This window comes from Dromiciops gliroides, chromosome 2 (genome assembly GCF_019393635.1).
Source record: "Dromiciops gliroides isolate mDroGli1 chromosome 2, mDroGli1.pri, whole genome shotgun sequence".
Taxonomy (NCBI): Eukaryota; Metazoa; Chordata; class Mammalia; order Microbiotheria; family Microbiotheriidae; genus Dromiciops; species Dromiciops gliroides.
This window is the reverse complement of record NC_057862.1, coordinates 493,340,233-493,628,590: the sequence shown is the minus strand read 5'-3', so window position 1 is coordinate 493,628,590 and position 288,358 is coordinate 493,340,233. Positions and strand designations below refer to the sequence as shown.

The window sequence follows — 288,358 nt, the reverse complement described above, 5'->3', positions numbered from 1 at the left end:
ACTGACATTACAAATTTTGGTAAGATACTGTAACCTGGAGTTTAATCCTCACACTTGCTGCTTAATTTATGAGGAATTTACTCTGTAACCTTTAGCAGGGAGGGCTTATTGTCCTTATCGAGGCCACTGTGGTCAAACTCAATTGGTTGAAAATGAACACTGCCCCCATGGTCCTAAGACTCCCACTACACTTTATTCTAAGGAAACCTTAGAGGCAGGGCAATGTTGAACCACTGGACAGGACTCAGGAAAAATGAATTCTAGATCTTTCCATACTGAAGTAGCTATGTGATGTTGGCAAATCATTTCTTCTCTCTGGGTCCTTAATTTCTATTCTGTAGAAAAAACACTATTGGACTACATAAAATCTTTCCTTATTCAGTTGTAACTTTTTTGTGGCCTAACTTGCTACTTTATATATCATAGAATTTAAGTATTATAAGGACCCTCAGAGATCTTCTCATCTAATCCTAGCTTGATACAAGAATCTTTTATTAAATTCCTGAACAAATGGTCATCAAAAATTTGCTATACTGACAATATACTATTAATAGAAGCTCATTTAATTTTAGACAGCTCTAATTAATAGGAAATTCTTCCTTAAATTAAGCTAAAGTCTTTTGTTGGTCATAGAACTGCCCTCTAAAGCTACATAGTATACATCTTTTTTTATGCTGAATAAAATGTAATCTTTTTTTTTTGGGGGGGGGAGACAATGAAGGTTAAGTGACTTGCCCAAGGTCACTAAGCTAGCAAGTGTCAAGTGTCTGAGGCCAGATTTGAACTGAGATCCTCCTGCATCCAGGGCCAGTGCTTTATCCACTGCACCACGTAGCTGCTCCCAAAATTTAATCTTTAACAAATCAAAAGGTATTTTATGATCTTAGAGTGCTTTGGTCATTATCATTGATGTTTATTTTTAAGTCCTACCAAGAGGTATTAGTTTGGATTGAGTGTCACAGTATACATCTAATCTCTCTTCTATATGACATAACTCCAAGTATATAAAAAGAACCATTGTGCCCCTCTCCCATTTTTTAATCATTTTGTGAGTTAAATAACCCAAATTCCTTCAGCTGAAGAAGTTGTGGTGTAGTAGATAAAAGGACTAAACTACAAATTAAATACTGAGGTACAATTTTGAGAACTTTTTTTTTTATCCTAAAAACAAAAGGAAGTCCTGGAAGGTTTTTTAGGGTTATATCATGATAAGTCTGGTTGCTTATGAAGATTCTTTTAATGAAGGTAAGAGCTGAATTAGGAGAAAGGGAGAAAATTGAGAAACCAATTAACACCTTGTTATGGTAGACTAAGTGTGAGAATTCGAATAATAGCCCCTGCTGGGAGGAAGATTTTGTGAGCTCTGGCCTGAGGCCAAGCCATGTGGTCTTGACATCAGGAAGTGACATTTGCTGGTGGGTACTGTCAATCAAAGCAAACAGCCAATTATCTTGGAGCTGTGTGTGTGTGGCCGGCCCTGTTTCCTGTTGGAAAGGAGGCTTTTGGGAAGAGGAAGGGGCAAGGTCTCTTTTTTCGTTGTGACCTCATGTGGAGCGGAGCAGAGATACTGGCTCCCTTACATAGATAAATGAAGGCATCTAGGCTTCTTTTTCTCTCCTCACCAAATTCTTATGCTTTTCAATAAATGCTTAAAAGTCTAAACTATTGATAAAGCTTCTAATTTATTGGCGACCACTCATTAGATCTTTAGACAGTCTGGCTAGAACTTTAGCCACCTTACAGATAGAAACTTTACATAAGTGAAAGGTAATAAAGAGATTAAATAGGGTGGTGGCCATGTAAGTGATACAATATAAGACAGGTTTTGAAAATAGTAAAGATAGCAACTTATTGCATGAGAAAGGGAAATGTGAAAGATAACAGATTGAAATAAAGGATGAGAGGCTAGAGAAAGATATGCTGGACTTTTATAGTGTGGGATCAGGGAGATAGAGTTCATGACTGATGCCTTTGATTTGAAAGGCAGGATAGCATAAGGAAGAGATGTCAAACAGAGGGTCTAAGTGTTGGCAAGTAACCAGATCCAGATTAAAATACAATTGGAAAATATTTAACAAAATAAATAAAAACAAATTAAAAATATATGGTAATATGTGGTTGTTTTTCTAAAATAATTTGCAGCCTGCAGGGATCTTTATGTATGGCTGAGTAACAGTTTCTTTTTTAATTTGACACCACTGCTATAGGGGATAAATTCTTGGCCTTGGAATCAGAAAGTCCTGGATTATAACCCTTCCTCTGAAACCTATTGTGGGACCACAAGAACATCCCTTAATCTATCATAGACTCATTTTATTTCCTTATCTGTAAAGATGGTATAATAATATTTGTATTATCTATCTCATAGGACTGTTGTGAGGTTCAAATGAGATAATGTATATAAAGCCCTTGGCAAAATCTCAAACAATATACAAATGGCAGTTTCTATTTTTCTCTGTAAAGTAGGAGGTGAGAGCATCTGCTGAGAGGGGGTGGGGACTAGGACTTGGGAGAAGAGAAGGTTTGGAACAATGGCTGAGGGCAGGCACTAATTTTCCTTCATGCTTTCATCCATTATGTCATTTATGTAACAACCATTTACTGGAAGGCTCAGTGTGTGGACTAGGTTTGCTTCCTTAATGATTGTGATGATGTGTAGGATATGCCTCATGTCAAGCAAAGACTTTGATTGGAGAGACAAAGGAATATGCTCATGAAAAAGGTGAGTCACCAAAAAAGATTAAGTGATATAAACCAAAGAAGGAAAATAAATGCTCTGGAGCTATTTCAAGCAGTTATGACATAATGGAAAGACCAGTGGTTTTGGAGTCAGGATACTTAGGTTAAAATCCAGACTCCATGACTTGATACTTTTTTAATCAAGGATAAACAATTTACTTCGAAATTTATTTTCCTCATCTGTGAAAGGTTGGGATTATTCTCTCTCTGTCTCTCTGTCTCTGTCTCTCTCTTTTCAGGGCAGTTAGCGTTAAGTGACTTGCCCAGGGTCACACAGCTAGTAAGTGTCAAGTGTCTGAGATCAGGTTTGAACTCAGGTCCTCCTGAATCCAGGGCCAGTGCCTTATCCACTGGACCACACCTAGCTTCCCCCTATGCTATCACTTTGAAATTACCTTTTGTGGCTTCTTCCCTCAGGGAGAAGGTGCAATTTCAGATGAGGCTTGAGATAGGTAGGATTTAACAATATTCTAAAAAGGGAGGTTAGGGGCAGCTAGGTGGCACAGTGGATAGAGCATCAGCCCTGGAGTCAGGAGGACCTGAGTTCAAATCAGGCCTCAGACACTTGACACTTACTAGCTGTGTGACCCTGGGCAAATCACTTAACCCCGAATTGCCTCATAAAAGAAAAGGGGAGGTTGGATCTTCCCTGGAGTTCTAATCTCCATTTTATAGTTAAAGATAAGACTTAGAAACATTAAAGGACCTGTCCAGTAACACATAGTTAATATATGGAATGGTTTTGGCTTGATCTTGACTAACTCCAAATAGTGCTCTTTCTTTTATTAATTAATAAATTTTGTTTTCACATCACATTTGTTTCAGAATGCCCCTCTTCCCTTCCTTACTCTTGGAACCTTCCTTGTAACAAAGAATCAGAATGAACAAATAATTCTACAAAACCAAATGTTGACTGTGTCTAATAGAATATGCAACATTTAACAACTATGATCTACTTTCTCTCCAATGAAAGAGGGAAGCACATTTTCTCATATATTTCCAAGGCCAAATTTGGTCATTATATTTACCCAGAATTTAAATTCTTTCCATTTGTTTTTCATAGTCATCATGTATATTGTTTCCTGGTTCTGCTGACTTCACTCTGTATCAGTTCACATAAATATTCCCATGTTTCTCTGAATTTTTCTTATTTGTTGTTTCTCATGGTACTCTGACATCCTATTACATTCTCAAACAATGAGCTTAGACATTCCATAATCAATAAATATTAGTTCTATTTCCATCCTCAAGTTCATGAACTGTATCCATGGACTCCTTGGGGATTTGTGGACACCAGTTTAAGACTACCTTGTCTAGAAGATCTCTTTTAACTTCATGACCTATGACCCAGACAAATTATATTTAAAATGTTAGCAAAATTAGTTGTAAAATAAATTAATCAAGAAGTCTAAGTAATCACCATTGTATTGGGTTCTAAAGGGAAATTAAGAGGAGATTGATATAAGACTATTAATGGCTCACATTCATTTATTACCTTTTAAAGTTAACAGAGCTATTCAAATGCAATATCTCATTTGATCCCCACAACATACCTTCCTGAGAAGTTATCATAAATTCTCATTATAGTTATCAAGATTAAGGGCCCTTAGGGGCCTTCTGTTTCAACACTCTCACTATGCAGATGAGGAACTAAGGACTAGAGAGGCTCAATGACTTGGCCGATATCAGAGGTAGTAAGAATCAGAGGACCGGGGCAGCTAGATGGCGCAGTGGATAGAGCACCGGCCCTGGAGTCAGGAGTACCTGAGTTCAAATCCGGCCTCAGACACTTAATACTTACTAGCTGTGTGACCCTGGGCAAGTCACTTAACCCCAATTGCCTCACTAAAAAAAAAAAAAAAAAGAAGAATCAGAGGACCTACTCTGTGCCAGAAAAACACTCCTTGTGTCCTCAAGGAGCTTACAATCTGATGGGGGAAGATAATAAACAAAAGGAGTCAGGAAAGCAGGTTGGGGCAGAGTGGAAACACAAGGGTATATATTGTTCCATGGAGTTAAAACCAGGCAGAGCAGAAGATGTAAAGTGAGATAACTCAAAACTAAATAGAAGACCAAATTAAAGGAACCCCTGTATTTTCATATCAAAATCCCATATATTCTTTCCACTTTTGTTGTTGTTGTTGAGTCAACAGTCATGTCCAACTCCTCATGATAAGACTTGGGATTTTCTTGGCAAAGATACTGGGTTGGTCTTTTTGTTTTGTTTTGTTTTGCCATTTCCTTCTCCCTCTCATTTTACAGATGAGGAACTAAGGCAAACAGGGTGAAGTGACTTGCCCAGAATCATACAGCTAGTAAGGATGCCAGGCCAGATTTAAACTCAGGTCTTCCTAATTCCAGGCCCAATGCTCCATCCACTCTAACACCTAACTTCTCATTCTTTCCACTGGGCTACACTGAATTTGGACTCTTACTGCTGTTTGACCCCACTGAATACAGCATCAACAAACAGCATTATATCCAAATATTCTTTAGGCTAAAGTACTAATATGTGTCATTCTACCCACTCACTTTAATAAATTGCAGTGGCTTCCTATTATTTCTGAGATCAAAAAAAATTCAGTTTGGCTTTTAAAACCTTCAAAACTGGTCCCTTTGTGGGGGGTGGGGGGGCAGCTAGGCAGTACAGTGGATAAAGCACCAGCCCTGGATTCTGGAGGATCTAGATTCAAATCCAGCCTCAGATATTTAACACTTAGCTGTGTGACCCTGGAAAAGTCACTTAACCCTCATTGACCCACTGTACAAAAAAAAAGGTCCTTTTCTACCTTGCTAGTCTTTTTATATTTTGCTCCATTCCACAAACTCTGAGTTCTAATGACACTGGCCTCAATTTCTGGGCTGAACTTTTGCTGAATGTCCCGCATACTTAGAATACTGTACCTATCTTGTTGGGCTATTACTGTTTGCATGTTGCTTCCCTCATTGGGCTATGAGATCCTTGAAGAAAGGAACCATGTTTTTTTTTATTTTCTTTGTTCCCCCAGTCATTGGCACTGTGCCTGGCACATAGTAGGTATTTAATACACCCTTGTTGATTTGACTTGGTCTGTTTTACTCTGCTGCCAGAATCTATGAAGATGTATTTGCTTGTTTTCAAATCAGCTTCTGTTTAATGTTTAGTGACCTTACATTAAATGGTCAAACTTCCAAGCACATTCCACACACAGTGAACACAACTTAACCACCTTCTTCTACCAGGTCAAAATACAATGCTCACCCATCCTTTATTCCCTCTATTGTAATGGGTTCTTTTTGTGTCTCTTTATATGATCTAATTAATCCCATTCCACCTCCCCCTTCCTCTCTTCTCCCTAGCCTCCTTTTATTCTTTATATCATCACATCAAAGTCAATTTAATAGCAATACCTTCATAGAGATACAGATACCAAGAGTTAAAAGTATTATTCTCCCTCATGGTGATGTAAACAGTTTAACCTCATTGAACAATCCCCCCAACCCCTTGTTTACCTGTTTATACTTTTCTTGAGTCTTGTACTTGGAGATCAAATTTTCTGTCCAATTCTGGTCTTTTTTTTTCAGGAAACCTTAGAAGTTCCCTATTTCATTGAATACCCATCTTTTCCCCTAAAAGAGAACAATCAGTTTTGCTTGGTAGTTAATTATTGCTTGTAATACAAGCTCCTTTGCCTTCTGGAATATCATATTCCAAGCCCTGTAATCCGTTAATGTTGAAGATGCCAGGTCCTGTGCAATCCTGACTGTGGCTTCTTGGAGTATTTTCTCCTTAACCTCATAATTCTTGAGTTTGGCTACAATATTCCTTGCAGTTTTCCTTTTGGGGTCTCCTTCAGGAGGTGATTGGTGGATTCTTTAAATGATGATTTATCCTCTTTTTCTACAATATCAGGGCAGTTTGCCTTGATAATTTCCTGGAATATCGTATCTAGACTCTTTCTGATAATGGCTTCCAGGTACTCCAATAATTCTTAGATTATATCTCCTGGATCTATTTTACCAGTCAGTTGTCTTTCTGATGAGGTATTTCACATTTTCTTCTATTTTTTCAGTCTTTTGATTCTGTTTGACAGATTGTTAGTGTTTCATAGAGTCATTAGTTTCCATTTTAAGGCATTATTTTCCTCAGTAAGCTTTTGCACTTACTTTTTCATTTTGCCAATTTTTTTCTCCCATTTGGCCAATTGTTTTTTTTTTTAAGAAATTATCTTCTTCAGTCAATTTTTGTGCTTCTTTTTCCAGAGTAACTCTCTTTTCTCTCATTTCTTTGTACATTTTTTCTTCTATGTCTCTCATTTGGTTTTTAAAAGCCTTTTTGAGCTCTTCAAAGCAGGCTTTTGTGTCTTGAGATAAGATCATCTTTCCACTTGAATCTTCAATTGCAGTCATTTTGACAAACTCATATAAGTTTGAGTTTTGGTCTTCCCTTTCACCATAGAAGCTGTCAATGGCAAAGGTCCTTTTTGTTTCTTACTTGTATTGTAGCCTATTTATAAACTTATAAAGATGAAGCCAACTACTGGGGCACAAGGGTCACTGTTGCAAGCTTCTTACCACTCTCAGCTGCCCCACTCTCATTAGTGTCAAGCTGCAGCTGCGTCAAGCTGCAGGTGAGTTGGCTAAGCCTCCCTCCTCTTTTGCCCAGGTGAGAGACCTTTCCTGAAGTCTTCTAAATAATCTCAAGTAGGAAGATTGTGTCTCTCTGTCTTTTTGTAGGTTCTATAATTCTAGAATCTGTTTAGAGGCTTGATTTAATGTTGTTTTTGAGGGAAACATGGCAAAGCTCAGGCAGCTTCCTGGCTTCTCTCTGCCATCTTGGCTCTGGCTACAGAAGTCTTTTACCTGCTCAGAATAAATAGCTCAGTTTTATAAATAGCAAAACCCAATGAATTAAAATGCTGATGAACTAAGTTTTACTGAACTGAATTTGCTTTCCTGACTAGCCATAAATTAGATGAATTAGAATGAAGTAAATGGGAAAGTTTTTCTTTATTTGAAAGTTTATTCTTAAATCTTTGGAAAATCCTTGAGTCCCTTGTAAAGTCCATGGTATCTAAGAAGCAAGCAGCATAACATGGTACAAAGTGTGATGATGCAGCTGGATAGCACATGGGACAGCTAGGTGGTTTCATGAATAGAGAACTAGGCTTGGAGTCAAAAAGAGATTCAATCCAACCTCAGATACTCACTAGCTGGGTGACCCTGAGCAAGCCATATGCCTTCTGTTTGCTTTGGTTTCCTCATTTGTAAAATGGGGATAATAATAGCACCTACATCCCTGAGTTGTGAGGATCAAGCAAGATAATCATAAAGTGTCTTTAACATTGTAAATGTCATATAAAGGATAGCTATTATTATTAGTAAGAATTATTATTATTACTAATATTGATAGTTATTACTATTATAGTTACTATTGTCAGAAAACTTGAAAACAAGCTATGGTCTTTCTGTATGATCTTGGGCAGGTCATTTATCGTCAGTGAGTTTTCCTTTCGTTTTCTGTAGAACTGTGGTATGGGAAGAACAAGGGTTTGGAGTAGAGAGCCCCAAATTTCTTTTCTGACACTAATAAATTCTAAGCATGTATTCCTGAGAAAGTCTCTTCACTTTTCTAAAGCTAATGGCAGCTACCTCACAGAATGGTTGTGAGGACTGTACTTTGTAAATTTTGTGGCACTATAAAAATGTGTGTGGTTAGTAATCTGTCTGATTTTGTATTTCTTAAATGCAGGAGGAGAAAATCCCTCTTTGCTTGAGGCAGTGGGTGATGCTATAATGGAAAGAGCCTTGGTTATAGAGTTTGAACAGGTACTTTCAAATATCCCCTCTGCCACTAGTTTACTTCCTGTAGAACCATGAGTCTTTCTCTCAAGTAACAATCTCCCTGGGCCTTAGTTTTCCTCATCTGTAAAATGAAAGCATTGAATATAATGGCTTTTGAGGGCCTTTCCAGAACAAGTAGGGCCATAGTCATCTAGGATTATTGTACAACTGTCAGTCAATAAACAGTTGTTAAGTGCCTACTCTGTGCCAGGCACTGTGCTAAGCCCTGGGAATTCAAAGAAAAGGAAAGGTAGTTCTCAAGTAGCTCACAGTTTAATGGGGGAGACACCATGCAAACCACTACATACCAAGAAGCTATATTTAGGACAGATTGGAGAAAATCAGTAAAGGGAAGACACTAGGATTAAGAGGGATCAGGAAGGATTTCTTGCAGAAGGTGCAATCTTTTTTTTTTTTTAGTGAGGCAATTGGGGTTAAGTGACTTGCCCAGGGTCACACAGCTAGTAAGTGTTAAGTGTCTGAGGCCAGATTTGAACTCAGGTACTCCTGACTCCAGGGCCAGTGATCCATCCACTGCACTATCTAGCTGCCCCTGAAGGTGCAATCTTAACATTGACTTGAAGGAAACTAAGGAAGTTAAGAGGTAGAGATGAGGAAGGACAATATGGGACACAGCCTGTGAAAATGTTAGGAGTTGGGATATAAGAGTGAAGGAAGCCAGAGTCACTGGATAACAGAATATATGGATGGTATAAGGTGTAAGAAGACTAGAGAAAGGGGAAGAGATTATGTAGGACATTGAATGCTAAACATGATTTTATATTTGATCCTGGAGATGATAGGGAAGCACTAAAGTTTCTTGAGTTGGGGAGTGAGGGAGGATACATGGTAAGACAAACACTTTAGGAGGATCAGGGAAGCTAGGTGGCACAGTGGATAAAGCACAGGCCCTGGATTCAGGAGGACCTGAGTTCAAATCTGGCCTCAGACACTTGACACTTACTAGATGTGTGACCCTGGGCAAGTCACTTAACCCTCATTATCCTGAAAAATACAAAACAAACAAACGCAAAAAACACTTTAGGAGAATCATTGGCTAGCTGAGTAGAGCATGGAGTGAAGCAAGGAGAGACTTGTGGCAGGAAAAATAAAAAAAAAAACGGTATTAGCTTATCACCATAATCCAGGCATGAGAGCCTGCACCAGGGTTATGGCAGTGTCAGAGAGAGAAGGAGGTGTATGTGAGATATTACAAAAGTAAAATCAATAGGTCTTGGTAACACATGAACATGTTTCTTCCCAGCATTGGAATCACTGGGATATCAATGTCACCCAATTAGAAGCACTTGAAAGAACCATAATGTAGAAGTCATCAGACCTTGTTGACTAAGAATTCATTGCCATTCATGGGCATATTTGGGCTGAAAAACAGTGCTCTGAGTGTCAGATGGTGAGTCCCCTAGGCTTCCTGGCAACCTGCATGTATCTGAAAAAAAGGCAACAGCTTGCCTGGGGGGATCATTGTTAAGGATGACAGAGCTGTAGCTAAGCCCCAGCAGGGAGCTTGCACATGGGGGCAGCTTTACCTTTGGGAGTAGGGGTGGGGTGTGAGAGGAGGCTGACTGGTTCAATGAAAGACTGAGTGGGGAGGGAAGTAAAGGAAGATTCTACATTGATGAATGAAGAGCAAGGGATGGTAACAACAGAGGTGAAAACTCAGTCACTTTGCTGTTTAGAGAATGCCAAGAAGATGCCAAATGTTCTTCCTGAGAGGAGTATTGCATAACACGATTGGGAGACTAGAGAGGACACAGAAAGCATCTGGGAGGAACAGATGAGGTATTAGGCACAGTAGAAAGACAATAAATACCAAAAGCCAAAGGGCAGGAGCCTCTGAAAAGTGGAAAAAAGAGTTTAAAAAAACTATAGCAAATTACAGGTTGTTCAGAAACCAATCATGACTTGGTTCAGGAATTCTGAAATTTAAGTATTACTCTGTTTATTGGATATTGAGATAAGAGGATAAAATAAGAAAAGTTTTTAAAAATTATAAAGGAAAAATATGGCAGGAAAAGAGCTTGGGCTCAATCATATGGCAAGGGTGAGAGATGACGGGTAGACAGCAGGAGATCTCAATTGATATTCTCACAATATCAAGAAAAAGCAAGGAAAGTTTCCAGAACTTTGAGTCAAACCCCTGTGGCAAATTTATGGGAGGACACCCTCAAGAATCACACAGAATAGACAGGCATAGATTGGTTGAAAAGCTACACTACTGAGCTAACCCCTGAATCAATGACATCTCAGATCAATTCAAATACTCTAGTAATTTATCATTAGAGGCAACATGACATATTGGATGGTTGACCTTGGGGTGCAGAAACTTTCAGATTCATGTCATTTCTATGAGGCATACTGGTTTTGTGAAACTAGGTAAATCATTTAACCTCTTAGTTATGCCAGAAAACTTAAAAAATATAAACTGAAAACCTGAGAGTTTCCTCAGCAAAAATTCTGTATACAAATGAAATCACAGGTCCTAGCCCTCCCCCTCCTCCACCAGTTTATCATATCTTTATAATCCAGCCCAAGGATGATATAACATAATATCATAATAATTTTAGAGATCTGAACTTGAGATCTGAAGGGGAATGAACATTGGTGTAGTCAGATAACATGAATACAAAGCTGAGAACTCCTATACCTTTGTGATCTTAGGATCCTGATTTCACTTCTCTGGACCTCAGTTTTCTCACGTCTAAAGTGAGAAGTTTGGATTAAGTAAGCTCTGAGAGGTCCTTCCAGGTCTGACATTCTGTGATGGATTAACTCAACTTTATTGTAGAGAAATAGGCACTGAAGTCAGTTCCAAATCTTTAAGTAGTTTACCCTGATCATAGAAATAGTCTATTCCAGGGGGTAGCTAGGTGGCACAGAGGATAAAGCACTGGCCTTGGATTCAGGAGGAACTGAGTTCAAATCCAGCCTCAGACACTTGACACTTACTAGCTGTGTTACCCTGGGGAAGTCACTTAACCCTCATTGCCCTGCAAAATAAATAAATGAATGAATGAATGAATGAATGAATGAATGAACAAACAAATAAATAATGAATGAATGAATGAACAAACAAATAAATAAATAATGAATGAATAAACAAACAAACAAACAAACAAATAAATAAATAGATAGATAGATAAATAAATAAATAAATAGTCTATTCCAATCTCTCATGTGACAGATGAAGAATCTGAGGCAGAACATTAAAATGATCTTCCTAAGGTTATAAGACACTATAGTGGCAGAGACTAGAACGAGTGACTCTTAGAAATTAACCTCTTTCATCTAACATCTGTCTTCTAATAAGTGGCTTGCTCATACTTTTGGGCACCATCAAGTTTAACCACTTAATTTTCAACTGTTTTCTATCTAAACTAACCCACAATGTTAGATAACATAGTTATATGATAGTTTATAAATCTGAGTGGGAGAATACATCAAATAGACAATATTCCTAAAGCTTCTTCACTGTAGCACATTGCAGCTGATGATGCATAAAATCATTGACAAGAGACATTATTGAAAAAGATTGTGGTTTGTATTTGTTAAGAGTTCCTGCAGGCCACAGGTACTTCTGAAAGAAGATAGAGAACTGGGGAAGGTGAGCACATAGGTTCTTGATTGAATTTATTGGATGATTTTTCTTGTCAGAAGTAGGAGACTTAGCTAAGTAAAATTCCAGATCCATTCCTGTCTTCTTGTGACCTTGACAAATTTACTTCCCCTCTCTTGGCCTAAGTTTACTCTGTAAAATAAGGCTAGATTAGATGAACCCTAAATTGCCTCCCAAGCTCAAAGTCCATAATCCTAATAAGGTGAGTCCATTTTTAAGGTCTGAATAAGAAATATGAGAAAGTTCAACTTCTTAAAATTTGGTCATTAACTTTAACATCTGTAGAAGAGAAGATAAAAGCTAGCAGATACCTAAAACCAACCCAATTTATTGTATCTACATGGAAATGAATTCCAAGGATAGGCATGATACTGACATGCATGGCTACCATCCCCATGGATGTAAAAACTCTAGAGTATGTCAACACAGAAAACTAGGGCCTGGTTGAAACAGTACTAATTGATATAGGACTGAAGACTTGAAAGAAAGTTGAATCCAAAGAGTAAATTAGAAAAACAAGGGAAGGTAAATACATGTTCCTCACATTTATTTCCAGAAAAAATAATGCTTAGAATATTTTTTTCTGTCATTCATTATCTTTTTCTTTTTTTTTTTTTTCAGTAGGGCAATGAAAGCTAAATGACTTGCCATGGGTCACACAGCAAGTAAATGTCAAGGGTCTGAGTCTGGATTTGAACTCAGGTACTCCTGAATCCAGGGCCGGTGCTTTATCCACTGCACCACCTAGCTGCCCCCTGTCATTCATTATCAAACGACATTCATTTTCTTCATCTCATTCTTTAATTTTTTTTTTTGGTGAGGCAATGATGGCTAAGTGACTTGCCCAGGGTCACACAGCCAGTAAGGGTGTCAACTGTATGAGGCCGGATTTGAACACAGGTCCTCTTGAATCCAGGGCCAATGTCTTATCCACTGTGCCACCTAGCTTCTTATATATATATATATATATATATACACACAAACACATATATACATATATATATCATGTTCACTTTACTCAGCTTCAAATGCCAACCTCAAAATGCTATCAAATTCTAGCTGTTATTGTTATTGTTACTGTTATTATTATTAGCAGAAAATTCAAATGACATACATGGGACCACAATGAAATGAACTCAATTTGTGAGTTCTACTATGAGTATCTCCTATGTGCATGGTCCTATGGTGGGGGAACAAGAAGGATAATCAAAAGACAAATCTTTCTTTTTTAAAAGTATTTATTTTATTCTGAATTTAAATAAAACGAACATTTCCATAATACAGTAAAATAGTATTAGAGAATAATCCTTCCCCTTCCCCCCTCTCCAAGGCAGCAAATAATCTGATATGGGCCATACATGCACAGTCATGTAAAACATCACCATACTTGTCACTCTGTACAAGCAAACTAAAATCATAAAAAAATGTAAGAATGTGAACAATAGTATGGTTCAGTCTGTTCCATCTATATCGGTTCTTTCTTTGGAGGTGGATGGTATGTTTCATCAATAGCCCTTTGAGATTGTCATGGATGATTCTATTGTTGAGAATAATCAAGGCATTCACAGTTCTTCATCAAACAATATTGCTATCTCTGTATATAGACTTCTCTTGGTTCTGCTCACTTCCCAATATATCAAATGTCTTTCCAAGGTTTTCTAAAGTCATCCTGCTTGTCATTTCTTATGGTATAATAAGTCAACAGTTTGTTTAGCCATTCTCCAATTGATAGACATTTCTTTGATTTCCAATTCTTAGCCACCACAAAAAGCTGCTATAAATAGTTTTGTACAAATAGAAATAACAAATCTTTCATGTGTTGGAAGTACAAACGAGGAGCTATGTTAGTTCCCACAGGGGCAGCATAGATTACTCCAAAGAAAGTCAAACTAGGAGTTAAAAGAACTGAGTTCTAATTTTGACTGATACTTAGTTATGTATAATTGAGCCATCCTTTAATCTTTCTGAGGATAATTTCCTCATCTGTAAAACTGGAATAAAGCCAGGTAAATTCATCACCAGGGAACTCATCATCACGGAGGTTGCTTCAACTTTGGAATTTAAACCTCATTAGTACCTTAAGTTGCTTCTACTCCTCAGATTGGACTGCTGATAGCAGAGGATACATCCATAGCCCCCCTTTATAGAGGGCCCAAAATCACTTGCCTTCTCTTAATTTTCCTTAATTCCTCTTAATTTAGAATCAAAATGTCCTAAGTCCATACCTTGGCTCTGAAACTTACTACCGGCCTTACTTTGTGCAAGATGTTTCAACCTCTCTGTGGCTCCATTTGTTCATGTGCCAAATAAATGGGGTTAAGTGAGATCTCATAGGATTTTATGATTATGGATTCTTCAATTTAATTAAATTCAACAAATAATGATTGACATACACCCCCTAATATGCACAAATCATTATAATTGAAGTAATATGGAGTAGGGGATTGGAATAAGGCAGACTTGTAGTCACAAAGATATTGGTTCTAATCCTGCCTCTGGCCCTTACTAGTTACCTGACCATGAACAAGTCATGGTGATAATAATACATATAGTACCTAACTCACAGGGGCATTTAGGGTGTTCAGAGAGGACTAGCATCTCTGGCATGAGGGCTTTATGAGTTCTTTTCAGGACTGCTCATCAATCTTTGGTGTCTACCTGGCACTCAATTCTCACCTGTGACTCCAAGAAGCTATAGCATATACAGTGACTACACCTCAGAAAACCATATCAGCAGATGGGCTAAACTAAGTTGAGGGTAATCAATGGGCCTCAAACCATTGTTGAGTTGGGAGTGGGGGTGTCTATCCCAAGCATGTGAAGATTTCCACCAGTGGAACGGGTGGATGAAAACAATTTGTTCCAACAGCCATGAAGTAGCTAAAGCAGGAATTGTAGTTGGTGAGACATGAGAGACACCAAGGTCATCCATCCACTGCATCCTGGGCCTTTTCCAGTAATTCTGACTTTTGTCTTGCCACCTGACTTCCATGACTCTAGAAGAGAGAGGGAGGCTGACAATGTCGTGTAACTCAGTTTGACTTAAATCATATTCATGCAAAAGTCAAGACATTACCCTGCAATGTCATTGGTCCTCTTAAAAAATGAAGGACAAACAACAACCTAACTCACAAGCCTGTTTATCAGGTTGAAACCTTGTAAGCTCTTCTGTAACTTACCTCTCTCACTTCTCCTCCTCCATCTCTGGTCACTCCTTTCCCAGTTTCCTTTGTTACATAATTATCCTCTTCTCATCCACTAAATGCACTATTTCCTAGGGTTCTGTAGTGTAGTTTCTTCTATCTCTATTGGTGATCTAATCTCCTATCAATTTAAATTTAATCTTTATGCATATAAGTATCAGAACTAAAGATCTAGCCCTGGTTTCTTTCCTGACCTCCAATCCCACATTAGTTATTATTAGTTCCATCATTGTCTCTAAAACCCATCTCTTCTTCATACTTTCCCAATTCTTTTCATAATCCTACCATCAATTCAGTCACTGAGGCTGACAAACTTGGAGTCGCTGTTGACTCTTTCTTTCTTCTTTTCTTCCTTTCTTTCTTCCTTTCTTTCTTCCTTCTTTCTTTCTTTCTTTCTTTCTTTCTTTCTTTCTTTCTTTCTTTCTTTCTTTCTTTCTTTCTTTCTTTCTTTCTTTCTTTCTTTCTTTCTTTCTTTCTTTCTTTCTTTCTTTCTTTCTTTCTTTCTTTCTTTCTTTCTTTCTTTCTTTCTTTCTTTCTTTCTTTCTTTTTGTAGTGGGGCAATGAGGGTTAAGTAACTTGCCCAGGGTCACAAAGCTACTAAGTGTCAAGTGTCTGAAGCTAGATTTGAACTCAGGTTGTCCTGAATCCAGGGCTGGTGCTTTATCCACTGTACCACCTAGTTGCCCCCACCTTTGATTCTTGAAAAAAGAATACAAAAAATTCAAATTTACTTATTTAACTGTTAAAAAGCAGAAAAAAGAATGTGCCTTTTAGTATTTTGAGAATTTTATATCTGGTTCTCTAAATCTGCATAGGAATTATGAGAATATAGTTTTTGAGGCCAATTTGTCACACTATACTAGAAATATTCATTTTTTTGGTACAAAGTAAACATGGTAAAAAATAGGAAAGGCTTGTTAGAAGTTCCCATTTTATGTTAATGGAGGTCAGTGGGACATGATAGAGTAGTTAATTAGGCTGCTGGTAGATGCAGGAATGCACTAATCAGGCCTCACATTTTTTATAAATGTTCCCTATGGATAGTTAACTGATTGATACCAAGTACAAAGGGGCAGAGCCAGAGAGAAAATACTTTGTGACCTCCTAATTTCCTCTGCCAAGGAGGATATGTTGCCCTTTATGTCATATATAGCTTTAAGCCTGTATAGTTTACAACTGCACTAAGACTTTTGGGACAAACTGTATAAGGGGCAGAGTCAAGATGCATGTGAATTTATTTCTGTACTTCTGATTTGTCTGTGTTCTGAACCCTGTGGGCCTGTTGCCTTGTAGAAGATGCATATGTTATTAGGGGAATAATTACAGACCTATATTATTATACTTGAGCATGGTTTCTTGAGTCTACAAATATCTTCTTGTGCAAATTCATCCACATGTGAATTAAGAGCATAAGCCTCTGCTGCTGGTGGTTATTCCATGGTCTCAGGATAGTCTAAAGAAATAACTGGATCAGGTTAATTTTGTTTTTGTTTCGTTTTTTGTTTTGTGGGGCAATGAGGGTTAAGTGACTTGCCCAGGATCACACAGCTAGTAAATGTCAAGTGTCTGAGGTCAGATTTGAACTCAGGTCCTCCTGAATCCAGGGCTGGTTCTTTATCCACTGCGTCACCTAGCTGCTCTGATAAGGTTAATTTTGGAGAAAGAAAAATGGTGTTTCTCTACTGTAGAAAAATGATGAAGTTCTCTCCTTCAGTAACTTGTGGAATAATATATCAACATGGTATATCCTCAGTGATCATTATCTCCATTCTCAAACTGTTGTGCAACAGCTGATATGGTATCCATCTTTATCCCTTGTTAATAATCCTTTCCTGAGACCTTTGTCCATACTATTGTCATGTGATATTGGTGTCTTACAGAATGAGCAAACATTCCTTCTTAATGACTTCAATATTTCTTGTTCTTGGGATGCCAAGTGGTGTAATCCTCCACTGATATAAAATGTAGGGGTGTCCCTCTTTCTATATCCATATGCTTCCATATCACAGTCTTCTCCATCAGAAACACCTGGATTTTCATCTTCAGGGTCTAGATGTAAAGATTGATATTCACACATTGCAGCAAACAGTGCTTATCCGATGCTGATTTAAGCATTAGAAACAAACCCAAATTCAGAGATTGGTTCAGCATCTTAATCACTACCATCATCCTCTTCCCCTTCAGTCACGGGAGTTTCTCTTGGTTATTTCAGTTCATCATCCCAAACTGAGAATTCACCATAAGAAAAAGGTTTTCTCCAAAGTGGGCATCTAGTCTTTTGGAGATAGTATGCAAATTATAGGGACCATCATCATAATACAAAGCTACATACACAGGTGGGGCAACTTTCAGAGATGTAAAAGATGCTTGGTGCCTAGGCTTTTGCTGTCTAGTACTACCTCCATGCTATTTTGCTACCACCAAATCCAAATTCCCTAGCTTATTGGTTGGAGGTTCTTCGGGAAACTCATACTATAAACTACAGGGATGACAATAGCCTTAGAAGTGAGAAGAGGTGGTGGTGAGAGTGAAGCCAGCATAACCAGCCCATAGGCCAAAGGCTTTTCATTCTTCCATCTTCCTCTATCCCATATTTGATGAGATATTAAGTCTTATTGACCGTACATGTACAGTATTTGTTTTACTCCTTCCCATCTATGTACTCACACAGCTTCTACCCTAGGTCAGGCCCTCCTTACACATTCCGTGTACTCTTTCAATAAGAGCCTCCTAACTTCTCTGTGTCTTTGCTATGTTTTACTTTCTATCCAATCCTCCTCAGAGCTACACAATTAAATACTCCTAAAACATAATTCTAAACATATCACTCCCACCCCAACTAAAAAAAAATCTTTAGTAGCTCCCTATAATTTCTTGAATAAAAAAGAATATCTCTTACTGGTATTTAAAGTGTTCCAAAATCTTGGCCTCACTTACTTTTACAGACTTGTTTAACATTTTTCTGTCACATAGTTTCCATTATACTCAAACAGGTATCTTACCTCTATAAAGCCCTTCCTGCTCCACCAATTAATAATATGCTTTCTTTCTTAAAATTATTTTATAGTAATGTTAATTTATTATATGTTGTTGTTGTTCAGTGGTTTCAATCATATCTGACTCTTCATGACCCCTTTTGGGGTCTTCTTGGCAGAGATACTAGAGGGAGTTTCCATTTCTTTCTCCAGCTCATTTTACATATGAGGAACTAAGGCAAACAGGGTTAAGTGACTTGCCTAGGGTCACACAGTTAGTAAGTGTCTGAGGCCAGATTTGAACTTAGGAACGTGAGTCTTCCTGACTCCAAATCCAGGGAACTGTACCATTTAGCTGTCCACTTAATAATAGGTAACTAGGTAACATTAATAGTAAGTATACACAGATGCATATACACTCTTATTTGATCATCAATAACCCTGTGAGATGGTTGCTATTATTATCCCAATTTTTATATATGAGGGAACTGAAATTAAGAAATTGAGCAATTCTCTAAGCAGAGGATTAAGTGATTTATCCCAGGTCTCACAGATTGTAAATGTTTGAAGAAAGATTTTCATTCAAGGCCTTCTGATTCCAAGTCCAACATTCTATCTACTGCCCCATCTAGCCACCTCATTTGCATCCATCTCCCTTAGAATGTAGACTATTTGAGGGTAGGGACTGTTTTGTTTTGTTTTGTTTTTTGTCTTTGAATCCCTAGTACTTGATTTTGTGCATGGGGTATAGCAAGTGATTAATACATGTTTGTTAAATTACATTAAAAGAAATAGGTAAAACCACATAAATATCTCTTAATAGTATGTGGTACTATTTATTTTTAAAAAACATAATTTCAAAGGACTATGAAAGGAAAGGATTAAACCACAAAGGAGTATTTTAGCAGCATTTTCTCATTTAAAAATGGTAAATATTTATTATTTGTCAAATTTTGGATGAACAGACAGCATCTTTTTCTTGTCTGTCCCCCAAAAAGCCATTAATAGTTCCTGTTAAAATGTCCAAATGTCTTTATGTATGGAAATGCAGCATATTCATTATTTATGCACACATCGTTATCTCTAAAAATGGTAATTTCATAATTATTTTTATTTGTATCTTTTATGACTTAGAGGATATGCTCATCACCGTAGCCTCTGGGTGCCCATGTGGAGAGAAATAATTACTATTGAATTATCCTCCTGTTTCAAAAGCTTGATTGAACTGATCGTCTTTGAAATAGGACTCAAAGGTCAGAAAACACCCTTTGTAGGTAGAATCCTCAATGGGGACCTTGTGTAGACTTTGTCCTTCCAAGACTTTTTTTTTTTTTGCCTATATTTTAAAGTAGCAGCTATAAACACTGTCATTAATTCAAATTTGAAAAGGTATTTATAATATATGTGTGTATACTTATATGTGTGTGTGTGTGTGTGTGTGTGTGTGTGTATAACAAGATTCAAGGAGAGGGGCAGCTAGGTGGCACAGTGGATAAAGCACCATCCCTGGATTCAGGAGGACCTGAGTTCAAATCTGGCATCAGACACTTAACACTTACTAACTGTGTGACCCTGGGTAAGTCACTTAATCCCAATTACCTTACCAAAAAAAAAAAAAAAAAGATTCAAGGAGCACCAGACTGGGAATTGAAAACCTAGATTTTTTAGCCCTATTCTACTATTAAATAATCAAAAAAACCTTCAGAAATTTTGTCCTTTAGTTTCCTAAAAAGACAAGGTTGAGATGGAGTCCTTTCGAGCCTTAAAATCTTTTGGTTCTATGATTTTACCTTTCATAATGAGTCTGCTCATTGTTATAGGTTCCTTGAGAGGAGGAATTGTTTCACATTTTGTCTTAGTATCTCCAGAATTTAGAAAAAAGTGCCTGGCACATAGTAGGAGGTCAATATAATAACTACTTATTGGTGGTGAAAGGAACATTAGTCGTTGATTCAGCTGGTCTTAAATGTGCTTTGACCAATCAAGCAATAAACATTCATTAATGTCTACTATATGCCAGGAAGTATGCTGTGCTCTGGTGATTCAAAGAGTCAAAAGACAGTTCCTATCTTCAAGGAGCTTACAATCTAATGGGAGAGACTACAAAGATATATAAATAAGCTATATATGGAATAGATAGAAAACCATTAACAGAGGGAAGGAATGAGAATTTAATGTATTGAGAAAGACTTCCTGTAGGAGATGAAATTTGAGTTGAGACTTATGAAGGCAGTAGGCTAGCATGAGGAGGGAGAAAATTCCAGGCATGAGGGTAAACCAAGTTGTTTTGTCCTTTGTTCCCAAAGAGGACCATGACATCAGGGTGATATCATGACTTGCAGTGAATTGGATTTAAGTGAGGGAGGGCTGTGAAAATTCTCCAATGTCACTCTCTCTTCCAGAGCCATGTGGGTTCAGTGGCAAGATATACACCAGGATGACTGGAGATGGCCCCAGATGTTTAAGATAATTGGTGTTAAATGACTTTCCCAGGGTCACACAAATAAAAGTGTCTGATGTAAGATTTTAACTCAGATCCTCCCAACTTCAGGTTCAGTGTTCTATCCACTGTGCCACCTAGATACCTCAGTGTGGGAAACAGAGAAAATGCCTAGAGATGAGAGATAGAATATTCATGAAACAGCCAGGAGGCTAGTGTCTCTGGGATAGAAGAGTAAGTGACCCTGAGTAAGGTATAAGAAGACCAGAAAGGTAAAAGGGTAATAGGTTATTAAGGTCTCTAGATACCAAACAGAGCATATGATCCTGCAGGTGATACAGAGACACTGAAGTTTATTGAGTGGGGGGGGTGGGTGACATGCTCAGACTCATATTTTAGGAAAATCACTTTGGCTGCTGAATGGAGGATGGATTGGAGTGAAGAGAGACTTGAAGAAGGAGGATCCAGCAGCAGGTTGTTGTAGGATGGAGGTGATGGAGGCCCACTCTATAGTAGTGGCAGTGTCAGAGGAGGAAAGGGGGTAAAGTTGAGAGACACTGCAAAGGTAAAATTGACAGGCCTGGGAACTCACTGGCTATGGGGGAAGGAGGGTGAAACATAAGAAAGGGTCATGGATGACTCCTAGCTTGTGAGCCTGAGGGACTGGAAGGATGGCCTCTCTATGGTACTAGAGGAGGTAAGAAGTGGGAAGCGTTAGAGGAAAAGATAATGATTTCTCTTTTAGACATATTGAGTTTAAGATGTCTGCTGAACATCCAATTTGAGATGTCTGAAAGGTAATTGGAGGTCAGCAGAGAGATTGGGTCAAAATCAGTAGTATTGATTATCATCAGCATATGTTGGTAATTAAATCCATGGGTACTGGTGAGATCACCAAGTGATCTGGAGGATGATATAGCAAAGAAAACAGAGAAGGAATGGCCAGATAGGGAGGAGGAGAACTAGGAGAGAATGGTACCCCAAAAACCTGGAGAGAAGAGATTTTCAAGGAAGAGCATGAATGGTTGCCAAAGGCTCCTGAAAAGTCAAGGAAAATAAGAAATGAGCAACAGCCTTTGGATTTGACAACTAAGAGATCACTGGGTAATTTTGGAATCCAATTTTGGTTGCATGAGAAGGTTGGAAGTAATACTGTAATGAGTTAAGAAGGGAATGAGAGAAGAGAAGGTGGAGGTGCCTATTAAAGGAATACAGGGCACATATTTATACAAGCTTCCCTTGTATTCCTTTTTCAGGAATTTATCCACAAAGAGCAGAAGAGACATAGAATAATTAGCAAACATGGAAGGATCAAATGAAGGTGTTTTTCAGGATCAGGGATACTTGGGCATGATTTTAGACAGTAAAAAAACCAAAAATGAGCCAGTAGACAAAGAGATATTGAAAATTAGTGTCCGAGTGGGGATGACAGGGGAGGCAATCTGGGATAGAATGAGATTGCTTGTACAAGTAGACAGCTTAACCTTGGTAAGGAGTAAGGCTACCTCATCACATGAGGCAGGGACATTGGAGGAGAAAGTGGCAGAATGCATCTGAGTGATATGAGTTGGGAAAGAAGAGGGAGTTTATGTCAAATATAACCAGACAAAACCATATAACCATGTCCAATAGCAAGGAATAAACTCACAAAAATCAATAACATCACTGTGGATATGGGTTGAGTTGGAACTCCTTTGGTAAATACCACATTAACCTTTCCTTTCAGCCACAACCTGCTTCTGTTTTCCCTTGGATATTTCCCCTCCCCCTTTAACTCATCTGGTCTAGGAATTTCCCTTAGTCCAGGAACCTTGCTTTTTGCTTGCTCCAGGAAATCCTCCTGATTGTCCAGGAATCTTGGAATCTGGATGTTGTTCACTAAATCTGTTTTCTGTATCTGTCCATTTCAATTCCTACATGGTGCCAGCTTAGGTCCCTACATGCTTCTTACTATTTACCCCAAGATAGAAGATGCTGAACCCTCTTCCCACCCCCAAACACATGCATCAATTCTGCCTTAATTCAGAACAGCCCAGGCTAGAAAAATAATGCAAGCATGGCAGCTTTAGGTATAACTTGCTATTTTTCCATAGATACTTCTTATCAGACACCATGCAAATAGTTCCCTTCCTCTATCTTCTTCCAATTAGTCTCAGTCCTGAATGCCTCCTCCCATAAGCCTTTGGCTCCTGGAATTCTAAACAATGTAATCTCTTCCATCCTCTAATCAATGCATGTACACTCCTTTCTTGAGGAAAGGTAGAAAAGTAAAATTTCCTATATGTGCTTCCTGTAACATTTCCCTTATACTACTTCATGGTATCATCCTCCCAGGAACTCAGTTCAAGTTCCTGACCCCTGTCTTTGTCTTACCATTCCACCATCAAGTTAGTTACCAGTCCTTTAGAGTCTCCTACAGTATCATCTTTACTTTTTTTTTTCCCATTCCTATTGTCTCCAGGGGAGTTCAGGCAGATTTTTTTTTCCCCCAGGGCAATTGGTGTTAAGTGACTTGCCTAGGGTCACACAGCTAGTAAGTGTTAAGTGTCTGAGGCCAAATTTGAACTCAGGTCCTCCTGAATCCAGGGCTGGTGCTTTATCCATTGCACCACCTAGATGCCTCCTTTTTTTTGTTTGCTTGGTTTTTGTTTTTTTTTTCAGGCCCTCATTCTTAATCTTACTTGGGCTCCCATGATGGCTTTCTAATTGATCTTCCTACATCCAGTTTATTTAATTTATAATTTAATGTTTAAACTAGTACAAAATAACTTTGCTAGTATATGAGTGTGACTGAATCACTCTTCTTTCCAAAAGGTGCCCCAATGCCTACAAGAGAAGATTTAAACTCCTAAATCTGGCCTCCATGTTTTACAGTGACTGTCAGCAATGTATTTGTTTAGCTTTTACTTCACATCAATACCTTGTGTGCACCCAACCAAAATGTGCTACTAGCCATTTCATGATCTCATCATTCACTGTGGTGCTTCTACAAATATGTGCTTCTCATCTTCCAAGTCTCTCTATATTTCACAACATGCAGTATTGTGGGGAAAAAAAAGTAGGAAGAAACTGGGTTCCAATCCTACATATGTAATTTGAGGTAAGTTAAGTTTTATGAGCCTCAGATTACTCATCAGTAAAGGGAGGTAGCTACACTAAATAATGTTTAAGGTACCTTCAGATGAGAGAGTTGGGTGAAAGGTGAACACCAAAGGTGGATGAGAAGCCCTGAAAAGGGCTTGACATGCCCTCACCCCACAAATCCTAGTCCACGCTGAACACTTCATATGTTCAAGAAGTTGTAGTATGCACAACAGCTATACCTTGGTAAAAAAACAATCTCAAAAGATGGGATAAACCATGTTGAGGGTAACCAACAGGCTTCAAACTCATCGGTGAGTTAGAGGGATGTCTACTCCAAGCATATGAAGACTTCCCCATCCTGAAATGGGTGGGTGAGAACAGTTTGTTCCAACAGCCACAAAAGTGATGGAAGCAGGTGCTTTGGATTACTTAAAGCTTGGTCAGACATCAAGACCATCCTTTTGACTTTTGTCTTGCCACCGGACTTGGATGACTCTGGAAGAGAGAGAGCAAGGATAAGGACTTTGTGCAACTCTGCCTTACTTAAATTCAATTCAAGTACAAGTCATCCCCTTCTGATGTCATTGGTCCCCTTGGAAATTAAGGATAAACAATGAAGTACCTTCAAAGTATAGCTCCCAAGATTGCCTCCATTAGAAAGCTTTCTCTTCCTTCAGGCTGACTCCTTCATAAAGTCTTCCCTTGAGCATCCCAGGTAGAGGGAATCATTTGCCTTGTCATTCTCATGTGTATTCTAATTAGTTTTGTAAGTACCTAACCCCACTACTAGATTAAGAACTCTTTGAGGACAGACCATGTTTGAAGATTAACCATAGTAATGAACATAGGGCAAAGCACATAATAAGTGATTAATAGACGTTTATTTAATTCAGTTGTGGGATTGAAAAGCATGTTATTATGGAACATCGATAAAGGTTAACATTTGGATTTTATTTTTAACTTGATATTGAAAACCATCCAGAGCTTCAAGAGGTTCTAAGAGTACAGATCTCCCACTATGGCTTTGAAAAGAAAGTGTAAGCTAACCTACCCCTTGTTCCCTATGCTATATCAACTTTTAAGTGGCCTGAAAAAAGGAAACAAATCTGGACAATTCTTTAACATTATATACCTGAATATAACAATTTCTGACAGTTTACTTAAAATGTAAATAATATGAAATAAGAAGTAACATAAGGAACTAGGCTTAGAGTCCAAAAGACCTGGGTTCACTTCCCACCTCTGACTCCAATTAGCTGTGTGACCCTTAGGCAACTATCAACCTTTTTGCACCCCACCCAACAACTCTCTTAGACAATACATTGAAAAACAGTTGCAGATAAATGATGAAGTGGGATACCCAGGTGGAGGGAAGTTCCTTATATTAATGATAATGACATCACATCTTGGGACAAAGAATATATTTTTAAAAAAGAATGAATCAAAAACAGTACTTAACTTGGAGTCTTGAGAGAAGGGTTTAATTCCCAGCTCTCTCTCTAGTTTGCTAGTCGCAGCTCAATTCCTCTCTTAGAACTGAAGTTTATTCATCTATAAAGTGAGGGAATTGGCCTCAATAATCTTTTTTTACTACAGCCCAGAGAGCCAAAATTTCTTTTTAAAAATAAATGCGGGGCAGCTAGGTGGCGCAGTGGATAGAGCACCGGCCCTGGGTTCAGGAGTACCTGAGCTCAAATCTGGCCTCAGACACTTAACACTTACTAGCTGTATGACCCTGGGCAAGTCACTTAACCCCAACTGCCTCACTTAACAAAAAAAGAAAGAAAGAAAAAATTAATGTACTGACATTCTGAGCAAGGTGGAGCCAAGATGGTGGAGGGAAGGCAGTGAGCTCTCAAACTCATGACATGATCGCTCCAAAAAACATCCAAATAATGCCATAGGAAAATGCCCGGAGCAGCAAAACTCAGAGAGGAATGTGCTGAAATCATCTTCTAACCAAGAACGGCCTGGAAGGTCAGAAGGAGGGAGCTGCTGTGCTGATACAGCAGTCGAGCCCAACCCCACAGTCACCCTAACACAGTAGCAGTCCCAGGAAGGCCTCACCAGAGAAGGAGACCCCCATAGCCTCTGAATCAGCTGAAGCACCAGTGTCATCTGGAACTAAGCTCACAGTCTGGTGAGAGGGCTGAGCCCTGGGCAGGGAGGAGACTACAGGGGTCTATGCTGGTGCTGAGGCAGAACTTGGATTTTTCACCCCTTCTGAAAACCAGGAGGTAGACTTGAGTAGCAGTGGCCCAGGTGGAGGAGGGGCACAGGCTTGTCAGAGCTAACAACCACAACACACAAAGCTGGTTGATTAACAAGTTGGTCTGGGGCCATCTACAGACCAGGGAAAGGGCCAGGCAAGTGAAGAACCTGATCCTCCTTGAATCATACCACCTGGGACTTCTTAAGCTTGGGATACTACAGCCTGGAAACAGTGCCCCACTTTAAGGAGCTAAAAGTCTAGTAAAAGAAAAGCAAGATGAGCAGACAGAGAAAGGGGAGGATCATAGAAAGTTTCTTCAATAAGAACGAAGACCGAGGTGCACCCTCAGAGGAAGTTGTCAACATCAGGGCCCCTATATCTAAAGCTTCCAAGAAAAATATGAATTGGTCTCAGGCCATAGAGGTGTTCAAAAAGGACTTTGATGATAAAGTTAGAGAGGTAGATGATAAAATGGAAAGAGAAATGAGGGTGATGCAGGAAAGACCTGAGAAAAAAGTCAACAGCTTGAAAAGTCAAATTGGCCAAACAGAAAAGGAGGTATAAAAGTTTTCTGATGAAAATAATTGCCTAAGAATGAAGATTGAACAAATAGAAGCCAGTGACTTTATGAGAAACCAAGACACAATAAAGCAAATCCAAATGAATATAAAAATAAAGGGCAATGTAAAATATCTTCTGGGAAAAACTGCTGACCTGGAAAATAGGTGTAGGAGAGATAATTTGAAAATTATTGGTCTACCTGAAAACCATGATCAAGGAAAGAGCTTAGATGTCATCTTCCAAGATATTCTCAGGGAAAATTGCCCTGAAATTCTAGAAGAAAAAGCTAAAATAGAAATTGAAAAAAATCCATCGATCACCTCCAGAAAGAGATCCCAAAAGGAAAACTCCTGGGAATATTATAGCCAAATTCCAGAGCTCTCTGGTCAAGGAGAAAATATTGCAAGCTGCCAAAAAGAAAGAATTCAAGTACTGTGGAGCCCCAGTCAGGATAGTACAAGATCTAGCAGCTTCTACATTAAAGGACTGGAGGGCATGGAATATGCTATTCCAGAGGGCAAAGAAATTGGGATTACAACCAAGAATCACCTACCCAGGAAAACTCAGCATAATCTTTCAGTGGAAAAGATGGGACTTTAATGAAAAGACTTTCAGATATTTGTGATGAAGATACCTGAATTGAACCATAAAAAATTGGAGCTGGGGGACATACCTGGGGTCATAGAGTGGGTGACTGGCTTGTGTCTGAGCCTGGGTTTTGACTGGGATCCCCCTGGGCCCAGGGATGATTCTTTGTCTATTGTGTCACCTAGCTAGGTGACGACATCTTTATGGTTAAATTGAGGGGTGAAGGGAATGTACTGGGGGAGAGCAAAGGGCATAGGTGAAATCCTACATGAAAGAAACAGGAAAAGGCTTATGGAGTAGGGGAAGAGATGGGAGAGGAGCAGGGCAGTAAATGAATTTTACACTCATCAGAAAAGGCTCAAAGACCTTAAACTCATCAGAGCTGCCTCAAGGAGGAACTAACACACCCAACTGGGTGGAGTAATCTATTTGATCTGGGCAGTAAATGAGCCTAACACTCATCAAAATTGGCTCAAAGACCTCCATCTCATTAGAATTGGCTCAAGGAGGGAATAATGTACACACTCAATTGGGTGGAGTAATCTATCTAACCCTGCAGGAAAATAGGAGGGGAAGGGGATAAAGAGAGAGGGGCAAAAGAAGGAAGGGCAGAGTGGGAGAGGGGACAGACAGAAGCAAATCCTTTTTGAAGAGTGATCAGATGAAAGAAGATGGATAATAGAATAAATATCATGAGGAAGGGAATAGGATGGAAGGGAAACAGTTAACAATAGTAATCATGAAAAAAGAGAAAGGGGGGGAAAATGTACAAAAATATTTATAACAACTCTTGGTGGAGGCTAAGAATTGAGAATCAAGGGAATGTCCATCAATTGAGGAATGATGGAAAAAGTTGTGCTATATTATTGTAGTGCAATGGTCTTGTGCTACAGAAATGACAAACAGGATGATCCCTGAAAAACCTGGAAAGACTAATGAACATCGATGTATAGTGAAGTGAGCAGAGATGGGAGAACATTGTGCATAGTGATAGCAGTATTGTTCAATGAGCAGTTATGAATGATTTAGCTACTCTCAGCAATGCAATCATCCAAGATAATCCTAAGGAACTAATGAGGAAGCTTACTATGCACCCCTATAGAAAAAACTGATAAAAAGAACACTTGTGGATTTTACATATATAACCTGGATGTGATCTTGTGGAGGGGGGAGGAAAGGGAGGGAGAAAAATTTGGAACTCTACATCTTATGAAAATGAGTGTTGAAAACTACCCTTACATGTAACTGGAAAAAATAAAATAAATGTTTGTTGCTAAAATAAATAAATGAATGAATGAATAAATAAATAAATAAATAAATAAATAAATAAATAAATAAATAAATAAATAAATAAATAAATAAATAAATAAATAAATAAATAAATGTATTGGGGCAGCAGGGTGGTGCAGTGGTTAGAGCACTGGCCCTGGATTCAGGAGGACCTGAGTTCAAATCTGGCTTTAGACACTTAACAATTACTGTGTGTCTCTGGGTAAGTCACTTAATCCCAATTGCCTCACCAATAAATAAATAAATGAAAATAAATGAATGAATGAATGAATGAATGAATGTGTTAATTTTATCATTTATTTATTATTTTTAACATTTTGATTTCCAAATTTTCCCTCTCCCGCTCACCAATCATCTACCCACTGAGAAGTCAAGAAATATATTAATTATACATGTGAAATCATGTAAAACATTTTCATATTAGCCATGTTACCAAAATAGAAAAGAAACTATATACATATGTTTCAATCCACATTCAGACTCAATTGGTTCTGTCCATGGAGGCAGATGGCATTTTTCACCATAAGTCCTTTGGAACTGTCTTGGATCACTGTATTGATCAGAGTAGCTAAGACTTTCAGAACTGATCACCCTTACAATATTGCTATTACTGTGTACAGTGTTCTCCTGGTTCTGCTCACTTTATTTTGCATCAGTTTATAAAGCTTCCCAGATTTTTCTGAAATTGTCCTGCTTGTCATTTCTCATAGAACAATAGTATTCCATCATAATCATATACCACAACTTGTTCATTCATTCCCCAATTGATGGGAATCCCTTCAATTTCCAATTCTTTGCTACCACAAAAAGAGCCACTATTTTATACATATAGGTCCTTTTCCTTTTTCTTTGATCTCTTTTGAATACAGATCTAGTAGTTATATTAGGTCAAAGGGTTTGAAATTTTATAGCCCTGAGAGATGAAATTTTTAATTACTGCATATAACTTCCATATTTTTTCTGAAAACTTCAATATTTCTCAAATTGTGCTAATTAGAAATAGAGAAACTTGTGACATTGCTTTATTAAATTGCTGACAAATGGGGGAGGGAGTAAAAGAAAACCGAGTGGTTAAATGGTTTAACCAAAATTTACATATAGGAAGAAAAAATGAAAACTGCTCATCTCTATAAATAAGTATTGTAATGAAAAAACGGACATGGATTATATGGTTTACCCTTGTTCTAGAACCATTATCTATGATTTTGATAAAGTTGCTTAAGTCTTGGAACTTCTCTTTCTAAATTTGTAAAATGGAGGTATCATAATGTAATATAAACAGGTAGGAGTAGAAATAATAACATATAATCATGATATTGGAATTTTATGAAGATAAATAAGCATGGAAAGTTATATAAAAGATTCCATCAATGGTATTATATTTGCCTGCAGAAAAGGGTGAGCAAAGCAGTCAGGTAGCAAGAACAAGAGATAGCCTAAGAAATAGCCAATACCCAATAGATGGTGAAAGACCAAGAAGGATGACTTCAACATCTTGGGAATAGAATTGAATGGTACATGATGACAAGGTTCAGTGACCTGCACAAGTGGAAGGAGTCCCACCCTAAATTAATTATAGATCCATCTAAATACTTGATGAAGATTCAAGAGAATTTTCCAAAAAATGCTTTGAGGTCTTCAAAGGCAGTCTCATTTTGCCTGATGGTGATAATGATGATAATGACTAACAGTAACATAGTGCACTAATATAGTCAAGTTGGGTATAACCTGAACTTTTATCAAACCAACAGTAGTTTCAGTATGCTATGAAGATTTTTTTTTTATTCTTAGACCTTTAAAGTGAATAATTTTATAAAGCAAGGAATTGCAGATAAGGGCTCTCCGGTGTATTTATCTTATACATTTTGTATGTTGAGTCTTCTTTTGCAGGGCAGTGGGGATGAATATAGGGGGGATCACTTAGTGACTTCAGCCACAAATGCTAGGGATCAAGGTTTCTCAAGTATTTTTTTTTTTATCAAAGAAACAATTCTCACATTTCTAGAACTGTATTTAAGCTGCATCTCTGAAATTTCTTTGGTGATGTTTATGGAGAATAAAGGTTTAAGATAGCATATCAACAGGAAAGAATGTCAATACTTCATTATCAGGTCCTGCACTACTTTTCTGAATTACTTCTCACAAAACCACATTTCCAACCCTCAGCACCCAACAAGCCTCAGCCCCTCCCTAACTCTTAGCTAAGTCTTTTACCAGATAAGAAGACTTTGATGTAAATTTGACCAAGATTCCAATGACAGACCTAACTATATAAAAATCTCCTAGAAAATTACCCACTTAGTCTAGATACAAGCATACTGTTGTGTTAGCATCAATTCATTGGCCAGGACTGAATATAATTATTTATTAACTATACTGCTGTCATTTAGCGCTATCAACAAAGAATGAGAACTTTATAGAATATTAGAACTACAAGGAACTATAGAATTATCAGGCTACCATTTTCTCCTCTACTCTCCCACTGCACAAATGGGGAAACTGAGACCTATAGCATGGAAAGGAATTTGTCAAGTAAGCATACCACGGCATAGCCTACTTTATATGTTTTACATATTTCATTTCTTCAACTTGATTATAAATTCCTTGAAGTCTGTAAAGAAACTATGTGTTTGGAGGCAGATAGGTGGTACAGTGGACAAAGTACTGGACTTGGATTCAGGAGGACCTGAGTTCAAATCCAGCCTGAGACACTTGACACTTACTAGCTGTGTGACCCTGGACAAGTCACTTAACCCTCATTGCCCTGCAACAAAAAAAAAAAGAAAGAAAAGAAAGTATGAATTGTATTATAGTCACTTGGTTGCCTCTTTTAAAGTATTCACTGAATATCTGCTGATTGAGTATGTGGTTTGTGCTTATAGTTCAAGAATTTGGCTTTAAAAAAAGAAGAGAATTATAGAAAGAGTTCATAGTTTATAGAAATATAAGCATCTCTCCTTCATTGCAAAGTTATAATATTCTTATTTGGATGGATTACTCAAACCACATATTCAATCAGCAGATATTCAGTGGATACTTTAAATATTATTTAGCATTTATGTAGTGTTTTAAAAAGTGCAAAGCTCTTTATAAATAATGTCTCATTTTATTCTTACACCAACCTTGGGAAGTAGATGTTATCATCATTTCATACCTGAGAAACCTAAGGCAAACAGAGATTAAGTGACTGGTCCAGGATTCCGCAACCTGAGGCTATATTTGAACTTAGCTCTTCTTGACTCCAGGTTTAGCACTCTGTACACTGGTCCATCTTATTGTTTCATTAATAAGGGACAAAAATAAACTGAGTGATTCATCGTCCAAAAGCAAGACCTGTTACATTTTCCCCATGTGATTCTAGGGTACCTTGGAGAGCTTTTGGATATCTCCTTTCTACTACCTTCAGCTTTAAACCCCAGTAGCCGTGTCCCCAATTCCACTCTACTGTTAGGTCACAGTGACTAGCCCAAGTTCTATTTAACCACTTAACATCAAATAGCTTTAAAAAGTGATATTTACTTAAAAAATAGAGTAAGAACAAACAAATGAAGATTTCCCCACAGACTCTCTGGGATTCTCCTCTAGATTGCTATAGATTTTGGTGAAACTAGCTTTACTCTTAGCATAGTTTCTATAACATTGCCCCATTAAGTATAGGCCCTGTTGTAACATGATGAGTCATCATCTCAACTACCCTGATCTGAGTCCTAAAAACTGATCTTGAACAGCTCCTTGGAGCATCAGCGCTAAACAGGCTACAGACCCCAGACTGGATTCTGACTCCCAGATTCCTGAGGCTCATTGTTTCAACCTCTAGATGAATCCTTTTCACCTAAACCAAAAAAGGATAAATGTAAGATAAAGGACCAAGGCCCTTCTCACAAGGGCCTCCCAGCTTCAGAGGGGAGTAGACTCCAAAGCCTCTCCCTGTGTAGCATTGTCTGACATGAGAGGCTTTGAACAAAGTCACCAAGATCCCCAAAGAATATAAATGATTACAGGGAGCCAGAAACAGGATAGGAGTCAACTAAGGCCTTTGGAATGCTTCCACTTTCAAGAAACTTCCTACTCACCAGATGACCACAACTAGTTCCAGGATGTCCACTGATGCATACATGTATATATGTACTCATGTATATACATGCAAAGGAGTCACCAAGCCTATACACACATATGTGTGTGTGTAAGGAGTCACCAAGATGCCCAAAGAGTGCAAATGATAACTGATGACAGTGAGACAAAGAGACATGGAACTATGAACTTGTTAATTAGACCTATTAGACATATACATACATATATAATATACATACATATAGATATTAGCATCTCTATATATGTATTTGAGCATACATATATGTATATCAGCAAGGTGGTGGTGGGCCTAAAATCAGGAAGACCTGAGTTCAAATCCACCCTCAGACACTATCTGTGTAGCCATGGGCAAGTCACTTAATCTCTGTCTTCCTCAGTTTCTTCAACTGTAAAATGGGGATAATAATAGTGCCTAGCTCCCAAAGATGTTGTGAAGATCAAATGAAATAATATTTGCAAATAATCTAATACAGTAAGTATAATATACTAAGTATACTTAGTATAATAAACAGTAAATTATTATTATTATTATTGTACTAATATTTTTGATGAGAGATTGGCATAGCAGGGACACTGGCTCTAAAAATTATCCAAGCACTGCGGAAAGATTATTTGGAAGATTAGGATGGCTTTAGAAGGCATAAGCATTACATTACCCCTCATACTTTCATGCCATACTACCTAATCTCCTTTTGCCTTGGGTTTCTGGGACTATTTCTGAGTTTCAGTTCACATGGATTCACATCCTCTGTCATTTCTCTAAGTTGGGGAGCTCATAGTACATAACTCAAAATGAAACTCAGTCATAACCACCAAGTTTCCCATGATTTCTCACTGAGGTTGCACACTCCAACTCCACAACTACCTCTCTGCTGAGAAATTAGGGGGTCTTGCAGTACCCTGCCATGTCATTTACCAGTGGCTAAAATACCAAGGTTAAAATAATGTTAGGTTAAAATCTGCTATCAGATAAAAACAATATAATGTTGAGTACAGGAATGAAAGTTTGCAGTGATTTCCTCACTATCATTCGACTTGAATTTTCAGCCATCTCCCATTTAAAAATCACAGGATTTAGAGCTAGGAAGGACCTGAGGACTCATCTAGCCCAACTGCCTCATTTTGTAGAGGAAGCCAAGGACCATGAAGAGGAAATAGTTTCCTCAAGGTGACTCAGCTCAAGGTTGTAAAGCTGAAATCAAATTCAAACTCAGGGGAATTCAAAGCCAGTGGTCTTTTTAGAATGTCCCTAATTTTTCAGGGTTAAGGGCAAAACAAATTCGAGTGTCCAACTTCTCAATTGAACTTCTAGAAGATAATGTATGGGTACAATGTCTTTTCAATTTATTTTAATGCATCAAATATTTATTAGGTGTCTTGAGAATAATGATTATAGTATAGTATAGTATTATATTTCTCTTATATTAATAACTAATTATTAATTGAGATTAATACTTTCCTTTTTTCTATTCCTTGATTCAGAAATAAGTCCCTTAGAGTTTATTCAGCCAGTGTCTCAACAAGAGAGTTGAGGATTAAATTAGATTTAACATTCTCCTCAATTTCTCTCACCCACCTGAGGAAGCTTAATTCTGATTAAAGAGTAAAAATAATTTAATCTAGTTAAATTCTGGCCAATTGTGCTCTATTCAAGACAGGCTTAGGTGGGGTATAAGTCCCTTGGTCTAAATTGCCCAAACTGGGAGTAGTCTATTTTGAGATGAATCTCTCCTTGTCCATCAGTGATATCTGTCCCTCATTAGAATAGGCCCATCCTCCATTATGATATTCATTCTCTCAGTAATTGTTAACAAATCAGAGTTGATTCCCTACTGTTGGGGACACCTACCCTTCCTCCATGAGAAAACTTTGGTTTATGAGACAAAGCTAAATGATCATTCTTTTATTATTTGCTAGCCATAATTTAAAAAAAATTAATTACCCAGAAACTAAGTCTCTCAAATTTTTCATTCTTCACACTAATCTCTCTATGAATTATAGTGATAGGAACTGAGAATACAAAGATATACATACTCTGTTATTAAGAGTTTATAATCCAGTGTGTGCACAAAAGAAGATGAAAGTAGAAAGTACAAAGGATATCCAACAAGGTGCTATGAAAAATGTGAGGTAAGAGACATCATTATGGGCAGAGATTAGAAGCCAAGGAAACTTAAAGGAAGAGGTCGTATTGAAATTGGGCTTTGAAGCAAGATAGAAATTTCAACAGATAAAAATTCAGTCTGGAGCATGGGATATTCCAGACATTTTAGACCACATAAATCACAGTACATAGAAAGCAAAGATCATAATGAGAATGAAGAAAAGACCTCCAATTTGCAAGCAACATCATTAATGTCAGATTGCTGGTCATCGTTAGAATGTGATCCTGTATACATATGTGCTCCAGTATTTACGTGCCTGAAATGGGCAAAAAAGGGGGAAAACTATTGTTCTTATAAGGGAATGCCTTGCTTTTGCCAAAGGAATCTATATAGTGTACACTATTTCCCTCTGAAAACCTTATGTTCTGCAATTTTAAGTTAAGGCAGCAAACCCAGAGCAGAGAAGGGAAAAGACGAGAAGGCCCAATTTGCCTAATGCTTGTCTCATCAAACAATAAATTATTCACATTGACAAACTCTATCTATTAATGATTTTTGAATTGGAATAAAATTGCTTAGGTAATCTAAACATATCTGTAGGTGGGTCAATATTCTGATAACAGAGAAATAGGATTTGTGGTTTGGTTTCCAATCTATCCTGCTAAAATGATATTCTATAGTACTTATCTTTTTTTTTTTTTTTTTTTTTTTTTTTTTAGGCAATGGGAGTTAAGTGACTTGCCCAGGGTCACACAGCTAGTAAGTGTCAAGTGTCTGAGGCCAGATTTGAACTCAGGTACTCCTGAATCCAGGGCCGGTGCTTTAACCACTGCACCATCTAGCTGCCCCTATAGTACTTATCTAAACACGTCACTCCCAGGCTCCAAAAATTCCTGTGGTTCTGAATTGTTTCTAGGATCAAATACAAACTCTAGTTGACATTTAAATGCAGAATCTGACTCCACCTTACCTTTCAAGACTTCTCACACATCATATGCTCTGCAGTCTTGCCAAACTGTTCTACTCACTGTTGGTTACACTTGGCTTTCCTTCTCACCTTTGCATGCCTTTTTACTCAGGTTGCCCTTCATGCCTGGACACTTCCTTTCAAATCTCAGCTCACATACTACTTCTTACACAAGTTTTTTCATGATTCTCCTATCGCTTTTACCCAGCAACTTGTCACCCCCTCCAAAATACTTTACATTTATTGACATGAGCTTTATATTTACTTGTGGGTGAGCATGTAATTTCCCCCTTATAATACAAGCTCCTTGGGGGCAGTTGACATTTTCATTTTGTATTTGTATTCAAGGTCTTGCACAGTGACTGGTACATAGTAGGTGCTTAATAAATGCTCATTCTTGGAAGGATTAATTAGTTGATTCCTTCAATGACTACTTGTTTTTAAAGTGTCCAAAAGGTCAGAGTACAAATTACTGCTCATGTGATTCAGCTAGTTCAAAACCTGTGATTCAAAGATTGTGACCATGCATGAAAGTTTTTTCTTTAAGCTTAATTCAATAAAAGAAGTGGCTCCCTCATCTAAAGAATAATAAATAACCAATTGGAGTTGATTTTTTAGTTGTTGTTGTTGTTGTTTTGTCTTTTAATTAGGTCACTCCACGTTCAAAAGGTACGCTGGTCGAACAGTGAGTGAAATCAGCACTTTTTTAGCCATCTCCCTGAACAATAAAGCTTTACTTTTCTCCCATAAGTGATGAGAGGTAATTTTGTTAAGTTTTTGTCAGGAGAAAGAAGACTGCCTTGTCACCAAGGAAACGTCCCTGTGACTGATGCAAGACCCTGCAGCCCTTATGAACATAATGACAGAAAATGTAACAAAAGTTGCATGAATATCAGAGTGAATGGGTTAGAATGACTGACTCTCCACACCCCTGTCCCACCCACCTTGTCAAGAGTTCTCATTCTGTGGTTTTACCTAAAAAGTTGTTATTCTACGAATCAGTGTTCCTTCCAGCTGAGAAATAAAACTAGGTGGGTCCCTCCTTCCTCAACTTGCTGAATTCCAGGAAAGAAAAGGTGGGGGAAAGGGCATAAAAATTGACCCCCAAATAAATAAATAAATATCTAGACTGACATACTTAACTCCTGGCTTTGGCCCTTAAGTAAACACATACACACACACACACACACACACACAAACACACACACGCACACAACAGCTCTCCTTTGTATATTCAGAACAAGTTTCATGAGAAGTATCTCACAAACATCTGCCTTCATTATAATTATATTTCTATTTCAGCTGCACCAAGCTATTTACAGATGAGCCTGTTCATAAAGAGCTTTATAATTAAGCAAACAGAAATATCTTTTTATAGGATGCAGATCTAGGGGTGATAATCACACACAAAATACACAGCAACAGTTGCAAATAGAGTGTTTAACGCTAGTTATATAGTTAGTGATGTGCTCAATAAAGCCTGACATGTCTTTGTTCCTAAATACGAGAAAATATGGTCTTTGCTACACAACAGTGTAAACTGTCTTCTTCGTCTTCTTTTTTGTGTATAGGAAAGGCCATATTTTTCAGGGTGCCTTTTTTCCCTTATGTGTGTGTGTATGTGTGTGTGTGTGTGTGTGTGTGTGTGTGTGTGTGTGTGTGTGTGTGTGTGTTTTAATATATAACCACAGGGTAAAAACAAACCCACATTTCTCAGGCTTAGCGTGGTTTGAAAGCTGCCGGGTGCTTGGAGAGAGGTGCCTGGTGCTAAATATAAGCAACGAAGTGTGACAGATTAAATTAGTAGATTTTAGCTGTTATCTGATGTTATCCGAAGGTCCTATAGAAGTGACTGCCAGACGAAGACTAGAGTAAAATACTCATGGCAGAGAGAGTTAAGGATATCTAGGAGACAAGCTGAGTAACCAACTCCCTCGGGTGTCATGGACAGTCTGTCACCAGAAACTTTTCTGACACCCATATTCCTTCCCCTAAGCCCCTCCCAAACCTCTTCCCTTCAGCAAAACTTTGAGTTGACTGCTTTTTTACTCCAGGTTCCTCAAAATTGTATAAAGCTTATTGGAGTTCGGCAAGAAGCCTGTAGCATAAAGTACTTTTGGTTGGAAGCCTAAAAATGACCTACTGATATCCATTCTTAGCAGTCTGCCAGAGAGAGCTAAAGAAAGATTGAATGGCATTCTAAACACAAATGAGTATCTAAGTCTGGCTGCCTATTCCAGGTTTGACAAAATTTCTAAAAACAAATCAATTGTGACTTTTTTTTCTTTACTTTAATTGAGAATGGTGGCAATTGGTGGAGGGGGAAGGGGAAGGGAAGTGACTTTGGTGTCCTGTCTCAGCTTTCATTAAAGAACGTTCTCCTCTGGTACAACAGCATGTCCCTACATCCTTCTAACAATGAAATGGCCTGCTTTGAATGTCAGTGAATTTCCCTTCACTGGAGATTTTGAAGAAGTTAGAAGTTCATATATTTGAACATGCTGCAGAAGAGATAGAGAGATGGGTTGAACTACATGGATTCTGAGATTATGTTTAATTTTGAGTTATAATCAGTTTCCTCTAGCTAAGTCTATTCATGTTATCCCCCTACTCGATAAACTCTGATTACCTCCAGGATCAAATATAAATGCCCATTTTTTATTTAAAGCTTTTCATGGTTTACAGAGATCATATTTGTAAATTGCTTAGCACAGTGCTTGATACATAGTAGGTGCTTAATACTTTTTTTTCTTTCCCTTCTCTAGTCTTCTTACTGAGGAATACCCTTCACATATTGATTCTAATTATTCAAGTTATACTAGCCTTCTCACTTGTCCTTACACACATCATTCTGTTACCATATCTTTTGTCTTTGCACTGGTTGTCCTCCACATCTGAATGTTCTCTGCCTCTTAATTTTTCTATCCTCCTTTAAGAAAGGTTAAGTCTCGGGGGCAGCTAGGTGGCGCAATGGATAAGGCACTAGCCTTGGATTCAGGAGGACCTGAGTTCAAACCCAGCCTCAGACACTTACTAGTTGTGTGACCCTGGGCAAGTCACTTAAACCCCATTGCCCTGCAAAACAAAACAAAACAAAACAAAAAAAAAAAAAAGAAAGGTTAAGTCTCACTTTCTACAATAAACCTTTCCCTATGATCCCAGTTGCTATTATTTTTTTCCCTCTGAGGTTAACTTCCATATATTCTTTTTTTGTTTTGGTGGGGCAATGAGGGTTAAGTGACTTGCCCAGAGTCACCCAGCTAGTATCAAGTGTCTGAGGCCACTAACTATATAACTCAGGTCTTCCTAAATCGAGGGCTGGTCCTTATCCACTGTGCCACGTAGCTGCCCCTATATATTCTTTATCTACCTTTTATGTACCTAGGTATTTACATTTTGTCTTTCCCACTAGAATGTAAGACCCATTGAGGAAAAAGACTATTTATCTTGCATATCCACAGCACTTATTCCACTGGGTGGCATATCCTAAGTGCTAAATAAAGGTTTGGTAACTATCTGTCTGAGCTCTCAAGGCCATGCCACTGGAACACAAGCTCTGTCAGACCCTGACAATCTGGAAAGGCTTGGAGGACAGGCCTGATGACAAACTGTACATCTGTCCTCAAAGAATAGGCCTAGACAAAGGTATAGAGGATGTTATATTTTGTGAGCTCACTTTCTATTACTAAAAATTTGCCTTTTATATAAAACTAGTACTATCCCCTGGGAAATTATTTGTGTTTATACACACTCATATAATAAATTATTGTATTCTATAGAGTATGTATGTATGATTTAATTGAGGCCAGGTACTATTTCCTGTTTGCATTCGAATTACCAGTGCCTAACCCATAGGTGCTTAATAAATGCTTATTCAATTGTATTAAGTGTACTTTTGCCTCATTAGAGTCAGCCATCAGTTGGTCGAGGAGGTCACCATCTGTATTAGAAAAAACCCATTTCATAAAAGGGCAGCTAGGTGGCACAAGGGATAGAGTGCTGAGTCTGAAATCAGGAAAACTCATCTTCCTGAGTTCAAATCCAGCCTCAGACACTAGCTACCTGACAAGTTACAGGTTCCTCATCTGTAAAATGAGCTAGGGAAGAAAATGGCAATTCACCATTCCAGTCTTTTTACCAAGAAAACCCCAAATAGGATCACGAAGAGTTAGACACAACTGTAAAATAACATCTCGTAGGAGTGAAAATCAAATGGAATTATGTGTGCAAAATACTTTAGAAATTTTCATCAATGCAGAAATAGGAGCTACTATTATCATTAATGGCAAGAATATCATACTGATGAAATTATAGCTATTTCTGATGTGATTAAAAAAATACATCTCACTGACCAGTTTCTATGAATTTTATGACTACAGCTATCTGTGCAGGAAGAATTATAGATAAGTTGATTATAAAATTCAATGTGGTTGAACAAAGCAAATGAGAATCTTCTCTCTCCTCTGTTTATTAATAACAGAAAAAATAAAATACCTTATACATAAAAAAAAAGAATTCCAAACATTCCTTTAAGATATAGTTCATGCCCTCCTCCTACTAGAGGTCCCTCTCCTCCCTATCCCCCTACCCAGTTAGTGGTTGATGTCCCCCCCAAAAAAAATTCCATTTTATTTTTAAATCCACTTTTTAATATATTTTCAGTTGACTTATCTAGGTATAACTTGTTTCAGCCTACATAACTTTCAGTCCTTGATATTAGGAGCTGCTTTATTTTGTCCCTTTATCTTCAACTCCGAGCAGCATTCCTCAGAGAAAGTAGGCACCTCATAAATGTTAAATAAATGGATGGATTCATTAATGACTGAGTTAATGCATACCCTTCTCTGAACTTTAGAGGCATTTTCTATGGGGCGGGGGGCAGAGTATGGAAGGGAAAGAGGAAGGGAAAAAATAAGCATTTATATAGCTCCTACCATGTAACAAGCAGTGCTAAGTGCTTTACAAATATCTCGTTTTGTCCTTACAATAATTCTGCATAGTAGGTGCTGTTATTAGCACTATTGGCATTTTTTACAGCTGAGGAAACTGAGGCAAACAGGTTAAAGGACTTGCCCAGGGTCACAGATCCTGTAAGTATCTGAGATTAGATTTCAATTCAGGTCTTCCTGGCTCCAGGCCCAGAGTTCTATCCACTTTGTCACCTACCTGAAAGGAGACCTGCCCCAGCTATCTTCAACAGCCCACCCCCACATATTTTAAGTCAGTGAAAAGTAATTTTGAGGACCCCTGGAAAGTTAGGGTACCTGTACTGTTATCTCATTAATATAAACTCATCTCATCTCTACTAGTGTTAGTTCCTCATCTTCCTGCATTGCCTCTTTGTCCTTAAATTTTCTCTTCAAACCTTTGCCAAATTTTGTCACCTCTATTTTATTTCTTCATATCATCCCTATGTCATGAGAACATAACAGCTACCCAGGTCAGACTTTTGGTTCATGCAGCCCAGTGTTTCATCACTAAAACAGATATCAAGGGATCCACTAGAAAGGCATTGCCCTCATCATCATCATCATGCGTCTGACAAATACTTTCAAGTACATTCCTTGCAACAAATCCACAAGGTAGGTAGTTCACATGTCATTATCCAAATTTTACAGAGGACTGAACCAAGACTCAGAGAAATCTAGTGGATGGGTCACAGGATCTGAACTCATTTCCTGACTGCAAGCCCAACATAGTTTATATGACCTAATGCTTGCTTTGTTATGAGCTTTTGAGGTCTTTTTTAATGTCTGACTAAAAGGATATAGATTTTCAAAAACCTGTTTGTTTCTTTAATATCTTCTTCCTGGATATCTCAAAACCATGTTGCCACGAGCTTACCAAAGTCTCCCTTTTCTTTCTAATTATAGCTCCCCTTTATGAGTTCTCTTCAATTAGAAAGGATTATTTACCATTCAAATGTCACTTCCTCCAGCCAGGCCTTCACTGACCAACCTCAGTAGAAGTGATCTCTCCTTCCCCCTTTAAACCTCTCATCTAATACCTTTTTCCCCTTTCAGACATTACCTGGCTTACCTACATTGCTGTAGGGAATTCCTAATAAGAAAACTCCATCTGCTAATGTATATGGGCAGCTGCTCTATAACTTATAATCTAAGATCAAGAGGCCTTAACCTGGTGTCTATGAACTGTTTAGATAGATATATATGCATGCATAGATATATACATAGATAGACATAGACACACAGATGCATATATAGAAAGAGATATGTAGATAGATACATAGATGATGTGTACATGCATGCATAGACACATACATAGATGCATAGATATATACATAGATAGATATGGAAACTATGCTTTTATTGTTGTTAAGTCATTTTCAGTCATATCTGACTCTTTGTGACCCCATTAGGGGTTTTGGTTTGCCATTTTCTTCTCCAATTGATGACTCTACTTCAATATAATTGGTTTCCCTTATAATTCTTTGTATTTTACTTTATACATTTAAACATATTACTCTGAGAAAGGACCATAGACTTCAAGACCTTGCTAAAAGGAGTTCATGACACATTCAAAAAAAGAAAGAAAGAATGAAAGAATGAAAAAAAGAAAGAAAAAAGAAAGAAAGAAAGAAACAATTAAGAACCCTTATTTTTTTAGATTTTTCTATGGCACTGAGAAATTAACTGATGTGACTAAAGTTACAGAACTGATTTTGAAAGAGAGAGGACTTGAGCCCAGATCTTCCTGATTCCAAGGCTGGTTCTCTATTCACTATATCATAATGCCTCTCATCCAATAGTTAGAAACTGCAAGCAATAGGATAAACATTCATTAAGTACCTACTACATGTCAGGCAGTATGCTAGGTGCTAGGGATACATAGACAAAAATTAAAACAGCCTCTCCCTGACTTAGGATCATACTATATGATTGCCTAAATGCCTTGGTGTAACTATTTGAATCATGGAAGTCTCATTTCTTTCCAATGATCCATGAGCTCCCATAACTTGATAGGAGTGTTGAACAAAGCTTTATTATCATCTCTACCTCTCCCGCTCACGTACAGCTCTGACCACAGTGCCTTGTACATAAGCAACATTAAATAATATATATATATATATATATATATATATAAAATCAGTGAATGTACTCTGCCTTCCCCTCCCATTCTGTCTCTCCCAAAGAGGATCCTGGAAGAAAACTCATCATACAATGTGACTACATTATAGAAAAACATCATGTGATAAGGGAAAGATCAGGACTTTTGGAGTGAAAAGCTTTGTATTCTAATCCTGATTGCATACATACCTGGCTTTGGTCAAGTCAAATCACTTTGGGCCATAGTTTTCCCATTTACTAAGTGAGAGAGATAGACCAGAGTATCATTAAGATTCATTGCAATTGTAAGCTCTATATATTAATTCTTCATTTTGTGCTGTCTTCTATATTTATGTCCCTTCATAAAGTAAAAAAGACCTATCTGTACAAAAATATTTATAGCAGCTCTTTTGTGGTGGCTAAGAACTAGAAATCAAAGGGATGTCCATCAGTTGGGGAATGGCTAAACAAGCTGTGGTATATGATGGTGATGGAATATTACTGTGCTATAAGAAATGACAAGCAGGGTGATTTAAAAAAAAACAAAACACCAAAGAAAGAAATGATATTGATTGAACACAGACTGAAACTTGCTATTTTCACTATCTTTCTTTCAGTTTTTTCTTATATTTGAATTTTCTTATTCAAAATTATTAATGTGGTAATGTTTTACATAATTTGACATGTATCTGATTGCTTACCACCTCAGGGAGGGGAGGGGGGGGAGAGAAGGCAGGATAGAATTTGGAACTCAAAACTTCAAATTAAAATGTATATTAAGATTTTTTAAATTGTTCTCTTCCTTATTCACTTTTTTTTTTGGGTTAATTAAATTATCATGACAGCGTATCCTAACACTGTACCAACCAGGATTTAAAAAAAAATATATACACATATTTATAAGCATTCTAGGTCACATATTTATATTTTCTACATTGTGTGAATTGTACTTATAAAATAAAACCCAAACCTCAATTTTTCTTATGTCATTCTAGATTAAGGTGGAGAGAGATGTAATTCTATATGTGCTTAATAAGAAAATTCTACATTTTTGAAGCTACTGTTTTAAAAAAATTAAAATTTAGGCAAAATCTGAATTCCACATAAGAAAGCAGATTCTTCCTTGAAGCATGGGTTTGGGAAGAATGACAAGGCATGAAACAAAGGGAAGGCATTAAACTAGGGGAAAATATGCCCTACTTAACTGTGGGTGGAAACATATGATAAGCTCATTGCTCTGTAGTCTAGGCTACCTCTGATCTGAAAAAGGGTACTTTCTACTTGCCCTTTAAAAGTTAAGTGACTATTATTATCTCCACCAAAAATATCATCTCACTAAATATTGGTCCTGCTGGCCTCTTAATGCTCTTTATTCCTTAAGCCAAGGCTTAGGTACAAGCAGCCTACACAGAGCTTTTAAGTGGTACAAGTAGGTGGTGGTGTAAAACAGAATACATGTGGATTAGATTCAAACTGCATCCTTGAGAAGGCTGTTCTGACTGAGGACTCCCTGAAGGGCAAAGTAATTTGTTCTGTGGGCCAAGAACTCTCAACACAGCAACTGCTCTAGCTAAGGAGATCCCAACCCAATATAATTACCAGAACTTTTAGTCTGGCAGCTTAAAGGGTCAAGGAGCCCAATTTATCCATTCCCTACATGGTATGGTATCTCCTCCACACCAAAATTAACTTTAAAAAGGCTTATGTAAGAAGGGTAAAGGGGAATTTATTTCAGAAAGAAATGGCTTAGGTTTTCAGTATCTCAGCCAATTTGCTTTGGTGCAAGCATGCCAGGAATGATTTTTTTTTTTTACGTCATAGTAGTAACTTAAGGTTTAAAGTTGTGAGGGGTCTCAGGTCATTTTGTAAAGGCATCATGGTATCCTGGATAGAGAGCAGTAAATGGAATAAGAAAGACAAGAGTTCAAGTCTCATTTTAAACACATTAGCTGTGTGATCCAGGGCAAGTCACAACCTCTCTGTGAACCTCCATTTCCTCCTCTGTGAATGGGAATGATAATAACTTATCCCCCATGGTGGTTTTAAAGAACAAAGGTGAATATGTAAAGCACTTTGCAAACCTTAAGGTACAATACAAATGCTTACTATTATTCAACTAACCCCAAACCCTATTTTATTTTTTTTTAATTTCTTGATTATCTTATTTTTATCCTACAAGTCATTTTCTAAAAGAACTCTCTCTAGTAGTGAAGGAAAAATCACAAGCAAAACTGACCCACCACAGCAACTCTCTTGTAATATGTAACATTCCTTGCTCACAATCCTCCAGTTATTTTTTAAGAGAAGAATGTGTTATCAGGCAGGAGATTTGGTATAGTGGAGGGAACAATAACTCTGGAGTCAGAGGGCCTGGATTCTGTGAGGGCCAAAATTTGATATACGGAGCATTATTTTGGTGACTTGCCTTAATATTGGGGTCCCGGGAATATGAGGGACCTTTTAGGTTCACCCTCCCCTCTGAACTGCCCTTTTTAGATATTTCTCTCAGGCCAATAAGAAAGGAGCCTCTAAGCTTTTTTAGTTCACAAAAAGATCAGATTTTATTACTTGGGAATTAATTAAACAACAAAGGTGAAACTAATAAAAAATCAAAGATAAAGAAATAGGAAAATAGAAATACAGATAAATATTCTTAACTCTAAGCTTCACCTATTTGATACCTAGACCATTTCCAATTAAGCTAGTTCAAAGGAATTTAGGGTTTTCCATAATTAACTCACTGAACCTGAAAGTTTACAGTTGCTCACACCACCAGAGACAGCTAACACACACCACAACCACAAGGACTAAGCATGAAAAAAAGGCCAAGTCCCGGAAGCAGCCTAGCATTCCAGAAGCAGCCTAGCGTTCCAGAAGCAGCCTTGCATTCTGGAAGCACCCTCCACCTCCCTTCAGGGACCATTCAATCTTTCCTTCCCCAAAAGGCGAGGTCCTTCAAAAGCTGCCTATGGAGAGTTCTCTAATTTTTACCACAATTCAAATCCTACTTTTGTTGCTCACCACCTATGTGACCCTCAGGCCAGTCTCATGACCTCTCCAAACCTTAGTCTTTGTTTCATCATCCCTAAAAATGAGGTGGTTGAATGAGATGGTCTCAAACTATATTCTGTCTGTCCTTCAGGACTAAGATCAGTTCCATCATTTTATTGATGAAGCCATGAGAAGTAAAGTGATTTGTTTGAGAGTACAAAATAGCAGAGCCAGGAATCAAGTCCAGTTCTTTTGACCCCAAATCCCACACTGTTTGCACTAATATTCTACATTAATGACTACTCAACAAACTACTGGCAATTTGTTATATTAATCAAACTTTCAACATAATAGTGATTGGACTTCTTTGTTAAAACATTTAAAGGTATGGAAAATGAACTGCCCTCAGAGACAAGAGACCTTACTTTTAGTCCAAATTCATGTAATTTACAAGCAGCTAGCCTCAGACACTTAGTAGTTGTGTGAGTGACCCTGGGCAAGTCACTTAACCCTGTTTGCCTCAATTTCCTCATCTGTAAAATGAGCTGGAGAAGAAACAACAAACTATTCTAGGATCTTTGCCAAGAAAACCCCAAATGGAGTCACAGAGAGTTGGACACAACTCAAATGAAGAAACAACAACTAGTAATTTTGCCTTTGACAAGTAATTTTTGTTTCTTTGAGACACAGATTTCTCATTGTAAAATGGGCAGAAGAATTCTTGTTCCTACCACCGCATAGAGTTCTGTGAGGAAAATGAGTTATAAAACTTTAAGTGCTATCAAAGTGAGTTATTATTATTGAAGTGAGCCCAATCTGTGCATTATAATGTAGTCACAAATTTTATGTTCCTATTGTCTTTAACTTAGGACAGTGGTTCTCAGGCTCACTTAGGAGCAGTTTACACAGTCCTTAAACTACTTCAGTTTCTCTCCCTGACCCTATGTTTGTTGCTTAGGAGACAACTGCCTCCAACCTCCTTTCCTCCCATTCTCTCATCCCTATCCTCTTAAACCCTATCATTCTTACCCATGCCCCCATTCTGTCCTCGCCCATCTCTCCCACTGTGCTCTCTATGATTCTCATTACATAATAAAAAAAAAAGAGTCCTCTTCCTATCATACTCATTCCATCTCTTATATTTCCCTAAGAATTGACCCCCTCTGACTTGAAAATACTGCATCCCCAAATATCCTATCCAGCATTAGCTCTACTTTCTCTCATATTCTTTGACACACCAATACTAGATGGGGAATCACCTCTCTAGCCTATTTTTACTTCTATACTCTTTCTTTACCTCCTTTAGTCAGGAATTTTTCCTCCTTTGAAGTCCACTTAAGTTTTAAATCCATTCCAACTAGGGTGTCTATAGTATAATTAACATCCAAGTCTTTTTCCCTCCTTTCTCAAGGAATTCAAAACCTGACTTTCCTCTCCTCCCCAACTCTTGCTTTTATGTTAGGGACCTTAAAAAGATACCTCCTCAAATTTCCTAATTACCCACTACATCAGTCTCAAATCTCAATGACCTCTTCCTTCACTCAATCTCAGACAAACATAGAAATAGTAACACATTAGACTGTCATTGCCCACAAGGGTTCCATTGTCTTAATTAGAAACTCTGATGTTCCTTTATCTGAGTATAACCTCCTATCCTTCCACCTCTCCCTATGCCTCACCCCTCATAAATCTGTTCTTTGCTCTCATTGAGGCCTCAAAGTCCTCTAATCCATGGTAGTTTCTCAAGCCATCACCAGTGCTCTTACTTCACTTTTTTTCCACTCAACTCTCAACCCTTAAGTTAGCCATTTCAACCCTATACTATCCTCAGCTCTTGATTCCTTGACTCCCTAACCTTGCCTCAGCTGTTATCTTGCCAACCCTCAGCCTGGAATTTTATTAACTCCTCTTCACTTACCCATTAGCCACTGAACACAGCTAAAGAAGAATTCAGATCTGTCTGGACTAGGTACATTACAAATTCATGTTATCCAACCTCAACTGGCCCTTTGTTGCCACAAGGTAATTGTTTTATTCCTCTCTAATTGACTATCTTACTACCCACAGAAGCAAATGCAAACCTTATCTTCTCTCCAAAATCCTTTTACACTTCCCTCCTTTTTCTCTCTCATCTTAGACTTTGCCTCTTACTTTACTGAAAAAAAGTTGAGGATTTTCAATGTGAACCCCCTCTTCTCTTCATCTCAAAACCCCTTGATTTCTTCATTTCCCTAGTCTTTGATAAAGAGATCTCCTCCTGAAGTCAAGCCCTGTACTTTTTCATCTGATCCCATCTGCTTTTGTTTTCTTTAGTATATAGCATTCTGAGCTATCTACCCCCCCAAACATTTAACCTCTATGTCAACTGATTCCTTCCTGAAAGCATTAAAATATAGCCATCTCCCCATATTTAAAATTTTGACTTTTGAACTCATCACTCAACTGAAATTTCTCTCTCAAAAATGACCCACGATTTTTCAATCACCAAAAATTAGTTGTATCTCATTCCTCATCCTTCTGTACCTAATTGCAACATTTAATACTTGATCACACTCTCTCCCTAGATACTCTCTTTGCTCTGGATTTCAATGGCACTACTCTCACCTGGTTCTTCTTTTTACTTATCTGACCATTCCTTCCCAGTGTCACTTATGAGCTAATGATCCATATTATGCCTCTCTAACTATAGCTGTTCTCCACAGTTCTTTCCTATGCCTTCTTCTCTTGCCAACACCTAGCACAAAATATGACATGTAACTAGTTGCTTAGTAAATAGTTTATGATTTATTGAGCAAAAGAGACATATGTGGTAGCTCTATGTGTATGTTGAGGTGAAGGGAAAAGGTGTCTCATCTTCCTTAAAACTGGCAAGTTTCCAATGCAGACTCCTAACAGTCATGCTTGGAACAATCAAGAAACACCTCTTTTATAGAAAATTATTATAAGATTTTTAAAACTCTTGATACTTCCTTCATTTTTGTCAGAGGAAAGGAGTTTGGGTCCTCTGGCATTGAAACAAGGCTTCCGTCAACTATGCATTCTAAAGCTTTGTTGTCAGTCATTGTGTAGTGCAAATTTCTGGGATGCCAGGCAAGATGACCCTTCTGATGTGCTGTTACTATCCCCACTCTTATGGCTGAATGGCTATGGAGACTCTTAGGGCTGGGTTAACTTGGCAGTGACTGATTCCCTTGGGACCACTCTTCCATGTTTTATGTGCCACCACATTTGCCAATAGGAACAACTTGTCTTCAGATAGTATAATTCATGCCAGATTCAGCAGCTGACATTACCCTCATTTTGTATTTCAGGATAGCTAAAACAGCACTTCAAGGGAAAGGCTTCAACCTTTTGGGCAGTTCCAATCACATGCAGACTATCGTAGTTCATCAAGGTTTATTACAGAACAACAATCATTGGCTTTGTCTTTTTGCCAGCCATTCCCAAGGCACCTCCTCTCATTTGTTTAAGTCAACTTAGCCCTTGCCCTACCTAGCTTGTTCAAAGTAGGTATGAAATTGGGAATATGATGATGACAATGTGTCATATTTTTATAATGATTTATAGTTATACAATTAGATAAACTTGTAAAAGTGCTTACCACAGCACTTGGCACAAAGTAGGCACTTAATAAGTGCTTGTTCCCTTCCCCTTCTAATCATAATAATAGTATCATATGTGTGTATATTAGGTTAGAAGTTCAAAAATGTCTTCATAAAATCCTGTGTAGTAGATAATGCAATTATTGTTTTTACTTTATAAAAAGTAAACAAAGGCTTAGAAAATATATTATATGGTAAAGTTACAGCACACATCTATTCAGTGCTTCAAATTTACAAAGTACATATTATTTTTATCATATTTAAACCCTGAAATCATACAATGACATAAAGTGCCTTTAATTTACAGGTTGGGTAATAGAATCATGGGTAAGGTATTATTGTACTTATTATGTATATATATATATATATATATATATATATATATATATATATATTTAATGTTTTAAAATTTCAAAGTATTTAACATCTACTATCCCATTTGATCCATCCTCACCTCACGATTCAAGGAGTCAGGCAACATATCTGCAGGTTATAGATGTGAAACCTGAGGTTCAAAATAATTAAATTACTTCCTTAAAATAAAGTAGCCAGTAATAATAAAGAAATGTTACATTTTATATAGTCTTTCAAGGTTAATAGAGCTCTTTTCCTTCTAATAAGTCTATGACTTATGAAGGGTAAGTGTATTTTACATATTGAGCCATTGGATTCAGGGTATTGGATTAATTTCTACAAAATTATGCAGTTCACAGTCAATAGGTAGATAATTGAATAACTATGTGTTAGGGATGCTTTTTCAGATGTTCCTGTTCAGACACAGGTTGAACTAGATGTTTACTGAGTTGCTCTTCAACTCTGAGATCCAGTATCACAGGCATGACTTGACTAAGATGAATACTCTTTCCATTACATCACCTTGCCTTTTTTATGATGCTAGTTTTCCTCATTAGATTGATTCATGTACTTCCATTGATCTGCTATTAAAAAAATACACTAAAACCATATAAAATTAGTCCTTGTAGTGGTTAAATTTCATTATTTCAATAATTACTGCCAAATTTTACAACCAGACTGGAGAAAATGATTTAGCCATGGAGAAGAACTAAGAAAAAATGATGCAGAATTGTTCTTCCAATGTGAAAAATTAAAGAAAAGAATGGAATTCAGCATTTCAAAAAGCAAGGAAGGATCAAAATTCAACCAAAAGCGTGGATTCTTTAGTTGTTAGCCTAGTTAACAATGAAAAAAGCTGAACTTCAAATAAAAGAGACATTTGAGTTATTCTTTTTTTTTTTTTTTTTTGGACAGGGCAATGGGGGTTAAGTGACTTGCCCAGGGTCACACAGCTAGTGAGTGTCAAATGTCTGAGGCCGGATTTGAACTCAGGTACTCCTGAATCCAGGGCCGGTGCTTTATCCACTGCGCCACCTAGCTGCCCCTGAGTTATTCTTTTAAAAACAGCAAGAAGCAGCAGCAACAACATAATTATCCTTACATATGTTCAAGCTTTTTTAAATTAAAAGAATAAGGAAACAAATTGAAAAGAGAGAGATAAAGTAAACAGCATAGAGGGATCATCATGGGATAAAAAGAACATCAAGATAATGGGTATAAGAACTGAATTAAAGCTCCACATTGATTAAATTCCATGATCCTGTATAAACAATATGTGGGACACATAACAGGGAAGGAAATTGTATTCATGGGGAGAGGAGCCATAAAAGAAAGAGTGAAACTGGATATGTACTCTACCTATTACTGGGGTGAGTAGAAAAAAGACAGTAATTCCTTTAGCCTTTCAACAAGAGTGGGAATTTTGTGGGAAAAGGATAAAAGAAACAAAGGGAATAAACTGGAAGAGGAAGATGCAAAAATGGATCTCAGGTATGAAGAGGTAATTTTTTGTTTGTTTGTTTTTTGCGGGGCAATGGGGGTTAAGTGACTTGCCCAGGGTCACACAGCTAGTAAGTATCATGTGTCTGAGGCCAGATTTGAACTCAGGTACTCCTGAATCCAGGGCCGGTGCTTAATCCACTGTGCCACCTAGCTGCCCCAAGAGGTAAATTTTTAAAAGGTGCCACTAAAAAATATTTTCAAAGTGGGATATATGTCTATGTAAAATAACAGGAGCTTTATAATGGGTTTCTTTCAGGGGGGCATGCAATTTGTACAAGAGACAATTTACTCTCATGAAAGATTGTGTCTCCAAGGACTGAATCCCACATTAGAAGAAAAAATATATGAATAACCAAAGGGAACCAGCATCCATAGTGATAGAGTAGATAAAATATCAAAGACTCAATAAATTGGACTGAGGAATAGAGAATGATCATGATCAGGGCAGAGTATTGTAGTAGGCCTCATTCAACATACATGAATCACTATATCTCAGTGCTTCCATTTGACATTACTATGTTTATAATTTGATATTTCAAAGAGTGAGGCATGGGAGAAAATAGGAAACATGGTATAATATTTATAAACAAGGTGACCCCCAAAAATGGGGAAAAGGAGAGAGTTCAAATTTTGTATAATTCAGTCATTAATGAATAGCTCTTGGTCTTAAATATTTGTGTTAATCTCATATATCTTCAATATCAGATCTTCCTCAGAGTTATTTGATGCAAAAAACAAAACAAAATATGGCAATCCAGCTGACAGAATTCATTCTTGTCTTTGTTGCATTGATTTTGTTTATGCAAAAGCTTTGCATTTTCATGAAGGGAATAAATAGAGAACAAAGAAGAAACAAGTAAGAATTAGAGAAAAGAATTCAGAATAGACTAGAAGGGAAAAGGAAGAATAGAGCATAAGGAGATATATGTATGTATATATGTATATATAGATGATAGATATATACATACTTGCCTACATATATGCATATATGCATGTTTGTGTGTATGCTTAGACTAACATATTATATTTCAAAAAGAAATACAATTTTAAACACAAGAGATATCTTTTTTAATGGAAAAATATGGAAATATTTTTCACAACAATGTCTAGGGAGAAGTTTTTAATTATTTTGCATCATGAAATCCTTTGGTAGTTTAGTGAAGCCTATGGACCCCTTCCCACAGTAATCTTTTTGATTGTATGTAATAAATACATAGGATTAAAAAGGAAACCAATTATTTTGAAATGTGATTATCTGTATTCTCTATAATAGGAATGAAGAATAGGGGTTGGGATAGGGAATTAACATTTATATAGCACTTATGATGTGTCAGGGACTGTATTCAGTACTTTAGAAATATCTCATTTGATCCTCACAACAACACTTTGAGGTAAGTGCTATTATTATCCCCATTTTACATTTGAGGAAACTGAGGCAAATAGAGGTTAGGTGACTTTCCCAAGGTCACAGAGTTAGTAAGTATGTGTGAGGCTTTATTTGAACTCAAGTCTTCCTGACGTCAGGCTTTGAGCTCTATTCACTGCACTACCTAATTGTCTATCTACCCTGATATTCACATCTACATATACACATGCATAAAGGGTCTCAAAATCTTAGTGTGATTTTAAATTTACAAAACTTAAAACCATACTAAAACTTTTGTGTTATTCTGTATGAAACAAGTTCACACACCACAAGTTAAAAAGCCATGGGCTAGACAAATAATTATTAACCAAAGAAGGGATACAATAAATGCCAAAGGTAAAAGTCACCTATTGATTACATGAATTTGAAAAGTTTTTGCATAAACAAAATCAATGCAGCAAGGATAAGAAGTAAAAAATATTAACTGGATTAATATTTTGGCATCAAATAACTCTGAAAAATATCTGATATTCAAGATATGAGACTAACACAAATATCTAAGACCAAGAGACATTTACAAATTATTAGATTATGAAAGGATATGAAAAATTGTCTGAAAAATAACTACAAACTCTAAGCAACCATGTAAAAGATTAAGAACCATGTAAAAATCACTAGTAATAGAGAAATGCACATTTAAACAGCTCTGACATTTTGCCTCACATCTAAGAAGTTGAGAATGATGACAAAAATTGTCAATAACCTCTGTCAGAGGATCAGAAGCCAGGAGAAAGCAAAGCTGCAATGCTGTATATAAACCTATGGCAGATTAAAAGCTTATACATAATTTTTTTTGGGGGGGGGCAGGGCAATGAGGGTTAAGTGACTTGCCCAGGGTCACATAGCTAATAAATGTCAAGTGTCTGAGGCTGGATTTGAACTCAGGTCCTTCTGAATCCAGGGCTGGTCCATTATCCACTGAGCCACCTAGCTGTCCCCCATAATTTTTAAAGTTATACTTTGCTTTAAAAATCTAAACAAACAAAAAAGCACAATAATAAACTTTTTTTTTGTAAATTGACCTCACTATAATTGTGGAATATTGCTAATACTGACAGACATCATTCGTATAGTAGGCTAATTGATTTCATTGAACTAATTTTTTTTCTTTAAAAAAAATACTTTGGGGAAGCTAGGGGGTGCAGTGGATAAAGCACTGGCCCTGTATTCAGGAGGACCTGAGTTCAAATCTGGCCTCAGACACTTGACACTTACTAGCTGTGTGACCCTAGGCAAGTCAACTTAACCCTCATTGCCCTACAAAAAAAAAGAAAAAAAATGTTGCAAGAAATAGCCAGCCACTTGAGACATGTTACACGTATTCATACATGAATAGATAGCATCAGTATTTTTAGTTGAAAATAAGATAAAACAAACAAAATTGTACAAAAACAAAAACCATTAGCCAAGGCTCAGGGATTAAGATAGTTAGTTCTCTGAGAACCAGAGAATATTTGGTGTTTCCCAAGGTGCTTTTTGATTGGGGGTAGACCACCTAATGCTACTTGGGATCTGTCCAAATCCATAATTACAGAATATTAGAGCTGAAAAGGGTTAAGAAATCATCTAGTCCAATGCATATAGAAGAGTAATCCCCTCTGTCATCTATCCTCCATTTAAAGACCTCCAAAGATTAGCTATTCACTGTCTTCAGTAGTTGGTGATATAGTGGATAGAATGTTAGACCTGGAGTTATTAATGAGTTATAATATCACCATATACTCAGGTGGGTGCACAAATCAGAGATAGTTATTGCCTAATGATATAATAATAAACCAACAAACTAACATATAAATGAATCAACGCATATTTTCTGAAGACTTATATTGTTCTCAATATTCTTATAGGGAGAGAATTTAGGGAAGGATTAAATACAATCCTTACCAACAAGGAATTTACAATCTAGCTGAGGAGAATGGATACAGGCATAACTAAGCATATAAAACAGTATAAGAATAAGGGCTATATGTCATCCCTCTATTGAACCTTCTTCCATTTATCCTTCAAATCACCCAGTTACATAATTATTAAATCATCCCCAACTCTTCAAACTTCCTCCTACCCAATATCTAATCATTTGTTGAGTCTTGTCAATTTTATGTCAACATTTCTCCAGTAACAGTCATTATGCCAGTTAAGGACTATGATACTATTCTCCTTCTTACTCTTACTGCTTTCATCCTCTCCCTATTCTAATTCATTTCCCACTAAGTTATAAAATGGATATTCCTAAAGTTCATATATGACTATACTCATCCTGCTAAAAAATCTTTGAATACTTTCTATAAGCAATTAGATGAAGACCCATCTTCTAAGAAAAATGATCCACAGGATCCACAAGCTTGAGAAAGGATCCATGTAAAAAAAAGGTTAAGAACCTATGATCTAGTCCAACTTCCCTTCAAACTAGTTTAAAAAACTAAATTCTAGAAAGGGGAAATGTTTGATTTATAACTACACAGATTGTAAATAACAAAACAAAAACTCAAATCCATGTCTTCTGTCTCCAGTATAAGTGTTTTAAGTTTCAAAGGTGATTGAACTTTCTCAACTTTAGCATGACACTCAATAACATACCTAAGAAATACTCCAATTATTTAGTCTTACTTAAAGAGAAAAATAGAATATATGCATATGTATGTACATGTACACATGTTTGTATATACATACATATGTGTATGTATGTGTATATAATAATATATCATGACTAGTAACTGTTTTCAAAGATAAAGCTATTATCAACTAGAAATATTTTAAGTGGGGCAGCTAGATGGCGCAGTGGATAAAGCACTGGCCCTGGTTTCAGGAGTACTTGAGTTCAAATCCAGCCTCAGACACATGACACTTACTAGCTGTGTGACCCTGGGCAAGTCACTTGCCCCACCAAAGAAAGAAATATTTTAAGTAACGTGACATGAAATTTATGAGCCCAAAGTAAGTTATTAAGAAAATTAAGAAAAATTTGCCCAGAATTTATTTAATGCTTACTGAGTGTCAAGATTCATACCAGCACTATGTTTTATTTAGGCTCAACAAGGAATTTGTGGATAACACTTGGAAAATTCTTCAGGAAAGAAATGATACTCAATTACACATGTAATATGTATAATATGGTACCTTTAGGACTGTCAGAGTTCAGAAGAGTCAAACATTGAAAGAGCTGTGTTCACATGGGGGTCTCTTCTGAAAATCAGGGTCTGAATTCAATTTGTGGCACATCTAATTTTGGGAGACTGCACAAGTAATGAAAGGAACACTGGACCTTGTAGACATCAAAAACCTGGATTCCAGTCTCTATTTCCCTACTTTTTTGGTATATGAACCTGAAAAGTTCACTGTACCTCTCCATTATTTTGATTACAAAATATACTTATGAGATTCATCATTTATTTCAAGGTTAAGAAGAAAGTGTGTTATGAACCATAGTGTTCTACAGAGATGTGAATTAACTCCTTGTCTCTTGGTAAAACTTTGTGAAGTTAAGCATTTATTAAGCACCTACTATTGATCAACCACTGTGCTAGGCATTAGGGATATGAAGATAAGATTAGATTGTGACCTCCTTGAGGTGAAGGACTGACTTTTTTAGAAAAAAAATATTGCTCTTATTTTTAATTTATGAAATAAAACAAATATTTCCATAACATAGTATGATAAAAAGATGATTGCAAATGAAACTGAAATTTTATTGCATATAACTTGCTATTCATTTTAAATATATAATAAAATTATCCTGTACATTTTTTCTCTTTTTTCTTCCCTCCTCCCCCCTAAAGATAGCTACTATTAGACCCAATTATGTATATATTTAAAATAATTCTATATACTTCTATTTATCAGTTCTTTCTCTGGATATAGATAGCATTGTCCTTCATATGTTCTTTTTAGGTAAATTGGGTATTTATAATACTCAAAATGACATAGTTGCTCAAAGTTGTTCTCAAAAAAAGATTGTTATTACTATATACAACATTCTCTTGGCTCTGCTCATTTTGCTCTACATTATTTGATGCAAATCTAACCATGTTGTTTTTTTCTAATACCACAGAGTTCATCATTTCATATAACACAGTAGTATTCTATTATAATCACATGCCACAACTTGTTTAGCTATTCCCCAATTAATGGGCTTCCCTGAAATTTACAATTCTTTGCCCCCCAAAAGAGAGCTGCTATAAATATATTAGAACATATATGTTCTTTTCCTTTTCCCCTAATCATCTTTGGAAATAGACCTAGGGATGGCTCCTGGTGTCAAAGGGGATAGTTTAACATCTCTTTGGACATAATTCCAGATTGTTCTCCATAATAGTTGGATCAATTCACAATTCCACCAACAATGAATTAGTGTCCCAGTTTTTGACATCCCTTCCAACATTTGTTGCTTTCTCCTTCATAATTTTAACCAATCTGATGGGTAGAAAATGATATCTCAGCATTGTGTAAATTTGCATTTATCTGATCAATAAAGATTTACAGCATTTTTTTATATGATTAAAATGGTTTTGATGTCTTCATTGGAAAACTGCCTATTCATGTAATTTGACCATTTATCAATTGAGGAATGACTAGTACACTTATAGAGTTGACAAAGTTTATATATATATAGTATGTATTTAGATATGTATGTATATATAGTATATATATATATAGTATGTATTTAGATATGAGACCATTATCTGAAAAACTTTATTAAAAAATCCCAAATTTCCTGCTTTCCTTCTGATCTTGACTAAATTTGTTTTATTTATGCAGAACCTTTTTAATTTAATGTAATCAAATTTATCCATCTTACACCTCACTGCTCTCTTTCTCTTGCTTACTCATAAATTGTCTGTCCATAAATCTGATAAGTAAAATGTTTCATGTTCTTCCAATTTTCTTCTAACATTTCTCTCTATATCTAGGCCATTTTGACCACAATATTTTTTGTTGTTGTTGTTTTTTCTTTTATCCCCAAACATAGTGCCTGGAATATTGTAGCTACTTCATAAATATTTACTATTGACCAAAGAGCTCACAGTCTATTGGAGAGGCAATATACAAACAACTATGTACAAATTATATATATATATACACACACACACACATACACACACACATATACATATATACATATATATGTGTATATGTATATATATATATGTATATATATACACACACATCTATATAGATGATGTGGATGTGGGTATATATATAGATGATATAGATATAGATGTAGATATGGATATGGATAGATATAGATATGAATATAGTTATAGATGATATAGATATGTGATAGACAAACATCTCAGATTTATCAAACACAGAGCCAGGCACAAATCAGATGAAAATATAATTGGGAAATGTTTAACTAAATAAAAAAATATAATAAAACATAGATAATACTGATTTGTGGTTTTCTTACTCAATATATAGGCTGGAGGAATCTGTTTCTATTAGATACTATTCACTGATGGGAAGGACAAACTGGAGATAATCACATAGAGAAGGAGCTAAGATTAAAGAAGGATGGGAAAGGTTTCCTGCAGAAGGTGGTTTTTTAAAATAAAAGTATTTTATTATTTTCTAGTTACATGTAAGGATAGTTTTCAATATTTGTTTTCATAGATTTTCAGTTCCAAATTTTTCTCCCACCCTCCCTTTACTCCCTCCTCCCCATGACGGAAAGCAATCTGATATAGGTTATATGTGTACAATCACATATTTAAACATATTTCTCCATTAGTCATATTGTGAAAGAAGAATCAGAGCATAAGGCAAAAATCTCAAAAAAGAAGGGGGAAAACAGTCCAAAAGTAGAACCAGTATGGTCCAATCTGTATTCATAATCCACAGTTGTTTTTTTCTAGATGTTGAGAACATTTTCTATCATGAGTTCTTTGAAATTGTTTTGGATCATTGCACTGCTGAGAAGAGCCAAGTCTATCACAGTTGTTCATCACACAATGTTGCTGTCACCATGTACAATGTTCTCCTGGTTCTGCTCCTCTCAGTCAGAATGAGTTCATGTAAGTCCTTCCAGGTTTCTCTCAACTCCTGGTGCTCATTGTTTCTTACAGCACAATAGTATTCCATTACATTCATATACCACAACTTGTTCAGCATCCCCCAATTGATGGCTATTCCCTCGATTTCCAATTTCTTGCCACCACAAAGAGAGTTGCTATAAATATATTTGTACATGTAGGTCCTTTTTCCTCTTCTATGATCTCTTTGGGATACAGACCAAGCAGGGGAACCACAAGGTCAAAGAGTATGAAGTCCCATTACCCTTTGGGCATAGTTCCAAATTGCTATCCAGAATGGTTGGATCAGTTCACAGCTCAACCAACAATGCATTAGTGTTCCAATTTTCACAGCTTCTCCAACATTTATTATTTTCCTTTTTTTTTGTCATATCAGCCAATCTCATAGGCGTGAAGTGGTACTTCAGAGTTGTTTTAAATTGTATTTCTCTAATCAATAGTGATTTGGAGCTTTTTTTTTCCTTATGGCAATAGATAGATTTGATTTCTTCACCTGAAAACTGCCTGTTCGTATTACTGACCATTTCTCAATTGGGGCATGACTTACATTCTTATAAATTTGATGTAGTTCCCTATATATTTTGGAAATGAGGCCTGGATCAGAAATACTGGCTGTAAAAATTGCTTCCCAGCTTTCTGCCTCCCTTCTAATTTTAGCTGCATTCCTTCTGTTTGTACAAAACCTTTTTAAGTTAAGGTAACCAAGTCATCCATCTTGCATTTCATAATATTCTCTATCTCTTGTTTGGACATAAATTGTTTTCTTCTCCATAGATATGAGAGGTAAACCACTCCTTCCTCTCCTAATTTACCTATCGTATCACCCTTTATTTCTAAAGCTTGTACCCATTTTGACCTTATTTTGGTATACACTGTAAGATGCTGGTCTATGCCTAGTTTTTGCCATACTATCTTCCAGTTCTCCCATCAGTTTTTGTCAAATATTGCGTTCCTATCCCAGAAGCTGGAGTCTTTGGGTTTATCAACCAGTAGATTGCTATAGTCATTTACTACTGTGTCTTCTGTTCCTAACCTATTCTATTGATCCACCACTATTTCTTATTCAGTACCAAATAGTTTTGGGTTTTGTTTTGTTTTTTTGGGGGGGGGGGTTTGTTGGTGGTGGTGGTGGTGGTAGTGGTGGGGTTTTTGTTGTTGTTGTTGTTGTTGTTGTTGTTGGTTGGTTGGTTGTTTTTTTGCAAGGCAATGGGGGTTGAGTTATTTGCCCAGGATCACATAGCTAGTAAGTGTCAAGTGTCTGAGACCGGATTTGAACTCAGGTCCTCCTGAATCTAGGTCCAGTGATTTATCCACTGTGCCACTTAGCTGCCCCAGTACCAAATAATTTTGATGACTGCCACTTTATAGTATAGCTAAAAATTTGGTACAGCTAGCTCACTTTCCTTTGCATTTTTTTCCATTGGTTCCCTTGATAATCTTGACTTTTTTTCTTCCAGATGAATTTTGTTTCTAACTCTAAAAAATACTTTTTAGGTAGTCTGATTTGTAATGCACTGAATAAGTAAATTAATTTAGTTAGAATTGTCATTTTTATTATTTTATCTTGGCCTGTCCATGAGCAATTGACATTTTTCCAATTATATAGATCTGATTTTATTTGTGTGAAAAGTGTTTTGTAATTGTATTCATAGAGTTCCTGGGTTTGTCCTGGAAGGTAGACTCCCAAGTATTTTATATTGTTTACAGTTACTTTAAATGGAATTTATCTTTCTATCTCTTGCTTCTGAGCTTTGTTGGTTATGTATAAAAATGCTGATGATTTATGTGGGTTTATTTTATATCCTGCAACTTTGCTAAAGTTGTTTCAAGTAGTTTTTTAGTTGATTCTTTAGGATTCTCTAAGTATACCATCCTATCATCTGCAAAGCGTGATAGTTTTGTTTCCTACTTGCCTATTCTAATTCCTTTAATTCCTTTTTCTTTTTGCTAAAGCTAACGTTTCTAAAACAATATCAAATAATAGACGTAATAATGGACATTCCTGTTTCACCCCTGATCTTGTTGGAATGCCTCTAACTTATCCCCATAACACATAATATTTGCTGATGGTTTTAGGTAGATACTGCTTATTATTTTAAGGAAAGCTCCACCTATTCCTATGCTCTGTAGTGTTTTACTAGGAATGAGTGTTGTATTTTGTCAAAAGCTTTATCAGGGCATGTAGGTGGCGCAGTAGATAGAGCACTATCCCTTGATTTAGGAGGACCTGAGTACAAATCCGGCCTCAGACACTTTACACTTACTAGCTGTGTGACCCTGGGCAAGTCACTTAACCCCAATTGCCTCACCAAAAAAAAAAAATCTTTATCTGCATCTATTGAGATAATCATATGGTTTCGGTTAGTTTTGCTATTGATGTGGTTGATAATGTTGATGGTTTTCCTAATGTTGAACCAGCCTTGGATTCCTGGTATAAATCCTACCTGGTCATAATGTATTATCCTAGTGATCACTTGCTGTAATCTCCTTGCTAATATTTTATTTAAGATTTTTGCATAGGGGCAGCTAGGTAGCACAGTGGATAAAGCACCAGCCCTGGATTCAGGAGACCCTGAGTTCAAATCCAGCCTCAGACATTTGACACACACCAGCTGTGTGGTGCTGGGCAAGTCAACCTCATTGCCCTGCAAAAAAATAAGGTTCTTTGCATTGATATTCATTAGGGAAGTTGGTCTATAATTTTCTTTGTTTTGGCTCTGCCTGGTTGTGTCATAAAAGGAATCTGGTAGAACTCCTTCTTCACCTATTTTTCCAAATAATTTGTATAGTATTAGAATTAATTGTTCTTTAAATGTTTGGTAGAATTCACGTGTAAACTCATCTGGCCCTGGAGTTTTAGCTAAAAACTCTGGTGGGATTTTAGCTGAAACTTGAAGGAAGCCAGGGAAGCCAGAGAAGTCAGGGAGGGACAAAGTCCCATGTTTGGGGGACAGCCAGTGAGCAATGGAAGATTTTAGCTATTTAAGCCACTTAAAGGAATCAAGATTATGACTCTCAGAGATACACCCCCATCAGTATTATGACAATGTCTCCTCATGTACTAGTGCCAGAAAGTGAATGTCATTTCAAAAATGTATACAAGCAACTTTCCTAAAAGTCATTATTCCCAGGAGAAAAAGATTACAAGAAAGACAATTAATAGACATAAGCAGAAGTTGAGAAATATTGAACTCCAAGCAAGGCGTACAAGGCAGTTTGAAAAGAGATGTAGAATCAGAAAACTTTGCCCCCAGAGAAAAATGATTATTCATTAGTGGTGTTGAGAAGATTTGGAGTGTCCACTTACAGGAGACAAGGTAGGTAAGGAAATTAAATAGGAAGATAAACAAAAGAAATTGAAGAAGATTAGGAGCTGAAAGGAGCCATGGATTTTGCAGTCTAATCTGCATTTTTAAAATCATGATTACACAAATACATTATTACAGCCTATTTTTTCAAAGTTTATAGCAGCACAGCCAATTCAATGGATGGCCTGATCGATCTTGGAAGGCTGTGCAAATAGGTTCCAGTTTGGACACTATATCAGTTGTCTGGAGACCCACTCAATTGAATTCAAAGAAACTATTCACCAAGTTGGTCACAAGGTGATGGATTTTTCACCAACAGATTCTATAATGGCATGGATACACTGCATATCTGGCATTTCTTGACTAGGCATGTACCATGATCAGATTTTTACTTTAGGCAGAATAATTGGACAGCCAGAGGATGGACTGGAGTGGAGAAAGTCTTGTTGCAAGGGGCACAACCAAAAGGATTCGTCTAGGTGTGAGTTGATGAGATTCTGCATCAGGTTGGTAACAGTTCAGAGTAAAGATGAGACAGAACTTGACCGATGACTGGATATGTAGGTAAGAAAGGGTGAGGAGTTGAAGATGTCAGCTAGGTTGTAAGCCTAATTAACTGAAAAGATGGCAGTACCTTTAACAATAATAGGAAAGTTAGGAAGAAGGGTGGATTTTCTGAGGGGAAGATAATGAATTCAGCTTTGGACACATTGAGTTTAAGATGTCTACTGGACATCTGTTTCAAGATGTCCAACTGTAGTTGGAGATGCAAGACTGGAAGGCAAACAGAGGTTAGGGCTGGATAGGCAATAAGTCACAGAAACTTCAAATGTTTAGCCTGGAAAGAAAAGAAAAGAATGGGATTAATCTTAGGGGAATGAGAAGGAAATTGATTGCATCACAGTTGTCTCCATATATTTGAAGGGCTAGCATGTAGAAGAGGGTTGCAGGTTATGCTTGGTCCTAGAAAGCAGAACAAGAGAAAGTAAGTGAAAGATATGAAGCAGCAAATTTAGACCTGATGTAAAGGAAAGCTTCCTAAGTGTTATAACTATTTGAAAGCAAAACAGATTGTCTTCTTCATGGGAAAGTAGGTTCATCTGTCACTAGATGCCATCAAAGAAAAGCTGGTCAGTTCTTTCTTTGGGGAATTCATCTGCAGGTTCAGGTTAGAATAGGTGGCTTTTGAGGGCCCCTACAAACTGTAAGTGTCTGAAATTCCTGGTACCCTGAGAGTGAAATAGTACAAATGTTAATATTCCCTATCTGTAATTGAAAAAAATCAAGGCTCAGAAAGTTTAAGCCACTTTTGTTCGAGATCATTTCTTCAATCAATCAGTCAACAAGCATTTATTAACCACTTACAATGTGCCAAGTATTGTATTAAGTGCTGGAGACACAAAGAAAAGCAAAAATAACCCCTGCTCTTGAGAGGCTCATATTCTAATGCGGATGACAACATGCAAACAACCATATCCATTTGAGGTCCAGCACCCTTTGTGTTATCTCCCTTATAAGCTGAACTTTAAGCTCACCAAACCTTTAAAGAAATAAACAGAACAATGTGCCCAGCATCCTAAAATAAAGGAAGATCCAGTGGAGTAGGATAAAGCTGCTGAGAACAGAGGGATATCTAACAAGGAGATAATTAGAATCTTCCAAGGAGAAGGAAAATGTTACATTCACGACTCACTTTAAAAATAGTTAGTTTTATATCCTGAGCTGGGTAAGAGGCACATGAGAATAGGTGGGACCTTGGCAGCCATCTTAGTCTGGTAAATATAGAAATGAAGCCTGAGAAGTGATGATTCATTCACTGTGCATTTCAGGAGACACTCTTTCCCCCTGGCACAACCCAAGCCCATACTCCTCCAGCATAGTGCAGTATCAAGGATCAAAGAGCTACGAGTCAGACCCAGGGAGGCATTCTCCAGGCTCCCATGTCTGACAGAGTGGCAGGGTATGCCTCTCATGGATGAGATCAGTCATCATCCACAGCCAGCGTAGAACAGTCACCATCCCAATATAGCACTGACTAATGCTGTAATAATTCTGGCAAGGGAAGACAGCCCTTCCTTTGGTGTAAGGCAATGGTGCTCCTTGGCTCAGATAGCTACAGAAAAAAGTTGGAATGGCTTAATGTTAAATTATGAAATTGATGAAATGGAGCCATGGGAAGCATGCCACCATAGATCAGTGTAAATACTATTATCAGATAAAACCCACCTGTTCTATCCATTGTCCTGAATAATAGACCATACATTCAAAGCCAGAAAAAAACCATAGAGGGCATTAGGTTCAACCACATCATTTTATGAGAAAACTAATGTCTACAGAGGTTGAGGGACTTGCACAAGGTCATAGAGGACCTGGGATTCAAACTCAGTTCCAGACTTCAAGTCTAGCATTTTCCATACCTTGTTGCTTAATTGATGATTCATTCCCAGATATGATCAATGCCAGACATGAGGTTGGTCTGGTGTGCTTTGGTATGTGTCCGTGTCCAGGGACCCCAGGAATTTTCTCTATGAGTTTCCTCACCAGAAAACGATGAACTAAACCATCTCTAAGTTCCCTTTAAGCTATTGATATGATCAACTTGAGTGTTGTTTTTTTCTGATATCACCAGGAACTAATTATTTTAAAGGCATATTAGTTGTTTTTTCTTCACTTGTCTCAGAAGATTATGTTTGTTTTTTTCATTGGGAGACAGGGGCCAGATAAAGGCCAATAAAGGCAGAAATGGGGTCAGTTATTTGTAGAAATAAGCTTACCTCCACAGCATATCTTTTATTCTAGCTCAAAATCACCCAAATGCTAAAGAACAAAGGATCTTGAGTCTCTAACCCTAAATTAGATAATTATCTGTAACAAAGGGTTTTAGTCTCTGCTCAGACATAAGGGTAGAAAATAAAGGACTTAACCTTAGCTTGGAGTCACAAGGTCTGGTTTTTGTTAATGACTAAAAAGTTGTTAGACTACTCCTAGCTAGGAGAGGTTCTATGATAAGTGACTGAGATGACCATTGGGTAGGCCTATAGATACAAGCCCCACATTCTTACCAATAAACAATGCCCAGCAGATAATATTGTTCTTAGAAAATACCATGAGAATACTGAGGACTAAAAGGGTGACAAACTCAGTGAAGATAAAAAAATCGACAAGGACAAGGTCCAATAACAGAAACATGATGAGACCAGGGAAGATAATGGGGGTCATCCAACATTGGAGATACAAATTGCCCCTCCACTCATGTGTCAAGCTATACATTTTGTAATTTCCTGCCTCTTATGCATGATCCTTATGAGTTCTGGAATTTTTATGTTCCAGTTTTATGACTTTTCTTACTATGTTATATAATTATATTCCTTTAATTTGAACTAATTGTATCTTTCTGACTCACTATAAAAAATAAATACATTTGTGGGGCCTAGCAAGCTGTGATTTGAGTGGATGATGCAGACCCATTGAATATTTTGAATCTGCAGGCAGAATCTTGTGGGGCTCAAACCTCAAATATCTATGTCAATGCCAGTTGTGGTTACTATCATCATCACTATTAATGTTATTATGATGATTATTTCAATCTTGTGATGACATTATTAGCTGAGCTTTCTACTGCACTCCAACTTAGTTCAAGCAATGTTTATAGAGCAATAGAGGGGTGTGCTAGTAAATGTTTAACAACCAGGCTCTCTAGGGAAAAATATACATACACATCTTAGTTTAATCTTCATTATTAACATTTTCTTAAATCAACAACCAAGAAAACAATAAATTGAACCCTGATTTGTAAAGACTGCAAATTTCTGGGGTAAAAATGCTCATACTGAAACCTTACAAACCTAGCTCCAGCATACTCATGATCTGGGGCATCTATCTATTCTGGGGGCCCCAGATATGAGAGGGCAGTATCCCACATACCATACAATATCCGTTGTGTTTGAGTTATCCATGTAGAAGCAATATCACATGGTACATAGAATGCAAAGTTCGGGATCAAGAAGATAGGTTCAAATCTAATCTCTGACAGTTACAGGGATAGAGGGCAAGTCACATAACTTTCCAGTGCTTCAGATAACTGGCTAGAATTTATCTTCTAAGCGATAGATGGATTGCTTACAGTTACACTGAGGAACTTACCCATGTTGAGAGAAATCACGGGAACATAGTTATGCACACTTGAGTCTTAATCCCCTACTAGACTACTAGTGCCATGATTTTGCTAAATTCTATATCTATTCCAACACCTCACTCAGGTGCATAAAGCCAACACTTATTATCTGTGTCTTGAATGTGGGATTCTTAAAGTTCCTTTTGATCACTGTTTTCTTGAAATTATAGTTTCAATTTCATAGGGAAATCAAGGTGACAGGAGAGTGAAACTTTGAGGCCTTTGGCTTACAGATTGTATATCAATCCAGAAAATATAAATATTTACAAATTGATAAATTATAGAACAAAAGCTAATGTATATAACAAGGAAGAATAATTAACAAATTCATAAATTGGAGTTCTGGTTATACTTCTAATCTGGAGGTTAAATATTTGTTGGTTTAATACCCTAGCCTTTGATTGCAAGTGTGATTATGTTAATATGACTGAATTCTAACTATGAAATGTGACCAAAGAAATTTCAAATATATATACAAGAAATAAATCACCTTGTCACACAAAAGACATGATGAGAAACAGTAGACTAAGAATTGAAAAATTCTGAAATGTGTGACTCTAAACAAATCAGTCATCTCCTCTGAGATGTGGTTTCCTCATCTGTAAAATGGGAATAGTACCTACCTATTATATAAGGGTATTATGAGAAATTTAACTCAAAGAATTAAGCACCTATTTTGTACAAGGCAATGTGCTAGAGGCTAGCATTATAAAGATCAAAGGAATAGATGGATGAATGGAAGGAGACATGGATAAATAGATAAATATTGACTATATCTGTGATTTCATTGGTATAGGGAATTCTCAATGAAGAAACTCTTCCAATCAATACAGACTGATGCCTGCTCTGCATGTTAAAGTCTTAGAGAACTGACTGGGGTATTGAATAGTTAAATGATTTGCCAAGGTTCACACAGTCAATAGGAGTCTGAGGCAGGATTTGAACACCAGGTCTCTATTTACTACAAGACCATGACTATCTCATTCATGCAATCTCAAGACACCACATTCTACAGAGATTGAAAAGAGAATATTTATGAATCTAGGTAAATACAAGGAAAAATGAGGCAGGAAAAAGGACTAAGTGGAAAGTATTTTCCTGTAGGAAGTAGATTTTGAACTGAGCTTTGAAGAAAGCAAAGAATACTTACGTCAGAGGTGAAAGGGGAGTGCATCACAGGCCTGGGAAATAGTTTGTGAAGGACAGGTCAAAGGAAAGCAATTGTTAGTTCAACTTGATTAGAACAAAGAGTCTGTGGGGGGCAGCTAAATGGCACAGTGGTTAAAGCACCGGCTGTGGATCCAGGAGGACCTGAGTTCAAATCTGGCCTCAGATACTTGACACTTACTAGCTGTGTGACCCTCGGCAAGGCACTTAACCCTCATTGCCCCACAAAAAACAAAAGATTAAAAAAAGAACAAAGTAAAAACCTTAAAATACTATTGATATGTCTTATTATTGTCATTATCATTAAGTGATGAACACTAATCATTCTAATGAATAACTTAGGTATAATAAGCATGTTGAAAATACTTCTATAAAAGAAACAAGAAACTTGCTAATTCTTTTCTCTCGCTTTATTGTTGATAATCCAATAGGCAGCTAAATTATTATTGTTAATGATGATTACAGCTAGCATTTATATAGTTCTTTAAGGCTGTCAAAGAGATTTACAAATATTATCTCATTTGATAATCACAACACTGGGAGGTAGGTGCTTTTATTATCCCTATTTAGCCCAAAGGGTAAAATGAAGTTGAACGTGTAGGTTAAGTGACTTGCCCAAGTAAGTATCTGAGGTGGGATTTGAAATTCATTCTCCTGGACCCTATGTCTTGCACTCTATCCACAACCACCACCTAGCTGCCTCTGATATCCAAATCTAGGACTAGCAATAAAAATCTAGGAAGACATGTGAGTCTAAGCAGTAGATCCAAGAAGGTCTCAGAAATGGACATGAGAAAGAAATTTGGGCACAAAGGGAGAGCATGTGTATATCAGGATCTAGAATTGGAAGGGAATTTAGGGATCATGTTGACTACATGGAGCAATAGATAGAACACTGGACATGAGTTCAAATGTTCCCTTAGACAATTCTTAGTTATTTGAACTTGGACAAGTCACTTAACCTCTCTTTACTTCAGTTTCTTCAACCTCCCAGGGTTGTTGTGAGTATTGCATGAGAAAATAATTATAAAATGCTTAGTACAGTGCCTGGTATATAGTACACACTATATAAATGTTGGCTAGTAGTAGTGGTGGTGATGGTAGTAATCTATGGCACTGTGATTGTGGAAATGTTCAGTGATGAGAAATAAAGTCAACCCAATGTGTTGCTGCATACGCCTTCCCCACAGCAACCATACAATAGCTAGGTAATGAGTTATATGGAGTCCAAGTAGAGCAGCTTTGGGGTTATGGAAGAATACGAGATTATGAGTTAAGAGACCTAAGTCCTACTACCAATGGATACTAGTAACCAAAGCTCTGTAGCCCTAAAGAAAGACCTTTCCCTCCCTGGGACTCAGCTTCTTCTTTCATAAAATTAGAAGGTTGGACTAGAATATAGGGATTCTTAACCTAACATCCATGAATTTAAGAAAAAAATTGATGTCTTCATTTCAATATAATTAGGTTCCTTTATAAAACTATGTACTTTTTATGCATTTAAAAACATTATTCTAAGAAGGGGTCCATAGGCTTTACAGTATTATCAAAGGGTTCATCTCACACACACACACACACACACACACACACACACATACACACACACATTCACACACAAGCACAGGTGAAGAACTTCTGGAATAGATGCTCATTAAGGTCTCTTCCACTTCTGGAATTCTGTGCAGAGTATCACAACCTGAATATTGTCAAGCATTTTTTATTTCAAAAAGCCATTACTAAATTATTTTTTTAATTAAAAAAAAAAGCCTTTACTATGTGCTTGATGCTGGTTGATATCAAAGCAAAAATGAAGTACTTTCTGTTGACATTATTTTTGGGGGATGGAAAGGGTGGGTTTATACATAGATAATAAGTAAATGCAGAATTCATAAATGAAACAATTGGGGCGGTCATGGAGTGGGAGGGAACATTAACAGCTGGGGTTGTGAAGTGAGTTCGGGCAAAGGTATCATGTAGAAAGAAGCATTTGATCTGAACATTGAAGGGACACCAGAGGGCCCAGGTGAGGAGGGAGCATGTGCCAGACATGGGCAAGTTCCACAGCGACCAGTACTATGGGAGGAGGGATGAAACAAGTACCAGAGTATTTTTAATGTGTCTTTCATTGAATTTTAGCTTTAGCCTTTACAAAAAAAACCATAGACTTTATGTTTGAATCTCACATAGCTTGTCTCTACACTAATTATATGCTAAAACAATGTTATGAAAACTGAAACCATTCTAATTAAGTATATAAAAGTAAATAAATTAAATTTAAAGGCTAAATTGCAACATATTGTTCCAGCTATCTAGATAGGAGAGGATTTGTTTGAAAATAAAGTCTCTCTTGATCCTTCCAGGTGCTAGAGTCTCCCCTTACCCTTGGCCAAATAAACTTGTATTTATTTTGATTTAATTACTATATGCATGCATATGTACTTCTTGTCTACCCTGATATAAGTTTAGCTCCCTGATGCAAGTATTTTTTTTCCGTTTATGATTTGTATTTCCAATACTTGCATTGTGTTTGGTGAATTGTAAATGCTTAACAAATGCTTGATAATTTTAATAATATTATTAATAATAACAATGGTAATGATAATATTGCTTATTCTTAACATAACAATGCTAGCATTGCTTATTGCTTAATGTACCTGGATGAAATCAAGCTATGTGGATATACTGAAAAATACATTAAATAGTTTCATCTTGTGGACCATTTCTTCAGTAATAGCAACATTTCCTTTGGGCTCTGAATGAAAAAAAAAATCAACGTATTCCTAGGCAAGAAAGACAGAAGTTTTGAGCTTGAGTCTGGAGTTCTAAATGAGTCATTGAGGGAAAAAAGTGATGCTTAACAAATACCTTGGTTTCCTCTAGGCAAGACACATGAAGGATAAAAGTATCAAGGAGAAAATTATAATTATGAATGTCAAGAGACTTGCTGGCATCCTAAAATCAAGGCTTAAGGGGAAGAACATATTTAAATTAATAAACAACTACATAATACTGGTCTCAGTATATGCTTTCACGACCATAAAATGGTCTACAATAGACTTGGAAAATATTCTAACAACCTCCTCAAAATATCAACAGTACTGAGGTCCCTATGTCTTAAGGAAGTTATAGACACATGAACATTTTTCTCTCATCAAAAAGGAACAAGAAGATTAATAGGTATACTGAGAGCACATAATAAACAGGTAGAGAATCATAGAAATACTTTTAGAACAAATAGACATAGGGGCAGCTAGGTGGTTCAGTGGATAAAGCACCAGCCCTGGATTCAGGAGGACCTGAGTTCAAATTTGACCTCAGACACTTGACACTTACTAGCTGTGTGACCCTGGGCAAGTCACTTAACCCCCATTGCCCTGCAAAACAAATAAACAAAAAGAACAAATAGACATCACTTCACCAAAAAAAAAAAAAAGTAAAGGCCATTGAATTTGCCAAATATAAATAAAAGTACTTACTTGAGTTTGAGGAAGGAGAAAAGCCCTAAAAGTGGAATCAAAAGGTACTTGATGGGCACAGCCACAGTAAGTCAGAAAACAATAACTTGACAAGGAATCACTAAATAAATGGCTACATCATATAAATTTGTTTATAGAGAAGTTTACATTGGCAGCTTAGGACCAGGTAATTGTCACCAGAAATTAGAGTTGGTTTGTCCTAAAGGAGCCTGGATTTATCAATCAATAAATATTATTCCGGGAGATGAAATTCTGTAACACATCAACACTACAGGCTATAAAAACTTAACACCTGCCAAATACCCAGCAAGACACAAATTAGTAGCCAAATTTATAAATCAGAAACTTGCTCTTTCATAAACAGGCAATAGACCCTTTTACTACAAATATAGGGTCTTTGGACCTCACTTCCAGCACTTGCTAGAATACAAGGCAAGCTATTTGTTCATTCTAAAGCCTCAGTTTTTTCATCTGTATAATAAAGATAATAATAGCTGAAGTACCTAACTCACAAGGTTGTTGTTAAAATGTAAAACTTTAAAGCACTATAGAAACATCTGCTATTATTTAGGACATGGTTCTTAAACCTGGAGTCCATGAACACATTTTTTTTTTGGGGGGGGGCAGGGCAATGAGGGTTAAGTGACTTGCCCAGGATCACACAGCTTGTAAATGTCAAGTGTCTGAAGCGGAATTTGAACTCAGGTACTCCTGAATCTAGGCCCAGTGTTTTATCCACTGCGACACCTAGCTGCCCCCCATGAACACTTTTAAAAAACATTTTGATAATTACATCTTAATATAATTGGCTTCCTTTGTAATCCTCTGTATTTTATTTTATTAATTTAGAATCATTATCCTGAGAAGGGGTACACAAGCTTCACTAGACTACCAGAGGAGTCTGACACAAAATAGGTTAACTTCAGATTTAGTTTTCTCTCATTTTAAAGAAAGTCTTTAACATGAAGTCTGCACTTACCTTGGCAGCTAGCTTAAAGCATTTAAAACCATCTTAAAGCCCATAGGAAAAACAAAACAAAACAAAACCCAACCAAACAAACAAACAAAAAGAAACAAAAGGGGCAGCTAGGTGGCACAGTGGATAGAGCACCAGCCCTGGAGTCAGGAGGACCTGAGTTCAAATCCGGCCTCAGACACTTAACACTTACTAGTTGTGTGACCTTGGGCAAGTCACTTAATCCTCATTGCCCAACCAAAAAACAAACACAACAACAACAACAACAACAACAACAAAAAGCTCATAGGAAAGAGAGCTTTGATTTGTTCTGCTGGATCCTAGAAGGCCAAACCAGAAACCCAGGGTAGAAGCCACAGGGGCAGATTTGAACTTGGCATAAAGGGTAAAACAACCTAGCAATAAGGGCACTCCCAAAGTGGAATGTCATCATGGCTTCCTTTTAACCTAGGTCTTCCAGCAGAGATTGGATGACTAGAGGAAATTCTTGATAGGGCATATATTGGGCAAAATGGCACAAAGGGTCCTTTCCAGTAGGGTACAATCATTGCCACTGAAGCAGCTGCCTGCCTCTGAAACAAGTCTGGGTCTATGGTTTCTCTAAAGTCATAGCTGGTTCCCAGGGCAGGAGCACAGGGACCTTGGAAAACCATGCCACCCCTCAAAAACAAAGAGTAATGAACTTCTATGTTAAAAATCAAGATGTCTGGGGTATGCCACTGACATGGAGACTCAGACCATATGCCTAGCCCTCCGCACAGTAATGTGATCAAGCATACTTAGCTGAAGCCAAAGAGCTGTCTTGGTAGTTCGGACTAGAGTGTGATTTGTTCTTGTCAATTTAGCAGCCCTGGCACCAGGCTGCTGAGCATAATCCAACCTTGGGCCACTCTCAAGGGCTCCAGCTCAAGGTTCATAGATAAAAGAAACTCCCAGATGAGGGAAACCATATTTACTAATACAAGATAGGACCATCCCTGCAGCTTATAGTCAGAAAGTTGCCTAAAGAACAGAAAGGTTAAGTGATTTGTCTAGAGTTCCCCAGCCAGTATGTATCAAAAATGATCTGGATCCAGATCTTTGAGGTCATTTCTCTAGTTCCTGTACCAGAAATGATTCTCCATGAAAATACAGTCCTGGAAATATCTTTGATAACTCAACAAAAACTGTAGCAGAACTGGACTGATCAGGTATTGAACTTTTACAATTACTAGAGTATAACATTAATCCACAAAAATGTAAGAACATTAATAGAGGTTTTCATACCAAATACATGCAATTGACAAACTATGTGAAACAAAAGTCTTACAAAATATAAAGAACTAATGGAAGAAATAAAAATCATAGGCAAACAGAATGAGATACATATATATCATCCCCTTTATCCTGTCCACTACCGGAACGATCCCAACAATACTCTCAGGGAGCATAAAGATATATCTCAATAGTTTAACCAATTAAAAAAGTTATTTTATTAATCTGTACAAAAAAACCCCAAACAATCTATGAAACATTAAATCTAAGTGAATAGCAGGATATTTGCACTCTGAGCCTCAGTTTTATCAACTCTAAAATAGAGGTGATTATTCTACCTACCTCAGAGTGTTGTTGTAAGGAAAGAAGTTGTAACCTTTCAAGTAAATTGGAAATATGAAGGGTAAGGAGGGAAATTAAGACACATTACTTAAAAATCAATTACTTTTTTGTTGTTGTTCAGTCATTTTCAGTCATGTCTGACTCTTTGTGACCTCATCTGGGATTTCCTGGGCAAAGATACTGGAGTTGTTTGCTATTTCCTTCTCCAGCTCACTTTACAGATGAGTAACTAAGGCAAACAGGGTTAAGTGACTTGACAAGGTCACACAGCTAGTAAGTATCTGAGGTCAGATTCTGATTCAGGAAGATGAGTTTTTCTGTTTCTAAGCCTGATATCCTATCCACTTTGCTACCTACCTGCCTGAAAAAATAATGAATAAAATTAATTATTAAATTATTACTAAAGTATTAAGAGCATGAAGATCTAATTGTCTTATACCATTAACCTGATAGGATTCCCCAGCCTACAGTTTCACAAAATGGAAGTTATGTTTTAAGCATCTGGAAGTACACTAGGTTATGGAATTCATCAAAGGACAATAGAGGAAATCAAAAAGGCAAAGGTTTACATAGCAATGCTGCTAATTACTAAGCTATTGATCAGAATTGTCAGGTCTTCAGGAGAAAGGATATAGACTAACATTATTTCTGTTAACCTGCCTACAAAGAAAATTTTCTATTTTTTCCTACCTTTCCAAGTTGTTTTAGAGGGGAAATGAGATTTCACATAAACATGAATTATAACTTTAATTTTCTAGTCCCTTGAATTTTATCTAGTATATAGTAGGCAGTTAAGAAATATTTCTTGAATGAGAGAATGAATATTGCCATTTACTTGTGCTATGAAAGTAGCAATAACTTAGTAATTATTTTGAAATCTGGGGAAGAAAGAGGAAGAGAAGTTCAAGGTGGAAGAATGTAGGTATAATTCAAGAGTCAGTCCTGGAAGTATAATCAAGTAACTTTAGGAACGTTAAGACCTGAGGTGTTTGGGTGATGATTCCTGCTTATAGTAGAAATTTCAAAGCTGAGGGAATGGGCCAAAGTTAAGGGGACTGGGGGCAGCTAGGAGGCACAGTGGATAGAGCACTGGCCCTGGATTCAGGAGGATCTGAGTTCAAATCTGGCCTCAGACACTTAACACTTACTAGCTGTGTGACCCTGGGCAAGTCACTTAACCCTCATTGCCCTGCCAAAAAACAAACAAACAAAAATTGATCATACAAAGTTAAGGGGACCAAAAGTTCATGGAAGACAGAGAATTAACCATTTCTCTGAACTCAATTATTATTTTGATCCTGGATCCCTCTGTACTTCTTGATTGGTGCCATAGCAAAAGAATACCTTAAATGTTTTATTAATAAAAATATCAAACTATAACAAATAAGACCCATAAAATATCAAGGAAAAATTAATTTGAAATAACCTTATTCATATAAGCTTAGTATCATGTATAATTTTATATAATTCCTTCAAACCACCTTCAGAAACTGAAGTATTTGTCAACACAGTGGTCTATATACAAATTAATAAATAAGACTGTCCACATATAAAAAAAAACTTGTCATTTTTTATTTCAGTTGAGATATTTTTCAGTCATGTCTGAATCTTCATGACCTCATTTGGGGTTTTCTTGGCAGAGATACTGGAGTGGTTTGCTATTTTGCTCTCTAGCTCATTTTGTAAATAAGGAAACTGAGGCAAACAGGATTAAGTGACTTCTCCAGGATCACATAGCCAGTAAGTGTCTGAGGCCAGATTCGAACACAGGAAGATGAATCTTCTTGACTCCAGGCCCAGCACTCAATGTGCCATTTAGATGTCATTTTAACTCAGTAATTTTTTTTAAATTATACTCATAAACATTGAAATGTAGTAATTTCACATGAAATTGTAATGTAGTAAACATTTTAATGCATTTTGGATCCACTCTGTACCTTCTCTTCTCTATTTGGATCATCACCTCCTACCCAACAGTAACCTCTACTCTGGTGATCGACCACGAAGTAAGTAAGCTTTTACCTTCTTTTCCTAGACTCCAGTTTATTTGGCACAGTGTCTGGTACAAAGTAAATGCTTAATAAATGTTTTGTCTATCTATCAGTAGCATTTTCACTGAATTACAAAAAAAAATCTGGAGGGCTCTTCTAATACTTTAATTACATTTTCAACTGACTTTGATGATTCAATACTATAACTTCTGTCATGCTTCTTAAAAAAAAAATAGTCTGAAAGGGGCAGCTAGGTGGCACAATGAATAAAGCACCGGCCCTGGATTCAGGAGGACCTGAGTTCAAATATGGCCTCAGACACTTGACACTTACTAGATGTATGACCCTGGGCAAGTCACTTGACCCCCATTGCCCCACAAAAAAAAAAGTCTGAAATGTTTTTTTTTTTAATTTTTTCCAAACCCGGAAACATTAATGTGACAATTTGTAGATAGACAAGTACACACACACACACACACACACACACACATAATATCTCTCCCAATGTATACACATGCATGTGTATTCTATTTACACACAATTCCCTACACAGGCATACATATTTTAAGAAGTTATGATTTATGTTTCATTCATCCATTCAATAAATATCTGATTATGTGCAAAACTCTATGTTTCTATACACAATCTTTTTCTCCACTGACACCAGTCTCCCCTCAACCCCCTCGCCCAAGATTTGAAATAACAATGGATAGTCTAAAGAAGTATTCTGTAAATGCTTTTCATTGCCAGGCCAGATTAAAGTTTCATAATTCAAAGTAGCAGCCAACTTCTCGTAAGTATCGAAAAGATGTACCTTCTGAGGCTCAGCATATCCTTCCTTAAAGCTATTTCCTTACTACCTCCCCATGTACCTCCACAATCCTCTTGGGAGCTTTAAGCTCAAGCTGTATCATCTGGATGGTCCTTCATTTATAATAAAATTAAGCAAACTCTAATTCTTAAAGAAAACAAATTCCCACAGGTAAATATCACCCTCCAATCATGTTCAAGTCACTTCTTTCTCTGAGGGAAATATTAAGAATGGGAACTAAGAAAATTTACTATAAACTTTTTTTTTTTGGTAGCTATTTTAAGGAACATGAAAACTTTGTGAAGAGAGAATATTAGATCTAGATTTTCCCTGTTTTTTCCACTGGTTATTGTTATGATTTTTAAATGGATATGGAGTAATTCAAGGATTAATCATAACTGCTAACATTGCTGTCAAATCAGGGTACACATTGCGAACTTGCATTCATATTTTTGGGTTGGATTCTCAGAAGATGGTTGCGGGGCAGCTAGGTGGCGCAGTGGATAAAGCACCGGCTCTGGATTCAGGAGTAACTGAGTTCAAATCCAGCCTCAGACACTTGACACTAGCTGTGTGACCCTAGGCAAGTCACTTAACCCCCATTGCCCCACAAAAGAAAAGAAAAAAAAGAACGATTTTTGCAGGGGCAGCTAGGTGGTGCAGTGCATTGAGCACTGGCTCTGGAGTCAAGAGTACCTGAGTTCAAATCTGGCCTCAGACTTAACACTTACTAGCTGTGTGACCCTGGGCAAGTCACTTAACCCCAATTGCCTCACTAAAAAAAAAAAGAAAGAAAAAGAAGATGGTTGCTACTCCCAGGTTTTAGAGTATATTCTATAGGATTATGCTCCTAAAATTATGTTTTATGAATTCCCACAAATTATCTTCCTATTAGGCTGAGATAGTAGATACAATTAGCTCTTTATTTTATACCTATCAGATTGACTAAAATGATTGAAGGAGAAAACAACAAATGTTGGAGGGGATGTGGGAAAATATGGATACTAATTCAATGTTGGTGGAACTGCGAACTGATCCAACCATTTTAGAGAACGATCTGGATTTGTGCCTAAAGAGTTATTAAATTGATTTTATAACCTTTGACCCAGCAATACTATTGTTAGGTCTGTTTCCTAAGATGATTAGAGAAAAAGGAATGGAACCTGTATGTTTTTAAAATATTTATAACAGCTCTTTTTGTGGTAGCAAAGAACTAGAGATTGTGGGTATGCCTGACAACTGGGGAACGGCTAAACAAGCTGTGGTATATTTTTGCTATGGAATACTTCATTGCTATGGGAAATTATGAGCTTGATTATCTTAGAAAAACTTGCATAGACTTCATGAAATGATGCAGAGTGAAATGGGCAGAACCAAGAAACCATTGTATATGGTAACAGCAATATTAAGAATAACCTTGAGTAATTGTCACCCAAATTTACTGCCAAGAACATATGAAGGAAGACACTATCTGTACCCAGAGAAAGAACTGATAAGTAGAAGTATGTATAGAATGATTTTACATATATACATATTTGAGTCAGCTTGTTTAGCCATTCCACAATTGATGGACATTCCATTGATTTACAATTCATAGCCACCACAAAAAGAGCTGCTATAAATATTTTTGTGCAAATATGTCTTTTTCTCTTTTGGGGGATGTCTTTGGGATATAAATATAACAGTGGTATTGTTGGATCAAAGGGTATGCACAGTTGTATAGCCCTTTGGGCATAATTACAAATTGCTCTCTAAAATGGTTGTATCTTTTCACAACTTCACCAAGAGTGGATTAGTGTCCCAGTTTTCCCACTTCCCCTCCAACACCCAATATTTTCCTTTTTTGTTAAATTTGCCATTCTGATAGGTATGAGGTGATACCTCAGAGTTGTTTTAATTTGCATTTCTCTAATTAATAGCATTTTTTCATATGTCAATAGATAGCTTTGATTTCTTCACCTGAAAACTGCCTGTTCATATCATTGACCATTTCTCAATTGGGGAATGATTTACATTCCTATGAATTTGATTTAGTTCCCTATATATTTTGGAAATGAGGCCTTTATCAGAGATATTTATTTCAAAAATTCTTTCCCAGGTTTCTGCTTCCCTTGTAATCTTGGTTATATTAGTTTTGTTTGTACAAAAACTTTTAAAATTCTGTATAATAAAATTATCTCTTTTACATTTTATAATCTATTATATTATGGAAATGCTTTTTTATTTCTTAAATTTGGAATGACTTTAAAAATTAATTAATAAATCAAGTAATTAATAAAATAAGTTTAGTGAGGAAGCTTAGTAAAATCAGTAGCTAGCAAACAGTCCCCCTCTAAAGCTAGGTATTATTGCTGTTGTTGTTGCTGTTGTTGTTGTTGTTGTCTAGTTATTCCATAATTTCCAACTTTCCATAATCCCATGGACAAAGTCCATGGGGTTTTCTTGGCAAAAAGATGCTGGAGTGGTTTGTCATTTCCTTTTCCACTGTGTCACCATTTTGCAGAAAATGAACTAAGGCAGATAAGTGACTTGCCCAGGGTCACACAGCTGGTACTTGTCTGAAGCTGCATTTGAACTCAGATCTTCCTGCCTCCAGGTACTCTATGTACTGCACCACTGCCCCATAAAAATGCTAGAGTATATTCTCCCACAAATACACCCAACATACAGTGGAAAAGTGGATACAAGTCCATTGTAGTGAGACATACACAGAAAAAATCCATGTGGCCACAGTGACTCACAATTCAGAAAATGTAGGACTACAAAGTCCTTTATCTCCTAACACTAAATCTTCTCTACAATCCAACTTTTTTGTTGCTAGGGCAAGATCTTTCTTTACTCTATGGCCAACTCTATTCTTTGTAGCCAGGGATCATGATCTTTGAAGATGCTTCCAGTCTTTAATGACTGATTCTCTGATCATTTGACTGTGCTCTGAACTCACTAAAATTAACTGTCCAACTCCTGAATGGGGTATTTCCTTCTGGGCAAGTAGCTCCAAGGCTAGACACCATGCTGATTTGTTATGGAAAGGAGAGAAAGAAATTCCACTCCTTCCTCCAAAACCCAATTTCTTCTCATGGGGCGGGGGTGCCTCTGTTTTACAATCACTAGAACCGCTAAAGCTCTCTAACTCCCTACTATCTCCTGAGCTTATTTATTTAAATTCCTTTGAGAGTATCACTGTGTTTGTCCAAATAACGTACCCTTCTGGCTCAGAAAGAGGTGTTCATACTTCCTAAAAGAGATAACAAATTAACACATTAACACCTCATCATTGGTGATTGTACCCCCACAACTACATGAACTGAGATGGGGGTAAGGGCAGGAAAGGCAGTAACCAATCCCCTCTGCTTACATATGCATGATCCCCACACTCCTTTTCATCTATTTACAGAGGGAAGCATTTCCTGGTTCATTTATTTCTTTAGCCTATCTTTATTAAGGGCCTCCTACATGGAATATCCTTTGCTATACTTTAAGAAAGATTGAAAGATAAATCAAACATTCCTGCTTTCAAGGTACCTCTAATATAGTATTGGAGATAATACAAATGGAAGAATGAAATACTAATCAGAATATACAAGCACAAGAATTTAAAATGTTATGAAATCAGATTTGAACCATTCAAAAGATAAAAGTGGGAAAATGAGGGGAGTAAATATCATGTGTATATATATACATACACATACTTATAAATATATGTGTATAGTGTTGACAAGCTGATATACATGAATGGGAGGAATAGAATAAACACTTATATAGCACCTACTATGTTTCAGGCACTATATTTGATGTTTTGTAGAAATATTATCTTGTTTGATTCTCATGACAACCCTGAGAGGTAGGTGCTACAATTAACCTTATTTTTACATTTGAGGAAACAGGAAGACAGGGGTTAGATGACTTGCCCAGGGTACCATAGATAGTAAGTGTCTGAGGCAGAATTCAAACTCAGATCTTTCTGACTCAAGGCCTAGCACATTATCCACTATTCCACTAGCTGCATTCATGTCATAACAAGAAAGAACAATTAGGAAAGTCATTAATCGGGTTTTTTTAAGCTTCTTAAGGAAAATCTAAAGATTTTTTTGGATCAAATAAGGTCATTTCCCCAATTTATAATTGCTAGCATATAAAAAAATCTCTCTTGATCCTGTACCTCGTGTAAAATCTTATGAGTGAGAAACTAAAACATATTTCCAGTTATTTGTCATCACAAAGGATCCCAATAAAAGCAAACACCTTCTACTTAAATCAAAACAATTAAATATAATATCATATACTGGTTCCCAAATCATTCTACCCTACTAAGTATATTAGCCAGTGTTCCATCTTTAACTGTGACAAATACACATTAAAGTTAAAGACCAAACTCTGGACAATGTTCCCACTAGCAAGTTACTCTTTAAATGAACCAGAGTTCAGTCATTAGCCATGACTCACACATGAATATGTACACGTGCACACAGTCCACATTTAAGCAAAGGTCACTTCTGTGATTGAATCAATAGCAATGTTGCTGGAATTAATTTAGGATGGACAGTATTTGGCTGATCCAGTAAAATTCCTAAGGGTTTGCCTATTTCATATCAGATTTCAGCTTTATTCAATACAACTGTTTTTACATTGCATTTTTTTGATTAATAATGCTAAAAGGATTTCAGTGTTTCAAATTTTGTACACAAACCTAATGGGCAAAATCTTCTGTAAACGTCTTTTAAGCTCTTGGCAAACTTTCCTCAGGAGCAAATATTAACTCCAGATAGTGTTTATTAGCTTTTATAAAATAATCACTGTAATAGCGGCATGTAATTGCTGGAGGTAAAAGCATATCTAGGCCAAGAATTAATCAAGCTTGAGTTCCCTAATAAAAGCAGGTCGGGAACAATTTATTTCTTGCCCAACTTATATTTAAAATAATAACATGATTTTATTATGATTTTGCCTCATATTCCAACAGTGATTTCATGCACAATGTCTTAGCCTATGCTATTAGCTTATGGGGGATGGGTAACCAAATACTGAATTAGGAGAAAGATAAGATGACTGAGTAATTCAGCTTCTGAGAACAATTTCTGCAATCAAGTCCAATTGCATTTATAAATAAAAGGTGGATAATGGCTATATCCATATAGGTACAAGACAGTCATAGTCAAAGAATTGTGTACCACTTTCCTAACCAAATAACCATAGTAACAATAATATGTTAAAAGGGCAAATTTTTCGTATCTGTAGGGGCAACAGGGAAGAGGGAGTGATGTTTTATGTAAGTCCTAAAGGTTAGCTTCAAACATTGTGCAATGGCTACAGGCCTTGGATTTTGAAAGAAACACAAGACAATATCAGGAAGTAGACAATAAGAGGTTTGATGTCAGATCAATTGAGTTCAAATGCTGGTTCTTCCAGTTCTTCCTGGTTGTCTGACAATAGGCAAATCATATTTCCTCTATAGGCCTCAGTTTCTCCATGTATAAAATGAGGTGTTTGGACCAATTGATATGCAAGACTCCTTTCATTTTTAATCTATGATCTTATCATTTAGAATCCAGGGCTAAAATATTATTTTTTTTCTGGGACTTGGTTTCCTCATTAATGAAATTAGGTATTTATATGGAATAATTTCTAAAGTCTCTTCTAATAGTTAGTCCTATGGAATTAAAAAATTGATATGAAGGGTACATTAATAAGGAAAGGCTAGCTACCCCTCAGAAGCAAAAGCTTTGGTGTCTAAGAGGCCTAGTGACAAATAACCCTGGCAACAGAACTGCAGCTAAGAAAAGAGTACTTTTCTCATTAAGGCAATATAGAACAAACTATGAATCACAGATCTACCTCTTTTAAGTTCCATCCCTTAGATTCAGGAAAGTGTTCTTACCTATAAGATCTTTGGGTCTTAAAAGATCTTATAAGATATTTTTTTCTTTATATAACTGAGTTTATTTCTGTACAAAACCATTACTTAACAAAAAGAGAACCCATCCCCTCACCTCTTTCCCCAAAGGAATGGGCCTCCTGTGCCCACCCTATCCACCAGAGACTCATGGTCCATTCCAGCAGATGCCCTTCCTTTATGATTTGAAGGCCATCCAGTATGTGGATCCCAACCCCAGGACAGTAGTAGCTGACTATTCTGAGATTCTTAGCTCATTAGGTTGAAAAGAGCTGGAGGCTCAGTGAGGGGGGCGGCAGGTCTGGTTACCCTGCCTTGAGCAGAGGTGAGATTTGAAGAGCTCTGATGGGAAAATAGGAAGCACGTGATTTCACTGTGACCAACGGAAACTTGGGAGCCTTAAGAACACAGGAAGGGCCAAGGCCTTCAGGCTTAGGAATTATTGTTCTTTCATACAAGCTTTTTTTCATCTTTAAATCTGGTAAATATGACAACAATGATCTCATCCAAGTCATCAATAAATGTGCCAACTAGCAGAGGACCAGAGGCTCTCCAGTGTGCTTCCTTTCTCTGGTTGCTAGATTTGCCCTCCTAAAATTGTCTCCTCAATATACAATGTTACTCACACCATACTTCTACTGCTAGTCATCTTTCCGAATTGTAACTATTCTTTATGGTGAAAGAAATTTTCTCCTTCCTCATCCTTTTTGGTTTAAAACTCTTTGGATTCAATTTGCAATACAATAAGCAAATACATTTCTATCAATCCTTTACTAAACATACTCATTCTCTGCATGGACGTTCGTATGCATGAACTCCATCATACCTATGTTTTAAGCTGTGAGTCAAAAATACAAATCCCATTCTCAGATACTGTCTCATTAACCAGAGGTTCACTTCCCATATCAGCCTTCCTCTTTTGGCTCTTACCTTTAATCACCAGTCATAATGAAACCACTGTCTGTACTCCTAAATTCTTCAGGTTATTGCCTAAAATACAATCTTTAGCAATTTCTAGATTCCTTCTGGCAACATGCCCTGTGGCTGCATGAATCACCAGATGTGGGTAATGGTCATCTGTTTGACATGTCTTGGGTTCTCCATCACTTCCTGGATACATGCCCTGGAAAGGCAGGAGAGCTCCCTATTGTTGATGTTGGGCCAAAGCAGAGCTAGCTTGCTACCTTTCTACAATTGCCCACCACTGTCCCCTGCCTGTCTCCTTTTGAGCCTAATAGGATAATGGTAACTGATAAGCATATGTGGATCCAAATAATCATTCAGCTGTCAATAATGAGTACATGTTTCCTCCTCAGAAGATCCAGCTTCCTCCTCTTCTTTGGGAACAGCCTCATCTCTTACTTGGCTCCAAGTGTTCCATGGTCATGGTTTTTCCCTTTTTTCCGTGTTACAGAGATATTTTAGCCTTCCTTTTAAAAAGCTTATAATCTGTTTGGAGGGGCGACTGGAGAACTGAGGACACATACCAAAAAAAAAAGTATGATAAAAGAGAAAGGGGATAATTGGAGTGAAGGGATTCTCTTAAAGAGCTATGGCAAATGTGAGAGGGATTAGTCACTTTCATGGGTGGGTAGGGATAGGACTGGATATCAGGGAATGAATGAAAATTAGGAACTTATTGAGTGCAAAACACTAAAGATGCAAATAGAAAAGTAAATCAGTCCCTGTTCTCTAGGAGTTCACATTCTAATGGGAAAATCAATCAATCAACAATTATTAAGTGCCTATTATATGCTAGAAACAGAGCTTAGCATTGTGGAATACAAGAAAAAGAAGCAAAAGACAATCCTTGCCTTCAAGGAGCTTACAATCTAATGGGGGAGACAACATGCAAACAATACATACAAGTTTCAGCTGCAAGCCAAATAGAAAAATATCTCATGGTTTTAGGATATAGCAGCAAACTATATGGTAATATATAATTCCTTAATGCCATTTGAAAGCAGTTGCAAGGAATTTATTTCCTGGGTCTTCTATATATCACTGACTTGTAGCAGCAGCAGAAACAATTACTTCTCCAAGGAAGATGCTTCCCAGAGAATGGTTTAGGAGAGTAATGCATGGTGCTGCTACTCCCAGAGCCCTTGGGCTTATCTCCTCATTACTAACAGCTGATCAACAGTTGCTGCTGCTGCTGGTGGAAAGCAGCAAAGAGGACACTTTCTCCACAGTAATTATTTGCCTCTGTGATGCCTGTGGGGCCAACCTCAGGTGGCTGAAAGCAAGGCTGTAAATCTGGAGGCAACTACTACTCACAAGGCTTTGGGGTTCATAGTTCTGAGCTATCTCCATGAGAATTTGAGGGGAAATGGTAGTGGTTTGTGTTGCATAGCACATACAGCCTCCTGTCTCTTTCTGGGAAAGATAGGATTCATGGAGGAATGTGACATTTTGTTATGGGATTAGGACTGTTAAAGTTTAAACTGGCCAGTTGACATGCGTCTTCTCCTTGAGAAAACAGACACACCTAAAGAATCTGAAGAGAAGAGAAGAGAAGAGAAGAGAAGAGAAGAGAAGAGAAGAGAAGAGAAGAGAAGAGAAGAGAAGAGAAGAGAAGAGAAGAGAAGAGAAGAGAAGAGAAGAGAAGAGAAGAGAAGAGAAGAGAGCCTAGATTGAAATCTGATTCTCTATGGTCAGAAGCTTGGCATGTCTGTGCACTCTGCCCAGCCGCCCCCACCCCCACCCCAGGTCACCACCACTCAATTCAGACCACTAGTACAGAACCAGGGCACTTCACCCCAACTCCAGCAGAGACCACAGCCACTTCACCTCAGCTAACCACCAAACCCCTTCACCAGTCTGTGAGCTGAGCCTCAGAAGAAAATGCTGGCACTGAAGACTCTAGGTACCAGAGGCCCAGGCTGTTCCTGGCTGGGTCTGGACCACATGCTGAGCTCCTCTATCAGCCCAGTCGGCAGGTGATCCCAGTTGCCTTCTTTGGCTGGAAAATAGTATAACTCTGTTCTTATGTGAGTTAGGCTGCTCTGGGTTTTTTATTTCATTCTATTTTATTTTTATGGCATTATTTTGGAGTGAGTAAACAGGTATATTGGGAGCTTGTGGGAGTCACAGACTCTCCTTAGCCATCTTGCCTCCACGAAGAGAGCCTTGAACAGAAAGAGCCTTGAGGACCACCTACAATTAGTGTTCATGACCTGGATGAGGATCCAGTAAAGAAATCTAAGGAGAAGTCTGATAATTAGGAGCATCAGGAGAGAGTGTTGTCCCAAAAACCTGGGGAGAAGAGAATAATCAATAATGTCAAAGGCTGAAGAGATGACAAGAATGAAGCCTGAAAAGATGCCATAGCACTTGACAATTTGGAGGTTATTTGATAACTTTGGCGAGAGCAGTTTTGGTGGGATGATGAGTTCAGAAGTTATATTGTAGGGAGTGAATAGGAGAACGAGAGAAAAGGAAGTATAGACATCTATTGCAGACAGCTTCCTCAAGAAATTTTAATACAAAGGGAAGGAGAAACATATGATGATAATGGAAATAGAAGGATCAAATAAGGGTTTTTGAGGATGGCGGAGACATCAACATGTTTGTAGACAGTAGGGAAGGGGGCAGTAAATAGGTAGTAATGACATAAAGGACAATCTATTAAAGATGGGATGGAATGAGATCTCTTGTGTGGGTAAAAGACTTGGTAATGAGTAGGACCAACTTTTCTTGTGAAAAAGGAAAAAAGGAGAGAGTGGCAGAAAGTATCTGAGTGATAGAAAAAAGAAAAGAGTAAGCTCATGTCAAATAGCTTCAATTTTTTTCCAAAACGTCTTCAGTTTAGGGGATGGGCTAAGGGGAGGCATTGAGAGTTTTAGGAGGGATGAAAAGGTTTGAAAGAGCCATTGTGGTAAGTGGGATAGTAAACTGATCAGTGGGAGGAAAACAACCTCATCATTATAATGTAAGCTCCTTGAGAGCAGGCATTTTTAAGAATCAATTTTGTATTTATTTTTATGCCCAGAACCTAGAAGAATGACAAAAATGCTGAAGATGCTTAATATATCATTGTTATATTAACAGTCATTGTATTATTTGAGATTGAGTACTGAAAAGGCTTTGTAATTCTTAGCATTAGTTCTCTTGAGATTCTTTACCTTTTCTTTGTCCAAAAGTATGATTTTTGTCTGGGTGTGTCTAGGTGTCTAAAATCTTGCATTGCTTTATACTTAATGACAAAATATTCTGTATTTAATTTAGGTAGTATTGCCATTTTGTTATATTAATATGTGTTTTATCGAAAGCTTTTTAAATAAATTGATATGATTATGTCATTTTTATTGTTTTGTTATTTAAATGGTACATTATTTTAGAGTCTTCCTGATATTGAAGTAACCCTGCATTGCTGATATAAAGGCAACTTAGTCATAGTACACAATATTTTTTCAGAATTTCATTTATTTGTTTAGAATTTTCCCCAAGTTATATGTAAAAAACAATTTTTTCACATTGAATTTTCTTTTCTTTTCTTTTTTTTTTTTTCGGAGCAATGGGGCTTAAGTGACTTGCCCACGGTCACACAGCTAGTATGTGTCAAGTGTCTGAGGCCAGATTTGAACTCAGGTACTCCTAAATCCAGGGCTGGTGCTTTATCCCCTGCGCCACCTAGCTGCCCCCACATTGAATTTTCAAAACTTTGTGTTCCAAATTTTCTTCCTCACTCCCTCCTCACCTCTCCCTAAGAAATTAAGCAATTCAATATAAGTTATACATGTGCAGTCATGCAAAATATCTCTACATTAGTCAGATTGTGAAAGAAAATAGACAAATAACTTTAGAAAGAGGAACTAACAAAAAAGTATACTTCAATCTGTATTCAGATACCATCAGCTCTTTCTCTGTAGATGGATTGCATTTTTCATAAGTCTTTCTGATAGCATGCTGCTCATAATTTCTTTCAGAGTTACAATTGCTAACTGTATTACATTCCATCTTATTCCCTCCCCTTGATATATACTCTATTTTCTATCTTCTTTTACTTTATCCCTCCTCAAAAGTGTTTTGCTTTTTACTGCCCCCTCCCCCATTCTGCCCTCCCTTCCTTCACCTCTCCCCGCTTATCCCCTTCCTCTCCCAATTTCCCGCAGTGCAAGATATATTACTATACCCACTTGAGTGTGTATGTTATTCCCTCTTTGAGCCAATTCTGATAAGGAGAAAGGTCACTTGCTACCCTACTCCTTACCCATCTTCCTCTGTACTCAATAAGCTTTTTCTTGTTTCTTTTATATGAGACACTTTACCCCATTACACCTCTCCCTTTCCCTTTCTTCTAGTGCATTCCTTTTACCCCTTAACTTTATTTTAAGTTTCTTTCTTTTTTTTTTTTTGGTGGAGCAATGAGAGTTCAGTGACTTGCCCAGGGTCACACAGCTAGTAAGTGTGAAGTGTCCAAGACTGGATTTGAACTCAGGTCCTCCTGAATCCAGAGCTGGTGCTTTATCCACTGTGCCACCTAGATGCCCCCCCCCCTTAACTTTATTTTAAGGATGCCATCATGGGTCAACTAGGTGACACAAGTAGACAAAGCAGCAGCCCTGAACCCAGGAGAGCCCAAGCCCAAATCAGGCCCCAAACATAAGCCATAACACTCTGACTACCCCCACAAAACAAAAGGATAAACAAAAATAAATGCTTTACAGATATCATCCCTTCATATTCAATTCACACTTGTGCCCTCTGTCTAGGTATATTCCTTTCAGCTGCCTTAATACTGAAAAAGTTCTTATGAGTTAGAAGTTTCATCTTCTCATGTAGGGATATAAATACTTTAACCTTTTAACATCGCTCAGGATTTCTTTTTCCTGTTTACCTTTTTATGCTTCTCTAGGATCCTGTATTTGAAAGTCAAATTTTCTATTTAGTTCAGGTCTTTTTATCATGAATACCTGAAAGTCCTCTTTTTCATTGAAATTCCACTTTTTTCCTGAAATATTATACTCAGTTTTGATGGGTAGGTGATTCTTGGTTGTAATCCCAGTTCCTTTGACTTCTAGAATATCATATTCCATGCCCTCCAATCCTCTAATGTAGAAGCTGCTAGATTTTGTGTTATCCTGACTGTAGCTGCACAGTACTTGAATTGCTTCTTTCTAGGTGCTTGCAATATTTTCTCCTTAACCTGGGATCTCTGGAATTTGGCTATAATATTCCTAGAAGTTTTCATTTTGGCATCTCTTTCAGGAGGTGATTGGTGGATCCTTTCAATTTCTATTTTACCTTCTGTTTCTAGAATATCAGAACAATTTCCCTGGCAAGTTCTTGGAAGATGATGTCTAAGCTCTTATTTTGATCATGGTTTTCAGGTAGTCAAATAATTTTCAAATTATCTCTCCTGGATCTATTTTCCAGGTCAACTGTTTTTTCAAGGAGATATTTCATATTGTCCTCTTTTTAAAATTCATTTGGATTTGCTTTATTGTGTCTTGATTTCTCATAAAGTCATTAGCTTCTATTTGCTCCATCCTAATTCTTAAGCAATGATTTTCTTCAGAGAGCTTTCATACCTCCTTTTCCATTTGGCCAATTTGGCTTTTCAAACTGTTGACTTTTTTTCATGACCCTCCTGCATCACTCTTATTTCTCTTTCCAATTTTTCCTCTACCTCTCTTACTTTTCCCTCTACATATCTTACTTTATCTTTAAAGTCCTTTTTGAATGCTTCCATGTCTAGAGACCAATTCATATTTTTCTTGGAAGTTTTGGATGTAGAAGCTTTGACTTGGTTATCTTCTTCTGAGGGTGTATTTTGATCTACCTAGTCACCAAAGAAACTTTTGATGCTTCACTCTTTTTTCTGCCTGCTCATCTTGCCTGGCTATTTCTTGGATTTTAACTCCTTCTTAAAGTGGAGCACTGCTTCCAGGACACACTGTCCCAAGCTTCAGGTAGTCCTAGGTGGTGCAATTTAAGAAGAAGGCTCATTCTCAGTCTGCCTGGCCTATAAGTAACCACTGGCCAGCTTTCTCTTTAACCTGGAAGCAGAAATATGATTTAAATCTGATTCTCTGTGTTCACAAGTTTGGTGGGCCTGTGCCCCCCAGTACTGGGCTGCTGCCACTTGAATCTGCTTACTGGTACAGAACATGGTTGCTCCACTTTAGCTCCAGCAGAGACCCCTGTTATCTCCCCGCCAGCCAACCGCTGGACTGCCTCACTAATCTGTGAGCCAAATTTCAGAAGTAGCTGGTGATACTGAAGATTCCAAGGCTCTGGAGGCATGGTCTTCCTGGAGCCAGATCTTCAACACACACTCCTCTCTCACCCCAGTACAGCAGACCTTCCCTGACACCCCTTTAAGGAGCCTTTGGCTAGAAAATGATCTCACTCTGTTCTTTTGTGGGTTCTGCTACTCCAGGAATTGTCTCATGACATTATTTGGAGGTATGTAGATGGATGGTGTGGGAAGCTCTGAAAGTCACGCCTTTCCTCTACTATCTTGATTCTGCCTCCTGATATACAATATTTTAAATTATAGCATAAGCCACCTCCTATTATATTCATATTTTCTCTTGATGTTCATTAGAGATATTAGCCTACATGCTTCTTTCTCTTATTTCTCTCTCTTTTGGGTTCAAGTTTAAGGATCAGATTTCTCTCATATCATTTGGTAGGATGCTATCAGATTTTTTGCAAATTATTTTATAAAATTGGAGTTAATTTTTTTTGAATATTTGAGAGAATTCACTTGTAAATCAATATGGTCCCAGAGTTTTTATATGGGAATTCCTTCTAAATTCAATCATTTTCCAAAGTTGGATTCTTTAAAATTTTTTAATTTCTGTTTTGAGAATGTAATTATCTTACATTTTTAGTTATCATTTTGCTGATATTTTCTTGTCGTTCATTCATTTTAGTTGTGTCTGACTCTTTTTTTTTACCCCATTCATGATTTTCTTGGAAAAGATACTGGAGTGGTTTGCCATTTTTTTTCAAGCTCATTTTATAGATAAGGAAACTGAAGCAAGTAGGGTTTGGTGATTTGCCCAGGGTCACAGAGCAAGCCCAGATTTGAATGCTGTCTTCCTGCCTCTAGGTCTGGCACTCTACTCTAACATCTAGTTGCTGACATACATTTAGAAAGTAGATCTAATAACTTCATTTATTTTTCTTCATTTGTTGCAAATTATTTTTCAAACGTAATATGGAAATTTGATTTTTCTGTTTGTTCTGATTAACATTTTCTCCATTTTCTTTGTTTTCAGTTTTCTCTTTGGCTTTCAGAATTTCTACTTTTGTGTTGGATTGAATATTTTTATTACTTTTGTAGTTGTTGTTTTTCACATTTAATTCATTGATAAGCTTTTTTTTCTCTTGTAATGAAAATGTTTAGAGATACAATATATTCTCATAAGTATTGCTTTGGCTGTGTCCCAAAAGTTTTGATATGGCTCCTCATTATAGTCATTTTCTTTGATCAAATTATCTATTTTTGTTATGACTTTTCTTTGACAAAACAATTCTTTCATTGAATTATGTAGTATCCACTTGTTTTCAGCCTTAAAAAGAATTCTTTTAATTATAATTTTTATTACATTTTATTGGTAAAGGATAAATTTTATAAATTTGCTTCTCCATATTTTTATGATTTTTTAAATACTTCAACAGTATGGCCAATTTCTGTAAATATTCCATCCACAGCTGAGAAGTATGTATATCCCTTTCTATTCCCATTAAGTAATTTCCAAAGGTCTTTTACATCTGAATTTTCTAAAATTCTTCTGGAATTTTAGAAAATTAACTTAGAAATTACCTTTTTTCTTTACCAAGGCCAGAACACAATCTTGTGTTCTCATGACTTATTAATCTCTTTTAAATCACTTTTTGTGATAAGCTCTCCTAAATTGAATTTTATTTCACTTTTGATTCTCCCCCTCTGTATTCTTCTCTCCCTCCTATAACATATGCTAGGTTCCCTGTTCCTGCCTGTATCCCTGCAAAGTTTCTTTAACCTTTGTGTGTGTGTGCTTAATCCTCTTCTTTCTGGTTGAGATGTGATCTCATAAAATGTCCACTCCCCAAACCTTCTTTCATATTTATAGACTTCTTATCTACTTCATGCATATAAAACAATACTTTCTTCATTTTCTCTAATATCTTTCTTTCTTTTTTGCTGGGCAATTGGGGTTAAATGACTTGCCCAGGGTCACACAGCTAGTAAGTATCAAGTGTCTGAAATCAGATTTGAACTCAGGTCCTCCTGATTCCAAGGCCAGTGCTTTATCCACTGTGCCACCTAGCTGCCTTTCTCATATCTTTCTTTTCCCTTCATTTCCTTTCATCTCTTAAAACTAATAAAACACACATATACACACATTCATTCACACATATACATACATATACATGCCATATTTTTCTGTTCTTTTTATATATTTATTTAATATTTTATTTCCCCAATTATGTAAAAACAATTAACATTAATTTTTTTTAAAAATTGTGAGGTCCCTTATATTTATCTTAACTCCTTCTGTGATCTTTGAAGATTTCATAATTCCAAAAGGACATTTGTTTCTTCTTCACCATAAAAATATAAGCATTTTGTCACAATTTAACCACTTCCAAATACTAAAATATATTTGGTATTCTAGGGTCTTCTTGACTCCTTTGTTTTCATTTCAGTTTCTTCTTGGAATATGCACACAAACGCTTATTATATATACATATATATGTATATACATATACATACACACACTATATAGCTATATCTATCTCTCATATATATGTGTATGTATGTATATATGTATATATACATATATATCTTAGTATCTGTTTATTCTTATTGTGGGGTTAGTTTCTTCTGTATTTACCTCTTGGGCTTCTTTTGAAGCATAATGTTTTAAAATTGTGATTGGTGTGTTTTTTGTTTTACTGATATTTTTAGCTTTACCCCCTAATTTGAACTTTTGTGCTAAGGCTTCTGACTGTCTTCTGACACTCTTGGATGGGTTGGGTAGTCCTTGTTGGTCCCTGTCCCTTTTTTAGTCTGATTGCTTCTGATACTATGAAGCTAGGAGGAGATGCATAATACAAGGCCCCACCTTCTACATCAATCTTTGGTTCTATTTCAGTCTTTTGCTGATCCACTCCAAATACTGGCTTAGGTAGTCTTTTGTCCTCCTTCCTTATGCAAGATACTCAGTCTTTGGGGCAGCTGGGTGGCACAGTGGATAGAGCACCGGCCCTGGTTTCAGGAGGTCCTGAGTTCAAATCAGGCCTCAGACACTTGACACTTACTAGCTGTGTGATCCTGGGCAAGTCACTTAACCCCAATTGCCTCAACAACAACACCAAAAAAAAAGATACTCAGTCTGAAGTTGATTGTAAACGCCTCTAAGGCAATAACAGGCCCCCATGGAATATTGGAATTAATTTTGTTTTTAGGCTTCCTGAATACTACTCCTAATGCTGGCATCCAGTCTCTGAGCTGGCCCTGACTCCCTGTGTTGGCTCTCAGTCCTCTGAAGAGTGACTAGCCAGGCCCGATTCCTTGTACAGTGACCTATCTGGTTTGATTCTGCCTCTTGCTTATTTTGTGACAAGCCAGGATATTAGTATCTGGCTTCATGTGACTGAATTGTCAGAGTTGGCACTGGTTTGCTATGCTCAAAGAACTCAATGACTTCAAGTCTTTTTGTAGGTGCTCTCACTTGCTTTCCTTACCAGTTCCACCTCCTCATCTATATAAGCTAATATTGGCTGGATTCAAGTCAATTTGTGGAAGTTCATGATGGCTCCTCTCCATTACCTACCTCTGCTAGTTTTAGGCCAGGTTATCACAACCCTCTTTCTATCTCCAAGGCACCCATGTTTACCAGAGTTCTGTGGTACATTTGCATAGTTCTGGTCTCAATAAAAAGATGTAATTATGATTCCTTTCAGATTTATTTAGCATTGGTTTTTCTGAAGTCATTTCCATTGTATCAGGAGTCAAGAGATCCAGGTTCTACCTTCTGATCTTTTGTACATAAGCTTTATGAAAACAGATAAATCACTTCCCCTTTCTGAGTCTCAGTTTCTTCATCTATAAAATGAACAGGTTAAATGAGATGATTTCTATGATACTTTCCAGTTCCAACACTCTGTGAGCTTTGAATTGATTTAGGTGGCATCTAAGGTCTATTTAAAATTCAACTTTGTATAATTTAATGTTATGTATTAAAAAGAACAGGAAGAAATATGGTCCAATGACTTTAGAGCAGTCCTAGGAGCCAGGAAGGCTTCAATTCAAGTCTTACCTTCAATATATACTGAATATATGACTTTGTGTATCTCATATGTTGCTTTTTTTTCTGATGAGGCAATTGGGGTTAATCGACTTGCCCAAGGTCACATAGCTAGTAAGTGTCTGAGGCCAGATTTGAACTCAGGTCCTCATGACTCCAGGGCCAGTGCACTATCCACTGTGCCACCTAGCTGCCCCTCATATGTTATTATTCAGTTTCAGTTGTGTCTCATTTTCAGCCACCCCATTTGGGGTTTTCTTGGCAAAGACAGTGGAGTGCTTTGCTAATTCTTTCTCCAACTCATTTTACAAATAAGGGAATTGAAGTAAATAAGGTTAAGCCACTTGCCCAGAGTCACACAGCTAATAAGTATCTGAGACTGGACTTGAACTAAGATCTTTCTGATTCTAGGCCCAGCAATCTATCCACTGTGCAACCCAGCTGTCCATTGTGCATCTTATAGAAACTGCTAAGTATACCAGGCCAGTTCCTACTACAAAAAGCTGCAGCGTGGGTCCTTATATTCAATGGCAAAGGGCATTTCCTTCTAGTACAATCCCAATACTCATGAAATCCCAGACCACCTGGCCTTTCCCCCTAAAAAAAAAAAAATTAAAAGGGAACTGGATTTGGAGACAGTATCTCAGTTCAAATCCCAGTTCTGCTACTTACAACCTATTTGACACTGGTTAAGTTACTAAACCTTTTCTAAGTGTCTGTTACCTTAGTTATAAAATGAAGAGATTAGACTGGATGACCTGTAAAGTCCATTCTAACTCCAAGTCCTCTGATATTGTGATTCTATTATATCAGCTGCTTTCCAGTAATAGCAATATACAGGGATTATTAAGGGATTTACTTTAATGAATAAGTAAGTAGGGAGGTTAATTAGCATGCCAATTGCCTGTATTTAAATAGGTGCTTCTAAAGTTCTTGAACAGTTTGCTCTTTTTAATCCCCTAAACTAATTTGGTCACAGAGCACTTTTTGACTTGGAATATAATGATAGAACCAATCAGCAGTGATCTAAAGAGAATGAGTGGGACAGAAATATACCTGGGGAAAAGATAAGGGAGAGGGTAGAGAAATTTTGTTGCAAAATATAGGAATTTAATCTGATTTTTCAGATGGAAATTTTGTTGCATGTGATAAGTATTTTGGATCACCACATAACTTCTCTCCTAATGTTTCCAAAGAAAAAAATAATGCTAGCATAGATTTTCCCCTTCCAGAGCTAGTTCTGCCACTTACAAGCTATATGATTTTGCTTGTTTCATTTGCTTTTTCTGAGCCTCAGCTTCCTTATCTGTAAAATTAGGAAATTGAAATAGATGATTTTGAAAGTCTCCTCCAACCCTACGTCTATAATCCCATATATTTACCATTGCACCAGTTACAAGAACAGTTGGAACATTTTTCTATAGTCATTTGCTATATTAATAAAAAGTTTTACAAACAAGTAAATAGCCTGCCTATTCTCTGATTTATGAAATATCTCCAATTAGTGGGACCCACATTGATGAGATTAAACTGTACCTGAAAATAAAACGATACTTCAGTGGAAGCAGGTTTTAGACCCAGCTCTGCCAATAACTAGCAGTGGTACCTTGGACGAATCAATTTGCTCTTCTTAGCCTCGGTTTCCTTATCCTGTAAAATGTAGAATTGATTATGAACTCAAGCATATTGTTTCACTTCTTCAGATTGAATTTCTCTTTTATGATATATGGGCATTTATTTCACTTGCATGGGTAGGTGCTTGTTTTTTGAGAAACCTTAGCTCTGTATTACTTGCACCATCTACCTCCTCTGCTTCTACTCCTGAGCTGCAGAATTAAACTATTTTATCTTACCATCATGTTGATTGAGTATATTACAAATTTATGTAATATAACCTCAACTGGACCTTCACTCCAGCAAGGTAGCCCTGTTGGCCTTCCCTAACTAATTAATAATCTGACTCTTCATGAAAAATTTTCTCTACCTTTAATCCTCTCCCCTCCACACCTCCCCCTTCACCTCTGTCTCTCACTTCACTAAGAAAATTAAAGATATGTCTTCATTTTGGAATCTCTTGACTTCATCTCCCCACTCTCTTCTCTTTTCTCTCACTCTGTGACAAAAATTAGTACAGTTCCTTGCCAAAGCCAACCTCTCTATTTATGCACTTGATCTCATCCCCTCCCCTCTTCTCCAGAAAATTGCATCCTCAATTTTCTTCTCTTTCTTGAATCTTCAACTTCTTCCTATCTACTGGCTCCTTCACTACTAACTTCAAACATTCACTGCCCTGAGACATCTTAAATTCACCCCATCCAAAACTGAACACATCAACTTTCCACCAAACCCTTTTCTCTCCTAAACTTCTTTATTTCTATAGAGAGCACCACCATCTTTCCATTGTGCCAAGTTTCTAACATTAATATAGTTTTCAAGTCATCACTCTCTCTCACTTCACAATCAGCAGCTAAACCTTGCTATTTCTACCTTCCACACACCTCTCTCATTTAACTCTTTCTCTTCACTCACAGCTACTGCCTTAGATCAGGCCCAACTGGTTTCTTTCCTGGGTTGTTACAATAGCTTCCCGATTAGCCTCCCTGCCTCATATCTTTCCCCACTCCAGAGTAATTTTCCTTAATCACACATCTAACTATGTGAATTCCCTACTCAATTCCAGCAGCTTCCTATTGTTTCTTGGATAAAATATAAAATCTGTTAATTTTTAAAGCCTTTTATATCCCTGATCCAACCTCCTCTTACCAGACTCATTGGACATCACTTCCCCTCACAAGTTCTGCAGTCCAGCCAAAGTGACTTTCTCTGCTATCTGTTATCTGCCTGCATATTTATTTAAGAAATAGTTCAAGCACCATCTTCTACATGAAACCTTCCCTGATCCCAAACTATTAGAGGTCTCCCAAACTCTAGACTGGTACTTCTTAGATGGTGTTTCATAATATCACCTGGAGAACACATCAATTTATGATTTTTTGGTGGGGGAATTTCCTCTGCCAATGTAGATGAAAAATAGTCTGTTCCTTACCTTAGCAGGTGTTAGAGGGAATTACTGGTAGCCATACCACTTGTTGGTTCAAATTTCAGGAGTGACATTTGAACTCAGGTCCTCCTGACTCCAAATCCAGAAGTTCTTATACCAGGCTTGTGTCTCCGCTCGGTCTTTTTTTTTTTCCCACCTTTTGGCCTGGACCTATAATTTCATTGGTTTAATGACCTCCCAGTGATGGTACCACCTCTGCCAATGCAAATTAGTATCTGTTCTGTAAATTACAGTCTTTCAGAGTTGCTCAACACTGAGTTTTGAGTGATTTTCCCCAAGTTCATATAGCTAGTATATGTCAGAGGCATTATTTGAACACTAGCCTTCCTGATTCCAATTCTCTTTCTAGCCACTACAAAATAACTCCTCTCCTGTCAAAGAATGTTGATGCTGAAAAGATGGTGCTTTTTTTTCTTCCTTGGTTGATTTTTCAGGGAGAATATTCTTCCTCCTGTCAATTTTGGACCCAGCCTAACGTCTATCTTCTGTCCTTATGCAAGATAATGGCAATATGGGTAAAGCCCTGGCAGGGAATTAGAAATATGATTGCTAATCCAGCTAACCAGCTACCTGGACTTGGGCAAATCTCTTGCCTTCTTTGAACCCTAGTTTCCTCCTCTGAAAATCAGAAAATATTATGAAATATAAAATAAGTTAAGAAGTTTCTGTCCTACTCCTGAAATTGGTTATAACTTGTTTTGTACCCATAGGTCCAAGCACTGTTATAAGGGAAATGATGACATGCCTTTTTTCCAGCATGTGTTTGGGAATATAATGAAAGGAAGACCCAATCAAGCATCTCAGAGCTCTGGATTCCTAGACTGGATCTCCCCTAAATGAATATGGCCCTGCCAGGGGCCAAATAATTGTTTTGGCTTTCTGCCTCATTAAAATCACATAAGAGGTGTGGAGAGTAGGGAGATAGAGGCCAAGAGAATTTTTATATTCCCTGCTTATTATTGGTGGCTGAAGTTACTGAAAAGTGTTATCATCACAGAGGCCTGGGGCAACTCAGAGGCTTCTTGCTCAGCTACTTCTTGGGGGGAGGGGACTTGTCTTCCACTCCTCTCCATTAATGCTTGATCTCATTCTTCAGGGATATGAGATTTAAAAGATGGTGGCCAGATCACCTTCCCAGGGGCACTTCCTTTTTGTTTGGACTATATTGGTAAAAGAAGGAGGGATAACTGGCCCCTGAGTAGGCCTGTTTCCAGTTGGGACTGATCTACTTTCTCAAAGGCAGAGCAGAAAATGGAAATAAAAAATTCCTTTGTTTCACCCTCATATTACTTCCCTTAGAGTCTTTTTCCCCTGCTTTGTAAGTTCATATTATAAAAGCATTTAGAATTGGAAAGAACCTACCACTACCACCACCATCCACCACAAACATACACAACAACACAAACACATCCTTGACATGGCTCATTTAATACCACAGTTTGTGTGTGTGTATAAATGTTAATATATGTATATGTGTGTGTGTGTGTGTATATGTGTGTGTTAATACCAGAATTTTTATATATATATATATATATATAGTGTGAGATTTAAAATTGGATATTAAATCATAAATCTCCCCTCTTTAACCTTTCCCTTAATTTATCTCCCAGACTAGTAAATGGAAGAAGCTTCTGGTTTTCTAGATAGAGCTTTTATTGTATGGTAGTCACAAGGTGATATTGATTAGAAGGATAGGAAAGTAGAAACACAATACAAATCGTCTAGTCTATATTCTGTATAAAACTCACCAAAACCGAAGGCCACCTTTGGGGAGAGAGAGACCTTGTGCTGCTGCTAACCGCAAGCTGGGCCCAGTCGAAACTCTCATCAGCATCAGCCTGTACAGTGCAGTCAGGAGACCAGCAGAGCAGGAAAAAAGCCCCACTTCCGTTCTCTCCTTGCCTTTTAAGCTCGCACCCCAGAAGTCGAGTGCGTAGCAGGCAGTCTGACGTGCGCAGCAGGCAGACTGGCGTGCGTAGCTCATGCCGTTGGTCTCCTCCCCAAAAGAGTGGTCCTTCAAAAACTGGCGTCTTTCAGTTATCCTAACCGACTGTTAAAAAACTTTCATATTTTTTACCACAATAGTTATATGAAGAGATATAGGTGGATGGATGGATGGATACATACATAAATACATGCATATATATATATATATATATATATATATATATATATATATACATATGTTTCGTGAATAAAACATGCAAATTTTTGTTTTTGAATCCATATCTTGTAAGGGGCTAAAATTCTACCTATACTATCTAAAATCTAATGAGTGATCGCCAATAAATTATAAGCTTTAGCAATAGTATTTAAGTGTTTATGTATTTATTAAAGAGAATTAGGATCAGAGAGAAAGGTAAAAATCTAAGTATTTCTAAGAGACCCTATCATCTGACCCACCATGGTGAGGTCAGGAACCAAAAAAAAAAAAGAACCTCCACTTCCTACTTCATGTCCTCCTCCCAGAAATAGGAGGCTCCTCAAGTTGATTGGCTGGTAGCTTTGATAGGCAGTACCCACAAACAAACATCACTTCCTAATGCCAAGGAACTGACCACATGGCTTGCCCTCAGAGGCCTTCTCCTCATGGTGGAGCTTTCCTACAGTAGCTCTCCAGCAGGTGGCATTATTCCAATCATTATAGTCCTAAATTTTTATAATAATAATAATAACAACAACAACAACAAGAAGATCAAGAATAAGAACAAGAAGCAGAGGCAGCAGCTTGCATTTATATAGAGCTTTAAGATTTGAAAAGCACTTTATGAACATAATCATATTTCATCCATCCAACAATACTGGGAGAGATCTACTATTATTTTCCTTCCCATTTCATGGATAAGAAAACTAAAGCAAACAGGGTTTAAAAGCCTTTTGAAATTTCTAAAAGGTAGTAAACATGTATAGCTATATTTGACCTTCAGTCTTCCTGACTCTGGGTCCAGGGCTCTCTCTGCTTTGCCAACTAGCTGCCTGTAATATGGACATCATGATTTTTTTTTCATCTTAATTTCAAATGTAAAGAGACATTCTGTATTGGATTTAAAGCTGGAAGGAACCTTTCAGATTGGCCAGAATTAGCTCCTTATATTACATATGGGGAAACTAAGGCCCAGATTAGTGAAGTGTCTTACTCTAGGACACCTAGGTAGTAAGTGGAAGAGAAAGAGTAAATTCTGAGTTCTCATTTGATATCTAGTGTAATTGCCATTCTGTAACAGTGTCAAGGATCTTAGGTTTGATATTGGTTGCTAAAAACCAAGGTCTTTTATAAAATTTTCCCAAGGTCTTCCATGTCTTTTCTAGTTCTGTAATTCTTCTGAATATTTACTGATTTGAAAACACATGCTTGCTGGCATGTACCTAAATTGGCTGTTGTTTTTTGGGGGTGGTCTGTTGTTGTTCTTGTTGTTTTTCTCATATAGATTATAGTTACATATCAGTCTAATTGGAGTTTTACAATGTAATGGAAAAAGTTCAGGAGCAGAAGTCAATCGACTTATATTTTAGACCTAGCTCTACCAATGATTTGTTGTGTCCCCTGGAACACACCACTTCATCTATGTCATCCTTACTACTTTCATTTGCAAACTAAAGGAGAACTAGATATATGACCTTCAACCTCACCTGCAAATTGAGGGAGCATTGGCTATATGATCTTGAATAAATCACTTCTCTATTCTGGGGCTTTATTTCTTCATCTGTGAAATGAGGGTGTCCTAGTTATATGACCTTGAAAATGTCACTACATTTCTCTGGGCCTCAGTCCTATCATTTATGAAATAAAACAGAAATAACGATTCACATTTCTATAGACTTAAGGATTATAAAACTCTTTTCTCACAACAACTCTTTGAGGCAGGTAGTGAATGTATTATTATAACTATTTAAAAGATGGAATAATTGAGGCTCTGAGTAGTTCAAGATAGTGAACCAAATGACCTCCATTAATCAGCTCCAATTCTGTGGTTCTATGACCTCTGATCTAATCAAATTACCTGTACTCATGTCTCCAAATTAATGACTTATTGTGAACATGTGGTTCAGGTACACTGAGGAAAGAAATAAAAGTATGAACAGACCATGAAACCCTAGATGCATATCATTTCTTATTATCAGACTTGCAAAAATGCTATTTCTTTAAAGGAACAGTAAATTTTGAATTCACTCTTGGAATAAACAATGTCAGTTTATACTATTAAAAGCAAATCAATTTCAAAATCAAATTTGTTCATAAATCTCTTTAGCCTTATGTATTTCATCATGGCCAAGCAGAGAAACAGAATCATAGGATGGTGTTCTTGATCTGGAAAGATGCCTAAAAGTTATGGAATTATAAAAGCCCATGGTCCCCCAAACCTCTTTGAAACAGAAGCTTTTAAAAAGTACTTCCTTAATGATCTGCTTGAAGGTTCTACTCTCTATCATCCTCCTCCTCACCTATTAAATTAGTGGTATTTTTCATCTCTTCAGTGCCAAATTTAGACACAGCCTGGAAAGCATAAATGCAAAATTATTTCCTGGGGTACAATTTATTTGGTGTCATGAAAATAGTAAATCATCACATAGCAAGATTTAGAGTAAGTGCATGATTCATATGCACAAAGTTGTAATTTTTAATTGACACCATTCTGTTGGCAACCTAAACCATGGCCAAGTTTCTCTGTTCTTAAGTGCTGCTTTGGAAATTGCCTTAGAAGGACAAGGATAAAACCCTGGAGTTCTGAACACATGCTGATATATTACTGAACCACAAAAATTCACATTTTGGTGTCCAAATCACCAAACCTTGGAGACATGAACATAAACTTAGAACTTATAGAGCTCAGAGTATATTAGCAATTTAGACTAATTCCACTGCCACAAAGAACATTTCTTTTCATTTTACTCATTATTTCTATGACTGGAGACTTTACACTAGCTCCTCTCCATGCACAGAATGCTTTCATTTCTCACTTCTAATTCATACTTGAAGCAGCAAGGTGGGATAGTGGATAGGATGATAGACTTGGGGAACACCCCAGCTCAAATGCTGCCTCATTTACTGTCTGACCATGGAAAAGTCACTTATCCTCCCTCAGAAATTGTGTCCTCATCTGGAAAATGGGGATGATAATAGCAACTGAGGGTTATTGTGAAGATCAAATGAGATAATACGTGTAAATAGCTTTTTATAAAGAGCTTCAGGTAGTATAGAAATGCTACCTATTTAATATTATTATTATTATTATTAATAGTAGTGGTGGTGGTAAATGTATTTTTCCTGAGGGCAGCTAGGTAGTGCAGTAGATAAAGCATTGGCCCTAGATTCAGGAGAACCTGAGTTCAAATCCAGCCTCAAACACTTGACACTTACTAGCTGTGTGACCCTGGGCAAGTCACTTAACCCTCATTGCCCCACCCAAAAAAAAAAAGTCTTTCCTGGCTTACTTCAAGATCTAGCTGAAATATCATCTTCTATAGAAGGCATTTTCCAAGTCCCTCAGTTGCTGGTACTTTCCCTTTGATATTACCTTCATTTACTTTGTATATAGTGTTTATCTACCTAATTATATACATATAATCTCCTCTATTAGAATGTGAGCTAATTGAGAGAAAGAATCATGATTTTCTCTCTGTATCCCCAGTGCTGAGCATAGTGCCTGGCACATAGTAAGTGCTTGATAAATTAATAAATTCTTGTTACTAACATACTCTCTTTCTCTACCTGTTTGTCATAAACTGTTCAGGTGAACAATTCAGTGGCATCATGCAGAGTGATAATTCTTATATATTTTGCAACATAAGAAATTCTGATTTCAACCAAGTAGGTATTCACTCTATAAGAAACCCCTCCATGATGAATTACTTTGCCTCACTCCCACCCCCATCCAATTCCTAGTGACCAGTCTCTGGTAATGAATCTTTCTGGACTTCTCATAAGACAGACATACAGTACATCATCCCCTGGTCTGTACTTGATGCCTTTCTAGCTTGTGAAAACCTGCCAGAACTTATCATCTGCTGATCAAGCCTCATGTACCTGCCATTCTGAAGAACTGAAAAAGGATATGAGTGGATGAAACATTTCTTGGAACATGACAAAATTATCTGTCAAAGCAGAATTGGAGACTGGCCCAGTCAGGACCCCTTGGGAAAGTTGCACTTACTTCTGAAAATCATACAAAGATGACAAATGAAGAGGCATTGGTTTTTGTAGGGGAAAGATTGAGGGAGCAGATTTCATTGTTTTATTTGCCTCCAAAGGAGTGGCCTCTTATCACTGCTTCTAGTACCTCAATAAAAGCTCAGTAGCAACCCTGTGCTAAATCTCCCATGAACAGAAAGATTATGTTCTGCATTCCCAGCCTTACAAGACTTCCTATGTGTTATAGCTATTATAGCCTTAGAGGATCATAGCATTTAGACTAACATTTCCAAGATGGGACTCATTAGCTTTTCTACCAACCCTGAACTACCTTAAAAGTTCCCTTTTTCTTTCAAGGGCATTACTATTCTTTCAATCATCCACCTTTGTAATCTAAGTAGTATTTGAAGTCTTTAGTCTCGTTCATCCCCAAAATCAAATGGTCTTTTATTTAACCAATATTTATTAAATTCAAACCTTGTAAGAGAAAGAGTTCCTGCATTTAAAGTGCTTGTATTCTAATTGATGAGAAAATATGTGAAAAACTAAGTTCCTAAAGGATATATAAAGAATATAGATGATAATTCCTATATATACCAGAATCATTTTCACTTTTATTGTTAGCACATAACAGACACTTATTAAATGCATGTTGATTGATCAGTGGGACCATGGTGATCATCTAGTCCCATACTCCCATTTCACACGTGAAGAAACTGAGATTTGAGCCAAGATGGTGGAGTATAGGTAACAAACCAGTTAAATTATCTTAACATTCTCCTCCAAATAACTTTAAATAACACAGTTCTGAGTCACAATTCCAGAGTGTAGAGGAGTATTTGTGATCAGTCACAAGGTATCAGGGACCCTGGTTGCAGTACCAGGACCAAGAGGAGCAGGAGCACTAGTACTTGTGGCTCTAAGCAAGCAGGGGCATTTCTTCAGTAAAGACCAGAATGCAAACCAGGAGAACAGTGAAGACACATTTCCCTGGATAATAAATACCACCTTGGGAGCACCAAAAAATTGCAGAGCCCCCAAAACTGGCTCTGAAAACAACAGCATAAAAAAGCTTGAAGCTTGGGATAGTGCCTCCCCAGATGAGCAGAGCCCAACTTTAACATAAAGTTCAAAGTCAAGAAAGAAGCTGGTAGAATGAGGAAACAACAACAATAAGAAGAAAATAACCATAAAAAGCTACTACAGTGACAGAGAAGACCAAGACACAAACTCCAAAGATAATGTGAAAATAGGTACAAGCAAAGCCTCCAAAAATGCTACTTGGACCTAAACCCAACAAGAATTCCTGGAAGAGTTAAAGAAAGTGATGAGTGGGAGAGGAAAAAATGAGGATGAAGAAAGAAGATGATGAAGAAAATTAAAAGTTTGTGAAAGAGGCACAAACATGCAGAAGAAAATAACAGAAAAACAGAATTGAGCAAATGGCAATAGAGGCACAAAAATTTACTGAAGAAAAAAACTTAAAAAGTAGAATTGGCCAAATAGAAAAAAGGCACAAAATCTTATGGAAGAAAATATTTCCTTAAAAATTAGAATTGGGAAAGTGGAAGTTAATGACTCCATACGACATCAACAAAAAATAAAACAAAGTTAAAGGAATGAAAAAAATAGAAGAAACTATGAAATATCTCATTGAAAAAAAAACAACTGACCTGGAAAGTAGATCAAGGAGAGATAATTTAAGAATTATTGGACTATCTGAAAGCCATGCTTGAAAAAAAAAAGAACCTGAACATCATATTTCAAGAAATTATCAAGGAAACTGCCTAAATATCTTAGAACCAGAGGGCAAAACCAGAAATTGAAAGAATCCACTTATCATCTCCTGAAAGAAATTTCAGTATGAAAACTTCTAGGAATATTATAGCCAAATTCCAGAGCTCCAGGTCAAGGAGAAAATATTATAAGAAGCCAGAAAAAAACAATTCAAATATCATAAAGCTACAGTCAGGATCACACACAATTTAGAAGCTTCCATGTTAGAGTAGAAGGCTTGAGATATGATATTCCAGAAGGTAAATTATGTAGTATTACAACCACCAATAACCTATCCAGAAAAACTTAGTGTAATTCTTCTTAGGAAAAAATGGATATGTAATGAAATAGAAGACTTTCAAGCATTCCTAATGAAAAGACCAGAACTGAATAGAAAATACGACATTTCAACACAAGACACAAGAGAAACATAAAAAGGTAAACTTGAAAGAGTAATCATAAGGGACTTAGTAAAATTAATTGTTTATTGTCCTATATGGGAAGATGACACATGCAACTCCTATGAACTTTATTATTAGGGCAGTTAGAAGGAGTCTACAGGGTCAGATCGCACGAATGTAAATTAATTATGTTGGAATGATCTAAAAAAATTGAAGGGGTTCGAGAAAGAGATACATTGGGATAAGGAGGAATGGAGAGGTAGAATGTGAGAAATTATCTCATAAAAGAGGTGTACATGGAAGAACTTTAATGAGGGAGGGAAAATGGGAGATGGAGTTTCAGGCTATACATGAATCTCATTGGAATTGGAATTGGTTCAAAGAGACAAGAATATATATATATATATATATATATATATATATATATATATATATATATATATATATATGCACGCTCAATTGGGCATAGAAATCTCTCTTACCCAATAGGGAAATTGGAGGGGAAGGAGATAAGGAACGTAGGAGGAGGGTGATAAAAGGGGATACTCAGAGAGGCAATGGCCAAAAGCTAAACAGACTTTTAAGAAGGGACAGAATAAAAAAGAGGCAGAAAAGGATAAGCAGAAGAAAATAAAAGAGAAGGAAATGCACAGAAATCATAATCATGAATGTGAATTAACATAGCCATTCAACCTTCAACAACCACCACCCTGATCAGTCAGCAGCCATCAAAACTGAGGCAAGACCCTACACCAGCAAAAAAAAAAAAAAAAAGATTATGATTCACTGAAGGCTCTAATAATGAATAGAATTTTTTAGCAATATTTTAATTAGGGTATGTACATTTTTACACATAATATAATTGCATATTTAATAAGCCATAGTATAGTATAAACATAAGTTTCATAAGCACTGGAAAAATTGATTCACTTGATTGCAATATTTGCTTTATTGTCATAGTATAGAACTGCACCCACAATATCTCTAAGGTATGCCTGTGCAGAAATATTTATAGCAGCTATTTGGGGTGGCAAAGACTTGGATATTGAGGGGACGCTCAATTGGGGAATAGATGAATAAAGTGTGGCCTATAATTGTCATCACTTGTTTTGAGTATTATTTTTTTGTTTGTTTGTTTTTTAGTGAGGCAATTGGGGTCAAGTGACTTGACCAGGGTCACACAGCTACGTCTGAGGTCGGATCCGAACTCAGGTCCTCCTGACTCCAGGGCCGGCGCTCTATCTACTGTGCCACCTAGCTGCCCCTAGTATTATTGTGATATAAGAAATGACAAAGGGGTGGTTTTAGAAAAAAAAAACATGGCAAGACATATATGAACTGATACAAAATAGGATGAAAAGAACTTACAGATCAGTGAGCACAGTAACAGTAATGTTGTAATGATGATTAATTGTAAAAAAGACTTGACTACTTTGATCAATAAAATGATCCAAGATGATTCCGAAGGACTCATAATGAAAAAAAATGCTATCTTCCTCTAGAGGGAACTCATGAACTTGTAGTACAAACCAAATTGTAATTTTCTTTTCTTTCTTTCTTTCTTTCCGTCTTTCTTTCTCTTTCTTCATTCCTTCCTTCCTTTCATTCTTTCATTCTTTCTTTTTCTTTTTTGCTTCTTTCCTTCTTGCTTGCTTTTTTCCCTTTGTTATATGGCTAATATAAAAATATAATTTGCAAGATTTCACATGTATAATTGATATATTGCTCATTGGGTAGGAGGGAAGTAGAAGGGAGGAAGAGAATTTGAAACTCAAAATTGTAAAAGAAAAGAATATTTTCTTTTAAAGAAAGAGATTCCTATAGGAAAAGTAATTTGCCTATAACATAAACTAGAAAAGGGCACAAGTTCGATTAATGTTTAATATGGAGCTGTCCTACACAACTTTTATAGGTAGATCAGCCAAAATAGGACCCATTCTCATTTTGTGTCACTTCCAATCAAATAAGACAATAGATTTTTAAACATTCTGCAGACCTTAAAGCACTATAAAAATGCTAGATATAGTTTTCACTCTATCTGTAATTCTTTTCCATTGTTATTCTCACACTTTTAAATAAAAATATTTGAATGAGACATAGTAAAGATGTGACTTGTCTACAGTCACATAGGCAATGGAATTCAAACTCAGCACTTCCAACTACAAATGTAGCATATTTTCCACTTTTCCCTCAGAGTTATCTCTACAAAAATCTACATGTTCCATTTTCACAGACCAATTACTTCTCTGCAATACATAAACTGAATCTGTCTACTGTATTCAAATATTATATAATGATAGAATACTACTGTGCTATAAGAAATGATGAGACCAATCATCTTTGAAAAACATGGATAGACACATGAAATAATGAAGAATGAAATGAGCAGAACTGAGAAAATGTTATATACAGTAACAGGAATACTTTTTTAAATGAATAACTGAGCAAATAAGTCATTTTGACCATTATAAATACTCAAATTACCTACAAAGGGAATATGAAGGAAAATGCTATCTGCATCCCGAGAAAGAACTGACAAATAGAAGCATTTATAGAAATATATGTGTATATATATATATACACATACATATATACATATATGTGTGTACATATATATACACACACACATCTTTGTCTCTAATGGTAGCCATCTCTAGGAAGAGGAGGGAATTGGAAAAAAGGAGAAAAAGAAATTTATATAATTTTATCATATATTTAAAAGGAATAGCAAGTTGTACATTATACATTTGCAGTTTCAAGGGCAATCATTTTTTTTTATTGTACTATCTTAAGGAAATGCTTGTTTTATTCCATAAACTAAAAATTAAATAAAATAATAACCATAACCAATTTCCATAAAACTTTTGAATGCACAAAGCACTTTATTCATCTCACCACTGTTAAATGGTGGTAGTGCAAGTATGGTCATCCCTATTTTGCAGAAGAGTAAACTCCAGTTTCGAGATGGTAACTTGCCAAGGTCATACAATTAGTCAGTATCTAAATCCTACTTCTAGCCCAGGTCTCCTGGGTAAAAAGCCAAAATTCTCTCTACTTCATCTCACTGTTCCTTGAGCCAACTTTCCACTTAACCTGAGATCAAGTCATGCCAACCAGTTTACTTTTTAGTCCTCTCAGATCCATTCTGTACCCCATCCCCACTATCAACCTCTGTTCTCACAATTATATTTATGATTTCATCATACTTACTCTTGGAAGGGGTTCCAAAGGTTTGTTATGCTGGGGTGGAAGTGGGGATAAGCTCCCATTCTCTATAAAATGGTTCAATGGCATGCATCTCAAATAGCCTCTGACAACCGAAGCCCAATTCCTGGCCTTCTCATGGCGGAACTGTTTCTACTAACAGGAGAAGGGGTGAAGGCGAGTCACTGGTGCCTTAAAACCAGTCACTTCGGGCAGGTGGGACTCATTAGCCTTGGCAGGCAACCCGCCTAAGGGAAGGAAACCATCATTTTAAACCTCCGCTGCCTTGTGGCTATACCCATATATGGGAAAGGCTTCAGGAGTTAACCCCGAGGAAAAATCAGGAGTCGGAGTCCCTTAGGCAGTTGGATGTTGGACATCACATCCCTCTGGCAACTCGTGCGGTGGCACTGCTGCCAAACTGTATTGGCTCTGCCTCTCCTTTGGATCCACCAGTGTTGTGGAGAGGGAAAACCTGCTGCCTGGGCAACAGCTTGTTTTCCATATTGATCCACCCAGGCCAGCACCCTGGAGAGGACACTTTGGCTACTCCACCTGGGGTAGATACAACACAGGATGCAGCAGTTACATTATAAGTCACTCAGGAGCTGTGGCTCCTGTACCGGACTGCACAGCCACATTGTGGCCTGTGACTCTTCAAGGTGCTGATCCATGGTCATCTGTGACTGGGGGAGGCCTACTACTCTTTGGAGGAAAAGGCCATTGATACTATGAAGCCCTTCTACCAGAGCCCTGCAGAGAACACTCAGCCAGACTAGGTTGAATCTATTTCCAAGTGTCAGGCAGAGATGATACATGGCCTCCCATCTTTATCTTCTCTAATGTATTATTTCCTTCAATTTTGGGGGGAAGAGTGGAAGTGAAGATAGCATCAATGTAGAATTTTCTTTTACTTAAATACAAGTTACCTCAAAGGGGAAAGAAGAGTACATTTAAAATGATATATTACCAATGCATACATTTGAAAATAATAATACTCTCCGACAATTCATTTAAGGAGAAGATTGATCTCCAGTACTCATGGTGCAATGGGACAGGTAGTTTGGATCATGTAGAGACAAATAACATAAATCTCAATTCTGCCTCCTACTTCCTACATGACTTTGGGCAAGTCATTTCTCCTATCTAATCCTCAATTGCCTCCTCTGTAAAAATGGAGAGGTTGAAGTAGATGATGTCTGAGATCTATTCAGCTTCAAATCCTATTAAAGGGGAAGTGTGAAAGTAAGAGTGAACTTGAAGATCTTGATTGGAATCCTGAGTCTGCCACATCCTACTGGTTTAACCATGAGCAATCTTATAGGAATTCTTTTTTTTTTAATCTGTCACATGAAAAGCTTGGCTCCTAAGGTCCATTTCGATTCTGATATTTTCTGAATATATTAAGATTACTTCAAGGTACCAGAAGTCCTAAAACACTTTGATTCAATGATCTAACTCGGTTTAATAGGTCATTATACATAATATGGAGCTATTTCGTAGCTACCTTTTTTCATTCTCCCAATCTACTTTCCCTTCAATGCCAAATCCTACTTTCCATCCCAAACACAAACTCTGTCACCTGTCTCTACATTCCTCTGTCTCTCCCTCTCTATGTCTCTGTTTCTTTGTCTCTTTGTCTCTGGCTCTGGCTCTGTTTCCTTCTGTCTCTTTCACTGTGTCTATGTCTTCCTCTGTCTCTGTCTGTCTCTTTCTTTCCTCTGTGTATGGATGTCTGTGTCTTCCTCCCTCTCTTCTTCCCCCTTCCCTCTCCCTTCCCCCCTCTCCCCCCTCTCCCCTTGTTTTTGGCTTTCAGATACAACAGTTTTTGGCTGTTAAACTTCTTTTCTTCCCTTCCCAAAATATGTAGATGTAAAAACGAGTAAAAGGAGCTGGAAAAAATACAACACAATTTAAATATGTCCTATTAAAAAAGTCCAAAAAGCCCACATCTTTCTGTGATGTTACAGGCAGCAGCTCCACTATCATCAGAGTATAAATCAATTTGTAGCAGCTGTGAACTGCTATTTAAGTCCAGGGCATGGGGCCAGAGTCATGTTAACGAAAAGACATTTTGTGTTCTAAGTCCCCAGTTCTCCATTCAGAGGCTCATGGGGTTTCAAATCTTCCTTTCTGCCCATAAGCAGAGAAACTAGGTTTTGTATTTCCTGATTTACAGGTCTTCAATTGGTTTCCAGGTCATTAAAAGGAGATACTCAGCTGTTTATTTTCCCACCTTCCACTCTGAAATGTTTTCAGAGATATACTACCAAAGGAAGACACATATATCATGCACCTTGGCTACTTGTCACAACTTTGATCTATACTTTAATCACTGGGTTTTGATTGGACATGGCACCTGGTATAAGAAATTTGTCCCGCATATCTCTCTTGCCACCACCCCTTCTCTATCACCACTAGCCTCATACCTTAAGAGGATAATGAAACATGGTTAAAAAATTTTAAATGACAACATTGCCCCTATATTTTTGCTATTATCTTTCTTTGAGGATTTGTGTTACAAATAGTGCCCTGAACACAAGACGTGGTGCAAAAGAAATCATCAGCAAGGACATAGGTTCATAGAATTTTGAATTCAAAAAGGTGTTTTAGATCATCTAGTATAATTCTCCATTTCAAACATGATTAAAATGGGGGCAGCTAGGTGGTGCAGTGGATAAAGCACTGGCCCTGGATTCAGGAGTACCTGAGTTCAAATCCGACCTCAAACACTTGACACTTACCAGCTGTGTGACCCTGGGCAAGTCACTTAACCCCCATTGCCCTGCAAAAAAAATATGATTAAAATGAAGCCCAGAAAGGTTCACTGACTTGTCAAAGACAGACAGAACATAGAAGAATAGGAAACTGAGCTATGTCTTCTGATATCAAATCCAGTGTTCTTTCTAACATATGTCTTTATGATAAGATTGAAATAGTTAGTAAATTATGAATCAAGATTAAAGAATAACAGATGGACAGAATGAGTTTTGCAAGGGTATCTTTGAATTCATAAATCACCTAATAAGCATATATTAAGTCCCTTCACTACATTAGACTCTGTTAGGCACTTGTAATAGAAAACAAAGCCATCTCTGCTCCCCATGATATTTCATTCATATGGAAGTAAATAAAATAGCACAAAGAATAAAATTGTAGAGACTGAAAGTAAGGAGGAACTATGAGTTTGGGGAAGCATGAAATATTAAACACCAGAGAAAAACCTCCAGTGGATCAGTGACATCCCTTTGGAGATTTTCAAAGGGCACATATTTTATAAGAAGTGAACATATGGTGGGGTTATGACCTATACCACTGAAGGGAATAGTCCCACCAGGAAATCTAGATCCATTGACATATTGAATAAAGTGAGAGTGTGAAACCAAAGAGATAACTAAAGGAATTTGGCTCCGAGGTCTACCTACCCCATTTCTTCAGTGCAGTTCCTTTACTATATAGCTCATTCTTGTTGATACTCCTGACAATATTCTAATCAGTCTATTGTCAAGCAGGTTATGCATGGTGTAATAGAAAGACCACCATATTTGAAACCAGAGACTCTGGGTATGAGTCCAGGCTCTACTCTTCTAGGATCTTGGACAACTAAGTCTCTATGGAGTCTAGTTTCCCTATATTTAAGAAAAAGTTACACTAGATAACCATTCAATTTCCTTGTAATGCTAAAACCTATCATTTCTATCAAGTTGTAACTCTAGAGACAGCCTCATAGAGTTATCATGAGATGGCATGTATAGGAATAAAAAGAAAGCATAAAGCATGGTCTCTTCTCCAAATCAGACCTAAGAGTCAAGACTCAATTTAAGTCCCACCTATTCAACAATGAATTCCTTGACTTTTCAACAAACATTAATCTGACCTTTCACTGACCTTTTATACTACTTAACTACTACACTCACTGTTAATTCCACATAATTTGTCATTTTATCATTTCTCTTAATTTATCCTTTGAGTTTTCTCTATTAATTTCATTCCCCATGTAAGAGTTCCCTCCAAACTAGATTTAAAGCTCTCTGATGACAAATGAGCTACTATCTTGGTAAATTACACAATCTCCAAGTTTGAATGGACCTCAGATATGATCTAGTCCAAGCTATGTAGCAAAAGGGATATCCACCCCCACCACAGCCTTTGAACACCTCTAGTGAGAAGAAACCTAGTACATCTGAATGCAACCCATTCTAATTTTAGATAGATGCAATGATTAGAAAGTTGTTTGTTTTTTCCTTTATGTCAAGCCTAAACTTAATTCTTAAGTTTTGAGTAATTGGTCAAATTTTTAACATCTAGGATAAAAATCAAACCTTTTTATAGTTTATATGACATTCATTTAAATAATTATTATTAATAATACTTGAAGATAGCTATTATATGTCTAATTCATCTTCTTTTCTCCAAGTTAAAGATCCCCAATTCCTTCAGCTCATTCTCTTAAGATCCCATGAAATTTCACCATGCTAGATATCCTTAAAACTTTCCAAATGATCTTGCAAAAATAAAGTGTCCACAAATGAACATAATACTCCCTATGTAGTCTAACCGGTAATAGTACTGTCAGACTATCAGATTCTCAGGTCTCAATGCAATAACATTAGCTTTTTGGGTGGTCACATGGTATCTCCATCCTCTAATGAGTTTAAAATCCACTTGACCTCCAGATCCACTTCAGATGAAATATTATTGAATTATATCTCCTCTGATTTTTCCTTGGAAGTTGATTTTTTAAGCCCAAGTCAATAACCTTACCTTTGTTCTTATTAAATTTCATCTTATTAAGTTCAATCTACCATTATAGCCTGTCACAATCATTTTGGATCCTGAATTTGTCACTCATTATATTTGTTATCACTTCTGCCAATACATATATATATATATATATATACATACATACATACATACATACATACATACATACATACATAGAAAGAGACAAAGACAGAGACAGAGAGGCAGACAGAGAGCTTTGTGCCATCTGTACATTTAGAAAATATGACATGTATGCCTTCATTCATCTCACTAATAAGCATGTTAAGTATCATGGAACCGACAACAAATTTGTTAAAAGAACAAATCCCTGGGAGACCCCAATTATAAATCTTTTAAGATGACATTAACCTATTACTTTTCTTTGTCATTCAACCAATTCTGAAGACACCTTGCTATACTAGGACCTAGTCACATCTCTACATATTTTCCCCAAGGATAGAATAAAAAACTTTGTTTAATGACTTGTTTAAATCCAGGTAAAATTAATCTATAATAATCCTATCAAAGAAGGAAAAAGAACTATATCTGAAGTTAGGTACTTGTTTTTAAGTCACCTCAGTATTTTGTGAACACCATTCTGGTTCTAAATCTTCACTGTCTCTTTAATAATACATCCTAGAATTTTTGACAAGAATCAGTGTCAAGATCACTGGCCTGTAGCAAACTCCACTCTCTTCCATTTCTTCTTCTTCTTTTTTTTTTTTGAAAGTTCTGACTAGGTTTGTTCTTTTCAAGTCCTTCAGTGTTGTAACTGGCATCAGTTTTATGAAGCCAATGTACCTCTTTATTGAGCAAAATGGAAACAAAAGTACATGAGGTGAATGAGAGGGCATAAGAAGAGAAAGTTAATAAGGTATGCATATACATTACTAATAACCCCTCAGGAATCAGAACCAATGGAGAGAAGTCATGTAACACAAAACCTGTCAGATATGGAAAGAATATTATCATCCACCTAACCCTACTCCCTTATGTGAGAAAAGAGGAACATGATGTCCAGAAGGTGATATTTTCATATACTGTTAAAGTGAAAAGAAATCTTATAGAACATCAGACATAGAAGTGACCTTAGAACATAGAACATAAGACGTGGAAAAGACTTTGGACCAGAAAACTCTAAAACTCAAATGGACTTTAACAATTTAGTGCAATCCCCAGATTTTATAGAGGAGGAATGAAATTAAGGAAAAAAGAATATATAAATTGAACATCAGTGATATTTTCCAAAGCCAGAGCAGAAGCCACATGATTGAAGAATAAAGAAACAGGTTAAGCATCCCAGGGGTTTTCCATTTCATGAAGATGAAAGAGCAGACCAAATTTCATCATACTTCAAGTCTCCTGCTACCACTATATTCACTAGCTCTTTGTGGATTCTACAGTTTCCTTACACTTAAAAGTCAGGGTTTTTCTAATATATGCAAGTTCACTGTGTGCAATGAATGGAATAAAAGAAAATTGAATCCTTTGCCTGAAAATTTCCTTTTATTGGTAATAAGAATGACATTGCTTGGCTGGGTATGTACTGGTTGAAAACATTTTGCCTCAAATTTGCTGTAAAGATTTCAACACCAACTGCATAATCTATCAGAGATGGGAAATATAAGGAAGCTTTGTAAATCAGCCAGCATTTGAGAATTGGAAAGAACTTTGATTAAACAAAGAGAAATGCAGCAATGTTTCTTGAGTCTGCAACTGTAATGCTATTGTCTGTGGTGATATATGTGTATGTGTGTGTGTGTGTGTGTGTGTGTGTGTGTATGCATTCAGGATGGCCCTGATCGTTGCCTTCAGATGATGACTTTCCAGCTAAGTTGTTCTGACCATGACCTTGGGAAAATTTCCACAGCTATTACTAATTGTTTTCATTTCATATTGATTGTCAGAGATCTGAGAAAATCCTCAGAAATAGAAAATGAAATAGTTTGTGCACACAAGATTTCCACAGAGCTTAAAAGCAAACCATCATGATCAGTTGACTCTCTTGTCAACTTGAAGGACTTGGTGGAGGAAAGATACAATGTGTATAGCATAATAATAACAATAATAACAATTTCCTATAGGATTCACTATTTTCTTGATGAGGGTCAAAGGCAAATTTTTGTCCATGTGTGTATGAAATTTGGAATTCACTAGACGAAGTTATTTTTGAGTAGTGGGAGGACAAAGATAGTAATTCATTTTTCCAGCTGTAAATTTGATTTATAATCTGGTTACAACACTCCAATATGGTGGAAAGTATTGAAGTTCAAATTGGCAGAAGCTTAGTCCTGACTGATTAAAGAAAATCAGGCCAAGTTAGAAATAAGTTCCATGTCTCATTTTTAAAGTTATCCTAATGGCAGCTGGAAAGGTCCTTATGTATCATCTATTCCAAGTCCTTTTATTTTATAGATAAGGAAACTGAGACTCTTAGCAATTAAATGACTTATCCAAGATCAAACAGGTAAGAAGAGTAATACTAGATTTCAAACCCATCTGCTCAGATTTCAAAGATAGGACTATTTCCACAATATCACTTTTGGTAGAGACTTCCTCCTTTTTTTTCTTCTTTTTTTTGGGGGGTGGGGGAGCAGCAGGGCAGTGAAGGTTAAGTGACTTGCCCACGGTCACACAGCTAGTAAGTGTTCAAGTGTCTGAGGCCAGATTTGAACTCAGGTCCTCCTGAATCCAGGGCTGGTTCTTTATCTACTGTGCCACCTAGCTGCCCCCATTTTTCTTCTTTTAAAAATGTTATTAATTTGTTATTGCATCATCTTCATTTCCCAGGATACCTCTTCCCCTCTCCAGAGAGGTATACCTTATAACAAAGAATAAAAGTGGAAAGAAAAAAAGCAGTTCATAAAAATGAACCAACACATTTGGTCCTTGTCAGATTGGTTCAATAGGACAACATATGCCATGCTTGGTACCCATAGTCCCCCTTGTCTGCAAAGTTTGTCTTTTCTTTCTATGACTTCTGAAGAATTTGTCTCATTTTTCTTTAGATTTCCCTGGCAAATAAATGTAAACTATTGCTCCAGTTCCCAAAGATGTTTTTTTGTTTTTTATGCTGTGATTTGACTCCACAAAAGACCTACTCTGATAGCTCATCGTGATGTGGAGGTGACCCTGGATTCTCCAAAACTGTGTGCCAGGAGAATATAAGCTTTGGCAGGGATGTCTTATCAAGTTGGAGAAACTTCAAGTGTAGGCCTGGTGACAAACTGGGTGGCTTTTGTCCAAAGATCAGTCTCACCAGATGGCCATAGAGGATATGGATGTTGAGACTTCAGCAACTCTCAAAGGCCATCTATTCAGTCTCAGAAGAGTTGTCAGCAGAGAGAATACCTGCATCAACAATATCCCAGATCTTTGAATTACTGTAACCACAGCACTGAATTCCCTAGTAGTGTGGGGAGTACAAACACTGTGGAGACATGTTGGATGGCACTACTTTGAAAAACCCCCTCATTGGCAGCAGAAAAACTAAACACTATTTCAGAAACTACATCAGTATAAAGATGACCCAATTTCATTCAGTGGAGGAACTCCCTTAACTGCCAGAAGTCACATCTCATTTATAATTTATATTCTTATGGATTATCCTGAAATTCAAAGATTAATAGATTAGATTGCCAGTGGTCACATAAGTGGTAAGTGTAAAATTTGGATTTGAACCTAGTCTTTCCAGTTCCAGTGCTCTATCTACCCTGTTATGCTGTCTCTAGAAACTGCCCAGGAGGGTCTTCTGCATTTTATTCTAGTTTTATTTTCATGGTGACCAACCAAATACACTCTACTCCAACCAATTTCAGATCTTTTGTTATTATATGCAACTCACTGATTCATCCTGAAAGTGAACAAGAATCTAGGAGCTCATTGTTTGAAGGATATATTTAGAAACCCAAATTTAAGTTAAGATTAGTCAAATTTAATTTCCCAAATGGCAATGATTTTTAAAAAATATTCATCTGGGTTCACAGAATTTATGCTGATAGATTATAATATTTGCCACATTTTACCAAGCTAGAAAGGCACCATATATGGCCCCATTAATGGGGTCCATGTCTATTGTCTGAAGAGCAACCTAACTAGGTTTACCTCCATGTCTCAAGAAGTATCTGAGTGGGATACCAGTGGAGAAATTTTGGTCATGAGCATAAAATAACAAGTTTTTTCATCTTTCTCAGCTCTTCAGACACCTTAGAATAAACTATTTCAGAATTTTCAAAGCTATTGATTTTTGTTTCCATTAGAGTACTAGCAAATATGCTTCTAAGGGAGAAAAAGTACTAGGTATAGTCATTCACAAGACCACAAAAATTTGCATTTGTGGGAAAGTAATTGGAAATAAAGGAAAGTCCATGATTTGGAATCTTGTGAGAGAAACTGATAAAATGCTCTATTAGAGCAAAAAGGAGAACATACATGAATGAATGGATTCATGAATGAATGGATCTTTGGAATCATCCTGATTCCATCAGTCATAGCAGGAACTTAATGCACGTTTGGTGAATTTGAATTGAGAATTTTTATTCTTCTTATGTAATTCTAGTATTTGTCCTAAATCCACCTGGGGTGAGGTCAAGAAGGGGTTATGGTTAAGAGTTTCCTACAGTGCTAAAGGAAATCTTAAGGGCCAATAAGGACCAGGTAATTTGAGAAGGGTTTAAAATGTGTAATCATAAAGTCTCAGTTTGTGAAGGAAACAAAAAGCAGATCATTTGAAGCAATAGTGTCATTACAGGAGAAGTAAGTCCAAGGCAAATAGAGATCTTTGACAAGAGGCTTTTCTAGGCTGATGAAAAGGGTATGTTGGCTAAGAGGCATCAATGAAATTCAAGGAACAGAATATAATCAGAGGGGAGGCCTGAGCTCAAAGAAACCAGGTGTCCAATACAAGTTCAGCTTGAGCAAAGAGAGATCACACACAATTTGTCACTCTCAATGAGGTGAGCATACCTGCATGTTTCTAAGTGGGGGCAGGTGATGTTAACTCCACTCCTATTCTTCCAAATGAGCTTCAGCTGTGGACAGCTCCCAGTAGGAGCAGAATTTCCTCCATGGAAAACAGGTGGGTCTCTCTACCCATATGGTGAGTCCCTCAGAGAATCTAGTCTCCACTTATTTTGACTTTAGACTTTCATAAAACATTTTAATAGCTTCAGCCACAGTTTCTATTTATAAGAGACTCAAAGAGGATGGAATAATAAAATATCTTGACATCCTTTGAGAGTTGATGTCTTGTATGATGATTAGTTATGTCAATAAAAATAGCTATTATTGTTTAAATTTGAGATAAAATACATTGTAATCTAGGGACTATGGACCTATGTCAACACTCCCAACTCAGGTGAAAGATACATTTATAGCTTTTCTGTGACTTCTTTTCCTCTCAACTTGCCAGTACCATTAGGAAACACTGTATCTTGATCAAGCCATGCCATTTTATTCACCCTGTCTTCTTACATCTTGGGAATGGGAGTATCAACCAAGTCCTCCACCCTATAATTATCACCTGCAAAATGGAAGACTTGAAGAAATAGAAAAGAAAGAAGAGTTGGAACAAATATTAGGAATTTTCCATTGCAAATTATCTTCACTAAATGGCTGTCTGGGAACCACTCCAACCTGATGTTAGGTTCTCTTTGATAACGTGGTGTTTCTAAGCAACATTCCTAGGCAGGCCCATGCATATGAGTGGTCAGCTAGCACTCTATGACTTCAACAAATGCAATCCTTTTGTTAGATATAGATGCAAAGTGATATTTGTTATATATATATATATATATATATATATATATATATATATATATATACACACACACACATATATACATATATATGTGTGTGTCTGTCTGTCTGTATTTCAAGGAGGCTTTTTAAAGATATAACCAAAAAAAGGATTTAAATTCAGAATTCTTCTTTATTCTATTTGTTATGTATCCTACATCCTTTGAGCAAACACAGTGATGAACTACTATTTCCCTTTAAACAGATGGATAGTCACTTAACACGCAATAAAGACGTCAAATGTTTACATCTCATTTTCAATAGCACACAAAACATTGCTTAAATATGACACCACTGGTGATTCATGCCATTATTTTGCTGGGCTCTGTGTAAGAAAATGCCTAGCTATTTCTCACATCACTCCTTTTATTCACTCTATATCCCAACCAAATGTGATGATAAGTTATCCCCAGAAGCTGGAATTTCATTTCCTGCCTCCATGCATCAATACAACCTACCCCATATGCTTAGAACATACCCCCTTCTCACCTTGATATTTCAAGATCTTTATCTTCAAGGTTTATCTCTGTCATCACATATTCTGTGAAGCCTTCCCTGATACCCACTAAATAAGTGAGTTATCTCATTCAAATATTCCAAGTATATTATGCCTGTATCCCTTCTTTCCCAACATTATAATACTTACATATTATTTTTTGTTGAATGCATGATGCTGTATTCACCCTTGTAAAGTATAATGTCAAGAGGTAGAAAGAAAAAGGGAGAGAGAGATACAGATATGAGACTGACAGAAAGAGAGTTAAAGCTTTCTTTATAAACAATGTATATATAGTTTTTCACCATTTCCTAATAGAGCACCTTTTACAGAATAAGTGCTGAAATAGGAATCAAGTTAAATTACATTGAAATGAACTGAAGTGAATTGAGTTGCATTCAGACAGTTCCTTTCATGTGAGGCTTCAATCCATTAAATATTTCAGTATTTACCTTGATACATTTGGGGGCAAGGCTCACTCAAGATCCACAGTAGATAAAGGAAGATAATTCCCTACAACTTCATTGTGGGCAATCAGGAGTGTGAGGATCTAGAAACTGTTACCTAAATATAGGTGGAAGGAACTGGGATGTTTAGCTTGGGAAAGTGAAAACTTGGGGGCACATTATCACCATCTTAGAATACTGTATGGGCTTTACCATGGAATGATTAAACTTAACCCAGAAGGCCAGGTAGTTTGTCCAGAGACAATCACTTTCTTTTGGGAAAAAAAAACGGCTACTTCATTGTAGTAAAACAAATAGGTAGTGAAATATAGACAGAGATATATGTGTGTGTTTCCCATTATTGAAATGCCCTCTCTCTGTCTCTCCACTGTTATAATTCCTATTTATACCTTAAAGGCTGATTCATGTGGAATCTCATTCCAAAAGCTTTCCTTGATTAGTAATGACTTTCCCCCTTCCCCAGATGTCACATATCACTTTTGGGGTAATATTGTCTGTAATAACTATCTGTGTTTGTATGGAGTGATAGTTAGAACTCTAAGGCTTGAGGCATGGAAACAGGTTTGAGAGCTGCTCTTGATATTTACAAGCTGCTTCACCTTTGGAAACTCATTTAACTTTTCTGGGACTCGGTGTCCTTATCTACAAAATGAGAAGTTTGGACTTTTGCTTTAAGGTTCCTTTCAACCCTAGGGGAAGCGTGATGGCACAGTAGATGGGACCCCAGGCCTGGAGTCAGAAAGACCTGTGTCCAAATCTGGTCTCAGATATTTACTAACCGTGTAACCCTGGGTAAGTCAGTTAATTTCTGCTTCAGTTTCCTCATCTGTAAAATGGGGATAAATAATATCACCTCCCAGGGCTGTTGTAAGGATCCAATAAGATAATAATTACAAGATGTTTAACATATACCTGAGCTTGGCACATAGTAAGTGCTATATAAATTTTAGCTACTACTACCATTATTATTATTCTTATATTATACAATTTAGTCATCTTATACCTCTTTTAGACTTCTTTAGTCTAAGGAAAGTGCCTTATCTATAATTCTGTCTCCTCTAAATGTTCTTCCCATTGTATGTGTTTTATCATATTGCTATACTGTGTTATAATGTAATGCAATGCATACATGTATATAACAGCCTCCCCTACTCCAGCTCTGCCCCATTCCAATCTAACAGACCATGCCTCTGATCCCTCGGAGTGGGCCACATGCTCTAGCCCCTTAACGGTCATTCAAGAGAGTGCCTCTGATTGGTCATTATATATAGTATGTATCCTTTATAAAGAGATCAGAACATGTGGCCACCAAGAAAGTGTAGAGTACACAGGCTCATCAGATCCATGGGAAGAGCTATAATTTTGGAGGTCAGGGAGCTCCTCTTTCCCATCCCCCCCCCACTCTCCCACTTCAAAGGGGAGAAATGATACTTAGGCTCTAGCAAATAAATCTAAGTATTCTACTCAAGAAGCTGACCAAAGGGAACACAGGAAGCAGAAGAAAGGTTAGTATGAACTCTCCATTAAACCCATTTTTCAGACTCACCATTCAAATGAATTGTTACTGGAGATTCCTAACCTAAGTTTTGTCCTACAGGGAAACATTGGATCATAGTGACATATTAATTTATACTTTGGTATCCAGAAACATCTCATTTAAGTTGTGCTCAAATTTCCACTGGAGTAGAGGAACGCTAATAGTTTATTAGTATTATTTCCATATTTTTTTCATAAATCCTTTTTTGTTTGTCCCTACTGTGGGCAAAGTTTATAAATAAGTATTTCTCTCCTTTCTTTTTCTATCTGCCTCCATTTATGCCTTTATTTGTCTGCCTATATTTGTCTGTCTCTATTTTTGTGTCTGTTCCTTTCTGTTTGTCTCTGTCTTTATCTATTCCTATATCTATGTATCTGTATGTCTCTTTTTTCTTCCCTTTTTCTCTCTCTATCATTGTCTCTCTCTCTGCTTCTATCTCTGCCTATCTCTGTCCATCTCTGCATCTATCTGTCTCTTTCTCTGTGTCTCTGTCTCTGTCCCTTTCTCTGTTTCTGGTTTTTTTTTCTCAATGTCTCTGCCTCTCATCAATTAATCCTTCTTTCTCTCTCCTTTCATCAACTAATCATAAAAATGCCTATACTTCAATGGTCTGGGACAAGAGGGGAAGTAACAGCCATATCCAGCTGCAGGACATCCAGATGTATCTAAGTGCAACTCTTCTCTTGGCACAATTGACCAAAAGCTTTCAAATAGTATGCCCTCTTCACAGTTCCAGACTTTAATTTGACCCCACACCTGTGACTTCAAGGTTTTCTTTTTTTCCTTCATACTATTTAAAAACACATGTCAAGCAAGAAAAGTAATATTGTTTTCATTTATCAGAGGGATACCATGAAGATATATTTAACTGAATTATTTTAATTGCTCGGGATAAAAAATATTGTATGGTATAGAAATTGTGTGAGTAAGGCTGGGGAGAGAAAGAATTTAATTGGATCTGAGTCAGAGAGGGTGGGTATGAATCCCAGTCCTTATTGTCTATTAACTTGTGTGACCTAAAAAGTCACTCTACTTAACTGGGTCTCAGTTTCTTCAAGTTAAAAATTGGGGAGGGGTCAACTAGATGATCTCTAAAATACTTTCTAAAGCCAAAGACTATGGATTCTGGGATAAAAACTCACTACTTGACAAAAACTGCCAGGAGAACTGGAAAATAGTATGTCAGAAACTAGGTATAGACCAACATCTTATATCTTACACTAAAGTCAAAATGGGTATAAGATCTAGACATAAAAGGTAATACCATAGTCAAATTAGAAAAGGAAGGAATAATTTACTTGCCAAATCTATGGAGAGGTCAAGATTTTATGACCAAAGATGAGATAGAGAACATTATAAAATGCAGCATGGATCATTTTGACTACATTAAATTTTAAAAAGTTTTTGCACAAACAAAACCAATGCAAACAAGATTAGAAAGAAAAGCAGAAAGATGGGAAACAATTTTTTACTGACAGTGTTTCTGAAAAAGGCCTCTTATAGTAAATATATAGTGAACTGAATCAAATAAATAACAATATAAGTCATTCCCCAATTGAGAAATCATCAGGATATGAATAGGCAATTTTCTGATGACAAAATTAAAGCTATCTATAACTATATGGAAAAAATGTTCTCAATCACTACGTAATGGAGAAATGCAAATTAAAACTACTCTGAGGTACCACCTCACATCCATCCAATTGACTGATATAACAAAAAAGGGAAATGATAAATGTTGGAGAAGATGTGGGAAAATTGGAACACATGTACTGCTGGTGGAGCTGTGAATTGATCTAACTATTCTGGAGAGCAATTTGGAGCTGTGCCCAAAAGGGTATAAAACTATGTATACCCTTTGACCCAGCAATGCTACTACTAGATCTATATCCCAAAGAAATAATAAAAAAGGGGAAAGGACCCACACATACAAAAATATTTATAGCTTCTCTTTCTGTGGTCCCAAAGAATAGGAAATTGAGGGGGTGCCCATCAATAGGGGAATGGCAAACAAGTTGTGATATATGAATGTAAAGGAATAGTATTGCACTGTAAGAAATGATAGGCAGATAGATTTCAGAAAAACCTGGAAAGACTTAAATGAATCCATGCTTAATGATGAGTAGAATCAAGAGATTATTGTACACAGTATCAACAACAGTTGTGTGATTATCAGCTATGATAGACTTAACTCTTCTCAGCAATGTAGTGATTCAAGACAATGCCAAAAGACTTATGGTGGATAATGCTCTCCACATTCAGAAAAAGAACTATGAAGTCTGAATGCAGATTGAAGCATACTATTTTCACTTTTGTTGTTACTTTTTTGTTATTGTTCTTGTTTATTATTTCTTGTGTTTTTTCCCCTTTTGTTCTGATTCTTCTCGTACAACATGACTAATGTGGAAATTTCTTGCTGTCTTCAGGAGGGGGGAAGGCAGGGAGGATGGGAGAAAAATATGGAACTCAAAATAGTACCTTTACATGTAATTGGAAAAAAATAATTAAAGAAATTTCCCAATATATAAATAAATAAAAGATTAAAATAAAATACTTTCTCATTCTTGAGCCTATGAATTGATGAGGGAAAGAAAGTGATGTAAAAGAGCTCAATATCTCTTCCTTCAAACTTCACCACTCTGCAGAGTGCACATGAATTTAACTTAAAATATTATCACAAACTAAGTGGGGTGGCCCATATCCATTCTGCCTACTCTTAGGGAGGCTGAGGCTATTGGATCACCTGAGTTCAGAAGTTCTGAGCTTTAGTGGCCTAAAACCTGCCAGGTATCTACACTAAGTCTAGCACCAAGATGGCAAACTCCATGAAACAGGGAGGCACCTGGCTGCCTAAGAGATATAAACCAGCCCAGGTCAGAAAGAGAGCAGCTCAAATTTGTATTGCTGGCAAGCAGTGAAATTATACTGTGAGTTGCTGCTGTACTTTCAGCATGTACAAGATAGGAAGACTCCGTCTCGAGAGAGACAGAGGGGCAGAGAGAGATAAGACACAGAGACAAAGAGACAGACAGAGATGGGAAAAAAGGTAAAAACACCCACACATTTACGTTCTTATTTTTAGTTTTCATCTCATTTGATATTCAAAACAACCATGCCATGCAAACAGAATACTTACTAAGACCCAGAAAGTCTAATGACTTGTCTAAGGTCACAGAATTCACTTACATAGTAGGTCCTAACATTCAGTTGTTCTGTCAATCAAGAAAACATTTTTTAAAAAACATTCATTAAGGACCTAGGTACTAAGCAATGCATTAGGTAATGCATTAGGTGCTGAGAATTTTTTTTTTTGTGGGGGGCAATGAGGGTAAAGTGACTTGCCCAGGGTCACACAGCTAGTAAATATCAAGTGTTTAAGGCCACATTTGAACTCAGGTCCTTCTTAATTCAGGGCTGGCACTTTATCCACTGCGCCACCTAGCTGCCCCCAGGTGCTGAGAATTTTGGAAAAAAGACAAGAATTAAATAGCGCCTGCCATCATGGAACTTATATTCTATCGGGAAGAACTGTTCTTTCACTACAAGAAACTTCTATGTTTTCTAAACTTATTTTGCTTGCCTAGAACGTCTCTATTTATCTCATAATATCATTGACTTTTCAGACAGAGCTGATGTGAATCCACACAAACACTATACAAGACAGCACCTCCAGGTTCCTTAATGACCTCAAAAGGGTTAGAATCCCCTTGGATACAGCATTATTCTGCATGAAGCAAATGATAACTTCTTGGACAACTTTCTATTCATGTTTTTTTTACTAGCTAAAGTTATACTGTGTCCAGACTTTACAGCCCAGTAGTCAGTCACTCCTCAATCTCTTCTCTCAATGTCCTTCCATTCTTGCCTCCCAATATGCTCCTCTGAATAGCCTAAAAAGTCCATTAAATTATGCTACTACTTTCCTTCTAAACACATCCCATGGGATCTCATTCCTATGCTGTTTCCCACATGATTCTCTTGGACCCTTGACACTACTATACACATTTCTCAAACTTTCTAAATTTTAGCCATCCTACAAGATCCAGCAAAAGTGCTAATTCCTTCATGAGTCTTCTCTGATCTCATCTACCCCTGTGAATCTGTATTCTCATGCCTCTGAAATTCGCAGCATTTTGTCTATACTGTTCTTTTGATATTTGGCATACTGTACCTTATGTAATACTTGTGCAAATATTTGTCTTTATTCCCTCTCCTACTAGAGAACAAGCACTTCTTGTGGGATGGATCATTGTTTTAACCATCTTTGCATACATTCAAGAGCTTAGCATAATGCCAAAAACATAATAGGCATGCTGTAAAACCTTTTTGAATCCTTAAGTTTCAAAGCATTATCTAATTTGGTAATTATATTATTGATAGATATGAAAACATTTTCAATAAATTTTAGCATCTAGGGGACAGCTAGGTGGCACAGTGAATAAGGCACCAGTCCTGGATTCAGGAGGACCTGAGTTCAAATCTGGTCTCAGACACTTGATATGTACTAGCTGTGTGACATTGGGCAAGTCACTTAACCCTCATTGCCCCACAAAAAAATGCATCTAAAATGGTTCCTTGTCCAAGGTAGGTCCTTAATATTTTTTTTATGGATTGATTAATGAATTTAAACACATTTAGACATATTGTGCTCTGAGAATTTGTATTTACCTTCATTTGCTAGGAATATCTTTGTGCTCTCACTTGGGTAGAATATGAATAGACTAAATGCTTTGGTCTACATCATCAAATGAAATTGTGTGGCTCATATGTGATAGTGCTCTTCTTTGAGAAGCATTCAGTTATGATGGAAAATGAAGGTGTGATCCATCATAGGGAAGCCTGGCTTCAACCAATGGATTTCACCACATTCAATCTGTGGAGAGTTGGTCTCCTACGGAAAGATAGTTTCATATCTAGTTGCACATGCAAATAAAAGGTTCAGTTTGGCTTGGCTTATTTGACAATCTAGTTAAGTCTTTCCCTACACATACACATTGCATGATCCTATCAAACGAAGGAATAATGAAGAGGTAGTATTTGAAAACTGTCTGCAGATATTACATGATCCAGGAATCTGATGACACCCTGCCTTCTGAAAGTCAGAATGCTCATTGCTCTTATCAAGATCTTCAAGTCATTTTCTTGGAGATATGAAGCCAAATGTTCCTTCCTCCTATTTTCATTTTGTCCCTATGATATAAAATCAAAACAATAATCATATCATGAGAAACCATGGCAAGCAAGAGCCACTCTAGGTTCTCTCAGCTTTTCTTTGTTTCAAACCAAACAGTGCTGGCATCTTTAAAAGTATAAATGGGATCTGATTGGTTGTTATTTTTGCCTTCCAACATTGCCTCTGTTATTTTAACCCTGTTTTTTTTCTTTCCTCTCTCTTCCACCGCACCCCCTCCCAAATTTAACCCATGTAAAATACTTTGGAAGCTCTGAAAAAATTCTCTAACATGTTAGACTCCAACTTTCCATGGGAACTTAGATCCTGTCTGCTTAAAGTCAGACTAAACATCAGTGGTCCTTAATTGCCAGTAGTGTGGGGTAGTGGAGAGGACCCTCACTTAGGAATAAGAAGTCTGGCTTAGAATCCTGACTATGGGCAGTATCTACTATTCTCTAGTAGTTTGGGCATTGTTTCCTTATCTGTAATAGGAAGAAGTTGAACTAGGTGATTTCTCTGATCGCTCTGAACTTTCCAACCTACGGGCCTATGAACTGGAAATTCCATGGCCCTGTACAAAATCCCTTATTTTCCAAAAGGCAGGAGACAAGTGGAAGAGTAGAAGCTCACTGTCAGCAAAGGATAGCAAGTTCTGCCTTTTGGTAAAGCCCTGGAGCAAGGATTGATGATGCCCTAAAAGAGTACCATAGGGATAATGTGCCTTGCCACCCCACCCGAAATGCCAACTCTTTACTGTCCACCCATCACAATTAAAGGCCACTGCTAAAGTTTTCTTTATTACTCCTTCTTTATACCAGTTGCCCTTGCCTCCAATTGAGTAGTGGGCATGGCATTTATTGTAAAGAAATACCACTGTTCTGACTCTTACTGGTGGCTCAATAAACACCACCGCTTAATCTGCACTTCCCTTCAACATTTGAAAATGTTACTAGTGCCTCATAAAGATCAATGTTAGTGTTCAATGATTACAAGTACTGGTGCTTCATGGGGGCTTTTAAATAATTCTTTCCTGAGACCTATACCCCAGATCCTAATATCAAACTCATGTTTACAATAAATAGCCTCACTCCCCAAAACATTGTATAAGGCCAGTGGAGCATACCACTACCCAATGAACAGTCTAGCTAAGTAAAAAGACGTCAATCTTCACCAGTATGCCCCCAGGTGATGACTTTTTGGGGCTACATTGTTTCATAAAACCATATTCTATGGTATTGAAGGATCGTGTGCAGAACTGATGATACCCACAATGGCCAAATTCCAGATCCTTAAAGGATTGAAATATAATAAGTGATAATGACTAAGTTCTTAGCTCCAAAAATGCAGCATAAGGGTGAATCTGGGATATCGTCATTGTAGGTACCATATAATGTTTCATTTCCTTCCTAGATCCCCAAAATGTCCCAAGCATGAAGATACAATATGAAAAGGAATATTATTTTCCAATATCTGCTACCTCCTAGTCATCCATCTATTTTTTTTTTTTGTCAATAACTCATCACGTCATGAAGTTGATTCTAAAATCAATGACAGTCAAGTGCAAGCCCTGGAACATCCTATGAAGCTAGAAACATGCCCAGAAGAGACTCAGCAATGGACTATGCATCTGTTGTTCAAGGATCAGCCCGGCTTAGCTTGAAGAAGCCCATCACCAGAAGGCTCGCCACTAGGTGATGAAACTTTTGGCCGTAGCATCTCAGGAAACCATCTGTCAAGGTGAGACGGAACTATGATCTTCATTGGTAGAAGGAATATTCTCATCCATTCAAGTCTTTTTCACATCCTGCCCTATTTATTCAGAATTCTACCTAGATGCTTGTTAGCATAATTAAATATCTTTTTCTGCTTTTAAATTTACTCATTCATATTTAAAGATATTCATCCTTATACCTCTATTATAATGCATCCTAAATGTCTTTATCTAATGCTCAGAAATCCTAATCTTTCCTCTTTAATTCCCAGGAATCTTGGTGTCTTTAATATGTTTTTCTTTCTAATGAAAAAACTTCCCAAACAGCATCAGAGGATCTAAGACTAGAAGAGTTTTCAACGGTTCAGTCCAAACCTGTCATTGTGCACATGAAGAAGCTGAGGCATAGAGAAGATAAGTAACTTGCTTCAAGAGCACACAGTAAGTGGCAGTGCCTGGATTCAAATCAAAGCCCCCTACTTCCAAAGCTGACTGCAGACCCTTTCTCTATACTCTTCCCTCCCCGAAACTGTGTGGCATCTACTGTCTGATGACCTCAATTGATTGTCCTAGAATATGATTGATATCTCTTCCTGGTTATGCCAGAAAGCATAAACCTACCACCACCACCATGCTCATCTTTGAAATGTTGCATACTTTCTCCCCAACACTCTTTCCCATTTCAGGACTTGTTCTGAATTGTCCAGAAAGGGGGAAGGTATAATTCACGCTTCCAGCATGGGACATCTTTCTGAGGGGGCACTGGATATTAATGGGGCTACACTGTGGTCCCATATATTGTAATAAACGCTGCTGTAATTTGTTTACCCACACTAGACAGTAACTAACATTCAGAAAAATGAAGTTGGCGCCTGTAAGATTTATGATATACTTCTGTGCTTAGCAATGTTTAATCAGGGAGTTAAAATATTACAGCGTAAAATCCTTTACAAGCATGTACAAACAGAGAACTACCATTAGAGGCTTGGCAGACACACTCGGTGTCAAATAGTACCTCCAGACGCTCTCAAAACACAAAAAGAAATATTCAGAAGGAGCCACTAACTGGCAAACATTATTGAAGAAAAAACATCAGAACCCTTTAAAAAAATTTTTTTTCAGGAATCTTGTTTTTGAAGTGACAGTGGGATAGGCAGGGACAAGTGGGCCTGTCTGCGGCCCCCATCAGGCAGCAAGAAGTGAGGAGGAGGTAAATGGGTCAGGAAAGGTGGTGGAGGCCTGTCACCGAGCTTAGTATGTTTGGATAAGGCAGGCTAGCATGTGGGGGAATCAGCATGAAGCATCACACCTGGAGGAAAAGACGACTAGCTGCAGCCCCAGTGCCATAAGCCTGGCTCCACAAAGTCTAGCCAACATCTGGAACAGATATCAAGAGACAGAGAGCAGCCCTGGCTGGCGCTCCCCTCTACCTTTGTACTTTTCACTGCAAATTGAAAAGCAAAACAGACATCAAGGATATATTTATATAACTGTCTTCAAGCTGCATTTTCTACTCCCATCTGCTGCACATGATAAGTTTCAAGTGTTTTCTAATAAAAAAAGAGGGGGGGAGGCATTATGTGTGTGTGTATGTGTGTGTGTGCTCGGGAGCTCCTTATTTGGAATAGAGTCTGACCTTTTTTTATTCTCCATTTTAAAGGAACAGCAAACATTTCTGGCCTCAAGATGTGACAATGATTTAAGATTTTCAGATATCCAGGCTGTTAAACTTATTTGCCAACTCCAAATTGATCAAGACAAAGAAAGGAAGGAGGCATTTCTAGCATCTTTACATCTTTGCTCTCCATCCCAGCCCTCCCCCCCACACACACACACACACTTTCAGGGGTGGGTAAGGTTGCTGGGAAGAGAGAACAAGAGCACATATTTTTGTTGTTAAGTCTTTGGAAGGAAGAAGTCTAGGCATGAGATGGTGAGGTGAGATAGTTGGCAAAAACTGCAGGACAAAAGAGAAATGCAAACTGGTAAATCCAAAATAATTGTGTTGGGGTTTTTTTTCTACATTTGGTAATGTGGGTCAGTGCAAATCAATTTTTCTTGATCCTTTGTGAGGAAATGTGGAGCCACAGTCACTAGGTTTTCTAGAATGCTTGAAAGTTCACTTACCAGCCAGTATTGAAAATCAACTGCCTCGTGGGGAGGAATGAAAGAATGAAACTAGGGAAGACAAGGGCCAGGATTCAGTCTATTTGTTTTTTACCATAAAACTTCATGAAACAAAATACAAAATTGTAGCAATTATTTGGATAATTCAGGCCACAAGTATTTGTGGCAAAAGTAATTTTTTTTCTGGTCAGTATTATCTGAACTATTCCCTGTTTGTCCCCACACCCTGCATATTTCTTTTCATTTTAATATTATATGGAGAAGAGAGTTCAGATCATGAAGTAAATGGCAAGGAAAGGATAGAATTTCATTGTTGTTGTTGTTGTTGTTGTTGTTGTTGTTGTTGTTGTTTGGGGGGGTTTTTTGCAGGGCAATGAGGGTTAAGTGACTTGCCCAGGGTCACAAAGCTAGTACCTGTCAAGAGTCTGAGGCTGGATTTGACCTCAGGTCCTCCTGAATCCAGGTCTGGTGCTTTATCCACTGCACCACCTAGCTGCCCCAAGGACAGAATTTCTAATGAATCATCTTTTTAGTGACCAACCCCCAGTCCTTGTATCAAGTGGTATGTCCCTTCATTGCTAAACTGGACTGAACTTTAGCAGTTCAGAAGCATTCATTCTTAACTTTGCCAAGTTCATTTTTATTGTCAGCTGGAACAGAGCTAAGAGTTCAACCTTCTTATAGCATAGGTGAGGAATCTTGCTCATGATCATACTGAATTGGGATGTGAATCCCGAGTTTCTAACTCCAAGAGAAGTGTTCTTTTCATTATCATAGTTATTATTTCCATAAAACAATATATCTAAGCATAGGTGGATAGAAACAATCCTTATCAATTATAGATTATTGACATCTCATAAGAAAATTCCAGGAGGCAGCTAGGTGGTACAATGCATAGAACACCAGGCATAGAGTCATAAAGACCTGAGTTCAAATCTAACCTCAGTAGCTTTGTGACCCTGGGCAAGTCATTTAACTTCTGCCTCAGTTTTCTTATCTGTAAAATGAGGGTGATAATAGCATCTAATCCCCAGGGTTGTTGGGAGGGTCAAATGAAATAATAATTGTACATAGTAAGTACTACATAGTATGTGCAACATAGTAAGTGCTAAATGAATTCTGTTTGGTGGTAGTACTAATAGGAGTAGGAAGAAGAAGAATAGTAGCAGGAGGAGGAAGAGAAAAGGAGAAGGAGGAGGATAGGAGGAGGAGGAGCAGCAGCAGCAGTAGCATATTTGAAAGCTGTCATTTTAAAGGCAAAGAAGTGAGCAGGGAGTTTGTTATATTGTGGTCAGGAGGGGACCTTGCTCATTCTCTGTTGTTAGGCTTATATGATTCCTAGATCGTGAGGCAGCTAAGCAGTACAGTAGAGTACCAGGCCTGAAATCAGAAAGACTCATCCAAAAAGACTTGAGTTCAAATCTGACCTCAGATACTCACTAACTGTGTGACCCTGAATAAGTCAGTTAACCCTCTTTGCCTCAGTTTCCCCATCTATAAAATGGGCAAGAGAAGGAAAAGAGAAAACCACTCCAGTATCTTTGCCAAGAAAACTGCAAATGGGGTCATGAAAAGTTGGACATGACTGAAAAATGACTGAACCTCTGTCCCTGGTCAATCTGACAATTTAAATTGCTGATCAGTTCCTTTGAATAAACCCAAATAGTTTGAGAATAAGATTCATATAAAAAGACTCCGGGGAACAGAATATGGAGTAAAGGAATGTTGAAAGTAACCTGACTTTGAAGTCAGAAAATGTGAGTTTTAATCATGGCTTTGCTATTTAATTACCAATGTGATTGTAAATACGTCACTTAACCTTTCTGTGACTCATTTACCACATCTATAAAATAAGAAGGCCGAGATGGATGACCTCTAGGGTGCCTTCCATCTCTAGAGCCCTAATTCAGTGTTTTTGAATATTCTAATAACTACCAAACTATTAGAGCACTGACTCATGAAATGAATGTTCTAGCTTGGAAATTGTCCATCAATTCAGAATTTTTTGTAACAAAACCTGTGACATAATTGTTGTAGTGAACTCCCAGTAAAATACTCCTTCAAACAACAAAGATTCACAAGTGTTCTGCAATTTAGGATCTTTGAGGTTCCCCTGGATCATTAAAGGTTAAGGGATTTGCCCTGGATCCCCCAGTCAGTGTGTCGTAGAAGCCTGATTCAAAGGCTGATGTTCTATTCAATATACTATGATACTTCTCAGTGCAATATTATATATAAAATTTTACTATATTTTGTAGTATAAAAGGAAGCAGGGTACATAAGAAATGGCCTTCTTCTGTGCCAAGAAGTATTCGATTTGTCATACTTCCCACAGATATTAGGTATGTGACCATACAATTAACCTCTCAGAGATATAGGTAATAAAAGATATAAAATATCAACAAATTGTTTTTCCACCACAGTACAGCCTGGTAGAGGGAATTTCTACGCTAGAAATTCTGACAATTAAGAGCTGGTAGTGTCAGTAGTTTGGTTTCTTGGTTTGTTGTTTTTTCAAATCGGATCCTACTAAGGTTAATTATACTGTTTTTGTTTATCTGCTTGCTTATTTTTACCAGTAAATAGGGATGTGATATAAGAGGAACACTTGATTTGAAGTCAGAATAATACTATAAAAACCCACATCCCACAAAAAATTGGACTCATATAGAACATGCCTAACCTCTTCAGTGTGAAGAGTTGAATGTTTACAAATGTATCTACTCCCTTACCGTTTAACATAAAATATAAGCTAAAAGTAATATACAGTCTGAAAATTAGTTAATCTGTGTCTCCATTAACATAATTTAAATGGGCAATAAGCATATATGAGAACTTAAAACAGTGCAGGATAAACTGCTAAACACAGTCACCCTTGTATGGGGCAGAATAATACTATTGGGGGGCTACAACTTTTTCAATCAATATATTAACCAGTTTTATTTTTCAAGTTGGGAGGTGTGTCTTATGGATTGAGGCTTCCCCTACTTAATATTTTCTAACAACAAAAAAATTCTCCCCAAAGTAAAGAAAACATAACACAATTTGTTCATGAACTCTGGTTGTTGCTGACTGACAAAATTTCTTCTTCTGCTTAATTCCCAAAATAGAGCTGTGAGGAGTTTGGAATTTCATCTAAGCGGCGTTTGCCTGAAGAGGTCAGCATCAGGCCTACTGTCGTTCTAACGAAGAGAAGAATAGTCAGATTATAACCTCATTTATCCCCTGAGATTCATGGAAAATTACCACACAGAGATGAGTATTGAATCTCTTTTCTAACCTACATGGGGTCGCCTGGAGTCAATCTCAGCATCTAAGCAAGAAGGGAAGAAACAGAAAGAAAGAAGAAGGGGGAAAAGATTCATAGGGCAAAGGAAGAGGGAGTTAATAGCACATGACAAACTCCAAGCTCCAGGGAAAAGGGAAAATTTCACAGTGGACTTAAAACAAAGGAACTTTTATCTTAAAAGGCAATTTATTTCCTCTAGGGCTAAGATGAAAAGGGCTTATGATACTGGCAAACTCTCTATGGACCTCATAAGGGATGAGGATTCATGGATGATTCTGTGATTCTCTGGAGTAGAACAGCCAGGCCCAGATTTACTGGTGCTTCTGGCTTTAGCAATAAGATTTAGAGCCAGAAGGGATCTCAAAGATCTTCATTTTACAGAAGAGGAAACTGAGGGACAGAGAGCCTTTGAACCCAGGTCCTTTTATTCCACCTCCACATGCCCTTACCCCTAGGTCAATTGTGATCTTAATTCTGTGCCACCAAACTTGCATCAGCAAAACTGTTTGCTTATTTCTCAATATCCTTCCAGAATTTTTGCCCTTTTTACCCATACTCACCAAATATAAACACCCAAGTGTCCATTGGGATGTCAAACATGGAATCATAAAATGATGATGCTTACAGTGACCCTCAAAGGCCATCAGTCCCCTCTGAACAAGACTATCAACTGAACAAATGAAAATATCTATTCTTGAAGGTACTAAAGAACAGAAACACAATATCTCTTCTCTCTGGAACCCATTTTTTGTATACCACCTACCTTATTCTCATAGTGATTTAAACCCATTGCATCACATTCAGATGATAGAATTATTCATTCAGAGGTCAGAGGGACCTCAGAGGCCTCCCAGTCCAATCCCCTCAGTTTGTGAGTAATGAAAGTAGAATCCGATAACATTAAGAACTTACTTCATGTCCCACAGCCAGTAAACATCAAGTGGGATTTGAACAGAAACCCTCTGGCTCCAGGGCCAGGGCTCTTTCCACTGGACTCACTGCCTCCAAGAGTTAAGAAATGATGGGTCATTCTCCTCACTAGAATAACATGGGTTGAGAAACAAAAAAACATGTCCTGGTTTAATTTTCTACATCCCCAAATAAGGAAAGTGAGAGGATATTGTGGGGAAAGTGCTGTCCCCAGATGGAGGTGTAACATGGATTTGAATCCTGGCTTTACCACTGCTGATTAGCTAACCTTTCTCAGCTTCCTCATCGGTATTTCAAAAGTAATTGTGGAGCTACATACAGGAACAGAGTTGTTGTGAGGAAGGCGCTTTGTAACCCCTAAAGTGGGAGAAAATGTCGGTTACTGTTATGGAGACATCTTCTCCTCCCAAATAGGAAAAAAAAAAATTCTCCTGATTTGTCCCTCCCTCTAAACTAGCTTTTTGGCTTCTGTAAAGTGGAGAAGAGACAGGAAAGACTTGGTTTGCTCTCTCTGAGCTGAAAGGAAGAGGGCAGGAGAACTACAGCAGAGTGAGGAAAAGATTAATGCCTGGAGTCAAGAAGACCTGACTCCAAATCTGACTTCAGACACTTATTAGCTGTGTGACCCTGGGCAAGTCACTTAACCCTGTTTGCCTCAGTTTCCTCATCTGTAAAATAGGGGGGAGAAGGAAATGGAAAACCACTCCAGTATCTCTGCCAAGAAAATCCTACAAGAAGTAATGAAGAGTCCAGTCAGACACAACTGAAATGACTAAACAGCAACAACAGCAACAAGGAAGGTTAGTGTGGAGATGCCTTTGTGGTAGGTGGTAGAGGCTGGGTAGCCAACCAGAACAACAGGAAAAGCCTCTAGCTGCTTGTTACAGTCCTGGAATCTCAACTTTGCCCAGATTGAAATGGCATGAGGCCCCTGGCACAATGCAAGAGACATATGCCTTAGAAAAGATGAGCTGCCCTCTCCTTAGGCTGTGGCAGACAGGCTAGAGCAGAGCAAGGCTCCCTTGATGTGAATGGAACAAACAGATGAAAAGGAAAGCAAGTGTCCTTGTATGTGAGAAGTCTCCTGTTATCTCCTAGACTTCTTTTCATGCAAGGAAAAATATTCCATTTTCTTCACTTTTTTCAGGTTCCTTGTTTTCTAATCATTTTTTAAAAATCCATTTTCTTGCTGTCCTGTAGATTTCATCTCTCAAGGTAATAAAGCCTGTGAATACTGAATTTTGAGTCACAGGAACTGGTTCAAGTCCTGGCTCTGTTCCTGACCACCTATATGATCTTAAGAAAGTCATTTCTGCCAAGGAACCCTTTTTCAAATAAAGGGGTTGGACTAGACAACAACAAAGGTCTATTCTGAATCTCAGTCCTCTGTGTATGGTACAGTACCTGTGTTCAAAACCTGACTCTGTCACTTTGCTGATCTTAGATGAATCACTGATGGACTCTGGGCTTTTGTCTCCTCCTCTCTAAAATGAAGAAGTTGGATAACATGGGATCTACAGTACCTTATAACTCTAAACCAATGACCTTATTACTCTATGACTTATAGAAATCTAAACTGATCCTTGTGTAAAAGTATTTGAAGGCTTCTTGTGTCACTCCCATTTATCAGAAAAAGAAAACTAGCATTGCTATAAAACATCTATTTATTTATTTATTTATTTATTCACTATTGATTGATTGATTTGTTTGTTTATTTGTATATGGGAAGGTGACAGTAGAAAACAGGAGTGGAGTAAGAGGAACTTCCTGTTGGAGGTGGTTATTCAGAGATCATTAATAATCATAGTCAAAATTGATTGCTTTTGTATTGTTCCAGAGGCAGAACCATTAGGTACAGATTACCAACACATTCTAGCTAAAGTAAAGAGGAAAAACTTCTTTATGTAAATTGTAGCTACTCATATTTTCAGAAACTACCAACAAAAATGGTCTTCTTCAGGTTCCCTGTTACTGGATGAGCACATATTAGGGTTTCTGTAATGAATCAGAGGTTGAACTAGGTAATGCCTGACTCCCCTCCCAACTCTAAATTCTATGATAATATTCTAACAAGACATTCTTACAACACGGAAAATTTTAAGAAACTGAAGGATAGAAACAAAAAACAGTTGTCTTTAGGGTGACGGGATTTCTTATCCTTGATGATTTCAGTCTGAATGATTTTGTCTAATTTGGGGGCACATTTTCTGAAATACATCATAAGACACAATGTGACTAAGAATCCTCTCCTGGCTAAATCCAGGTCTGAGAGGTGAGCCTTTTGCCTTATCTAGCTGGAAACCATTAAGTCATTTCCTGCAGTCTCCTCTCTATATTCCTAGTCTTCTATCCAGCACCCCTTTATGTCCTGTCTTCTCTCATTAGAATCTAAGTTCTTTTAAGGGCAGGGACTATCTTGTTTGCTTTTATATGTATCCCCAACACTTAGCACCGTTCTGGGCATGCCATAAGTGATTCTGTCTGTCTATTTCTCTATCCAAGTATCTATATCCATCTATACAAGGCCCAGTTGGGCCACCACACTTTTTGAAGGATATTGACAAGGAGCAATATGGACAGAGGGGAGTGTACAGAATAATGAAGAGACTAGAGACTATACTACAGAGGGACTAAAAAAGATTTACCTTAGAAAAACCAACGTGCCTTAGAAAATTAATAAATGTTTTTGAATGCATAAATAACATGCTTACTAGCCTAAAATATTTGAATAGTCATCATGTGGGTGAAGGATTATACTTATTCTCCTTGGACCTAGAGGACTGTAGTAAAGAATAGTCAGTAGGTAAACAGGACCAACAATACTGCGGGGGGAGGGAGGAGATGACTTCCTAACAATTAGATCTGCCCCAAACTTAAAATCGTTGCTTCAAGAGATAATGAATTTTCCATTACCAGAGATGTAAAAGTGAGGCTAAATATTAGAGATGTTATGGATAGTATCGAAATGATAATTTGGAGTTGGGTTAAATAACCTACAAAGTCTCTTCCAGTTCTGAAATTCTAGCATTCTATTTGCCACAAAAGCTATTTGTGATAGAATTAGCCCTTAAGTCATTAGACATTCCATACTGAAAGGGATTGTCTGCTGCTACTATATTAAAGTTTCTTTAGAATTTAGGAATGCCTAAAATATATTGAGTTGAGTTCAGGCTGTCCTCCCTCCACCTCCGAATTTTAACTGGTCTATGGCTCAAACATAGAACTCACTCCAACTGTCCATATGTCTCTCTGATAAAGTTTCCAGCTGAAATGCCATCCATACTGTACCTCTGAAAAAAGTTCTCCTTCCCAAAGAACAATCGCCTGTGCTGAAATAAAGTAATGTCATTCCTATGAAATCTATAAACTCAAAACAGGGACACAGAACGAGTGGTTGCCAATAACTTTAACTTCATTTATCTATATTTGGCAAAAATTGTGCTGCAGCTGGAGATGAAATGCTGAGCTAAATAACTGCAGAGACGTGAGCTCCAAAACAGCAATTACTAAGCTGTTCTGCCTTGTGTAAGATTTCACTTTTATTTATTATATTTAAAGCAAGTCTCTCGCCCCGTACAGTACAGAAAGGGATGTCTATTCAAGGAGTGGCTGATCAACACAAGCATTTCAACCCTGTGATTTTTTACGTGAAGGTGCATAAAGGGAGATCATATGTCTCCACTGCCGCCAAATGAGCGGGATCTGTATGGCAGCCCTGCCACTGGGTGCACCTCTCTATTGTCCCTAATTGCAAGAAACTCCTTTCATTTTAAACCCAAACTTGGCTTATCACATACTGTGCATAACTCTGATTTTGCTTCTTTTTTATCAGTCGAGATATTGATAATTATAATTGGCAGGCTGAGGAAAGGGGCTATAAATATCTCATCAGCTGCCACAGAGTAGAGAAGGGGGGAAAAAAGAGGTGGCAACCTACATTGCTGAAAGGGGATGATGGAGGAAGATGAATCCATGCCTCCATTGTCTACTCAACCAACATCTGTTTCTTATAGTGGGTGCTGATTTTCATAGAATCATAGAAATTAGAGATAGAAAAGACCTATTAGGTCATCTAGTACATCTCCCTGCCAGTGCAGGATTATTCCCTACAATACAGATTCCAATTCTTTGTCTAGCATAAAGCTCTGGCATTAATGAATGGTTCCCCATCAGAGACTTGCTTTAAGTGGGCTCAAGAGGTAGAAGAGTTGAAAAATTATTTAAAAACCCAATCTTATACAACAATAGCTTTTTATGCTTTGATGAGAGGTGGTAAGACATAATGTTTTCAATTTACATATTACAGGACAGAATACACCAGGAATACTCGAGCCCTATTCAGGAAAACATGGGTCTTTCAAAAGATTTGAATAGGCTGGTCAGACAATTCTTAGGGGTATTATTTCAGTGGAGCATCCTGACCATATCTTTCCTCATTGTTTCAAAAGTTTGAGCCATCCAGAATTGAAGATCTATCACCAGTTGCTATCTCCTCATTTTCAGAGGAGGAAAAGGTTTTCAGTGGTGAACTAAGCTCATGCTTGATTCATTAGACAGTTGATATTTCTGCCTCTGAAAGAAATTTCTCTTTTGTGTTTGTGATAATGCTTTTGCTCAGTATAACTTCACTCCTAAAGCCCAAACATTTGGCCCTGACCTCCCTATCTCCTCTAATATCTGTATCTATCACCATTCCAAGGAATCAGATGTGTCCTTGCCTTGAAATTCCTTCTAGTTCCAACTCATGGAAGTCTGTCTTCCATGTTCTGATGACCTGCTCTTTGCTTTTTTTTCTTTTTGATGGTTTTTCTCCCAACTTCAATAAGTATCTCCAGATACTCTACTTCAATCATTCAGAATCACAGCAATCATTTCCTTCTTTTGCCTTGTCATTTTAAACTCCTCTTCCTTTTCTCTACCACCTTCCTTATTGAGTGAAAATGATAAGTTTAAACAATTTTAAAAGATATTCACTGTATATTGCTTGTCAAATATGGATCGTTATCCACCCATTTAAAATCCAGATTTTGTCCATTTTGAAACACGTGGACATAAATGGCCTGCAGGAAAAGATGTTTTTCAAGCGTCATAGGAGCTCCCTGACCAGTCAGAATATGAATTTTCAATTTTACTCATTCTGCCATGCCTCACCATCATTTCACCCTGGGTGATTCAATCATTTTAAAGTCTTAACTGTTGAAAGATGACTGCCACTTTTGGCAGGAGCTTCTAATGTAAAAAAAAAAATGCCTTCCATATGATACTATGATCTTTCCATGATGGTAGTGGAATGATACAACTTCTTTCAGTAAAACCTTTTTTTTTTTTTTGCCATATCTTACTTCATGCCTCAGTACTTCAAAAGTTCAGGCATCCAAGTAGCTCAGTAGACAGAGTGCCAAGTGTAGAGTCAGGAAGATTCATCTTTGTGAGTTCAAATCTGGTCTCCGATATTTACAAGTTGTGTGACCTGGGCAAGTCATTTAACCCTGTTTGCCTCAGCTTCCTCATCTCTAAAATGAGCTGGAGAAGGAAATGACAAACCATTACCGAATTTTTGCAAAGAAAATTCCAAATTGGGTCACAAAGAGTCAGACAGGACTGAAATGACTGAGCAACAACTTCCCTCCATTATGTAGATTGCATGTCCTCCACACCTTACTAGATAATTTCTAGGAGTTTTCACCTAACAACAATAACTACCTTGTGGTCTATCATCTGGTGATGAGTCTTTCTGAACTTAGAGCTGGACTTCGGACAAAAAATAAATAATCAATTCCTAGGTTCATTCTCAGAGCCTTCTGCATTCCCTAATGCTTTCCTGAGACTGGTTTCCACCGGAATACCCACCAAGAATCCTAGGCCACTTCTACCTCTTAGCATAAATAAACATGGAAATGGACTTGGACGAGGAGTAAGACTTTAGTGAACATATTCTCATATTATTATGGGAGTAAGTGTAATATAGTAGAAAGAATTTTGTCCTTGGAGTCAGAGAACCTAGGTTCAGTTACCAGGCCTGCTGCTGACTGTATGACCATGAGCAAGTCATTCTCTGGTCTTCACTCCTTATCTGTAAAATGAGGGGGTTGCATTAGATGATTTCCAAAGTATCTCCCATTTTTATATGATATTATAATCCAGTGAGCATGAAAAGTATTCTGCACATAGCTTTTTCTGTCATGCAGATAATTTTCTAATTAAAAGCTATGGTACCTGTCTTTCAGCAGCTTAAATAATAAAAAACTTGAAGGGCATATGGAAATATAATAGTTGCATAGTAAAACCCAATAATTCTGCATACACTTAGTGGCATTGGATTTTTTAGTATATCTGATATATATTTCATCACTTCTAAAGTAGAGGGTTGAGAAAGAAGAATCATAATTAATTCTTATTTTATAACACAAGAGTCTATGAGTAATGTTATCTGGCATGTGTTTCCTAAACATATTAAGTAGATTCAGATAACCCTGATTAGCCACTTTCCGCTCTGGGCCTCAGTTTCTTTAACGGTAAAAAGAAAGGGTTGAGGGGCAGCTAGGTGGTGCAGTGGATACAGCATTGGCCCTGGATACAGGAGGACCTGAATTCAAATCCAGCCTCAGACACTTGACACTTACTAGCTGTGTGACCCTAGGCAAGTCACTTAACCCTCATTACCCTGAAAAAAAAAAAAGGTGGAATTAGATTATGTCCAAGGCACCTTTCAGATCTATGATTCAAATACCTTTGAGACCTGGAATACTTAAATTAATCCTAAGAGCTTGCCAAAATTATATTTTATATTGGATAAAAGAGGAACTTCCATGTGCACAACAATGGAATCTTATTTTCTGATTCTATAAACTTCATTTCTCTAAATCATTCCTTCATTTGTCATTCCATCAATTTATTGATTCAACAAGTAATTATTGAACACCTATATAAAAAGCCCTATTGCACTATCATAGTCACAAGAAGGAAAGGTAGGGTTTCATAAGTGAATTAGACCCTGCCTTCAAGGTGCTTGCAATATATTGAACTACTTTGTTCATATGTACATACTGACTTTTGGTTAGGCAAAAACCAACCATGTCTAATTCAAAATGTATTAGAGCAATCCATGTATTATTACCTTTTGGTGGTCACTTGAGGTTTTGTCCTACTTTGCATGAACGTTTATGATGTTATCCCTTTTGGCTGATCTTGTGCCCATGTCTTATTACTCTATGCTCTGTCCATGTTCTCATATGTGTGTGTGCATATATATGTAATTTGTATGAGCATATACAATTCATTATACATTATCTACCACTGACTCTCCACTCCTCTTCATATAAGACAGCACTGCATCGCAGCTTGTCTTCTATTAAAATGCGGTTCTCACTCACTGAGTAAGGGGCCTACCTCACTATTACCCTAGTCCTCTGATCTGTTGGTCCTCAGCTCACATTTTACTGTTTCTTTGTTTCTAATATTTTTAAATACTGTAGGCTCCTGTTATAGCATAGTTTGTTATTGCACCAATTCAAAGACACCACAGAACAAATCACTCTCCCTCAAAATATGAGTCCATATGGTAAAAGCCTGGCATCTAAGGTAGGTGTTAATCCTGTCCCCAAAACCATTAGAAAGTATTATAAAGAGTTTTCCTCTGTGCATATTTCTCTTTGTTTTTCACATAGAATAAAATGAAGGAGATGCGCCTATAATCAACCTGTTACCTTCCAGAAGGATTTCATATCCAACATCAATTTGGCACCATTGTTTTATCCACCTGGAAGGCCGTGTCCACAAACATTGGATTCTGGAAAGAGCCTCTCAGACTGTTAAACAATATTGCCAACTGGATATCAATCTGCTCTCCCATTCCCACTATAGAAAATGCATTCCCCCCCTTCTGGTTTTTCAGAAGTTTTCTTTGTCTTGCTATAACCAGCATCTATGACCTTATTTCCCTGCTTACTGTGCTTTAGAGTAAGTACTTGTCTGATTTCTTTAAGTTTATGCAATAAATAGTATTACACTCTTTTCTTATTCTCTTAATGAAACACCCATTCCTTTGTCTTCCAGGAATGAAGACCACAGTTTTGTAACTAAAAGAATTTTCTGAGATCATCTTATCAAACTTCCTCATTTTATAGATAACAATAAATCACATCCATTGAAGTAAAATGAATCTTCTTAGACTATTGTACCTGGACAGTCTAAGAATATTGTCTTGGGGTGATGAAGATTAAGCTAATAGTTGCTATCATATGGTTCAGTACTCTTTTAGAAGTTGTATAAAAGTTCCTTGGTAAAATTTCATAGAATTTTAAGGCAATTAACAATTGTCTAGCTAAAAGACCACTGCTTGTCTGATGACATTTAGAAAGGAAGCTATTAAGCTCTTCTGTCAAAGAGGTTCTCCATTATTCGACAGGGGATTCATTCCTGGGCAGTCAAGAAAAGAGTCATCTACTCAATAAGAGCCAAACTCTTGAGAGTAAATCACTCTACTCTTGCACTTCTTACAAAGCATAGGGAAGAAGGGATTTTTCATTCTCCCATCATTGACAATGGTATATTGTAGCTGAATAACACCTCTAGTAGAAGAGACTACTCCTTAAAGAGAGCAGACCCAGAAATTCTAGCCCTTCCCATTCTCTACTAGTGTCCACTATATGTGTAGCCAATCTTCCCACTAATGCTGTATATATTTTGAAGGGGTTGTACTGATGACCTCTAAGTTATCATCCAGCTTTAAATCTATGATCCCTGGATGCTGTCCATTTGCTCCAGGTTTATTAAGGGGGAAAGAAAGATGTTTTGTTACTTTACTTCATGACTTGCCATTGCAATACATATCTTTTCTTTGAGCTAATTGTGTTACATGGCCTTCATGAACACGTTGCTAAGGATGCATTAATTATAGTTTTAGTAGTATAGAGGCCTCAATTTACAAAGGAGGAAATGGAATCCCAGTAAGATCACACAATGGGTAAGCAGAACAATCCATGCTGTGAAGGGAGTGCTTCACCAATGAAAACTACCAACATTTTAACATTTCAGTATGATATCTGTATTTGGTGTTTTTTGTTACTCTCAAATATTCAAATGGAACTGTGACATCATCGATATGGATGTCCCCTCTGACAATGCAAAGCAAAACCCATCTATGTTAACACATGCTGTGATTTTTAACCTATATCTTCCCATAGGATTGGCACAGGGACTAAAAAGGACACGCTGAGAAACTTTCATTATGCCAGTGGTACAGGTGGGCTCTCCACCAATTATCCCTCAGTCTACCCTTGTGCCTACTCCATCTTTGTTGTTAATACATTTCTCAGATGGCATTCATTTCTCCACTTCTCCTTCATAATTCCTTGTTTGTGATGTGTGATATAGACTTTATTTTGTTTGGAGGGGTGGGAAGAGAGCGTAGGAAATCTATTTGACCCTGTGACTAATTTGAGTAAACTCCCAGACTAAAAAATTCCCTCTAATCAATACATATTGTAAATGCACTTAGAATCTTAGAAATCAACTTGGGGATACTGGGAGGCTTAAATTTTTCCATGGTTACATAGCTAGTAAATGTCAGAGGTGGGACCTAACTCAAGTCTTCCTGACTCCAAGCAAGGCCACTTCTGTATTTATTTTCTCACATATTGGGATGGTTCTAGTGGCAGGGATGATAATGATGGTAGTGATGAAAGTGGGGTGGGGGAGGGTGGTAGTGGTAGTGGCGGTGGTGACAGTGATGGTGGTGCTAGAGATAGGCAATATTTTATAATAGATAGAAAACTGGCCTTGAAGACAGGAAGACCTGAATTCAAGTCCTGCTAATGATATGTTCTGGCTCTATGACTATAAGCAAATAACTTAACCTCATCACTCTAAGCAATTTTCTAAAACTAAGTTCCAAGAGAATTTGCTCATCTTCATCAAAAGGAGAATTTCCTCACTAAGGAGTTATTTATATTTATGAAACCATAGAATCAATTCCTATCTCTACCACCTATTAATACCTTCCCTTTTTCTTTGTATCTTCAGTACCTAGTGCAGTGCTTGGCACTTAGGAAGTGCCTAATGCATGCTTGTTTATTTTATTGATTTTGGATATCTCTAATTATTTCAAATTGGAAATATGCTCCCAAGTCAAATCTATTTCTCTACCAGTCCTTAGAAAGGTATCATGTTCAGCTCTGAACATTCTGCTTTCTATGAAATGAATTTGAGTCCAGCAATTTGATCTTCAGTGATCACAAGTTCCAAGAGAAAACTGTTCATGAACTTCCAGGAGACCCTGATTTTTCTCAATCTGCTACAAATGGGAGATGAAGCAATTTTGTCTTCCTGGCTCTGACATAATTTCTCCCATCTAAATCTTAATAAATCACAGACAGCACATGCGTAAAACTTTTGCCTATGTTGCAGCATCTCTATCAAACACAAACCAACCACAGGACAGAAACAGGCTGCTTTCTCACCAAGCACCCCATTTCTGTTTTCCATTGTGAAATGTTTAAAAAGACTGTTTCTTCCCTTTTCCTCTTATCACACAGCACAAGCCCAGCCACTGCCATCCACACAGACTTCACAGGAAATGATATACATTCCTCAAATTCCTTCCATAACAAATGGTTAATCGCAGTCTGACCTACATTACGTAAACATAGGACATGTAGAACAACAGGAGAGATTGGGGGCCATGTACTGTTCCTACTCGAATCATAGTGAATTCAGGGACCAAAGACACAACTATAAAGATGCAACCAATCTTTGGCTTGGTCACTGAGCAGACTTTGTGGTAATGATAAGATGGGGTCTGCTTTAACCTTCGTGACTAAGGCAGACAAATGTCTGCAATTCCTGCATCCAGTGTCCACCCACATCATTCTGATAACTGGTTTTGCAATTATTAGACTATCTCAAGTAGGTTATACAAACTATTTTTTATAAATCAAAAAGTGATTTATAGGATTTATATTAGCATTTTGTTATTTTCACTTTTATCACTTCACTGTATGAAGCTACCTACTTCCAAACTTCAGAGCACCTGTAATTTGTGGATGCATCCCTTTACCTGGGTATCTTAGTGAATTATCTTCAAGAGTTGCTGCAGGTGAAACAGGATGCTTCATCAGCCCATGATGATGCTTGTGGTGAGTCTCAATGAACTTTGTCGAGGCTGGTATTTGAACAAGCTTATGGTGGATCCCCTGACTCATCCAGCTTATTGGGAGAACTAGGAAAAAGGCAGTAAAATATAGAATGGGAATAAGGGATATAGGGAAAAAAGTAAAACAACTACCAAATGAGTCTGCATTTATGGTAAGCCTTGAGGAACTATCTGATGAACATAACTCCAGATGTAAAGCATTTAAAACCAAACTTACTTTCCCCTCCAAACCCTAGCTCTTCCACTGACTTCTCTATTTTGCTAATTGCACCATCATTATCCCACACTCAAAATGTGAAGTCACCTCACTTTTCTCATTTTAAAAATGAAAGAGTCAGACAAGAAAGTTGCTAAGTTCTCCTGCATTTCTAAATAGATAATCCTGTGATCATAAATGTATTTCTCTCCTGTCCTGCAATTCTCCCCCTGACATATCAAATCATTAACTGTGCCTTGACGATGGTTATTCATAAATGTTTTCTTCCCCTACTGCTTGCTTTTCTTTGCCACTGACCTAGGCCTAATGCAGACCCATATGGTATAGAAAAAGATAATAATCTCTCAACTGTCTTCCAATCAATCAACAGTATTTATTGAGCACCTACTGTATGCTTGATACTGTGCTACCATGGGGGAATACAGATACAGAACTTCAAAGAACTTCAGTTCTCACAGGAGAAACAAATATAAATCTCTAAGACCATACAGAAAATATTATAAAGGAAATAAACATGAGAGAGAGAGAGAGAGAGAGAGAGAGAGAGAGAGAGAGAGAGAGAGTTCTACCGCTTGAGAAAATGAAGAAAACTTAAGCAGAAGTGGTACTTGAAATGCATCTTAAAGGAGGAGATTCTATAAGGTGGAAATAAAGAGAGAGAATCTATGCTAGGAATGAAAACTGTGTGGACTCTAGGGATGGACTGCTTTCTGTGAGGGATATGGGGAGAGCCATTTTGTCTGGATTGTAGAGAGCTAGAAGGGCAGTAAGTAATGTACAGTGAGGATGGAAAGATACTGTGGGCCTCAGGAAAAGCTTCTAACAGCTCATTCCTTACAACCTACCTGACACTCCAATGCCAAGTTTATGCTCTAAAAATATCACTTCCCTGCACACAAACTCACAATTGTCTACCAAACATGCCAGATTGCACCCCTCTGATGATCTTCTCCACACTACCTTTCTAATCTTATCTTCCCCTTTACTCCCTGCTAAAGCCCATGTTGGATGGAATCAGGGGGTAGTATACTCATCATGACCTAAGTAAGCCCTGCAAATCCCATATCTTTGTGCCTGGGTTCATGCTATTCCCTGTACTTGAAATAGACTTCCTTCACCTCAACCCACAACACCAAACAAACAAAACTGCAAAAACTTGCTCCCAAATGTGGACATTAAAAATTTCCAAGTGTTTTACATTGCATATATATTTACATATATTGCATATATAATTACATAGTGCTTTAAAGTTTACAACACATTTTACGTATGTTATCTCATTTGATCTTCACAACAACCCTGTGAAGTAAGTGCTATTAATTTCCCAGTTTTTCAGATGAGGAGAAAGAGGTTGAGAGAGGCCAAGGGGTTTGCAGAGGTGGCACAGCTAATAAAGGGTCTGAGGCATGATTCGAACTCAGGTCTTCCTGTCTCCAAATTCAGCACCCTATATACTGTACCACCTTGTTCCCTTGGTATAAAATTTCCAGAATTTGAGTGCATTTTACTGAATATTCAATTTCATACAGATATGATTTGAGTATAGAGTAGAATCCTACCTTTTCCTTTGAAGACTTCTTTGACCACATCATCCAAAGGTGGTCTTTTTCCTGTGAATACCCTCTATTATTTATTACCCTTATCATCTGGCGTTTCCCCTGACTAGCTCTATAAGTTTGGTAAGTCCTGGAATTAAAGTTAAGGGAGATGGATTTAAATCTTGGCCTAGCTATTTACTACTTTTGACTACTTGGAGCAAGTCACTGCTATCTGGGCCTTGTTTTCCTAATTTATAAAATGGAATGGGGGGGGCAGCAGAGGAGGAAGAGGGTGGGCTAAATGGCTTCTAAGATCCCTTCCATCTATATCTCTATGATTCTAACATATTATAACTTTGGGCAAATCACATCCCATCTCTGGGCCTCACTTTTCTAATTTTTAAAATGAGGGGGAGAGGAAGTCAATCAGAGTTACTAACTTTCCCTCCTAGCTCTGCCTCTGAATCTGTGGACTTTCCCACAATGCCTCAGCTGCTTTTTGTTCCTTGACCCTACGGCTTTCTCATCCCATGACATGCCTTAACCCCTGAGACTGTCTTCTCCACTTTGAGGAAAGTTCCAGTTCAGATATTTTCCCTCCACTAGAACATCCTACTTACAGTTCCCTTTTATGTGTTGTCTTGCCTCAACAGAATGCAAGGTCCTTGAAGGCAGGGACCATCTTTCTTTTTACTTGTCTTTGAATCCCTAGTGTTCAACACAACAATCTGGCATATGATAAGCATTTAATCAATGCTTGTTGACATTCAAAATCCTATGATCCATATTTTTTCTCTAAACCTAAATATTCTCATCTGTAAAATTAAGATAATTGTATAAAGTTATTGTGAGCTTCAAAGGAAAAAAAGCTTTTTAAATGCTTTGTGAATATCAAAGTACTATATAAATGTAAGTTATTTTGTTTACTATTAATATTCCCACTGTATGCCAGGCGCTTTTAGTCACTAATAGTACCATTGGTCTGATGGAATTATTTGTCTCCTCATATGTCCATACCTTATCTCTCTAACTAGACAGCAAAGTGCCCAAGGTGAGAGATCATGCATTGTACCACTTGGAATCTCTCAGTTCCTTACAGATGTATCATGGGTCCTCAAGAAGTGCTTGTTGATTGATGGGGAAGTATTCTTTACACCTTTAAACAAAGTCACGAGGAAATGTCCATCAAAGCTCTCATTACATGAACATAAAAGTAAGAGACATGATTTGTCAGATTTATATTTTTACTGCATTGGGAAACAAGGTGATAAAAGACAAGATAATCAGCAGCCCCATTTCTGGGTGGTATCAGTGACTAATTACTTATCATGGAGGTTTCAAAATGCCTTTATTAAACCCGTCCATCATCTTTGCCTTATGTGGCCTGCAAGATGTTATTTTAAAGGATCTTTTTAAAGCAATCTGATAGTATTTGACTGGAAGCAAAACACATGTGATTAGACTCATGATTCAGAGAGAACTTTGTGTCAGCAGGGTCTGATCTGCACTCCTTCCAAAACAGAGCTGAACTAAAGCATGTCCAAAGAGGCATGGATGTCACAAGGAAAGTGAAGCCCATGAAAAAAGAATTCTAATATCTCATAGTTCATTTTAATTGAGGGCAGCCTGGCAAAGATAGTGGACTTTGCCCTGGACTTACAGTCAGGAAAGCATGAGTTTCCAGTTCTATATGTGTGTAACCATGGACAATTCACTTAAAAATTCTCAACCTTGATTGTCTCATCTATAAAATGGGGATAATAATGTTTGCCATACTACAGAGTTGTTGTGAGAGTCAAATATGTGTAAAGTGTTTTAAAAGTTTTATTTGTTGCTTATCAGTGGTTTTTCAGTTGTATCTGACGCTTTTTGACCCCTTGTGTAGTTTTCTTAGCAAAAATACTAAAGTAGCTTGCCATTTCCTTATCGAGCTCATATGACAAATGAGGAAACTGAGGCAAACAGGATTAAGTGGCTCAGCCAGAATCACTCAGCTAGTAAGTGTCTGAGGCTAGATTTGAACTTAGGAAACTGAGTCTTCTTGACTCAAGGACCATTGGTCTATCTACTGCTCTACTTATCTGTCTCCTGAAAACTTGATAGTGCAATATAAATATCAGTTATTCTAGTTCAGCATTTATTAAGTATATACTAAACTATGCAATGTGTTGTGGATATAAAGATGGAAAATGCCAAAGTTCTTCTGCTCAAGTTGCTTACAATCTACTGTGGGGAGATGTCATGGACACAAATAAATACTAGGCAAAGGAGAATGATGGGATAAATAAGAGAACAAGGCAGAGTGGGTTTAGGAAATGTTAGTATGAAAATAATTTTAGCTGGTGAAATCAGGAAATGCTTCATTGTGAATGATAACTGATCTGAACCTTCCAGTACCAGAAGAATTTTAACAACAAGAAGGAAGGATGGAGCAAACCATTCCAGCAACAGTGGACAGTTTGCCTAGATACAAATAATCAATCAATTAAACATTTATTAAGTACCAACTCTAAACCAGGCACTGTACAGAGTGCTAGGGATAGAAAGACAGAAAAGAAACAGCCTCTGTTCTCACAGAGCTTAAGTTCTATAGGGTCACACACTATAACATATATGAGAGAGGACAAGGTAAGTTCAAAGAAAAAGTCTGGATTGGCTGTAATATGGAAAGTATTAAGGCCAGCCATGTGAAGTTAGGTTGGAAAGCTGGCTACATGCAAATTGTAAAGGCCCTAAAATTCCCAGCTAAGATATTCAATTCCATCTTATATGGGCTTCTTGGAGTCACTGTAGGTTTTTAAGCAGGGAACTTGTATATTGCAGAGGCCAGTTTCATTTCTTTCTTTTTTTTTCCCTCAGAGCAATGAGGGTTAGGTGACTTGTCCAACATCACACAGCTAGTAAGTGTTAAGAGTCTAAGGCCAGATTTGAACTCAGGTCCTCCTGAATCCAGGGCCTGTATAGTTTCTTTTCTCAGAGGCCACTTGAGGCAGGCACTGAGGCCAACAAAATGTGAATTGTCCAACATGGGCAGATAGATTTAAGGTCCAGACTTAAGGGAAACCAAGATGTAAAAGGAGAGTCAAGAAGTGAGTGATTGAGGAAAAAAGGGAAAAAATCCTGAAATTACCAAAGCTCTCAGGAGGAAAGAAAATCAATTGAAGATCTTAAGGATTGTGAAAGCAGAATTTATAGCCCACATAACAAAAATAATTAGCAGAATAGTAATATTTGAAACTATGGTCATAAGCCTTACTTAATTAAAAGAGAGAAAATAATTAATTGGGAATGCAAATACAAAGAAGTCAAGGACAACTTGGAAGAAGAAAAACAAAAAGCAATGACATTAAAGGAAAACATGGTTTCTAACAAGCAAAATATATTTATCTTGACAATAGGATGTATAGACAACTTAAGGGTTTGACTTCCAGAAGAATATGATAAATCAAAAAAAAAAAAAAAGAAGAAAACCTGAAAAATCATAATGCAAGAAATAATACAAGAAAACTGTACAGAACTTTGAAACATAGAAAACAAAGTACAGATTGAAAGAATCCACAGATGATTGCCTTTAGAGGAAAACAAAAACAAAAACTACTGTAAACTCAAAGAACCATAGTGGTTAAATATATCAATTCCAATAACAAACAATAAATTCTGCAAGCATAAGGAAGAAAGACCTTCATATATCAAGGAAATTTGAATAAAATAAAACTATTCTGTATCTTCTAGAAACCATAGTAGGAAATGGAATAATGTGTACCAAAATGCAAAGGAGCTAAAAATGCAAATCAAGCTGACATGGCCTACAAGCATAAATCTAGCCATTAATGAAATAAAATGGACATTCACTTTTTAAAAATCATTTGAAGCATTCCTACAAAGAAAACCAGGCTAGAATAAATTATTTGCTTGTCAAATACCCCAGACAACAGAAATGCCAGAAAGTTATACAAATGCAGAAACCAAGGACAATAATGAAAGGACAACAGAGAGGCCATTAATGGATTGCTTTTTAAATGTACACAAGGAGATAAGAGTAAAAGCCAAAGTCAAATAGAGGAAGTGATAGTCAAGAAACAGGACTGAAACAAGCCCAAAATCTTGTAAGGTTTCATCCACAGGTGAATCAATTCTTTTTTGTTTGCTTGGTTTTGTTTTGTTTTAATTTTTTGTAATGCTAAATTACAGAATGGAAAAGTGTATAAAAATGAGAAGAGAAGATGATAGAGGTGAATATATGATGGGCCCTAATCAGGTCGTGTTAATAATGAAAAGAAAGTCACTCCTTCAGTCTCTCAAAAAGAAAGAGGTCTATAGAAAAAAATGGACAAGGAGATAAAAAGGGAGGCTGAAACAAGAGGAAAGAATGGGAGGAATCTTGTTTCATTAGTGGGGAAAGAGTCCCACTGAAGAACACTCCCATGAGGGAAGAAAGTTATTCTAGTAATGAAGATGACTAAAAAAAAAGAAAAAAATCCTTATGGACTTTATAATGGGAACAATCTGTAGGGATTTGGAGCTTAGAGTGACCATTCATCCTGTCTCAAAGAAAGAAGAGTCAGAGTTCTTGGGAAGAAGTGAGACCCAGAAGAGTAGGAAGTAATGGAACCAGAGAGGATATTTCATAAAAAATGCAGGGGAATGATCATGGGGTGGTTAAAAGGTAGGAAAGAACTGCACAAGTAGTAACATGGGCAAATTTCTACTATACTACTACACTTTTGTCCTCTCTATCACATGCAGTAATTAATATTTCCAAGAGTGAGCTTCAAAGGAAAAAGAGGACCATGGAAGGCAATCTTTACAATGATATAGGAACTGCTTAGAAGAGCGAACTCAAAATAGGTATATTAGAAGATTTAATGCCTTGAGGAATACAGAGACTACAGAAGGAATAAGTAAGTATACAGAAAGTGAATCAAAAAATATGTCTAAAATAGATGAAGAAATAATGAGGGATGAGAATGAGGGAAAGAAATTATTTTTAGAAAAAGCAAAGAAAATGAAATTTTAAAACATACAGAACATACTAAAGACCAGGAGAAGAAAATATATTTTACATGAATACTTAATGGAGGCAATTAAAGAGGGAAGAATAAGATAACTAGAGAAGACAAAGAAAGAAAAAGGTACTAATATGTTAAGCAAACCTCTAAAAACAAGAGAAAGGGGAAATAAACAAGAGTGGAGGATAGGACTTGGGGGTTAAAGGAAGAGTCAGTAGGAATGAGGTCATCTTAAATTAGATTAAGCTAAAATAACTGGAGACAAAGTACTTTCTTTACAAGAAAAAAAGAGGAGAAAATCCTAATTTTGAAAAAAATTTGAAAGATAAATGGAGGAAAAATATAAACCCAACTCTATGTCAGTTTAAAGGCGAGTGGAGCAAAAATTACAATAAAATGAAAAAGAGTAACACATTAGAAGGGGGCAGGGACCCCACAATCTGTTGTTTAAAAGAAACAAACTAAAAATTCAAGGACATACACAGAATAAAAATGAGCTATAGGAACAAGAATTACTATGCATTTGGTGATTTTTTTTAAAAATGGGAGTTGCAGTTGTAGTTTCAGAAATAACAAAAAAACATTAAATAAATAGATATATCTATGTATCTATAGATAAATATAGTAATTCAAGAATGGCAGGAGTCTTTTATGCCCTTTTCTCTGTTTTGGACAAATCTAACAGAAAAATAAACAAAAAGGTTAATATCTAGTTGAAAAAAATCTGGAGAAAGTACAGTTGAAAGACAGATAGTGTATTTTCAAAGGGCTTGCTAAAGAATATACATATTTATCAGCATTATATGAAAAAATTTACAAAAATTGACCATGTAATAGGATACAAACATTTCAAATAAAGAGATTGTGAGAAATTTAAAAAACATCCTTTTTCAAACAATACAATAAAGTAATAATCAATTCAAGGAGTAAGAAAAGACATAAGCCCAAATGGGGACTTAACAACAAAAACCTTAATAATGAGGGAGTCAAAGAAAAAAATCATAGAAAAAATAATTATAAGAAATACAGTGATAATAATGAAACAACATAAAATTTCCATGATGCAGTGAAAACAGTAATCAGGGGAAAAACATATCCATGCAAATATATGCTGGCAAATTACAAAGGGAGAGAACTAATAAACTGAAATGGATTAATGAACTTTTTAACTTAATGAACCATTTTTTAAATTAAAAAGTCAACAAGTAAGCAAAGCTAAAATAAGCTCAAAAGAGATATTAAAAGTAGAGGAGAAATAGATAATCTGTAGACCACATTTTTGAAATAATAAAAATACAAAAGTTTGTTCTTTGAAAATAATAGTGAAAATTATATTTTAAAAAAATTAGCCAATCAGAATAGGGGGAAGAAAACAAAATCAACAAAATAGCAAACAAACAAAGTGAAATCAAACAAAACAAGAGAGAAGCTTCTATGTATACTTATATGGCTACCAAAACTGAGAACCCAAAGGAAATGGAGGAATATGTTCAGAAATATAAAATGCTCAACCTAATAGAAGATCAAATCAAGAACTTGAATAATCCAATATCTAAAAAAAAAATAGAACTAGCTGAAAGAAACTGCAGAAGAGGAAAAGAAAAAAAATCATTCCTCATGGATTGATTTACAGGAAATTTCTATCATTTTTTTAAAAAAAACCAATTAGTACCAACCCTTTCCAAATTATTATTAGAAATTTATAAAGAAAGTACCTGGACAGATACCTTTGTGAGACAATGTAACTAGGGAAGGATAAAACAAGAGAAGTATAAACCAATATAATGAATAAATATTAATTTTAAAAATTTAAACAAAAACTAAGCACATGATATTTCAAGAAACATGGGAAAAGCCTCTGACCAAGTACAGCACTCATTTATAATAAACACATAAAAAATTATAAGCATGAAGAGACCTTTTTCATATCAAAAAAGTGCAAATTTATAACCAAAGGCAAGAATCATATGCAATAGAAATGCTCTAGAAGATTTCCTAGTTAATGCAGAATTAAAGCAAGGATTCACACTCTCCCTACAATTATTTGATAGAGCGGGAAAACTATGAACAGTATTAACCATAGTAATAACAAAATCAGCAAAAGTCATATTATTAAATCAATGCACAAAAAGGTATCAATAAAATGCTGCACCCATTTTTGCTAAAAAGGCTAGAAAAAAATATAAGAATAAACAGACCTTTCCTTAAAATGGTAAATTATATATATATATATTTGTGTGTGTGTGTCTGTATATGTGTGTGTATATATATGAGCTATAGTTAACTGAGATAAACTAGAATCTATTACAAGAAAAACAAGACTGAAAAAAGATATTCATTGTCATCATTTCTATTTTACATAGCACTAGAAATGCTGGGTATAACAATAATAGAAGAGAAAGAAGTTGAGACAATCAACATAGGTTAAAAAAGAAGCAACATATTCACTTTTTTGCAGATACTATGTTGACTTACTTAGATCTAAGGAATTAATAGAAATGATTACTTCAACAAACTTGCAAGATATAAAATACATCTGTAAATATCATTTCTACATGATTCCAAAAAAACCCAGAGGAAAATGTAAATAGAGAAATCCCATGTTAAATTATTACAGAGGACCATAGAAGTGACAGGGAAGATTGAGATGCACCCTCAGAGGAGGATGGAAACATCAGGGCCCCTATATCTAAAGCTTCCAAGAAAAATACAAATTGGTCTTAGGCCATAGAAGTGCTCACAAATGACTTTGAAGATAAAGTTAGAGATAGAGGGAAAAAATGGAAAGAGAAATGAGGGTGGTGCAGGAAAGACATAAGAAAAAAGTCAATAACTTGAAAAGCCAATTGGAAAAGGAGATACAAAAGCTCTTTCATGAAAATAATTGCCTAAGAATTAGGATTGAACAAATGGGAGTTAGTCACTTTGTAAGAAACCAAGACACAATAAAGCAAATCCAAATGAATAAACAATAGAGGGCAATGTGAAAAGTCTTCTTGGAAAAACTGCTAACCTGGAAAACACATCCAGGAGAGATCATTTGAAAATTATTGGTCTACCTAACAGAGTTTAGACATCAACTTCCAAGATATTGTCAGGAAAAACTGTCCTGATATTCTAGAAGCAGAAAGAAAACTAGAAATTGAAAGAATCCACTGATCACGTCCTGAAAGAGATACCAAAAGGAAGACTCCCAGGAATATTATAGCCAAATTCCAGAGCTCCCAGGTCAAGGAGAAAATATTGCAAGCTGCCAAAAAGAAAGAATTCAAGTACTGTGGAGCACCAGTCAGGATAGCACAAGATCTAGAAACTATGACTTTAAAGGACCAGAGGACATGGAATATGATATTCCAGAGGGCAAATGAATTGGGATTACAACCAAGAATCACCTATCCATCAAAACTGAGTATAATTTTTCAGAGGAAAAAATGGGAATTCAATAAAAAGAGGTCTTTCTGATATTCATGATGAAAAGAACTAAACTGAATGGAAAATTTGACTTTCAAATACAAGACCCTAGAGAACCATAAAAAGTTGGAGTTAGATGACATGCCTGGGGACGTGCAGTGAGTGAGTGTCTTGTGTCTGAGGCCTGATCGGGGCTGGGATCCTCCTGGGTCCAGGGTGGATGTTTTGTCAAATAGCTACCCCATGATGACATCTTTAGGGTAAAATTGAAGGGTGAGAGGAATGCACTGGGGGAAGGGGAAGGGGAGAGGTAGCATGGGGTGAAATCACACAGGAAAGAAACAGGAAAGTACTTATGGAGTGGGGGAAGAGATGGGGGAGGAGCAGGGAAGTAAATGAACTTTACACTCATCAGAATAGGCTCAAAGACCTTAATCTCAACAGAGTTGGCTCAAGGAGGAATTTACCCACACACCCAACTGGGTGGAGTAATTTATTTAAACTGGGCAGTAAATGAGCCTAACACTCATCAGAATTGGCTCAAAGACCTTAATCTCATCAGGACTGGCTCAACGAGGGAATAACATACACACTCAATTGGGTAGAGTAATCTATCTAACACTGCAAGAAAATAGGAGGGGAAGGGGATAAAGAAAGAGGGGCAAAAGAAGGGAGGAGACAGAATCAAATCCCTTTTGAAGAGGGATAGGGTGAAAGAAGACAGATAATAAATATCATGAGGAAGGGAATAGGATGGAGGGAAACAGTTAACAATAGTAATTGTGTAAAAGAAAAAAGGGGGAAATTGTACAAAAAATATTTATACCAACTCTTTGTGGTGGCTAAGAATTGGAAATCAAAGAAATGTCCATCAATTGGGGAATGACTGAAGAAGCTGTGATATATGATTGTAATAGAGTGTTATTGTGCTGTGAGAAGTGATGGGCAGGATGATTTCAGAGAAACCTAGAGAGACTCATATGAACTGATGTATAGTAAAGTGAGCTGAATTGGGAGTACACTGTGCAGAGTGACAGCAGTATTCTTCTATGAGCAATTGTGAAAGACTTGACTACTCTCAGTAATGCAATGATCCAAGATAATCCCAAGGGACTAATGATGAAGCATGCTATCCACTTCCAGAAAACGAACTGATATTGATAGAACACAGACTTTAAAAAAAAAAGGAGCATTTGTGGATTGTACATATATAACCTGTATCAGATTGTTTGCTGTCTTGTGGAGTGGGGAGGCAAGGGAGGGAGAGAAAAAAATTTGGAAATCTAAATCTTATGAAAATGAATGTTGAAAACTACCTTTACATGTAACTGGAAAAAATAAAATAAATGTTTGTTGTAAATAAATAAATAAAATAGGAAAAAAACTATCACAGAATTATTAAATACTTTGGAATCTATTTACCACACTCTAGATAAAAATTATATGAATTAAACAACAAACCACTACTTTTACAGAAATACTGACTTAAATAATTTTTTTTTTAATTTTAGTTGTTTATTGGTAGGATGTCAAAAATTTATTTAACAAAAATTATAATATATAAATTAATTTGCTTATTCATGTCCATGCCTAACTAACAAATATTACTTTGTAGAAGTAGAAAAATAATATCAAAACTCACATTTAGGCAAAAAGGTCAAGAATTTCAAGAGAAATCATAGAAGAAGAGGGAATTAGGGGATCCAGAGAGTGCCAAATCTCACACTATAATACAAAGAAATAATTTTTAAACAACTTTGAACTACTTAAAAATAATTTACATAAAATGGAACAGATTAGATGCACAACATACAGAAGTAAATATATTAGTACTCTACTTATTCAGTTAACATAAAAACCCGAGTATTTAACAAATGAGAAAACTGGACAGCAACATGGAAGGTATTATATTTATACAAATATCACACACTTCATACTAAGACAAGCTCCAAACAGTTACATGATCAAATATTTATGAACATAACAAAGTCACATCATAAGCAAGTTAGAGAGAAATGGGGGAAAGACCCATCAGATCTATAGATAGAAGAAAAGTTCATGAACAAGCAAAGGATAAAAACAATCATAAGAGATAAAATAGATAATTTTGATTTTATAAAATTATTTCTTTAAAAAATCAATTCAATAAAGTTAAGATTAAAGGGAAAACAGGGGGCAGCTAGGTAGCACAGTGCATAGAGCACCAGCCCTGGAGTCAGGAGTACCTGAGTTCAAATCCAGCCTCAGACACTTAACACTTACTAGCTTTGTGACCCTGGGCAAGTCACTTAACCCCAATTGCCTCACTAAAAAAATAAAATTTAGGAAAAAGATTAAAGGAAAAACAAATACCTGGGCAAAATCTTTGCATCATATCTCTGATAAGTTCTCATTTCTAAGATACATAAGAGACTAATTAAAAATTGTAAGAGTAAGAGCCCTTCCCTAATTGATAAATGGAGTAAGGATAGGAACATATAATTCTCACTGTAGGAAAACCAGTCTATTTAGAGCCATATGAGGAGGGAAAATGCTTGAAATCAGTTCTAATTACTGAGAAAATAAAAATTTACCAGATAAATGCAAATTAAAGCAATTCTTAGATCTTACCTCACATCCATTATCAGATTGACAAAGATTGTCCAAAAACTTAAGAGGCCCTTCCTTCAGTAATACAGGTATATTGAGGTAATTTTTATGGGCCTGTGAATGAATATAACTATTCTGGAAAGTGATTTAGAATCATACACAGCAATTCACTAAACAGAGTTTGTATTTAGACCCACCTATATTACTGCTAGGCCTATGCCCGAAAGAGATCAAAGAAAAAGAAAAAAAAGTCCAATATTAACAAAATTTTATATGTCAGCTCTTTTTTTGGTGGCAAAGAAAAACCTGAGAAGTAAAGGAATATTCATCAGTTGAAGAAAGGACAAATAAATTGTGATATATGAATATGATGGAATATTTTTGTGCTTCAAGAAATGAGGAAGCAGATGATTTCAAAGAGACATGAGACATGAAGTGCTGTAGGATGAATTGAGTAGAATCAGAAAAATTTGTGCATACCATCAATATTACAAAAGCGAATAATTTTAAAGATTTGTATAAACAGATAATGAAAAAACCAAAATCTGAGCCATCAATACAATAACAGCAATACAATAACACTGCAATGACAAACAGCTTTTAAACCTCTAGGAATTATCAATGAAATGACCATTCATGATTTCAGAAAACTAAACATGAAACATTATCCATTCTAAAAACAAAACATTAATAAAACTTTATGAAGAAGAAATGTTTGACTGCAAATGTATAACTGATATAAAATTGCTTGCCATCTTGTAGAGGTGGCATTTTCTCTCAGAAAATATTAACCAATAGGGAAGTGGTCAAAGTATATGAAGAATTATTTCTCAAAATAAGAATTGCAAACTTAATAAAATATGAAAGAATCTGCCAAATTAATTATGAAAGAAATTCATATCAAAACAACCCTGATGTTTTCTCTCATACCTTATAAACTGACAAAGATAACAAAGGATTGGAATAGTCATTCTTAGAGAGGTTGAGGGAAAAAAGGCACACTAGTCCATTGTTGGTGAAGCTGTGAATCAGTACTACCATTTTGAATATAAATTTGTCCTTATGCAAATAAAGTAACTAAAATGTCCAAACTCATTGACTAAGAGATTAAATTCCTTGGTTTATACCCAAGAAGACCAGTGATATGAAGAAAGTCCCCATATTTGCCAAAATATTTATAGCAGCACTTTTTGTGATATAAAAGAACCAGAAACAAAGTAGATGTCTATCAATTGTGGAACAGATAAATAAATTGTGATGGATGAATGGAATGGAATACTCTTATGCCGTAAGAAATTATGTATACGATGAGTATATAGAAGAATGGAAAGATGTACATGAACCTGCACATCATGAAGCAAGCAGATCCATCCAAAAATATCCACAATGATTATAACAAAGTAAATGAAAAGACCAACTTCAAAAATATTAAGGAGGAATGTTGCAAAATTAAAAAGAACAAATATGGTTTCAAAGAAGACATATGAAAAATGCATACTCTATTCCTCTGCAGAGGCAGAAGGATTATAAGTGTAATGTTTGCACATATTTTCAGAATGTTTTTGATGTACCAATCAATTATATTGGGTTTTTTTCTCATTTTCTTTTTTTTCTTTAAATATTATTTGTTGGGGGCAGCTAGGTGGCACAGTAGATAAAGCATTGGCCCTGGATTCAGGAAGACCTGAGTTCAAATCTGGCCTGAGACACTTGACACTTACTAGTTGTGTGACCCTAGGCAAGTCATTTAACACTTATTGGCCCACAAAATAAATAAATAAATATTATGTGTTATATAAAGTGAGTCTCTGGAGAGGAAAGGGGGAAGGATAAATGGGGGAAATTTTGGTTATCTAAAAAGAGATAAAAATGTGTCTTTAAAAAAGTCATCTTTGTTTTTAAAAAATTCAATCAAAAGATATTGAAAAACTAGCTTAAGATAATAGACACTTGGTTTAGATAGAGAATGGGATGCAAACAAAAGCTATTGTAAAGGAATAATGGACTGAATTGTAAGGGAGAGAGATTATTAATTGAATTTGATACCTGTTGAACTTATGAACTGGCAGAACATACAGATGGAAAGATCCAGCTGTCACTTGGTAATGGAGAACATATCTTTAGTGGTTTATGCTTTGTGACATATTTTCTTTACAATGACCTTGGAATTTTACACAGAGAAAATAAAGCAGAATAAGGCATCACACATAAATAAATTGAGGAGCTTTTCCTGTTTCCCCTTAAGCCCCTTTTGAATTTGAGTTGAAAAAATAACAAATCCAATAAATAAGTGTCCCACTATCCACTAAAGAAGCTCTAAAATTACCACAAGCCCTAGAAGAACATGGATAGAAAATGGCCAACAGATGACAAAAAATAAAAATCCCTTGCCCTCCTGAATTTATGGAGTGTTGTCCATGTGTATCAGTGAATCTGAGGACAAGAAATGGCACCATAGAAAGAGTGCTGGATTTGGAATCTGAGAACCTGGATTCAAATATTGCTCTGCTAATTATTATTAATTTACTACTACTACTACTACTACTACTACTGTGACACTGGACAAGTTACAGTATCATTGTCTTCATTTGTAAAATGGACAATTGAACTTGATAATCTAGTGGCTCTTCCAGCTTTAAATTTTATGGTTTTTTATGATCCTTTTTCATGCTTTATTAAGAAGTTTTCTTGAAGGTGGGTACTATGACAAAGCAGTCAGTAGAGATAATATTACATCAGGGTCAACAACAACTATATTAACAAGAAAAATGGCACCCCAAAGTTCTCAAAGAATTAGGCATTTTCCCTATGTTTTCAACAAATGAAATGCAAAACCTTTGAGCATCTGCATTGTAGCAAGCCCTGAGCTAGACACTGTGGTAGATACAAAGATAAATAATTCATGTTCGCCTCCTAAAGTCTAGCTCAGGAGGTGATAAATAAACAATAGAAGGAAAATAATAGAAGACTTTTATATAAAACACTCAGCTTTACTTACTTGTTCCTGTGTTTTAGCATATGGTGTAATCTCCCTGAGGGCAGGGATTGTTGGGTGTTTTTTCCATTTTGACTTTGTATCCTTATAGCCTATATAGGATTTTATACAAACTGGCCATTTGATGCAGGCTTATTATATAAAATCTCATCTAAGAGAGAGAGAGAGAGAGAGAGAGAGAGAGAGAAAGAGACTGACTTTGGATAGAGTTCTAAGCTCTATGCAAATACTTTTGAAATGCCTAGCAAACATTTCAGATGATTATTCCTGCCACTAGGCCATTGTAGGCCAAAGCACATTCAATCATTGTGTTTATCTTTTGACCATTTTCCCATTAGTGACTCACTGAATTGAGAGTACAATCTCGCCAGAGTATTTCTTACAGGGATTTCTAGGACCTATCCTTCTCCCAACATAAACCAAGAAATGTTAGGCTTTCTGGCTGCCATATCACAGGGGCAGCTAGGTGGCACAGTGGATAGAACACCGGCCCTGGAGTCAGGAGTACCTGAGTTCAAATCCAGCCTCAGGCACATAACACTTACTAGCTGTGTGACCCTGGGCAAGTCACTTAACCCCAATTGCCTCACTAAAAAAACAAACAAACAAACAAACAAAAACAGATATTTTTTTATCCAAAATGCTTTTTAACCATAATACCCCCCATTTAGTGTTTTATAAGGTGGTACTACAGAAATAAAGGCTGACTAATCTCATGATACTGATAACAAATACATTGAAAACATCTTTCAGCCCTCGATGAAGTCAAGGTACCTTGAGTCAAAGAACTGAACATGCAACTTTCAGACTTTTCTTTTGGCACTTCATACCCCTTACGCATATCTTTCCTCCCAGATATAAAGAATTTGCCCTCTGAAAGGATCTGTTGTAAGATCGTTACCTCTCTCTGTGGATTTAAGCCACTATCTTCCTTTTCCTTTTGGTAGCTACATTTAAGCCTAAACTTTGTGACCATGGCAAATCAATTTATTTGAGGCTGTGTTCTGAGTTTGCTTATTGAAAATGAGACCAATAAGAATTTGTACTTACTACTTCACAGAATTGTTGCCAGGAAAGCTCTTCATAAACCATAAATAACTACAGAAAGCTGAATAGTTAGCATCATCATCATTGGTTATTATCTCTTATTGTGGCATGAAAAGCTCCATCTATTGTTAGATAATTTTAGGCATCATTGAGCACGTGATGGTGGGAGGAGATATCTTTGGTCACTGGGACTTCCCAGTAGCCTCTTAAATATATAACTAATTCAGGCCCACAATTTATTACTTCACCCATACTCAGCCTACCTAGGCATTAGGGAAGGACAGCCATTATTAAGCCCTATTTATAAATATTAAAACTGAGGCATGAGAGTTGATGAGAATCACAAAGATCAGATATTGAATTGCTAGTAGAACTTATATTCAAGTTTCTCAATGCTCAGTCCCATCAATTTTCTACTGGAATTGACCTGGGACTGAAAGACCTGTAAGAGCTACTGTGTAATCAGAAATATATGAATATGAACCATCACAAATAAAATATAATAAATGCCAAGAACTGCTAGAGAAATATTAATACCACAATCTTGTATTTAGAAATGATTATATGTGAAAGCAAATCATATGCTAGAGTAAAGTATAGTTTGTATTGTGTATAAAGCATAACATTAAATTCAGTGGGATTTCCTAAGGAAGCGAGTACTTCACAAAGTCCCTCTCTGATGTCTCATTGTGCCTTGACAATGACCTCAGGTTCTGAAAGAGCATGCCCACACAGTGCAAGCCCTGGCAGGTCCAATGAAATAAATATGCAATGATAGATTATGTATCCATCATTAAAACCTAGCTTTAACTAAGTTCAGAGACCACTAATGGATAGAGGTTAGACATAAGGTAATGAATTCTTTCAATCATGTCCATTCACATAGGCCATCCACTAAGATGCAAAGTAGCTCTAATCTGTATCTATGGAGGGTGTGCCCACATCCATGAAATCATGAATCCTCAAAGTATTGAAGTAAGTCAAAATGAATGTTCAATACTCTACAATGGTTCTTTCTTCCTATCCCTATTCAGCACTGTACAAATACATATTTCTTTCTCCATTGTATATTCTTGCTCAGACTCCTTTGTGGCCCCTGAAAGTTCTCTGGGAATCAAACCAAGAGTGGCCACTGCAGGATTCCACAGCGCAGTAGCCCATCAAAGCCCACCATTGTTACCGTAGCATTCCTAACTTCCACAGCCCTTTGTCACTCAGAACTCTCCTCTCTCCCAGGACACTGATGACTCCCAATGAGATCCTGCCTTATCCAGTACAGCTATAGAGCTCAAAATCTGCTGTTTCCATGGTTAATATTTCTGACTTGATTGGCACCTCTGGTAATTGAACTGCAGTCTCTTGAGTGAGGCAAGTTCTATTCATTAGCTCCTATTGTGTCAGGCCTTTGCATCAACCTACATTATATTTCTGCTTTAAAAAAAAAAGAAAGAAAGAAAGAAAGGAAAGAGGGAAGGAGGGAAGGAAAAGCCAGCCATGAATACCACATTATGTTGCCATATGAGATGTTACAGCTTTGATTCAAGGATGAAATCTTTATAGATGGAATGTAATGTTGTACCAGTTTTGGCCCCGTCAAGAATTGTGAGATGTAAAGTGAGAAATCTTAATTTTGGTGGCACAGTAACATGGAATAAAAGTTAGAAATCATGAGTCGCATAGTCCTAGTGTAAAAGGCAACTGCTCATTTGTTTACCGTACTGTCAAAATCCTCTGAGCTGTCTGAATGCATGTCTCCCTCAGATCTATTTATACTCCACCTCATTCAAAGTAATTCATAAATCTTTTATGAGATGGCCATAGTTTTTATTTGAGGAATTAATGAAATAAGGATATGGATTCTTAAAATCATTGGTTCCTGATATTGAATTACATTTTTTAAATGATTATTTATTGCTGTATCTATTTTCCTAATATTTACCTGCTTACCTACCTATCTATCCATCTAGCTATTTATTTGTTTATTTATTTGTGGTGACCATAGAAGTTCTCTTTCCTACATTGGAATTCTCCTTCCTTCTCTCTTCCTCAATTACTTTACCATGGTGCTCAGAATGATATTTATCACAGGCTCTGTTCCTGAGAAAACCCAAAAATAATCAAGAAAGAAAAATGTAAATTTAAAAAAATCTTTTATTTGCATGTTGGCAGCTACTCATGAACCTATCTCAGCTATGTGAAGCTTTATAATGGAGCCAAGAGCATGTAGAGTTTTGGGGTGGGTTTTTTTGCTGCCTTTGTTATTTTTGTTTTGTTTTATTTTTTAAATGTGACTCTTTGGGATTTCTTAGTAGACACTAAATTACAAGGAAAAGAAACATGGAGTAGGCATCAGGAGACCTAGGTTTGAATCTCAGTTCCCCCATTTATTACTTGTATGACTTTAGGTAAGTCCTTTTCCTTTTGTGAGGTTCAGTATTCTCTGTAAAATACTGTGGCTTGAATTCAATGATAACTAATGTCTCTTCTAGTCATTAAATAAATATTTATTAAGTATCTACTATGTGCCAGGCAGTACTAAGAGATAGGGATACAAAGAGACAAAAGGTAGTCCCTGCCCTCAAGGAGCTCACAATGTAATGGTTCTCATCAACCTTAATTCCAAAATTTATTCCCTTAGATTTTCCCCCTGCTTCAATCAAACAAATCTCACTTTGTCCTGTAAGGACAACTTATAAAAGATAAAACAGGATAAAATATTGCATTCAATCATGAAGAGTCACATATATACTTCCTAAACTGAGTCTGCAAGGAGTGGCTTCCTCTTTGATTGACTCTATGCCTTGGACCTAGAGAGACACAGGACCTGACTAAGTGGAGTCAGCCTAGAAAATGCAAATTCACAAATTTCTACTCCAGAACTTGAATGACTCCCCCAGAACATCAGTAGCCAGGGCCATGTGAAACAAACACAGAGGAATGGGATAATGAAGCCATCCAATATGGGCTGTTACAAGTTTCCTGGAGAAATAGCATCCTCTCCCTCACTATATCACAAACCGCACTATGAGCCTCATAAAGATGGGCACATTTGACAATTGTGCACTAACAACAAACACCAAATAAAAGTACCTTAATTACCTATTTGTCCATGATCTGGGTGTAAGAGAAGCCTACAAAGATTATGTGGTGTGTAGTTGGAAGATTTTGTTTTTGTTTTTGTTTTAATCCATCCATAAATCTGTGGCTTACATCACTGTCCTATGAACTTGCCATGTTCATGTTATCTAAATTTGGAATGCTTTCCCTCTGATCCTCTCAACTTATCTAAATTTCATTCATGTTCCAAGCCCAAGATCAAGGCCTACCTCTTCCACAAAGCCTTCTAACTATGTTGTTTAAAAAGTGTCCTATGTGAGACACACAACCCACTGATGGACCTAAAGTAAAAACATCGACATTGACAAAAAAACAACACTATATCTAGATAACATTTGAGATGAAAACATGCAAACAAGAACTTCCTCACCCCTTCCCTGTAAGGTTGGCAGTATAAAAATGATTACACCTATTTTACAGATGAACAAATTAAGGCTCAGAGAAGTTATGACATATTCAGGGTCATGCATGACTCTTTGGGATTTCTTAGTAGACACTAAATTACAAGGAAAAGAAACATGGAGTAGGCATCAGGAGACCTAGGTTTGAATCTCAGTTCCCCCATTTATTACTTGTATGACTTTAGGTAAGTCCTTTTCCTTTTGTGAGGTTCAGTATTCTCTGCAAAATAATGTGGCTTGAATTCAATGATAACTAATGTCTCTTCTAGTCATTCAATAAATATTTATTAAGTATCTACTATTTAGGTCTTCTGACCCCCCAAACCAGTATTCTTTCCCCTACATCACACTGCCTATGATGGCATGCTTTCCAGTTTAGAAGTTTATCCCCGCTTATGCTCAACTGACACAAATTCTGGGAAGCCCAGGAGTCTTTTGTGCTCAGTTGAAGCAGCAGAGTAGAAGTAGTGACAGATCTGAGGTAAAGTAATAAGAATATAATGAAAATATTTTTTCTACATTCTATGAACAATGTAGTTGCTATATCTGCTATTTTGCTGCCTGGTAGAGTGTTAACTGGGTCTCAAAAGGACACTTTTTAAGATAACATTTAGAAATGTATTTGTTCATCCTCTCATCTTCAGCTTCATTTATCACAATATATCAAGGTAATGAGGTCCTAGATCTTTTCCCCACCTATGCTGCAGCCCAGGTAGGAAGACTCTAGTCTTCCCTACTGCATTTTCACAAAGGGTTTATCTTAAATGTGTCCTTTCACATCTGAGCTTCCTCACATGAACCTAGACATATTTGAAACTTTCACATGGGACCCTTTGAGAAAATATGTTAGATCCTTCAAATGTGCCCAATATTTGAAGAGAGGAAAATATTATTTGATGAATTCTTAAATATTTTGTTTGATGATATAATAGTTCATTCAAATTACATATTAATATTAACTTGTCAATTGTCCTTTGTTTCAAAGAGGGCCAATGATATATATTGATATTAATTTTCTATGAGAGGAGGTATGGTGTAGTTAGAGATCAACCTCTAGATTTGCTGTCAGATTAATACTATCTACTATCTACTGATATTTCCTTGGACAAATCATTTATGCAGACCTTCAGAGAGTAGGGGCTGACATATTTGGTCAATTACAGGTGTAGCTTATACATATGCATGGTCTCTTTATTCCTAAAGAATTTCTGAGCATCTACAAATTAGAGATACACAGAGGGAGACAAGATGATATCTAAGGCATTTTAAAACTCAAAAAAAATCTATGATCCTACTATTCTACTGAATGAGATAGATTTTTCAGTAGGGTATGATTGAATCTTAAAGTCAGAAGATACCTGAGTTATCCTGTGTTCTTAGCCTGGAAATTCTGGAATAGCTAAAATTCTGAGACGTGAGTATATTCTCATTGCTGATAAACTAAGCTCATTAAAGTATTCACTTGCTGAATCTGACAAAAGTTAAATTCTCTTCAGGTTACCTCAAGTCTAGCATTAGTCATAAAGAAGAGCGGGTAGAAGACCAGTTGGGGGTAAATTAAATGTCTTCTGGATATTTGGTGGCTCTTCAACACAGTTGGGGCTTCAGGATTTCAGAAACAGAATGATCTGCTGAGTGTTGACACTAAACAAGGTATCAAACAGGGAGATTTAAATTCACATCAAGGGGGTGTTGGTATCCTGTTCTACATAAAGTCCAAACAAAATGATCCCTTATTTACAGGAAGATTTTTTTTTCCCTAAAGCTCCTATTTGAAGGTAACATTGTACTACTTGCCTCAAGTCACAGAGCATCACCATATCTGTTACATTCACATAAATGTGAAAGATATTGGATTAATCCCCCACACTAGGAGAACAACAAGGATGAAAATTGCAAATTGCCTGTGCAACTGGTTGGACAGTCTACTGAATTTGTGTGTGTGTGTGTGTGTGTATGTTCATATACAGAGTCTACCTTTAGTGCAGACCTGTGATTACATTGATATCAAGAACTCGTGGGGAGGAAACTCCTCCAACAATGCAGATCAATGAGTGTTCTGTAACTGGGTCTTAAGAGTTGAGACTTGCCTGGGATTTTGAAAATTAAGTGACTTGCTCAGGGTCACACAGCCCCTATGTTAGGTTTAGGGGTAGAACATGAATCTAGTCCTTCCTGACTCTAAGATCAGTTCTTAATGTTAAGATATATTTCCTCAGGGCAGCTAGGTGGCATAGTGGATAGACCACCGGCCCTGGAGTCAGGAGGACCTGAGTTCTAATCCAGCCTCAGACACTTAACACTTACTAGCTGTGTGACCCTAGGCAAGTCACTTAACCCCACTTGCCTCACCAAAAAAAAAAAAAGATATATTTCCTCTCAGGTATAGGCTGATAATGATGAGAGAGACAGAAACGGAGATAGAGATAGGTGGCAGATAACAGATGGAGATGAGATATACAAATGGAATTAAATAGAGATAGAGACGAAGATGATATAGATATAGATACATATGTACATCAAACATATATCGATATGTAAGTTATATGTGTATGCCTATATGTATGTGTAAGCATACATAAAGACATACATATATACATACATATATATATATATATAATATATACACACTCATACAGGCACTACGGAGAACTGAATCTAGAACAAAATGGAGAGATTAAATGATATTCTGTTTGGAAAATTGTTAACTTCTCCAAAAACCCAGGTTTTTCACAATGATGCTATGCAAATGATGCCACATGGGTAGAACTCAATCAATATCATTATTTGAGAAGAATAAAAGTCATAACTAATCCCAAAGTCAGTTGAAGGACACACACTAGGCCTTTGCATCAACCTACATTATACTACACTAGATGGAGGCAGGATTACTAATAGCAGTTGATGTTCAAGAACTAGAGGAAAAAGTATTATGCAATTCTTTGAAATAGTGAGGAAACTGGATGATGATATAGTGAGAGGGAAGAATGGATGATTTAAGTGCTATATTGGTACCGCTAAGGTATTCAGAGAATCACAGTAAGGCCTCCAGACCATTAAAATTATTCTCTATGGAAGATTTCTGGTAAAAGAGAAGGGATGGGGAGGAGCTGCAGTTTTGCAGATTTTTAATAAATGTTCTTTATTCATTGGCTAAATAGCAGGTCTCTCCAGGCAGAATGATAATGGAGAAAGAACTGATTTCAAAATCAGAAAGACCTAGGTTCAATATTCACCTCTGCCACATACACACTATGTGAGCCTAAGCAAATCTCTCTCTCTCTCTCCCTCTCCCTCCTTACCTCCCTCCCTCCCTCCCTCTCAAATACTCACTTGTTCTCTCTTGCTCTCACTCTGTCTCTGTCCCCTTCCCTATGTCTCTTTCTCCTGACAATTCTATAGAAGGATATGATACAGAGAACTTGCCTACCTGTATTGATAGAGGAAGTTCCTCAATAAGAATTCCCTACACTGAAAAACTGAAATATACTCCTTACACTTTTGTTCAGTTATTTCAGTCTTGTCTGACTCTTTGGGACCTCATTTAGGTTTGGTTTTTTGGTTTTTTTGAGAGTTTTTTTTTATATTTTTGGCAAAGATGCTGGAGTGGTTTACAGTTTCCTTCTCCAACTCATTTTACAGATAAGGAAACTAAGGTAAACAGGGTTGTGACTTGCCCAGGGTCACACAGCTAGTAAATGTCTGAGTCCAAATTTGAACTCAGGAAGATGAGTCTTTACAACTTTAGACCCAGCCCTCTATCCAATGTACCTATATCATAGTCCTGGCAAAAAAAAAATAAAATAAACAAATAAATAGATGAACAAATAAATTAATTAATAGAGAGATGAATGAATGAATAAATGAATGAATAAGTAAATAAATAAATAAAAGAACAAATAAATAAATTGATAAATAAATAAATAGATGGGCAGATGAATGAATAAATAGATAAATAAATACTTTTTTAAAAAATAGATCAGGCCATACTGCTCCTGAATTGTCAGATCTGAGAGAAATTACATCTTAGGAATTATGATTAATTAAAGTTGGCAGTAACTTCAGAGTTGAACTCTTCCTTCTTATTTTTATAGATGAGAACACTAAAACCAAGAGAAGTGAAGTGATTTCCACAATTACAACAATAACAGTAGCTAGTCATTATTTGGCACCTACTATGTGCCAGGCACTGTACAAAGTGCTTTACATTTGGTCTTCAAAAGAAGCCTAGAAGGTAGGTGCTATTATCATCCCCATGTTATATGAGGAAACTGAGGCTTAAGTGACTTGCATGGGTTCACACAGTTAGTAAATATCTATTGAATTCAGGTCTTCCTGACTCTAGGCCCAGGGCTCTATCTACTGTGCCACCTGGCTGCCTCACAATGATAGACAGTAAGTGGCAAAGCCAAAATGTGAACCCAAGTCATTCAATTTTAAATGCATCCCTCTTTTCACTTCATTGCTCTTAGTGCATAAGAGACACAGAGAGAGACAGAGGGAGAGAGACAGAGAGAAACAGAGAGAGACAAAGACAGACAGACAGACACAGACAGAGACATAGAGAATATAGATATAGATAGATACTGAATAAATAAAAGAAAAATAGAAGGTAATGCAAGAAGGTCTGAGGTGGGATCCAAAATTAGTTCTTCCTGACTCCAGGCTTACCACTCTTTGCATTGCCTCTTTTTAGCCTCTCCTTCCTCCAGATAGTAAATAACCAGACATAAAAACTATCTCTCTCCCTCATCCATCCCAGCATAAACCTCTACCACCCCACCACCATTTTCATGACTTTACAATGCATATGCTAAGAGGTTCCTGACTGTTTCAAGGCAGTTGATTTTCATCTCTCCCTATCAATCCACTCATTCCAGTGTCTTCCAGTAAAAGAAACCTTCTAGCTCTAACCTGCTGTGCTCGATCCCTCTGTTGGTGAGGGTTACTCCCTCCCTACCAAGTAGACCTTTATTACTTTCCCCAGAAAAGTTTATGGCTGATTTCCAGTAAACAAAGGAATCTACAAAACTAGGCATTCATTATTTTTCATCTGCAGCACCAGGTGGGACTTAATAAGTTCCACCAACTCCTTAAACGGCCCTCCCTGAGGCCCAGTCACTGGAGTGTTGTATCCCTATGCACAATACAGCCATTTTCTCATCCCTATGGGGAGTGTTATGAGCTCAACTACAACTCAAGCTGGCTATTTTCTAGGCCTTTGGCTTTGGCCCTTCTTGTCAGCCAATATTCTTAACATGTAAACAATTACATTTTGACCAAAAAAACCCTAAATGCTCTCAATCCTTTTGACAGGCAAAACCAACAGCCAGTGTGTATCTTCCTAACTCAAGATTTATTTTATTAACTTGGCTCACTAAGAACAGCATCATGTATATAGATGACCTCTTAGAAATTGCCCGTCTGACTTTTATACCCTATGCTACATCTAGACTGATTCTCAACTATTCTCACCTTAGAAATTCAGACACTCAATTAAGCTCAGCAAGTGGTAACTCTCCGCACACTACCTTGTTACAGATACAATTAGGTAAATAACAGATTGTCCCTCTATCACTAGCAAAGTCAAAAAACTCCATTGGAAATTTTTAAAAAAACAGCATTTTTCCTTTAAGATCTATATTTATTAATACAAATACATGGGTAACATTGTGAAAATAATTTTAAAATTCAATTCGGTAACCATTTATGTTTTAATACCTATTTTATTGGTATCTTTTGTTTTAACATCACTTAGATTTACCTTTGTGTCACTTCTGATCCCACCCCTTTTACAACAAATTAAAAAAAGAAAGAAAGAAAAAAACAACAAAAATAATTAATCAAAACCTCAAAAAAATCTGACATTAAATGAAATGTTCAATACCTGGGACCCTCTTCCGCTGCAAAGGAAGGAATAGGCATTTTCTCATACCTCTTTCTTGGGCCAATCTTGTTCATAATTTAACAATAGTCAGTTTGTTTTTACAAATGCTGCTCTTCATTTAACCTTGTTGTAGTCATTATATATGGGAGCAACTAGGCACATGGTAAGTATGCTTGGCCTGAAGTTAGGAAGACTCATCTCTTTTAGTTTAAATATGGCCTCAGACTAGCTGTGTGACCCCAGACAAGTTATTTAGCCCTGTTTGCCTCATTTTCCTCATCTATAAAATAAAATGAAGGAGGAAATGACAAACCACGCCAGTATCTTTGCTAAGAAAACCCTAAATAAAAACCCTAAACATGAAGAGTCAGACACAACTGAAATTACTGGACAACAAAAAAGTTATACACACACATATTGCATATACAAATATACATATGTATATATTGTTTTCTAGGTTCTGTTTACTTCAGTTTACCATCTATACCTAAAAACCTTCCCATGAATCTCTGCATTTGTCATTATTTTTTAAAGTAAGATTTCATTTTATTCATATGCTGTTATCTCCAATCTATCAAGTTTTTTTTTCCCCAAGTTGTTTTACTAGAAAAATTTCTGGCATTCTGGGAATATATGGAATATTTCTTTATTTCAATAACCTTCTTGGGGTATATGCCCAGAAGTTGTATCCCTAAGTCAAAGTATATAAACATTTTAATCCCTTTATTTGCATAATTCTAAGTAGCTCTGTGGATACAGTGACCTGGAGTCAGAAGATCTGAATTCAAATCAACCTTCAGACAATTATTTAATGTATAACATGAGTAAGTCATTAAACCTCTACTCATCTGTAAAATGATGATAATAATAGGACTTACCTTATTATGAGGGTCAAGTTAGGTAATGATTATAAAGCACTTGACAGAAGGTAAGTGCTATACAAATGTTAGCTATTATTATTTTTGTTATTATTATTATCACTAATATTCTGTTTCCATGTCCATTTTTAACTCATTGTGTAATAGAGTATAAAATGTTTGCCTAAACCTAATTTAAGCCAAACTATTTTCTAGCAACTCTTATCAAAAAGGGACTTTTTTCTTAGGAAAATTATGTATTTAGGTTTACCAAAGAGTAGTTTAATGAATTCAATTATTTCTTATTTTCCCTTTACTAATTTGTTCCAATGATCCATCCACCTTCTGATTTCTAAAAAGTTCCAAATAATTTTATGATTTCCAACTTATAATTAGTTTGAAGTCTCAACAAGTATTTATTAAAAGCTACTGTGTAGATAGGGGTGGATAGGGTGTTTAGGGAGGATTAGCAACTCTGTTATGAGGGAGTGCCAAGCCCTTTCCAGGGCTGCTCATTCACCTTTAGGGTCCACCTGCCACCCAACTCTCACTGTGGCTCTAAGAAACTGTACCATGCACAGAGGCCATACTCTAGCAAGTCATGTTGGCAGATGGGCTAAATCAGGTTGATGGTAACCTACAGGCCTCAACCCTTTCAGTGAACCAGGAGAATGTCTACCCCAAGCATGTGAAGATTTTCCCCAGCAGAATGAGCATGTGAGAATGATTTGTTCCAACAGTCATGAAAGCAGCTGTGGAGCGACACTGTGGAGCGCTTAGAGCTTGGTCAGGCATCAAAGATATTAAGGTCAAGCACTGCATCCTAGGCTATTACCAGTCCTCTTGACTTCTGTCCTGTCACTAGACTTCAAAGACTCAGGAAGAGAGGGTGAGGCTGACAACTGTGTAGGTCTGCCTCACTTAAATCCAATTAACTAGCAAGTCAAGACACCGCCTGCGATGTCATTGGTCCTCTTCAAAAAGATCAAATTCTACTTAGATAATACACAAATATAAATTAGTAAATACAATTTGATTTGAAGAGGAAGAGAGCATTAATAATTATGGGGACTTAAAAAAAAAACTTTCCATAGGAAGTAGTACCTTACTGGAGCCTTGAAAGAGGCTACCAATTCTAAGGGATAGAGATGAGAAATGAACACATAACAGTCATGATGGACAGCCTGTATGAAAGCATGGAGAAAAGAAGTAGAATGACAAGTTCAGGAAGGAAAACAAAATGGTCACTTTGGCCGAAATATAATGTGTTCAAAGGAGAGTAAGGTGAAATAAATCTGGATAGTCAGCCTGGACAAAAGTGTTTTAACAATCAGGCTGAAGAACCTTTATCTTTATCTGTATGTTTATCATGTATATCTATATGTAGAAAGATTTACTATAGATCTAATCTATATCTACAAAGACACCTACTTTATATATTACATATAGATCTATCTAAACATATAAATGCTCATTTATTACTATCTTTAACTCTCTATCTATCTATCAGCTATCTACCTATCTACCTATCTATCATGTTTCATTTCTCTTAGAAGTAATAGGGAGTCCTTGAAGTTTCTTGAACATGTAAGTACAATGGTCAAACTTGAGTTTTAGGAAAAATATCTTGGCAACTGTGTAGAAGATAAATTAGAAGGGGATAGGAATGAATCAGGAAGTCAGCAGACCTCTGTAACAGTCCAGCAAAAGGCAATAAGGACTTGTATCATAGTGGAAAACTTGTGCATCGGGAGATGAAGATAGGTGTTAATGGTAGAAGTATCCTGATAACTATTTAAAGACCAGCTTTCTAGGAGAAACTTTTTTAAGTGTCACCTTCTTTATTAGCATTTTCCATCACTTTCCTAAGTCTAGACAATCAAAAAAACAATAAATCAAATCCTGATTTATGGTGTTTCCAATTTCTGAAGCATAAATGCTCGCACCAAGAATTTAACAATCAACTCAAGCCAGTGAGACCTGCCCCAGCACAGTACGGATAGTGTTCTTTGGAATAATGTTCTTTGTTCAATGATTCATCAAACATCAAATTATAAAATTAAACTGATATTAATATTGAATACTATAGCAATGGGACTCATCATGGAGGTGAATCTGAGTTTTAAAAAGTAGTACCCATGAAACACAAGCTCTGGCAAGCCCTGCCAACCTGAGAAAGCTTTCCCCACAGCCTGGCAATAAATTATACATTGCACATACTAGGACCTGCCCAACTAAATAATAAGAGGCTCACCAGCAGAGTAAAGGAAAATTCATTGATCATACTTTTCAGCCAGCTACTAAGTCATGCTGGTTGCCTACTAGGACATAGAAGGGGTTATGATACATGGTAGTGAAAGGAGCTGCATGGATAACATTACATACTCTCAAACTTGAAATACTGCTTTCAATTGGGGAATGACTGAAAAAATTGTGCTATATGATTGTGGCAGAATACTACTGGGCTATAAGAAATCATGACCTTGATGATTTTAGAAAAACATGGAAAGCAATATTGTTTTAAGAACAACTTTGAGTGACTAAGTCATTTTGAATATTATAAATACCCAAATTAACTACAAAGGCCCTATGAAGGAAAATGCTATCTGCATCCAGACAAAGAACTGATAAACAGAAGTATGTATAGAATATGTATATGTAATATTTTATGTGTATATATATATATATATATATATTTGGTTATGGGTATGGATGTGGGTATGTGTATTATATACAGGTATGTGTGTATATATGCATATATAAATATATGTGTGTATATACATATATATATATATATACATATTTGTATCTAATGGTAGTCATCTCTGAGTGGGGCAGGGGAGAAAGTTACATGATAACTTGATTATATATTTAAAAGGAATAGCAAGTTTTACTTTGCAATTTTATGTGCAACCATCTTTTTGTCCATTCTACTATATTATAGAAATACTTGTTTTGTTTCTTAAGTTCAGAATACAATTTATAAAGAAGAAATACTTCATTAATTTTAAAATTGTATCTCTGGGGTTTTTTTTCACCTTTTTGTCCCAAATTTTTCCATTCCTCTGAGAGTCAGAGAATGTTCAGAGTAGAAGTGATTTTAGAAGAAGAAACTAAGGCTTAGAGAGGGGAAGTCATTTGCCCAGGAAGGCATGATTAGTTAGTGATAGCCCCAGAACCACAACCCAGCCCCAATGCTCTTTCTATGATACCATCTTGCTGTTTACTTTAGAATATAGAAATGCTTTTCTCTTTGCTTAGCATTCCTGATAGCTACATTACTGGCATGATTTAAGAATAGTTCACCAAGAGAACTGCTTTTCTTCCCACACTGTACTTATGGTGAGAGCACATATGTTAACTCTTTCTGGTTTAGGATGAGAGTGGGTGAATATGACTGCTTGCTGGGCAGCTTCTGTACTATGTTCAGTCTCGTTTCCAATATATAGCAATTCAATCAAATTAATGCTTACCAAAATTCCTGTAATGATTCCTGGGGGCAGAGATGACAAATGCCCAAATGTCTGTTATTTTCCGCAAAAGGGAAATTTAACTTTTTTTTTCAAAAATCATATCATAAATGTTGTGGTATCCCTCTTCCAAATGAAGATGTCTATTCCCATACACTCTTGGCAGAAGGTGTCCCTGGAATTTGTTAACCCTGTAGAATTTGTTTGCCTTTTATTCCAAACTCCACATCCCAGAAGGGAAATTCTTCCTTATGACCTCTGACTTTTCAATTTGGCCCCAAAAAGCACTGGAGCAAGGACGTGGGAAACTCCCATAATGTTGAAAGCCTGCCCTTACTGCACTCTCTAAAGTGCACTCATGGTAACAGGAGCTGTATCAACAAGACCACAGAGTTGAGATCTAGCAGGGACCCTAGACATCATAGAATCATAGATTTATAGTGCTAAGAGATCACAAAACTTCCACATTTTAGAGAGGAAGAAAATGAAACTCAGAGAGTTAAGTGAGTTGCCTAAGATCACACAGGGAATTCATATCATAGTAAGCTTTTGAACATAGGTCCTCTATGGCTTTCTACCACCTCCAGGAGCAAACATAAAATCCTCTATTTGGTATTCAAAGCCCTTCACAAACGGGTCCCTCCTACCTCTATGATTTTTCTTATATTCCAACTCCTAACATTTTCACTGGTTGTTCCCCATGCCGGGAATACTCTTCTTCCTTATTTCTACCTCCCAGCTTCTCTGGTTTCCTTAAATTTCCAGCTACAACCCTAACCTTCTATGAGAAACCTTTCCTGATGCCCCTCCAGGCTAGTACCTGCCTTTGGATGATATCCAGTTCATTAGGTTGTGAGCTCCTTGAGGGTATGGACTGTCTTTTGCCTCTTTTTGCCTATATTTTGCCTCGTTGTCTAGCACAGAGTAGGCTTTGAATGACATTATTTATCCCGCATATATTGTCTGCCCATAATTGTTTACATATTGTCTCCCCCATTTAGACTGAGTTCCACATGAGAGCAGAGACTGTTTTTGTTTTGTTTTGTCTTTCTTTGTATCCTCAGGCTAGCATATAGTAGGTGCTTAATAAATGCTTATTGACTGACAAAATAAACAACTGATTCTAAATCATACAGTATGTGCTCCAAAACCTTCTCTCTACTAAAAGAACTAATTGGAAAATTCAATGTTCTGAGAATCTATTAATCCTTTGCCTTCATGACACCAAACTTTTAAAATTTTCACTGAATATCAAACTGAATGGTTTCAGGAGTTGTTTGTTTCTCTGGATTGGCTAAATAGATGGATACATACATATGGGTGTTATACAGCAAGAGCCAAAGTATGCATTAAGGGGTATATAGACAAGTCTTGCTTCCTTTCTCTGGCTCCCATATAATTCAAATAAACCTCAAATCCTGGACCTGATGAAGTATGTTGGGGTTGTTTTGCTTTCTTTCCTTGGGAAAAAGTTATGCATTTGAAGACCATGATAGAAAAAATCTCAAGTATGTCCCAGTTGAATGTAGGGCTCTAACTCCCTCTGTCCCTCTCTGACTACTGAGGTTAGGATCCTGCCCTCTTCCCCCTAGCATCTGTTCTCATTCAGTGACAGTTATAAGAGAGGCAATTAGCAAAGGGAGAGGGAATCACTAACACATTGTAATTTTTACCATACCCTAACAGTAATATTGTGACAAACAATTCCACATTAATTCAGTGCCTCCAGACACCCAGGAACAGTAGTGAACTCCCAAAGAGCTCCAAAGTTAAACTCCTGACTTGGGTTAGCCAGTCTGAGCATGGGAGAGTAAGGATTGGGGGAAGACATTTTGATTCAGTTGAAGACCTCTTTCAGCTCCTTCTTTGAGCTGTACTTTGGTTCAAGCTGTATGATTCAAGGCATCTAAAGATGTGTGTTATTGAGGACTTGGGGCGAAATGGGCCCTTTAAAATAAAATACTTCCTCTGGCATGCCATTTTGTGCTAAAGCAAATTAAGAAAAGCATTTACAATGTTAGAAGGATGTTCCAAATTTAAACACAAGCAAGTTACTGAAAAAACAAAGTGTACTGCTAACTCACCCACGTTTTACATATGTAGTATTCTGAAGTACTACTTTGTTTGATGAATGGAGGAATACATATTATATGCATAAATAATGCACATTTTTAAAGAATTTGAAGATTAGTATGCATATTATAATATGCACATTATAAAAAACAATGTGGTAGAGGGGAAAGAGGAACAGATTTAGAGAGCTAGAATATTGCTTTCAATCCAGGCTCTCTGACTACTAGATGCATACCTCAAAGCAAGTCACTTCCCCTTGCTAGATTTCAGTTTTTTTTTTTCTGTAAAATGACAAAAGTCTACTATATGATCTCTAAGTTTTATTTCAAATCTAAGTCCTACAATGATAAGAATTTATGTATGTGTGAGATAGTTATGTGGTTGGGCCGGGTGATATAAAGAGATGGCTCAGCTCATTATGTGGCATAATTAAATATTTGATTTGGCATCTGGACCACTTCTCTCCAAGGGAAACTGCAATTTCTGCCTTTGAGAGAAGCAGACAAAGGGCCATGACTGATCATTTGTTCTTTCCCCCACCTATCTCCAGGAGGGGTATTGCAGTAGAATTTTATCTATTCACCATACCTCAAATGTTGATAGTCTAAGGGTATGTTACTTTGGGGGCCTCAGGATCAATATAATTTCCCTGATCATTTTCAAATGGAGAGTAATACTTAGCTTATTATCACCAGATTATCTCCCTTCAACCAAAGCCTGGCTGCATAGAATTCCATCAAGAATAGTAAACACATTTATCAAAGCATATAGTAAAAAGAATGTGGAGAAGTTATACCAATGAAAATAAACCAAAGTATACACAAATTGGTTCTTTGAGTGAGAGTAAGATAATATCTCAGGTCAAGGTAGGAGAGAGAACCAAGATCTCATGGATGCCACCCTGATCTCACCAAGACGAAGTACATCTAAGTAGTCTCTAGGGTTGCAAGTACTGGGAATCAAAGGACCTGTAGTAGGCTACATCTGAAGCTCAGAAAGCTCCAGTCTGCCATTCATAAGTCCATGCTTTACCTCTCCAACTTATCTCACTCTAAATCTTCAAAGTTTCTTCCAATCATTTAAAGAAATCACTTCTCATTCATGCAGATACAGAGCATCAAGTCAGCATTTTCTCAGCCAATTAGAAGTCATGTCTTCTTGGGCATATTAAGTACACAGTTTCATAGAACTTCCCCTCAAGAAAAAAACAACAACCTGCATAGGCTAGAATAAATGTTATACATGAATCCCAGAGATCTTGCAATACAACTTGCTCCTCTAGACACAGAATCATAGATTTAGAGATAAAAGAAAGTACAGAGGTCATCAGGTCCTACCTTCTCATCTTCAGATAAGGCAGAGAATAGAAGAAGCAGAATTCAAAGTTCTCTGACTCTAATTCCATTGTTCTTTATGATGAACTATCTTGAATTTCCTCTACAATGTCCCTCTTGAGGATCCATCTTGATACTACATGAAGATACAGTAATAGAAAATCTACTCTCTCATGTATAACATTTATTCTTATATCTTAATAACATTTTTCTGAGAAGGTATTCATGGGTTTCCCCAGAATATCAAAGGGGTCCATAGCATACACAAAAAAGGTTATATGCACTGCCCCTAGTTGAGTAGGTTGGGTAAGATGGCACCTGCAACTTTTAAAGGCAGTTCCTTCCTCCTAGCTCTGAGCTGATAAGAAGGTAGCTGTCTTTAATTGCACCATTCCTCCAGTTTTGCTTATTTTTTCTGTGGTTAGAAGGAGTTCATTGAGGAAATATCCAGTCCTCGAAACAAATAGTCATGGATTGTCTTTTGTCTCTTTTTCTATCTCCATTGCTTAGCACAAAGTAGGTGCCTGGCACAAAGTAGGTGCTTAATAAATATTTATTGACTGACTTACTCAGTCAGTCAATAAGAAATAACCAACAGAAGTTTCCCTTTCCCACTGTGGTTTCTATCCATCCCTTCATCAATGTTTGTTCTAGTACTGTACATAACACATTAGTGATCACTATCATTTCTGCATTCTTATTTCAGCGATAATAACTAGAAGCAAAGTCTAAATGAGGCAATAGATAGATCCAGAGACCTGTCTCTTCCTGGGAAAACCCAAAGTGGATATGACTGCCTATGAGTATTTTCTAAACCAGACCAAGGTGCTAAATAGGAAAAAAAGAGCAAATATAGAAAATTATAATACAAGGCAAGTCAAATTCCCCTAGAATGGAGATACTAGTGGAAGTACAAGTCTGGATATTAAAGTCAATTATTTTGTTGGTTTTCTTCTCAAAACCTTTGAGTTAGGAACTAGGGGTATAGGAATCCTAGGTTCCTCTACTTTCCTCTATCTCTTTTTCCTATTCATTGCTACATGGGAGGTTCCTTTTAACTAGCTAGCTTAGCTTAGCCAGCATTTATATAGCACTTTAAAGTTTGAAAAAAATACTTTATATGTTAGTTCATTTGATCCTCATGAGTAATCTGTGAGATATGTTTTATTATCTCCATTTTACAAGTGGGAAAACCAAGGTTGAGAGAGGTTAGTTGATTTATCCTAGGTCACATAGCTAAGTGTCTGAGGCAGGGTTTGAACTCTGGTCTTCCTGACTTCAAGTTCAGCATGCTATCCACCATACTAACAAACTGCCATGACTCTACCACCACCCCTTTTATACACAAGGAGATGGTTGCTACATATATAAGGTAAAGAAATCAGAAGGAAGTTTTTCTCTATACCCAATTATTTTCCTCAACAACTTCTGCCCAACATATATTCCTTGATCTCAAGAGAATAACATGGATACTAATGACTCAATACAAAATATATGTTACATATATGGACATAAATTTGGAGGAAACTGGAAGAAGACTTACCAGCCAGGGGAATCAGGAAGGGCCCAGTATAGAAGATGGCACTAAACCTTGGTCTAGGAAGGAGCTGCAGGATCCCAGAAGCAGGGAGAAAAGGGAGACTGCCAGGCATGAAAAATATCTGCAAAAACACACAAATAAGAGATGGAGAATAGAAAGCAGTTCAGTTTCTCTAGAATTTAGAATATATGTGGGGGAATAGTGTGAAACAGGTCAAGAAAAATGGGTCACAATCAAATTGTAAAGGGCTTTCGATGTCAAACAGAAGCGCGTTTTTTTTAAAAGACAAAAATGAAAATTAATTTCTGCTTAAGGATCCTAGAATCTTGGATTCTATCAATCATGGATGTTGTAGTGGCAGTAGTGATATCAGTTGATAATGTTGTTGATTTTGATGATGGTGGTAGTGGTTTTTACCTGGATAATAGTTCTAGATTACATCATTGCCTTCATTTTCCCTCTAGACCATTCCAGGTAGGGTTAGCAGTAGTTTCTTGCCCACAGAAAGTTATAGCAATCATAAGCCACATTGAACCTTAAAGAACCAGTCTGGCACATATTGTCACCGTCAGTCCTTCACTAGGTATAGGTATTTCTTCTGCTGGTGCAGATCAAAATCTACCCATCTATTCTTTTCTCCTGTTACTCTTCTCCAAGCCCTTTTATAGATATACCAACTGGAGTTGACTTAATGTGCTGAGAGTAAGGAGGATGATAGGGATAATGCTTCCATTGGATCTCTCGATATAACAGAAATAACAATGAAGCCTATAGGCTCACTACATGACTGGCCCACATACTTTTTCATACCACATAATTCTTTATCTCCAGTTTTTACAATTCAGTTTGGTGAAAATTCATTGTTGGTGTTAGCCTATTTGTGTTCAATTATGAATGTTTCCATGGTCAATTGAGCGATCTACAATTTTCATTCCTTAAATGTTGTGTTATCACAGCAATGTAATATCCCCGGGAGAATAGTGATACTGGAAATGTCTCTCCTCAAAACATCAAGAAACAGCTTGAGGTCATTAATAGTTCTGTATTATCTCATGAATAGAGTCCATCCCATTCCCTCCACCCCATTCAATTCTAGGCCCAGTTCATTATTAATATGCAGCATATATCCAAGATCTAAATATACTGATGGGCTAGTTTTGTGGATGTCAGTTCAAGTACATACCACAGGTTAAATGACGCTCTTTCCCAACTTGATTTTTCCTATGTGAATAGTTATTCAGACTTCTTTTGACTAAGTATAGCTCTCATCTAATAGGATTTTGGGCTTGTGTTTTTTTAAGGAGCAATGTCACCCACAAACAAGAAAATCTAGGGGACCTCAAAATCTCCAGGGAATACTTCTTTGATTCCGACTCTTAGATATTCTTCACAACATTGAAGAACACCTTCAGCAAGCATAAATCCCTTGTTTTGTGCTTTGCTTGACAGTAACAAACAAAGCGAGGTTGAACAAAACTCTTCCAGTGCAATTTCAAGGATTCTTTTATGAGCTTAAGATGCATGGGAGACACCTTGTTGAAGGAAGGTCTTTAACTCTCACTTTTGTTTTACCAGATCAAATTATTATTCTTTTCTATAATAGAAAACAATAAGCACAGCAGGATCTTGTATTCTCTACACCTTTCATTCAATTGTATAACTGTCAAGAAGTTGTCTGCTTTATATAGCATTTGTGAAAGCCTACCTGTCCCCTTCTCAAATTTTCATCAATGATGCATTCCATACACATGTAAATTCTTTACACAAAGATTTTATAGTGATGAGAAAATAGACACATGCCTAGATTATTGAGATCTTTAAAAAAATTGGGGGTATTAATAATTGTAATTTTATAATAATTTTGTATCTTATCCTGTTTCATATATCCTAAGAACCAATCCTTTAACAGTTTCAAAATTATGTAACCTCCCCTACAGACTCCTATATAGATTTAGTTTAGCCCAACTATCTCTCTGCTTTTGTTATCTGTAGTGTTGTTCCTATTTCCTCATGAAACACATCAGGAAATGCCATGTTAGAGTTTAAATTAGGTGTTCCACCGTCACTGATGAAAAAAATAATTTGTTGTAGATCTTGATGGATCTTTTCATTTTTTGTAGATTTTGTTCTGCTTTCAAGTTTCATATTTAAATCCCCCTGAAAGGATCTAGATTAATCAGGTCCCACAGCAAATTTTGTCACCCATTACTTCTTGTTTTATGAGGCAAAAGTACTCAAAAATTTCCACTATATTGCCCCATGAGATTTAGAAATTGACAAATTGTTGATTTGCCTAGCTTATCTCTTTCATTAGCAAGATTATCAAGTGTTTGTTAGCTTGTCTCTAGACATTTTGGGCTTTCTATTTGTGATTTTTGCTTTATAGAAATTAAGTAGAAAAAGGAAACTAAATTATGTCTGTTTATCCACTTCCCATTTATTGGCATTAACAAGTTATTCAAATAGTTTGTTCTTGAGCTGTTCTATCTGAATGCTATATTTTCTCATTTGTCCTTCAACTTCTAATTTGATTCCACTTTGGACTTTTTGTTTTAAGAAGTCAATAGCCTACAATTGATTCAGCAATTACATTCTTGTTTATAATTAATATTTTCTTATTAAAATAGTTCATTGCATTTTGTGATTTTATTGAGTACTGTACAACACAAGTGTTAAATTCTCAGCCCATGCATCACATATAGCCCAAACCAGAATAAAATATTATTGAGGAATATTTAACACAATAAACAAAAATATAACAAAATATAAATAACATTAATATTTGGTTTTCAAAGTTAATAAGAAACCCACAGGGATCCCTAGGTATAGTTTAGTGGCCCACATTTCTATTTGATTTTGATACTACTGCTATACATGTTCAGAAGCTCTTTTTTCCTCTTCTTGAAGAAGTGTTCATGGTATATATATGTGAAAAACTTCTGTCTAGTCAACAAACATTTGGCCTCTTTCATTCCTTGATTCTAAGCCATATTTCTTCTTTTAAATGTTTTGTTTTTATATGACTGTCACTTCCCAGTAACTGCCCCACTAAAACACTGTCTTGTAGCAAAGATAAGTGGTTAAACAAAAGACACCCTCACACCAACCATTTCTGACAACATATGCAGCATTCCATACCCATAGACCTCCAACTCTTTTTTGAGGGTAGAGGGTAGAACTCATAAGCAGTCCTTTGGAACCAAAAAAAGGTAAGACATGGATCTGAATTCTTAGTACTGTTCTCTTTTGTTTTCCTACCCCAGGCACAATTCAGCTACACTCTTCTACTTAAAGTTCCTCAACAAGAGCCTCCATCTCCCATCTCCTTGACTTTACACTAATTGTCCCCTTGCTTATAATGCTTTGCACCTCATTCTCTGTCAAGTAGTGTCCCTGGCTTCCTTCAAGACTCAGGTCAAATCACCTATTCTGTAGGCGGCCTTTCTCTGGGCAACCCCCATCTGCTACTATCTTCCCCTCTCAGATTATCTTTGATTCACACTGTATATATCTTATACAGACCTACTTATTTACATGTAACCTCATCGCACATGGAGACTGTTTTATTCTTTTTTTTTATATCACTAAAGGAAGCTAAGTGGCACAGTGGATAGAGCCCTGGGCATGGAGTCAGGAAGGCAGTAGTTCAAATATGGCCTCAAACACTTACTATCTCTGTGACCTTGGACAAGTCATTACCTCTGTTTTCCTCATCTATAAAAATGAGCCAGAGAACGAAATCACAAACCACTCCTGTATCTTTGCCAAGAAAATCCAACTGGAGTCACAAAGATTCAGACATGACTGAAAAACAATTGAACAACAACAGTATCCCCAAAACTTAATATATTGCCTGGCACATAGTAAGTACTTAATAAATGCTTGCTGACTGAATATGTGACAATTGACCAGATGTTTTAAGTCCATCAGAAAAAGGGGATTTCAGTGCCTCTTCAGGTAGCTCATTCAATTTTTGGATGACTCTGATTATTAGAATTTTCTTTCTTATATTGAACTAAAATCTACTTCTCTATCATGTTCATATAGCTACCCAAATTTTTACAATGTGGATCTCTTCTTCTGTATGATAAACCTTCAAACTGTTAAAAGCAGCTATTATGTTCCCACCATCTCTTCTCTTTAAATGTCCTTAGTTTTGTTTTGGTTTTGGTTTTATTTCAGCCAACCCTGGCTTACAAATATCTTTACTATGCTAGTCGTCCTTCTCTAAATGCTCTCCAGTTTGTTATTATTCTGACAGAAACATGATACTTAGAATAGAACCCAACACTAGAGATAGTCTTTTTAGGACAGAATACAGTAGGGGTAGATGGCTAGATGGCACAGTGGATAGAGTACTGGGCCTAAAGTCAAGAAGACCTGAATTGAAATCCATCTTCAAATACGTATTGGCTGTGTGACCCTGGGGAAGTCACTTAATCTCTATTTGCCACAGTTTCCTCAACTGTAAAATGGGAATAATAATACTAGTTAAATCCCAGAGTTGTTATGAGGATCAAATGAGATAGTCATAAAAAGTGCTTAGCACAGTTCCTGGCCCACAGTAGGTGCTTCATGAATGTTTATTCTCTTCCCTTCCTCCTAACTATTCTTTTGTTAGTACACTCTAAGAGGAGATGTGTCTTTTAGACTATCATGGTGTGCTGAACCCAGTTTATACCAGCTTAGAGCTGATGTTAAATTTTCAATGTGAGCATTCCCACTTCAGCTATTGGCAGACACTACAAGTCATACCTTGATTTATTGTTTTCTTGATTGCCTAGACCTAAGAAAAGGATGGAGAAAAATTTGTAAATGCATATTAAACTTTAAAATGTATGCTGTGCATCCATTTACCCCCAGACAACAAATTTTCAAACATTGGCCCACACCTCATATTGACTAGGTATGTTTTCTCACAAACCATTTCACTTCCCTATCCTGTAAATGTCCATGCACAATTGACCTTTTGAACTCAAGTTTAAAACTTTACATTTATCCCTATCCAATGTAACACTATTAAATTTGCCCTATAATTGTAGCCTGCCAAAATCCTTTTAGGTTCCAGATCTCTTATCCAATAACTAAGGTTCCTGTTATACATGAATTTGATAAGCATTTTAATCATGTATTCATCCATATTATTTATGGATATATCGAATGTATTGTTGAAGTCTTACAGATATAAATTATTCTAAAGCCAAGTGAAAATTATACATTTTCTATGGCCACCCCTGTTATCAAGTAATGTAAGGAATAGAGAGTTGATACTCTTTTCTTATGTAAGCTATTAGAAAATTTTTCAGAGAAAAGAGAATTTAATATTCAAAATATACTCTACTGGATCTGTTAGGAGACACCTCTTTTCTCCTCCCATAGATCCATAGCTAGAAATGTTTTCAGGTAAGGCAAAACATTTTTTTGTTTGAGGAATTTGGGCATTGGTACAAGGAGACGGAGTAGCAGTTGCACAGAGAATGCTCTAACCACAGATGCAGTCATACTAAGTAAGATGGTGGTCTATCCCTTGCCCCTACAGGGCTTAAGAAGCAAGGTGGTCTCCAGAGAAGAACTACACTGAGATAGGATGCTGAGAATGTTATGACAGCATTGAACAGTGGAGGATCACAAAGTGAAGAATGGGGAGAATGGTCATAACAGATTGGCAACCCACCAAACTGAGTAGGAAAGGTGCCCTTAGATATCAAGATACTAGATAAAGTTTCATTTGGCCCATGCTAGATACAGCTCCCCATGGAGCTTTTAGGGAAAAAAAATGGCTTTGTGAATGAAGTAACTTAGTAATCACTTCCCATTATCTTTTCCTTTCATTTTTTCCACACAGAGTTGAGATTCCCAGTATGAACTGAGTCTAAGAGGTAAGAAATGTGTCACCTATACTAAAAACTAGAATCAACATCTTATTTCATGTTGCTCTTCCAACTCTGATAAAAGTGAAAGCATGGATGGATGGATGGGTTGGTGGATGGATGGATGAATGAATGGATAGATGGATGGATGGATGGATGCATGGATGGATGGATGCATGGATGGATGGATGGATAAAAAAATGTTAGGTTATAAGCTAGGGGTTATTTTCTCCAAAAATCTGAGTGGCACAACTTCCTGAAGTTGTCAATTAGATGGTCACCATTTGAATTCCTTTCCTCCCTTCTTTATCTCTCATTTTATTTCTCTTAGCCTTTCATAGGAGTCCATAGTCAGTTTCTTAGATAATGTGCATGTTACTTGCTACCTTTTACCCAGATTTTTAGGAATGTTTGTCCACAATGGTGGATTATTGCCTCACCTCAGGGGAGGTCATTTAATTCAGAGACTCTCTCCTAATTAGGCAAACTTAGAATCCCTGAAAGCAAACACCTGTATTCTCATTACTACCTGAATTTTATACTTTCCAAGTGTTAATCTGTCCTTAAGGGTTTGCCTTCTGAGTTTGAACCCAGTGCTCAATGAGCCCCCAGGTTTCCCAGGCACTGACACCTCTGGAAATGTTTTCCACATGGGAGCAGATATGAAACACATGCGACTTCTATTGATTTCTCTCTGTGGATTTCCAGATGGTGGCACCCTGACAGAACTAACATGGACAGTAATGAAATACGGCATGGCATAAATTCCCAGAATAATGTTATTTTAAATGGGAGATTTAAGATTGGGATGATTGTGGCAATAACAGTGTGGTTACAGGCCATCTCTGTAAGGTTCTCATAAACCGAGGAACTTTACACCTAGATTGTACCTATTATTTATTTTTCCTCGTTGAAAATCAGGACTATTGCTACCACTGGGAGCTTTTGATGAAATATGCAGGATAGCTAGAAGCTAAGTTGCATAATTGAATTCACAACTCTTTGCTACAGGACTATAATTTAATCAGAGCATTATAATTTACTAAATACCATTATGGAGACATCAGATCCTATTAATCAAAAAATGTTAAAGCTCCATGTGGCAATTTTCCTTTACTCTTCCTTGCAGTTGATCTTCTAAAGACAGCCACAAAACTGAAGAGACCGTGCCATCTGAGCTCCCATTTTAAAGCATCCCTAAAAGGTCACCATCATCCACTTTACTTGGTTCTACTACTTCATCCCAAAGGAACAAACCAAGTAAACATTGGTGACTATTGTTCTGATTAATCAAGATGTCATCTGAGAGTAGCAGAGCGTCAAAATAGAGAAAATACTAGATTGGATATCAGAACTGGGTTCAAATCCCATAACTGATACTGACTAGCCATGTGAGCATGGGCAAAGTGCTTAAACTTCTTTGAGGGTCAGGCAACTCTCTAAGACAACTTCACAGGATCACAGATCTATAGAAGGCATCTTAGAGGTTACATAGTTAAACTCTCACATTACAGATGAGAAGACTAAGGGCTAAAGGTTTAATGATTTGTCCTATGTCACACATATACCAAGCAGTAGAAGTGTGACTCAATGCCAAATCTTCTCACTCCAAATCCAAGCATTCTCACCACTGTACCAGTTAGACACTGGGTGGACTTTGCACTATTGTGGAGAAGAAATGGCAAGAAACAGAGGTTATTTGCCCAGTATTACACGTAGATAATTTCTGCCAGCACCATGATTCAAAAAGCAGGTCCACTACTGAATACTCAATATTTCCCTGATTTCTGTAACATTATTCTCTCTTTCACCTATTTTTCTGATTATTCTTTCATTTGCTTTATCTGAAGATCATTATTCTCTTGGCAACTAACTATGGAGTGTTCCCCAAGGCTTTGTCTTGAAGTCCCTTCTCATCTCTGTACTCTCTATCTTGGTCATTCAACCAGTTCTCATGAGTTTATTCATCATCTCTTTACATGTAAACAACTCCCAAATGCAGAGATCAGAGAGACAGACAGACAGAGACAGAGACAGAGATGCAGAAAGAGACACAGAGAGAGATTAATTAGATCGATAGGGGGAAGGGGTAGGTAAATAGATACATAGGCCCATTCATCTGTGTAACATCAACCACTCTCCTTTAAAATCTTAGATTTGCTGGACATCTTCATCTGGTTGTTCTTTAGGGAATTACCCAATTGGAAGTTATTAGAGTTTGCAAAAAAGAAGCTGATTCCTACTTCAATCTTCACTATTTTTATCAGGTGTAAGACCATTTCTCTAGTCATCTGGGTTCCCAGAATGGGAGATATCACTGACTCTTCCTTCTCAATATCCCCCAAATAACCAATCAGTTGCCAAGGCTTATCAATTCCATCTCCACATCTCCCTTTGCCATAGCATGAGACCTTATATCCCTTCACTAACTTATTGCAATAGCCTCCTAATTGGTTTCTTTCTGCCCTATCTTCTCCCTTTCAAATTTATTCTCCACACAACTGCCACACCAATATTGCTAAATCAGATGTGTAGCTATGGCATTAATACTACCACTTGAACAGCATAATTTTGTTGTTGTTCAATCATTTCAGTACCTCCTTTTGAGTTTTCCTTGCCATTTCCTTCTCCAGTTCATTTTACAGATGAGGAAATCAAGGCAAGCTAGCAAGTATCTGAGACCAGATTTGAACTGAGGTCTTCCTGGTGTTCTATCCACTGCACCTTTACTCCAAAACCATACCACTCTTACTCAAAAATCTTAAGTAACTTTCAATCCTCTCTTAGATAAAATACAAACTCTGTTGGCTGGATCCCACCTAGCATTTAATTTTATTGCATATCACTACCTTTCATATACTCTCTTCTAGTCAAACTGTCCTGATAGCTATTCTCTTGATACCATTCCAACTCCTGCTTTCATGCCCTAGCATAGATGGTCCCACTTTTGGTAAAATATGCTCCCTTCTTAGCTGTGCCTCTTGGAATACCTAGATTCCTTCAAGATGAAGTTCAAATGTCATTTCCTCAAGAAGGTCTTCCCTCACCCTCATATGTTATTAACAAACTTTCCTCCTGGAAATTATTTTGTTTCATTTTGTATATGCTTTGCATTTATTTGTGTGTATAAACATTGTGTTTCCTCCCTCAGAATATAAGCAATTTGAAGGCTTTAAGTACTACCTAATTTTTGTCTTTGTTCCCAGAACACCTAATAGTGCTTTGAAAAAAGCTGGTGGTTAATAAATGCTTGCTGAGTTAGTGCATTACATACACAACCCAGTGCTTTTCCCACTAAACTGCATTACCAGAACAGCACTCATTCATTCAGGACAATATTAAAGTTCTTATCTACAGGTTAATGCCTGGGCACTGAAGACACCAACCTTGGTATGATATAAAATTTGTTCTTAATAAGATTACAATATGAGAAGGTGGAGGGAAGACAAATCAAATAGAATAGAAATAATACAAAGAGCACTAGTAAAGGGTAACGTATATTAAGTGAGCATGCATGAATATTGTATATCATTTTGTTCTCTAAGAATATATAAGGGTCCTAATAAACTAGAACACAGGGTTTAGAATGGGAGAGAATAAAGCATGAAACTGCAGAGATGATAGTGAGAAAGGCATGTTAACCAATAGAAAGCCAATATAGAACCATGTTTGAGACAAGAATAATAAATTGAAGATTGTAATTGAGGAAGAGCATTACAGCACCTGTGAAAAGGAAGCATTGAAGAAAAGGTTGGCAAAGGAGGAAACTTGAGAAATGACTCACAGCATGTAATAGGAAGTCTTATATGGCATTGTAGTAGGGGGGACATCCATGGAAATGAAAAAATAAGATTTCTAGGTCCAAGGCACATTTGTGGAGGAGGTGGAGAGAATCAGTTGGATCTGGTGATCCTAGGCATCAGAAGAGAAGGAAGGAAAGAATGGAATGGAATGGAATGGAATGGAATGGAATGGAATGGAATGGAATGGAATGGAATGGAATGGAATGGAATGGAATGGAATGGAATGGAATGGAATGGAATGGAATGGAATGGAATGGAATAGAATAGAATGGAATGGAATGGAATGGAATGGAATGGAATGGAATGGAATGGAATGGAATGGAATGGAATGGAATGGAATAGAATGGAATAGAATGGAATAGAATAGAATAGAATAGAATAGAATAGAATAGAATAGAATAGAATAGAATAGAATAGAATAGAATAGAATAGAATAGAATAGAATAGAATAGAATAGAATAGAATAGAATAGAATACTCCATGGCCATGGCGAGCCAATAAGATAATAGAACTATTAATGTTGAGGAAGAAATTAGGAAAGATTTACAGAAGTTCAGTTATTAATACACTTGCTCTCAGGTGGCAGTAAGATGTAGATAAGATTTAAAACTCAAAGAGATCTTACAGATAATGCAATATAATCCTCTCATTTATTATAAACATTATGATGTTTTGGGGCATATTTGTGATTTTTTTAAGGGGATGAAGTTGAGAGCTAAGGTAATATGCAAACATGACTAATTTATCAGAAAACCAAGAGAACTATATCCATAGAAGAGACCATAAATGAAACCAGTGCTAAAAAGGCAGCTGAAGTCAGATTTGAGTCACAGATTTAGAACTGGAAGAAGCCTTAGATGTAGTCTTATACTACTTCTTCATTTTATCTTAGGAAAAACAGAGATTCATGGAATTTCTGTAATTTGTCTAAGATCAGAATGGCACTAAATGACAGAGTCAAGATTTGAACCCAGGTCCTCTGACTTCCAATTCAGCAATATAGCATGCTTCTTCCCTTAAATTCAATGACAATCATGGTTTGAATGAAAGATGATGAGTCATATTTTTTTCTCTTCTTGATAGAAAAGCAGAGACAATCAACACAGAATGTCATATCCACAAAGCTTTTTTTAAGGTCTAGATTTTTTTTTCCTGGAGCACAGTGATTCTTTTTATTTTTTGTCGAGGCAATTGGGGTTAAGTGACTTGCCCAGGGTCACACAGCTAGTGTCAAGTGTCTGTGACCGGGTTTGAACTCAGGTCCTCCTGAATCCAGGGCTGGTGCTTTATCCACTGAATCATCTAGCTGCTCCCACAAAACTTTTAAAAGGAGTGATTTTATCAAGCCCAAGCATTAATTCATCCAATAAGCATGTATTAAATGCCTACTGTGTGTAATACACAATTGAACAAATAATAAATGATCCTATCGAATCAAATCAGCATATACTTAAATACTTAGTGAGTTCAATATGAAAAGGAAAGGTAGGGGGTAGGAAAACTTTGGAAAATATTGTTCAGGCACTAGGAATGAAAGAAGCCAAAAGCTTGTCAGCTACACTAAAGGTTCATGCTTATATTATGAATACTTTTTTCATTCAAGAAGAGAGTCAAAATACCCTGGATCTGGTAAATACCAACTGACATAACATAAAAAGAAATTGACTGTAATCCTAACAGACAAGAAATTACTGGTTACAGATGTAGGAATCATTTCAGAATCAGCTGTCTGTGTGTAGTCATAGTATTGACTGGCCAGCACAAAAGCCAAAGTAAACACAAAACTAGAAGAAAGGTAAAAGAAGAAAAGACATTGTATGTGATTGCAGCAGCTCTAAACTGACTTGTTTAAAATAACCTGTCAACTTTGAGAAATGGGAAATGGATAAAAGTGAGGACATTGACTCTGACTATTATCATTTCCCAGAAAAGTTTAACCAATAAAAAACAGTTGCTACAACAAGTAAGCCAAAAGAATGCAGAAAACACCTTTGCCAGCAAATGCTTAATCTCTTCACCAAGTGGAGACACATGGTAACCCACGGAGATAGTGGTTTAGAATACAAGCTTATTTGTAGAATGTACAGAGGAAGAAGATGGAATAATGCCAGCAATATGAGCTCACAAAACAGGGAAGAATATTTGAGGAGAAAAAAAGACTGAATAAAACTTACATGAGCTGAAACTAAGTGAAATCATCCCCCAGAGAATGTTTGTAGATGAAACCTGAAGGCAGACTACAGATAAATGTGATATGAAATGGACCATTGTCAACAATAATGAAACCAGCAAATTTAGACTCTAGTGTTTCTATCTGCTCTACTATTCAAAGAATCTGTAATGATACTAAGAAAATGAATTTGGAACAGCTGGATCAGACCACACGCAGAAGTAATCTATACTGGAGATGACACACTTTTCAAAGCAGTCAAGAAACTATTTTCAAGATAGCTTGAAGAAAGAAAATTAATGAAAAAAATCTAAGATGGTGATTTTAACAAAATTGGGGGAAATGCAGAGCAAAAAAATAGCAATTACAAGAACATATGTCTGCTTTCATTTTCATCAAATCCTTATGAAGGAAATATCCCATAAATACCAAAATATTCACAGAAGCATTTGTTTTGTAGGAAAAATACTAAAGTAAAAGCAAAGGGGGTGCCCCACTGATTGGGGAATGGGTAAAAAATGTGACATAAATGTTATATGAAGACTTCAGAGAAATTTGGTTGACCCTTGTGAAATAACACTGAGAGAAGAACGTAGAGTCAAAAGAGCATTTTGCACAATGACTATCATAATATAAATTAAGACAACACTAAAAAGCAATAGAATCCCAATCAAGTATAATGGTCAGTATCGGAGGAGAGATGTCAAAATACATTTTCCTTCCTCTCAGTTGAAAAACTATGGATACAGAATGCTATTTACATCATGCTCCATCATAACCACTGTATTGGACTGATTTGTATAGTGTATATATGAATGCATGCATTTGTGAAAGATGATAGTACCATGTGAAAAATTATTTTAGGAAATTATTGTAGTATAAACAAAGTTTAAGAACACTGAACGGAGGGAAGCTAGGTGGCGCAGTGGATAGAACACCGGCCCTGGAGTCAGGAGTACCTGAGTTCAAATCCGGCCTCAGACACTTGACACTTACTAGCTGTGTAACCCTGGACAAGTCACTTAACCCCAATTGCCTCACTAAAGAAAAAAGAAAAAAAAAGACCATTGAACATATACTCGATGAAAACAACAGAAAGAGACAGGAAGTTCAATGTGATTACCAAAGGAAGATCATACCTTAGAGCCATATAACTAATTGAGGAGTTCATTATTTATCTTAGGAAAAAGTGGTTTAGCACAGCAAAATGTATTCTTGAATGCTCAATTCCAACAAGGTATCACACACATATATCAAAAGTATAGAGAATTCCAATGAGAGAATTACATTACACAATGAATTAATTTGATGATCCTTTGATACTGATATCAGGTAAAGTGATAAATAGGGAGATAAAACCTCAACAAAAAGAAATGTTTTCTTCTGTCAAAGATGGTCTACTAAGGGTCAAACAAAATGATAATCTACTATCAATGTTTAGGTTCTCCAAAAGCTGCTATGCACAGATACAAAGTTAAACTCTTGGGTTCAACATTCACCTGGATATGTATAGGGTATGGAAGGAAAAAGAAGTGTCAGATGAAAAGTATTTTTGTGCACTATAAGTTAATTATTAGTCAATAGATAACAATTTTAAAGTGAATTAAATTATTGTCTATAATAACTATGTACAGAATAAGGGAAACAATAGCTCTGCTTTATTTTGTAAGACAATCCTCACACCTGGAAGTAGCACGGATATTGTTTACTTGTAAGAGTGTGTATGTGTGTGTGTGTGTGTGTGTGTATACACATTCAATTCATAGTCTTTGCATGTGTGCTACATACATAACACCATTCAACAACTATAAAGGAATATTGCCAGATGCTGTTACCCATAAAGATGATAAAAGGCAATAAGAATGATGACTAGCATTTATATAGCACTTTAGGCAGCTAAATGGCTCATTGAAAAGAGTACTGGATCTAGTTGTTAAGAAGTCCTGAGATCAAATCCAGACTCAGCCAATTAGGAAAATGTTATAATTATCTAGGGAAGAGATAATATGAGACCTAACTAGGAAGGCACCATTATGAATATTTAGACATATATAGGATGTTTCTTTCTGACTTTGAATTCCTTCAGGTGTATGTCTAACTACTATCTTTTCGCCAAAGGTGATGAAAATTTGTTTTCACTGTTTTAATGTAATTCCAAATTATTTTCCAAAATAGTCGGACCAATTCACAGCTTTGTTGTTGTTCAGTTGTGCCAGACTCTTCATCATTCCCAAACTGATACCACATCAGGCCCTTCTGTCCTCCACTATCTCTCAAAGTCTGCCCAAGTTCATATTCCTTGTTTCCATAATACTACCTAATTGCCACATCCTCTACAGCCCCTTTTCCTTTTGCCTTCAATCTACCAACACCAGGGTCTTTTCCAATGAGTCCCATCTTCTCAATATGTGCCCAAAGTATTAAACTTTCAATTTCAGTATTTGACCTTCCAGTGAAAAGTCTGAATTAATGCCTTTAAATATGGACTGATTTGACCTCCTTGTTATGCAAGGGACTCTCAAAAGTCTTCTCCAGTACCACAATTTGAAAGCATTGATGAGCAATACTTAGCTTTCTTCATAGTACAATTCTCATAACCATATATTGCTACTGGAAAAACCATACCTTTGACTATATGGACCTTTGTCAGCAAGGTCATATCTCTGCTTTTAATATGCTATCCAAATTTGCCTTAGCTTTCTTTCAAGGAGCATCTTTTAATTCCAAGGTTATAGTAGCCATCTGCAGTTATCTTTAAGTCCAAGAATATAAAATCTAACACTGCTTCCATTTCTTCTCCTTTTATTTGCCAGAAAGTGATGGGACCAGTTTCCAAGACCTTCAAATCAGCTTTTACACTCTTCTCTTTCACCTTAATCAAGAAGCTTCTTGATTCCTCTTCCCTTTCTGCCATCAGAGTGATATTGTCTGCATATCTGAGATTGCTGATATTTCTCCTGGAAAACTTAATTCTGGCTTTTGATTCATCCACCGTAACATTTTGTATGATGTACTCTTCATATAAGTTAAATAAATAAGGTGACAATATACAGCCTTGTCATGTTCCTTTTTCAATCTTAAACCAACCAGTTGTTCCATGATTGGTTCTAATTGTTGCTTCTTAGCCTGTACACATATTCTCAGGAGACAAATAAGATGATCTGGTACTCCCATCTCTTTGATATCTTGCCATGTTTTATTGTGATCCACATTCAAAAGCCTTAGTGTAGTCCATGAAACAGAAGTAGATTTTATTATGGAACTCCCTTGCTTTCTCCATAGTCAAATGAATATTGGCAATTTGGTCCCTACTTCCTCTGCCTTTTCAAAAACCAGCCTGCTCTTCTGGCAATTCTTGGTTCACATATTACTGAAGCCTAGTTTTCAGAATCTTAAGCATAACCTTACTGACATGTGAAATGAGCACAGTTGTTTGGTAATTTGGACATTCCTTGGTATTAACCTTCTTTAGGATTCTGACATAAACTGATCTTTTCCAATCCAGTGGCCACTGTTGTGTTTTCCAAATTTGCTGGCAGATTAAATGCAGCACTTCAACAGCATCATCTTTCAGGATCAAATATAAAATCCCTTGTTTGGATTTTAAAACCTTTCATCCTACCTTTTTAATCTTTTTGTGTGTGTGTGTGAGGTAATTGGGGTTAAGTGACTTGCCTAAGGTCACACAGCTAGTAAGTATTAAGTGTCTGAGGTCGGATTTGAACTCAGGTTCTCCTGACTCCAGGACCGGTGCTCTATCTACTGTGCCACCTAGCTGCCCCCCTTTTCAATCTTCTTAACACCATGCTCCCCTCCCTTAGTCTAGGATCCAGTGAAAACTGTCCTCCTTGCTCTCCTTTACACAGGATACTCCACCTCCCAAGTCTGCGATTTTCTCTGGCTGCCCCACCCTTCCCAGACCTCTCTCCTTCCTCATCTCTGCTTTGAGATTCCCTGCCTTCCTTCATGTCCCAGCTAAATTACTACATTCTGCAAGAAACTTTTCCCAATCCCCCTGAATAATAGCCTCTTCCCTATAAGATTATTTTCAATTATATGCATTCACTTTTATATTTGAAATATACAAATACATATGTTTGAAATATACATATATATACATATGATATGATAAGTACACACACACACACACACACACACACACATATTTGTTTAAATGCTGTCTCCAGATTAGATAATGAACTCCTGGAGAACAGGGACTGGTTTTGTTTTGGGTTGTTGTTGTTATTGTTGTTGAACTTTCTTTGTATCCTTAATGCTTGGTGTAGTACCTGGCACACAGGAGACACTTAACAAATGCTTATTGACTTAGTCAATTACCATTAACCATGCATGTCTTCATTGACTTTTGGATCATCCACAATTTACATGCATCTGAAAATGTGGTCTCCCACAATTTGCAGCCATAGACTATTACTGGGTGAGTATCACTGTTAAAAGGCTGAGATTTTTGTCAGGGAGCAGTTTAGCACTTTGAAAGTGACATACAGTTTCATAACTGTACTCAGACAAGATGATCTCTTATTCAATTCTAGGCCCCAATCATTGGTCATCAGTATTACTTGTCCTATAACATATGTATTGATGAGGTCAGGATCTATATGAATTAGAGATAGAAAAAAATCTTAAAGATCATCTAAACCAGAGGCATCAAACACAAAGCCATCGGCCACCTCTTGCCCACAACACTCTCAGTGTATTCCTGGAATTAGATTAAAATGTACTGGGGAAGGGGGCAGCTAGGTGGTACAGTGGATAAAGTACCAGCCTTGGATTCAGGAAGACCTGAGTTCAAATCCAGTCACAGACACTTGACACTTACTGGCTGTGTGACCCTGGGCAAGTCACTTAACCCCCATTGCCCTGCAAAAAACAAAAAATGTATTGGGGAAATGTTTGATAAAATGACTAAAAATACAATAAGATCTAGATAATGTTGATTTGTGGTTTTCCAAGTCAATATGCTTCTGCAGGGATTAATTTCTTCTACTTGAGTTTGAGACCAGTGATCTAAACTAGTCCTTCATTCTACAGGTGGAGAAACTGAGGCCAAGCAAAGTGAAGTGATTTGGACAAAATCACAGAACTAAAAAGTAGCAAAGAAAGGATTTAAACCAGGTGTTTGAATTCAAATCAGTTAATCTTTAAAATTTTGCAGTTATCTTTTTTTTTTGTTCCCCATAGATATTTTTAGGGTTGGAGCTAGAAGAGACATGTAGTCCAACTAATTTATTTTATAGATGAGGGAACCAAGGCCCAGAGAGATTAAATAACTTCTGCAAATGCAAATAAATTCTGACTCCAAATCCAGGACATTTTGTATTATACCACACTGTTATTTGAAATGTTTTGTTTCGCTATGAAACTAATAAGGATTCGATTTCCACATATTACAAAGGCAACCTTCAGTAATATAGCTATACCGATAGCAAAAATAATTAATAACAATACTATTAGTTAACATGTATACAGCATTTTGCTTGCAAATTACTTTGTATACATTATTTCATCTGCACAGTGGCACAGAATGGATCCTTAATAAATGTTGATTAACTGATCACAAGTACCCTACAAGGTAAAGTGCTCTCAGAACCCTCACCAGAATGATGAGGAAACTGAGGTTCACAGAGGTTAAGTGACTTGCCTGGATCATACAACTACTACAAAGTACTTGAAACAGGATGACAGCTGATTTTTCTATAGCCCTTTCCAGTTTTCAGAGCATTGTACAAGTGTGATCTCAATGGATGTTCTCCACAACCTTGTGAGGATCTCTATTTTACTAATCAGTGAGGTCAAGGGGCAAGTCACCCATGGTGACATAGCTGGCCAATGTCAGAGACAGTATTTGAATCTACGTCTTCCTCCACTATCCATACTACATAATACAACAAAATTACCAAACTATGGAAATTATTGAGAACTTACACAAAAATTATCTCTTATCCTAGCATACATATAGATTTATTTTTACTCATCACGGTTACTTTTTTCTTCTTTAATACCCTAGAGGGAACAAATTTAGTGCTATGCACATTGTACAGTAGGTGCTAAAACAATTTTGTTGTTGTTTTTAATTTGAATTAAATTAACACCTCCCTGATCATTCCTGGGAGGCCTGGCTCCACACCTTACTTGCTATTTTATATGGCTTGAACATTCTTTCCCAACCTGTCCAAGGGATGAACTGCCACAACACCTACACATACCTTCTCAAAAGTGATTTTGTAATCATTTCCTTCTTCCAAAATTCAGAGATTTAAATCAGACTTGTAATTCTCTCACATTCTCTGACTTGCACCTCCAGGCATTCTTTGCCTGAGACCACCCACCAGTTAACCACTGTTCCATATTTACATAAAGGGAAACATAGACTAGACTTATTATTTGTGCTGACTGGTTTTGTGGATGGGGTTAGACCTTCAGAGTAAGCTTTTCAGTCCTCATGGATTATCTGAAACTTGACAGAGCTAGAAATCCAGGCCCAATTCCTCATTCATAGTTTCTGGAAGGGGCCAAAGTCAAAACCAAGGTGGGGAGATCAGTCAAAGGCTCACAGAATTACAGAATTTCAGAGCTGAAAAGAACCTTGGCAGATATGTAGTCTAACCTATACTCAATTTTAATCATTAGTGATACAAGGTACCCCACAAATGATCATCTATCCTCTACCTAAAAGGCACCGCTGAGGGGGGAATCCACTACAACCAGAGAAAGGCAGATTCTGTAGATTCTAATTGTAATGTAGTTGTTGTTGTTTTTATGATATGAGTCTATATCTGCCTCTTTACAACTTCACTTCTCCTTGCTCCTTGTGCCCTCTGGGGTCAAGGAGAATAAATCCTCCCTCTTTCCTTCCCTTCCCCCCTCTCTCTCCCTCTCTCTCTCTCTCTCCTTCTCTCTGTCTCTCTCTCTCTTCCCACTAAGCTACCCAGCTGCCCCCAGGTGCTTTTTGATGTTGAAATTGTTGTTTTGGAGGCAACCAGGATTCAATGATTTAGCCAGGTTCAGGAATAAGTCTAATCTCATTTCCACTTGACAACCCTTCAAGTATAAATGTCACCTATCCCCCCTTCTCCCAATTTCCCCAACCCCCAAAGCTTCTCTTTTACAGAGTAAACATTTTCTGTTTCTTCAACTGATCCCCATGTGGCATAGACTTGACACTCTCCATTATTCTAGTTGTCCTCCTCAATGTCCTCTAGTTTATCAATGCCTTCTATTCATTCTCTGTCCTATATTTGAACGTGATTTTTAAACGCGCTCACACACACACACACACACACACACACACACACACTCACGCATGGGCGCACACAGTAGTTAAAGATACTTTCCTTAGCAAAAGCTACGTGGAGGGGAGCAAAGTAAGTCTGCACTTGTGAGTTCAATAATATTAGGAATCCTCAGTAAGGGAACCCTGTCTCACTATCCAGATAAACAATTATTCTTAGTAAACTGCCTGGGACACTCAGAGGTTGCCTGTACCAGGGTCACAAGCTAGTATGTGTGCTGATATGTAGCAGAGGTAGGACTGAAACCCAGGTCATCCTGGCTCCTGAGTAAGCCCTGGGATACCAGAGAATTTCCAGATGACAGAACTCACAAAACATCCATTTGCATCCAAAATGACTCCTCTTTATTTGTAACCCCAGCAATAAACCCAGTGCTCCTAGTATTTACTAAAAACATAACAAATGTGTGCTAACTGACTAACTTATTCTGAATCTCTAAGATCACTGTTCTGTTTGAGATTCTTTTTGTTTATTTTGTTTTGAGTGAAGGGCTAAGCTTTACCTTGTTGTTGTTGTTGTTTTTTAAGTGAGGGTATTAAAATTTACTCTTGGTGCACAAAGGTGGCACAGTAGATACAGTAGTATCTTCCTGAGTTAAAATTCAGCTTCAGACACTTAGTAGCTGTGTGATCCTGGGCAATTCACTTAATCCTTTTTGCCTCAGTTTCCTCATCTGTAAAATGCGCTGGAAAAGGAAATGGCAAACCACTCCAGTATCTTTGCCAAGAAAACAAAAACAACAACAACAAAAACAAAAAGAAACCCAAAGGGATCACAAAGAGTCAGACATGACTAAAAGAACTGAACAACAAAAATAAGGTTTACTCAGTCACATTGGTAATTTAGGAGCAGAGATTAAAAATAAATGAATAACTACTTCAAAATACAACCCACAAATCACAAAACAAGATGTATTTTTAATTTAACAACTTGAAGTACATTACTTTTTAGCATTGCCTTTACTATTGACTTTTTAACTCCAAATAAAATATTTCGAAAGGAAAAAAAAAATCCAATACCTTTCCCTTGGACAGAGAAGCTCCAAATATTGTTCAAGTACAAAGAGGGCTTCCTCTCCTTTGGAGATTTCAGGAGGCCCCAAATGCACACAAAGAGGGATCTGATATTCTTTAGGTGATTATAGATGGTTAAGATTCCAGCTGTTGGATGCTCTGAATTTCCTGTACAAAAACATCATGTCCTAAAGTGAGACCTAGTGTTTATGGGTGAAGAAATAACTTTAAAAAATCCATTTCATGTCATTTGATTAATTTTCTCTGCACCTCGGGCAATTATATTAGCAGCAATGCTATTCTTCCCAGAACTTGTCCCTTCACAAGCTCTATAATTAGAGGAAGCCTACGTCCCAACAGACAAAGCCTCTGTAGACTAGAAAGAAGAGCCCCATTACATTTAGCCAGAGCACCTTCTGACTCTCCCTCTCGGCAAAGAGCAATGCAAATGTGCACTCTGAAAATTAACACAGCTAGAAAGGAAACATCCCACAGGGTGAATCAATACCCAGCAAAGGATAATGGGATCCCTGTTCAGGCAGCTGTGTCCTGCCCCCCCTTCCCATCAGCACCTGTCAGTGAATGCAGTCAATGCTGGTCAATCGGCAGCCGTCCTTACAGCTCAATTCACACGGTGATCATTAGCCCCAGCCAGCACAGTGGCACCCCATGCTTCCAAATGGTGTCCTTTTCTCCTTAAATGCAGGCAAACAATGACTTTCTCCCCACTCTTTGGCACAGCCCTTGTTAATCTTTCTTGTTTCTCTTCTGTTTTACCCTTTTCACAGTGTGCAAGGAGAGATAGAGTAGAAGGTAGGAATTAGGTTATTCAACTTAATTTCAGGACATGACTTGCTACCAGACTTTAGACCCATCTAAACTGGCATGAGTCACTTAGAGATAATCACAGGGTGAAAATTATACCCCACCGATCAATTCAGCTGGTAAATGATCAATATCTGCCATCTTGGATATATTTAACTGTTTATAAAAAGGATGGAAATTTACCTTGTTTGGGGATTTTTCCTTCCTTCTTTCCCCCCATTTTCCCTTCTTTCTTTTTCCTTCCTTTTCTCACTCTTTCCTTTCTTCATCCCTCCTCTTCTTTCTTCCCTTCTTTTCTTCTTCCTTCTTTCCTCCCTTCTTTCTTGCCTGCCCTTTCCCTTTCTTCTGTTTCTTTTTCTTCCTTTCTCTTTCTTTCTATTTTCCTCTTTCCTTCCCTTCCTGGTTTCCTTTAGTGATAGAATCAAAAACTACTCAAATTAAAAGGAAGCTTAGAGATCATAGAGTCAAAAAATCACAAGTTCTCAGAGGTGGCAGAGCATTCAGAGCCCCCTAACCCTAAATGGACCTCGTCAAGTTAGTAAACATTTATTAAATGCCTGTTATGTGTCAGGCGCTATGCTAAACACTGGGGGTATAAAAAAATGGCAAGACAGTCGCTGACCTCAAGGAGCTCACAATCTCATATGCAAAGCAATGAACAAATAAATATAAACAAGTTATATACAAGATAAGCAGGAAATGACTAAAAGAGAAAAGGCACTCAAAGTAAGAAGCGTTGGGAAAAGCTTCCTACAGAAGATGGGCTTTTAGTTGGAATGTAAAGGAAGTCAGGGAAACCAGTAGATGGATATGAGGAAGGAGAGTATTCCAAACATGCTGAACAAGTAAAAAAAAAATGCCTAAAACCAAGAGATGGCAAGTATGACTTGTGGAACAGTAAGGAGGTAAGTACTACTGGATCAAAGAGTACATGATGGGGAATAAAATGTAAGAAGGTTGGAATGGTAGGAAGGGGATATGAAGGGTTTTGAATACTGGAGATAATAGGAAGCCACTGGGGTTTGAGTAGAGGGGCGGACATGATCAGATTTGCACTTTAGGAAAATCACTTTAGTTGCTGATTGGAGGGTGGGTTGAAGTGGGGAGAAACTTGAGACAGATAGACCCACTAGCAAGCTATTGCAATAGTCCAGGTGTGGGATGATGAGGACTTGTAGCAAAGCGGTAGCAATGTCAGAGGAGAGAAGGGGGAATATTCGAGAGATGTTGCAAAGGTGAAATGCACCTTGGCAACAGATTGGATATGGGGGAGGGATGGTGAGACATAGTGATAAGTCAAAGATGACATATAGGTAGTGTGGAAATTTATTGTGATTTGGTGACCCTTCCTTTGGGCTGAGATTAAAAGGCCTTAGGCCCTCAGGGGTTTTTTTCTGTGTAAGAGGGGCTGGTGCCCCTCCCCCTCCACTTCAGCTGAGCCAAAAAGCTCCCTGGACTTTATGGAATGCCAGGTCAGATAGCTAGGGGAAAAAGCCCCAGCTCCCTCCACCCTGGGGGGATCTACTCCAGAGTTCCTGGGCTCATGCAGGCCAGCCTCTGGTGCAGCCTGTGTGGAGGTCCCTGGGCACGCAGCAGGGGGCACGGCCCCTGGAGCCCTTGGTGTGGTACGCATGAGATACTCGAGCCCCCACCCAGCCCCAGTGTTAGCACAGATTAACTTGGCATGTGCAGGGGCACAGGGAGCCCCAGGATTGAGGGGAGAGAAGGAAGATATATACAGTGGGGCGGTCAGTGGGGGAGAAAGCAAAGTTGGAGGAAGCGAGGTTGGAGGGAGAAGACAGAAGGGGGGTTGCTACAAGAACTCTAAGGAGACTGAGGCTATGTAAAGAGAGGGGCTAACAGAGATGGAGAAAAAGCTAAGAGCAAAGATGCAGAGGACAACAGAGGACTAATAGAACTCAAGGAGGACTGTGAGATAGAGACCCAGGGGTTCAGCGAGGCAGTACAGAGAGGAAAGTTAGATGGTAAGAGGGATTGACAAAGTGAAAAGGGCTTGGAGTTAGAAGAAAGGAGCTGAGAAGTGAAAGTGAAGCAGTGGAGCTGGAGTGAAGGAGAAAAAGAATGACAGTTGGAGAAAGCTGGAGCATACCCTAAGGCAAGAGGCAGCAACTGCCCTTATTATATTAAAAGCAGACAGGTTGTATAATTTGCATTTCTTAACCCTTATCTTTTACATTGATTTTTATAAATAAATTCTTCTTTGATTAATTAAGAGGCTTCTTAATTGTTTGCTTATCAGTTTGGGAGGGGAGCAGTGTGGAGAAATTTTTTAAATGGCCCATACTAAGTTAATAGCAGTCAGATAGCCAGCCAGTGGAAAGTCCCCAGATTAGTTCTCTAGTAAGATTAGGCCCCACAAGCTAGTAAAATAATTCTACATTTGAATGGTGACCCAGATGGGATTTATGGCCCAAATTATAATTTTTCTAAACTTATAATTTTTCATATAAGTCCAGTTATATAAATTTTCAGATCAGATATAGTTAATTTTTTTACACAGTAGTGAGTCTAAGAGACTGCAAGAATGGTGTTCCCTTATTTATTAATAGGAAAGAGAGAAGACAGAAAGGGCTTAGGGGGAAATATAATGAGTTCTGTTTTGGACATACTGAGTTTAGTATGTCCAATGGACATCCAGTTTTAGATGTCTGAAAGTTAGTGGAAGATGTGAGATTGAAAGTCAGCAGAGAATTTAGAGCAGGATAGATAGCTATGAAAATTATCACCACAGAGATGGCATTTAAATCTATGCAAGATAATGAGATCATTAAGTAAAGTAGTATATGGGGGAAAGAGAAGGAAGCCTAAGTCAGATCCCTGTGGGATACCTGTGATTATAGGGTGTAATTTGGATGAACATCCAGGAAAGGAGACTGAGAAGGTACAGTCTGATGGGGAACAGAGAGAGGAGTGTCCAGAAAACTTAGAGAGAAGAGACTAACTAGCAGAATAGAGTGATCAACGGGCTACAAAGAGGTCAAGTAGAATGAAGATTGAGAAAAAGGATCTGCCTAAGAATTCTATCTACAACATCTACAATATGTGGTCTTCCATTCTTCTTTTGATGACTTCTAGTGAGGAGATCCCATTGCTTCCCAATGCAATGCATTACAATTTTGGATAGATCTAACTGTTAGGAAGTTATAAAACTGACTTCATCCTTCACTCCTAGTTTTATCTTCTAGAACTAAACTTAAAAAGCCTAATCCCTTTTCCTGGTAACAGTCCATCAAATATTTTAAAATTGCAGACATGCCCTCACCCTACCCAAGGCTCTTCATTTCCAAGCAAAACATCCCAGATACTCCAAGTGATTCTCATTAGCAATGGTTGTGACACTCTCAATTGTCTGAGTCTGCTCAATGTGCCTCCTGATTTGTCATTGCCCTGGAAATTTTTCCTTTCATTTTCTAGAAAAGTAAAGTGATTCCAGGTAATCAATGTCATTCCTGGTTTAAACTCATATTTTACAGAGGAAGAAAGATACCCATGGACTTGTCCAAGGTCATATAGCTAGTAACTGTCAAAGCCAGGCCCAGAACCCATGTTTTCTCATTCCCAGTCCACTACACCAGTTACTTGACCAGGAAAGCCTTTTACAATCCCAGATGGCATATACAGGGCATTTTCTTTAATGGCAGTATTTATTACTCATGATATTGTTTTCTTTTAATGAAAAATGCATGGACTCACTTAGAAACCAGCCACATCTTTTTTCCAGAGTAGACTGACTCCTGTAGTGATCCAGAGGAAATGAAACATGCTTTCAGGATTCATTTTCACAATAGCTACCCAAGGGGAATTCTAATATTTGCTCCAAAATCATAGAATTTTCAAAGCATCTTGGCAATCAAAGCCTTTGGATTTCTTCATAAAAACCAAGGAGACTGAATATCACTTAATATTGAATTCATTTACACAAAACCTCAGCAAATTTCAGTAGGTTCCTCAATATTTTGAGTTGAGAAAAGCACTTTGGAGATCACCTATTTCAAATATCTTCCCAATTATTCAAAAACAAGAAAACAGTAGCCTCCCCAAAGGAAGACTTTATCATTTAAGTCATATTATTTTATAAATTAAGCTCAGCATCCACAAGTGGTCATCAAATGCAGATGCTGGCAGTAAGTGCCATGGATGTTGATAATTCAAAAAAAAAATCAATCTTTGCATCCAACATTTATTTTTTACTTTGCACCATCCCTGAATTTGATTCTGTAGTTCATGTGCCAAAACATTCCTACTTAATACATAAGACTATCTGTTGTCCTTCCCACTCTGGGTCATCTAAACTGCATTGATTAATGTTCTGTAGCATGTAACCTGTTCCAATAAGGCTTCCCAGAATCCAATCAACATTAATACAAAAATATCATTCTCTTTTTCTCCCTAGTTACCTTGATGTAGGGTGGTAGTGAGGAGTAAGGAGGCAACACAGGTGGAGAGGAAAAAATAGAACAAAATCAATTCAAAGAAAATATGGGTTTGGAAAATAACTCTAAGATCATTCTCTCTAATCCTCACTCAAATCTAGCAAACATTTTTGCTTTAAGGAAGAAGCCTCAGTAGCTAAGAATTTAATAATCAGCAAACTCTGTGTATTTGAGCTTTCCCAGAAAATCTGAGATCAAAATGAATCGCCAATTCTCCATATGTTTACCCATATTTTACAAGATATGTGACAGTAAACTACATAGAAAACCCCTACAAAAAACTCCAAACATGACATTTTTACTTGTAGAAATGGTTTAAGAAAAGATTTCAATGATAGGTTCAATTTACTTAGTATGAGGTCATTCAGTCTTCCAATGGTATCATGTCTATGAATCATTGAGTTCCTGATCTCAGAACCCAAATTACAAATGGCCCAAGGCCAGTGAAAAAAACAAATGACCAACATAAGTAGGATGTATGTAGCATATCCCCAGGCATCCTTTCATTCAAAATATGGTATAAAAATATCATCAAGCACAAAAGTGTCTGGAAATATGTTATATTGATATCTGGGAAATATCCAAAGAACCAGAGGAAAGACTCCAGATCCTAAGGGGAATAGATCCTCCATGGAAGACTTATAGCATGACATAAAAATCTGAGTATGTTGGGAAGGTATGCATGGATTGCTATTGCATCTTCTCCTACTTATCTGACCATTTCTTTTCAGTCGTATTTGCTAGATCATCATTTTTTTCCCAAACTGCTAAGTTTGGGTGTTCCCTGGGGCTCTGTCTTAGGCTTTCTTTTCAGACACTTTTCTTTGGTGATCTTTTCAGCTCCTATGGTTTCAAATAATATCTCCATACAAATGACTCCCAGCTCTACATATGTAGTTCTATTTCTTTCCACTAACTCTATTTCTACATTGTTTGCTTTCTAGGTGACTACTTTTTCTGGAACATTCCATGGGCATAGCAAACTCAACACGTGCATAAAGGAACTAATTATCTTCCCTCTATACTCTCCTCTTAACCCAACTCTCTTCCAAACTTTCCTCTTTCTATTCAGGGCCCCATTATCTTTCCAGGGACCCAAGCTGACAATTTAAGAGATATCTTTGACTCTCCCTCACTCTTCCCTCTCCTGTATCTATTTATTTGCCATGTTTTGTCTATTCAATATTCAAATTATTGTTCCAATGCCTTCTCTTCACTCATGGCACCACTATCCTCATTTCAGACACTCATCATATCTCACCTGGCCTATGAGAGCAAGCATCTACTTTGTTTCTCAATATCCATTCTATTCCCTTTCTAATTCATCCTATGCATCTGCCAAAACAATTTTCTTTAGGCACATTTCTGATGATGTCACTCCCCTTCTCTAAAACATTCAGTGGATCCCTACTGCCTTGAGATGAATAAAAAATGAAATAAAACTCCCAGCATGCCATTTAAGGCCCTTGATAACATCTATGTTTTTTGTTTTGGGGTTTTTTTGGGTGGGGAATGAGATTTAAGTGACTTGCCCAGGGTCACACAGCTAGTGTCAGTATCTGAGGCCGGATTTGAACTAAGGTCCTCCTGAATCCAGAGCCAGTGCTTTATCCACTGAGTCACCTAGCTGCCCCCCAGAATAATTATCTTCACAGTGCCTATTCACAAACTTTGTCTTATAGACATATTGAACTCTTTGCTGCTACCCAAATTCACCACTCCATCTCTCAACATTAGGTATTTATACAGGTCCTTTCCAATGCTCAGAATGAATTCCCTCTTCATCTCTGTCCCTCAGAATCTTTTTTTTTTTTATCTTCCAAGGTTCAGCTCAAGTACCAACTCCTTCACAAAAGCTTCCCTGACCTTGATAATCTGTGGTTTAGTGCTATTTCCTTATTCTATATACTTTGTGTTATTTTGTGTGTATATACAGAGTGGTTTCCCTATCCCCCTGCCCAATAGAATATAAATTCCCATAGTTCAGGGTTTGTTTTCCTTTCTATTGTTTTCATTATATTCCGACAACCTCATAAATTCAGCCCTTTATACATATTTGAAATTTAGTGAAAATTTGTTACATCGAATTGATTCAAATTAAATGGAATCAGTGGAGGAAATGCCCATGTTGAAGAAATTATGAAACCATCAAAGCATGGGAATGAGAGATCTTTAAATGATAGTCATCAATGCATTTGCATGCCAGGTTCCAAGAAAACTTAGCTTTGTGTTCCAGATCAATCACCTATTAGTTCTGTGACCCTAAGTAAATCTCATCATCTGTCTAGGCCTCAGTGGCATCACCTGTTAAATGAGGAGGTTGGACTATATGACCTCCAAAATCCTTTACCACTCTGATATTCCATGATAATTCCAAGACTCCACTGGAAGTAAAACATTCAGTTAACTAGCCCTTAATTTTGACAACAAATCATTGTGCTGTAGTGTATAGAAAGTTTGCTTCTGATACATAGTGGTCAATTCAGCACCAATTAAAACCTGTTGGTGTAACCAGGTTGCAGAGGAGTTGCTGATCTTCATGAGTGAAGAGACTTTCTACAGTGGAATTACAATGATGATGACAATAGTGATAATAGCAATAATAGCGATAAAAAAAGATATTTATACACCTCTTTCAGCTTTGCAAAATGCTTTACATATATGTCATTTGAGCTTTAATACAGTCCTATTTTTAAAATTCTGATATCACTTCTTTTTATGTCACTTACATTTCCCAATATATCCTTTCCCTAGCCCCTTCCAAATAGCCATCCCTTATAACACAGAATTTAAAAAGGGGTTGGGGGAGAAGAAGTTCAACAACAACAAAAACCTAACCTACTGACCAAGTCTGACATGATATGAATGTTCCATATTCATAGTCCTCTACCACTACAAAGGATGGAGGTACCTCCTCATATCTTTTCCTTGAAACCAGGATTAGTCATAATAATTTTATAGTAACATTCATTTTTGATTACTTTGTTGTTCTTCCCATTTACATCACTGTCCTTGTGTATATTGTTTTCTTAGTTCTACTTATTTGCTTTTGCTACTTATATATTCCCATGCTCTTCTATATTCATCATAATACTAATTTCTTACAGCACAATAATTTTCTAAGTATGTAATATAATTTGTTCCATTTCAAAAGCAAGGACTATAAGTACTTTTAATATGGCAGTTTGCTGAATGAGGAAACTTGGGTTAGAGAAGGTAAGTGACAAGCTAATATGTCTGAGACAGAATTCAAACCCAGGTCTTTCTGACCTAAAGTCCAATACTTGATCCAGTATACTACCCTATATAAAATAAGCAACTGATCCATCCTTCCAACCCTACCCCTTTCACTGAAATAGGAACTGGGCTTATAAACCAATAGGGTTTTTTGGTTGTTTTGGGGGCTTTGGGGGTGAGGCAATGGGACTAATTGACTTGCCTGGGGTCACACAGCTAGTAAGTATCAAGTGTCTGAGGCTGAATTTGAACTCAGGTCCTCCTGACTCCAGAGCCAGCACTCTATCCACTGTGCCACCTAGCTGCCCCAAATAGGGTTTGCTGTTAAAGGGAATACTCAATTGAGGAAATATCCTCAAGTTATCTTCTCTGAAACTTACAGTCTTAGAGAGATGCCTAAAGAACTGAGAAGTTAAGTGACTTGCCAAAAATTACACAGCCAGTCTCTGTCAGAGGCAGGAGTAGAATTCAAATCATTTTGGCTCTGATGTTAGCTGTGTAGCTGGAATGAGTGTGTGTGGAAAAGGGTGAGGGAGGGAGTAGAGGCAGACAGAGACAGACTAAGAGAGGGAGGGAGAGAGAGGGAGGAAGAAACAGAGAAGAAACAGAGAGATGAGAGAGAAATAAAGACATGAGAAAGAGATAGACAAATGATGGATAAAGAGCTAGATAGATGAGAAACATGGAGAGATCACAGAGATATGAATAACTCAACAAGCATTTATTAAGTATTTACTATATGCAAGGCACTATGCAAAAAAAGGCAAAAACAGCCCTGCCCTCAGAGTACATTCTAATAAAGGAGATAAAAGGAAATAGTAAGATGAGAGTGTAACGATTGGAATGACACCACCTGACAGAGAATTACTGTAGGAAAGCTCCACCATGAGGAGAAGGCCTCTGAGGGCAAGGCCATGCAGCTTTTCCTTGGCGTCAGGAAGTGACATGTGTACTGTCTGTCAAGGCTACCAGCCAATCAACTCGAGGACCCTCCCATTTCTGGGAGGAGGACATGAAGTAGGAAGCACATGCTGGTGGAGGGGTTCTCTCTCTTTTGGTTCCTGACCTCGCCATGGTGGGTCAGATGATGGGGTCTCTTAGAAATAGTTAGATTTTTACCTTTCTCTCTGATCCTAATGCTCTTTAATAAATACTTAAACACTTAAATACTCTTGCTAAAGCTTATAATTTATTGGTGACCACTCATTAGATTTTAGATAGTATAGCTAGAATTTTAGCTCCCCTTACAATAGATAGATAGATACATACATATATACATACATACACAAGATATATGTAGAACATATGAAGTTGAATGAAGGTGAAGGAAAAGTTGTGGGGATTTGATCTGAGTCTTGAAAGAAGCCAGGGAAACTAATAGGCTGAAATGAGGAAGAAAAGCTTTCTGGACATTAGAGATAGGCAGTATAAAGAAGGACATGGAGATGGGAGATAGGATGTCATGTTCAAGGAACAATGAATAGGTCAGTGTTGGACCATGGAGTGTAGGGGGTGGGGGTGGGGAGGATTGTAAGAAAGACTGGAAAGACAAAAAGAAGCTTGGTTATCAAGAGCTTTAAATGACAAGATAAACTTCTACTTGATTCTGGTTATAATAAAGAGCCCCTGGAGCCCATTAAGCAGAAGGACAGTAAGACTTACTAAGTGACGGATGGACTAGAATAAAGACATGAGGCAGAAAACCAGTTAAAAGACTACTGCTATAGTTCAAGTGAGAAATGATGAGGCCCTGAAATAAGCTGGTGGCTGTATGATTGGAGAGAAGAGGACATATGCCAAAAATTATGTGACAATAGAAATACTATTGTCTGGCAATAGATTAGGTTAGGTAAGTAGGATGAATGAGAATGAGGAGGCAAGGATAACAAGGCTGCAAACCTAGATAACTGGAAGGATGGTGGTAATATAAGGAACAACAATTATAAGGAAGTTCAAAAGTGGGGAAATTTGGAAAGGAAATGCAATGAGTTCTGCTTTGAACATGTTAAGTTTGAGATTCCTACAGGATAACCAGATGTCCAAGAGACAGCTGGAGATGCATGACTGTAGCTCAGAAGAGAGATTATGGCTGGATATACATCTCTGGGAATCATTTGCCTAGAGATGATAATTGAATTCATGGGAGCTGATGAGATCACCAAATGTTATAGTATCATGTGATACTATTTTAGCATATAATATCATCATGAAAAAGAGAATGGGGTCCAGGATAAAGCCTCAAGGAAGACTCATAGCTAGTGGGCATGACATGGATAAAGAATCAGCAAAGGAGAAGTGGTGTCCTAAAAAGCCTAGAGAGGATAAAATATTCAGAAAAAGAACAAGGTGGTGGTCAGCAGTGCCAAATGCTTGAGAAAAGCCAAAAATGATGAGATTGAGAAAAAAAGCCATCACATTTGGTTATTAATACATCACTGGTAAATTAGAAGAGGGATGTTTCAGTTGAACAATAAGGTAAGAAACAAGATTGCAGAGGGTTTATGAGAGGAGAGGAAGTGGAGGCATCAATTGTAAGTGATTTTGGTAAGGTTATCAAGAAAGGGGGGAAGATAAAGGGCAATAGCTACCTTACTAACCAGATGAGATTGTTTAGATCAAGTAAGGGTTTTTTGTTTTTGTTTTTTAAGGATGCAGAGACATGGGAATGTTTAAGGCATCAGGAAAGGAGCCAACAGAGAGGAAGAGATTAAAGATAAGAGAGAATGCTTATAATAGTGTGAGCAATTTACTGAAATGCTTGGAGGGAATGGGATCAGTGGCCCATGTATAGGTGTTTGCAAGACCCTTGGCAAGAAGAGTCACCTCTTTATCAGATACTGGAGTGAAGGAGGAGATAGTAGATAGAGATGTCTGAGTAATATGAGAAAGGAGAGAGAAGAGGGAACTCCTAGGGAAACTTCAATATTTTCAGTGAGGTATGAGGGGAGATCCTCAGTTGAGAGAGTTGGGAGAGAATATAGTAAGTAGCTTTTAGATGATATAAGAATGTAGGTATTTATACAGGTGATATAGATATCAATATAGATAAGTATAGAGATATAGATATATACCACATATACGTGAAATAGGCACAGTATTGTTTTTTCTCATTAATTGTCATGTTAGATCATTGAATTCCTCCATAAAATATTGAGGCTAAAGCTTACATCATTTCTATGTATCTTCCAAAATGGGAAATAGAAATTCATCTCTTTATCAACAGAAGGTAGTAACTGAGACAGAACTTCAAGAATTTTAACTGAAGGGCATATCTCTCAACTGCAGATTTCAAATGAAGGACTTTGCAAATCTCAAAATTCCATTACCTTTTTTCCCCTTCCTATGGGAGAAACTGAGACAAAATGATTCACTTGTTTGTACAGTCACCTGACTTGTAAGCTTTGAGTCCTCTCCTCTAACCTCTAAATCATGCTTGCTGTAAGTCATGCCAAGTACAGAGATTACATTGTTCCAGGCCGACCTCCTGTCAGAACCATGTATACAGAAAAATCAAGGCCCTCCATGTGAGCACATGGAAGTCATTGGTGGTTATGGGAGGGTCTTTTGTTGTCCATGGGATGATTGATCACATATTCACAGCTGGAGATTAAACAGATATGAGGATATAGCAGGAGCCACTCTTTGCCACAGTTCCAAACGAGTAACAGCCAGTAGATGCTAAACATCTCTTCTCCTTCCCCATCATTCCCCCCACACATTCTTTCACTAGTTTCTCCTACTCCTCCCTTCTCAATCTAATGCTTGATGTTTTTTTTTACATTTTACATTCTCAAGTAATTGCTTTCTTTACATCAAAGGGGGAAAATGCCATGAGAGAGAGAGAGAGGAAAGAAAAAAGCAGCAAGTTAAATAGTAGCAATTGCAGTGACAAACTCACAATGTCCTGAGCTACACCATAATTCTCCCTCTTATACAGTTTGAAGGCTTTCTCTGGCTCAGTGGCAAGAAAAAAAAATAACATGAGTTCTCACGAACAATCAAAACACTAACAAGAATTCTTTATAACACCCAGACAAAAAAGCTTTTCTAGCCCATATTTACTGAAGGGAGCTGCAATAATTAAAGAAAATAAAAATACCTATTAAACCACCACATAAATTTTTTACATACATTTAGGCCTCCCCATTACCCAGTCTCAAAATTCCACTCAAAGCAATATATGTCATAAGGGTCAAAAGATGAAACCTTGGGAATAGAGACTGTTTAAGTTTCAGATGGGTTACAAAAATAACCTATGGAATTTCTCCAAAACTTATAAAGTATACATTTTTATGTCTCTTCAGAGTAAATTAACATAACCCAACTTACTTAAAAGTAGCCCCAACCACAAGCAAAGCAATCAATCAATCAGCACTCATTAAGTGATTACTATGTGTCATGGCACTATGCTAAATACTGTGGATACAAAGAAAGGCAAAAAGCAGCCCTTTGTTCAAGACTTACCTTCTATTAGGGAATTATCATGTAAATACCTGCAAGAAATAGGTGAACAGAATAGGTGGAAGATCATTTTATTGAGGAAGGCTTCAGCAGCTGGGAAGATAAGGAAATGTGTCCTGCAGAAGGTGTCATCAAGACTTGGGTCTCCACTCCTTAGCTTAAATCTTTTTATAAAAGAACCAACCAGTATTTCTTTATGTTGTACACGTAATGTTATCAAGGACATGGAATCATAAATTGAGAGCTGGAAGTAACCTCACAGAACATATATCCCAAACCCCCCATTTTATAGATCAGGAAACTGAGGGCCAGAAAAGTCACACAGATAGCAAATGTCAGAGGGAAGTCCTCTTGACTATAGGCATAGTTTTCTACTCTGGATGCTATACTGCCTCTAGGAGTATGGAAAATGGTATTGTATTTGCTAGAAGAGGAACATCAAAGCACATGAGAGTCTAAATGACTTGTCAAACATCTCATAACAAATTTGAAATTTTGATTTTTTAATTCAGTATAAATTATATAATTATGGGACCTATCATTTGAAGGGGCATTAAATATCATCTAGTCTAATGCCTTCAATTTATAGGGGAGGAAACTGAGGTCTAGAGAGGTTATATAACTTGCCCATCGTCATGGAGTTAATAAATGTCAGTGCCATTATTCAAACAAACTCAATTGTGTTTTTCTCTCTGATTCCAAATACTCTTTCCACACCACAGACAACATTAAGGCAATTTTTAAAAGGTAAATGTAGACTGGCTATATATTGAGAATGGAGGGAACAGGGAAGGATGATCAAGTGTCATGTTGATGCCCCTGTCACACCTAGAGAATCAGAAGAGAATGTCCTGTTCATTGGGTCAAACCTCTAAACCTCTATGGAAAATTTATGGGAAAACTAACATAAAATTTCCCTCTCCCTCCCTTCCTCTCCCTCTAACTTTCCCTCTCCCTACTCCCCTCTCTCCTCATTCTGTTTGACTGTCTTCTCCACCCCTCAACCCCATATCGTTCATGGGCAGATATGCTATTTCCTCTCTTCCTTTCTCCCCACACATCTCTCCTTTCTATATTTCCCTTCTTTGCTCTCTTCTACTCACTAGCTATGAGGTAGATGGGAAGTATGCAACTTACTACCTTCATGACCTTTGGCATCTTCTCTGGCATTCATTTTCATCTTTTTTTTAAAGAGGAGATTAGACTAAAAGTTCATTAGAGTTCCTCCCAGCTCTAAATCTATGATCCTCTGACCTTTATGTTCTTATATTTGAAAAATATTCATTGCATTTATTAATACAATTTTATATCACTAGTGGTGGTGGTGGTGCTGGTGGTGGTGGTGGTTTTTCATCACATGTGAAGGCAATGGGGAATAATAGGTTGCTGAATCTAGAGTCAGCACACCTGGGTCAAATTCCCAGCTCTGCTGCTTACTATCTACATGTCCGTGGGAAAACAACTTAAGCCTTCTGGGATTCAATTTTCTCCTTTGTAAAATGAGAAAGTTGAACTTAGTTGATCACTAAGGCTTTAAACAGCTTAAAATCCATGATCCCATAACTAACCTTTAATATGTCTCTAAAAAAATTAAATTGCTTTTCATTGATACTTATGTAGACATAGATTCATTGTCTCTCCCCCAAATTTTTTCATTGGCCTTATTTAGAAAAAATACAGCTTAATACTCCAGATATAAGCCTCTATAGTCAAGAAAAGATAGCGATAATAAAAATAACTAACCCTTATATACAATTGCGTGAAGTGTTACAGATATTGTTAACCCTATTTAATGGAAAGGTTATACAACATTTTCATGGTCACACAGTTAATACGTATATACTAGGTGGCACAGTCGTTAGAGCACCTGCCCTGGAGTCAAGAGAAGCTGAGTTGAAATCTAGCCTTAGACACTTCCTAGTTGTGTGACCCTGAGCAAGTTGCTTACCCCTGATTGCCTAAAAATATAAGTGTATAAGACAGGGCTGGAACATAAATTCTCAATGATGTACTCATTATACCCTGCTGCTTCCTCAGAACCATATCAGAATCAAATGGAGTCTGATGAAATAAAAAAATGTCTTGAGGCCAGTGGGACTGGGTCACTATGAAACCTTCCAATCACATACTTGTAGAATAAGTGCAAAAATCATGAAAAAGAAAATGAGTCGACCACATTCCTGAAATGATCATGTCAAGCACGAATCGGTACCTGGCAGCCATTTGGTACCCTAGGATCCCTGCCACCGACTGTCACCACATACTTTTCAATTTGTGTGGAATCATCCCTGCCAACAATGAGCCACCTTCACATGGTTTGTAATTACAGACAGCGACCCCCCCACACCTCCACCCTCAACCCTCTGGAGGTAAAATTTGCACATCTTGACAAAGCAATATCTTGATTGTTTTTGCTGTACAAATCATTTACAGTTCCCTGTTCAAGTGCTATTGTAAACAGTGACAGTATCAACCTCAAGAAGCCTTTCTTCCCTTGACAATTTAATTGTTCTTTTGCCTTCCAGTCTGTTCACCTTCTATGAAATGAGAAATTTCCTCTACAAATTGTACAAACCCAGTTAGGAAAATATTTTTGCTAGATTTCAAGCTTACAAACTAGTTTTATAAGTAGTTTGTGGATTTTTTAAATTAAGAAATAATAAAGTGGGGGGCAGCTAGATGGCGCAGTGGTTAAAGCACCGGCCCTGGATTCAGGTGTACCTGAGTTCAAATCCGACCTCAGACATTTGACACTTACTAGCTGTGTGACCTTGGGCAAGTCACTTAACCCCCATTGCCTGCAAACCCCCCCCCAAAAAAAAGAAAGAAATAATAAAGTGAAGGTTTGTTTGTTTGTTTTTTCATGATGGCCTAAAATTAGAAGCTCAGAAGACCTAATATCAGCATTACAGAACTTACAAATTCTTTCCATCCTCTCAGTATTCTCACTCCTAATCTAGAAGGGACAGGGAGGGAGAGGTACATTCTCCTTAATTTCAAGAGGATGAGTGACATCAAGGGTGAAGTCTTGACTTTTCCAGTTACTGAATCACAACATTCCCATGTTGCAAAGGCCCTCAGAGGTCTTCTAACTCAGTCCACACCTGAATAAGAGTTATATCACTCATTGACAATTATTGGCTTCTTGACTAGCCATTTGCTTGAGAACCTAGAAAGTATTTGGATAAGGTTTTCTGCTAAACCAATCCACTTTGTGGCATATAAATCCATAACTCCACATTCCACTCTAATGACATAGAGGCAAAGATCAGAATACAAGCTCAGACAGGCCCTATTAAGTTAGGAAGTCTGAGTATGAGTTCAGGGAAATAATAGCCAAACAACTAACACCAGAGAAACTACTGAAATATAAGTGAAATCACTAATAACTTTTTTGCTTTATTAATTAGAAAACATTCATTAAATAGAATTAAAATGTCATAAATTTAGAGCTGAAAAGGACCTCAGAGGTCATCCAGTTTGAACCCCAACTCATTCACATGAGAAAACTGAGGGCCAGAGATAGGAAATTAGTTGCCCAAAGTATGACAAATAGAAAGACTTTGATTCCCTTTTACTGCAAATACAGTGCTAGTATTGAAATGGTGAGTTCAACAAACATGAATATTGTAGTAATATTTTCAGATTAATTTCTTGCCAAATCCTGCATTCATTTTTATAGATGGATGGTGACAAAGGACACCCCACCCCTGACTCTGCCAAGCTAAAAGTGATATTTGAAACAGAATAATAAGTAAAGGATATAACCACTGCTTGGCCAAATGGTATAATGTGAATAAATGAGAACACCTCAGATATTTGCTTGTTTGTTTGTTTTCTCCCAGCAAGAATGTTCATACTGGAAAGGGTCAAGATAAGAATATGGAATCCCCAAAGGGACCAGGAATCTAGCATAAGTAGGAAGAGGACAGTATTTAACAACCTAATAAAAACATGCAAGTAAGCATGACCTAGTAGATCAAGGGACAGACTTGGCATCAAGAAGACCAGATGACCTGCTTTCAAATCCTGCCTTAGACACTTAGTTCTATAGAGCCAGACAAATATATTTAATAATATATGTATGTGGACTTGGACAGATCAATTAACCTCCCTGAGCCTTGATTTTGTTTCATCTATAAAATGCAAGTGTTATACTACATAGCCTCTGAAATTCCTTTTACCTACAGATCAACTATCTTACGTCACTTAAACTTTCTCAACCTGTTTCTTTGTTTGTAAAATGGAGACATTTATAATTGCTGCTTTTTTCTTACAGGGTTGTTGTAATGATCAAACAAAATAACATATATAAAGTAGAATATAAATGTCTACTTGGATTACTGGTGGTATTATTAATAAATTAATTTAAGTCTCTAGTTACAGGCTAATTATAGTGTAGGGTGCTAAAAGAACATGTTAAACCACTATATGGGCAGGGGAGGGAAACTTGAAGAAGTGTCAGAGATTGGAAATAATAATAATAGCTAACATGTATATAGAACTTAATATGTGCTGGGCACTGTGCTAAGCACTTTCAAATATTATCCCATTTGATGTTCAAAACAACCCAGGGAGGTATGTGCTATTATTATCCTCATTTTACAGATGAGGAAATGGAGGCAGAGGTTAAGTCACATAGTAAGAGTCTGAAACTGGATTTGAATTTGGGTATTCCTGACTCCAGAACCAATTCTCTATCCACTGTACCATATGATAACTGTTAAGTGCTTAGGGTAGAACCTTTGTCTAAATTCTAGAATGAAATAGTAAACCAATAGCTTGATGGCACAGAAAAAAAAAATGCAAAGATCATTATCAGCCAATACAGGTTCACTAAGACAAAGTCATGAATCTAAGCACATTTCCTTTTAGGTCAGTGTTATTAGGCTTGGTAGATTATAAGAATATCATTAACATAGTGGAATATATCATTAACATTGGATTTCAGCAAGTCATCTAAGAAAACCTCTCATGATATTTTTTGTGGATACGATTCAGACTGAATTTTTAATCTGACAATCTTAAGAACTTAAAAATTAGTGATTATTATTAATTATTATTGTTTTTAGAAACCTATTATTTTCCTATTTATTTTATTTATGTAATGTAATGATTTATTGTTATTATTATATAAATTTTATATTGTATAGATAGGGATATATTTTATATTATATTCCTAATTATATTCCACAGATATCTTTCCTTGGCCCCGTCCTTTTCAGTATTTTTTATACATTTCTTGAATAAAGACAAAAAACACACTTATCAAATTTGCAGACATAAACACAAATCTGAGAGGGATAGCTAATATGATAGATAGAAAAAAGAATATGCCAAATGATCATGACAGGCTTGAAGAATGGGCCAAGGCCAATAAGAAGGAATTTAACAAGGATAAATATAAAGTGCTGCATTTGAATTTTAAAACATAATTGTGAAAGAATATGTTGCATGGAAATATGGTTTTGTTAGCAAAAGGTTTGGGAGTTTCTGCTGATCACAAGGTCAAGAATTAACTTGCAACATTGCTACTAAATAAGCTCATGTTTGTAGAATATATTTCCCCATCTGGTATTGATTCTATGACTTATGAGGTCTCTCCCAACTCTGGGATTTTATGAATCTAATTCTCCAATACTTTAATGTTCTTGATTACTCCCCTTATCCACCATGTGTATTCCTGTTGTTCACATGGAAGCTTGAAGTGTGTATAAAACACTGTTCTAGGCACTGAGGAAATTAGAGTATTTAGGATATCATCAAAATATCACTGGATTTGGATCCAGATGACCTGAATTCAAAACTGTGGCTCTACTGCTTGTTACTATGTGATTCTGAGCAAATCATCTCATGTTATGGGCCTCAGTTTCCTTACCTGTATAATGATAGGCTTGCTCTAGAATCAGGGGTTTTTAATCTAGTTTCCACGAATTTTATGTATATTTTATTAGATGTGTTTAAAAAACATGATTCTAAGAAAAGGTCATAGGTTTCAATAGCCTGCCAACAAGGTCTATTACACATAAAAAAGGTTAAGAACCCTGAATTAGATGATCTCTAAATCAATCACTGAGACAGCTAGGTGGCTCAGAGTGCTAGGCCTGGAGTCAGGAAGACCTGAGTTCAAATTCAGTCTCAGACACTCATTAACTGTGTGACTCTGGGCAAGTCACTTAACCTCTGTTCGCCTTAATCCACTGGAGAGCGAAATGGAAAACCACTCCAGTATTTTTGGCAAGAAAATCCCCTGGACAGTATGGTCTGTGAGGTCATGAAGAGCATGACCTGAATGGCCAGGACAACTCAACCAATCCATGGGAAGCATTTATTACTGCTAACTAGGATAGACAGAGGAAAAGCTTTCCTGTTCTCACTCTTAAGGAATTTACATTCTAACTAGGGAGAAAAGATATACATACATAGATGATATACATAATAGATAAAAGGGGGTTGTGGGGAGGTGTGTGGCAAAGGGATTCGTGTAGGAGTAGAAGGTGATGCAAAAAAAAATGGGGAGGCAGCTAGGTGGTACAGTGGATAGAGTACCGGCCCTGGATTCAGGAGGACCTGAGTTCAAATCCAGCCTCAGACACTTGACACTTACTAGCTGTGTGACCCTGGGCAAGTCACTTAACCCTCACTGCCCTGCAAAAAAAAAAAAAAAAGTAAAAGGTGGTCTGTGAGCTGGGTCTTGAAAGAAACTAGTATTCTATCACCTCTTCCAGATCTAACTTCTATGACCCTTTTATGGGAAATCAATAACAATTATGGAAGAGTATTAGTGTCTAACTCTTACAAAGAAATTCCATTTTCCAGCAAAGATTTTAAGATTTTAACATCCAGTAGAGTCATCCATTCCCTTAGAAGAGGCTAACATCTCCAAATACTTAATAGGAGGAAACGTTCTTTCAGTGGTTAGCCTTAGATTTTCCTCCCATATTTATGCTTTGCTTCCTCAGATTACATTAACTCTCCATCTCCTGGGACAACTACATGATGCAGTGGATAAAGCACTGGCCCTGGATTCAGGAGGACCTGAGTTCAAATTTGGCCTCAGACACTGGACACTTACTGTGTGACCCTGGGCAAGTCACTTAACCTTAATTGCCCTGCAAAAAAACAAAAAACAAAAAACAAAAACAAAACACAACACAACAACAAAACCCCACCACTATCCATCTTCTTTAAAATATATATGTCATAAATTTTAATTACCCATTGTGCCCTCTAATCTATTCTTCTTTATTTAACCAAATTTTACCTATTTAGTTTCCTAATTCATTACTCACAAATCAGTTCTTCCAGTAATTTTATTTTTCAGGTCCACCCTTCTCTAAACTCTCTCCAGTTTTGTCTTCTTCCCCCCTCCCCATTAACATAGGACCAGGAATAGTACATTATATTTTCTGGATAATCTCCCTGGCATTGAGTAGAAAGGATTAATATCTTCTCCTTGCTTAACTTCAATGATAACTTACATAAAATTCAAAGATCTAGCAATTTCATTCCTTTCTGTGTTCTTGGCTGTCTCTAAATCTAATTTTCTGTTGCTCTCAACTTCTACCATTCTCATCTGACCCATTTGGTTCATTAAGACATCCTACCTCCCTTCTCTGTACCTGGAATTCACTTTTTCCTTCCTTCCACCTTTCAGAGTCCCTAGCCTTCTCCAGGATTAGTTCAACCATCTCCTACATCAATCAATGAGTATTTCTTAGTGTTTACAATTTGAAAGGATCAGAGATACAGAAAGTGATAGAGATAGAGGCAAAAGTGAAAGTGTCTGACCTCAAGGGCCATGTGTGCTCCCTCATCCCTGAGGCAGCTATTGGGGCTGTAAAATTCCAGGCCTGGAGTCAAGAAGGCCTGAGTTCAAATCTGGCCTCAGATACTTACTAGTTGTGTGTCCCTAAGCAAGTCATGTACCTTTTGTTTGCCTCAGTTTTCTCATTTCTGTAAAATGGGAATGACTAGCACCTAAATTGAAGGGTTATTATGAGAATCAAATGAGATAAAATTTGTTTTAAAAATGCTTAATACAGTGCCTAGCACATGGTAGTCACTATATAAATTCTTATTCCTTCTGTCATGCCAACTGTCATACTCACAGTGATGTTTATATAATACCCGTGGCTTCAACCACCACCAATGTGTTTACTTCCAAGGTTATCAGTTGAGAATTAATTTGATCAGTCAGCCTAAAGTAGCTTTTAAAAGGGGATTTTTTATTAATGCAATACAATAAGAAGAGCTGCACAAAAGTACAAAATCCAAGGGAAAATAGGCACGAGCTTAAAGGGCACATGTGAAAAAGTGCTAACAGCTCTTATTCACCATAAATCGACATCTCCCATTCATGGCTGTTCAAGATCTCCTTTGGAATACTATAGTTATTTGCTATACTCCTTGGAGAAGCATGAGTTCAGTCTTTGTTTTGTTCCCAGTAATGTAGAGAGTGCCACCATTTGATCCTGACATGTCATTTAAGGCATAGAAAGATGGGGACCACTGCCATCTCCAGGATATGATGCTAGGCCACCCATGAGAATATGGGGAGGTCCACAATCCAGGAGAATCTTTGAAACTGATGAGATCCTTACTCTGTCAAAGATGGGGACCTGGGATGGGGAGGGAGATAGAGGAAACATGACTGAAGTAGACATCTCCTTCCCTGCTCATGAGATTCCTTCTCAGGGATGCACTAGAAAGCCACATACTCAGTTTTCTAGAATTTCCCCCACATATTATTAAGATTTTTATCTATGGGGTATGGCCAAGTTTCATTAGCCTATCTAGAAATGATTCTTGTATAATATCATGATAATTCAAAGGCCTTTCTGCACTTTCTGTCTTTGATTGATGGATTGGGATGTGTTCTTGCCTAATTAAATATCAGAGCTGAAATGGAATGAGCTGGTTTCTACCGCACACTTATATACATAATGAATATATACCAAATAAATCATAAGATAGTCTTGGGAGGGAGTTGACTGGTAGCTGGGAGGATAGAAGCATTCATAATTTCCATCCCCAAATCACATTGTATTTTTTAATGTTTTCTATTGATAACTACAAATTTACTGAGAATTGACTGATCCCCTACCCAAGCAGGTGAATTGACTGGGGCTGACCGGTCTTTGTCAATTCCAGACTCTTGATCTACTTATGGACCTTCCCCCACCTCTTTACTCCCTGGACTTTATGTTATGTAAAAGGGTCCACCTACATTAAATAGTTTCTATTTAGAGTTAAGTAGCTTCTAATACTTAACTCAGGAGCAGTTCTATACTTTCTTTTGTTAAAGATTCATTTACATTAAGCAGTTAGTACTTTCTGTACATGATCCTGGAGCAGTCTTTTGGTTCCCTTTTTTTTCTGTTACCCCATAAAAACCCTGTCTTTGGTTCCCATCTTTGGGTATTCATAGCTTCTTACTCTGTGATACCATGAGCTATAGTTCCTCTGCCCTGATTAAAGACCTTATTTCTCCTATATTGATTGTTTCCTTAATTTACATTTCCTGTGTTTACATGCATGTATACATTTTGTTTTTTCCAATATAATGTAAGCTACTTGAGGGCAGGGCCCATGTTTTCTTCCCACTGTATCCCCAGCATGTGGTAGCACAGCACAATAGGAAGAGTCCTGGAGTATGATTTCCAATCCCAACTCTGTCACTTATGATCTGTGTGGCCTTGGACAAATTATATCCTCTCTCTAGATCTCAGCTTCCATATCTATAAAATGAATAGGTTGCACTAGGTAACCTTTATTCCCCTTGTACTTCGAGTCTGTGACATAATATCTGCCTAAGAAATGACTATTGGTTTCTCCATTTCTCTCTCTGCAGTCCTCAGCTTGATTTCCTCCCAAGTGTGGGAGCTTGCTAAATTTTGTTCCATCACTTTTAGTCACATTCCACAAACTTCTGGATTTTCAGTTCTATTCCATGAATTCTGTGTCTTTCAAAAAAAAAAACAACTTTGTGTAATCCATGCTTCATATCTTTTATATTTTATCTGCAGCATATCTTACATCAATGCACGATTTTAACAAAAGTTAAACACAATAGTAAAAAAAGAAATGACCCTTATTTACCTCTTCTCTTCACACCATATTCCTCTCTCTCCACTCTCTAACTCCAAATCATAGGATTTTGGACTATATGACACCTAAAAGATCATATCGGGGGCAGCTAGGTGGCTCAGTGGATAAAGCACTGGCCCTAGATTCAGGAGGACCTGAGTTCAAATATGACTGAGACACTTGACACTTAACTAGCTGTGTGACCCTGAGCAAGTCACTTAACCCTCATTGCCCTGCAAAAAAAAAAATCATATCAGATTTAGAGTTGGGGGGAACCCTATAGGCAATATTGTGTATCCCTTCATTTCATAAATGAGGAACTGAGAAAGATAGCCATGAAATGGTTCTCTCAGGGTCACATGGTTAGGAAGTGTCTGAGGCAGGATTTAAACCAACATCATAAAGACCCTAAGGTCAGACTTTTCTTCACTATGCCTGGCAGAAGAACTTACTCTATTTTAATAGATAAGAAATATAAAGACCAGAAAGGGAGGTCACAAAGGTTGAAAGTAGCAGCAGGTCTTTTGATTCCCAATTCTCCTCCTGTTTAATGGTAAGAGATTCCTGAAAATTATCTGTGATTTCATCAGCATAGGGAGCACACCTCACTAAGCAACTCAAAATGTGATATATAACCTAGTATGTAAATAAATCCTAGGGTGCTGCCTGAGACACACTGAGATTAAGGGGTGTGCCTACGGGCACACAGCTAATAAGTATCAAAGGCACAATTTGTGCCCTGATATTCCTGACATCAATCTGATCATCCTATCTACTGTGTGATATTTCTTTCTTATAATTTACTATTATATTTTTCAACATTTTAAAAATTTTGTTGACATCTTTTGTTTTTAATGCCATTTCCATTTTTCAACACATTTCTCCCCCCACCCCATCTTCCAGAGAGCCAACTGATTTTAAAAAGAGGTGGGAAAACAATGCAACAGAACTAACCAACACATTTCTGCATGGACTTCCACGCCATATTTTTTTAAAACAAATTTAACCAAGTGTACAAAAAATAGTCAGCAAGACAAAATAGAGACATAAAAATCACATACTGAGTCATTACAATGGACCAACCATTTCAGCATTCTGTTGCCTTCACCAGAACCAAGGGAACATTGGTGGGAGAACACATGTTCTCTGTGGTAGCTCTCTGTCCTGACCTGAAAATATTTGGGACAAGAACCTCAGTGTTGTTTGCCTTCCTCTGAAAAATTTATGAAGAATCAACCCTTTATTATTTAAATCTTTCTGGAAACTCTGTTTCCCAGCTGTACAAAATGTTTCCTACCATTCTCTCTGGGCTATATTTTTGGAGAAGAAGAAAGTGAGATCCTACCATTTTGCACTACTTTTAGTCTTCTGGCCAATTTCCTTCTATACAGGAATTACCTCTTTTTCTAAATTACCCTCCTGGATATGCTTTGCCAGCACTTCTTCAATCTGATCCATTTTCTGACTAATTGAGAAACACGGTAATACTGTACTGTAGGTGTTTCTGGAATCCTGTCACCTTCATAGATGCGGTATCTCTTTTATTTTCAAAAGCCAGAGTTGCTATTTTGAGACATGATTTTATAGCTTTTGAATATGCTCATTTGTTTTTACAAAAGCATCCTTAAAACCCAGCCTTCTGGATCAGGACACACCTGCTTTGGAACATTCTGTTCCAGCCAAAAGGGGGCTGGCTAGAAGGTGAAAAAGAACATCACATATTACATGCAAATGTAAGACAAAACCCTATACATTTCCCAGAGAGGATCAGTAATGGCATTTATTGTGGGGCTTGTAATTAAATATGGTAAATGAAACTGGCTTCATTAAACTAGACTAGACTTTTGCTTTTAAAAAGTTTTGTTAAGTCTAAAAAGAAGACTGATAAGGATTTCATTTGGATGAGGCCAGTGGAAATTAAACAGGATGAGTGATTCTCTGGTTGGGAACTTGGAAATGACAACATTATTGCTATACGTAAGACCCTTTTGGTGAAAATTACCAGAGGAAAGGAAATAATTTTATAGTGTAAATTTATGCAGCTAGATATAGAGGTGGCACAATAGATAGAGTGCTGGACACTGCCTAGACACTAATTAACTGGGTGTTCCGGGGCAAGTTATTGAACCTCTAACTGCCTCAGTTTCCTCAACTGTATGATTAGGATAATAAGAGTACCTACCTCCTAGGGTTGTTATGAGGATACAATGAAATATGTATTAGCACATCCTAAAATATTATACAAATACTAACTATTGTTACTATCAAAAATTCTAAAGAGGTTAATCTGTTGAAATACTATCACTAATAATAACAAAAATAATGATGTATTCCAGGAGATCATTATCTTTCATAAGCTAATAGGCAACAAATTCCCATATTCAAAGGACAAAGCAACCCCATATTAAAAACACAAAACATCTTTGAGAATCCAACAAATAAATTGCACCGTAAACAGAGTATCATCACAAATAAAACTACTGCCCATAATCACTTTGGTATAACACTGGCCCATAAACATTAAAGTAAAATGGTCTTAATATCTATTGCTACACCAAATACTCTAAGTACTCAAACTATATGGAATAAAAAAGCTTCAAAATATAGAGACCTAGTAGAAGAAATCAAAACTATGTAGAGAACAGAACAAAGAACATATCCCAACTATCCTGTCTGTTACTGGAAATGCACCCAAAGTGCTATAGAAGTTACATTTACAATCCAAAACTTAATTTACAGGCATAATAGTTTAGAGAACATTGAATGCAAAATGAAAATGTACAATAGTGATATGTCCATGGGTAATTTTCTAAATAACCATCATCAAAAGAGGGGAGACTGACAAGGCAACAAGCATTTATTAAACACTTACTATTTGCCAGTCACTGTGAATATAAATGCAATTAAAAAGAAAGAGGAAAAAAAAGAAAGAGAAAACTATGACATGCAAAATGGACGATTTTGATTACATTAAATTAAAAAGGGGTTGTACAAACAAAAGCAATGCATCCAAAATTAGAAGGGAGACAGAAAACTGGGAAATACTTTTTATAGCCAATATTTCTGATAAAGGTCTCATTTCTAAAATGTATCGGGAACTAAATCAAATTTATAAAAATCCAAGTCAGTCCCCAACTGAGATATGGTCAAAGGATATGAACAGGCAGTTTTCTAATGAAGAAATCAAAGCCACCTATTGCCATATGAAAAAATGCTCTAAATCACTATTGATTAGAGAGATACAAATTAAAACAGCTCTGAGGTACTACCTGACACCTACTAGATTGGCTAATATGACAAAAAGGAAAATAATAAATGTTGGAGAAGCTGTGGAAAATTTGGAACACTAATGCATTGTTGGTGGAGCTGTGAACTGATCCAACCATTCTGGAGAGCAGTTTGGAACAATGCCCAAAGGGCTATAAAGCTTTGCATACCCTTTGACCCAGCAATACCACTTTTAGGTCTTTTCCCCAAAGAGATTATAAAAAAGGAAAAAGAACCCACATGTACAAAAAATATTTATAGCTGTTCTTTTTGTAGTGGCAAGGAATTGGAAAGTGAGGGGTTGCCCATCAATTGGGGAATGGCTGAACAAGTTGTGGTTTACAAATGTAATGGAATACTATTGTATGATGAGCAGGTGGATTTCAGAGAAATCTGGAAGGACTTGCATGAACTGATGATGAGTGAGATGAGCAGAACCAGGAGAACATTGTACACAGTATCAACAACACTATGTGTGGATCAACTGTGATAGACTTGATTCTTCTCAGCAATACAATGGTTCCAAAGGATTTATGATGGAAAATGCTCTCCAAATCCAGAAAAAACAACAACTGTGGAATCTAGATGCAGATCGAACCATACTATTTCTATTGTATTTGTTGTTGCAATTGTTTTTCTTTTTTGAGGTTTTTCCTTTTTGCTCTGATTCTTCTCTCATAATATGACTAATGCAGAAATATGTTTAATGTGATTGTACATATACAACCTATATCAGATTACTTGCTGTCTTTGGGAGGGGGAGGAAGAGGAGGGATGGAGAAAAATTTGAAACTAGAAATCTTATAAAAACAAATGTTGAAAATTATCTCTAAATGTAACTGGAAAATAATAAAATATTTATATGAAAAAAAGAAAGAAAGACAGGGGGCAGCTAGGTGGTGCAGTGGATAAAGTAGCAACCCTGGATTCAGGAGGAACTGAGTTCAAATCCAGCCTCAGACACTTGACATTTACTACCTGTGTGACCCTAGGCAAGTCACTTAATCCTCATTGCCCCACAAGAAAGAAAGAAAGAAAGAAAGAAAGAAAGAAAGAAAGAAAGAAAGAAAGAAAGAAAGAGAGAGAGAGAGAGAGAGAGAGAGAGAGAGGGAGGGAGGGAGGAAGGGAGGAAGGGAGGAAGGGAGGAAGGGAGGAAGGGAGGAAGGGAGGAAGGGAGGAAGGGAGGAAGGGAGGAAGGGAGGAAGGAAGGAAGGAAGGAAGGAAGGAAGAAAGAAAGAAAGAAAGAAAGAAAGAAAGAAAGAAAGAAAGAAAGAAAGAAAGAAAGAAAGAAAGAAAGAAAGAAAGAAAGAAAGAAAGAAAGAAAGAAAGAAAGTCCGTGCCAATAAAGAATTTACATCCTAGTGGAAGATCTCACATAAAAATGGAATAAAAGACAGCAGTGATGGGGAAATGAAGATGTGGAAAGAGAAGACAGATGAAGGTAACAGGTGCAGGTGAATGGTTTTGAAGTCTAGAAAGTCAGGAACACAGTTAGGAGGGTAATGAAGGTTAGCTCCACAAAATGTGGATTCTTGGAAAAACTCACCAACAGGAAACTAAGACGGGCCTGGTGGAAGGGTATTTCAGAATGAGAAGGCCATAGGTATAGTTGGACCTTCCAGAGCAATAAGGGACCCAGTCACAAAGGGAAGTTCTTAAGTGGTACATGAGCTGAGCTATAGTTATAAAGTCCAGAAAGCTGGGAGCAGAGTAAGATGGGGAAATGGAATAACATCAATAACAACAAAAAAATTAAATAAAATAACAACAACTACAACTCCTCTATTTTTGTAGCAATTTAAGGTCCAAAACCATTTTTCTTCAAAACAAGCATCTGGGATGTGAACAAAAGCATCATTCCTGCCATTTTCAGGTGAGGAAGCTAACCTTTGTAGAGGTCCAATAATTTTCTTGTGATCACACAATAAATTTTGGAACCTGAACTCAAACCCAGGCTTCTGGATTCTACATTTAGTGAGTGCTTTTTTCTAGTGCACCATGAAAGGTATGTAGGGAGGTGGGGAGAAAAGAGAGAAAGGTGAAGATGTGATTTTACTAATGGGAATTCTACACACACACACACACACACACACACACACACACACACACACACTCTGCCTCAAGGTGGAAACTTATTTTTAACTTATAATTCTAGATAATTATCTGAGTCACTGAGTAGTAATTTGTCTCTTCTTACATAATCAGAGTGACTTAGAGGCAGAATTTGAACTTTGTTCCGTTGAGGCTTCCGACTATATATCACAATGTTGATGGAAGATTCTATGACATGTCAACATGAATTCATTATGAATTCATTCTTATTTTAGAAAAATACAAAAATGACTGGATTTGGCTTCAAACAAAGACTACTTTCCAGTGTTTTGTTTGTTTTGATTTGTTTTGGTTTGGGGGTTTTTTGGTTTGTTTGGGTTCTTTTTTTGTTTTGGGGGTTTTTTCTTTGGCCAGGCAATGAGGGTTAAGTGACTTGCCCAGGGTCACACAGCTAGTAAATGTCAAGTGTCTGAGGCCAGATTTGAACTTAGGTCCTCCTGAATCCAGGCCCAGAACTTTGTCCATTGTGCCACCTAGCTGCCCCCAGTTTGCTTTTATTTCCAATGCCCCTAATAAAATATTATAAAAAAGTGGGGGGTTTACAGTTTTAGCTGATATCTGAACCTAAGTCCCTTGACTCTAGAGCTCTATGCCACCATTAAATTAAATCAGAAATGCTAACACCATATTGAAACTGTGAGGAGCAATACAACTATTTACCCTTTGAACCTGCTTCACTGATAATAGATTAAGTAAAAATATCACATTACTATTAAATTAAAAGATATCCAAAGTACTTTTACTAAAACCTAGAAACATTTCTAAAAAAAAAAATCAGGAGTAAAGGAAGAATGACCTATTTACATACTATTATTTTACATATTCCTAGAAAAGCCAGCAATATTAATAAGACAAGAGAAATTAAAAGTATAAAGAAAGATAAGCAAATAGGAAATAAAACTATCATTAATGACCTGATGGTTTACTTAGAAAATCCTAGAGAATCATCAAAGAATTCAATTGAACTATTATTAGATTGAGTAAAGTAGTATAAAAACCAAACAAACTAAAAAATAAATTTATTTAAACAACTATATAATAAAGACTTTCTAGGAGGAAATAATAAAAAGGGAAGTCATTCAAAATGACTAAAAAAGGCATAAATATCTGAGAGTCAAATACTGGTACATATTGAAAATCTGTATAGATACAATATAAAAGAAAACAAAACATTTAAAAAAAAAGAATTGAAGCTGTGTCCAGGGCTCATGACTGAGTAATGATAATACAATAAAAATTTAGTATATAGATTAAGTGCTATACCAAAGTACCAAGAAGATAATTTTAAGAGAAAATAATAACAAAATTGATCCTGAGAAACCTACAATATCAAGGGCAGCAAATTTGTAATACTTCTAAGACTCCAATTATACTATTCTTAATGGTCAAAAGAATTGAAAAGAACTTTAGAAAAGATGAGACAAAGAAGAATCAGAAACAAGATCCATAGTTTGATAGAAGCAAGAACTTAAATTAGTTGGTGAAGAATTCCACATCTGACAAAAATTGCTGAGAAAACTGGAAAGTGTTATAACAAAACTTAGTTTCAGACCAACATTTTATGCCATTTACTACAATAAAATAAAAATGGATGTGTGACCAGAATTTTAAAAGCCAAATCATTTTTTCAAAAATGAGAAGAGAACAAGATTACTTTCACAGCTATGACTAAATGGTGAATTTTGAACCAAAAAAGGGATAGAGATGATGACAAAAAATAAAATAGATCATTTTGATTACATGAAATTGAAAATTTTTTGCAAAATTAAAATTAATTCAATAAGAATATGAAAGGAAATAGTTGATTGAGAAAAAAATCTAAGAAATAGCCTTCATAAGGATTCTAATATCCAAGTCATATATGGAACTAACATAAATATGAGACCAAAATGTCATTCTCCAATAAATCAAAGATCAAAGAATATGAGAAATTAACAACCATATAGAACATTGTTCCAAATCACTAATATAGAAAATACAAATCAAAACAGTTCTGAAGTTTTTACTTTATACATAGTAAGTTGGGAAAGAGGATAAAAGATGATAATATACAATTTTGGAGGAGCTGTGGAAAGGCAGGGATAGTATGCATTATTAGAGCAGTAAATTACTACAACCATTCTAGAAAGTGATTTGAAATTATTCTAAGAAATTACCTAAAGTGTCAACTATGTTAGATTTAGATATCTCAAAGGTATATGTGCTATGCATATATATATATATATATATATACATATGTAATGTATGTGTGTGTGTGTGTGTGTGTGTGTGTGTGTCTGTGGTTACCTCAACTCTACCTCCCTTTTGGCTGCTGCTGATCCATTTCTACATACAAACTTATCTTCTGGTATGAACTCTCTTATGGCTTCATGTGTTGTACATGTGCATGTGTATATGTATCTATAAATGTGCTTTCCAAAGAGGTCAGTGATAGAAAGGGCACACATAGGACAAAAATTTTATGGTAGTTCTTTGTGTAGTAGCAAAGAATTGAAAATAAAGTAGATGCCTATTGACTAGGAAACAGCTAAATAAACTATTTATATGTTTGTATTTTATTTTAACTATATATTTTATGACACATGAATATTATTGTGTCATGATAATAAATATTATAAACCCAGAGAAGCATGGTAAGTTATATCAACTGATACAAAGTGAATCGTGTATGAACAAAGTAAAGTAAGCAGAAGCAGGAAAGCAATATACATGACTACAGCAACGTTAATGGAAAGAATAACAGTTACAGAAGAGTTAAAACCAAATTCAATGAAATTATAGTAAAATAACTTTGCTTTAAAGAAGAGACATGATAATTCATCTTCTGCCTCTTTTATAGAAATGGTAGGAAGGACCAAGGGTGTGGAATTCTGAATACAATGTCCCTTTTTTTTTTCAACCTATCAGTTGGTTTTGCTAAACTGTTGGGGGCGGGGCGGGGTTGTTCTATGTCTGTGTGGTGGTCCAGAGGAGAGAAGGGTTATCACTCCCACCTACTTGCCATCACACTTTGTGCAGGGGAAACTGCTCACTCCTAAACTTTTCTCCAGCTCCTCCCCTTGGGCAAAGCTTTCTCTTTTTTTTTCCCCCTCAGGTCCCCCTCAAAGGGAGGGGGTTTTCCTTTCAAACTTTTAACACTAGAAACAATGGGAAAGAAATTTGAATGCCAGTGAGCTAGTCTCAGCCTCTAGCCATATAAACTGCTGACTCATTCATTGTCTAGAGAGAAGCCCTGGGAAGTTTTTTTTTTTTTTAAATCAATAATTCTCTTTCTTGAGTTCTCAGCCCCCAATCAGGAAACTTCTTTGGCAAAATATATCACAGCTGTAAAATGTGTTTCTCTCCTATCCTCAGCGTTTTCCTTTTGTCTTTCTCTTTTACACTTAGACAATGACATAGATAGACTAGCAATCCAATGTTTAACCACGTTTATCATAACATGTTTAATGACAAGTAAGCAGAAAGGCAAACAAGCTTTTTTTTATTTTTTTAAGAAATAGGGAACAGGATGGGTAAACAGACCCTCACCCTCTCCAAAGAGAGGGAAGGAAGAGGGAAAAAGGAGAGGGAAGGCCCACTAGTTCTTCAACAACCTTAAAGGTTCAAACAATGGAGTGTCTGTCCCACATTGCTCAAGCACGGCTTGATCACACAATCAATCAATAACCATATATCATGTACCAACTATGTTCCAGGTACTGCACTAGTCACTAGGGATATACTTTCTTAAAATGAAAAAATCCCTACTCTCAAGGGGCTTTCATTCCAATGGAGGAGACAAATGTGTTTGTGTATATGTATGTATGTGTATGCATTTATCCATATATCATTATATACAGAATATGTGAACAGTCATTAGGCATTTATTAAAAGGTTTACTATTAATAAAATATTTACTGTTGTTGTTCAGTCATGTCAGACTCTCTGGGACCCTATTTGGGGTTTTCCTTGGCTAAGACACTGGAGTGTTTTGCCATTTCCTTCTCTAGCTCATTTTACAGATGAGGAAACTGAGGCAAACAGGATTAAATGACTTGCTTGGGGTCACATAACTAGTAAATATCCATGGCCAGATTTGAACTCAGGAAGATGAGTCTTCCTGACTCCAGGCCTAGCACTCTACTACACCACCTAGCTAATCAAATAACCTACATAAATAGATAAATATATTACTTATTAATAAATAAAGCACATAGGGAGATATCATGGAACAGAGACCTGGTTCTCTGAGATATCTATCTCCTTGAGCAAGAGAAAGGCAAATACTTTTATAGAGGACCAATGGTGGAGGGACCAGATGGGGTGATCATCTGACTGTGGAAAGTTCCCTTACTGGGGGTGATTACCCAAGGGAGGACCATCCCCCACTGGTGGTAGCTGGGGGAAGATAGGTGAGAGGTGGCTCCCATCTCTGTCCCCCTGGTGCCACAAAGGCAACAGCCACACCTAATGGGCTTATCTCTCTTGCTTCAAGGTATAGCTTCTCAAGGAGAAGACCCATGTCAGCTGGTCAGTTTACGTAACTCTATAACAAGACCCTTACTAGCTGTCTGACCCTGGGCAAGTCACTTAACCCTGTTTGCCTCTGCTCTTTATCTGCAAAATGAGTTGGAAAAAAAAATCACAAACCACTCCAGTATCTTTGCCAAGAAAACCTCAAAATGGGGTCAAAAAGAGTCGGGCAAGCCTGAAATGACTGAACAAAACATGTGCCAGGCACTACGCTAAGTTCTGAGGATACAAAGGTAAAAGATAGACCCTGCTTGCTTGTTGACTGGCATGAGGGATAACTATGAAATAGGGGGTAAAATGAGAATTGGGAAATGAAGGTATAGGACAATACAACATTTGAACAGCATTAGAAGGGCCTTCCCCCAATCACTATCACCCTTTATGGTGAGTTGTGCAATTATTATTCGTTCCTTGTTGCAACTGAGGAAAAGTTAGGCCCAGATTGTGGGAATTGTTTGCCTAGAGTCACAGAGCTAAAAATTGGCAGAGCCAAGATCCCAATTCAGGTCTCCTCTTACCAGTTTCAGTACATTGTCTCTCATGAGATGGCATTTTTAAGACCAAGGAAGTCATATGCCATGAGGCCTGAAAGCCTCTGTTTCTATGTAACTACCCCCACTAAAAACAACAATTACTTGACAGCTGACTGTAGTGATATACAAGCTAGAAGCAGAGAGCAACATTCTCCCAAAGGGAAGGGAGCCTTGAGGTCTGCAGTCCTGGATTTGAATTAGCTCCCAGAAATTTGCTGGCTATGCACACGAGGGCATCTGGCAAAGGAGAGCCACATTCTCTACTCTTGAAGGCTACTGCCAGCTCCTTTTCAACTTTACAGCAAGGTCAGCTCTGTTCTTAGGTAGCTCTTTTCCAGGCTCTATTCTGCAGATAGATGGGCTGTCTGGGTCATTTGATATTGTCAATCAGAACCATTCTAAGATGTGAATGTGGGTAGGGATAGGAGTGGGGGGTTGAGTGGAGAAACCTTTTGAGGTCTCAGGCTGCAAAACAGGGTAGCCTTATCACCTCATGCTATTGTCACGCACACTATTGAGAATGACTCACTGAGCTATATGCCATTTTTCCAAAGCCCAGGTTGAAGTCACTTTTCTATTGAAAGGACTAACACCCTGAGGTGTCACCTAACACCCAGAGGCAAGGTGTGTAGTGGATGGAGCCTGGATTTAGAGGCAGATTTGGGTTTGAATGCTCTAATACAAGAAAGTTCAGTGAAAGAGCCCTGAATTTCAGTCCAAGGGATGGAAGTTTTACAGTGCCTGGATCTTTGCCTTCAAAAAGAATGTGGTCTGAGGACCTATTGTCTTCCATAACACATTTCCATAACTGTCAAGCTGTTAGCTTTGGGAGACAGAGGAGGGTGAGGGAACTGGAAAGATTCTTTCTCATTGCTCATTCATATTGCCCTTTTCACATTTCTCTTAACTGAAAGTCTGAAGGGGCTTCATTCCCTTTTTTTCTGAAAGAAGAAATGTTCTTTCTTATGGCATGCCCATTTTAAAGGAAATCAGAAGCTCTTAAATTTAGAACTGGAAGAAACCTTAGGGTTTTCTCTTGCCTGACACTTTCATTTAATAGTTAAATCAGAGAATGAGTCACTTGCCAGTGGTCACACAGGTTCAGTAGAAAGGGAATTTAGCTAAACTTAGAAATACAGTCCCTCAGTTTGGGTCAAAGTGTTGCTATTTGCCATGTAGGCAGAGAAGGGGTCAGGGAATAGAGCACAGGATTTGGGGTTCAGAGAGGCTCAAGTTCAAATTCTGCCTCAGACACTGACTAGCTGTGTGACCCTGAGCAAGTCACTTAACTTCCCTCTGATTCAGTTTCCTCAGCTTAAAAATGGGGTTAATAACAGTACCTACTTCACAGGATTGTTTGGGAGGGTTATACTAATTATCATACATTAAGTGTTTCACAAATTATAAAGTTCTATATAAATATTAGTTATTATTATTATTACTTGTCCGATTTGGGCAAATCACTGCACCTTCCTCATCTGTAAAACAGAGAAGTTGGACTAGATAATCTAGTATATTCTCTTCTACTTCTAAGCCTTTATGATCTTATAAGAAATCTAAATCTGGTTTGATTTGAACACAGAACAGGACATGAAGTCTGTATCCCTGGGTATGAATTAGCTCCCAGAAACTTTGGGCTGTGTGCAGGACTGCTAGTGCTTAACCTCTGGGAGTCTCAGTCTCCTGATCTGTAAAATGGAAATAAGAGAATGGACCTCACAGGCTTCTGTAAAAAAAAATGCTTTGCAAATGGGAAAGTGGGTGGAGAAGGGAGTTTTTACCATTACATTTCACTCCCTTTTGTGCTCAAATGCTGAACACATCCCTGCCTAATGAACAGCTGAGGCCCTTTAAAGTTTCAGAAAGCTGTTAGAACAGGGATAGCCAGGCTTCTCCTCCTCCTCCCCCAATCCCCACCATTCTTATTTTAATGATAGGCACTGTCCTAAGGAAGCTAAAGTGGGCTACTGCTGCTCTTTTATTCAAGAGAGAATGGTCACAATGCTACTCATTGACACACTGCTGGTCTCCAGGCCTCAGTGAATCTGATTAGGACCTGCAGGTGCATGACCTCAACCTGGCAAAATCCAAACATGTGGGTATCATTCATTAGGCATGATATTGCTTGTAGCCACATCATTAACGCTTGACTTCATAGTATATATGTATGTGTACTAACAATTTTTTTTAACTTTTCAATTAATAAGCATTTGGTTTTTTTCTCTCTCCCATCTACCCTCAATTGAAAAAAAAAAACAAATAGAAAAAGAAAAAAATGCATAGTCAAGCAAAACAAATTCCAGAACTGGCTATGCCCATAAATGTATTCACATAATATTTTCAAGTAGAAGCAGAAATTCTGATTACTGCTAGGGTACTTTATGATGATTTCTTGTCCATCTCTTATGAAAATGGATCATAGTATTTTAGAAGCCAATCTCAATCCATCCCTCCTTTCCTTAATTTGAGAAATGAGGAAACTGAAGTTGAAAGCAGGAAAATGACTTGTCTACAGTCACCCAGGTAAGTGAACTACAGAGCCACATTCAAACTTTGATCCTCTAAAGCCAAAAGTCAGTCACTCCATTTATCAGCTGAGCATGTTATTTTTTTCTTTGCTTTACTTGAGCTGAGCCTGATCATGTTTGAGCCATCCAATTTCCATACCATCATAGTTTTAAATAACACTGTTATCAACAAGATGCTTTGCATAGATCATCTAAATAATCTGTCTAAACCAGGGGGCAGGATAAATCCAATGGTGCTTATTTTAGAGATGAAGAAATGGAGACAAAGGGATCATCAGGTCAATGTATGCCAACTGGGGGAGCTGAGGTGATCAGGGAGCAACAATCCTGAGTCCCCACTTTTAAAAGTTTATAATTTACAAAGCTTTTATCTCACATCAACTCCAGGATATCAGTGGAACACCTATTACGACCCTCATTAAATATATGAGAAAAGTGAGACCAAGAAGCCATAGGGTTCCAATAGGGACGGGGCTCAAACTCGGTTCTCGTGGGTGATCCCACATTCAGTGTTCTTTCTCCCTATACATCATTGCCTGTCAACGGAGAGCTCGCTAACCCAAAGTAAAGAGGAACAACTAGTCGAAATCATTATGTTGAGTTGAGAGGTGCTAGTAAAGGACCACTGGGCTGAATGCTGGGATAAGCTGCCTCTTTGACCTCATTAAATCATTAAGCATTCTTACATTGAAAGCTGTCACAGTTGAGCTGACAGCCAGGGCACTCAGACATAACAGTCTCCACAATGTTCTTTACATAACTTCAAGTATCATTAAGATGCTTATTTGGGTCATAGTCTGAGAACAACAGGAGCAGGACCCCATTCCCTTGCAGCTGTGATCCCAGAGAATAACAACTAAGCCTGACCAAAAAAAAAAGACCTCATACACTACCAGGGCATACCCTTCAGGCTAAGTGGATTTCCAAAGCATAGTTTTATTACAAGTCTTGAGTCTTCAAAATTTTTATTCCAGAAGCCTTGTACCACACTCAGATTTTCATGAAGCCTACTTTTTGGCAGCATTGTCCTAGATCTCTATTTGTGAAGATGCTTATAAGGAGTAGCTTTCCAAATTCTCTTTTTGAAAGAGTGCTAAACCTGGACCCAGAAGGCCTGGGTTCAAATCCCAGGTCTGCTACTTACTCACCTGCGAGTTCTTGGGCAAACCATTTAGCCCATATGAAGTCTTAGTTTCCTTAATATGTAAAATGAGTAGGTTGGACTGGGTAGCTCCTAACATCCCCTAAATCTATGACCCTATGATCCTTCAACACATGAAATGCCCCTGGAAGTTTAACTTATTATCTTGCTTCCATGTCTTTACTGATGATTTCCTATCTTGGAACATTCTTTCTCTGCTTCAGTCACAACCCAAATGCCCGCCCCCATCCTGAATAGATTTTTTTCTGATCTCTCCCAACAATAATGAACTTTCCTCATTGTTGTTGTTTAGTCATTTCAGTCATGTCAGACTCTTTGTGACCCCAGTTGGGGTTTTCTTGGCAAAGTGACTGAATTGGATTGCCATTTCCTTCTCCAGCTCATTTTACAGACGAGGAAACTGAGGCAAACAGGGTTAAGTGATTTGCCCAGGGTCACACAGCTAGTAGGTGTCTGGGGCTGAATTTTAACTCAGGTCTTCCTGACTCAGGGAAAAGAGTTCTATTCACTGTGCCACCTTGCTTCCCTCTCACACTTCTGTGTTGTTTAAAATCTAAATGTGTGACTAAAATCTAATGTGTGGTTGCCTTAAATTAGAAGCGTATAGCACCAGTATTTGGGCATTAAGTATTTATTAAAGTATATTAGGGGTTAGTAAAGAGAACACATGGAGAAAGAAAGAGCCTACCTTCCTGCACCTGCTACCCCTATCTTGACCTCCAATGGAAAGAAAGATCTCCTGTCCTCCTCAAGCCGAAGCTCCTTGTAGGCCATGCAGGTGAGGTCCCTATACACAGCTCCAAGTTAATTGGCTGGTAGCATTGATTGACATGACTTACAGGCAGTTCTATGAATAGATGTAATTTCCAGATGCTAGTCACATGCTTTCTCCTCAGGGTGGTGCTGCCCTGGTTCTCACAATGTCTTTCTCAGCAAGGGGTTGGCACCCTGATTCTCACACTTTTTACTTCTGTGATGGTTAAAAAATCTAACTGGGATGTCTAAAATCTAATGTGTGGTCACCTTAAATTAGAAACTCATAGCACCAGTCTTTGGGCATAAAGTATTTATTAAAATATATTAGGGGTTAGTAAAGAAAACACGTGGAGAGAGAGAAAAAAGATCTATCTACTCTGCCTCCACTGGCTGCCAACCACCAGTTCCAGAACACAAAGAAAAATCCTCAGTCTCCTAGAGCAGAAGCTCTCTGTGGGACTGGAAGAGGGTGGTCCCCACACACAGCTCCAAAATAATTGGCTGGTCCATTGATTGGCATGACTTACAGGCGATCTATGAAGAGGTGCAACTTCCAGATGCCAGGCAGTTTCTGGAGGCTGGTCACATGCTTTCTCCTCAGGGTGGAGCTACCCGGGTTTTCACAATGTCTTTCTCATCAGGGTGGTGGCACTCTGATTCTCACACTTCTTTAAATGTACTTAGCAAGTAACATTATGTATTAAAGTCATCTGTGTTGGTTTATTGACTGAATGACTAGTAGGAAAAGTCTGGAAGGTACCTGCCAATTCTAAAATTCAGTGTTTATATGAGTACTAACTGAAAAATCATAACTATATTGAAAATTGAATAAATATCAAGTAAAAAAGTGACAAGATAAGAACTTTATCTTAGAGAAATGTAAAGTTCTTGGTCTAGCTTCTTTTCAGAATCATGAATTGTGAACAAATTGCAGAATCTTCAGCAGTGTACATTTATACAATAATTCACTCTTTGGAGATGAGAAATGACTCAACATTTTACCACTTCAATATATTCTTGATTCCTTTTTTTTCCTTTTTTTTTTTTTGGTAGGGCAATGAAGGTTAAGTGACTTGCCCAGGGTCACACAGCTAGTATCAAGTGTTTGAGGTCAAATTTGAACTCAGGTCCTTCTGAATCCAGGGCTGGTGCTTTATCCACTGTGCCACCTAGCTGCCCCATTTTTTGGTTTTGTTTTGTTTTGTTGGTTTTTTGTGGGGCAATGAGGGTGAAGTGACTTGCCCAGGGTCACACAGCTAGTAAGTGTTAAGTGTCTGAGGCCGCATTTGAACTCAGGTCCTCCTGAATCCAGGGCCGGTGGTCTATCCACAGCACCACCTAGCTGCCCCCATTTCAATGTATTCTTAATCTCACTGACATAGCTACTGCTTCCTCCACTTTACACCTCCTCATCCTGAGGGTTTCTTTGTGGTTTCTCATAAATCCTCCACTAAAAATTATCCAATGTTTTGGATGGTTTCCTCTTGGTCTTTTAATATCTTCTGATAATCTGCTGTTCGTGTGTTATCTCTCCTTCTGACTATGTAATTGGCCAAACACTTTATTGAATAAAATATTTTATATCATCTCTTACACACACTATTATTCATAATAGGCTATAGGCTACTTACATTAATCATGAGCCCCAGCATTGCCCTTTGGCTCACCCAAAATTTTTATTTTTTAAAGAGTATGTTGTTTCATGATTTATAACCATCTAGCATTACTGGGCTAAAGATTGCAGTTAAATGTATGTGTTTTATACATCAGGGACCAGATTAGTTAGGATATATGAGCCCTGGACAATTTACCAAATGCAATGCCATCTCACCCTCTCCTTCCTATTCGATTTTTGTCCCAACCCATTGTTCATTTGCAGTTCCTGTACTTTGGTTAATCCTAACAAAAAAAAAGGGGGGGGGGGGAACCTTGCATCAATCTTCTTATTACTACAACAGAAACCAAAAAAGTTACCAAATTATCAAAGGACATAGATCTAAGTCAATCTTACTTATAAATATGAGTTTCATACAATAGAACTCAAGGCTCCATGTATAATTATTTTAACATTTACAGTGTTTGAATCATTCACATATGAAATTGCTCATGAATTACAGAGTCTACATCTAAGATTAGCTTTTTCTTCAAATCAAATTCTTCATGGGGAGTAACAATTTATAGAGTACTTGAGTGTTAGAAGATCTTATCTCTCAACTGATCTCTCCCATTACATGAATATATGACCTTAAATAAGTCATTTAATTGTTCTGGGGCTCATTTTTCTAATCTAAATAAAATAGACTGTTTCATTGATTGGTAAATAACTGAACAAACAAATTGTGGTAAATAAACATAAAGAGATATTGTGTGGTAAAAGGAAGAAGGCACACAGGAAGGAAGCATTTATTTAGCACTTACTATTAAGCACCGTGCAAAATACTTTACAAATATTATCTCATGTGATCCTCATAATAATACTGGAAGTAGTTGTTATTATTGTCCCCATTTTACAGTTGAGGGAACTGAGGCAAATAGAGATTAGTGACTTGCCAAGGGTCACAAAGCTAAGAAATGTCTGAAGCAGGATTTGAACTTGGTTCTTCTTGACTTTATGCCCAGGGCTTTATTCATTGCATCACCTAGCTGCCAAAAACCATTATATGTGTGTGTATCTGTATGTATCTATGTATGTATGCATGTATATATGCATGGGTATATATGTGTGTATTATATATTCACATATACATTATTTATACATTGTACATGCATACATTTAATACATGTACCATATGTAATGTGTGTGTATATATATAGACTGTATATAATACATACACATATATATGTAAATTCAAAGAAACATGGAGAGACATAGGAATTAATGCAGAGTACCAGGAAAACAATATACATAAATACCAAAAGAATGCAAATAGACAAACAAAGCAAAACAAAAAGCTGTGTAATTAAAATTATCAAATTAGACACTAACTAAAACATGAAGAAATGTACTTTCTTTGCAAAGTGGGAAGAATATAGCATATAATGTCAGTCTTAGTTTTTCTGAAATTTTTTTCCTTCTTTTTTTTCTTTTTTCTTTTTTTTTCTTTTATCTGTTATAACGGAGAGGAGAAGAAAGAATAATTAATAATAATTCAGAAATTAAGATGATAAGAAAAAAGGTATCAATAATATTAATTAAATGTACCTTTAAATAGGTGAAGCCAAGATAGTAGAGTAAAGGCAGCAACCCAGCTGAACTCTCCCAACATTCCTCTGCACATAAATTTAAAATAACACAACAAATTGAATTCTGCAATGGCAGAGCCAACAAAAGATCAAGGTAAGATACTTTTCCCATCCAAGACAACTTAGTAGGTGAGCTATATGATACTGGAGTGGGAACTGACCCTGAGTGTGCACAGTGGTACTTTGGAGGTAGCAACAGAAGTAGCTTTAAGAATTCTAAGGCCTTGCAAAACTTTGGTCTCAACACTTTTTAGTGTTTTAGACCTCAGAAACTGAGATGTATAAGACCCTCCTCTGGTTCACAACAAGATTTTCTAGCTGAGCCACAAAGCCCTGAAATTTTTGATTTATAGCAGAATTGCCTGCAGTCTTAATTTTAAGTAACATTATCAGTGGTGCTTTACTAAAATGTGTGGAAGGGCAAAGGGTGGGAAGTTTGTGGTGCTGGGCAGGATTGGGAGGCATAGAGTTGAGTTTGGGGGTGACCATGAGCCAGAAGCTAAAGGAGCTAACACTCTGTCAGCTAATAGGGACTTTTCAGCCTAGTTCCTTATCTTCTGTGTTTAGCCATGTATTTCCCTCCCAATGCTCAGAACTTCACCTGCTTCAAGATGATTTGGCAGGCCAAGAATCAGACTGCATATTTATGCATTTGCTATCTGTTGTACAAAATTCAAGAAATAAAATGTTTTAAGAAATTTTGTTATCACTGATCTCTTTCTGGCAGTGGCTTACAACAATGGCCTTTGGCTAATAGGATTGGGAGAGTGAAGAAAAACAAGTATTTGGTTTTATTCGGTTAAAAACTCCTCTTGAAACCTTAAAGAAACATTTTTCAAATTTCTTAAGTCTTAAACATTTTCATATATTAAGTATTGTTTTTCATTAGAAAAAGTAATATATTCTTTACAGCAGTATTGAACGGAGAAGGTCAGCTTGGGGTTGTTTATTTATTTTGCTTTGTTTTCCAGTTGAGCTCAGAACAAAGTTTAAGTACTGTCTAACCTCTTATAATTTTATGTGTCCTGACAGTTTAAAGCAGGCCACTAAAAATGCACAAAAACAGATTGAACATTTAGTTTGGGTGTTGATTTTCAAGGGATATTTATGCCCATATATTTACAGCCTCAATCTCAGGTCCCTTTAAATAAATATACTTCAAGGGATTTTTATTGCCACCCAATGATGACAGACCAAATGTAATATTTATATGCAATGAGCTGTTAGTGTTTGTATTAAAAACATGTAAATCTGTAAATTTGGAGGGGAGTTCACTTATGTAATTTGAGATGTTATCATTTTCCGGGTGTGTCTTAATAAAAAAGATAAACTCTAAAAAAACAAAAGGAATTCTAAGGCCAGAGATGGTAAAGGGGTCAGACAACTGCTCAGAAAGAGACTGTAGGGGACTGTAAGGGCACAGAACCAAACATCATTTGGCAACTTTATTGCCCATATACATATCAGGACCACTGTTCTGGGACAAAGAACAACACTAGTGCTTGCAGCTGCAGGGGAGCAGGAAACCTATTTGTAGCTCAAGGGCCAAGATGAACACTAGTGCTTGTGTATAGGGGAACAGAGGCCCTTCCTGGATAAAGACCAAAGCACAATCCAGGAGAACAGGGACCATATCTCTCCCTGGATCATAACTTGGAAGCACTGAAAACTTACAAACTCCCAGAACTACCTCTGAAAACAGCATCATAAAAAGCCTGAAGCTTGGAACATTGCCTTTCCACCCCTTGGTGAGCAAAGGCCAACTTTAACATAAAGTTCAAAATCAAAAAATGGTTTGAGAAAATGAACAAATAGCAGCAGCAACAACAACAACAAAAAAACCTAACAATAAAAAGCTACAATAGTAATAGGGAAGATCAAGGCAAACTCAGAAGAAGTCAACAACATGAAAACAAAGTACAGATTGGACACAAGGCCAAGAAAAATTTCTAGAATAGCTCAAGAGGGGACAGCTAGGTGGCACAGTGGATAAAGCACTGGCCTTGGATTCAGGAGGACCTGAGTTCAAATCCAGTCCCAGACACTTGACACTAGCCATGTGACCCTGGGCAAGTCACTTAACCCTCACTGCCCTGCAAAAAACAAAACAAAAACAAAAAATAGGAAATTAGAATGGCTCAAGAAAGGGATAATAGGGGTAAAGGAAAAATTGGAAAAAGAAATGGGAATGCTTAAAGAAAATTATGAAAAGAAAATTAGCAGCTTGATAAAAGAGGTACCATAAATATAGAAGAAAATAACAATTTTAAAACAGAATTGCCCAAATGGTAAGAGAGGCACAAATTAGCACTGAAGAAAATAATTCTGTAAAAATTAGAAATCTGGAAGTTAATGATCTCATAAGATGTCAAGAAATTATAAAACAAAGTCAAAAGAATTTTTAAAAATAGAAAAAAGATTGAAATATCATCAAGGACAGATAATTTAAGAATTATTGAACTACCTAAAAGCTATGATTTTTTAAAAAGTAGAACATAGGCATCATATTTTAAGAAATTATCAAGGTAAACTGTCTTGATATCTTAGATCCAGAGGATAAAATGAAAAGAATCCAGCAATCATCTCCTGAAAGAGATACCAAAATGAAAACTCCAAGGAATATTATACTCAAATTCTAGAGCTCCCAGGTCAATGAAAATATATCGTAAGCAGCCAGAAAGAAACCATTCAAATATTGTGGAACTATTGTCAAGATCACACAAGATTTAGCAGCTTCAGTGTTAAAGGAGCATAGGGCCTGGAATTTGCTATTCTGGAAGACAAAGGAACTAGGATTACAATGAAAAATTACCTACCCAGAAGAACTAAGTATAATCCTTCAGGGAAAAGGTGGTTAACAAAATAGGTTTTCAAGTAATTCTGATAAAAAGACCAGACCTGAATAGAAAAATCTGACATTCAAGCATAAGACTCAAGAAAAGCATAAAAAAGTAAACATGAAACAGAATTTTTTTTTTAGTGAGGCAATTGGGGTTAAGTGACTTGCCCAGGGTCACACAGCTAGTAAGTGTTAAGTGTGTGAGGCCGGATTTGAACTCAGGTACTTCTGACTCCAGGGTCGGTGCTCTATCCACTGCGCCACCTAGCTGCCCCGAAACAGAATTAATTAAGGACATAAGGAAAACTGTTTACATTGGTATATGGGAAGATGATACAAGAACTTTATCATTAGGTATGAAAAGGCAATTTTCTGATGAAGAAATCAAAGCTATCTATTTCCATATGAAAAAATGCTCCAAATCACTATTGATTAGAGAGATGCAAATTAAAACAACTCTGAGGTACCACCTGACACCTATCAGACTGGCTAATATGACAAAAAAGGAAAAATATAAATGTTGGAGAAGCTGTGGAAAAATTGGAACATTAATGCATTGTTGGTGGAGCAATTAACTGATCCAACCATTATGGAAAGCAGTTTGGAACTATGCCCAAAGGGCATAGCTCTGCATTCCCTTTGACCCAGCAATACCACTATTAGGTCTTTTTCCCAAAGAGATCATAAAAAAGAGAAAAGGACCCAAGTGTACAAAAATATTTATAGTTGCTCTTTTTGTGGTGGCAAGGAATTGGAAAGTGAGGGGCTGCCTATCAACTGAGGAATGTCTGAACAAGTTGTGGTATATGAATATAATGGAATACTATTGTGCTGTAAGAAATGATGAGCAGGTGGATTTCAAAGAAAACTGGAAGGACTTGCATGAACTGATGATGAGTGAGATGAGCAGAACCAGGAGAACATTGTACACAGTATCAACAATATTGTGTGTTGATCAACTGTGACAGACTTGATCCTTCTCAGCAATATAATGGTACAAGATAGTTCCAAAAGACTCATGATGGGAAATGCTCTCCAAATCCAGAAAAAAAAAGAACTGTTGAATCTGGATGCAGATCAAACCATACTATTTCTATTGGTTTTGTTGTTATTGTTTTTCTTTTTTGAGGGTTTTCCTTTTTGCTCTGATTCTTCTCTAATTACATAACTAATGCAAAAATATGTATAATTTGATTGTATATACATAACCTATATCAGATTACTTGCTGTCTTGGGGGGGGAAGGGGAGGGATGGAGAATAATTTGAAACTAGAAATCTTATAAAAATAAACGTTGAAAATTATCTCTAAATGTAACTGGAAAATAATAAAATATTGGGACAGCTAGGTGGCGCAGTGGGTAGAGCACCAGCCCTGGATTCAGGAGGACCTGAGTTCAAATCCGGCCTCAGACACTTAAAACTTACTAGCTGTGTGACTCTGGGCAAGTTGCTTAAACCCAATTGCCTCACAAAAAAAAATAATTAAAAAAATAATAATAAAATATTTATATGGGAAAAAAGAACTTTATCATTAGGGAAGTCAAAAGTAGTCTACATAGACAGAGGACTTGAGCGCAAATTATGTTGGGATGATCTCCAAAAAATAAAAAACGTAAGAAAGAAGGATACACTAGGAGAAGGAGGGGAGGAAGAATTAAAATGGAGAAAATTATACCACATAAAAAGGCATACAAGGAAGAGTTTTTATAAGGAAGAAGAAATGGGGAATGGGCAGTGCTTGGATCTCACTCTCATTGGAAGTGATTCAAAGAGGAAAGAATATATGTATACACTCAATTGGTTACAAAAAAGTTCATGATCAAATATGATATAGAGAGGATAATTTTTAGTACATGAAACTTTAGAAAGGTTTTTGTTACAAAACAAATACAGCCATAATTAAAAGGAAAATGGGAAAGAATTTTTATAACATATTTCTCCAATAAAGGCCTCATTCCTCAAATATATAATGAGCTAAGGAATTTTTTTAAATAAGAGCCATTCCCCAGTTCAAAAAAGGTCAAATGATCTGAAGATGCAGTTTTTACAGGAAAAATCAAACTATCTATAGATATATGAAAAAATGTTCTAAATTACTAGTAATTAGAGAAATACACTTAAAAACAACTCTGAGGTACTACCTCACACCTATTGGATTGGCTAAAATGACATAAAAAGAAAATGAAAAATGCTGGAGGTGACATGGAAAAGTAGAGACATTAATACATCATTGGTGGAATTATAAAATGGTCCAACCATTCTGGAGAACAATTTGGAACTATGCCCAAAGGGCTATAAAACTGTGTATACCCCTAGACCCAACAATTCCACTACTTTAATTTTAGAAAGAGATTTTTTTTTTAATTGGAAAAGGACATATATGTGCAAAAATATGTATGGTGAGCTCTTTTTGTGCTGGCAAAGAACTGGAAATTGAGAGGATGTCCACCAATTGGGGAATAGCTGACCAAGTTTCAGTATATAATTGTGATAGAATACTACCTTACTGGAAGAAACAATGAGGGGGATGGTTTCAGAAAAACCTGGGAAGACCTATATGAATTGATGCAGAGTGAGTTGAGCAGAATCAGATCTTTGTACACATTAACAACAGTATTGTAACAATGGTTAATTGTGAACAACTTATCTACTCTGGTCAATAAAATGATCCAAGATAATTCCAAAAGACTCATGATAAAAAATGCTATCCACTGTCAGAAAGAGAACTGAATAAATACAAATTAAAGTATACATTTTTACTTTATTTTACTTGCTATTTTTTGTAATATGGCTAATATGGAAATACGTTTTGCATGATTTGATAGTATAATTGCTATTATATTGTTTGCCTTCTCAATGGGTAGGGGAAGGGCTGGAAGGAGGGACTTTATATTTTAAATCTTAAAAAAGAACATTTAAATAATATTTTTTTAAAGATACAGTGTATTTTGGAGTTAGGTTGCAATATAAAGAATGAAATCTAAAGTAGAATTTTTGAATTCTAAACATTTATTAGAAAATTATAAAAACAGGAAAAAAATTAATAGTGGCTTGAACAAGGTAGTAGGTAAGAATTACTGTGAGGAAAGGGTAGTTGTCTATGAATATGTCCCATAGAAATTAGTTGTTTTATCTCCTTAAACAATAAGCAGCTAAGTGGCCTGGAATCAGAAAGACCTCACATCCAGCCTCTAATACCTAATACTTGTGTGACCCTGGGGAAGTCACTTAACTTCATTTGACTCAGTTTTTTCATCTGTAAAATGAGTTGGAGAAGGGAAAGGTAAACCATTCTAGTATCTTTGCCTAAAACAAAACAAACAAACAAATAAACAAACAAAAAATAAAACCAGATAGGGATCACAAAGAGTCAGACAAGACTGAATCAACTGGACAACAACAAATACCATAAACAATCTCACCAAATGAGATAGTATTTGTGAAGCAGTTGGCACATGGTAAGTGCTTAATAAATGCTTGTTAGGTGGGTTATCCCCACCCCATATGTAGACTTTTCCCCTCACCCTTCTCCAAGGGAGCCTTTAATTCCTTCCAGGAGGGAAAGTATTAGGTTCAGACCAGAAGATTGGCCACTATGTTCTCCTAGAAAGAAGGTATCCAGCTTCCATTACATCCATCTGCTCCCTTAAATATTATCAGTTTAAGGGATATGGTTTTCAGGTTCAATCTAATTTCTGATCACTGTTCATTAACTGGAGAAGTTGAACCACAAGTGCTATATCCAAATATATATTTCCTACCAAATATCAATTCCATAATAAACACACATAGCAAAAAGTAAAGAAAACCATTTATCCAAATCATAACAAAACAAATTAGAGAAAGAAAAATAGATACATAGATAATAGATAGATACATAGATTATAGATGATAGATAGATAGATGATGGATAGATAGTATGGAATATATACCAGACAATACCAAGTAAAGGACTTCTCCTATTGGGAACAAAGTGTAACGATTGGAGTGACACCACCTGCTGGAGAGTTACTGTAGGAAAGCTCCGCCATGAGTAGAAGGTGTCTGAAGGCAAGGTGATGTGGCTTTTCCTTGGCGTCAGAAAGTGACATTTGCTTGTGGGTACTGTCTATCAAAGCTACCAGCCAATTAGCTTGGACCTGTGTGTGCATGTGGACGGGATGTTTCCAGTTTCACAGGAGGCTTGTGGGAGGAAGAAGGGGCGAGGCTGGCTCTCTCTCACTGTCTTTGGTGAGGACCTCAGCGGGGAAAGGAGCTGGAGACGCTAGCTCCCTGAGATAGACAGCTTAATCTAGGCCTCTTTCTCTCTCTTCAACAAATTTTAACTCTCCTTAATGAATGCTTAAAAGTCTAACTTTTACTAAAGCTAATAATTTATTCGCAACCACTCATTAGATATTTTAGACAGACTAGCTAGGATTTTATCCCCTTACAAAAGTAACTCAGCTCAACCAATAGAGAGTCCTCCATCTCACCCCAAGGGGAAATTCCTTCAAGTCTCCAGTATAGCAAGCTGGGGGATAAGGGCATGACAGAGACTGTTAGCTCCTCTCATGCCAACTACCTCCCAAAGTCTTTTCCTTCAGCAACCTGAAGAGGGGTTGGCATTTCCCATTTTCTTTCTCGAAGCTGGAAGTCAGAAGTTCCCAAAGTGACTTCAAAAGAGATTGAAGAGACTCGAAGCAACTTAAGAGCTTGAAGAGAACCAAAGAGCTCTTCTCTTTTCATTCTTGCCAACTGGGTCATTCATATAGGCACAGGGCACTGATCAGCATCAATTCAAATTTCACCTTCTATGGGCGGCTTGTCCCAGTCTCCATGCTGGTGTCTTCTCTACCATTTACTCTGAATTTACCTTGTTAGAACCTAGTTATTTTCATGTTTGTTTCCCCCTTTTAGAATGTGTACTGCTTGAGGGTAGAGACTATTTTTGCCTATCTGTATCCCCAGCACCTATCCAAGTGCCTGGCACATAATTAAATGCTAAATAAATGTTTATTGATTGAAACCTAATGACTGAGTGACCCTAGGCAAGTTATTTAACCCCTCTTATCCTCAGTTTCCTTAATTGTAAAATCAGGGTAATATTAACACCTACCCAAATTGTTGTGAGGATTAAATGAAATAATATGGGTCCTGTACTTTGCAAACATTAAATCTATAAAATTATAAACTAACTAAAACTATTAAAAAATTACCTAGGATTATTTAATAGTATTATTGCTTTAATTCTATAAGTATAGCGGGACATTTGAAAGAACAGATTATTTTGTATTAGAGAAAATAATGTTTGCCAGTGATCATTTCTATGTCTCAACTACACTCAACACAATTTTTTCTGTCCCTCTCTATTTTCCTCTTAATTTTTCAGCTTAACAAGTGGAGAGACCCTGTCTTTCCCTGCTACACACGATTGCTGCATAGGGAATTCAATCACAGCCTCTAAACTGTGTATTCAGGAGGGAAAGGGTTGTGTGTTTGGGCAGGCTGCACAGAGGTTAAATTAGGAAATACCAAAATTAAAGTTGGTGCTGAAAACACAAACCCTGGGGACTCACCAGGAAACCCTCCCAGGGGTGGGGGGGGACTTGAATTGAGGAAATGGCTTGTGTTCAGGCTGAACCTCTGAATTACAGGGTCATTATGACAGCCATTAAGAATCCCATTGTGCTTTCACCAGAGTTTGGGGAGTTCCCAGCAGGGGGCCTGGCAGGATTCCAGTTCTGGGTAGTTAAAGGGTCCCAAGGGCTTTCCCTGCCTCTGTCTATCCAGTTAGGAACAGGGTTCTTTCTACCTGTTAGGTCATTTTGTAATGTTTTCAGCCAAGTGCTTTAGGCCCAATGAAATATGCTTCACAAACACTGGCTGAGTGCTCCTCTGAGTAGGGCTCTGTAGGAGAGAAAAAGAATTATAAGGCAAGGTTTCTCCCCTCATGGAGATGACAGTCTTGACAGAAAGGCATCATAAATACAACACTAAGCAAAAGATACTTTCATTCATACTTTGAAGATGGTACAATAGAAAGACATTCGGATTAGGTGTCGAGTGAGCGATGTAGGACTCCCGACTCTACCACTTGCAACCTCTCTTCACTTGTGAAAATGAGGGGGTTGGATGGTATGAGCTCTAAGTTTCCTTCCAGTCTAAAATTTTATGATCCCAAATAAGGAAAAGTTGGAGCTGTGATTTAGTCATTATAGTTCTAATCTTCAACAGCAAAAATTACAAATTCTTCTTTTTCCTTAGTAGGGAGTAGTGTTCCTGAGTTACTCAGGTTGAAAGAATTCATCACCTTGTGGCTGAATTCCTAGCTATGAAACTCATATCAAATGAGATAAGGGGAGGAAAGAGAATAAACCATTTATTAGTGCCTACTATGCATTGACACTCTGTTAAATACTTTACCTCATGTTGTGATCCTCACAACAACCCTGTGTTATTATTATATCCATTTTACATTTGAGGAAACTGAGGCAGATAACTTGCCAGGGTCATATAGCTACTAAAAGTTTGAGGCTAGATTTAAATTCAGATCTTCTTAAGCCTAGGCCCAAGTACTCTATCCACTGTGCTACCTAGCTTAGCACAGTGCTTGGCAAATTATTGTTGCTGAGTCATTTTTCAATCATGTCCAACTTTTTGTGACTCCACTTAGGGTTTTCTTGTCAACAATACTGGAGTGGTTTTCTACTTCCTCCTCCAGTTCATTTTACAGATAGGAAAACTGAGGCAAATAGAGTTAAGTGACTTGTCCAGGGTCACACAGCTATTAAGTGTCTGAGGATGGATTTAAACTCAGGAAGATGACTTTTCCTGACTCCAGGCCCAGCAGTCTATCCACTGTGCCACCTAGCTGCCCCTGGCATATAGTAGCTATGGAAATACTTCTTTCCTTCTTTATTTCCTTCCTTCCTTCTTTTCTTTTCAAACTTTAGCAAGACCAGTGTTTAGATGACAAAAATAGTCTAAGCAAGGGCCCATATCCAGAGACCATACTCATTTGTTAAATGTCCCTGAGTCTTTATCGACTGACTCAAAATCCAATCCTTCCACATCACCTCTGCCACATTTGTTTGATTATGGGCAAACCCATTAACTTCTCTAGACCCGAGTTCCCCATCTGCAAAATAATGGTGTTGGTTTAGATGAACCCTAAGTTTCCTTACAACTCTAAATCTATGCTTCTGTGATTAGTCATAGCCACTATAATGTCCCCCCTAAGGCTTATCTTTGTCCAGCTAAGCATCCCCATTACCCTTAATACATCCTCTCATCATTCTGCTTACCCTCTTTTGGGGAAATAAGAAGCTCAAATGTTGAACTTCAGCATTAATTAGATAAAAATCAATGGGGATAAGCTGAATTTTAACATGAAAAAATCTTCAAGTTGCCTCCACTTAAGCAAAGGTCCCTAGTTTGAAGAAGCAGCTCCAGGAAAGACCAGGAATAGTAGGGGAACCTGGGGAAGCTGAACCAAATGACTTCCTACAAAAAGAAAAAAATGAGAATAACTATCCTGGCTCTTATCCATTGCAGTGGTTCAGTTCAGATGAAGAAGTATTTTATTAAACACCAATTTATAACATCTTATACCAAGCAATAGAAAAAACAAAAATGAAATGAAATGCATGGTCCAAGTCTAAGGAGCTTTTAATTTAATTGGGTGAAAAAGGTTTAAGATATGCACACCAATAACTCTTATACAAGGCAGAAATTATTAAACCAAAAGTGCCATTAGACAATTGGACTAAGAGAGTATATATGGGTAGGAGATGAGGGAGGATAGGAGAGGCTGCTTAAGAAAACTTCATAGAGGTGGTGGAGTCTGATTTGAGAAGGAAGGAAAGGGACTAAGATGCTGAAATGTCAGGAAAGGGGATAACTGGACATTTCAGACATAGGAGGTGTTGTAAGCAAAGAAAGGGTTCAGAGAGAGGGTAAAAAGAGATCACCTATAAGCACCTATGTATGAATGGAATATAGAAAATGTGAAGTTGTTTGGGGCAATATGCTGTATTCTGTATTTCTGTTTATGTCTATCTGACCATGGGCAGTCCCTATGTTTCGATACTGTTGATAGAGGAACCCTCTAGTAGTCATACTACAATTTAGCCAAAAAGGGAAAACAAGAGAATTCATGCTTCATTGCTTTTTTAATACCCATGACCCAGCCAGCTGGGGGAAAGAGACTATGGAGCCTGCCTTTTGAAGAAGTTCCTGTATGATTTGGCATGGGTGCATATCCCACTGAAGCTCTCCACACCCTACTTACCTCCGGACATGCTCCGTGACCAACAGTGCTCCCCAGTGAGCAGAATAGTGATGGGCCATAGACAACATATTCCAGGCAATCATTTCTTGGCTGCTGCTCTCTTTACTCAGGAAATGGACAACACTGTAAGGAAATCGCCACAGGTGCGTGGTCGGTGTGTGGACTTCTGTGTTTTTAAGCACTCCTGTGATATAGGCAAAACAACAGTGAAATCCTACACCCTACCAACTATTGGATAAATGGTCTTAAAAACATAACAAAAGTTTCCAATAATGATTAGATGCTGTACTACTAGGCCTTAAATAAGTTGAAATTAAATCAAAGCTTAGATATGGTAGTATCTTAGGCAAATTTGGCTTTTCGCTTCATTCTATCTCTATCACATTATGCCTATAGATTATTATTTGGTAGCAGAGCCAGGAATGAAACTTAAAAATTCTCATTAAGATTCTAGGGCCTTAGTTGAGGGATAAACTAGTCTAGTATTTCCCAGAACACTTTTGAGAGTGAAATAGAAGAGTATGAGGTCATGGAACAAGCCTTAGACCTATAGTCAAAAGACCTGAATTTGAAACCTGATTCTGCCATTGGCTAGTTATGTACCCTTAGTGTTACAGATGTCACAGAAACCTAGACTTAGAGCTGGAAAGGGCCCAGAAGTGTCAAACATATGGCTTGCAGGTTGGGTATGGCCTACAACACTCCTGAGAGAACCAGATTAAAATATAATGGGGGGGGGCAACTAGGTGGCAAAGTGGATAGAGCCATGGCCCTGGGGTCAGTTCTGAGTTCAAATCTGGCCTTAGACACTTGACACTTACTAGATGTGTGGCCCTGAGCGAGCAAGTCACTTAACCCCAATTGCCTCACCTATATATATATATTTGAGAAATATTTAATACAATAAATCATAGCTACTATTACTAGACAATTTTCTAAGCCAATATGCAACCTGTACAGATGCTTGTATATTCTTAAGTGGCCCCCATTTCTTTTTGAGTTTGACACCATTGATCTTGTCCTTTACCTGGTCAACTGTCCAGATTTCATAGGCAAACAAGAAAGAGGTCAGCACAACAGCTCTGTTGACCTGCAGTCTGATAGTCAGTCTAGTACCTCTTCTCTCTCACACTTTCCTTTGGAGCCTCCCAAACACTGAGCTAGCTCTGGCAATTCATATGTCAACCTCATTGTCAATGTGTACATTCCCCCGAAAGTATATTGCCAAGGTAAATGAACTTATGCACAATATTCAAAACCAAGGCTTTTTAAACTTTTTCTACTCATAATCCCTTTTCAACTGGGAAATTATTATGCAACTCTGGGTATATAGGGATATAAAATACATATATGTAACCTTTTACTGTTGCCAAATTTTTCACGAAACTTTCATTCAATTACTCAATCCTATGTGGGATCATGACCCACAGTTTAAGAAGCTTTGCTATGGGGGGTGGCTAGGTGGCGCAGTGCATAAAGCACCGGCCCTGGATTCAAGAGCACCTGAGTTCAAATCCGGCCTCAGACACTTGACACTTACTAGCTGTGTGACCCTGGGCAAGTCACTTAACCCCCATTGCCCTGCAAAAAAAAAAAAAAAAAAAGAAGAAAAAGCTTTGCTATGCATGATGGTTCCAAATATGGGTGGTAGGGTGCTGGTTGATAGAGCACCTCTGTTTTCTTGGCATTAATTATTAGGCCAAATTTAGCACAAATAGCAGAGAATCAATCCATACTTTTGTTGAATCTCAATGTCAAAGGCTGCACTGAGTGCACAGTCAACTGTGAACAAAAAAAAAAAATCATGCATCAACTCTCCCTTGTAGGAGAAAAGGCTTGTAGCCTTTTCAAGTTAAATAGGAATGTCCAGCACGGTGTGCCCTCATCAGAGAAGGTGTGCTCTATGAGCAAAGCAAAATTGAAGTACCTCAAAAGAAACATGAGATGTGCAAATGTAGAGAATCCACCCCAAATGTTCACACGGACTCCTTATGTTTGACCTGTGGTAGAGCATTCCAAGCTCATGTTAGTCTGATCAGTCACAGTCAGACATACTGAAACTTGACTGTAATGTAGTGACAGCATTTTAATCCTCTTTGAGAATGAAGGACAACAACCAACTGGTCCTTTACAATCCCCTTAATTCTTCATATTAAGAAACTGAGATCCAGAGCAGTCAAATGACTTATCCAAGGTCAGACATGGGGACAGCCTTGGGATTTTAACCTAGCTCCTTGGGCTCTAAACCTAGTGTTCTTTCCACAGTACTGTGCTATTTTTCATATGAAAAATAAGAAAATGGAACCCTATGACCTCTGGTAATATCTTGATATTTTAACTTTTGAAGATTCTAATTAAAGAATTTATAAATGCTGGTCAATAAAAGATTCAGGTATTTATTAGACGACTAATATGTTCCAGATCCTGTTCTAGGTGCTGGGGATGCTAAGACAAATGCAAGACAGTTGCTGCCCTTGATTAACTAGAATTCTATCAGAGGGATACAAGTATTCATCAGCAGTTGAAAGGGAAAGGATCTTTGGCCTAATCCATTACAAATTGAGAGGATAGACATAGAAATAGGCCAGTCATTTCTTACACTCTTTCTTTTAGCAATGATAATGTCATGGAGGTCATCCCATAGAATTCAAAGGCTGCATAGCCCTGGTATCTACTGGACATACCTACTCACTTAATGCTGAAGGATGGGGCACATCAGAATCTCTTTGTCTCAGTGATGGCAGATGGGGAAGGTTGTTGCTTCAAAGACGACTGGTCACTGAGAGAGGAAAAGTCACACACTCAGTGGATTTTTAAAGGAATGACTCACTTCTCTAACTCTTTCTTTCTGTCCATCTCCAGACAATAATGAGGCATATAGCTCTCTTTTCCTAGACTTCTCATGAGGGAAATGGTGAATTGTTTGCACGTGGCAGCTAGTAGATGTGATTACCTAGGTGAACTTGAGATTGAATCTCAAAATCCTAGCCGCCTCTTCTCATTTTTACTTTCTTCCTGAACATATGTATCCAAAGAGTAATCCTGAGAGATGGATTATTAGGATTTCTGGGATCTCTGGAAACATTAATCATAGCTTACTGCCAGTTTAATGCAACGACTGCAACCTTCTCAGAGAAGAGATTACAAATAGGAAGAAGAGTCTTAAATCCTGGCCTGGCTTGACAAAAGATATGGACCTTGAAAGGGCCGATTTAGTACCAAAAGTGAATATGAAATGTCTGGCAAAAGTTTTCTTGTTTGATTTTGTTTTTTTTAATATCATCCTCCTTGGACAGTGTGAAAGTAGTTATAAACTATTGCTCCTGCTTGTTAAATCTTTGTCAACATGTAAGTCATTTGTGTTAAGCACTTCTTTTGTGTGGAGGAAATAAATAGCTGTCCTACTCCTGATTTGCATTGTAAATTAGATATTTTTCTTCCTTTTGGGGGAAGATCCTAAACATGAGCCAAACCTAAGCTTAGGTGATTTTTTTCAGAACTCTAAGGCAGAGGCTGAAGACCAAGATAATTTGAGAGAAAGAATCTTACCTCTCTTAACAAGGCCAAACCTGGTATTCCAACCCAGTAGTGAACCTGATCTATACACATGGATCCAGACCTAGAGGTCCCTTAGTGGGGAAAAAGAGAAAGGGACTGCTTCAGGGCCTTGTTCCTGGGCCCAGCATAGATCTGTGTGTTGTTGGACTATTGATTTTATTATTGTTCCCTGTTCAAAGGTTGGAAAACAGGTAAGGGAATATATCTTATAGAGATGCCTGTGATGGCTAGACACTGGTGTCTTGAAAGAATGAAATAAGTTCTGGCAATGGACAGATATAGAGGACTGAGATGAAGATTGATTTACCCTACAATTCAGGGCAGCTCTGAATCAGTGAGTCACAGTCATGTAGTGTAGGTAGCCTACTATATTTAAGAATCAAAGAATAGAGAAATCTCATGAACATCTTGGGGAAAAATAAAAGAAATATAATCTAGTTTCATACTGAAAATTGTTTTGTTCAAAATAAGTATTTTGATATATGTGAATTAATATTTAATATTTCAGAGGCAACATCACTTGCAGACATTTTATCAAAGATCCTCCATAATCCATCAATCAATCAAAAAACATTTATTTATTAAGAACCTACTTTATACAGATTACTGTGATAGATGCTGGGGACACATAGACCAAAATGAACCATCCCTTGCCCTTACAGGACTTAATTCTACTGAAAAGAAAGAATAATGGATTTACAGTTGGGGACCTTGGTTTTAATCCTGCTTAGCTACTTCTACCTTGTGACCTTAGACAAGAAAAGCTTCAATTTCCTCATCTATAGAATGAATTTTGGACTAGAATGATCTCCTCAGTCCTTTCCTAATATCTAATTATTACATTTTACTTATTCTCCTTTGGGAAAAGCAGGCTGGGAAATATTGAGATAGCCATATGATCATCTGATTTAAAGCTGGAAGGAACCTTGGAGATGACTCAGTCCAACATTTTCATTTTATAGATGAACACAGTAAGCAATCAATAAGCACCTACTATGTGTCAGGCACTGTACTAAATAATGAGGCTATAAATAAAAACTTAAATTTAAAAAATAAAAAGCAGTTCCTGTTCTCAAGAAGCTTGTAGTCTAGTAGGAAAGACAACGTGCAAACAACAATGTACAAACAAGATATATTGAGGATAAACTGTAGATAATTGAGGAAGGAAAGCAGTAGCATTAAGGGCAATTGGGAAAGACTTCTTGTAGAGAAGGGGTTCTAGCTGGTACTTGAAGGAACTGAAATAATTTGATAAAAATTGTACAGAACATTAGCGACAGAGCCAAGATCAGAACTCAGGTGTCTTAATTCCTGACCCGGTGCCCTTTGCACTGTACCAAACATATTCTTCTCTTGTTTACTAGAAAATTCTGTAGCCTAAAGAGAGTCAGAGATGAATCCAGTCAGATTGTTCTAGTGGAGATGCAATAATTCTTCCTAGTCTGGAAGTAGACACACAGTTTAGATCATAGATAAATTCCATGATTTCCTTCTTGCCAAAACTAGTATTTATGGTATTTGAATGAGCGGTAAATTACAAGTTGCAAGCAAAAAATGTCCTTTCTACATCATCGCAAACATATCATCACCTCCAATGAAACATCACTATAATATAATATATGGCAAATTAGCCTGTTATACTTTGGGTAATTTAATCAAGTGTCTAATATATATTCTACCATCCCATGTAAGTGACTCATAATTACAGTGTATTGACTCAAATAACTTCATGTGAATGGGCCAAACTAAGCCACTCTTTAATAAACAAAAATCCAATTTCATTCATGCAGTCTTTTACAACATTTTATAAAAGTAGAAGACTGTCTAAACTCATGAGCAGGCTTGTATGCCTTTATTCATTCATTCAACAGACATTTATTAAGTGCTTCTTGTATACACAATCTTATTATAGTTTTTATGGGAGATAAAAAACACTTAGATAAAACTTAAGTCCTTGCTTTGAGGAAACACTGTCTAGTAAAGAGCTAGGACATAGACACAAATATTCATAAGAAACAATATTGAATGACAGATCCATTGGCAAGACATACCCCCTCCCCACCCAAGTGCTGGGAGCTACCCAAAGGAAAGATCTTTATGTATTTAATTTCTTTTTTTTTCTTTTTTTTCTTTTCTTTTCTTTCTTCTTCTTTTTTTTTTTTTTTTGGTGAGGCAATTGGAGTTAAGTCACTTGCCCAGGGTCACACAGCTAGTAAGTGTCAAGTGCCTGAGGCTGAATTTGAACTCAGGTCCTCCTGAATCCAGGGCCAGTGTTCTATCCACTGTGCCATCTAGTTGCCCTATGTATTTAATTTCTAGGGAGGAAAACAGGGAAGACTTTAAAAGTATTACAAGAATTAAAAAAGGAAAAAACAAAGAAAAAAGGGGACATTCCGGGCAATGGGCATGAGTAAATGTAGGAAGATAGAGGACATATTTGGGAGGTAGAAAATATAGAGTATATGTTTACTAGAGAATAGAGGAGATTTAAAAGAGTAATATGAGATAAAACTGAAATGATGAGGTAGTGCTAGCTTATGGGAATATTGAATGCCAGGTAGAAGAGTATATAATTTGAACTTTACTCATTAGGCAGTGAGAAATCATTGAAGATTTGGGGGAAGATAAATGAAGTGACTAGACTAAAATATGATAAATGTTATTATTACAGTGTAATTAACTGGAAAGAGGAGACAACAGGCATAGGGAAACCTGTTCCTAAGATAATATAATGGTCCAGGAAGGGGATATTAATGCTCTAACCTTGAAGAGGCTTTCTAGGGTTAAACCATGACTCTATGTTAGTCACATTTGGGTGTGGCATGGTACAGTGGAAAGAGTTCTGGAGCTGGAGTCTAGAAGACTTAATTCAAATCCTTTATCTTGCTGGCTATGGAAGCCATGATCAAGTCACTTATCTCTCTAAGTCTCACATAATTTAGACTTGTCTCCTAAAGGGCATTGTTGTAAAGTGCTTCAATGGAAGTAACTTCAATCCCTATGAAATGACAAATTCCTCATTTACTGGGAAAAACCTCCAATTGCCCAGTGAGGGATCAAAAACATGAAAAAGGTATGAATGACCAGTGATTTCACCAGCATTATATGGTAGAAGGAACACTGGATTTGGGATTAGACAATCCAGGGCCAAATCTCAACATTGCTATTTACCCCTTCTGTAACTTAAGATGCATTCTCTCCCTAAGTCTCATTTTCCTCCACTGGAAAATTAGTTTACATTAGATCATCTCTAAGGTTGGTCTCTACAATATTTAGATCCTATGATCACAACCCATGGAAAAACTTAGTTTACTTAAACATTCAACATGAAATGGATAGAGGCATACAGAACTACTGTCAGTCCACATAATTAATCTTCACAATTGTATAGCTATACTTGAACTACATTAAGACAAGTCCTATGAAGGTAATTAAAAGCTAAGTTCTTTTCCTCTATTAATATATTATGTTATATCAGTACATTTTTTATATTTTCTCACCCTTTGAAGATGTCCCCCAAAATATTTCAATTATTGATGAACGGAACAGAAGTTCTTTATATTGAGTGGCCAACTAGGTGTCAAGAGTTCCTAATCTGGGGTCTAAGAAAAAAAATGTATTTTTAGTGAGGCAATTGGGGTTAAGTGACTTGCCCAGGGTCACACAGCTAGTAAGTGTCAAGTGTTTGAGGCCAGATTGGAACTCAGGTCCTCCTGAATCCAGGGCTGGTGCTCTATCCACTGCACCACCTAGCTGCCCCCTAAGAAAATTTTTAAGAATAGTTTGTCATCATTTCAGCTTATTTGGTTTTTTTAGTAAACCTTTGTATCTTATACATTATACATATTCTGAAAAGGGTTCCATTGGCTTCACGAGACTGCCAGGAAGGGCCATAACATACACACAAAGTTAAAACCTGAACTAAATATAACTTAGACAAATTATCAGAGGATTCATCTGAATACTCTTCTATTCTACTTCTGCTCTGGAGAGTAGAATTTAAAATGAGTAAAGAGATGGAAAGAGAACACATAACTACCTTTAATGACTTCAGGCCACTAGGTCCAACAGAAGAGGTAAAGAAGCTGGCAGAGTTACTTTCAGTAGCCTTTCAAAAAATTACATAAAGGGGGCAGCTAGGTGGTGCAGTGGATATAACAGCAGCCCTGGATTCAGGAGGACCTGAGTTCAAATCCAGCCTCAGACACTTGACATTAGTTTTGTGACCCTGGGTAAGTCACTTAACCCTCATTATCCTGCCCCCCCCAAAAAAATTTACATAGAATGGGAGAGGTAAACAAAAGAGGAGAAAGGAAAAGTCTTTTTTTTTAAACTGGAAGAGAGTACAACCTGAAAATTATAGGCCTGTATACTTGTCTTTGATTATTAGCAAAATTCTGCATTTTAGATGTATATAGAAAAGGAAGCAGTGATCACAAAAGACAATTTGACTTTCCCCAAACAGGTCATATCAGATTAACTTCATTTCCTTTCTTATAAAGCTTACTAGACTGACAAATCCAAAGAATGCTGCTGATATAGTTTACTTAGACCTCAGTAAAGCTTTGACAAAATAGCTGTTGCTATTGTTGTACAAAAGGCAGAGATGTGAACAAACGCAGAGAAGGCTGAATGGTCTGGCTTGGGAGGGTTAGCTAATTAATGGTTCAACTTCAGTTTGGAGGGAGGGTACTTCTGGAATTTTTCTTTGGCCCTGCTTTAACATTTTTTCCAGTGATTTAGATAAAAGTATAGATGGCATTTTTGTGAAATTTGCAGATAGCACAAAGTTGGGAGTCATAGATAAAACATTGCATTACTCAGTCAAAATTTTTCAAAAGCTACAATGCTGGGACATGTCTAATAAGATGAAATCTAAAAGAGATAAATATAAAGTCTTAAATGTGTGTAAGGGGTGAAATTCTACTCTCAAACACACACACACACTCCCCTTAACAAAATCACTTATGCTCTGATTTCTAGGTCAGGTAAGAAAGCCTCTTACAAAATCAATAGATCCACCCATCCATCAGTTTATCAATAAACATTATATGGTGGTTGTTTCTTTTTAATCATTTTCTACACTCTTAGGCACAAACCTCATGAATTGGGTCAAGAAAAGGCATGATTGGCTAAACAAAGCATGCTAACCATTACTCTGGAAGTTTTAAATGGCAAAGGAATTTCAACTGCTCCCCAGTGCATATGGGTCCTGCCCAGGGATAGGAGATTTTAGCTCAGGAACTGAGGATTCCACTTAAAGCACAACCTCAAAAGAAATTGTTCTTAGAAAGTGGCCATCTTTGTGTCTTTCTCTCTGTGTGTTTTTGTCTCTCTATCTCTTGCTTTCTCCCCAACCCCAACTGACCATGTTATTGGACAGCCTGGATTATAACAGACAACACATCAAACTGGGAGTAAAGAAAAGCATGCTGAGGACAAATATGAACATGAATAGGATTAGAAGGATCCTTAGGGAGAAAGCAGTTTCCAGTTTCTGGGAGGGTAAACCCTTGAGGTAGAGAGAAGGTTGGTTATAGACTCTCAATCCTTGGAGATCAGCAGTTATACACTTTAGAGAAGTGTCATCAAGGACTCCTCGTATCAGGACTTGCAAGGTACCCCTTTGCCACATTTGTTCCATAGATGTGCCTCATTAATTGAGTACTTTAAGTTGAAGCTCATGCTTCGCAGGGACCTCATATTTGCAAGAAGAATTTGGACTCTCAAGTTGGAGGGAAATGATTATAACAATCATATTTACTACATCATTTTAACAAATGTCCTTGGCTAAAAACAAGTCTGGCTGATTATTAATGGGAATCAACTAGTGGTGGTTGAAGAGTAATAATGCTAGAAACCCAAACCCTTTAGGGTTGCCTCTAGGTCCCTGAGAAAATAAGTAGTCAACCTACCCTTTGGGATGCAATTTGTGAGTACGAATATGAATTGGGGGAGGTGGCAAGGTCTGAGGGAATGCTGCTGGTGGGTTTCAAAAATTCAGATTCTCAAGATCTTAAATGTGTAGCTAGACAAAATATGTTTAAAAAATCAGGTTTTAATGGATAAGCTAAAATGAGTTAAAGATGTGATGTGGCTTTAAAAAAATTAATATACTCATCACTTGCTGAAAATAGGCATGGTATCCAAGACTATGGAAGGGGATATTTCCATTTTATCCTGCCTCTGTTGGAAAGTATCTGCAATACTGTTTTCAGTGTCTAGGTGACACATTTTAAGAAGGGTATTCATAACCTGGAGAGCTTCCAGAAGTAGGCAAAGTAACATGGAGAAAAACCTGAAGATTGTCATATGAATATTACCTGAAGGACCTGAGAATGTTTGTGGTCAAGTATCTGTAGCACTATCTTATGAGACAATTACCTGAACTGCTTTGCTTGGTCCTAGAAGGCAACATTAGAGCCGATGGATAGAAGTTGAAAATAGATTCCAGTACAATGGGAAAAAATTCTAACAATTAGAGCTATCTCCAAGTAGAATGAACTACCTTGGGAGGAAATAAGGAAGAATAAAGAAAGAACTCTGAACAAGCATTTATTAAGTGTTTACTATGTATCAGACATTGTGTTAAACCCTTTTATAAGTGTTTCCTTATTTGATCTTCACAAGAACCCTCTAAGGCAGGTACTATTATTATTTCCATTTTCAATTAAAGAAATTGAGGCCAAGTTTACATGACTTGCCCAGGGTCACACAACTAGTAAGTGTCTGAAGCTGGATTTTAAACCAAATCTTCCTGACTGCAGACCCAGTGCTTTATCCAATATACAATCTTGCTGAGAATGCTATTGCCTAACCCTCTCATTTTTTCATCTGGGGAAACTGAGCCCCAGAGAAGTGAAGTTATTTGCCCCATTTCATGTAACTAGAAACATCAGATCTTCAGACTTCAAATCCATTTTTACTATAGTACATTGCCTCCAGACATGATCTCTGTCATAATGAAGCTTACAATAATTATCTAAATACCACCTTCTACTTTTCAATAATCTGACTAGAGGGGTGACAAAAAATAACTCAGCAAGAGTTGGTAAATTCCCCTGTGATTCCCACCAAAAATTCACATAGTGTTTTGTGAAAGGGTGTAATTTTCAGAACAGATGGAATGGGTTTTCAGAACTTGTAATCAGGAATAGTTTGGGAAAAACATTCTAGCCTTCTCTATGCATGTAAAGGACCAGATCTTGTCTCCAAGCAGCTCTTCACCCTCCCCCATTAGCAATGATACCAAAGCCTACTTCCTCCCTCTATTTTCTAACAAGGTTCTTTGAGAGGAAAAAAAATGATAATCATAAAAAAGAATTAGAAATGAGCACTGCTTAAAATACACATGTCACAACAGCTTAATGAAAATAAATGCTGAGGTGGTGAATTATTCCTGAGGGGTTTTGAATGATTTCAATATGCTTGGATTTCTTACCAGAAGAACCTTGGAAGAATAAGTATCCTAGGTGAATCACTATGATGTTACAAAACCTAGAATGGCCTTAAAACAGAAAATGTCAGGTCTGGAAAGGGACATTAGAGACCGTCTTGTCCAATCCTCTGGTTTTATAAAGAGGAAAATAGGGCTATTCTTTCCTACTATGAACAAAGTATTATGCTAGGTTCTAGTAATACCACGATAGGGATAAGCTAGGGTCTGTTTTCAAAAACCTTACAATTTATTAGGGGAAAGAAAAGGGTACAGTTGTACCAGTGACTACAATTGAAGGGAGACTGGGATAAGTCACCCTGATGTTTGTTGGTTTGACCATGTGGATGACCCTCCTGATTAGTGAACCCCCAGCTCCGGCCACCATTTTATGAGGGGACTTAACCATGCTTACTTAATTTCCAACTCTACTCTGTCTCCAGATTTTCCTCCCCTCTTCTCACAAGCAGCCTACCTCTCTCTCCCACCCTCAGCTTTCCAGTTTCCCCTTTATGTGTTACTAAATAAGCTCTTTGAGGGTGGAGACTCTGGTGTGTATGGATATTCCTGGTGTTTAACACAGCCCCTAGCAATCCAATCAATCCAATAAACACTTACTAAGCATCTACTAAGCTCCAGGCACAGTGCTAAGTACAAGGGATATAACTAATAAAGACAATCCCTTGCCTCAAGGAATTTACAATCTAATGGGGGGAGAAGACCACAAGGAAAAGGAGGACAGAAAATAGGGAAGGGGACCAAGGTGCCCCTGCCTTGAAGGCATCTTGTTCCATGAACTTTAAACAAGATAGAGCAGCAGATGCTGAGTGCAGTGAGCCAAAAAGTCTAGTTTCTTCCCTCTATAAAACAAGGCATTAAGAGGAGTTTGGTACTACACCTTCCATCCCTCCTATTGTTTGTCCTTCATTTTTTTTTTAAGAGAACCAGTGACATCGCAGGGTGGTTTCTTGACTTGCACATGAATTGGATTTAAGTGAGGCAGAGTTACACCAAGTCCTCAGATTCTTTCTCTCTTCCTAAGCCATCCAAGTCCACTGGCAGAACAAAAGTGAAGATGACTGGCAATGGCCTAGAATGAAGTGAATAACTTAGGCATCTTCAATGCCTGACCAAGCTCTAAGTGCTCCACAGCAATTACTTAAGCCACCTTCATGGCCTGTGGAACAATTTGTTCCCATCTGTCTATTTTGCTAGGGAAATTCTTCACATGCTTGGGGTAGAGATCTCCCTAAACCACCTGTCAGTTACCCTTGACTTGGTTTAGCCCATCTGCTGAAAGGGTTTATACCAGGGTATGGCACTGCTCATGCTACAGCTCCTTGGAGCCACAAGTGAGATTTCAGTTAATCAGATGGACACCAAAGGTGGATAAGCAGCCCTTGGCAAGCCCTCACACTAGGAGTGCCAATACTTCTGAACACCCCATACAGGGAGAGGAAGTTGAGGGAGGTGTGTTAATCAAAACTTGAGGTAGAATCATGGAGGTGATATTAAGGGTCATGAGCTTAACCTGGAAGAGGCATCTTGTTTCCTGGAATTGAAACCAGCAGATGAAGAGTGGAGAATACTGTATTTTCTAGCACAGAGTAAGCACTTAAATGTTCTCTGTATCTATCTCTTTATTTATCTATCGATCAGCAAAAAAGGAAGAGTTCAAGAAAGGTGCTGGGAGACCTATGAGGAGGAAAATACCATTTTCACCTTATGTAGACAAGTATGGCTACAAGGTGTAAGTCATGGTATGTCATTTGTACTTAAAAGAAAAGAATACATTGATAGCCCGAGATAGGTGAGGGGTACATTCATATCATGGAGAATGGTGTGACCAAATGCATGATTGGGAAAGGCAGGGTGAGAACAGGGGATGGAATGTGGCTTGGCCAGTAGGCTAGAGCTAGATGGTGGAGGACCTTCAAGGCAAAGTAAGGACGTATGACATAATCATAAACTTAAAGAGGGGGAATTATTTGCTACCCAAGTGCATACAAGTGGCAGTAGCAGAAACTGGCCTAGAACCCAAAACTCCTGACTTCAAGCCCTACCACTATCTCCATCACACCATGTACCAATTGGTGTTCAGCAGATAAAACTATAGTATCTTCCCATCTGTGCCAAGGTCATCACATATTTGCAAATGCTTGCAATACAATAATAGACCAGAAATGTGAATGGTGGTCTACACTTTAGCCCCTACAATTACAGAAGAGCTGACAATCTGGACCCGCAATTGACTAATTGCAGGTGCAATCAGTGGCTGGCGGGTACAATTAGCCAATGTCCCCTCATTTAGAGGCTATAAGTGGTAGATTAGTCAATTATCCAATAGCAGGGCCAATTATTTTCACACACAATTTTATATCCCAAAAGCAGCTTGAGTGATAGTAGGAAGCCTAAGGGAAAATCTCTCCCAGACCAGTCAACTAGCATCAGATTCCAGAGATATGGTCATTCCCAAGCCAAGACTAGACACTTGAGGCAACAACATTCAGACACTCACATGTCAATAAGACAGCACTCCTCATGACATTTTTTGGGCTAGGACATTGGCCCCTTTTACAGATAAGCATGCACAGAACTCAGAATGGTTAGAGAATGTGCCTATTGCCATGAAATTACAGGCTTTTATAGACTAAAAGAGCTTCAGAGGTTGTTCATTTCCAACCTTCAACTAGCTGAGCAGTAATTGTCTCCATACTCTCCCTTCTCTGTGGTCATTTAGTCTCCAATTGAAGATGCCCAGTGATCAGGACCCTACTACTATTGGATAAAGCTCTAGCTCTAGCATTAGGAGAATGACCCATTACATTAAGCCTAAATCTACCTCTTTGACACCCCCTACTTGCTCCTACTTATGCCCTCAGAAGTCAAACAGAACAAGTCAAATCCCTCCTTCATATAATACCCATAACCGCAGAAGTAGAGTTAGAAGGCCCTCATTGCCCATCCAACCCACACCCCAAAAGAATCCTCACTATAATATATCTGACAAGGGAGCATCTAGCCTCTCCTTAAAGTCCTAAAATGAATGAGATGATACTATCTCTCAAAATATTCCACGCAAATATTTGAAAAACTCTATTGTCTCCCCATTAAGTTTTCTCTTTTGAGGCTCAGCATCTAGTTACTTGAACTGATCTTTATGTGGCCCAACCTCCTGTTCCTTCAACATTCAGTTGTACTCCAGCTTTCCAATGTCCTTCATAAAATGTGTCACCCATAATTGCTCCTTTGAAATGACAACATTTGTTCTAGATGCCGTGTTTCAATTAAAATCACTTTTCTTCGGGGGCAGCTAGGTGGTACAGTGGATAGAGCACTGGCCCTGGATTCAGGAGGACCTGAGTTCAAGATCCGGCCTCAGACACTTGAAACTTGCTGGCTGTGTGACCCTGGGCAAGTCACTTAACCCCCATTGCCCCGCAAAAAATAAAAAAATTAAAAAATAAAAAAAAATTTTTAAAAATCACTTTTCTTCTTTGGGCCACCTTCTATTTGTGATTGTAGAGCTTTCAATTCACAAATACTCCTAGATCTTTTCAAAACAGAATTACCATTGTGGAGAGCAATTTGGAACTTATGGACAAAGGGCTATAAAACTGTATACATCTTTTGATCCAACAATAACACTGATAGTAAGATATCCCCCCAAAGGGAAAAGGACCTATTTCTACAAAAATATTCAAAGCAGCTCTTTTTGTGGTGGCTAAGAATTAGAAATCAAAGGGATGCCCATCAATTAAGGAATGGTTAGACAAGCTGTGGTATATGATTATAATGGAATAGTATTGTGCTATAAGAAATGGCAAGCAGGATGATTTCAGAAAAACCTGGAAAGACTTTCATGAACAAATGTATAGTGAAGTGAACAGAACCAAGAGAAAGTTGTACACAGTAGGAACAATATTGTTTCATGAAGAATTGTGAATGACTTAGCTATCTCAACAATATAATGGTCCAAGACAATCCTAAAGGACTAATGATGAAGCATACTATCCACCTTCAGAGAAAGAACTGATATTGATTGAACACAAACTGAAGCATACTAACTTTTTTTTTGCTTTCTTTCATGTTTTCTTTATTCATACTTTCTTATACAAAATAACTAATATGGTAATTTTAATATAATTGCACATACATAATCTATATATGATTGCTAACCACCTCAGAGAGGGAAGAGGGGAAGGAGAGAATTTGGAACTCAAAACTTTAAACAAAAATGCTTTTTTAAAAGACTTATGTGGCCATGTCTCTCCCTTCCAGTTCTTCCTATATTCCCTTCCTAGACAAAATTTTTAACCCCAATAAAAGATTTTCATTTATTTCTATATAATGCCCTATTACAATGATTAGACTCTTTTAAGCCTACTGACAATATAAATGTCCCCTCGGGTCCTCATGACTTTTCCCTCATATCCCTAAGAACCTCTTCATCAGCAACTTCATCATCCTGCAAGATCGAATCAGCCTTGGTATAGACTTCATCAATACCCCTGTAGTTGGAGGGAAGAACACTGAGCTCTTCCAAGAACTTTCATTTAAGGAGGGGATTAAGGCCAGCCAACTCTTTATTTCCCACTCAGCTTCACTTCTTTGTACTCCCTTATTATGTCCGTGCTCCAGGTACCTTCTTTCCCCCAACCCTTTTCAGCTTCCTTTTGGAAGCTTTAGATTATAAGCTCCTTGTGAGCACTGCCTGCCCTTTTTTGTATCTGTATTCCCAGTGTTTATTTAGCACAGTGCCTGGCACATAGGAGGCCCTTAATAAAAATAAATGTTTCTTTATTGACTGCTTTAGGGAGTTTATTTTGGATGAAAGCTTAAGAATAAATACATCAGTAGTCTCTGAATCCCTCAAATAGGAAAATGCCTGACATTTAAGCTGAGATTGGGCTCTCTGTGTTCATTTACATTTCTATCTCCAGTTAATATCTGGTTTCTTTATAAGTTAAGGCAAAATTCAGGTTACCAGAAATGTTTGGGTAATGAAGCAGCAGATTGGATTGCAGTGAGTTAATAGAAGGCAATTCTAGGGGAAATAAAGTGAAGAGAAGACCTTTTTATGTAACTCCCTTGAATAGGTAAGTACAACTCTTGGCATCAAGCCTTAGTCTTAGTCACCCACTCCAAGCTGCAGATAGCAGACTAATAGGTTCATAGAGCAGGAGCTAGAAAGGACATTGGACATCCTCTAGTCCAATCTCTTCATTTTATAGATGATAAAACTGAGTGCCAAAGGGTTGAGTAACTTGTTAAAAACCATGGAGGTAGTCAGTGGGAGTGCCAGGATTAGAACCCAGGTCTTCTGGCTCAAAATCCAGCTCCTTTAGCACTGCCAAATTCTCTGTTAGTAATATCAAGTCTATAAAAGCCCAGCGCTTTGCCTTTCAGAAGATAGTAACCAGTAACCACTAATCATTTCTTTCTCCTCTGAATATGAGCAGATCACCTCTTTCCTGATAGTACCAAATCCTATGGGTCATAAAAAACTATCCTTTCCATGAGAACGTCCAGATTCTCTTTTTATAGGAAAGGTCTTGTATCTATTTTGTGAATCAAAATGTTTATTAGACTTCCTTCCTTTTCTTCTCAGTAACATTCTTCTACACCCCTTTGTCTCTTCAGATTCTTTTCCTTTTCCTTTTTTTCTTTTAAGCATTGCTTTTTCCCCCCAGGGAGCATACTATTCCTGGAGAAGTAGCAGAATGTTCCATTTCACCTTTTCCTTTAGTAAGAAGATCAATCTGCTTTCTGTACCTTTACAGCTCTTAATTGTCACTAGCAGAAAAGCAAACACAGCTTACTCTCTGTAAGTCATTCCAGTATCCTGCCCAGGCTTCCATTGTTCTTGTTTTAATTCTAATGACATAGAATTATAGCACACTGCATGTTGACTATGCACTTCACCAGTTGTACTGAAAGCAAAACAGCATGAAAATGGAAGATACTCTTCCATGATCATCTTTTAGGAGATTAAATTGATATATTTGATCAGTAAACATTGATAAAACATAAACATTGATATATTTGATTAGTGAATCATAACATTGTGAACAAAAATATATAAAAATATATCGTATTGTGCCCTTAAACAAGAGTCAGTCCATCCTCCTTATCTTGTTTCATCTGTAAAATGGGTGTGTTTGACTAGCTGCTTTCTACAGTTCATTATATCTTAAATATTCTGGGTAGTTTCACTTAGATGATTTCTAAAGACCCTTCCAGTTTGGCAAAGTCAAAAAATGCTAGATAGGGGGCAGCTAGGTGGCACAGTGGATAAAACACCAGCCTGGGATTCAGGAGGACCTGAGTTTAAATCCGGCCTCAGACACTTGACACTTACTAGCTGTGTGACCCTGGGCAAGTCACTTTACCCCCATTGCCCTGCAAAAAAAAAAAAAAATGTCAGATTAGAAATCAAAGGATTTGAATTTGAATCCTCACTCTGCTTGGTAAGATTTGTGTGGCCTTTGGGTCTGTTTCTTCAGCTATAAAATGAGGGGGCTGGCTATCCATTAGGGAATGGCTAAACTAGTTGTTGTACATGAATGTAATCTTAGTGGAATATTAATGAGCTGTAATAAATTAATAGAGAGAACCAGGGGAAAACATATCAACTGATTCAAACTGAAGTAGGCATAACCAAGAAAACAATATACACAATGACTACAATTTGAATGGAAAGAACGACAAACAATTGAAACTGAATACTGTATCACTTTGACCAAGCTTGGCCTTGGTTGAAAATATGAAAAGACACACCTCTCCCCACCCCTTCCCTCCTTCTTTACTAAAGTAGAAAACTGTGAGTGTGCAATCTATATAATATCAGATTTTTGTGGTGTTTGTTATTTTTGTGAAACTCTTGTTTTCTCCTTTTTCTTTTTGAAAGAGATGGCACTCTGACAGGGAAAACCCTGGGAAATTTAGATGATGTAACAATAGAAGAAATCAATAAATATATATATATGCATATATATATGTAAAATATAGGCCTGAACTAGATTATTTGGAGCATCCCTTCTATCTCTAAAGCAGCACTCCTATGATTCCATAAAAGAGACATTGTGGCTCAGTTTCAATCAAGATCACTGGCCTGATTTTTAATGTTCTGCTACTATTAAGTTTATTCATTGCTGCTATTAAATATATCTAACCTCTCCTACCAACCCTGCTGTTTTCTCCAATGTTCTACACCTGTCTCTAACACGTTATATGGAAAGTCCACCAAAGCATTTAGCCTCACAAAACAATGGGAAAAATAAGAGGAAGGAAGGAAACTCTTCTTTAAGCATATGTGTCAGGGAGTGGAAAGCCCATGGGAGAGTGGTTATTATTGCATTCCTTTTCTGCCCTAAAGAGGTAAAGATCACATGCTGATATTATTTCTGAGATCATTTAAAATGTCCTTGGCCTTCAGTAGTGAGCTGGGGAGATGTGTGTGAAATTGTTCAAATGAAAGATGACAAAACCAGGTAACAAATAGCCCTACAACACGTCTGCTTCTGCTGAATTTAAGGAAAGGGGAATTATTTCCTGTGCTAACATGTCTCACCTGGTACAATTGACTCACATCTAAATTCTAAACAAATAATTGTGTGACTAATAGCCATAGTATTGAGGGCTAGAAGAGATCATCTCATCAACTCCATCATTTTATAGATAAGAGAGCTGAGAACCAGTGGGTGAGCCAAGTCACACAGGCAATAAGGAGCAGAACTGGGATTATGACCCAGGTCTCCTATCTCCACAATTGTTCATTCATTCAACCAGTGTTCAACTTTTATATGAAATTAATTAATATTAAACTACTTTGTAAGTATGTACAGGATAGTAGATAAAGAATAGTTCTCAGGGGCAGCTAGATGGCTCAGTGGATAGAGCACCAGCCCTGGAGTCAGGAGTACCTGAGTTCAAATCTGGCCTCAGACACTTAACACTTACTAGCTGTGTGACCCTGGGCAAGTCACTTAACCCCAATTGCCTCACTTAAATAAAAAAACACCAAAAAACAAAGAATAGTTCTCAAAGCCAAGAATCTATCAATCTATAACCATTTATTAGGTGCCTATTACATCCCAGGCACTGGGTTTACAAAGACAAAAATTCAATAGTCCCTGCCCTCAAGTAGCTTATGTTGTATCAGGGAAACAACATGTATACGTATAAAAATGCATGAGATAGACAGACAAAAAGATTATATGCATAATATATAGATAGATAAAATATATAATATATACTAAATTATATATACATACCATGTGTGTAACACAAATACATACATATACACACACACACACAAAGGTAATTTTCAGGGAATAAAAGGAAATACTAGTAGTTAGGGGCCTTCATGAAAGACCTGAAATGGTATTTGAGCTGACTATTGAAGAAAAATAGAGGTTCTATGGTATAGAGGTAAAAAGGGAGTATGTTCTAGGCCCTGGGGGATGGGAAGGAGGGTGAAAAGGACAGAGCAGACTGAGCAAATGAAAATAAAAGGACGTAGTCAGGTTAGGTGGGCTATAGAGTATGAAAAAGGAGTAATTCATTATATGTATATGCATATGTGTATATATGTACATATATGTGTTTATATACATATAATGAATTACTGCTCTTTCATATGTATATTATATATATATATATAAATAGACATTGGACGCAGGTTGTAAAGGGCTTCGAATGCCAAATAGAGCAATTTGTATTTGATTCTAGAGGTAATAGAGATATAATGGAGTTTATTGAACAGGATAATGAAGGAGGAGGAAGGAAAGAAAGAAAGAGAGAGGGAAAGAGAAAGAAGGAAGGATGGAAGGACGGAAGGAAGGAAGGAAGGATGGAAGGAAGGAAGAAAAGGATACTGAAAAGCAGAAAGAAGAGAACACATTCCAAGTCTGGGGGACTGGTTTGTATTTAGTCAAATACCATTTTTAAACACCTACTATGTGGCCCTGTATTTTGTTTTTATCTTAGAGACAATAGGGAACCACAGATGGGTTTTGAACTAGTGAGTAAACAGTATTGGACTTGTACTTTAGAAAGCCTCATTTTGGGGGCAGCTAGGTGGTGCAGTGGATAAAGTACCAGCCCTGGATTCAGGAGGACCCAAATTCAAATCTGGCCTCAGACACTTGACACTTACTAGCTGTGTGACCCTGGGCAAGTCACTTAACCCCCATTGCCTCACCAAAAAAAAAAAAAAGAAAGGAAGGAAGGAAGGAAGGAAGGAAGGAAGGAAGAAAGAAAAGAAAAAGGGAAAGGAAAGGAAAAGAAAAAGAAAACCTTGTTTTAATTTTTTTTTAAGTGAGGCAATTGGGGTTAAGTGAGTTGCCCAGGGTCACACAGCTAGTAAGTGTTAAGTGTCTGAGGCTGGATTTGAACTCAGGTACTCCTGACTCCAGGGCTGGTGCTCTATCCACTGCGCCACCTAGCTGCCCCTGAAAACCTTGTTTTATAGATATAAAATGGATGGATTGGAGAGATGAAAGAAATCAGGGAGACTAGTTATGATGCTCTTATGAGAGTCCAGACAAGTGGCAATAAGGGCAAGAAAAAAAAATCTCATCCTTTTCCACACCACTAACCAAATCCATTCAAATCAGCAACAGAGGTGTCTTAAGTACAAGCAAACAATGTCTTTGGGGTTCTGCATAAACTGTGCTGTTAGCTCTTGCCCCTTCCTCCCATTCTACCCACAAAGAACAGGTGTGCATGGGGGTTAAATTGTCTCTATTGTTTTATAACAAGCTCTTCTCATGTTCTGTACTGCAGCCTTGTGTCCATTAAAAGCAATTTAGGGGGAGCGTCAGAGCTTGAAAGGGCAGATCAAACAGTACTGAGCATCCCAGCTGTGCAGAGCCTAATTCTGAGTCAACATTAACCACAGCACTCTCAGATAATTTATTCCATTGGAGAGGGGAAGACACTCTGGTGTTCTGGCTTCATTGTTTTCCCTCATCACAAACTACAAAAAATATTCCCTTACTTGATGCCTAAAAATTAGTCTGCCTATTCTGCACTGCAGTTCAGGATTCCAGTTCAGGCCACAGTTCCATGCAGTAGTTAAGACCTGGAACTGGAAACAACTTCTTATTTTTACAGATGAGCAACTGAGGTCCAGAAAGGGTGGTGGCCTTTTCTGAGGTCACACAGTAGTAATGGCATGATATTTAAACCTGTTGATTCCAGATCCCCTGCCGTCTCCACTCTGCTATGCTAATGAGTTCCTCATGAGTAGATTAATTCAGGCATACTTCCTGAAGCAAGCACATTACTTTAAGTGCTTACATCTCCCCCCTTTGAAAAGAAAAAAAGTTCACATGGGATAATGCTAATAAAAAAAGGGTCTGGGATGATTAAGGAAGTGGTCATGATAATGATGATATACTTTATAGTCCATAAATATAGTTTATGTTTATTTTTGTATTTGATTCTATTTATTGTCAACATCTATATAAAGGTAAACCAAGGCCCAGAGAGACGAAATAATTAGTCTAAGATAGTTTTTTTGTTTTTGTTTTTTAAATGAGGCAGTTGGGGTTAAGTGACTTGCCCAGGGTCACACAGCTAGTAAGTGTTAAGTGTCTGAGGCCAGATTTGAACTCAGGTACTCCTGAATCCAAGGCCAGTGCTCTATCCACTGCGCCATCTAGCTGCCCCCTAAGATAGTTAATAAGGAGTACTGAATAGTGTGCTGAATTTGGAATCAGAAAGACCTGGATTCAAGAAAGACCTATTAGCTATGGGCAGCAAATCAACTCTCCTATGGACCTCATTATCTTTCTTGATTGCTACAATGGAGATAATAATAGCTCTAGCACCTATCCCGCATTGTTGATGGCATGCCTCAAAGGAGATACCATGTTTGTTGTTGTTGTTGATGATGATGATAATGGTGCTATTGTTTTTATTCAGTCTCATCCGACTCTTCATGGCCCATCTGGGGTTTTTGTGGCAAAGGTATGGGAGTGGTTAGCCATTTCCTTCTCCAGTTCATTTTACAGATGAGGAAAGTGAGGCAAACAGGGTTAAGTGACTTCCCCAGGATAACACAGCTAGTAAGTGTGTGAAGTCAAATTTGAGCCTGGGTCTTCCTGACCAGGTTCTTGGCACTCCATCCAATGAGCCACCTTGCTTCCCCTGCTACTACTCTGTGTGTGTGTGTGTTTGTGTGTGTGTAGCACAATCTAAACTTTAAAGGAATTAACAGATTGTCTTCAAAGTCTTAGTGAAGTTAAGCTTTTACAGTTGGGAACTGCACTAAGACTTTTGGAACACCCTGTATCATTTGGAACATGATGTGATGATTATTAACAATTGTCCTAGCATAACTAGTTAGTGGCAGAGTTGTCACTGGGACCCCCCAAATTTCCAGTTTTTATGACTTCAGTGACTCGACAAAGCTACCTCTGATCCTGATGAGGACTTTATGGGCCTTAGTTTGCTCACCTGTAGAATTAAGAGGTTTGACTAAATGGTCTCTAGTTGCTTCCAGCTCAGGGCTCCTTACTCTATACAGTGTAAACTAAACTATATAGCTCTAAGTATGCCAAATGTAGCCTGACTCAATGGGGGGAGCGGTAATAACTCCTGAGATCATACAGGTGAAAACCTTAGTCATATAGTCTATAATAGTATTTCAAAATCAGATACATACTGATAAATTTGCTGGCAAATACTAATAAATTCATAACAATTCATAGGATGCAGAGAAGGAAGGGCTTTAGGGATCATCCAGTTCAGCTTTCTCATTTTACACATAGCCTATGTGTGCTGTTGGGCATTGGCAGCCCAACTCCCGCTCTTATAGGTAAGTCACTTGGCCACACTTACCACTCAAGAGTTCTAGGAAGGTAACATGGAGGAGTCAGGAGGCATTCTCTAATGCCAATGGTTCAAAGTTCTACCACTGTACTGCCCCTCAGGATTACCAGTTAAGAATCCATTTAATCAGAAAGCCTTAAGTAACTTTTTAAAAAGTCATATTTACTACAATATACAAAAAGAATAGTTGGTATAAGATATCTTCCCCAAAATCTTTTATATACTTTTCCTCAAATACAGAATCTAGGGGAAGCTGGGAACATGTGGCCATGAGGTAACTCACAGCTCCTAATTGATAGAGTTGATACAAGTCCTTTTCTCCCATTCACGGGATGCTCAAGATTTCCTTAGGCATGATATAGACTCCTTGCTTGGCTCCTTAGAGAGCCATGAGTCCACTCCATCCTTGGCTTACAATGATTCAGACACTACTGCCATCTAGTCCAGAGATGCCATAGAAAACAACAATGGAAAGATGAGAATTACCACTGTTTCCAGTAATCAGATAGTCCAACATTCTCTGACCCTCAAAAGTTGGCCGGGTCCCTTTCTGGTCAACATCAGAGAAGGGGAGAACAGCTGGACAAGGAGGAAGCCGAGGTGTATCCTTCCCTTGACACTACCCCCAGAAAGTTCTTGTTTGGGGTGTGCTAGAACTCCACACTTACCACCAAATTTTAGAATAGTCTCCCATTATCAACTTTTACAAATTTATACATCACGACTTCAGGTGTGGTCAACTTTCTTTAGCTTATCCAAACAGGTCATTCAGGCATGAATATCTTTGTGCACTCACTCTGAGGTCTTTGGATTGACTGAGATCTGTTCCTACCTAGTTAAGATATCTGAGCTAAAATGGGATGATACGGTTTTGACCCCACTCATACTGAAAAGGGAAATGACTAACTTAGTCACACAGGCAATGAGTTACCAATTGTAGGTCTTCTTGCTTCATATACGGTGAGTGCTCTTTCTATTGTCTAGATTCATGGAAAGAGAACTAGTCTGGAAGTCAAAAGACCTAAGTTTAAATCCTTGTTCCAATGTTTACAAAAGCAAAAAGGAAATAGTCTCTGCCATTTTTATTAATGATATCTGTACTACCTTTCTCAAAGAGTTAGACACTTACTAGCTGTGTGACCCTGGACAAGTCACTTAACCCTAATTGCCTTAAATATCCAGGGTCTTCTCCAGTTATCTTGATGTATACCTTGCCACTGGACCCAGATGGTTTTGGAGGAGAAAGTGAGGCTGGTGACTCTGCACAACCCTCCCTCACTTAAATCCAATTCAATGCAATTAATGGCATCACCCCAATGCCATGGTCCTCTTTGAGAATGAAGGACAAACAACAACAACAATTGAAGGGAAAAGTATTCTGTACAGCAGAAAGCACTATGGGAAATTAAGCATTATTAGTGTTATTAGTACCTCTGGGGGAATTTGTATTGTAATAAGGAATTTTTAAGAGTAAAGAATACTAATATCCAAAGGAATGCATCTATAACGATGGATTTGACTGGGACTAAGACTGGCATTTTGGGACTGGAAACTATGTCCAGAATCCCCTCAAAAAATTTCATACTGGAAACTATCAATTCTAAACAAACATGAGATTTTGTTTTATTGTTTATTTCAAGACAATTGAATTATTCATCTAATAAAAACTACAAAAATTTAGAATCTATCAGAAATAGAGACCTGGGGGTTGTGCATCTAGGTGGTACAGTGGATAAAGCACTGGCCCTGGATTCAGGAGGACCTGAGTTCAAATCCGGACTCAAATACTTGAAATTTACTACCTGTGTGACTCTGGACAAGTCACTTAACCACCATTGCACTGCAAAAAGGAAGGAAGGAAGGAAGGAAGGAAGGAAGGAAGGAAGGAAGGAAGGAAGGAAGGAAGGAAGGAAGAAAGAAAGAAAGAAAGAAAGAAAGAAAGAAAGAAAGAAAGAAAGAAAGAAAGAAACAAAGAAAGAAAGAAACAAAGAAAGAAAGAAACAAAGAAAGAAAGAAACAAAGAAAGAAACAAAGAAACAAAGAAAGAAACAAAGAAACAAAGAAACAAAGAAACAAAGAAACAAAGAAAGAAAGAAAGAAAGAAACAAAGAAACAAAGAAAGAAAGAAAGAAAGAAACAAGGAGGGGGAAGGAAGGAAGGAAGGAAAAATAGACAAAAAGGAAACAAGAAATAGAGATCTGAGAAGATAAGAACACCTTATCTGAATCTAATTTAAGGTCTTTCACCTTAGTTTTACCTCACCTGTTTTTCCTTGCAACTTTTAAAATAGATAGGACTACACTTTTCCCTAAAGCTCCTAGGAATTAAAGCAATTTGTCTGGAGTTATATGGACAAAAAGCCATAAAGCCAGAAGAGAAGCCCATAGCTTTTCTGACTTCCAAATTTATTGCTCTTTCCATGACATCATGCTAAAATTGTTATAGGCAGGAGAGAAAATGGATCTCTACTGAAAAAGCACAGGTGCTATATGTGAGCTAACATCAGAAGGAGAAGTTCACTTTAACATCACAAGGGATAAATGGAAAAGAGAAAAACTGAATCCTAGTGCTGGCCTTTCTATTGATCAGCTGCGTGATCTATGGGACTGTTACATCAGTTCTCTAGTCCTCAGTTCCTCCCCAACAAAGTAAGTTTAGGAGCAAGTAATTTTGAAGTTGACCTTTGGCTCTGACAGTAAATGTGGTGGTATCTTACAGCTCATGATGTATTAATCAATCAACATGCCTTTATTAAGCACCTATCATGTGCTACATACTGTCCTAGGAGCTAGAGATACAAATAATTAAATAACTCCTGCCCTCAAGGACCTTATATTCTGTCAGGGAGACAACATATACATATACTAAAATATACTAAATAAATACAGAATAAATTCAAGGTAGTTCGAGAGGGAGGATACTAGCAGTTGCGGGGAACAACAAAGATCTGGTGTAGAAGATGCTCCTTGAACTTTATGTGGAAGAAAGGAATTCTATGAGTTGCAGGCTGGGAGGAAGTGCAGTCCTGGCACCAGAGACAGCCAGTACAAACATACAGAGATGGAAGATGGAAGGTCGTATGTTAGGACAGAAGGGAAGTCAGTTTGGCTGGATTGAAGAGTATGGGAAAAATGAGACTGGAAGGATAAGTGGGAGTCAGATTGTGAAAGGCTTTTTTTTTTTTAAATTTTTGATGAGGCAATTGGGGTTGCCCAGGTTCACACAGCTAGTAAGTGTCAAGTGTCTGAGGCTGGATTTGAACTCAGTTCCTGCTGAATCCAGGGCCAGTGCTCTATCCACTGTGCCACCTAGCTGCCCCGTGAAAAGCTTTTTTTTAAATTCCTTTTTTTTTTTTTGGCCAGGCAATGAAAGTTAAGTGACTTGCCCAGGGTCACACAGCACTGAGATCATGAAAGGCTTTTAAAAGACAAACAGAAGAGGTATTTTATTCTAACAGCAATAGGGAGCCTCTGGAGTTTATTGAGTAGTAGAGTATCATATAATCATAACTGTGCTTCAGGAAATTCTCTTTCGTAATTGTGTGGAGGATGGATTGGAGTGGGGAAAGAATTGAATGGGAGAGACTAATTAAGGGGCCATTTCAATAGCTAGGCCAGAGAGAGGTGATGATGGTCTGAACCAAGACATTGGCTACAGTCGAGTCAGATGCAAAGGATGCTTTTGAGGAAGAGACAGTAAGATTTAGAAACTGACTGGATATGGGACTCGAGACAAGAGAAATGAATAAATGAGAACACTGAGGTTAACAAGTCTTAAAGGTAAGTGGTGACTAAGAAAAACAAAGTTTAGAAGAGGGATTGGTCTGAGGGGACAGATAGAGTCACGGTTTGGACATGTTGAGTTTGAGAGTCTCCAGGACATGCTGTTTGAGATGCTCAAGAGGCAATTAGTGATCTAGAATTGAAGCTTTGAGAGGGGTTGAGGCTATATAGATATAACTGTAAGTCATTCACATGGTGGTTGATAATTCAAGGGAACTGATAGTGTCAATGGAGAGTGCAGATGGAGAAAAGAAAAGGACTTAGGAGTGAGCCTTGTGGGACCCCCACAGTTAGGGGGTATAATCTGGATAACGAGCCTGCAAAGGGACCTGAGAAAGAGTGAGGTGAAAGGAAAAACAGGAGAAAGCAGTATCATTAAAACACAGAGATGAGAGAGAATTATGTCAAATGTATCAGAGTCAAGAAGGATAAGAATTAAGAAAAGACTTTCAGATATGAACATTAAGAGATTGTTGGTATCTGCTGATTCTACAGAGTATAAAAACATGATAGGAGACCTAGACAGAGCAACCCAGCGTGTCTGGTGCCTAAAGTTCCCATATCACCAGTAAGACACATATTTCTTGTCCTTTTTTGAAGGCTTTCCAGAAATAGGCAAGGCCTTTGATGATAACATTTCCAATTCCTATGGCATAAAAATTCAATGTCAAGGTTTCTGATGATAATGAGGGAAGTGCAAAGCCAATGCTCATTTTAGGCCAAGGCTTTCACCACTTATTCATCATGAAGGAATAAATGAAACACACTGACTACATAATATCTGGTCCAATTTAAACTTAACTCATCTAGAAGTCAATATTGGGGTCACCTTGGGAGCTGGATTTAAATAATAATAATAACAATCATAACAATAGCATTTATAAAGTACTTTAAGGTTTGCAAAGAACTTTATATGTGTTATCTCATTTGAGCCTTAAAACAATCCTGGGATGTAGAGGTTATTAACCCCATTTTTGTTTGTTTTGTTTGCTTTTGTGGGATTTTGGGGGGTTTTGTGGGGGCAATGAGGGTTAAGTGACTTGCCCAGGATCACACAGCTAGTAAGTGTCAAGTGTCTGAGGTCACATTTGAACTCAGGTCCTCCTGAATCCAGGTCCAGTGCTTTATCTGCTGTGCCACCTAGCTGACCCCTATTAACCCCATTTTACAGATGAGAAAAACAAGGCTAAGACAGTCATCACTTGCCCAGGGTTACATAGCTAAGTGTCTGAAGTCAAATTTGAACTCAGGCCTTTGTGAGTTCAAATCCATTGCTCTCTCCACTGTACCACTTAATTATCTAAAGACAGACTTTAACACTATTATTGATAATCATAAATCACAACTATATAAATGCCATCTTCTCAACCATTCTGGTATTATGTAGGCCAATAGTCCCTAAGTTTAGAAATCATAACATAAATGCAACTTAGTGGCACAACGGATAGAACACTATCCCTGGAATAAGGAGGATCTGTGTTCAAATTCAGCCTCAGACACTTATTAGCTATGTGACCTGGGGCAAGTCACTTAACCCTCATTGCCTCCAAATTTTTTTTTAATTATAGCATTTACTTTAGAAGATGGGGGGCAGCTAGGTGGCACAGTGGATAGAGCACCAGCCCTGGATTCAGGAGGACATGAGTTCAAATCCGGCCTCAGACACTTATCACTTACTAGCTGTGTGATCCTGGGCAAGTCACTTAACCCCAACTGCCCTACAAAAATAAATAAATAAAATATAATAAAATTACATTTCAAAAAAAAAGAAGATGGGGCCTTAGAAATCAGTGTGACAAAGTGAACAGTGGTAGACAAGAGCCCCTGCTACATACTAGCTATATGATTATAGGTAAGTCACTTAACTATTCTGAGCCTCAGTATCCACATATGGAAAAGAGAGTTTATAATATTAGCTCAAGTTTATTGTGAGGCACAAATGAGCTAACCTTCTTAAAGTGCTTTGCAAACTTTCAAGCACTATTTATAAACAATTATCATTATCTCCTCCACCCCCTTCATTTTACAGGTGAGAAAACCTGAAGATCAAAGTTGAATGATTTGATTGAGGTCAAACAGCAAGGAAGGGGAAGAGACAGAATTGGACTCCAGCTTCTCTGACTCTGTTCTTCTATGCAGCAAGCCTTATGTGGCTGGCTGTTGTTGTTAAGGGCGAAAATACAAACTTAAAAAGAGTGTGACTGGGTTATCGTTGAAAAGTTCATTGGGGGGTTAAGGGGGGCGGATTTGCCAGTTAGACAAAGCCATAATCTATGAAATATAGCTGATATCTCATGGGCATAGTTCTCCATGCCTGCAAACATTTAAAATTGCACTTGTGGTCCATAAAAGATTTATAATGATCTCACCCACAAATATAAATTTTATCCCACACAGGATAAAAAGACCTAGAAGCAGAGGCAGTGAACAGCTGACTGTGAGCACAGTATCATAAATTCATAACACTTACAGCTTTTTAACAACCCGATCATAAATGTGACTGATTTCAATTTAATTTATGGCCCTTTGCAGTGGGGTCCAGGAATATCCTTTGAAAACTAATTTTTTTAAGAACAATGTCGCACTGTTTGGTTTTCCATGAAGGAAGCTTTGCAGTTGGTCTCTGGAATAAAAATGCTTTGGCCTGGTGCATTGCCCCTAGACTAGATGATGGTCTCGGCTCTACTGGTACCTATTTAGAATTCCAGGTTTTATGTTTTCAGCCCTTTGGAGATAAGGTGTTGATCCAAGAGGAGACCAAAGTGATCAACTAGGCCAAAAACCTCATGTCATAGAAGAATAAAATGAGGTCCAGCAAAGGGAGAGTCCTTGAACAAGGTCAAAGCGACAAGAAGGAGCAGAGGAAGCATTTAAACTCAGGGCCTTTTATTCCAAAGCCAGGATACTTTTTTCCCATTACACCACTTGTCTGGATATCAATTCCTTCCTGGGACTTGTCCTCAGCATTCCTCATCATAGCCCCTAGCCATCAAAGGCATACCTTTATTTGATATTTGACAGATTTCCTCCAGGTGTTGTGTCTTCTTTTCCCATAGAACTTGTGTCCCCAGAGAAAAGGTGGATTTGGGGAGTGAGAGTACTAAATTTGAGTCTCTAGTTTGTCACTTATTAACTATATAACTTTGGGGAAGACATCTGTTCCCCTTGGGCCTCTATTTACTCCTCTATCAAATGAATGGATTGGGTCAATCAGGGATTCTTAATGTTTTGCATATTTCCCCTCTGGAAGTGTGGCAAGACCTAAAACTACTGTGCTTTGTTGCCTTACATTCAAAATTTAAGAAAATGCTTCTTTCCTTCGAGGTTCAAGGTTAGTGAAAAATTTTAAGGTATTTTTTCCCATCCAATTTCATGGCCCCTTGACATCTAAGATGCCTAAGAAGCCCTTGCCTGAATGTTCCAGCTCTTTTCCCTATGTCATGTTGCTGGAGATGGGGGATGAAGAGGAACTGTATAACCCAGGCTATGACAGAGTAACACTATGTCCCAAAAGGGTGACTGTAATTACTGCTAATATAGCATGTCCATTTCAGATAAGCAGCCACTACATGTACAAGTTTGCGAGGGATTGTGGGAAAGCAGCATGGTCTGAGGGAAAGGTTTTATCATTAGAATTCTAAATCCAAAGACCTGTGTTTGAATCCTAGTTCCATTACACAGTCATACTAACTGTATGATATGGGCAAGCCAATTGCTTCCCTGAGCTTCTTTCATTGCCTGAAAAAAATGGAGAAAATAATAAATATTACAACTAGCTCTTATGGTTGCTATGAGGGAGCTTGGTGTAGTTAGAAAAGGCATTAGATCTGTAGTCAGTGATGTTACTGTTCAGTCATGTCAGTCACGTCCAACTTTGTGACCCCATTTGAGGTTTTTTGGCAAAGATACTAGAGTGGTTTGACAGGTCAGTTACCTGGCTTCAAGTCCTAACTCTCAGAAGTATTATCTATTTGACCTTGGACTAAGCACTTAAATTCTCTGTGCCTCAGTTCCTCATCTATAAAATAAACTCTAAGGACCACTTCAGCTCTAAATCTATGATCCAATGAGAAGAAAGTAGGAGGAAAAGATGGTGGCAAGACAAGGCAGGAAGAACAGGCAGGGGAAAAAAAGAGAAGGAAAGGAGAATGAGGTAGAAGAGGATACTGAAGGAGAAATAGAAAGACAAGAGGCCAGGAGGAAAAGAAGGGCCAGAGGAAATCTGGGAGGTTCCAACAGATGGATTCATAACAAAGACTTGGTGATCCAGCACTCAATCACAGAGGCAGGCTTAACTTTCTCCTCCTTCTCCAGCTCCTGCCAGAATCTATGGCCCAGTTCTAACCTCAACAGTGACAAACACACTAAAGGGAACATTGCTTCCTCTCTGGAATAGCATTCAGAAACCAATTCAGAAATCATTACCTTTTCTGGTTAGAGAGCTTTAATTTTTTTCTCCATATTAATAACTTGGAAACTCTACTAAGAAATACCCTCAACCTTCACTCTTCTTTAGAAGGGCATATGCACAAAAACTGTATCACTACATAAATGGGCAACCCTAGTTTTCTTTTGAAATACTTTTCTATACTGTTTGATAAACACAAAGACTCCAGCTTCTAGGATAAGAACTCATTATTGACAAAAACTGCTGGGAAATTGGAAAATAGTATGGCAGAAACTAGGCATAGACCAACATCTCACACTATATACCAAGACAAGGTAAAAATGGGGACATGATTTAAAGATAAAGGGTGGATACCATAAACAAATTGGGAGAGCAAGGAATAGTTTACCTGTCAGATCTTTGGAGAAGGGAAGAATTTATGACCAAAGAAGAGATATAGAACATTATGAAATTCAAAATGGATAATTTTGATTACATTAAATTAAGAAAGATTTACACAAACAAAATGAATGAAACCAAGATTAGAAAGAAAGCAGAAAGCTGGGAAAAATTTTTTACAGCCAGTGTTTCTGATTAAGGCCTCATTTTTCAAATATATAGAGAACTGAATCAAATTTATAAGAATATGTCGGGGCAGCTAGGTGGCGCAGTAGATAGAGCTCCGGGCCTGGATTCAGGAGGACCTGAGTTCAAATCCGGCCTCAGACACTTTACACACTTACTAGCTGTGTGACCCTGGGCAAGTCACTTAACCACAATTGCCTTACCAAAAATAAATAAATAAATAAAGGATATAAGTCATACTCCAATTGATAAAAGGTCAAAGGATCTGAACAGGCAGTTTTCGGGTGAAGAAATTAGAGCTATCTATAATCATATGAAAAAATATCTTAAGTCACTATTGATTAGAGAAATGCAAATCAAAACAACTCTGAGCTACCACTTCACACCTATCAGATTGGCTAATATGAGAGTAAAGGGAAATGATAAATGTTGGATAAGGTTTGGAAAATTGAAACCTTAATGCATTGTTGGTAGAGCTGTGAACCAATCCAATCATTCTGAAGAGCAGTTTGGAATTATGTCCAAAGGGCTATAAAACTGTGTATGCCCTTTGATCCAACAGTACCACTACTAGGTCTGTATCCCAAAGAGATCATAAAAAAGGGGAAAGGACCCACATATACAAAAATAATTTAGCAGCTCTTTTTTTGGTGGCAAAGAATTAGAAATTGAGGGGATGCCCATTAGTTGGGGAACTGGCTGAACAAGTTGTGTTATATGCATGTAATGGAATACTATTGTGCTATAAGAAATGATAAGCAGGCGTATTTCAGAAAAACCTGGAAAGGCTTACATGAAATGATGCTGAGTGAAGTGAGCTGAACCATGAGAAGATTGTACACAATAACAGTAACATTATGCAATGATCTTCTATGATGGATTTAGCTCTTCTCAGCAATGCAATGATCCAAGACAATTCCAAGAGACTCATGATGGAAAATGTTCCCCATATCCAGGAAAAGAACTGTGAATTCTGAATGTAGATTGGGGCATAATATTTTCACTTTGCTTTTGTTTTATGCTATTTCTTTCTCATGGTTTTTCCCTTTTGTTCTGATTCTTCTTTCACAACATGACTTATGTGATAGATTTAACATGATTGTGCTGTATAACCTGTATAAAATTGTTTGGTGTTTAAGGAAGGGAAGGCAAAGGAGGGGTAAAAATTCACAACTCAAAATCTTACAAAAATGAATGTTGAAAATTATCTTTACATGTACTTGGAAAAAATAAAATACTATTAAGATGGGGAAATGCTTTTCTAATCTCTCTTTAATTCAAGAGCCTTTAACTTAGAAAACCCTAAAATGCATTGGCTTGGCACTGGTACAAAGGTGGTAATCCTACATTGCTGCTTAATGACAATTTTGAAATGATTCATTTTAGGCCATGCAATAGCTGGCATTAACTCCATGTGGTATAGAGGAAAGAGTATTGTCTTGGGGTCAAAGGATGAGGCCCTTGATCCCAGCTGTACTGTTTATGAGCTGGACAACCTTGTATAAATACCCTTCTCTGAATCTCACTTTCCACCTCTATAAAATAAAGAACTTGGACTAGATCAGGGGTTCTTAAGCTAGGGTCTGTAAACTTATTTTTTAAAATAGTTGATGACTATTTTAATTGCTTTCCTTTGTGAGTCTAGGTATTTTATTTTATTCTATTCATTTAAACACATCATTCAGAGAAGGGTTCCACAGGCTTTACTGGATTGTCAAAAGAGTCCATTCATGAGATAAAAATGTAAGAAGCCCTGGACTAGATGATCTCTCAGGTCCCTTTCAATTCCAAAGCCAAGAATTAGACACTGACTTTTCAGCATCCAAAGAGGAATTGTAGAAGAATTTGGGATTTTACTTTGAATGAAGTTCCAGTTCTGGTGTTCTTCCTGCTGTCCATTTTCTGGGTTCTGATGCTAGCAATTATACTTTCATTGACTCTCCTTTGTTAAAATGATCTTAGAAAAAAATGAAATTTTAGCTTTGAAAATGATGCCCCAAGGAGCAAGATGGCCGCAGCTGAGAAAGAGAGCGCATCCAGCACGGACCCGGAGATGGACGAGCTTCTGGAAAGTGCCCTTGATGATTTCGATAAAGCCAAACCCTCCCCAGCATCCCCTCCTACCACCAAGGCCCCAGATGCTTCAGCTTCCCAGAAGAGATCGCCTGCAGACACAGCTAAAGATGCCCTCTTTGCCTCCCAAGAGTTCTTCCAAGAACTGTTTGACAGTGAGCTAGCATGCCAAGCCACTGCAGAATTTGAGAAGGCTATGAAGGAGCTGGCTGAGGAGGAACCCCACCTGGTAGAGCAGTTCCAGAAGCTCTCTGAGGCAGCAGGGAGAGTGGGCAGTGATACAGCATCCCAACAAGTGTTTGCTTCCTGCCTGAAGGAAACACTCAGTGGACTAGCAAAAAATGCCACTGACCTTCAGAACTCCAGCATGTCTGAAGAGGAGCTGACCAAGGCCATGGAAGGGCTGGGCACAGAAGAAGGGGAAGGGGAAGGAGAAGGCAATATACTCCCCATTATGCAGAGCATTATGCAGAACCTATTATCCAAGGATATACTATATCCGTCACTGAAAGAAATCACAGAGAAATATCCAGAGTGGTTACAGAGCCACCGTGAAGCACTGCCTCCAGAACAATTTGAGAAGTATCAGGAACAGCACAATGTCATGGGCAAGATTTGTGAGCAGTTTGAAAAAGAGACGGCGGCCAATAGTGAGGACATACAGAAAGCCCGATTTGAGATGGTGCTAGATCTCATGCAGCAGCTTCAAGATTTGGGCCATCCCCCAAAGGAACTTGCGGGGGAAACGCCCCCTGGCTTCAACTTTGACCTTGACACCTTGAATTTGTCTGGCCCTCCAAGTGCCAGTGGTGAGCAGTGTCTGATCATGTGAATTTCTTCATCCTTCCCTTCCCATCCTCGGCCATGAGCGAACACCTGAAGTCAGCAGAGCCATTGGGGTCTGGGAAGGGTGATAAGGCTGTGGAGGAACTGCCTGCCTGTCCCACTTGTCTCCTGTCCCCTTCTAGTTCCCTTCCCTAGCTGTCATCCTAAGACTACTCCACACCAGCATGGGTCCCTCTGTAGCCATTGAGGCTGTTATTTCTGGGAAAGGGACCTATTCAAGTTCCTCTCATTGAGTCATTCTCCCCATTCTTCGCCCCCCCCTTCTCTGCTGCTAGTGAAGGTACTTATCTTTACCTGCTTAAGGTATAGGAGGGGGTACCCTTTATGGACCATGTTTCCTTGCCCCTGCCCCCTTTCCTACACCTAGCCATAACATTGTGTGTACCTGTTGTGTATACCTGCACTGATGCTTCCCTCTCTGACTCCCAGGGTCTATGTGCCTTGTTCCCTATTCCCTCTGGAGTCTGGGTGCTGTGCCAGCTCTGGGCATGGGGCTTGGGGAGATCCTTGGCTCCGAGCACCCATCCTTTGGGTATCTGATCCTTCAGGGCAGACATGTTGGTCAG

At 37.3% G+C, this 288,358-nt stretch overlaps 1 protein-coding gene across 1 annotated transcript; it reads left to right on the top strand.

Moving 5' to 3' along the window:
• The first annotated feature begins 286,881 nt into the window (after positions 1-286,881).
• Positions 286,882-288,205, top strand: LOC122741722 (peroxisomal biogenesis factor 19-like). Its single transcript, XM_043985454.1, has one exon. The coding sequence runs from the start codon at positions 286,882-286,884 to the stop codon at positions 287,776-287,778; it is 897 nt and encodes a 298-aa protein (XP_043841389.1). The 3' UTR covers positions 287,779-288,205.
• Positions 288,206-288,358: the final 153 nt, after the last annotated feature.

Bases quoted from the DNA above. Each gene is read 5' to 3' on its own strand.
- LOC122741722 (XM_043985454.1), top strand. From the start codon at position 286,882: ATGGCCGCAGCTGAGAAAGAGAGCGCATCCAGCACGGACCCGGAGATG.